We start from the raw sequence: 288,358 nt of genomic DNA on the forward strand, positions 1-288,358 counted from the left end.
CACAGATCTTGGACAGCTGACATGTAGTTATCTGATCGAACAATCCCACCATCAACTACTAAACCGTTCTATCAGTGAGCCTGCGCAAGTTAGCTGTTAAGATCAGCCACTTTTGGCTGATTATCAAACACAGATATTTTCGTCTGACGTCCAACCACCGACTACAAAAAAAACCCCTAACATAGACTATTGCATGTCTGTGGTATCTACAATTTCGTCAGCCATAAAGGCCGACTTTGATGAACGACCGGCCGTGTAATGGATGTGGCCATCTTAATTCTCAGACTTTCCTCGGGTTTTCTTATGTACTGATCATAAAAGTAGATTATGACTAATGTTTCTGGATTGTAACCTACGAAATGGTAGCGTACTACGTTTGCGGTAATACGTTGATTTATATATAATCATTAGTTGCTATGGGGACGGTGACCTTTTACCTCTGCAGTCATTTTTCTACTGTATCTGCTTGCATCCTATGTTTTATATATGTTCTAGGAAAATAAGAAAAATATATATACCAATGCATTAATTTATCTTGTACCCTCTTTAATATTCTGCGCTGACTGCCAGAAGTTTGCAGAGACAGTGTAATAAGCGGAATGATGTATAGATGTCCTACAGGGAGCGCTCATAGCATCGCTTGCCTGTACACTATTCATGGTCAGACCCAGAGAGCCGCACTCCGGAGTGATCTTGCCGGCCCAGGTTACTCACAGTGAAATGTTTCTATGGAGACCGGTTTCTTTGCGTTTCTGTTTTAAATTCCAGCACTAATGAATGTTGTTGTTTTTTTTTTCTTTTTCTTCTCTCCTTATTGCTCAGCCCTGGAATTCAAGTGCCTGAGTCCTGGGCATCAGTCTGAGGATTGGACACAGAAAGTTACCTGTAACCGGAGCGGGTGCAGCGGTAGAGAGTCAGGCTGCAGGTACGGACAGGTGAGCTGACTACGATATGTATTAATATACTTCGTCACTGGAAATCAAGTCATAGGTCTTGTTTACTTGGCACTTTATATTGAGAGGAGAGAAAAATAAGGTCCTGCATCTTTAAGACAAGTTCATTTATTATGGGAAGCTTTTTCTCCGTTGGATAGAATATTCATAGATCATGTTGCAGATGAAAAGTGGCCGCAAAACAGAAACAAGAAAAAAAAACCCTCATTGTAATGGATTGAGATGAAAAAAAAAAAAGTCAAAATAAAAATGGATAGGAATGGCACAGCGCTGGCGCTACATCACAGCGGCCGCCGCTGCAGGATGAATAGACTTTGATGTAGGTGTATGGCCTCTTTTGGTTTGTGCTTTTTGTTTCTCATTTTTTTGACACGTCTAATTTAATTCTCATTTCTTTCATAGCTCGATCATATCCCCTAGTGCTGTATACATATTGTAATCCCTCTCATTATGCTTGTCAACCATCACTATTCAATTCTCATTCTTTGCATTCATTGCCCCATTCGTGTTTGTTTTCGTGAATGTTCACAGTTTTAAACTACTTTCACATGTTTGTTTGTTTGTTTTTTGTGTATGCATAAAAAAATAATGCATGGCTCTTTTTTAAAAAAAAATGTTTTCACTATGAGCAAAAAAGTGAAAGTTTATTCCTCATAATGGGCCCCTGTGCTGTTTTCTGATGTGTTTTTTTTTTTTTTTTTTCTTTGTTTGTAAAGCACTTGGACAGAAACATTAAAAAAAATTGTCATCATCAATTTTTTTTCAGCATTTTTTGGGGCCAAAAGCAAGGGTGGCTTCACCAGAAATGGGAAATATATAGAAAACACTTATACTTCTTTCTGCTTAAAGGGATTCTACCATTAAAAATCTTTTTTCTGTGGCTAACAAGTCAGAATAGCCTTTAGAAAGGCTATTCGTCTCTTACCTTTAGATGGGATCTCCGCCGCGCCGTTCCTTAGTAATGCCGGTTTTTACCGGTATGTAAATTAGTTCTCTCGCAGCGATAGGGGCGGGCTCCAGCGCTGAGAATGCGATGAGGGTGTCCCCACCGCTGCCTGAGAACAGGATCCTGCGCCGCCTCTATCTTCTGCTGGATCCTCCTCTTCTTTTTTAGTCTTTCTTCTGACGCCTGCGCAGTTGGCTCTGCCACTGAGACACTAGTAGAGCCGACTGCGCATGTGCACAATTGTGGCCTTGGAACTATGGCCGCGCATGCGCAGTCGGCTCTACTAGTGTCCGAGCCGACAGAGGTGAAACCGCCGAAGAAAGATGAAGAAAGAAGGGGAGGATCCAGCAGAAGATAGAGGCGGCGCAGGATCCTGTTCTCAGGCAGCGGTGGGGACGCCCAGAGAACTAATTTAACTAATTTAAAACCGATATTACTAAGGAACGGCGCGGCGGAGATCCCATCTAAAGGTAAGAGATGAATAGCCTTTCTAAAGGCTATTCCGACGTGTTAGCCACAGAAAAATGATTTTTAATGGTAGAATCCCTTTAATTCAGTCCAGTTGGCTCAAAAATATTGCAGCAAAATCTGCAACAAAAAAAAAGCAGATTTTCGGCAACATTGGGCTGTAGCCTTACGGTGTCCATATAACCTGTGGTTTGGTATTTAAATGCTTCACAAAAAAAAAGCCATTTCATGGAATAAATATGAGTAAGGCTAAGGCCCCACGGGCCGTATCCGCAGCACTAAAGCGCTGCGGGAAGAACCGCTGCGCTTTTTCCCGCAGCGTTTCCACTGCGGGCAAATCGCGGTGTTTACATCCCGTGGGGCCCCCGGCCTAAAGCAGGTGTAGGGGTGTATTCAAAAGGTGTCTTTAGGCAACAGCCCCAGGCTGTGAAAATGTGGTGTTTTGGCCGAAGTGCAAACCTTTCTGCAAAAAAAAAAAAAAGTAGCGTTTTTGAGTACCTGCAAAGTGCACGGGATTCTGGCTAACACCATGTCAATTAGACTATTGGGATGTGTAAACCTTATAACCATTTTCCAAACTTCCGACACCTCCTAAAAATAAAAACACACAGGCCCTGGGTGTGGTTTAAGCTGGGATCGGCCACAGTGTATTTAATTATAATTTAACATTTTAATAACAACATTTACAAAACAAACCCCTTCATGCCCCTCCTTCTTCCTGTACGACTTCTCCAGAGGTTGCCCACTGGTGGACCGTGGACTTGTGGGCAAACTCCTTCCCACCGCGGGGCATGGCCTTCCGCCACGCTGTGACAACTGCAAGAAAAGAAACCGGAAACAGCAAAAAACAGAAAAACCAAAACATCAGAAACTAGCAAAAGCGCAAGGGTAGGGTGGGAGGGAGTTCCTCTCGCCTACACTGAGGCAGAAGGTGCTGGCTCCGCCCACGTACCTCAGATAAGTAAACTCAGCTCCCTCTCGGTACCGTCCCTGACTTTGCCTCCCCTCCCCCGCCCCTTAGCACTTCAAAGGCGCGAAAATGACGGGGGGGGGGGGGGGGGGAGGCAAACTGGGGAGGGCAAGGTGAGGTTAACACTTTCAAATCAAAACAACAAAGAGGTGTCTGTTTAATCAAGCCTTAAGGCAGCAGGGAACATAAAACCCCCATAGTCTCTGCCCTTTTCGTTATTCTCTTTAAGGGCTACCATACCTATGGAAATGCTGGTGTTTTCCATATAGGTATAATAGGGGCAGAAAGTCGAAGAGGAAAACTCTGTGGACTTTGTGGGAAAAACACAATGCATTTTTGCTGCGGTTTTTTCGATGGGTAGTGAAAGGTCCTCTTTAACAACTTCACCTCTTTGCACCATTCAGTAGGCGCCACTACATTTATTCCAGCACAGGTGGATTTTTCTTCGACGCTGCTTTTTCTGAGCAACTGGTACTGTGTTACTTTCAGCACCCAGTATGCGTATTACCCTCTCAAAGACTGTTGGGCAGTCCCTACCTAACCGCTGTTGCCCAGGACCACCTACTTGACAGTAGGGAGCCTACTAATCCTATTGGGTGTTGCAAATAACTGCATTGATTACCGAATGGGGGGGTTGGTGGCTGTAGTGTTGTAGTGAGGATACAGTGGCTAGAGAAAAAAACTTCAATTGTGTCAGAATCAGTAGAGCTCACCTATTGAAGGATGCAAAGAGTTCACCTCAAATTCCCCTTCCATTTTCCCTGTCTGAACTTACCCTAAATATACATGCTGTACATAACTGTATCTATACTTCATAGTTCTGTCTGTATACACGTGGTCTATTCAGTATAGATATTCAATAGATATGGTCATAATTAGAGATGAGCGAACAGTGTTCTATCGAACTCATGTTCGATCGGATATTAGGCTGTTCGGCATGTTCGAATCGAATCGAACACCGCGTGGTAAAGTGCGCCATTACTCGATTCCCCTCCCACCTTCCCTGGCGCCTTTTTTGCTCCAATAACAGCGCAGGGTAGGTGGGACAGGAACTACGACACCGGTGACGTTGAAAAAAGTAGGCAAAACCCATTGGCTGCCGAAAACATGTGACCTCTAATTTAAAAGAACAGCGCCGCCCAGGTTCGCGTCATTCTGAGCTTGCAATTCACCGAGGACGGAGGTTTCCGTCCAGCTAGCTAGGGCTTAGATTCTGGGTAGGCAGGGACAGGCTAGGATAGGAAGGAGAAGACAACCAACAGCTCTTGTAAGAGCTAAATTCCAGGGAGAAGCTTGTCAGTGTAACGTGGCACTGACGGGCTCAATCGCCGCAACCCAGCTTTCCCAGGATCCTGAATGGAATACACTGTCAGTGTATTCCCGTATACCCGATATATACCCCGATACCCGTTCCAACGGTGTGCCCCCCCACCTTCACCCCAGAAATACCCTGCAAGTCCCCTAGCAATAGAATTGGGGCTATATACACCCACAATTTTTACTACTGGTATACAGTGCCATTGTCTGACTGGGAATTCAAAGAATATATTGGGAATACAAATACCCTCATTTCTTGCTACTGCCATATAGTGCCAGTGTCTGACTGGGAATTCAAAGAATATATTGGGGTTACGTGCACCCACAATTTTTACTACTGGTATACAGTGCCATTGTCTGACTGGGAATTCAAAGAATATATTGGGAATACAAATACCCTCATTTCTTGCTACTGCCATATAGTGCCAGTGTCTGACTGGTAATTCAAAGAATATATTGGGGTTACGTGCACCCACAATTTTTACTACTGGTATACAGTGCCATTGTCTGACTGGGAATTCAAAGAATATATTGGGAATACAAATACCCTCATTTCTTGCTACTGCCATATAGTGCCAGTGTCTGACTGGGAATTCAAAGAATATATTGGGGTTACGTGCACCCACAATTTTTACTACTGGTATACAGTGCCATTGTCTGACTGGGAATTCAAAGAATATATTGGGGTTATAAATACCCTCATTTCTTGCTACTGCCATATAGTGCCAGTTTCTGACTGGTAATTCAAAGAATATATTGGGGTTACGTGCACCCACAATTTTTACTACTGGTATACAGTGCCATTGTCTGACTGGGAATTCAAAGAGTATATTGGGAATACAAATACCCTCATTTCTTGCTACTGCCATATAGTGCCAGTTTCTGACTGGTAATTCAAAGAATATATTGGGGTTACGTGCACCCACAATTTTTACTACTGGTATACAGTGCCATTGTCTGACTGGGAATTCAAAGAATATATTGGGGTTATAAATACCCTCATTTCTTGCTACTGCCATATAGTGCCAGTTTCTGACTGGTAATTCAAAGAATATATTGGGGTTACGTGCACCCACAATTTTTACTACTGGTATACAGTGCCATTGTTTGACTGGGAATTCAAAGAGTATATTGGGAATACAAATACCCTCATTTCTTGCTACTGCCATATAGTGCCAGTTTCTGACTGGGAATTCAAAGAATATATTGGGGTTACGTGCACCCACAATTTTTACTACTGGTATACAGTGCCATTGTCTGACTGGGAATTCAAAGAATATATTGGGGTTATAAATACCCTCATTTCTTGCTACTGCCATATAGTGCCAGTTTCTGACTGGTAATTCAAAGAATATATTGGGGTTACGTGCACCCACAATTTTTACTACTGGTATACAGTGCCATTGTCTGACTGGGAATTCAAAGAGTATATTGGGAATACAAATACCCTCATTTCTTGCTACTGCCATATAGTGCCAGTTTCTGACTGGTAATTCAAAGAATATATTGGGGTTACGTGCACCCACAATTTTTACTACTGGTATACAGTGCCATTGTCTGACTGGGAATTCAAAGAATATATTGGGGTTATAAATACCCTCATTTCTTGCTACTGCCATATAGTGCCAGTTTCTGACTGGTAATTCAAAGAATATATTGGGGTTACGTGCACCCACAATTTTTACTACTGGTATACAGTGCCATTGTCTGACTGGGAATTCAAAGAGTATATTGGGAATACAAATACCCTCATTTCTTGCTACTGCCATATAGTGCCAGTTTCTGACTGGTAATTCAAAGAATATATTGGGGTTACGTGCACCCACAATTTTTACTACTGGTATACAGTGCCATTGTCTGACTGGGAATTCAAAGAGTATATTGGGAATACAAATACCCTCATTTCTTGCTACTGCCATATAGTGCCAGTTTCTGACTGGTAATTCAAAGAATATATTGGGGTTACGTGCACCCACAATTTTTACTACTGGTATACAGTGCCATTGTCTGACTGGGAATTCAAAGAATATATTGGGGTTATAAATACCCTCATTTCTTGCTACTGCCATATAGTGCCAGTTTCTGACTGGTAATTCAAAGAATATATTGGGGTTACGTGCACCCACAATTTTTACTACTGGTATACAGTGCCATTGTCTGACTGGGAATTCAAAGAGTATATTGGGAATACAAATACCCTCATTTCTTGCTACTGCCATATAGTGCCAGTTTCTGACTGGGAATTCAAAGAATATATTGGGGTTACGTGCACCCACAATTTTTACTACTGGTATACAGTGCCATTGTCTGACTGGGAATTCAAAGAATATATTGGGGTTATAAATACCCTCATTTCTTGCTACTGCCATATAGTGCCAGTTTCTGACTGGTAATTCAAAGAATATATTGGGGTTACGTGCACCCACAATTTTTACTACTGGTATACAGTGCCATTGTCTGACTGGGAATTCAAAGAGTATATTGGGAATACAAATACCCTCATTTCTTGCTACTGCCATATAGTGCCAGTTTCTGACTGGGAATTCAAAGAATATATTGGGGTTACGTGCACCCACAATTTTTACTACTGGTATACAGTGCCATTGTCTGACTGGGAATTCAAAGAATATATTGGGGTTATAAATACCCTCATTTCTTGCTACTGCCATATAGTGCCAGTTTCTGACTGGTAATTCAAAGAATATATTGGGGTTACGTGCACCCACAATTTTTACTACTGGTATACAGTGCCATTGTCTGACTGGGAATTCAAAGAGTATATTGGGAATACAAATACCCTCATTTCTTGCTACTGCCATATAGTGCCAGTTTCTGACTGGTAATTCAAAGAATATATTGGGGTTACGTGCACCCACAATTTTTACTACTGGTATACAGTGCCATTGTCTGACTGGGAATTCAAAGAATATATTGGGGTTATAAATACCCTCATTTCTTGCTACTGCCATATAGTGCCAGTGTCTGACTGGGAATTCAAAGAATATATTGGGGTTACGTGCACCCACAATTTTTACTACTGGTATACAGTGCCAATTTCTAACTAGGAATTCAAAATGCGCAAGGCTCCCGGAAAGGGACGTGGACGAGGCCGTGGGCGAGGTCGGGGGAATGGTTCTGGGGAGCAAGGTAGCAGTGAAGCCACAGGGCGTCCCGTGCCTACTCCTGTGGGGCAGCAAGCATTGCGCCACTCCACAGTGCCAGGGTTGCTTGCCACATTAACTAAACTGCAGGGTACAAACCTTAGTAGGCCCGAGAACCAGGAACAGGTCTTGCAATGGCTGTCAGAGAACGCTTACAGCACATTGTCCAGCAGCCAGTCAGACTCTGCCTCCTCTCCTCCTATTACCCAACAGTCTTGTCTTCCTTCCTCCCAAAATTCCGAAGCTTTACAGAACAATAACCCAAACTGTCCCTGCTCCCCAGAGCTGTTCTCCGCTCCTTTCATTGTCCCTCAACCTGCCTCTCCACGTCACGATTCCACGAACCTAACAGAGGAGCATCTGTGTCCAGATGCTCAAACACTAGAGTCTCCTCCATCTCCGTTCGATTTGGTGGTGGATGACCAGCAACCCACCCTCATCGACGATGATGTGACGCAGTTGCCGTCAGGGCATCCAGTTGACCGGCGCATTGTGCGGGAGGAGGAGATGAGACAGGAGTTGGAAGAGGAAGTGGTGGATGATGAGGACACTGACCCGACCTGGACAGGGGGGATGTCAAGCGGGGAAAGTAGTGTGGATGTTGAGGCAGGTGCAGCACCAAAAAGGGTAGCTAGAGGCAGAGGCAGAGGTCAGCAGCTTAGGCGAAGCCAGGCCACACCCGGAATCTCCCAAGATGTTCCAGTTCGTACCCAGCCCCGAAAAACTCCCACCTCGAGGGCACGTTTCTCGAAGGTGTGGAGTTTTTTCAAGGAATGCGCCGAGGACAGATATAGTGTTGTCTGCACAATTTGCCTCTCGAAATTGATTAGGGGCTCTGAGAAGAGCAACCTGTCCACCACTTCAATGCGCCGTCATTTGGAATCCAAGCACTGGAATCAGTGGCAGGCAGCAACGGCAGGACAAAGGCCGCCTGCCGTTCACGCCACTGCCACTGCCTCTGCCACTGCCTCTGCCTCTGCCACTGCCACTGCTGACTGTGCTGGCGATGCACTCCAGAGGACGAGCCAGGACACCACTTCATCTGCCTCCGCCACTTTGTTGACTTCTACCTCATCCTCCCCTGGTCCTGTCTTATCTCCTTCTCCTGCACCATCAAAGGCACCATCAGGCGTTTCTTTACAACAACCCACCATCTCTCAGACATTGGAGCGGCGGCAGAAATACACTGCTAACCACCCACACGCGCAAGCCTTGAACGCCAACATCGCTAAACTGCTGGCCCAGGAGATGTTGGCGTTCCGGCTTGTTGAAACTCCCGCCTTCCTGGACCTGATGGCAACTGCGGCACCTCGCTATGCCGTCCCTAGCCGTCACTACTTCTCCCGGTGTGCCGTCCCCGCCTTGCACCAGCACGTGTCACTCAACATCAGGCGGGCCCTTAGTTCCGCGCTTTGCACAAAGGTCCACTTGACCACCGACGCGTGGACAAGTGCATGCGGACAGGGACGCTACATTTCACTGACGGCACACTGGGTGAATGTAGTTGAGGCTGGGACTGCTTCCCAAACTGGCCCGGTGTACCTCGTCTCCCCGCCTAACATTCCTGGCAGGGACACGAGAAGAACACCCCCCTCCTCCTCCTCCTCTACCGCCTCCTCCTCCGCCACCGCCTCCTCCTCCGCCACCGCCTCCTCCTCCGCTGTTAGATTGACCCCAGCTACGAGTTGGAAACGTTGCAGCACTGGCGTTGGTAGACGTCAGCAGGCTGTGCTGAAGCTGATCAGCTTGGGGGACAGACAGCACACTGCCTCCGAGGTGAGGGATGCCCTCCTCAATGAGACGGCAATATGGTTTGAGCCGCTGCACCTGGGCCCAGGCATGGTCGTTTGTGATAACGGCCGGAACCTGGTAGCAGCTCTGGAGCTTGCCGGACTCCAACATGTTCCATGCCTGGCCCACGTCTTCAACCTAGTGGTGCAACGTTTCCTAAAGAGCTACCCCAATGTTCCAGAGCTACTGGTGAAAGTGCGGCGCATGTGCGCCCACTTTCGCAAGTCGACAGTAGCCGCTGCTAGCTTAAAATCTCTCCAGCAACGCCTGCATGTGCCACAACACCGGCTTTTGTGCGACGTCCCCACACGCTGGAACTCAACGTTTCAGATGTTGAATAGAGTGGTTGAGCAGCAGAGACCTTTGATGGAATACCAGCTACAAAACCCTAGGGTGCCACAAAGTCAGCTGCCTCAGTTTCACATCCATGAGTGGCCATGGATGAGAGACCTTTGTGACATCCTACGGGTCTTTGAGGAGTCCACAAGGAGGGTGAGCTCTGAGGATGCGATGGTGAGCCTTACAATCCCGCTCTTGTGTGTTCTGAGAGAATCCCTGATTGACATCAGGGATAACTCAGATCACACAGAGGAGTTAGGGATAGCATCCGATCCGTCACAGCTGGAGAGTAGGTCCACACATCTGTCCGCTTCACTGCGTTTAATGGAGGAGGAGGAGGAGGAGGAGGAGGAAGAAGAGTTGTCCGATGATGTGATGGTGATACAGGAGGCTTCCGGGCAACTTCGAATCGTCCCATTGTTGCAGCGCGGATGGGTAGACATGGAGGATGAGGAGGAAATGGAGATTGAACTTTCCGGTGGGGCCAGAGGAGTCATGCCAACTAACACTGTGGCAGACATGGCTGAGTTCATGTTGGGGTGCTTTACAACCGACAAGCGTATTGTCAAAATCATGGAGGACAACCAGTACTGGATCTTTGCTATCCTTGACCCCCGGTATAAAAACAACATCTCGTCTTTTATTCCGGTAGAGGGGAGGGCCAATCGCATTAATGCTTGCCACAGGCAATTGGTGCAGAATATGATGGAGATGTTTCCAGCATGTGACGTTGGCGGCAGGGAGGGCAGTTCCTCCAGTAGGCAACCAAGTTCTCACCGGTCCACACAAACGAGGGGCACACTGTCTAAGGTCTGGGACACCTTGATGGCACCCCCTCGCCAAAGTGCCGCCACGGAGGGTCCTAGTGTCACCAGGCGTGAGAAGTATAGGCGCATGTTGCGGGAATACCTTTCCGACCACAGCCCTGTCCTCTCCGACCCCTCTGCGCCCTACACGTATTGGGTGTCGAAGTTGGACCTGTGGCTTGAACTTGCCCTATATGCCTTGGAGGTGCTGTCCTGTCCTGCCGCCAGCGTCCTATCTGAGAGGGTGTTCAGTGCAGCCGGTGGCATCATCACTGACAAGCGCACCCGTCTGTCAGCTGAGAGTGCCGACCGGCTCACTTTGATAAAAATGAACCACCACTGGATAGAGCCTTCATTTTTGTGCCCACCTGTGTAAAGCACCCCAACATGAAACTCCATGTCTGTACTCAACCTCTCCAATTCCTCCGCATCCTCATACTCATCCACCATAAGCGTTGCACAATTCTGCTAATACTAGGCTCCCTCCAACATGATTTCCCCCAACTCTGCTGGTTAGAGGCTCCCTCCACCCTGATTTCCACCAACTCTGCTGTTAGAGGCTCCCTCCACCCTGCTTTCCCACAACTCTGCTGGTTAGAGGCTCCTTCCACCATGAATTTGCCCAAACTGGGCTGTTTAGAGGCTCCCTCCACCATGAATTGGTCCAAACTGGGCTGGTTAGAGGCTCCCTCCACCATTAATTGGTCCAAACTGGGCTGGTTAGAGGCTCCCTCCACCATGAATTTGCCCAAACTGGGCTGTTTAGAGGCTCCCTCCACCATGAATTTGCCCAAACTGGGCTGTTTAGAGGCTCCCTCCACCATGAATTGGTCCAAACTGGGTTTTTTAGAGGCTCCCTCCACCATGAATTGGTCCAAACTGGGCTGGTTAGAGGCTCCCTCCACCATGAATTGGTCCAAACTGGGGTGGTTAGAGGCTCCCTCCACCATGAATTGGTCCAAACTGGGCTGGTTAGAGGCTCCCTCCACCATTAATTGGTCCAAACTGGGCTGGTTAGAGGCTCCCTCCACCATTAATTGGTCCAAACTGGGCTGGTTAGAGGCTCCCTCCACCATGAATTGGTCCAAACTGGGCTGGTTAGAGGCTCCCTCCACCATTAATTGGTCCAAACTGGGCTGGTTAGAGGCTCCCTCCACCATTAATTGGTCCAAACTGGGCTGGTTAGAGGCTCCCTCCACCATGAATTTGCCCAAACTGGGCTGTTTAGAGGCTCCCTCCACCATGAATTTGCCCAAACTGGGCTGGTTAGAGGCTCCCTCCACCATGAATTGGTCCAAACGGGTTTTTAGAGGCTCCCTCCACCATGAATTGGTCCAAACTTGGCTGTTTAGAGGCTCCCTCCACCATGAATTGGTCCAAACTGGGTTTTTTAGAGGCTCCCTCCACCATGAATTTGCCCAAACTGGGCTGTTTAGAGGCTCCCTCCACCATGAATTTGCCCAAACTGGGCTGGTTAGAGGCTCCCTCCACCATGAATTGGTCCAAACTGGGGTTTTTAGAGGCTCCCTCCACCATGAATTGGTCCAAACTTGGCTGTTTAGAGGCTCCCTCCACCATGAATTGGTCCAAACTGGGGTGGTTAGAGGCTCCCTCCACCATTAATTGGTCCAAACTGGGCTGGTTAGAGGCTCCCTCCACCATTAATTGGTCCAAACTGGGCTGGTTAGAGGCTCCCTCCACCATGAATTGGTCCAAACTGGGTTTTTTAGAGGCTCCCTCCACCATGAATTTGCCCAAACTGGGCTGTTTAGAGGCTCCCTCCACCATGAATTGGTCCAAACTGGGCTGGTTAGAGGCTCCCTCCACCATGAATTTCCCAAAACTTGGCTGTTTAGAGGCTCCCTCCACCATTAATTGGTCCAAACTGGGCTGGTTAGAGGCTCCCTCCACCATGAATTGGTCCAAACTGGGGTTTTTAGAGGCTCCCTCCACCATGAATTGGTCCAAACTTGGCTGTTTAGAGGCTCCCTCCACCATGAATTGGTCCAAACTGGGGTGGTTAGAGGCTCCCTCCACCATTAATTGGTCCAAACTGGGCTGGTTAGAGGCTCCCTCCACCATTAATTGGTCCAAACTGGGCTGGTTAGAGGCTCCCTCCACCATGAATTGGTCCAAACTGGGGTTTTTAGAGGCTCCCTCCACCATGAATTGGTCCAAACTTGGCTGTTTAGAGGCTCCCTCCACCATGAATTGGTCCAAACTGGGGTGGTTAGAGGCTCCCTCCACCATTAATTGGTCCAAACTGGGCTGGTTAGAGGCTCCCTCCACCATTAATTGGTCCAAACTGGGCTGGTTAGAGGCTCCCTCCACCATGAATTTGCCCAAACTGGGCTGTTTAGAGGCTCCCTCCACCATGAATTTGCCCAAACTGGGCTGGTTAGAGGCTCCCTCCACCATGAATTGGTCCAAACGGGTTTTTAGAGGCTCCCTTCACCATGAATTGGTCCAAACTTGGCTGTTTAGAGGCTCCCTCCACCATGAATTGGTCCAAACTGGGGTGGTTAGAGGCTCCCTCCACCATTAATTGGTCCAAACTGGGCTGGTTAGAGGCTCCCTCCACCATTAATTGGTCCAAACTGGGCTGGTTAGAGGCTCCCTCCACCATGAATTGGTCCAAACTGGGGTTTTTAGAGGCTCCCTCCACCATGAATTGGTCCAAACTTGGCTGTTTAGAGGCTCCCTCCACCATTAATTGGTCCAAACTGGGCTGGTTAGAGGCTCCCTCCACCATGAATTGGTCCAAACTGGGTTTTTTAGAGGCTCCCTCCACCATGAATTTGCCCAAACTGGGCTGTTTAGAGGCTCCCTCCACCATGAATTGGTCCAAACTGGGTTTTTTAGAGGCTCCCTCCACCATGAATTGGTCCAAACTGGGCTGGTTAGAGGCTCCCTCCACCATGAATTGGTCCAAACTGGGGTGGTTAGAGGCTCCCTCCACCATTAATTGGTCCAAACTGGGCTGGTTAGAGGCTCCCTCCACCATTAATTGGTCCAAACTGGGCTGGTTAGAGGCTCCCTCCACCATTAATTGGTCCAAACTGGGCTGGTTAGAGGCTCCCTCCACCATGAATTTGCCCAAACTGGGCTGTTTAGAGGCTCCCTCCACCATGAATTTGCCCAAACTGGGCTGGTTAGAGGCTCCCTCCACCATGAATTGGTCCAAACTGGGGTTTTTAGAGGCTCCCTCCACCATGAATTGGTCCAAACTTGGCTGTTTAGAGGCTCCCTCCACCATTAATTGGTCCAAACTGGGCTGGTTAGAGGCTCCCTCCACCATGAATTGGTCCAAACTGGGTTTTTTAGAGGCTCCCTCCACCATGAATTTGCCCAAACTGGGCTGTTTAGAGGCTCCCTCCACCATGAATTGGTCCAAACTGGGGTGGTTAGAGGCTCCCTCCACCATTAATTGGTCCAAACTGGGCTGGTTAGAGGCTCCCTCCACCATTAATTGGTCCAAACTGGGCTGGTTAGAGGCTCCCTCCACCATGAATTTGCCCAAACTGGGCTGGTTAGAGGCTCCCTCCACCATGAATTGGTCCAAACTGGGTTTTTTAGAGGCTCCCTCCACCATGAATTTGCCCAAACTGGGCTGGTTAGAGGCTCCCTCCACCATGAATTGGTCCAAACTGGGGTTTTTAGAGGCTCCCTCCACCATGAATTTGCCCAAACTCTGCTGGTTAGAGGCTCAATCCACCCTGATTTTCAAAACAAATGTTGGTGCCAACCTCAACTTACTACAAGGGCCAAATTCACTGCTGGTGACAAGCTCTCCTCACTGCAAGTGCCAAATACACATGTTTCAAGGTGTTTTCCTACTGTCAGAGAGGTGGTATTGAGTGTGTAAAGTGTGTAGTTGTTAGGCTGTGATGTTGGGGTAATAGAGGGTCTTTGGTGTGTTAGATGCCCCCAGACATGCTTCCCCTGCTGTCCCAGTGTCATTCCAGAGGTGTTGGCATCATTTCCTGGGGTGTCATAGTGGACTTGGTGACCCTCCAGACACGGATTTGGGTTTCCCCCTTAACGAGTATCTGTTCCCCATAGACTATAATGGGGTTCGAAACCCGTTCGAACACACGAACATTGAGCGGCTGTTCGAATCGAATTTCGAACCTCGAACATTTTAGTGTTCGCTCATCTCTAGTCATAATGCGGGGAAACTTTAGAGGACGGGTAACAACATTGATATTCCACAGTTTGGGGTATAATATATGAATATTATTGTGTATAGAAAGGTACATGGAGTGACAGCACTAGCCCTTGGGTGTGATGTCTACAACCCCTCACTAGGGGGCGTTAAAGTTACATTCTCCTGTAACACTGTATCAGATCCCCTATGAAGTGATGATATTTGACGCTGAGGTACGGCCACCAGTCAGGTACAGACTGGGAAGGACGATGCAGGATTTGTCTTTAATTCGCTTTTGTTTCCCTGCTTTCCTTGCCTCCTCTGGATTTGCTTAGTACTGTGAGTGTTGCTCTCTGCTGCTTGGTTATTGTCTGTTCCTCAGCGCTGCAGGACAATAGGCAGGTGTGTAAAGTTACTGCTTATCTAAGTTACATCTATTCTGTGCCGAGTTTGCCTGTCACAGTGTCTAGCTACAGATCAGCTTGGGTTACATTGGCAGCTGCTGCTTCTGCATTTGGTATCTTTTCCACAGACACAAACTACCCCCCTCACCTCATCTCTCCTCTCTGCCTCCAATTCTGCGCCTTTAATATCTGTATCTATTCTCCTTTCTTGTCACTTCCATTATGCGCATGGACTCAAATCTTTTTTTACCTCTTCTTTTGCCTGCAGGGTCTCCTGAGGGGTCGATTATAGCTGAGCTACATGAAAACACGCTTACAGCCGGTTCAGAGGAGAAGACTTGCGACCAGAGGAAGCTTGCAGCTGTGATAAGACGCTTCCTGTCACTCTTACAGTAGTGTTACCCGGAAACTTGTATGATTGGTTCTCCGGGGCTCGGTCTGCTTGGCTAGGAGCTCAACAATGCTGGCTGCTGAATTAAATGAGACCCTTCGGGTTCCAGAACTGCAGATCCCTCATCTAAACGACAGCACTTCTGCCACCGGTAACGGCAACACCCCCAGCCAACGCCGTAGGCGTTTCAGAATGAGACGTTCAAAGTCTGCAAGAAGCCGGGAGACTTCAGAGACTTTGGATTCTTCGGGAAATTTGGAGTACCTGCAACTCCCATCTATAGAGATCACTCCATCCAGTGATGAGGACAGTGCCCTGTCTAACACATCCACACCGAGCACCTCTCCAAGGCGACATGGCCTCAGACCAAAAAGTTGGGGGAGTTCAAAGGACAATGGTGAAATGGAAGTTGTAGGAAACAGTGGGAGCAGGTAAGTTCTGTAGAAGCTGCTTACGATGTTTTGAGTATTTATGATGGGTCCCTGATATGTGGCGGTTACGTTAGGATGGACACCTCTATATAGTTTACATAGGGGACGCCTGACACCTATTTATAGTCCTCTCTTGTGCCTTGTTATGTGTATGGTCCAGCTGTGCTGCCTTAGCCTTTCTGTGGCTTCCCTTGAGGAGATCATGGGGAAATAACTCTCCTACTGAGGATGCTAATTTAGGTATTTTGTTTCCATAGCAACAAGGCACCACTATTGCCAGTGTAATCCCATGGAAACACTGGGAAACTTTCTTGCACTGTGCCCTTTTCTTATTTGTGTGCGCGTTGCATTGCCTGGTGGTGTTTTCTGTGCGAGTAATTGGTAATATACAGTATCAGATAAGGAACGTCAGTATAAGCACTGTTATTACATGTCTGTGTACAATGCAATGCCAATTGTAATAACTTATTGCAGATCTTTATGGATACTCTTATTGCTAAGTATAATAAGATGCTAAAGCCGGGAGGTGGGTCAGTAGGGTCACATATTAATAAATGATCCAAACACTATCTACAGCACTGATCCTCAGGACTCTTATGAAACTGTCCACAAACAGTGAACTATAACCAGTGTATTCTTAGTGTTTACTGATATAGCGCTTTGTAGGATTTGTCTTCTGATGTGATTATAAAGTGAATGTCATCAGTGGCTATAAGTAGATGTGAAGTTAATAGACCTATTAGATGGCATAGTGTGAATGGCAGCCCAGTCACATCATGCTTCTGTAAGCTGATACATTGCAATCTGTGTTTACACACGCTCTGTGCCAGCTGCCAGTGATCTGCTTGTTGTACCCACTAGCCCTTATGAGAAATACACTTGTGACTTGTTTCATCCGGAGCCTTCCACTTCCTGCATTTGGTCATTTTCTAAATTAATTTTGATGCTTGGAAAACAAGTTGTTAGGGCGCTATTATACATGCTGCTTTTAATTGTATTCTCGCATGTGTTGTGTTTTTTTGTTTTTTTTCTGTACACCAATGGAAATGTCAAACTGATCAAAAATACAAAATGCACTTGAGGCTTCAAGAAACTGAGTGGAAGATTGAACATGGATGTACAGATCCACAACAAGGAAGTGACAGGGGGGGGTCCAAGAAGGGGCAGGTGAAAAGAGATTGCTTTCTTATCTATATTATTTCCAGAGATATCACTGGTTGAAAAAATAGTCAGGATTAGGATATTTATACGTAGCTGCATAACATATATGGTAGAAATATTCCAATCCTGACTGTATTTTCAACCAGTGATATCTCTGGATATAATGTAGATAGTACTGCAAGAGAATCTCCTGTTTAATATGACACCAAAAGCAAGTTTGTAAATTTTAGAATGCCCTACATCAGTAGTTGTTAACTGGGGTTTGATCGAACCCTAGGCCCTATGCACGATTCATTTTGTGTACCAGTAAAAAAACATATAACTATGTCTTGAATTTGGAAAAAAAAATCATATTTGATTTATCACTAAAGAAGGGTTTGGTGAATGTGCATATGAAACTGGTGGGTTCAGTACCTCAAACAAGGTTAAGAATCACTGCCCTAGATATAACTACTAGAGATGAGCGAGTAGTGTTCGATCGAGTAGGTGTTCGATCGAATACTACGGTATTCGAAATACTCATACTTGATCGAACACTACTAGTTGTTCGAAGTTTAAGGTTTGATGCAGAACCAGCGTTGATTGGCAGAATGCTATACATTCTGCCAATCAACACTGGTTCTTCTCTGACCTTTAGAAGTCTTCTCCGTGCAGCGTTCCCGCGGCGTCTTCCGGCTGGAATTCACTCTGCCTAGGCATCCGGCCTAAGCAGAACCGACTGCGCATGCCTAGGCAGAGTGAATTCCAGTCGGAAGACGCCGCGGGAACGCTGCACGGAGAAGACTTCAAGGAGAATCCAGCCCGACCGTCACTTGTGGACTTGGTAAGTATAATTTTATCGAATTTTGCGTACCCCTGAAACGAGCATTTCCCCCCATAGACTATAATGGGGTTTGAAATCCGTTCGAACAGTTGAACAGTGTGCGGCTGTTTGAATCGGATTTCGAACCTCGGACATTTTAGTGTTCACTCATCTCTAATAACTACCTTACTTTTTCTACACATCACACAGCCCCGTTCTCCAAGCCTGTACGCCATACACAGTAACATTCAGTGAGAGCCAGGGACAGCTCTCAATACAGAAGCATAAGGAGATGCAGGATTTCACAGAAAGGAGACAAAATGTATTAATAAAGTATATTACAAAAGTTATTAATACTGAAAGAAAATCAAAAGTTGTAAAAATTTAGTTCTGTTTTAAGAGCAAGACCATGGGATTGGTGTCTTTGCAGTTTTCTCTATCTATATGACCCTTTGTGATTTTTGCACAGATGGCTTTGATTCTTTTTTTTTGTATATTAATAACAATATTTACTGTATAAGATGAGCCTATTGTAGGATTACTTCCTCAGCCCCAAGAGAGAGGGATTTAATCCAAACAGCAAGTAAGTTCTCCTCTTCTTGCAGCTAACTGTACGCAGCCAAACCGGTTTAATGGCTTGTAAAGTGCCAGATATAAGAAATTAACTCACGTGTGTCTTTGGCTGGCCTTTGTTTTCATTTCTATGTGTAATCTCACCACTGAGACTAATAGGTATTTATTATTATCATAGGACCGACACTTTACACAATAACCTAATAAAAGCTTCTTCCTTCTCATCAGTCCTTATGCAACTTTACAATCTTATTGGTCTACCACAAGAACGTGCCCTAAGGCCAAGTAGGGAGAAAATAATTATATAGTATCAGACTATAGGGAAAAATATTGATGACCAATGTGTGACTATTCAACTTCCGCACAAACATTCTCCACTTATTTTTTTATATAACATTTCTACATATAAAATTTAACACGTTGAGTCAGTTTATAAATATATTACCTACTGATCCAGAGTTGCACTATGTATTGGACTCCAGAGCTCCATGTATTTTTCTGCTGGAGCAGTCTGTATTCTTTATGCAGCTCTTTCTAGTGGTGTGTAGTGTAAAGCATAGGTATGGTTAAATAGCGTTTCCCGTGCTTCAGTGAAATGTCAGCTTCCAATAAGCTAAAAGTTACACCAACATTTCAAAATGGGTGCACTGGGAGGCTCAAGCTTTCCCTTGGTGCACCATTTAGCTCATTTCAATAAACATTAAAAGCCTTTCTTCCTGCAAACTGCCGTGCACATCACCGCTAACAGCTGCATATCTGGTTGTAGACGCCATTTGAAGTGAACTTGTCAGATGATCTATGCTGCCCTTTCTGAGAACAGCATATGTTTCAAAGGCATAACATGATGTTCATGGGCCCCAATGCAAAATCTGTACAAGGCCCCACAACTATAATGTATTGTTTTTATTACTGTGTCCTCATATTGGAAAAAAAGTCACCTTATGGGAACCTCGGACCACACCCTCTGCACCCCCTCAATGTATGCCCCTGGTTGAGGGGTAGATGGTGAGCTCCATGAGATACAGGTTTATATGGTATGATTTGAAGCAGCATTCCTGAGTAAAAACAGATTAAATCCTTGTAACAGGATGCCACAGCAGCGTCTCTTGTCATGCCAGCTAACCCAATAAGCACTTAGGCACATGCAGGATTTGGGTTCACCGTGTTGCTTTTAATTGAGGTAATTGAAGATACAAATAGTTCACTGTGAAATTGCAATGGATGGCCCTCAAAATTGCAAAGCCCATGGAGATGTCAGCCATGTTCGTGTTTGCACATGGGGTTGCACTCCAAGCTCAAATGTGTCACACCACTACCTTTTGGGATTGGGTTCAGGACCTCTGAACTGACTCTGACTCCAGTTTCTATTAAAGGGGTTGTCCAGAATTAATCAATATTGTAATAACAAGTTCCCCAGGCCCCCCTCTCCAACTTCCTAATGTACATCTGTTTGCAATATTCCTTTGTTGTGCTGTAATATATGTAGTCATGTGACCTACATATATTACTTTTTTCTCCTTTCCGCTTAAGTAGTGAGTTCTCGGTCTAATCGATATCCTGAACTACTATGTCAGTGTAAAGGACCTGCCCCCAGTCCCATTGTACTCACCATTTCCTTTTGTGAGATCTGGACACGATACAGCATTTTCCTCTTCTTGGCCGGTCCCCCACGCTTGCGCAATAGTGTCGGCATGCATTGCAGTGGGAAGCCTGCACACACCCATCACTACTCACCATTTTTGCCTCTTGCTTCCAATCCAGAGTAGAGCCATGACATTGCTTCTGGCTATCGGAAACACCGCCTTCTTCAATGAGTGTGCCAGCATAGTGGAATGGCGGCATGCGAAAGTGATGGAGATGCCAGCATGCACAGTAGCTGGCACTCTGGCTCTATTGCACAGGTGTGGCCCAAAATAAGTGACACTCCATGCCCAGGTAAGTATGATAGAGTGGGGGTTAGTTAGTAAGGAAGGGCTAGTAGTGGGTAGGCTGTCTAGGGAAATGGGGAGGGGTGTAAGTGAGAAAGGGAGGGGTCAGAATGTGAGTCAGCTCTGAGTGGTCCAAGGCATCATAGTACTTGTAGGAAAACAGAACTGGAAGATGGTCATGTAAACAAATGCAGAAGATGGCAGGAGCTCACAGAGAAACCCATAAATCACTTGAAACATGGCTGAAGGTATTTGGGTTCAATTATTAACTTATTAATAGCAATAACAGACCTTTTTTGAAAAATATATTTTTTGACCAGAAAACCCCTTTTAAGGCTACGTTTACATCTGTGTTCAAGGTTCTGATTGGAGCCTTTAGTGAAGAGTCCATCTAAAATCACAGATGACAAAGTGCTACAAGCAATTTTGTCTGGTGAAATGGCACAAAACACATTGGATAACTGTCAGAGACTATTACAGTCAATGTGGTCCCTCAGGATCTGTTGTTGTATCCCATGTGACAGATCCATCTTAATGTTTAGTTTGTTCTTCTCGCTGCAACGGAAGAAAAACGGATTAAAACAATACACTCAAACAGTGCCGTGTATTTGCTACCTGTGTCTTTTAGAGTTGCACACAACATACACTGCTGTGAAAAAGTATTTGCCCCTTACAGATCATTGAAGAACTGCATTTTGTATTCAATCAGGTTAATTATGTCTGAGAAAATTGAAAAAATGTAAGTATTAGAGAAAAGCGAAAACAAAAGAACTTTGTAAGCGAGCAAATACTTTTCCACAATACTATATTTGTTGTGATATCAACAGGTACAGTGGGCTATTTTGAACTGGCACTCCCACAGTTTCTAATGACAAAAAGCAGTATTCTCCAGGGTTTTCCACAGTACAGTAACTCTCTAGTAAACAGTCTGGAAGTGCCACAGTAATCCAGAGACTCTTCCATTTCAAGGGGTATTCCCATCTTAAGGATCCTATCTATAAGGCTATGATGTAAATTCAAGACTTTCCTAAATACATTGCTTTAGCAATCCTGCTTCATTTGACTGCTATGTGAAATTATTATTCCCCTTGTTTAAACATCGTTGTCCAGGCTCCTGGCCTGTATCCGAGCTTAGGTCGGATGAAGTGATTCATTCACTGCTCCCTGGAGCTGTAATTTACTGCTCTTCCGTCCAGAAAATCACTTAAGCTAACTACAGTTTGCTGATCTAGGGATGTAAGATATTTTCCTCCCCAACCCTGTGTGATATACATTTACTGTGCATATTAGATCTGCGTTTATATTAGATTTCTAGTGGTGATAATAAATAATCTCTCATGGTAAAGAGATACTTCATAGTGTCCTATTTATCTAACAGTCTGACCACCAGTTTGCTGAAGAATACAGGAAGTGAGAAGAACAGGCAGCAGGCAAACTCCTGAAAGTGAGAGATGGGCAAAGCCCCTCTAAGCCTACGTCTCCACATAGCAATTCACAGCCAAAAAGCGCCATGGAAAAGACAGCAGCGTAAATGCTTCGCTTTTTTTTGCTGCTGCTGCAGCCAAAACCCTGCATAATTGCAATGTGGGGCCTTGACCTAATATGGTTAATTAGACTCTTCAATACAAGGAATGCTGTATCCTGGTGCACGTCAAGATAAAAGGTGACTGCTCTACAAGATCAACAGCTCTGTATTGTACACTGCCGAGATCAGCATTACAGCTTTAAATAAATGCGCAAATGCTTCATAAATGAAGTATAGCATAGAAAAAGACCTCAAAAAGGTGCAATATACCAAAAAAAGCGTAAATAGCCTAATAAATGTGTCCCATTGAGTCATCTGTAGTCTATCACAGATACACCTGGCACTTTCTGTATTTTCCACTGCTAAGTACATCATAATGCCTTTTGGATTGGGATAAGTGTCCTTAATGAGACAACCCCTTCACCAAACTTTTTTCTTCTTCAGTGGTATGAAAGTCACTTTCACATGGAGATGGAGCATTGCCAGTAAAACTGGCTATATACTTTAGATAATTGTTGGCTGAATCTGCTCATTTCAGCAGGACCGGTTGATCCTCTGATGTGTATGTGGTCATCTTGCCTGTCTCCATTCCTGTATCTTTTCTACTTTGGGAGTTAAGATTAGTGAGGATACATATTAGTACATGTAGAATGGGAGAGGGGAGGAAGCCATTGCCAAACATCTTTGACAGAAGCTTCCTTTCCACTCTAACTCAGCACACATGTGAAACCAATGTACTCATTGAAGCCAAGCATGTACCGTATGTGTGGAACTGCGTATCTTATGTGTATGACCAATATAATTCTTCAGACTGTCTGATCTCCTTTAGAAGAGTTGGCACCCTCTAAGCTCTTCAACGACTTCGAAATTCTGGGTTTTCTTAAAAACATAATTTTATATTGATGTTTTATTAATGGCCAGTTTTTCCTCTGGAGAGGCAGGATAGCAGTATTAAGGAATTTTACAGTGTGCTTAACCAAATCACATGGGGATTCTGTTCATCCTACATACAGTACACGCTGAGAATCTGATGAGTTTCTAGACGTCTAAATCTCACAAATTAATTTTTTTTTCATCACAAGGCTTTCCTTTAAAACAGGAGACAGCTGTTTGGACTTTAGAAAGGGACATATAAAAGTTGGCAGCTAAGCATCCATCCTAATAAAGGGAGTTTGTCAGCAGGTAAAATAGCTATCAGACTAGTGACTGTACCCTATGGAGCTGCTTTGTTACTTTTTCCAAAAATGCCTTTTTTCTTCTGCATTGCAGCTCCATATTCATGAAAGTCTGAATTTTCATCTTATTGCAATTTAGCTGAAAAGGGGTTTAAGGGCCTTTCTTCTTCTGTGAGATCTTTGCTTTAAAAAGGCTGTTCAGATGCTGCCTCCAGTTCTTCCAAAGAACCCCCTGTTTTTAGTAAAAATCGGTAAAAACAATGTGCTAATGAGGCTCACCGAGCACCCTGGGCATTCCCCAGGGCCAGCATGCTCCCCCCTACATCATACCTCAGTAATGCCCTTCCGTGGCTTGAGCTCCGTTATGCCCTCCTCCTCCACACTTGCTGTGCCACCTACATCCTCTGTTGTCTCGCTCCTGGCACTTCAAATCCCATACATGCACAGTAGTGCTCCATTCTGAACGCTACTATGCATGCCCAAGCGCCATTTTCTTGTAGCTACCTATAGAACTCAACATACTACTAAGTATGCTGTTCTATACTGAGCTACACCAAAATGGCGCTCAGACATGCAATACTTCTTCAGAGGTCCTCAGAAATCTCCTTTGTTTATACCATGAAACACTTCCACAAACATGTTGGGACAACAGCCTTTGATCGATCCCTGTTCTGTTGAGTATCCACTCACACCTCCTTGTCATCCCAGATTTCAGACTTCAGATATCTGTTAATCCTAAAGACAAGGCTACACTGTCTCTTTAGCTACAACTCCCATTGTACAATCAGAGATCGCTGGGTTACCTTGCAACTCTTTCACTTTTGTTAGTGAATGGAGTTGCTTGGTGCCCCTGAGGGAGCCGTGACCACTGCTTCTAGTAGCAAAAAGTCAAACATTGTTTTTTGTTTACGGTCACGGTTCCCTCTGCTTTGACTATATTGAATTGCAAAAGGTAGGTAGTAGTCCCATTACAGAGTTTCCTTTGGACCCAAGGAGCTTCAAGTTATGTTTCTGTATCCGCTATGTAACGTACAAAGCTGATGTTGGTGAGCAGTGAAGAAGTTGCATTTCTTGAAACAGCTGATCAATGGGGCACTGGGCACTGGATCCCCTTCAATCTAATAGAGATGAACTCCTCAAGGATAAGTCATCGATATCTTAGTCTCAGAATACCCTTTTGTTTCAGAAATGTAATCTTATGAAACAAAATTACCAGATTCCTTGCCTTCATAGTTCTAGCACTAAAATGGAATATCACACCAGTTACTCCTCACTCAGACACTCATCCCTTCATCAGAACTACAAGGCCAACATATGTCCTTGATGCAGACACCATTGATCTCTGATTCTTTCTTCTAGCATTAAAAATTAAACATGGTGGACTTGGCATTCCATTCCCCCTCACAACTCTAAGCCCTCATTATATTTACTAAATGCCACAGATCTCCAATTCCCAGCATGATCCTATGAAGACAAGTTTGTGCCTGCACCATGAACACTCTGTTTCTTCACCCCATTGAGCAGCATTCTAGCTTAGCGTGTTTGGATTTGTTTCTTATATCTTTAAGTATTATGGACAGTCCCGGCCCTCTGCAGCTCAGAGTAGTTCCCACTGGGAGGCTTACTACTGAAATTGGGTATGGTAGGCAAAGAAGAAAATTCTCCACCTTCAAAAATGCAAACCGTAAAATATCTTTCCATACAAGAAATGAGGTTTATGAGCCACTGTACTAATAGAAAATGATCTGTCCACTCTTATTGCATTCTAGTAAATGGAAACAAGAGCCTGGAAGCATCTGACTGCTGAGACCCACAGTAATCCCTAATTGAATGGAGAGAGAGTTTGCAGAATTGGCCATTGCTCTATTTACCTCTGTTGGATGCATGGTCCAAAATAGGTGTTAGGTAATAATAATATAATAATAATGATGGGTTTTTCAAAGTTAACCCATTTCTTGCATGGAGGCTGGGAAAGGTGAAAAAAATAATAAAAAAACCATACCCGCCTATTCCCAGCCTCTCCCATTGCAGTCAAGGATGCTGCTCCGAGGGCTTGTTTTGGCATAAGCTCTCACCGCACATGACCGCTGAGTCCATTTGGCGGCCTAAGTAAAGGAAACAGAATGTCACTGATATGTCACCTTTCATGTCACATGTCCCTTCTTTAAGCTACCGATTGGCCTCAACGGTCATGTGTGGTAGGGACTTCCACCAAAACAAGACCCTGGAGCAGCAGGTCCAGACCACGGTGGATGACACCGGTGACAGGTGAGTATGGTTTGTTGTTTTTTCTTCACCTTCCCTTGTCTCTGTACTAAAAAACTGGTTATCCTGGACACCCCCAAAGTCTCCATTCCAACGGAGTAATGTGCCGCTCATTTAGACATGTAAACACGTGTCAGTGAGGCGCTTCAAAACAGATCCCATTGACTTCAATGGGTGCCGGCTTACACGTGCTACACATTGAAATCAATGGGAGGCTTTATAACCCATTGATTTCAATGTGTAGCGCACGTAAGTCGGCACCCATTGAAGTCAATGGGATCGGTTTTGAAGGGCCTCGCTCTGACTCCGTGGGGATAGAATAAAAATTGTTTATTTTTTATAAGACAAAAAATGCCACTACTCTACCTACATCACACGTCCTAGCCCTGCTCTGGTGACAACTATGTGTCACCTAAATAGAAATTTCTGGAGAAGGAAAGGAATTAAAAACAAATTGGCAGCAATTTGTGATATTTTTTTTAAAAAAATTAACAATATGAAAAAAATGCAAAAATAAAGCCCTATGTATCATCGAAAAGGTGCAAAATTATTTGACTAACCCATATGAAAAAATTGTTATAGCCCTAAAAACGCATGTACCAAAACATCTGAAAATGTGGTCAACTATGAAATGTATAAGTGCTAAATAATCTGTTATTTTTCTTTATTTTATATTTGTTTATATTCATTAAAGGGTTTTTTTTGGGATAAACTACAACATTTTGCCCCGCCTTCTAATTTACTTGTATTAAAAAAAATGTAAAATTACCTATATGACCACCCCAGTGACACAGGGTAAGTGTTATCACATGACCACCCAAGGGACACTTTCTGATAATTTGGTGACGTTCTGTTTCACTGCTTCCAAAATGAAACGTCGCAAGTACTCCCCCCCCCCCCCCCCAATCCCATCAATACTTATGTGTTTTCCTGTGTCCAGGATGGCTCCTCCTCTCTTGAAGCGCCTGCGCAGTCTGGAGGTGACTGCAAGACATACGCAGTAGAGATGGCAATCCACCTCTACTGCACAGGCCTCACAAGTAATTCCAGTCTGTGTACGGGCTAGGAGAGAAAAAGAGAAGCATCTCCAGCCTGTGCACAGTGACGAGGAAGGGAGGATCCGTCTCACAGATCGGAAGCTAGATAAGTATGATGAGGTGGAGGGTGGGTTTAGTTACTTGAGGAGGGCTAGCAGTGGGCAGGATAGCTTAGCTAAGGAGACAGGGCGAGAGGGGGGCCTGTAGTGGGTGGGATATCTTAGTGTAGCTTAGCTAGGGAGACAGGGAGGGGGGTGTAACGCAGTGAGAGAGTATTAAAGCCAAAATATTGACTATATCATGGATCAATCAGTCAGTCCAAATTAATAAGCATGTTTAAACTACTAATAATAACACAGACACTGAGTTCCATATCACATCAGCCATGCTAGCCCCTTAGCCCAGCTCAGCACAACTGGCTCTTTATTGAAAGTACACACACTTTAGAGACAAAGAAAGGAGGGGTTAATGCATCCTTTGGAATTCCTGAGTTGTCCATCTCCCATTGGCTCCAAACTTCAATGTCCAGCCAGACACCTCCTTGCTGTAACCTGAAGACTTCACCACGAGGCAGGGTAAACAAGCTCCCTCTGGGCTTCAAGATCCTTTGTCTCAGATCCATGCAACCTCATTAAGGAAAAATTAGTATTTCCAAAACACCTCATACATATAAAGTATATGAAACTTGATTCATGTTCTCAGACTTGACAAGAGGAGGAGGCAAGCAGTGACAGCGTAGCGTGGAAGGTACACACGAAGTTTCATACTAGGAAGTTAACACCAAGTAAACAAATGCAGAAGATATCAGGAGTTCCCACAGACATCTAAAAGTCACTCAAAACACTGCTAAAAGTAAAAATATGTGGGTGCACTTTTAACCCAATAATGGCAATAACAGACCTTTAAGAAAATGATTTTTTTTTTGCCTTGAAAACCCCTTTAAGGCTAAATTCATGTCTGTGCTAGAGTCTCCATTTTAGACCCTGCTGCAGCGTTCATTTGAAAATTGGCAGAGGAAAAAGTTCTATAGACCCAGTGCTCCACATAGTGTATATGGGAAACGCAGCGGCAAAAACACGACATTTTACATTCACAGCAAAGTGGATGGAATTCTAGTGGACCCTGCAATTTCCTAAACCATTGTGATTTTGGAAATTGCAGCATGTCCATTATTCTTGGCCAATTTCCTATAGGTAGAATTGAAGCAGAAAATCCACAGAGGAAACCTCCTGCCGACTTTCTGTAAAAAGTTCTGCAGGAAAAACTACAATGCGTTTCCGCCCCAGTTTTTTCTGCAGCGCTTTTTTTTACTGTGGCCCGCAACGTGAGGACTTTTTGCTAAGTTGGTTTTAATGTTAAAACTATGGACACCTAACAGGACCCCATTATAGTCAATGGGGTCCATCACACTTTGTGTGTTTCTGCTTTTTAAGCGGCTCATCCTTCTGTCTTATTGGTCCTCTTACAGACCAGAACAATGGAAAGGCAACAGTAGTGTGAACATATATCTTTGTCTGTAATGCCCTAAGCCAGTAAATAGTATGTTATTTTAGCATATTGGTAGAGATGAGCGAACAGTGTTCTATCGAACTCATGTTCGATCGGATATTAGGCTGTTCGGCATGTTCGAATCGAATCGAACACCGCGTGGTAAAGTGCGCCATTACTCGATTCCCCTCCCACCTTCCCTGGCGCCTTTTTTGCTCCAATAACAGCGCTGGGTAGGTGGGACAGGAACTACGACACCGGTGACGTTGAAAAAAGTAGGCAAAACCCATTGGCTGCCGAAAACATGTGACCTCTAATTTAAAAGAACAGCGACGCCCAGCTTCGCGTCATTCTGAGCTTGCAATTCACCGAGGACGGAGGTTTCCGTCCAGCTAGCTAGGGCTTAGATTCTGGGTAGGCAGGGACAGGCTAGGATAGGAAGGAGAAGACAACCAACAGCTCTTGTAAGAGCTAAATTCCAGGGAGAAGCTTGTCAGTGTAACGTGGCACTGACGGGCTCAATCGCCGCAACCCAGCTTTCCCAGGATCCTGAATGGAATACACTGTCAGTGTATTCCCGTATACCCGATATATACCCCGATACCCGTTCCAACGGTGTGCCCCCCCACCTTCACCCCAGAAATACCCTGCAAGTCCCCTAGCAATAGAATTGGGGCTATATACACCCACAATTTTTACTACTGGTATACAGTGCCATTGTCTGACTGGGAATTCAAAGAATATATTGGGAATACAAATACCCTCATTTCTTGCTACTGCCATATAGTGCCAGTTTCTGACTGGTAATTCAAAGAATATATTGGGGTTACGTGCACCCACAATTTTTACTACTGGTATACAGTGCCATTGTCTGACTGGGAATTCAAAGAATATATTGGGAATACAAATACCCTCATTTCTTGCTACTGCCATATAGTGCCAGTGTCTGACTGGGAATTCAAAGAATATATTGGGGTTACGTGCACCCACAATTTTTACTACTGGTATACAGTGCCATTGTCTGACTGGGAATTCAAAGAGTATATTGGGAATACAAATACCCTCATTTCTTGCTACTGCCATATAGTGCCAGTTTCTGACTGGGAATTCAAAGAATATATTGGGGTTACGTGCACCCACAATTTTTACTACTGGTATACAGTGCCATTGTCTGACTGGGAATTCAAAGAATATATTGGGGTTATAAATACCCTCATTTCTTGCTACTGCCATATAGTGCCAGTTTCTGACTGGTAATTCAAAGAATATATTGGGGTTACGTGCACCCACAATTTTTACTACTGGTATACAGTGCCATTGTCTGACTGGGAATTCAAAGAGTATATTGGGAATACAAATACCCTCATTTCTTGCTACTGCCATATAGTGCCAGTGTCTGACTGGGAATTCAAAGAATATATTGGGGTTACGTGCACCCACAATTTTTACTACTGGTATACAGTGCCATTGTCTGACTGGGAATTCAAAGAGTATATTGGGAATACAAATACCCTCATTTCTTGCTACTGCCATATAGTGCCAGTTTCTGACTGGGAATTCAAAGAATATATTGGGGTTACGTGCACCCACAATTTTTACTACTGGTATACAGTGCCATTGTCTGACTGGGAATTCAAAGAGTATATTGGGAATACAAATACCCTCATTTCTTGCTACTGCCATATAGTGCCAGTTTCTGACTGGGAATTCAAAGAATATATTGGGGTTACGTGCACCCACAATTTTTACTACTGGTATACAGTGCCATTGTCTGACTGGGAATTCAAAGAATATATTGGGGTTATAAATACCCTCATTTCTTGCTACTGCCATATAGTGCCAGTTTCTGACTGGGAATTCAAAGAATATATTGGGGTTACGTGCACCCACAATTTTTACTACTGGTATACAGTGCCATTGTCTGACTGGGAATTCAAAGAATATATTGGGGTTATAAATACCCTCATTTCTTGCTACTGCCATATAGTGCCAGTTTCTGACTGGTAATTCAAAGAATATATTGGGGTTACGTGCACCCACAATTTTTACTACTGGTATACAGTGCCATTGTCTGACTGGGAATTCAAAGAATATATTGGGAATACAAATACCCTCATTTCTTGCTACTGCCATATAGTGCCAGTTTCTGACTGGTAATTCAAAGAATATATTGGGGTTACGTGCACCCACAATTTTTACTACTGGTATACAGTGCCATTGTCTGACTGGGAATTCAAAGAATATATTGGGAATACAAATACCCTCATTTCTTGCTACTGCCATATAGTGCCAGTGTCTGACTGGGAATTCAAAGAATATATTGGGGTTACGTGCACCCACAATTTTTACTACTGGTATACAGTGCCATTGTCTGACTGGGAATTCAAAGAGTATATTGGGAATACAAATACCCTCATTTCTTGCTACTGCCATATAGTGCCAGTTTCTGACTGGGAATTCAAAGAATATATTGGGGTTACGTGCACCCACAATTTTTACTACTGGTATACAGTGCCATTGTCTGACTGGGAATTCAAAGAATATATTGGAGTTATAAATACCCTCATTTCTTGCTACTGCCATATAGTGCCAGTTTCTGACTGGTAATTCAAAGAATATATTGGGGTTACGTGCACCCACAATTTTTACTACTGGTATACAGTGCCATTGTCTGACTGGGAATTCAAAGAGTATATTGGGAATACAAATACCCTCATTTCTTGCTACTGCCATATAGTGCCAGTGTCTGACTGGGAATTCAAAGAATATATTGGGGTTACGTGCACCCACAATTTTTACTACTGGTATACAGTGCCATTGTCTGACTGGGAATTCAAAGAGTATATTGGGAATACAAATACCCTCATTTCTTGCTACTGCCATATAGTGCCAGTTTCTGACTGGGAATTCAAAGAATATATTGGGGTTACGTGCACCCACAATTTTTACTACTGGTATACAGTGCCATTGTCTGACTGGGAATTCAAAGAGTATATTGGGAATACAAATACCCTCATTTCTTGCTACTGCCATATAGTGCCAGTTTCTGACTGGGAATTCAAAGAATATATTGGGGTTACGTGCACCCACAATTTTTACTACTGGTATACAGTGCCATTGTCTGACTGGGAATTCAAAGAATATATTGGGGTTATAAATACCCTCATTTCTTGCTACTGCCATATAGTGCCAGTTTCTGACTGGGAATTCAAAGAATATATTGGGGTTACGTGCACCCACAATTTTTACTACTGGTATACAGTGCCATTGTCTGACTGGGAATTCAAAGAATATATTGGGGTTATAAATACCCTCATTTCTTGCTACTGCCATATAGTGCCAGTTTCTGACTGGTAATTCAAAGAATATATTGGGGTTACGTGCACCCACAATTTTTACTACTGGTATACAGTGCCATTGTCTGACTGGGAATTCAAAGAATATATTGGGAATACAAATACCCTCATTTCTTGCTACTGCCATATAGTGCCAGTGTCTGACTGGGAATTCAAAGAATATATTGGGGTTACGTGCACCCACAATTTTTACTACTGGTATACAGTGCCATTGTCTGACTGGGAATTCAAAGAGTATATTGGGAATACAAATACCCTCATTTCTTGCTACTGCCATATAGTGCCAGTTTCTGACTGGGAATTCAAAGAATATATTGGGGTTACGTGCACCCACAATTTTTACTACTGGTATACAGTGCCATTGTCTGACTGGGAATTCAAAGAATATATTGGGGTTATAAATACCCTCATTTCTTGCTACTGCCATATAGTGCCAGTTTCTGACTGGTAATTCAAAGAATATATTGGGGTTACGTGCACCCACAATTTTTACTACTGGTATACAGTGCCATTGTCTGACTGGGAATTCAAAGAGTATATTGGGAATACAAATACCCTCATTTCTTGCTACTGCCATATAGTGCCAGTGTCTGACTGGGAATTCAAAGAATATATTGGGGTTACGTGCACCCACAATTTTTACTACTGGTATACAGTGCCATTGTCTGACTGGGAATTCAAAGAGTATATTGGGAATACAAATACCCTCATTTCTTGCTACTGCCATATAGTGCCAGTTTCTGACTGGGAATTCAAAGAATATATTGGGGTTACGTGCACCCACAATTTTTACTACTGGTATACAGTGCCATTGTCTGACTGGGAATTCAAAGAGTATATTGGGAATACAAATACCCTCATTTCTTGCTACTGCCATATAGTGCCAGTTTCTGACTGGGAATTCAAAGAATATATTGGGGTTACGTGCACCCACAATTTTTACTACTGGTATACAGTGCCATTGTCTGACTGGGAATTCAAAGAATATATTGGGGTTATAAATACCCTCATTTCTTGCTACTGCCATATAGTGCCAGTTTCTGACTGGGAATTCAAAGAATATATTGGGGTTACGTGCACCCACAATTTTTACTACTGGTATACAGTGCCATTGTCTGACTGGGAATTCAAAGAATATATTGGGGTTATAAATACCCTCATTTCTTGCTACTGCCATATAGTGCCAGTTTCTGACTGGTAATTCAAAGAATATATTGGGGTTACGTGCACCCACAATTTTTACTACTGGTATACAGTGCCATTGTCTGACTGGGAATTCAAAGAATATATTGGGAATACAAATACCCTCATTTCTTGCTACTGCCATATAGTGCCAGTGTCTGACTGGGAATTCAAAGAATATATTGGGGTTACGTGCACCCACAATTTTTACTACTGGTATACAGTGCCATTGTCTGACTGGGAATTCAAAGAATATATTGGGGTTATAAATACCCTCATTTCTTGCTACTGCCATATAGTGCCAGTTTCTGACTGGTAATTCAAAGAATATATTGGGGTTACGTGCACCCACAATTTTTACTACTGGTATACAGTGCCATTGTCTGACTGGGAATTCAAAGAGTATATTGGGAATACAAATACCCTCATTTCTTGCTACTGCCATATAGTGCCAGTGTCTGACTGGGAATTCAAAGAATATATTGGGGTTACGTGCACCCACAATTTTTACTACTGGTATACAGTGCCATTGTCTGACTGGGAATTCAAAGAGTATATTGGGAATACAAATACCCTCATTTCTTGCTACTGCCATATAGTGCCAGTTTCTGACTGGGAATTCAAAGAATATATTGGGGTTACGTGCACCCACAATTTTTACTACTGGTATACAGTGCCATTGTCTGACTGGGAATTCAAAGAGTATATTGGGAATACAAATACCCTCATTTCTTGCTACTGCCATATAGTGCCAGTTTCTGACTGGGAATTCAAAGAATATATTGGGGTTACGTGCACCCACAATTTTTACTACTGGTATACAGTGCCATTGTCTGACTGGGAATTCAAAGAATATATTGGGGTTATAAATACCCTCATTTCTTGCTACTGCCATATAGTGCCAGTTTCTGACTGGGAATTCAAAGAATATATTGGGGTTACGTGCACCCACAATTTTTACTACTGGTATACAGTGCCATTGTCTGACTGGGAATTCAAAGAATATATTGGGGTTATAAATACCCTCATTTCTTGCTACTGCCATATAGTGCCAGTTTCTGACTGGTAATTCAAAGAATATATTGGGGTTACGTGCACCCACAATTTTTACTACTGGTATACAGTGCCATTGTCTGACTGGGAATTCAAAGAATATATTGGGAATACAAATACCCTCATTTCTTGCTACTGCCATATAGTGCCAGTGTCTGACTGGGAATTCAAAGAATATATTGGGGTTACGTGCACCCACAATTTTTACTACTGGTATACAGTGCCATTGTCTGACTGGGAATTCAAAGAGTATATTGGGAATACAAATACCCTCATTTCTTGCTACTGCCATATAGTGCCAGTTTCTGACTGGGAATTCAAAGAATATATTGGGGTTACGTGCACCCACAATTTTTACTACTGGTATACAGTGCCATTGTCTGACTGGGAATTCAAAGAATATATTGGGGTTATAAATACCCTCATTTCTTGCTACTGCCATATAGTGCCAGTTTCTGACTGGTAATTCAAAGAATATATTGGGGTTACGTGCACCCACAATTTTTACTACTGGTATACAGTGCCATTGTCTGACTGGGAATTCAAAGAGTATATTGGGAATACAAATACCCTCATTTCTTGCTACTGCCATATAGTGCCAGTGTCTGACTGGGAATTCAAAGAATATATTGGGGTTACGTGCACCCACAATTTTTACTACTGGTATACAGTGCCATTGTCTGACTGGGAATTCAAAGAGTATATTGGGAATACAAATACCCTCATTTCTTGCTACTGCCATATAGTGCCAGTTTCTGACTGGGAATTCAAAGAATATATTGGGGTTACGTGCACCCACAATTTTTACTACTGGTATACAGTGCCATTGTCTGACTGGGAATTCAAAGAGTATATTGGGAATACAAATACCCTCATTTCTTGCTACTGCCATATAGTGCCAGTTTCTGACTGGGAATTCAAAGAATATATTGGGGTTACGTGCACCCACAATTTTTACTACTGGTATACAGTGCCATTGTCTGACTGGGAATTCAAAGAATATATTGGGGTTATAAATACCCTCATTTCTTGCTACTGCCATATAGTGCCAGTTTCTGACTGGGAATTCAAAGAATATATTGGGGTTACGTGCACCCACAATTTTTACTACTGGTATACAGTGCCATTGTCTGACTGGGAATTCAAAGAATATATTGGGGTTATAAATACCCTCATTTCTTGCTACTGCCATATAGTGCCAGTTTCTGACTGGTAATTCAAAGAATATATTGGGGTTACGTGCACCCACAATTTTTACTACTGGTATACAGTGCCATTGTCTGACTGGGAATTCAAAGAATATATTGGGAATACAAATACCCTCATTTCTTGCTACTGCCATATAGTGCCAGTGTCTGACTGGGAATTCAAAGAATATATTGGGGTTACGTGCACCCACAATTTTTACTACTGGTATACAGTGCCATTGTCTGACTGGGAATTCAAAGAGTATATTGGGAATACAAATACCCTCATTTCTTGCTACTGCCATATAGTGCCAGTTTCTGACTGGGAATTCAAAGAATATATTGGGGTTACGTGCACCCACAATTTTTACTACTGGTATACAGTGCCATTGTCTGACTGGGAATTCAAAGAATATATTGGGGTTATAAATACCCTCATTTCTTGCTACTGCCATATAGTGCCAGTTTCTGACTGGTAATTCAAAGAATATATTGGGGTTACGTGCACCCACAATTTTTACTACTGGTATACAGTGCCATTGTCTGACTGGGAATTCAAAGAGTATATTGGGAATACAAATACCCTCATTTCTTGCTACTGCCATATAGTGCCAGTTTCTGACTGGGAATTCAAAGAATATATTGGGGTTACGTGCACCCACAATTTTTACTACTGGTATACAGTGCCAATTTCTAACTAGGAATTCAAAATGCGCAAGGCTCCCGGAAAGGGACGTGGACGAGGCCGTGGGCGAGGTCGGGGGAATGGTTCTGGGGAGCAAGGTAGCAGTGAAGCCACAGGGCGTCCCGTGCCTACTCCTGTGGGGCAGCAAGCATTGCGCCACTCCACAGTGCCAGGGTTGCTTGCCACATTAACTAAACTGCAGGGTACAAACCTTAGTAGGCCCGAGAACCAGGAACAGGTCTTGCAATGGCTGTCAGAGAACGCTTACAGCACATTGTCCAGCAGCCAGTCAGACTCTGCCTCCTCTCCTCCTATTACCCAACAGTCTTGTCTTCCTTCCTCCCAAAATTCCGAAGCTTTACAGAACAATAACCCAAACTGTCCCTGCTCCCCAGAGCTGTTCTCCGCTCCTTTCATTGTCCCTCAACCTGCCTCTCCACGTCACGATTCCACGAACCTAACAGAGGAGCATCTGTATCCAGATGCTCAAACACTAGAGTCTCCTCCATCTCCGTTCGATTTGGTGGTGGATGACCAGCAACCCACCCTCATCGACGATGATGTGACGCAGTTGCCGTCAGGGCATCCAGTTGACCGGCGCATTGTGCGGGAGGAGGAGATGAGACAGGAGTTGGAAGAGGAAGTGGTGGATGATGAGGACACTGACCCGACCTGGACAGGGGGGATGTCAAGCGGGGAAAGTAGTGTGGATGTTGAGGCAGGTGCAGCACCAAAAAGGGTAGCTAGAGGCAGAGGCAGAGGTCAGCAGCTTAGGCGAAGCCAGGCCACACCCGGAATCTCCCAAGATGTTCCAGTTCGTACCCAGCCCCGAAAAACTCCCACCTCGAGGGCACGTTTCTCGAAGGTGTGGAGTTTTTTCAAGGAATGCGCCGAGGACAGATATAGTGTTGTCTGCACAATTTGCCTCTCGAAATTGATTAGGGGCTCTGAGAAGAGCAACCTGTCCACCACTTCAATGCGCCGTCATTTGGAATCCAAGCACTGGAATCAGTGGCAGGCAGCAACGGCAGGACAAAGGCCGACTGCCGTTCACGCCACTGCCACTGCCTCTGCCTCTGCCTCTGCCACTGCCACTGCTGACTGTGCTGGCGATGCACTCCAGAGGACGAGCCAGGACACCACTTCATCTGCCTCCGCCACTTTGTTGACTTCTACCTCATCCTCCCCTGGTCCTGTCTTATCTCCTTCTCCTGCACCATCAAAGGCACCATCAGGCGTTTCTTTACAACAACCCACCATCTCTCAGACATTGGAGCGGCGGCAGAAATACACTGCTAACCACCCACATGCGCAAGCCTTGAACGCCAACATCGCTAAACTGCTGGCCCAGGAGATGTTGGCGTTCCGGCTTGTTGAAACTCCCGCCTTCCTGGACCTGATGGCAACTGCGGCACCTCGCTATGCCGTCCCTAGCCGTCACTACTTCTCCCGGTGTGCCGTCCCCGCCTTGCACCAGCACGTGTCACTCAACATCAGGCGGGCCCTTAGTTCCGCGCTTTGCACAAAGGTCCACTTGACCACCGACGCGTGGACAAGTGCATGCGGACAGGGACGCTACATTTCACTGACGGCACACTGGGTGAATGTAGTTGAGGCTGGGACTGCTTCCCAAACTGGCCCGGTGTACCTCGTCTCCCCGCCTAACATTCCTGGCAGGGACACGAGAAGAACACCCCCCTCCTCCTCCTCTTCTACCGCCTCCTCCTCCGCCACCGCCTCCTCCTCCGCCACCGCCTCCTCCTCCGCTGTTAGATTGACCCCAGCTACGAGTTGGAAACGTTGCAGCACTGGCGTTGGTAGACGTCAGCAGGCTGTGCTGAAGCTGATCAGCTTGGGGGACAGACAGCACACTGCCTCCGAGGTGAGGGATGCCCTCCTCGATGAGACGGCAATATGGTTTGAGCCGCTGCACCTGGGCCCAGGCATGGTCGTTTGTGATAACGGCCGGAACCTGGTAGCAGCTCTGGAGCTTGCCGGACTCCAACATGTTCCATGCCTGGCCCACGTCTTCAACCTAGTGGTGCAACGTTTCCTAAAGAGCTACCCCAATGTTCCAGAGCTACTGGTGAAAGTGCGGCGCATGTGCGCCCACTTTCGCAAGTCGACAGTAGCCGCTGCTAGCTTAAAATCTCTCCAGCAACGCCTGCATGTGCCACAACACCGGCTTTTGTGCGACGTCCCCACACGCTGGAACTCAACGTTTCAGATGTTGAATAGAGTGGTTGAGCAGCAGAGACCTTTGATGGAATACCAGCTACAAAACCCTAGGGTGCCACAAAGTCAGCTGCCTCAGTTTCACATCCATGAGTGGCCATGGATGAGAGACCTTTGTGACATCCTACGGGTCTTTGAGGAGTCCACAAGGAGGGTGAGCTCTGAGGATGCGATGGTGAGCCTTACAATCCCGCTCTTGTGTGTTCTGAGAGAATCCCTGATTGACATCAGGGATAACTCAGATCACACAGAGGAGTTAGGGATAGCATCCGATCCGTCACAGCTGGAGAGTAGGTCCACACATCTGTCCGCTTCACTGCGTTTAATGGAGGAGGAGGAGGAGGAGGAGGAGGAAGAAGAGTTGTCCGATGATGTGATGGTGATACAGGAGGCTTCCGGGCAACTTCGAATCGTCCCATTGTTGCAGCGCGGATGGGTAGACATGGAGGATGAGGAGGAAATGGAGATTGAACTTTCCGGTGGGGCCAGAGGAGTCATGCCAACTAACACTGTGGCAGACATGGCTGAGTTCATGTTGGGGTGCTTTACAACCGACAAGCGTATTGTCAAAATCATGGAGGACAACCAGTACTGGATCTTTGCTATCCTTGACCCCCGGTATAAAAACAACATCTCGTCTTTTATTCCGGTAGAGGGGAGGGCCAATCGCATCAATGCTTGCCACAGGCAATTGGTGCAGAATATGATGGAGATGTTTCCAGCATGTGACGTTGGCGGCAGGGAGGGCAGTTCCTCCAGTAGGCAACCAAGTTCTCACCGGTCCACACAAACGAGGGGCACACTGTCTAAGGTCTGGGACACCTTGATGGCACCCCCTCGCCAAAGTGCCGCCACGGAGGGTCCTAGTGTCACCAGGCGTGAGAAGTATAGGCGCATGTTGCGGGAATACCTTTCCGACCACAGCCCTGTCCTCTCCGACCCCTCTGCGCCCTACACGTATTGGGTGTCGAAGTTGGACCTGTGGCTTGAACTTGCCCTATATGCCTTGGAGGTGCTGTCCTGTCCTGCCGCCAGCGTCCTATCTGAGAGGGTGTTCAGTGCAGCCGGTGGCATCATCACTGACAAGCGCACCCGTCTGTCAGCTGAGAGTGCCGACCGGCTCACTTTGATAAAAATGAACCACCACTGGGTAGAGCCGTCATTTTTGTGCCCACCTGTGTAAAGCACCCCAACATGAAACTCCATGTCTGTACTCAACCTCTCCAATTCCTCCGCATCCTCATACTCATCCACCATAAGCGTTGCACAATTCTGCTAATACTAGGCTCCCTCCACCCTGATTTCCCCCAACTCTGCTGGTTAGAGGCTCCCTCCACCATGAATTTGCCCAAACTGGGCTGTTTAGAGGCTCCCTCCACCATGAATTGGTCCAAACTGGGGTGGTTAGAGGCTCCCTCCACCATGAATTGGTCCAAACTGGGGTGGTTAGAGGCTCCCTCCACCATTAATTGGTCCAAACTGGGCTGGTTAGAGGCTCCCTCCACAATTAATTGGTCCAAACTGGGCTAATTAGAGGCTCCCTCCACCATGAATTGGTCCAAACTGGGTTTTTTAGAGGCTCCCTCCACCATTAATTGGTCCAAACTGGGCTGGTTAGAGGCTCCCTCCACAATTAATTGGTCCAAACTGGGCTAATTAGAGGCTCCCTCCACCATGAATTGGTCCAAACTGGGTTTTTTAGAGGCTCCCTCCACCATTAATTGGTCCAAACTGGGCTGGTTAGAGGCTCCCTCCACAATTAATTGGTCCAAACTGGGCTAATTAGAGGCTCCCTCCACCATGAATTGGTCCAAACTGGGTTTTTTAGAGGCTCCCTCCACCATGAATTTGCCCAAACTGGGCTGTTTAGAGGCTCCCTCCACCATGAATTGGTCCAAACTGGGCTGGTTAGAGGCTCCCTCCACCATGAATTTCCCAAAACTTGGCTGTTTAGAGGCTCCCTCCACCATGAATTTGCCCAAACTGGGCTGTTTAGAGGCTCCCTCCACCATTAATTGGTCCAAACTGGGCTGGTTAGAGGCTCCCTCCACCATGAATTTGCCCAAACTGGGGTGGTTAGAGGCTCCCTCCACCATTAATTGGTCCAAACTGGGCTGGTTAGAGGCTCCCTCCACCATGAATTTCCCAAAACTTGGCTGTTTAGAGGCTCCCTCCACCATTAATTGGTCCAAACTGGGCTGGTTAGAGGCTCCCTCCACCATGAATTTGCCCAAACTGGGCTGTTTAGAGGCTCCCTCCACCATTAATTGGTCCAAACTGGGCTGGTTAGAGGCTCCCTCCACCATGAATTTGCCCAAACTGGGCTGTTTAGAGGCTCCCTCCACCATGAATTGGTCCAAACTGGGGTGGTTAGAGGCTCCCTCCACCATGAATTGGTCCAAACTGGGGTGGTTAGAGGCTCCCTCCACCATTAATTGGTCCAAACTGGGCTGGTTAGAGGCTCCCTCCACAATTAATTGGTCCAAACTGGGCTAATTAGAGGCTCCCTCCACCATGAATTGGTCCAAACTGGGTTTTTTAGAGGCTCCCTCCACCATTAATTGGTCCAAACTGGGCTGGTTAGAGGCTCCCTCCACAATTAATTGGTCCAAACTGGGCTAATTAGAGGCTCCCTCCACCATGAATTGGTCCAAACTGGGTTTTTTAGAGGCTCCCTCCACCATGAATTTGCCCAAACTGGGCTGTTTAGAGGCTCCCTCCACCATGAATTGGTCCAAACTGGGCTGGTTAGAGGCTCCCTCCACCATGAATTTCCCAAAACTTGGCTGTTTAGAGGCTCCCTCCACCATTAATTGGTCCAAACTGGGCTGGTTAGAGGCTCCCTCCACCATTAATTGGTCCAAACTGGGCTGGTTAGAGGCTCCCTCCACCATTAATTGGTCCAAACTGGGCTGGTTAGAGGCTCCCTCCACCATGAATTTCCCAAAACTTGGCTGTTTAGAGGCTCCCTCCACCATTAATTGGTCCAAACTGGGCTGGTTAGAGGCTCCCTCCACCATGAATTTGCCCAAACTGGGCTGTTTAGAGGCTCCCTCCACCATGAATTTGCCCAAACTGGGCTGTTTAGAGGCTCCCTCCACCATGAATTGGTCCAAACTGGGCTGGTTAGAGGCTCCCTCCACCATGAATTTCCCAAAACTTGGCTGTTTAGAGGCTCCCTCCACCATTAATTGGTCCAAACTGGGCTGGTTAGAGGCTCCCTCCACCATGAATTTGCCCAAACTGGGGTGGTTAGAGGCTCCCTCCACCATTAATTGGTCCAAACTGGGCTGGTTAGAGGCTCCCTCCACAATTAATTGGTCCAAACTGGGCTAATTAGAGGCTCCCTCCACCATGAATTGGTCCAAACTGGGTTTTTTAGAGGCTCCCTCCACCATGAATTTCCCAAAACTTGGCTGTTTAGAGGCTCCCTCCACCATGAATTGGTCCAAACTGGGCTGGTTAGAGGCTCCCTCCACCATGAATTTCCCAAAACTTGGCTGTTTAGAGGCTCCCTCCACCATTAATTGGTCCAAACTGGGCTGGTTAGAGGCTCCCTCCACCATGAATTTGCCCAAACTGGGCTGTTTAGAGGCTCCCTCCACCATGAATTGGTCCAAACTGGGCTGGTTAGAGGCTCCCTCCACCATGAATTTCCCAAAACTTGGCTGTTTAGAGGCTCCCTCCACCATTAATTGGTCCAAACTGGGCTGGTTAGAGGCTCCCTCCACCATGAATTGGTCCAAACTGGGGTGGTTAGAGGCTCCCTCCACCATTAATTGGTCCAAACTGGGCTGGTTAGAGGCTCCCTCCACCATTAATTGGTCCAAACTGGGCTGGTTAGAGGCTCCCTCCACCATTAATTGGTCCAAACTGGGCTGGTTAGAGGCTCCCTCCACCATGAATTTCCCAAAACTTGGCTGTTTAGAGGCTCCCTCCACCATTAATTGGTCCAAACTGGGCTGGTTAGAGGCTCCCTCCACCATGAATTTGCCCAAACTGGGCTGTTTAGAGGCTCCCTCCACCATGAATTTGCCCAAACTGGGCTGTTTAGAGGCTCCCTCCACCATGAATTGGTCCAAACTGGGCTGGTTAGAGGCTCCCTCCACCATGAATTTCCCAAAACTTGGCTGTTTAGAGGCTCCCTCCACCATTAATTGGTCCAAACTGGGCTGGTTAGAGGCTCCCTCCACCATGAATTTGCCCAAACTGGGGTGGTTAGAGGCTCCCTCCACCATTAATTGGTCCAAACTGGGCTGGTTAGAGGCTCCCTCCACAATTAATTGGTCCAAACTGGGCTAATTAGAGGCTCCCTCCACCATGAATTGGTCCAAACTGGGTTTTTTAGAGGCTCCCTCCACCATGAATTTCCCAAAACTTGGCTGTTTAGAGGCTCCCTCCACCATGAATTGGTCCAAACTGGGCTGGTTAGAGGCTCCCTCCACCATGAATTTCCCAAAACTTGGCTGTTTAGAGGCTCCCTCCACCATTAATTGGTCCAAACTGGGCTGGTTAGAGGCTCCCTCCACCATGAATTTGCCCAAACTGGGCTGTTTAGAGGCTCCCTCCACCATGAATTGGTCCAAACTGGGCTGGTTAGAGGCTCCCTCCACCATGAATTTCCCAAAACTTGGCTGTTTAGAGGCTCCCTCCACCATGAATTGGTCCAAACTGGGCTGGTTAGAGGCTCCCTCCACCATGAATTGGTCCAAACTGGGGTGGTTAGAGGCTCCCTCCACCATTAATTGGTCCAAACTGGGCTGGTTAGAGGCTCCCTCCACCATTAATTGGTCCAAACTGGGCTGGTTAGAGGCTCCCTCCACCATGAATTTGCCCAAACTGGGGTGGTTAGAGGCTCCCTCCACCATTAATTGGTCCAAACTGGGCTGGTTAGAGGCTCCCTCCACAATTAATTGGTCCAAACTGGGCTAATTAGAGGCTCCCTCCACCATGAATTGGTCCAAACTGGGTTTTTTAGAGGCTCCCTCCACCATGAATTTGCCCAAACTGGGCTGTTTAGAGGCTCCCTCCACCATGAATTGGTCCAAACTGGGCTGGTTAGAGGCTCCCTCCACCATGAATTTCCCAAAACTTGGCTGTTTAGAGGCTCCCTCCACCATTAATTGGTCCAAACTGGGCTGGTTAGAGGCTCCCTCCACCATTAATTGGTCCAAACTGGGCTGGTTAGAGGCTCCCTCCACCATTAATTGGTCCAAACTGGGCTGGTTAGAGGCTCCCTCCACCATTAATTGGTCCAAACTGGGCTGTTTAGAGGCTCCCTCCACCATTAATTGGTCCAAACTGGGCTGGTTAGAGGCTCCCTCCACCATGAATTTGCCCAAACTGGGCTGTTTAGAGGCTCCCTCCACCATGAATTGGTCCAAACTGGGCTGGTTAGAGGCTCCCTCCACCATGAATTTCCCAAAACTTGGCTGTTTAGAGGCTCCCTCCACCATTAATTGGTCCAAACTGGGCTGGTTAGAGGCTCCCACCACCATGAATTGGTCCAAACTGGGGTTTTTAGAGGCTCCCTCCACCATGAATTGGTCCAAACTGGGGTTTTTAGAGTCTCCCTCCACCATGAATTGGTCCAAACTGGGGTTTTTAGAGTCTCCCTCCACCATGAATTGGTCCAAACTGGGGTTTTTAGAGGCTCCCTCCACCATGAATTTGCCCAAACTCTGCTGGTTAGAGGCTCAATCCACCCTGATTTTCAAAACAAATGTTGGTGCCAACCTCAACTTACTACAAGGGCCAAATTCACTGCTGGTGACAAGCTCTCCTCACTGCAAGTGCCAAATACACATGTTTCAAGGTGTTTTCCTACTGTCAGAGAGGTGGTATTGAGTGTGTAAAGTGTGTAGTTGTTAGGCTGTGATGTTGGGGTAATAGAGGGTCTTTGGTGTGTTAGATGCCCCCAGACATGCTTCCCCTGCTGTCCCAGTGTCATTCCAGAGGTGTTGGCATCATTTCCTGGGGTGTCATAGTGGACTTGGTGACCCTCCAGACACGGATTTGGGTTTCCCCCTTAACGAGTATCTGTTCCCCATAGACTATAATGGGGTTCGAAACCCGTTCGAACACACGAACATTGAGCGGCTGTTCGAATCGAATTTCGAACCTCGAACATTTTAGTGTTCGCTCATCTCTACATATTGGTGTTTAACTACCTAGTAAGTCTTCTAAGCAACAACCAAGGATCCACTGGAGTTTTTCATCAAGCTACACAATGAAGAAACAGTTTATTTTCGCTGTGCCTTCTGCAGCTTGTCGTCTTGGAGGATGGCCTTTATGAGGGGGTATTATGAGGTTACAAAATACTACACTATATACACACAAACCAACAAATAACATTGTAACAACAATATCTGTTAATAGTGAGACATTAGATAGTTGCTGGCCATGTGAATGCCTTCTTGCTTGACTCCCCCATAATTATGTCCACAAAGGCATCAGACTTGTTGTCATGTTGTGACCATAAGCTGTCCCCTTCTGACCTCTGTTTTATAATCTTACAAGAGAGATAAAATGTTCCTGGTCTTGCTAAGAACTGCAGCTATCGTCATCTGCCCAAGGCATAGCTGGCGTCTTCTTTGTTAGATTTTGTTCCTAACGGAAACTCTTTAAGGTAACTTATGAAATAATATCTGGAGACTGTGGCAAGTCAAGTTGACGCCATACAACTGTTTGTGTTTTCCTTGTGCCCTTCTACCTGTCAGAATCTGCTTTTCATGTGTCGAAGAACGTTGTGTTCAGAAACCTGCAGACAGCACACTAGGTCATCCTATAAAAAATGCATCATATTGTGTGAATGGGCAGACACTTAGCCTAGGTTCTCAGAACAGGAATTTTCTTTCTCCTCTTGTTTTATATTTCAGAAGATTTACCACTTTGAAAGTAGAATATTATACAGAACGAAACCTTATTTACATAAAATCAGAGAACTAGATTTAATAAAGAGCCAAAGATTCCTGTAAAAAACGGAAACCCTCCCCAAAAAAACAATCCCCATTTGTGGTTTTGTTTCATGCCAGTTCTCTCATCATTCCTGTGGCTGAGGCCCCATGTTGTGGAAACACAGCTCTTCTTGTTCAGATTTTAATCCGATTTTTTTTTAGCCAAAGCCAAAAGTGGATTGAGCAGAAAGTAGAGGTGAATTGTACTATATATTTCCTATTCTTCTTGTAGCCATTCTTGACTTTGGCTCATAAAAAACGCAAAAAAACTACAACAACAAAAAATAGATGCGTTTCTGCAATGTGGGGCCTTAGCGTTTTTCTTTGCGTTGTTGCTGCTTTTTATTCTGTGCCTTTTTTTTTTTTTTTGCTTATTAAATCTATAGGGAAAACACAAGCAGGTAAAATTGACTTGCTACCTTGTTCAAAAATGAAGCTATTCCTTAGGGTTTTCTTTTCCCACAAACCTACTGCACTCATTGTCCAGTAGGTTTCCTTGCAAAACTGGACAGGAGACGGAAACCCGGTGGTCAGTTTTCAAACCAGTGTGCACTTTCTGCATGGGAAACGGTTATTTTTAGCCAGACACAAAGTCGGACATGCAGGACTTTGTGCCTGGTTAAAAAAAACGCGGACAGGCAGAAAACGCACACAGACGGTCACCTTTGCAAACCCATTCAATTGAATGGGTTTGAAAACTGACTGCCGGGTTTCCATCTCCTGTTCAGTTTCGCAGGGCAGAAGACAGAAACCGGTTGGATTGCACAAACTGTTCAACGAGCACAAGTGTGAAAGCGCCCTTAGCCAGAATCTCATTCTCTTTGCTGGTACTTTCAAATGCAGCGTTTTTTGGGGAGTTTCTTTTCCTGCTGTGTTTCTGCAACAGAAATCGCGGCGTTGTACAGTACTTGGCCAGGCTAAAAAGGGGACAATATACTGTAAAAGGGACTTTAAAGGGAGCATTATACTGTGTGAGGGTCAATAAGGCTAAGGCCCCACGGGACGTCCAACAGCAATAAAGTGCTGCAGGAAGAACCACGGCAGCAGCGCATTGTGGTTCTTCCTGCAGTGCTTTAATTAGAAAGTTCGCAGAGTTATGGGGAAACCTATGGGGAAACTGCTGGCATTTCTGTAGATATAATTGACATTGGTGTTGGAAAACGAGACTTGTCCGCACGGCGGTTTTTACCGCAGTGTGGGAATGGGATTCACTAGAATCCCATCCACTTTGCCCGTACCGTAAAACGCCACGATTTTTCCCGCGGCATTTCCGTCCCGTGTGGCCCCGGAATTAATGTGCTTTTTAGTGCAGTTTTTTTAAAATTTTATAGGTGAAACTCATTTATGTAACGTTTCACCTGTTAAAAACTGCACCAGGAAACTCCAGCCTATTATGTGATATCAACCCTAGTTGTCACTGTTACGGTTGCGATTTATTTACTGTGCTGCACCTGGACCTGCACCCTGAAACTACAGCAAGTTAAAGTACAGCTGGCAAGTAAGGGAGCCTTCACATGGAGTAAACGCTCGCTCATTCAGACAAGTAAACACGTGTCAAAGTGCCTGCTGTAAAACACAATCCCATTGATTTCAATGTGTAGTGCACGTAAGAGCGGCACACATTGAAGTCTATGGGATTGTGTTTTACAGCGGTCACTTTAACACGTGTTTACGTGTCTGAATGAGCGGAGCGTAATCTCCGTGTGAAGGCTCCCTTATCATAAGCATGAACCATGGGTACTAACGCTTGTGCAATAACACCCTAAGAATAACTGTAATATTTTCATATTTATTACAAATTTTCTCCATTGGCTTTTCTAGTAACATAATGTAAAGTGACAGGTGTTCTGTATGAATGTGGCTATGACTTGTTTTCTTCACCTGGGTCTCTTCATTTTTTTTTTTGCTGGATAGAGAAATTCCAGCTTTGTGTTGTGAATATAGGTCAGTGCAATAATCATTCTGTAGACCTGTCTTCATAACAGATTATAATTCATTCCAGTTCACTCTATCAAGAGCATGTTACCCTTGGATCCCCAGCTGTTAACTTGCAGAACAGCTACAAGTTGTGCACCACTGAGGCAGCAACTGGCATATTCAGCTCCTCTAAAGCAACTGTTCATGTTGCCATGCTGTGTTCTGGAGCCCCATTTGCCAACCTGCAAAATAGGCACCATGTTCTCAGACTTGTATAGTGTGCTTAGATAGTATGAGACTCCTTAACCTTCCTGTTTCACAGTTGTTCTGCTACAAGTTGTCACAAGCAGTGAGTAATAAAACAGCAGTAATATAACAATATACTGGAGTATGGAAATATTGAAGTGTATTGCATGATGACACATATTGCATTCATCCCAAGGGTGTCAAAAATAAACGTGGGGAAAAAAAAGTATAAAATTGGTTAAAAAAAATCAAAAATTCAAATTCTCTCTCTCTCTCTCTCTCTCTCTCTCTCTATCTATCTATCTATATATATATATATATATATATATATATATATATATATATATATATCTCCTACAAATATTATAAATGTGAAAGTTTGTGTGTTTGGATGCTTGTGTGTGTTCCTCAATCACGCAAAAATGGCTGAATGGATATGGATGAAATTCAGCACACAGATAGTTTGTAACCTCGATTAAAACATAGGCTACTTTTTATCCCGGTAAATGACATGGCTTCACAACTGTTATAAATTTATGTTCATATACTATATTACACTGCTCTTGCGGCAGCTTATCTCAGGTTTTGATAAAGCCAGGTCTGTTATCTCTCTAGGTAAACACTCAGCTAACCCTCAGTCCATTCTGTACAGGCATTTGCATATTATCTGATCTACTCCAGGCAGTGCTGACACACTGGATGGGAAAATACTTTTAATCCAAATTGGCAGTTTGTTACTTTTAAATTTTCCGGGAAGGGGGAGGGGGGCTAGAAAATCTAATCTGTTGCAAAATTCTAAAACAATGACAGCTATGAAGATGGTCAAAAGTCACAGAGTTCTCCTCCAGCAGAGCTGAGGGGGATCATCGGCGCCAACAACATGCTCATTATATGGCATCCCAGCGAGCTTCTGAGATGCCAGAACAATCGTGGGCATAGCGCGCGGAATGAGTTCAACGGCAGGACAGCTTGAGAGCTGCCGAAACGCCAGAGCAGGAGGATCATTGACGCCAACAATGCACTCATTATATGGCGTCCGAGCAAGCTGCTGAGATGCTGGAACAATTATGGGCACAGTGTAAGGAATGAGTGTAGTGGCAGGCCAGCTTGACAGCTGCCGAAACGCTGGAGCAGACGGATTATCAGCACCAACAACACGCTCATTATATGGCTTCCCAATGAGCTGCTAAGATGACAGAACAATCATGGGCACAGCGCGAGGTATGAGTTTAGCTTGACAGCCTCTGAAACGATGGAACAGGTGGATCATCAACGGCATCAATTTTCTGAATATAGGCGGATCACCAACAACGGGCAGAGGCTAATATATATATATATATATATATATATATATATATATATATATCTTAGAATTTTTGTTTTTGGTCACCTCATCTCCCATAAAAACTGAATTAAAAGTAATAAAAAAAAAATTGTATGTACCTCAAAATGCTATAATTACGCCCAAAAATAAAAGGCTATAGCTCTCAGAATATGGCAAGACAAAGTAACTTTTTCGATGTTGGCACCGACCATTTGTACACACTATAGTGTCTGTAATCTACAATGCTGTCTCTTATTATATACAATGTTCTTCCAAATTATTACACATATTGCCCTCCTTTTCATTTTATACAGAGCCCTTCCTTATTATAGAGTGCACCCTTATTTATCAGTATGTACAGTGTCTACATTACCATCATATGCTGAGTACTGCAAGCCCAGATGCTTATGGTGCAATATTATACAATCCTGTAGGGAAGCACAGAGACTGCTTTAGTTTAAGGCCCTACATAGTGAATCACAGCACTATGTGGTGCTTGCGTTCTCCACTGCTTTATTGTTGTATTTATTTTTTATAGAATTAACATTCTACATTTTTCAAAGTGTTTTTTTCTGCAATGTGCGGATGAAATTTAGCAAAATCTATTATGTTTTGCTGCAACTGTAAAATGCAGCAGTTTTTCTACTGACCTTCTGCAACAAGTGGCCTATGAGATAACACAGTTCACTACACAAATTCATAAAGAGTCATAGGTCCAGATTTATTAATAGCTGAACAGAGTATTTTTAGAAGGGCAATCTGAAAATACATCAGATTTACTATAGTGGACAGTGTTAAAGGGGTTGTCCAGGATAAACTGAAAATTAACCCTTAAACAGAACTTCCTCCCCCCACCTAACTTCTAATTTACTTCAATTAAAAAAAAACCCAAAAAAACTATAATTATATCTATAAATTAAAATTAAATTAAATGAATCTATAAATTAAATCTATAAAAAAAATCTATAATTACCCATATCCCTGGAGTGGTCATGTGACCAGGGAAAGGCTCCTCTTCCTGTCTTCTAGCAATGGGTGGAATAGGCTAGCAAGGGAGACAGTAAGGAAGGGGGGGCTAGAAATGGGCGGGATCGCTAGTCTTAGTGACACAGGGAGAGTGGGAGGGACTAGGCTAATGAAACAGGCAGGTTGGGAGGGGCTAGGCTAGTGAGACAGGGAGGGTTTTGTAATGGAGTAAGAGAGGAGGGGGGGCTGAGTGAGAGGGAAATAGTGTAGAAGGTACACAGGAAGCTGCACAGCAGAAAGCTACACCATGTAAACAAAAGTAGAGTATGCAGCAGCTGCCAGAGACACCCAGAAATCACTCCAAACACTGACAAAGGTATACGGGTGTACTTATAAACCCATCACTAGCACAAACAGACCCTCCTTTTTTGAGTATCCACAGATTTGCCAGTGTCTAGTCATAACCATAAGAGTAAATCTGACCATTTGTATGTTCTTTAATTTTTATTTATTTATATATAATATATGAGTATTGGGTGACTGATGCCATTATGCGTCTTCTATGTTTAGTTAGGGGCAGAGACGTAGCTAGGGGTTCAGCATAGTGGGGCAAAGACTTACAAGTGGGCCTCCAACTCTGGTATACCAATATTATTACTATCTAGTGACTGTATAGTAGTAAGTACAGGCTCTGCACAGTGCTCTACAGGCAATTTAGCTGAATACAGCACGGAAAACATTTAGTGACTACAGGTGACATCTCTGACGGTAATATAGTCACATTTTCTGTCGCTATCTGAACTGGGCTGCCATGACCACTTCTTCTAGTTGTGACTTGTCTCTGTAAAGTTTGCAGCACAGACATCTTTGGCCCATTTTGCAATAGAAAAAAAACTGCTGACCAGCTGTTTGAAGGGGACCACAGAACTTGTGCACGCGCTGTGATGTCTTCTTGGTTTACATGGTATGGTTAGTTTCATAGTGGCCATGCAGTGTAACTACAGCCCCCCTCACAATTCTATAAGACCAGGCTATAATTACATCACATGGTCACTATAAAACACAGTGTGCAATATAAACAGTGAATGGTGCAGCATCCCGGAGTGAGCTGCTATGTTTTGTGTTTGTCACTTGTACCTCGAGGTTGTCTTGTCTTCTGTGTTTTATGTAAACTGCAAAGAATATGCCATTTTCTTGAATATATGGATTTATTGTTGTATATTTGCACTTCTTGCTGTTTGAATAATGCATACCACCTCATGGCCAATCACAGACCACTGGGCGGGGTTTGAAGAGAGGGTATATAGTCCCCTGTTGGGAGTCACAGATTAGTCCAGGCAAGTGCAAGTTCAGAGTAGCAGTTTCAGCCCATCTGTACATGTGCCCTGCAGTGTGGAGGCAGTGGGAAAACTCAGATAGGAATCCAGCAGATACCAGTCCAGCATCTAGAGGGAGTCTTCGTGCTCCAGGTTCGTTCCAGAGACAGTCCCTGAGATAGGGAGTTATTTGGTGCGTCTCTAAGTATCCCAGTTTATCCAGAGATAGCCCCTGAGATAGGGAGAAAGTCTGATTCATCTCCGAGAGGCATCTGCTTTTCCGTGCCAGTAGGAACAACAGAGGTGTCCGACAGAAGTATTTCAGTCGAGTCTAGTTTTCAGGTATTCAAGTCTCTGTCTGGACTTTTTGCCCCGTTTTTCCCCTGCCAGCTGAGGTAGGGAGTGGTACGAGTGGAGAAGTAGGTGAAGTGTATTTGCTGCAGAGTATGTGTCCATCCTAGTGAACACCTCCTAAGATCAAGGCTTTGGGAATTGCAAACTGTATCTGTACCCATCTGCAAGCTGCTGGTGAATCTGTTGCAGTTGTTCAATACACAAGTTATTTGGTTTACCCTGTAACACTGGACTCCTGAGTCTTTACCTGCACCAACACCAAGGGCCCTTCTAAACCCCACTTTAACGGCTCAGCTTGAAGAAGATGTCTCTCCCAACAAGAAGTGCCCTGGGGGAAACAAGACACTATCTACACCATCCGGTAGTGCTGCAGGACTCCCCCCCCCCCCTCCCCTGGCTGTGTGCAGCCCTGGAGAGGGTTTGGGGTGAGAGAAAAGTGCCTGCGGCCTAGCAGGTGGCACACCCAGTGCCATCCTCATCCTCACTTCCCGCTTTTCTCTTCGGGGTTGTACGCTGAAATGGGTCTCCATGCCTGCAGTTCACCAGGGCACCTTCAAACAGCTGATCACTGGGGGTCCCAAGTGTCATAACTTCATTGATCTCTTATTGATGACTAGCATGAGGACAGATCATCAATAGCTGGAAAGTCCGTTCGATAAACCCAAGTGCTCCTTAATTTAATACTGCCCATTTGGCCTCTTATATTATATTATTTATCCTTATATAATTGATCTGAGTTCTATTCATAAAGCCCTCTAATAATATATTCCTAATACCCCAATAACCCCTTATATAGATATTGCCCCTTATATTCTTTATGACTCCTTATATAAATGATTCCCCCCCCCCATAGTCATAATGCCTCTTAATGTGCCCTTTTATGCCACATATAGTAAGAACTGCCCTAAAAAGAAAAAAAAAAAAGTTATACTTTCCTGCCTGCGACCCTGTGCAGCATGGAGCCACCATGGACATCTACACTCACCGGCCACTTTATTAGGTACACCTGTTCAACTCCTCGTTAACACTTAATTTCTAATCAGCCAATCACATGGCGGCAACTCAGTGCATTTAGGCATGTAGACATGGTCAAGACAATCTCCTGCAGTTCAAACCGAGCATCAGTATGGGGAAGAAAGGTGACTTGAGTGCCTTTTGAACGTGGCATGGTTGTTGGTGCCAGAAGGGCTGGTCTGAGTATTTCAGAAACTGCTGATCTACTGGGATTTTCACGCACAACCATCTCTAGGGTTTACAGAGAATGGTCCGAAAAAGAATAAACATCCAGTGAGCGGCAGTTCTGTGGGCGGAAATGCGTTGTTGATGCCAGAGGTCAGAGGAGAATGGCCAGACTGGTTCGAGCTGATAGAAAGTTACAACCAAGGTAGCCAGAAGAGCATCTCTGAACGCACTGTACGTCGAACTTTGAGGCAGATGGGCTACAGCAGCAGAAGACCACACCGGGTGCCACTCCTTTCAGCTAAGAACAGGAGACTGAGGCTACAATGTGCACAAGCTCATGGAAATTGGACAATTGAAGATTGGAAAAACGTTGCCTGGTCTGATGAGTCTCGATTTCTGCTGCGACATTCGGATGGTAGGGTCAGAATTTGGCGTCAACAACATGAAAGCATGGATCCATCCTGCCTTGTATCAACGGTTCAGGCTGGTGGTGGTGGTGTCATGGTGTGGGGAATATTTTCTTGGCACTCTTTGGGCCCCTTGGTACCAATTGAGCATTGTTGCAACGCCAAAGCCTACCTGAGTATTGTTGCTGACCATGTCCATCCCTTTATGACCACAATGTACCCAACATCTGATGGCTACTTTCAGCAGGATAATGCGGCATGTCATAAAGCTGGAATCATCTCAGACTGGTTTCTTGAACATGACAATGAGTTCACTGTACTCCAATGGCCTCCACAGTCACCAGATCTCAATCCAATAGAGCATCTTTGGGATGTGGTGGAACGGGAGATTCGCACCATGGATGTGCAGCCGACAAATCTGCGGCAACTGTGTGATGCCATCATGTCAATATGGACCAAAATCTCTGAGGAATGCTTCCAGCACCTTGTTGAATCTATGCCACGAAGAATTGAGGCAGTTCTGAAGGCAAAAGGGGGTCCAACCCGTTACTAGCATGGTGTACCTAATAAAGTGGCTGGTGAGTGTATGTCTATTGGCCTGTCTACTTTTGGAAGCAGACATCTTATTTGCAGTCCTGGAGCCTTGTAGTCACCAGCCCTGAAGTGGCTTGCAGTTTACAGAGTGGCAGAGCAGGAAGGGTCTTTAATGTGATATATCTTAGTTATAGACGGTGCGGCATTATGTCATATCTACTATTTGAAATAAACATGTAGGTTAGTGCCATGTTATAAAGAGCATGGGTACGTTAGGAACAATTGACTAAGCACACTGCATATTCCAAACCACTTCAGTATCTCTTTGATGTACTCCCTTGCATAGATCAGATGCCACAGTATCTCGTACCCCCCAAGCTAAACTTGTAGTTGCACCCTTGTATTGCTGTAAGTGTCCAGCAATTCTAGAAGCTCTACAATGGATGTGCTATGGCTTATTAGATGATCTGCAGTCCCCCTGGAGTAGCTGCATTTCTATCTAACAAGGTGCAGAGGTTCTCAGTCATAGGTCCCAGTGTCTGTCCTGTCAATGTGATGAATTATTTCCTTGTGGGAGGCACTGCATATACAACATGTATGTTGCTATAATGGAAAATTAGGTTACCACATCTCTCTTTACAGCATGTGAGCCGTCAGGAGCATAATAATGATGTCCCATAAGAAAAAAATATATACATATAGTTTTAAGTTATGTATTGTAATTCTGTGACATACTAATTGTCATTGCAATCTACATAGCCCCTATTTCCTAATAGTCTGATACACTGCATGAAAGGTTCACCATAATTTATGAATATAATTGTTTCACTTAGCCTCATTTAATAGAGCATGTGTTTCTGAACAAAAATGTAATGAACTTTAACTAAAAATTTTGCTGCTTTCTGCCTGGAAAACCTCTCTAAAGTTCTTGCCAATAGGTGTCTTCCTTCTAGATAATTTGCAGTTACCTCCTTGTTGCTAAGGATGTCCCAACCTTAGATTCTTTCGATAAGTAAGACATCTTCAGAGTGAACAGAAGGAGGAGGGTCTAGTCTCTTCATACAGTGAATCCAGATGGGAAGGGTTGATTCTCCTTTCATTCTTCACACACATCTGTAAACTGCTAAAACTGAACATTCTGCAGCATCTCACATCTTACAATGTTAATAAAATCTACTTATTCCGGAATTCTCCTTCAGGCTGCTTATGTGGTTACAGATGGGATATTATTCACAGACAGCATCAGCTTTCCTGACTGTGCTCATAGATTGCTTGTTTATTTACTGCTTCAGGGCTCTTATAGGCTGCATCATACCTGCATGTATTTGCAGTCCAGTGTCCCTGAATCTCCTATATCATACTCACTTGGGTCTTTCTCAGCTATTTATTTGCTATTGTACGATTATTCCTGGCAGAATTATATGTAAAAAAAAACAGTAGTAGTAGTAATGGATAGGTGAGGGGAGCAGGCTGCTCCTTATTGTACACACCCACAGCCTCAGAGACAAATGCAAAATGTGCTGCAGCCATAATGTGATTATTGGATGCAGAAAAACTGATAGGACATCATGCATGAAGGCTTATACAGTCAAAGAACAGAGTACCCAGCAAAACCCTTCTGTATTTCTACATTTCATTAAAATCCAAGTACCCTTTAAGTAAAGTGTTTTCAATGTATAATGAAAAAATATACAAAAATACAAAAATTCTGTAAAGTTGCATAAAACATGAACATCCCTTTTACTGATTAAACTCATATCGTTTAATCAATGTTGGTTAAGTTTCATAATGATACAAAAAATTGCTTGTGAACCCAGTTTGGTGAAAAAATCAGATGGAACAGATGGTATTTTCAGTGTTAACGTTGAAGTGGTATTCGTACAGGATGTTTTTTTCTCATCTGACCATTCAGTCATGTAGTGCAAATGTATCAGTCGCCTACATTGTGAAAGGTTTTATTAGTAGCTGTCTAGGCCGGTGCCCACTGATACGGAAAAACTCTGGTTATTGCTATCATATTACAATTGGAAACTTTTTCATAAAGGTTGTTTTCTAACACCTTTTAAGGCTCGGGTTATACCATGTTTTGAGCTTTTGATCTGAGTTAAAGTGCCATGCAAAGGTTTTAGACCGATGTGGAAAAATGTTACAATGTATGATAGGTCATTTTTGATCTATTATACATACCTCCCAACTTTCAAAGAACAGAAAGAGGGACAAAATGTGCGGCGTGCTGTGCACACTGTGGAAAATTTTGCTTCATTTTTATGTTGACTCCTCCCATTCTCATTCATTTTTCATGTGCTCCTACACAGTATAATCCTCCTACAGTCACCCATATATTATATGTCCCATGTTATAATGTTCCCTTCCAACTGCCCCACATTATTAAGTTCCTCTCCTGGTGCCCCAGTTTAAACTGCGGGAAACTATAGGGGACGTGAAACTGGGGCAGCTGGAGGGGGACATTAGCAGTGGGGGTAGTTGGAGGGGGCAATAAATTAATGGCAGCTGGAGCAGCACATGAAACTGGGGGCAACTAGAGGGGGGGCAGTAAACTTGGGCAGCTAGTAGCAGACATTAAACTGTAGGGGTAGCTGGAAGGTGACATTAAACTGGGGGCAACTAGAGGCAGACAGGTCCCCCTTCAGCTACTCCCACGGTTTAATGCTCCCCTCCACTTGTCCCCAGTTTAATGCTCCCCCAATTTCATGTCCCCCCTCCATCTCTGCCCCCAGTTTCATGTCCTCCCCTCCATCTCTGCCTCCACGTTCATGGCCTCCCCTCCATCTCTGCCCCCAGTTTCATGTCCTCTCCTCCATCTCTGCCCCCAGTTTCATGTCCTCCCCTCTATCTCTGCCCCCAGTTTCATGTCCTCTCCTCCATCTCTGCCCCTAGTTTCATCTTCCCCCCTCCATCTCTCCCCCATTTTCATATCTCCCTCCATCTGTCATGCTCCCACTCATCTCTGCCCCCACTTTCATGTCCTCCCCTCCATCTCTCATCTCCCCCCTCCCATCTCAGTACCTTTTAGAGCACACATCTCTTGACTGCACGGGACACTGACACGCCCACCTAGTCTTGTGACTGTGTGATGTCACACAAGGTCCTTGTACAATAAGTAAAGCTTTCCTCCTGATAACCAAAGCTTTTTATCTGGGGTGATCGGGGGGAAAGATTGTTAAGTAAAACACATCAGGGACATAGCGGGACATGCAGGGAGCTGCACAGGACCGCAGGACTGGAGCTTAAAAGCGGGACTTTCCCACCAAATGCGGGACGGTTGGGAGCTATGCTATTATACATACCGGCATCCAGCCGCGCACTCTGCTCCGGATTAGGCCCAATGAATGGGCGTAGTCCAGAGGAGGGTGTGTCTTCAGGCCGAATTGCGAGGCGACTCAGCCTGAAGAATGAGCATCTCACTTCTTTTTTCCGGGACTGACTCCCGGAAAAAAGATCTGAGTGGCTCCCATTGATTTCAATGGCAGACGTCTCTTTGGCTAGGGTTTTGAGGCGGATATGGCCTCAAAACCCTGACCAAAAAACTCAGTGTGAACTTACCCTAATGCATACAACCATTTTGTTTATATTGAAAACTAACTAGAATGTCCCTATTTGAACATGACCTAAACTAGAGCAGAAGTTCCCACTAAACATTGTTCAGATCTGGTCCTGGATTTACACCTTTCCTTATTGTGACTGCACACCTACATAGTGTTCTGCTCTTCTTCCTCATAAGTTGTGGTTTTAATGATTACTCTGCAGACTTCAGCTTTGACAAGCGCTGGGAGATTGTATGCTTTGAAGTGTCGCTCCCTGATGACTGTTCCATTGAGTATTCCTGGCCCTCTGTGGAGATGTGTGGCCCAGTGATCTGCATCTAAACAGGTGTGTAAGGCAGAGATTCCAGACTCTGCAGCGGGGGCTCTAGAGGTCCAATTACCGGCATGTGCTACCTGAGCGCCATATTCAATATGTTTCTGTCCAATTAAGAATCTCTGAGGAACATTAATTTTCCTTTTCAGGAAGTTCTGTGAAATCACACTAAAGAGCAGCGAACACGCTACAGATCTTTCATCTAACAACATTAAATGTATTCATTAATATCATATTATCAGCCCAGAGAACGTCTGGTATCTGGCATCATCAGGATGTGTGGTGTCAAGGCCAAGCTCACGCTTGTAGTCTTTCCGTATAGTATTTTTCTCTTTGTCTTGGTCATATGCTACCACATTGTATGTGTATTCAAAAGGTGCAGTATTTGGAACTATTCTTAACCAAGATAAAACAGTGGAATGGCAGACCCTGTTATTGTCTAAAAGGCCCAGTTGCATGTTGGTGGTTTATGGGCCCAGACCTGATGATGGGTTTCCTTTAACTCTTAAAGGGGTATTCCCACGTCGCATATTCACCAGTCTTCACTGCTGTAAAATCTTCTTTCTTCCTGGTGTCTTGCATCATTTGGTGGGCGGGGTTTCACATGCAACCTGTCGTTTTAGCTCCACCCCCAAATTAGTGTGTAGCCCCGCCCACCCATATTGGACTATGAAGTACAGGCAGCAGCAACTCCATTCTGTGTTACATACAGAGACTGCCTGTCTCTGCCATAATGAACACAATTGAATTAGCTAGCCTGATAACTGGGAGAACAGAAGAAATGAAAGCAGCTCCTCTCCCCTATCTGAGAGCAGGAAGGTCACGTGGTGTAGACACAGGAATAGCTAGAAACACAGGCTTGCTCCCGTGCACTTAGCCCCTCCTCCCTCCCCCCTGAGAGCAGCAGATACATCACTTGACTTTTCAGCAGATAAGTCAAGGGCTGTGTCAACAATGAATTGAATAAAGTAAGATAGTGGACAAACAGCAGTTTTGCTGAAGCAGTGTATTTAGGAAAAGTCTTACATCCACATTAACAAGCAGTCTAGATAGGATCCTTGTGATGGGACAACCCCTTTAAGTACTATCATGGTGTCTATCATACACCACTATCATACACATATCATTATGACAAACACCATGATAGTACTTAAGGGTTAAATATGTCGACAGAAAAATGTGTTTCAATGTTTAAATTGTATTTTTGTGATTAAACTTTTCTGTAATTTTTTTCCTTTATGTTTCTGAAATCTTTCACTATTATGAGGCCACTGTGCCTCATAATAGCCTAGCATATCCTGTTCTGTAGAAATCACTTTTCAGTACTCAGTAGGATTACACTGCCAGGAATCACCTATACAAAGATAAATAGTATCAGACCTCTCAAAAACAGGTGATGGCCAAAGCTCACCTCCTCCTCCCTTCTACACAGGGCCATGCCCACAACCCTCTCCCATTTGAAATCATTGAACATCTCTAGTCTGTTTCTTTTTGCTCCATGTGGCTGCTGTAAAGGATATCTCCGAATAACAGCAGCTCAGGTAAGATAGCTTTCCTCAAAGTCATGTACAAAAATCTATAATCTACAAATAAAAACTATTAGCTAGCATGAATGTTAACAGTCTCTGATTTTTATTAGTAAAAATAATTGATACATTTAGCAGTTTCTTATTTTGAAGTCTCAAAGCAAAATGTTTAGGCCACATCCCCTATTTAATTGAATTACCCTGCATTTGCAGGTCAAAAAAATCTTCCTTTATTGACCCTCACACAATATAATGTTCCCTTTAAAGGCCCCCATACAGTATATTGCCCCCTTTTTGGCCTGGCCCCAACAAATAATATTGCCCCGCTTTTTTGGCCCCCACACAGTGGCACAGTAGGATGTACCTATTAGATAATTGCAACAGGTAGCAGCTGATATTTTATTTGCCCACCCTAGCTCCTGCCCAGGCCCTCCCCAGCTTGGACCTCCAGAGGACGCTACGTGGATGGGTGAGTAAAATATAGACCACTACCTGCTGGAATAATCCAATAGATAGCAAACAATTTATCTTATCTTATCTTATCTTATGGTAGAGTTGGAAGGGACCTCAAGGGCCATCGGGTCCAACCCCCTGCGAGTGCAGGTTTTCCTAAATCATCCCAGCTATATGTTTATCCAGATTCCGCTTGAAGATTTCCATTGATGGAGCGCCCACCACCTCCCGTGGCAGCCTATTCCACTCTCTCACTACCCTCACTGTCAGAAAGTTTTTTCTAATGTCTAATCTGTATCTCTTTCCCTTTAGTTTCATCCCATTGCTTCTTGTACTTCCTTGTGCTAATGAGAATAGGGGAGATCCCTCTGCACTGTGACTACCTTTCAGATATTTGTAGACTGCTATTAAATCTCCCCTCAGCCTTCTCTTCTGCAAACTAAACAATCCCAATTCTTTTAGCCGCTCCTGATAGGACATGGTTTGCAGACCTTCCACCATTTTGGTTGCTCTTCTCTGGACTTGCTCCAATATATCAATGTCTTTCTTGAATTGAGGCGCCCAGAACTGTACACAGTATTCCAGGTGTGGTCTGACCAGGGAAGAGTACAGCGGAATAATGACCTCTCTTGATCTAGATTCAATGCTTGTCTTAATACATCCCAGAATTTTATTAGCCTTTTTTTGCAGCAGCACCGCACTGTTGGCTCATGTTGAATTTGTGATCTACTATTATGCCCAAGTCCTTTTCCCCTATGCTATCACTTAGTTCTATTCCTCCCATACTATATATGTTTTTTACATTTCTGTTACCCAGATGTAGAACTTTGCATTTGCCCCTGTTAAATACCATTTTGTTCGCCTCAGCCCATTGTTCCAGTGTGTCTAAGTCCTTTTGAATACACTCTCTCTCCTCTCTAGTGTTGGCTATTCCTCCTATCTTCGTATCATCTGAAAATTTTATGAGTTCCCCAATAATTCCATCGTCCAGATCATTTATAAAGATATTAAAAAGTACTGGGCCCAGAACAGAGCCCTGCGGCACCCCGCTTTTGACTTTCTTCCAGTTCGATGTGTAGCCATTTAGTATTACTCGTTGTGCCCGATCATTAAGCCAGTTGTGAATCCACCTAACTGATTTTTTGTCAAAGCCATACTTAATCATTTTTTCAATAAGAAGGTTATGTGATACTTTATCAAATGCCTTACTGAAGTCAAGATATACTATGTCCACGGCATTCCCTTGGTCCAACCATTCAGTGATTTTGTTGTAGAAGGAAATCAGGTTAGTCTGACAAGATTTATTGGTCATAAAGCCGTGCTGGCTCTGGTTAATTAATGCCTTCCCATCCAGGTACCGAAGTAAATGTTCCTTGACAATTTGCTCAAAGATTTTTCCTGCTATCGAGGTCAGACTTACCGGCCTGTAATTTCCTGGATCGTCCCTTTTCCCCTTTTTGTAGATGGGGACAACATTTGCCCTTTTCCAATCTAAAGGGACCACTCCTGTTTCCCATGACTTACCGAAGATTATAGCAAGGGGTTCTGTTATTTCCTCTGCTATCTCTTTCAGGACTCTAGGGTGTAAATCATCTGGTTCTGGGGACTTGGTTTCCTGTAACTTGGCTAAGTGCTCTCTTACTAGACCTTCGCTTATAGTCAGCTTGGAGTCCTCCTTCCTCTCATCTCCATCACCATTAATGTCGATATTTCCATTAGTTTCTTGGGAGAAGACGGATACAAAATATGAATTTAGTAGCTCCACCTGCTGTTCCACCATGTTAACTGTTTCTCCTTTGTCATTCTTCAGGACTCCAATGGTCTCCTTCACTTTTCTTTTGCTTTTAACATATCCCCAAAATCCTTTTACCTTACTCTTTGCCTCTTTTGCAAGCTTCAATTCGTGTTCAGCCTTAGCTCCTTTGATGCTTGTCTTGCAGAGTCTGCAGACTGCTGTGTACTCTTCCTTAGGTATAGTTCCCATCTTCCACTTTTTGTATGTTTCCTTTTTCCTTTTTAGCAGGTTATGTAAGTTTTTGGTCATCCATCCTGATATTTTTAGGTGCTTCCCATTTTTCTTCCTTCTAGGTATTGTTAGTTCCTGTGCTTTAATGATTTCCCTACGGAAGATTTCCCACCCTTCATGTGCATTTTTGTGCTTAAGAATTTTGCACCATGGAATTCTGCTAACCCTTGCCTTCAGGCTCTTGAAGTCTGCCCTGCTAAAGTCGAGCATTGAAGTCTGTGTCTTCTCAGGTCTTCTTCTTCTTGCAACCCCAAACTCAAGTATGGCATGATCGCTGAATCCCAGTGTCCCTGCTACCTGTAGTCCCTCAACCATGTGCTCTTTGTTGGTTAGGCCTAGGTCCAAAATGGATGTTCCTCTCGTGTTTTCTTCTACTAGTTGGGCAATGAAGTTGTCTGCTAGAGAGGATAAAAATTTGATGGAGCCTTTACTCTTGGCTGTGTGGGTTTCCCAATGAATGTCAGGGTAAAAAATGGCAGTGCCCCCTGATCGACTGGGCGCATGCATTTACGTGGTTTGTGTCAAATCCGCCCCTGAATATATCACCTGTAAAGTTAAGATATCGCCCTTGTTCATTTACAGTCTGAAATAATTATCTGCATGTTGTATGAACACCACGCATATTACTAATGTCATTGTTCTGATATTACTGACGTAAGCACTTGTAGATTTCACTGAGGGGGTGTAATATATATAATGTAGAGAAACGTGAGCTGTCCTCAATGATCAGTTGGTAGCAGTGTAATGTTCTAATATTTCTGCCCATGCCATCTTTGCACAGTCATCTCCTGCCTACCTGTTTGCTGTGTTGTACTTCTAATAAACCCCCTCCTTTGTCCTGAGCCTCTGGGATATAATTTCATGTGACATCTCATTTCATGTTGCCCTCATTTCCAATAACATAACAATCTCTTTTACTAAGAATATTTTTGGATTTTTTCCACTCATTAATTAGGCAAGACAAGGCCGAATGAGGAAATCAATGTAAAATGTATGGGATAAAACTAAAACTGTTGAAATTGTAAAATAGTCTAGGAACTCGATCTAATTAAAAAAAAAAAGTTTATCCTGGACAACCCCTTTAATCTTTTTATTAGGCAGAAATGGTGAGGAAAAAAATATAAAAAAATAATTAAACATACTCTCCTATTGCTCCGGTGTTTTCTTCCAGCAGAAGTCCCCACCGCACGTGACCGCTAAGGGTGCATTCACACTGAGTAAACGCTAGCTTATTCTGAACGTAAAACACGTTCAGAATAAGCGGCGTCTAAAGCAGCTCCATTCATTTCTATGGGAGCGGGGATACGAGCGCTCCCCATAGAAATGAATGGGCTGCTTCTTTCACTCCGTGCAGTCCCATTGAAGTGAATGGGAAGTGCCGGCGTATACGGCAAGCTCTGCTCATGCCGAGCCGTACACGCCGGCACTCCCCATTCACTTCAATGGGACTGCACGGAGTGAAAGAAGCAGCCCATTCATTTCTATGGGGAGCGCTCGTATCCCCGCTCCCATAGAAATGAATGGAGCTGCTTTAGACGCCGCTTATTCTGAACGTGTTTTACGTTCAGAATAAGCTAGCGTTTACTCATTGTGAATGCACCCTAAGAGCAATCAGTGGCCTCCTCAAAGGAAACAGGACATCACTACCTGTGACATCCGTGTCCTTTCATTGTGACTTTCTGCGTCAATTATACCCATACAGAAAGCACGAACGCAAGGGTTTTTGAAATCGCAGCAAGTCCGCTACAGATAATTTTCTGCAATCTGTGGATTGGATTAGCCAGAATATCTTCTATTTTGCAGGTACTCTTTGTTATGGTACAAAATAGTGCGTCTGAGTTATGAAGAGGCCGGAACCTGTTCATAATTCAGCTGTGCCCTGCGCCTGTTGGGGTCTTACAAATGTGCCCCATTATGTGTGAACTTCTTTGAGCCCAGCTCACATCGGCACTTAAAGTACATTCTGGTATTTTTACAGTGTGCATATACATAGCTGTGCAATATGGGACAAGTCTTTCTCTCTTTTTTTTATCTTAAAGTCAAGGGTTTTCAATCACCTCTCGCAGGATTGTAGGAGAACAATAAGCATGTGGTGTTATGTAAGGACAAATACACAGAAGAAACTTTATAATTGAATCTTTTCTCTGAATAATGTTATTTTGTAGTGGAAAAGGAGCAGCTGAGGCTAAAGGGATAAGAACATCTCAAGGTGAGATGAGATTTACCTTTGGGCTAGGAAGCTGGGAACAGAACACACTATTAGCTGACATATCAGTGACTGGGACCTTGTCAGGCATATGCAAAGACTGGCACAAGAATCCATGCACATGATGAATAAGGATTACTCCATTGGCTTGATGGATGTGGTGCTGGTGTACATGGGGCCGAGGAGCCACCTAGGCCATCTGTTGTTGGTTTATATAAATATTACCCACAATTCCGGATTTTATTCACTTCACTCACCATGTTCCTTCCTTTTTTTTTTTTGTAGGAGAGAAAGGCGGTACAACAAACAATATGCTACTTCATAGCTGTATTGGCCCTCTCCAGTGTTTTTTTTATTTTTTTTAACCTCTTTGGCCCTTTGGTACAAGACATACTATAGTATACTGAAGGGTGAGAGTACTGGATGTCAGTGCAGTGCATACAGTGCACTGGCATCTAGTCACAGCATTCCGCTCTGGATTAGGCCCAAATGAATGGGCCTAGTCGGGGGGGAGTGTCGCGCCTTGGACGCCCATGGCTGATTCAACCGCAGAATCTGCCTCAGAAAAAGGCATGTCACTTTTTTCCATGAGCGGGAACAAACCGCTCGCGGAAAATGGAGCCCATTGAATTCAATGGAAGGCGTTTTTTTTTTAGCTTGACTTTGACACTGAATCCTAACCTAAAAACCCTGTGTGAACCCGGCTTTAGGCTGAGGCCCCACGTTGAGGAAATGCAGCTTTTTTTTGTTGCAGATTTTTTCTGCGTTTTTTTGAGCCAAAGTCAGGAGTGGTTTGAAAAGGAATTGAAAATTTAAAGAAAATTCTTTAAATTTCCCTTCTGTTAAATCCATTCCTGACTTTGGCTGAAAAAAAACACAACAAAATCTGCAACAGAAAACTCTGTGTTTCCTTAACCTCAAAGTGATCTGCTAAAGGTTTTGATCAACAGTTTTAAGAGCAAGTGCTAAAAATAGATGGAAACGGATGGAAAATGATCATCCGTATACATAGTCAGTGTTGAATAGAAATGGATCAGGATGTGACCTTTTAAATTTGGGTAGAGTAAAAAAGTGTGGTTTGACGTGAGTTTTTTTAGGACAGAAAAGTGTGTTTCTTTTTAACATTGACTCTATGTAAACCAATGGTCATACGTTTTCATTATATTTTAGCCTTAGTTTTTGTATCCTTAAAATTAATCAATTAACCTCTTGGTCGCAATGTGATGTGAACAGTCCCTTACTTGGTAAATCTGCGATTATAATTTCTTGATTGTACCACATTGGATTGTATACAGGCTGCGCTGTGACGTTTTTGCCCTCACCACTACCATAAGGGAGCAATGATGGTAACTGTCTTCTATGGAAGCTGCTCCTTTGAGATTACTTTCTGTAACTGCTGCAGATATACGTGTTGCATGCTACCTATACATTTCACCTTTGTACGGTCTTTGTGTTGCACATGGGACACACGTATACTGCTGCTTCTGCGCTGTGATTCCTCCTGTTCTTTTACAACATTTTGTCATCTGTAGTATGAGATTTATGTGTATCTGTTCTTTAATAGCAGCTTTGACGCTCCAGATCTCAATGTTTCTTGTGATTTCTTTGCGGTGTCTGGTGTGATCCATACAATTAACGATTACACCACCCACACTTCTCTGAACTACAGCGCTCTTCTGCTCTCCCCTCCCTTTCTGTTTTCTCTGAAGATATTATCACAATGATGTGAAGCCGCTGGATTATATTTCATAGTAGCTTTGGTGGGGATAAGACAACCAGTATATTAGTACCACCCATAAAACACCATATAATAGCTCCCCCTGCTGGTTACTTGTTAATATCTCACTGTATCTCCACAGGCTGTCCCTTGTTGTACCCAGTCACATCTACAGCCTGCAGGAGCTGCAGCTGGGAAATTAATTTTGGAATGATCTTACTTATTTAGCAGCAGCTTTTCTGTTACTTGAGGTGGGATTTTGTGGCTGGACTTATAAATAGCTTAACTCCCAGGTTCCATATGCAGCTTGACAGAGCTGAATGGGGTCAAACAATGCAGCTTCCATATGTGCAAAGCTGATAGTGACCTATCCACACTGCAATTGTTAGCTGCAGTACCTCTGCCAATATTGACTGCTAGGGGTTGAATAGTTATGTATTGAAGAAGGGTACTGAAATCCGCTTTTTGTATAGTGCTCAAAAAGGCCAAAGACAGCTGAATACTTCTTTGTAGACATTGGGGTTATCTATCAGCTACTTCTATTTGGTCAGATTTTTTGCAGATTTTTATTTATTTATCTTTTTTAAGACTAGTTTTACTGTGGTGCCTTTATGATGTTGGCACACCTTCTTATTAAATATTGTGCACATATGTTAGATAGGTTAGATGGACCTGTATAAGTTGCGTACACTTCACATGTTTTTTGTTTGCCCCTTTTTGATGTAGTCTGACCTGACTATTTTTTATACTACCATGTACTACAGTGCATTTGCACCTCTTTTTGGCCCCTTTTTAGCTTAATTTTTATCAAATACTTTATGAAGAAATCTACAAGTGTTTTTCCGTACTATGTTTTAGTCTGCCTTTCAGTGTGCACAAACTATACAAGCGATGCTAGGAACTATGGAAAGAATATTACAAATAAGATCCCCCTTGATGAAAGAAAAAGAAAAAACTCACTCTGGCACCACCTTTTGGAGGGTAGTTCCCAATAGATCAATGGCTGTTCAATAAACCTAGATGACCTGATCTGGGGTTAACGCCCTTTTGACCTATGTCTAAGGCGTCACTCCTAGCCATCAAGCACCCTGTCTTGCACTGATGAAGGGCAATAACCCTGAAACAACAGTGTTTGTGGATGGATCTCTATTGTGGTTTGGCTTTAATCAGAGGTGTAACTTGAGGATGTGCAGAGGGTGCAGTCGCCTCGGTGCCCAGGAGCCTTAGGGGGCCCATAAGCACTGGCATCAGTACTGAGATTGCAGCTTACATCTGGCCCATAAGCCAAGGAGACCCACAGATTACCCTAACCATACTAAGGCTGATTAAACTCCTTAGCACCTGTAACCAACACTATCAAGAATTCGCTGTAGGGGTAAGGAGGACGACAACGACAAAAGATTGCATCGGGGCAGGCCAAAAGACTTTAGTTACACCACTGGCTATAATCCCAAATCATGTTATCTAGGTTTTCTAAAAACTTGGCATTGGTCTATACGGATATATCTTACAAAAGGTGGCACTAGAGTGACTTTTTCTATTAACTTGTATTCCATTACCTTAATGTAATAGACTGTATTTTAGTGTAGTGCTTTCTGTAAACCTTCTCTGATATTTAGAAACACGGATATGGCTTATTTTCTTTCTATTTTTCCTATACCATATACAGTACACCATCCTATCCTCTTGCATATTCACATTTAGTACGAACAGCTTTTTTTTTTTTTTTTTTACAATATCATTCTCAAAATATCATATAATTAACTTATAAAAAAGGTTGACTAAAAAATAATAAGAGTAAGTTCACACAACGGAAACCTTTTCCGCCTTGTTACTTTTTGGCGTGGCTACCGGCGATGGGATGCTGATTCAGTGCATTGGCATCCCGCTCCTGATTAGGCCTGGATGAATGAGCCTAACCAGGAGGGTGTCTTAGCCGCGGGAAGATAGGGCATGCCGCTTTTTATCCCACTAACTGAAAAAATCGCTAGTGAGAAAAAAAAAACTAGCGACTCCTATTGAAATGAATGGGAGACGTTTTTGCATGCAGATTTTGAGGTGGATTCAGCGTCAAAATCCACCTGCAAAAAATTAAGTATGAACAGACCCTAAGGGTGCATGCACACTACGTAACGCCGGGCGTGTATGAGAGCCGTACACGCCGGCATTACGGCAGACTGCCGAACACTTCCCATTCACTTCAATGGGAGCGCTCGTAACAGCGGCGTTTACGAGCGCTCCCATTGAAGTGAATGGGAAGTGTTCGGCAGCCCTGCTGTAACGCCGGCGTGTACGGCTCTCATACACGCCCGGCGTTACTCAGTGTGCATGCACCCTAAGATGGTGGTCTGGAACTGAACAACTGCTTTTAAAATACAATACCGGAGCCTGCTGGGGATTGTAGTTTCCCAACAGTTGTTACTTTTCAAAAAGAATAATTTATCATTTTCAACTTCTACAACAACAAAGGCCCTCTTGGTGGCGCACTTGAGCAGCATGTAAGGCTTGGACCCTTGTATGACTGATGCATCTATAGCTGTAGCAGAAAAGCTGGGTCTCTCTGTCCTTTACAGTGGGTGTAAGTGCTGACGTGTCCAGTGAGTTGTCTTGTGATGTAACACATTAGTCTCATTGTCACTGCCATTGTAGTCGCTGACATTTTCAATACTGATCTTCTCACAGTTACATTTCCTTTACCACTGTGTACACTGTTTAAAGACAACAAGTGATGAAGATGATGTGTGACCTTAATGTCTCCGTATAAAGGAGAACACGATTCCTGTGGAGATCTGTGTCTATCTGATTTCTCTTCCATCATGTTACTGTGAAAGAAGAAAACTCAATTGTAGACCGTGGCATATCTAGGACTCATGTAATGGGCCACCAAAGACCCTTTGGCCACATAAATCAACAGTACTATAAATGGATCATAAAAATGCCCACACCCACCCCATCCTACAGGAACAATTAAATCCCAGGTACGTTCACCTGTAACACATCTAATGTAGTGTATTTAATAATATGCACCAAATGTTCCACTGAAAATCTGTATGTTGGAGAGACTGACCAGAAGCTCAGAATGAGAATGAACGCACATCGCCATACAATTAGAGAACAAAGAATGGACCTTCCTGTGTCAAAACATTTCTGCAACAAAGATCATAATAACACCAATGACATGAAAATTTTGATTTTAAGAGGGAATTTTAAATCCAAGAAGAACAGACGGATTTATGAGTACAAGTGCATGACCTTATTTAACACTCTGGAGAATGGAATGAACCTTTTACATGGGTTCATGGCATCCTACAGAACTCACTGACCTGAGACAGCCATAAAGACACTCTGAACTGATAAGAACCTGGGAACTAAGGATTTGTTTACTTGTATATACTGTAAGAAAGTGACAGGAAAAGTCCTGGAAGGACGCTATATCTCCCCCAGAGTCCTCTCATATGTGTGGTGAGTGAGGGTTTCCTATAGCTGTAGCAAGGCATCTGTCAGTTAACCTCTTCTCATCCTACTGCAGGAAGGAGCTTGTGTGCACAGGTGGGAACAGTTAGGCCTAATCACAGGCCTATAAAGCCTCTCAAGACTTCTGTCCTCGGCAGTTCCTGGGGGAGAGTGGTGGAGCCAGGTCCTGTCCTTCAAACCTGATATCTGGTGAGACCAGTGGGTGCTCCACAAACTTCTATTTTGTTGATTTTCTTTTGTCCGTGTGGTTGAAGCAAGCCACATGCATAGACAGAGTTCATTTGTGTAGTTAGTCGCCTAGCCGGGCAGGTATTTGTGTTTCTGTTTTTGCCTGAAGTAAAGGCCTGTTTTTGTTTGCCAACACCTTTTTGCAAAATAAACACACAGGCTAAAACCCTGTTTAAACTGATTTTGGTGTCTGTCTCTGACTGTCTGGGTCCGCTGCTGCTACCGCTGAGCCTACCTCCCCCACATTTGGTGCTTCGGAGCCCAGTTTAAAAAAGCTCTTAAAGAGACAGATACCTTTTTTTTTTTTTTTTTCGCTCTATCACCGGATGTCCTGGGTGAAGGCGGTGGTAGAACAAAAGACGAACGCTCCCGCAATGGAAGACCTGGTGAAGTTGCTTGGACAGGCCCAGGTGGATGCTGAGAGGCGGCAACAGCGTGCAATGGAGGCCTCTGAAAAATGGCAACAAGAAATGAATATGATGTTCATGAAGCAGTTGACGGTGTTAAGTGAGACCATGGCTGCTCAAAAGCCGGGGAGAGAGTCTTCTGCTGAGTCCCGGGAGGTGAGACCCAATGCTCGAGCTGCTGTACAGAGTTCGTTACAGAAGATGACATCCACAGACGACGTGGAAGCATATTTACATGTCTTTGAGCGGGTTGCCGAATGGGAAAAGCTGCCAAGAGAACAGTGGGCAGATGTCGTGGCGCCCTTTCTAACCGGGGAGCCACAGAAGGCATACTATGATCTGTGTGAGACAGAAACCAGGGACTATACCAAGCTGAGGGGAGAAATCCTAGCCCAACTTGGAGTAAACATGCATGGACGAGCCGGAAGGGTACATCAATGGACTTTTTCTGAAAGTCTCCCGCCCAGGTCTCAAATGCATGACTTGGTCTACCTGGTGAGGAAGTGGCTCCAGCCAGAAGAAGCCTCCCCTGCCAAGATGGTGGAACGGGTAGTGCTGGACATGTACACCTGCTCCCTTCCCCCTAAAATCCAACGCTGGGTTGGCCAAGCAGGGCCCACGACGGCAGAGGAGCTGGTTTGCCTAGTGGAGAGATATCGGGCCACTGAGGACCTCCTCCAGACACCCTCCAGACCGACCTCCCCGAAGTCTGGTAAGACAATACCCACCGGTAGGGGTGTGAGGAGGATTGGAGTGGAAGGGTGTATACCAAGGGAGCAGGCAGCCGGAGCCGTGTTGTCTAGATTCCACCCGCAAAATGGTGACCAATCATATTTACGGTGCTGGCGGTGCCATGAGATGGGACAAGTAGCTGCACGTTGCCCTCTGACCAGTGAGCTAATGGACTGTAGCCGTGCCCGGCAAGTCTCGCTGTTTGCTCAACCTGCCTGCTTAGCAGAACTGCCGACTGATGGTGATCCCCAAATGTGTGTGGTAACTGTGGGAGGACAGTCTGTGTCTGCTCTCCTGGACTCTGGTAGTGTGGTGACCCTGGTACGTGCAACTCTGGTGGACCCTGTCCAATACAATGGGCGTATGATGGGGGTCTTGTGCATCTATGGTGACATCAGAAAGTACCCAATCACCGAGGTCCCCATCGAGACTACCGGTGGTATAGTCTGTCACCAGGTCGGCGTAGTCCAGAGTCTGTGCCACAGTGTCATTCTTGGAAGAGACTTTCCTGGGTTCTGGAGCCTGTGGAAAAACAAGAAAGGTTCCATATAAAGAGTGGGATGATTGCGAAAGGTTGCCTCAAATTGACCCTGAACCTTTCGACCCGGACTGTGGTGTGCCAGCAATAGCTGCAGTCCCAGAAGGAACTAGCTCGCCCCTTACAGTGTTAGCTGGTGACACTGAAGGTCAGCGGGAGGTGTCTGACCTACAGGAACTTGAGGTGTCCCATGACAATTTTGGTACTGCCCAACTCAGGGACCCAAACTTGTCTCGGGCAAGAGAAAATGTAAAAGTGATAAATGGTAAGTCCCAATATCCGGGGGCTGACCGAGAATTTCCTTATTTTGCTGTGAACCAGGATTTACTGTATAGAGTAAGCAAAATAAGAAATGAAGTTATTGAGCAATTGGTGGTACCTCAACTCTTTCAAAAAGTGGTACTAGACTTAGCCCATAAGCATGCACTGGGAGGACATTTGGGGTATGAGAAAATTAAGGAACGTATATTACAACGTTTCTATTGGCCAGGGGTGGACAGACATGTACAGGACTACTGTAGCTCCTGCCCCGTGTGCCAATTGACTGCCCCCGTCTCTCACTTCAGGAGTCCATTAGTACCCCTCCCAATTATAGAGGTGCCCTTTGAGCGTATAGCTATGGATTTGGTGGGACCACTGGTGAAATCGGCTAGGGGACATCAGTACATCTTAGTCGTATTAGATTATGCTACCCGGTACCCTGAGGCAGTGCCCCTTAGACATACCTCGGCAAAACTAATCGCAAAGGAGTTGTTTTATATGTTTTCCCGAACCGGTATCCCTAAAGAGATCCTGATGGATCAAGGTACCCCCTTCATGTCCAAAGTTACAAAGGAAATGTGTAAGCTCCTGGGCATTAAGCACTTAAGAACCTCTGTCTACCACCCCCAGACCGATGGCCTAGTTGAGAGGTTTAATAAGACCCTTAAAGGAATGTTGAAAAGGGTGGTTAGCAAGGATGGTAAGGACTGGGATTGTTTGCTGCCATATTTAATGTTTGCCATCCGAGAGGTACCACAGTCCTCCACCGGATTTTCTCCCTTCGAACTAGTGTATGGTAGACATCCAAGGGGTCTGTTAGATATTGCTAGGGAAACTTGGGAACAGGAACAGACTCCCTACCGTAGTGTTATAGAACACATAACCCAAATGCAAGACCGAATTGCCACAGTAATGCCAATCGTAAAGGAGCACTTGGAGCATGCTCAGTTGGCACAAAGCCGCGTTTATAACAGAAAGGCTCAGCTCAGATCCTTTAACCCAGGTGACCGGGTGTTAGTGCTCGTACCCACCGTAGAAAGTAAATTTCTAGCCAAGTGGCAAGGTCCGTATGAGATAATTGAAAAAGTGGGGAATGTAAACTACAAAGTCTTCCAACCAGGCAGGAGGAAACCTGAACAGATCTACCATGTGAATCTGTTAAAACCCTGGAAAGAGAGGGAATCCTTGTCTGCCATAAGTGCCCCTAGAGAGATTGCCATTAAAGCAAGGGGTGCCATTGGTAATCATTGTCCTGATGTACAGATAGCGGTGACTCTGTCTAAGGTACAGGCACAAGAGACAAAAGAACTTGTCCAAAGAAACACTGATGTATTTTCAGAGACCCCTGGGCGTACTAATCTAATAGAGCATGATATTGTAACCGAGCCGCAGGTACGAATCAGTCTGAAGCCCTACCGTGTACCTGAAGCTCGTAGACAGGCCATAACCAAGGAGGTTAGCGATATGTTAGCCCTTAGGGTCATTGAAGAATCTAAAAGTGCATGGTCAAATCCTATTGTCCTGATTCCTAAACCCGATGGTACAATCAGATTTTGTAACGATTTCCGTAAATTAAATGAAAATTCAAAGTTTGATGCCTACCCAATGCCCAGAGTGGACGAGCTGATTGAGAGGTTAGGGACTTCCAGGTATTTCTCTACTCTCGATTTAACAAAAGGGTATTGGCAGGTGCCGCTTACGGAGAGTGCTAGAGAGAAAACTGCATTTGCTACCCCAGATGGGCTCTTCCAGTACGTAACTATGCCTTTCGGTTTACATGGTGCTCTCGCCACCTTTCAGCGTTTGATGGACAAAATCCTCAAGCCACATCGCAGGTATGCTTCAGCCTACCTTGATGATATTGTCATCTTCAGCCCTGATTGGGGGAGTCACTTGCCGAAGGTCCAAGCGGTACTAGATTCGCTTCGGGCAGCCGGATTAACTGCTAACCCCAAAAAGTGCGCTTTGGGCCTTGAGGAAGCCCGGTATTTAGGGTACACCATAGGAAGAGGAGTAATCAAACCCCAGGTGAATAAAGTAGAGGCTATCCAGAATTGGCCCCGTCCCATAAGTAAAAAGCAGGTGAGGGCTTTCCTGGGAATTGTGGGGTACTATAGGAGGTTCATACCCAATTTTGCCTCCATTGCAGCTCCCCTGACTGACCTGACCAAGGGAGGGAGAACTGGCCTCATCAAATGGACTGAAGGGGCTGAGGGGGCATTCCAAAAGTTGAAATCGGTCCTTTGTATACAACCGGTCTTGGTCACTCCAAATTATGCAAAAGAGTTTGTGGTGCAGACTGATGCCTCAGATGTAGGGTTAGGAGCCGTCCTTTCACAGGTAATCGAAGGTGAGGAACATCCAGTCACATACCTGAGTCGAAAGCTCACTCCTGCAGAGAAAAATTACAGTATTGTAGAACGGGAGTGTTTGGCCATCAAATGGGCTCTGGAGTCCCTACGATATTATTTGCTAGGCCGACAGTTTCGGTTGATTACTGACCACTCCCCTCTCACATGGATGTCTCAGGCTAAAGAAAGAAATGCCCGGGTTACGAGATGGTTCCTTACCTTACAAAATGTTAAATTTAAGGTCGAACACCGATCCGGTAAATTACAGGGGAATGCAGACGCTTTGTCCAGGACACATTGTATGGTGGCAAAAGGTGTTTGCCCCTATAGGTTCGAACAAAGGGGGAGGGTATGTAAGAAAGTGACAGGAAAAGTCCTGGAAGGACGCTATATCTCCCCCAGAGTCCTCTCATATGTGTGGTGAGTGAGGGCTTCAATAGCTGTAGAAGGCATCTGTCAGTTTAACCTCTTCTCATCCCACTGCAGGAAGGAGCTGTCGTGTACAGGTGCGAGCAGTTAGGCCTAATCACAGGCCTATAAAGCCTCTCAAGACTTCTGTCCTGGGCAGTTCCTGGGGGAGAGTGGTGGAGCCAGGTCCTGTCCTTCAAACCTGATATCTGGTGAGACCAGTGGGTGCTCCACAAACTTCTATTTTGTTGATTTTCTTTTGTCCGTGTGGTTGAAGCAAGCCACATGCATAGACAGAGTTCATTTGTGTAGTTAGTCGCCTAGCCGGGCAGGTATTTGTGTTTCTGTTTTTGCCTGAAGTAAAGGCCTGTTTTTGTTTGCCAACACCTTTTTGCAAAATAAACACACAGGCTAAAACCCTGTTTAACCCCTTAGCGACCCTTGACGTAACTGTACGTCATGGGTCGCATGGGGATGTATAGAGCGAGCTCACACGCTGAGCTCGCTCCATACACGGCAGATGCCGGCTGTATCATACAGCCAGGACCTGCCAATAACAGCAGCGGTCGGTGCCCGAGCCGATCGCTGCTGTTAACCCTTTACACACTGCGGTCAAACGCGACCGCAGCGTGTAAACAGCGCAGGCGGCATGGGCGCCGCCATGTTTCCCCGATCGCCGCCCTCCTGAACGTCACATGAGGGCGGTGATCGGTTGCTATGACAGCCGGAAGCCTATTGAAGGCTTCCAGGCTTGTCTCTGCACAAGATCTATTAGACGATGCCAGAGGCATCGTCTAATAGAAGTGCTGCGATTTTGCTATTCACTGCAATACTGTAGTATTGCAGTGAATAGTATGGGCGATCAGACCCCCTAGGTTTCAAGGTACCTAAGGGGTCTGATCATAAATGTAACAGAAGAAAAAAAAAGTTTTTAAAAGTATTAAAAAAATAAAAAAAATATAAAAGTTCAAATCACCCCCCTTTCCCTAGATTAGCTATAAAAGTAATTAAAGAACATTAAACATACATATTAGGTATCCCCACGCTCCAAAATGCCTGAACTATTAGAATATTAAAACATTTATCCCGTACTGCGAACAACGTAGCGGCAAAAAAATAAAAACAGCCAAAAAGCGTTTTTTTCAACACTTTGCCTCTTATAAAAAATTGAATAAAAAGTGATCAAACCATTAGATCTTTCCCCAAATGGTATCAATAGAAACGTCATCTTGTCCCGCATAAAAAGACACCACAACCAGCTCCATACATGGAAATATGAAAAAGTTACAGGTGTTAGAACATGATGACACAAATTTTTTTTTCTATTTTGCAAAGTTTATCATTTTTTTTAAAAGTATCAAAACATTTCAAATACTATATAAATTTGGTATCACCGCGTTCATACTGACACGTAGAACACAGGTAACATGTCATTTGTACCAAACAGTGAACGCTGTAAAAATTAAACCCATAAGAAAATGGCGCAAATGCATTTTTTCTCCAATTGCACCTCATTCTGAATTTTTTTCCAGCTTCCCAGTACATTGCACAGCATATTGAATGGTGCCATTACAAAGTACAATTTGTCCCGCAAACAATAAGCCATCATGTGACTCTGTGAACTGAAAAATGAAAAAGTTATGGCTCTTGAAATGTGAGGAGGGAAAAACGAAAATGCGAAACCAAAAAATGGCCTGGTCCTTAAGGAGTTAAACTGATTTTGGTGTCTGTCTCTGACTGTCTGGGTCCGCTGCTGCTACCGCTGAGCCTACCTCCCCCACAATACCAATAAGCTTCTTTCCCCCTCCCCCCCCCCCTCCTATAATTCTATCCCTATGTGTCCTGTTGTACATAAATATGCAACTTTCAGAAATTGTTTTTAGTTATATCTGAAGAAGAAGCCGAGAGCTTCGAAACCTTATAATCTGTCATCATTATGAGTTAGCCTTTAAAAAAGGTATCATCTACTGAAGACGTTTAAGTTTTTTTTTTTTTTTTTTTTTTTTTTTTTTTTTTAATATTTCCTACCCACTGGCTAAAACGGTACAAAAACAACATTTTCCTTATACTTGTATTTGAGTCTCTGTATGAGACTTCATCCCACATTCCACTTAAAATCTAAAGATCCATCTAAAGGAAATCAGTTTAAAACCTCAGACCCCATAGACTAATATCTGCGTGTAACAGCTTTTTAAGCGGATGAGTTTCCATCTTTCAGGTCCCCAAGGGGACCCAAAGAACAGACGCCTAAACACTAGTGTGAACCTAGCAGGAATATTTGGAAACTGTAGAATCACCTTTACAAGATATTGCTGTTAGATTTATAACACATTTACTGACAGACTCTCTGTATTGCAGCTCTCCATGTATGGGGGGGGATCACGTCTGTGTTATAGTGCCTGTTTATAACAAAACCCACAACACAGTGCCAGTTTAGCCATATACCAGATATGATCAGTGCCAGTTAGACCCTATTTACATGTGACAGCTCGCCATAGACATTATTTTGCTGTATCCCCTAGTGTTCATTAGGAATCTCATTTCTATATAGCTGCCTAGCCACCCCCAATAATCTGAGTTAAAGAGCTTCCCAGCACTAGAGATGGGATATAATGTAGTGTTAGTAAAGGCGGGGATCTTTTTTTCACTTCTCTTAATTGCTATGGTGTTGAATGCAAACTGGGATAAAAAAATAAAGGCCAGATCATTGGCCAACTTATAGGGGTCAACTCTCATCTTCTTAATGGAAAAGAGCCTGGTGCTATGTGATTTTTGTACATGCCGAAGGACCCCTTTCAAAAGTAACCTTCCCAGGGGAGGTGATTAAAAACTTATACTCACCTTTCCTGGGCTTCTGATGGTCCCCAGCATCTCTTCGGGGCTCTTCTTGTCTGTGACTGAGGTCACACTTCCCGGGAATCACTGCTGGAGCCTGGGATCGGGCCTCAATGGTCTTGTGGGGCAAGCTGGCATAATGATGTCATCGTGTCCCATGTGACTACTGAGGACCAATCACAGGCCCCAGCGGGGATCTCTGTGGTACGTAACCTCCGTCACATGCAGAAGAGGACCAAAGAGGATGCTGGAGAGAGCCAGACAGAGTGAGTATGCCCAGGTGAGATAAGGTGAGTATAAAGTGTTTTGTTATTTTAATCTCCTCTCTGGGCCTCCACCTATTATACTGTGTGGTCTCAGGAGACCCCAGAACATAATAATAGCACCGAAATTAACCAGGGGGCCGATCCTCACAATTATTTGTTGAATTTTGTTGGGTTCGCCTGTAGTGGCTCAAGGGGTTCACTTTATACTGTGTGGGGGCTACTGTGGAGCATATTATACTGTGTGAGGGCCACTATAGGGCATCACAGGGGGATACCACTGCAGCACCTATAACAACTACTAACAAGAATATGCTGTAGAGAAGAGGGTAGGGGGCCCGGGTCAAAGTTTGCATCGGGGACCACAAGACTTTATTTACAAGCTACTGTGTTGTAGAATAAATCTGGCAACCAGGGAGACCAAGGAAGTGTTGCAATGCTTGTTCTGTGTGGGCGAGCATTATCTTGCTGTAAAATGCCAGTTGTTAGCCCTGCCTTGAGGCAATACATGTAGCCACAGGATCCCTCGTATCACTACTATGGGTAACTGACTGTCATATTTGATGGCTCCCCAGATTGGAAGTCTGTCAACAGGGTAAAATGTGACTTTAGCAAAGGTGGGAAGGGGAAAAGGAATATCACAGCCCATACAGAAACTAATCTTGATAGTAGATAGATGTCAACAATACAAACAGCTGACAAGATATATTTGTGGAAACTCAGATGATTTGGTGCTTCAAATACATAAACACGATCCCTTTCGGTGTAATAGCATATCATAGTATCGTTTGCACAAACAAATACATCCTTGTAATGAGACCACACTCACGGTTACCGGAGGAATAATCGGGTGCCTGGATGAAAGAAATCCCCGTCGACTCGGAGTGTGTCGTAATGAAGAATTGAAGAATCCGGCATCCACATGCATAAAATCCAAATGCTTTATTAGGAAACGTAAAAAATTTTGTCCATACAATCAGTGAACATCACTCCCTACCCCCAAACACACCACGGAGAAGTGACGTTGGCTGACGCGGTGTGTTCGGGGGTAGGGAGTGATGTTCACTGATTGTATGGACAACATTTTTTACGTTTCCTAATAAAGCATTTGGATTTTATGCATGTGGATGCCGGATTCTTCAATTCTTCACAACAGGGTAAAATGTCTTTGAATTCACTGTAGAGGCATGTTGAGCCATCAGTGATCTCTCAATAAGAGGTAAACTACCCAAACGTAGCCTCTGAGAACCTTTTTATAGGTCAGCAAGTGATGCACTGTTATACACTCTTGTAGCAAGACCCACTTGCAATAATTTACATATCTACCTGAAATATTACTGCATGCCAATTTTTGCAGAATTTCTAGCTGGATACATCATTATTATTATTATTATTTTTGTCACAGAGTATACGGGTATATAGAGCAGCTGGATACATCCAGTTGAAACATCCAATGGGTCAAATCATTGTTTTACTTATTATTATGATTTATTCCTCTTGCTTGTATGTATGCAACATATTCTGCATTTTATGCACTCTTATCACTCACTCACTGTCTCCAGTGTTGGTTAGGGCTTTTTTATTAAAAATGTGTAGCTGAAGTTTTTCTGGGGCATCGTTTGGCTCATTAGAAATGTGACAAAATGAGTATACGTTTGCTTTAGATGGATCTATGACACCGTGTCTTCACTGTTCACACCATCCCTTCTGTGCATTACGCAGAAGTGACAGCTCTCACTCACACAGAACCCAAATAGCTGCTGAGTAGGAGTGTGATCCATCACTAGATGATTGTTACATGCCCACAAGTGTCCGGGAAGTGTGACACAAGGAGGCTTCTTAATGTCCCTCCAATGTTTATATTGCAATGAGTCAACTCCGTTACACTGCACTGTATATTGTAGTAAACTTGTTTCTTTCTGCTTAAAAGGCTTTTATGAAAAAATAATGTAATCCTTGGATGATGAAAAACTCTTCGATTTTGTACTAACCTTAGTGTCTCAGCCTGTTTTCATGATTTCTGCATGATTTAAGAAGACCTGCATAGACGTCTTACTGCAGATGGGTTGTTATAATTGTATTCAGTCCTGACAATAGGACTGTAAACCAGACTTGATACATTATAACAAACTATCAGGATAGAAGCAAGCTGCACATTGATAAAGAGGGCTGTTCATGTCCTCGGAGATGGGCGGTATTATATACTGCTAGAAAGCTGGTCAGCTTTGCCGGCATGCACCTGGGAACCGGAGATATCGGTGCTGTTTGTTTCAGATATCTTTCCACTGTCAGAAGGGCGAGCCTTACATCCTAGCGTCATCGCTGGGCTGTGAGGAATACCCCCCTGACAGTATAAGGCTACGGAAGAGTACTGTCAGAGGGGCGTTCCTCACAGCCCTAAGTTGTAAGGGCCCACCTTACTGACAGTGGAGGGATATCTGTGCAGAAACGGTACTAAAATCTACGGTAAAGCTGACTGTGTGCTGATTTCATTGCACTGTCAGGTTTCTAGCAATATGTACTACAGTCTGGCCCATCTCCGAGGACATGAAAGGTCCTCTATAATTAGCAAGGCAGGGTGGGTCGAGGACGACCTACATCGATGCAGTTTATAGGTGCCATCTTATGCACCTATAAAAAAAAAATTACTGAACTAAACACAACACTGTTTGAAGACATCCCTGAGGAATATATATATATATATATATTTATTCTTTTCGATGGGGTAGTGAACTTTCTGGTTCATAACCGCGCGTTGTCCTCTGCCCCTCTCCTCCCCATCTATGAGACCACTTGTCTTATTTACAACTAACAGACCCTATTGTATTGGGGACACATTACTCATCTCATGCTGGACCCTCAGGGAGCCCTCTGACTAATGAAAGACTGAAAAAAGAGGAAGTTTCCCTCCAGTCTTACTCTTTTCTCAGTGATGGCGGGTGATTCTCTGCACAATACATCCCACAATGAGCCCAGTGATTCTGCCATTGCTGTTTTCTTTGCGATTTCTCTTTTGTCCTTATTTAAGGATGATTTCTAAGCACTGCTGTGAGTCAGAGGTGACATTTAAGGAGAATAGATAATATTAACCACAATGCTTTTCTGTGTGCAGAGTATACTTATTAGCAGGAATCATTTCCTCCTCAGCTGCTTTTTTTAAGCCTTTATACTTAGGAAATATCTTTGTTCTACCATTCCAGGCAACATGGCAGCTAGTCTGTGAAATCCACCGCCATCCACTGTGTCACTAGGCTTAATACCTGCAGAAGGATGGCTGCAATCTACAGTAGACCTGCGCTGCATGTGACTCAGTAGAGATCTAAGGTGATATGTACAGGACTGTGTACAATCCTGGAAACTCCATCCATGTTGGGCAATTTAAAAAAATGCATGCTGATAGTATTTTAAAAATGCACCATGTGAACTAAGTCTGAAGATGGTGAGGAATTACTTCCATGTTGCAATACTCGAACTAGAGAACCTCTTTAAAAGCAGTGTCTTACTGGATTGTACCTATTTAGAATGTAGGTTAAAGAATTATAATGCCAAGAAAAAGCCCAGGATACCCACTTCTCTAATAAAATAGAGCAGGATCAAGCCAAATGTAGCCAACATTCTGTATAGTGACACAAATTAATAAACATTTCAGGTTTTGTACCTCTTCTTCAGATAGTATAGACCTGTATTCCTCCTACTTCCTGGCGCCCTTAGTGGCTGCCTCGATACAGGGCTCCAAGCTGGGAGCAATCTCTATCTTTCCTTTCTCACTCTTTTTCTCTGTATCTTCAAGAATCGTGTAACTAAGCAATCTAGCACTATGAATTAGCAACTATAAATCGAATGGAAGACCCTGTGGAGTATTTTGTTTCTATTGTAAAGCATGAACAATGACAAGACCTGGTTCAGCTGGTTTCCACATGTGCCTGTTACCATCCCCCCAGCTAGGACAGCATGGCTCACCATGCGGCAAGGAGGAGAAACCTACATGGAAATGCGGACTTCTTCCTTCAAGGAGATGTTTTTTGGAGTCTATTGCTGGTGTGTGAAGATGCTACAGCTGACTGGTATTTCTTTCTATTACTGTGAACACGTGGGACTCTGTTACAGCCTGGGAATCATCACCCACCTACCCCCAGGAGTTATGGAAGCTTGGCAAGAGAGCAGCACCATGTATACCTGGATGGCTTCAGACTTCTTTGGGGAAGTAGAACACAGTGGTAAGGAGGAAGAGGAGGGCTTGTGATGAAGGACATTTGGGGCATTTTTTGTGGTTAATGGACAATAGTGCTGATACAAGATACCAAACTATCAGCTGTGAGCAGGAGATCTCACCACCTACCAAAGGAACTGCCACATGTTATTATGATAGCTGCATATGTCCCCCACCTCTGCAAAAATGTTTTCTGCTTGTTATATCCACATGCTGTGACCCCTCCTCATGTCCTCCAACCACGGTCGAGCTGTATTATTATTATTAACAACACTCCACACAAATAACTAAATGATCCTGCAGTGTGTCTGTGTTTCTTTCCTTTTTAGTTTCTCTGATTCCTAGGATTTCTCTATCTGCCATGAGCTTGTATGTGTTTCTCTCTTGTTATATACTACTGTACCATCTATGAAACTGTATCACTGAAATTTCCCCATTGTGGGACTATTAAAGGATTATCTTATCTTATCTTATAAAGCAAAGCCAACAGCTTAAAGGGGTGTCCCATCTCAAGGATCCTATCTATACTAGTAACTTATGTAAATTGAAGCATTTTTCTAAATATATTGCTTTAGAAATTCTGCTTTGTTTGCCTGCTCTGTGAATTTATTCCTCCCATTGTTTACACAGCATTGTTATAACCATGGACCTGGGAGATAGGACAAGTGATGTCACTTACTCAGTGGCGGCAGGACAATTTGTTCAGATAATTGCACTTTGCTGATAAAGCCTGGTCTGTTAACTCTCTAAGTAAGCACACAGATAATACTGAGCCCGTTCTGTACAAGAATCTGCAATTATCTGATTTGCAGAAGTGTTGTTTGTCCTGTTTAGCAGTGGGGAGGGAGGAGAAATACAGGAAGTGAGAAGCAGACACTGCATGCAGCCTGGCTGAAAGAATAAGATGGGAGAACCCCTTTAAGTATAAATACCAGTCCCAATGTAATGGGAGGAGTTAGATGATTATATGTCTAATGCAAAATGAGATGTATTACTTAGCTGGAAATTAAAGAATAACAAACCCACAATATAATAGAAAATTGCAAATGAAACCAGATTGTAAAGACAATATACATAAAGAAATAAATAACAAATGGGGTAGATTGCCAAGTAGATGGGTATCCATAAAGTGATGTACAGCTGGGAAATGATGGGGACAGCTAGACCATAAAAAGTATCATGAGAAGCTTCCTTACACTAGGTTCACACTAGCGTTCAAGTTTCCGTTCTTCAGGTCTGCTTCAGGTCCACTAACCTCGCTTGCAGGACTTTTCTCTCTGCATATTTTAAGCAAAATGGGGGATGGAGTCGCCAAATGGTCACCGAATGCTAGTGTGACTGTAGCCTTAGCTGAATAATAGCCCTGTAAACTTTAATAGTCAGTAACTTTTCAGACAATTTAGTCTCATTTCATAAAGTATGTGATTCTGGATCAAAATGTAATGCTTTCTGCCTGAAAACCCACTCCAAAGTTCCTGCCATTAGGTTTCTGCCATCTAGCTAATTTGCTGTTTTGTTACTAAGTAAGTCTGTCCCTAGATTCATTCAGTCTTGCTTATCTCAGTGAGTTTAAGGGCTAGTTCACACGTGAACAAAGGGGCGGATTTTGACAGCGGATTTCGTTTCAAAATCCGCCCCTTTACAATGGTGGTCTATGTAGACCACCGGGCTTTTAGCAGCCCGCCGCTAGCGGAGAAAAGAAAGGACATGTCCTTTCTTCAGGCGGAAGCCGTGCGGGCTCAACCGCGCGGCTTCCGCCCCCAGCAGATCACTCCTATGTCGGCTCATTCATTTGAGCCGACAGCAGAGGGTTAAGCCGCGACAGCGATGGTCGCAGCAGGTGGGTTTTGACAAGAGAGAGACGCGGCTCACCACGTCTCTCTCCGTGTCAAAACCCGCGCGGGCAGTTCACGTGTGAACTGACCCTTAGGGACCACCCTTTTCTCTCTTCACACAGTGAATAGAAGGAGGAGGGGCTGATCCTGTTCACAACTGACACAGACATGTCTGCAAACTGTGTGCAAAAGACTGAGGATCCTGCAAATCTCACAACTTACACTAGGTCACTCTAATGCCAGACTAAACCAGAGGTTGCACGTGGATGTCGGGGGACCCCAGTGACTATAATTGGTTCTGCTGTTTTCATACTGAAAGCAGCGGAGAGAAAAGTACTCCATGCACGTGATTTCTGGTGGTTTCTGTGGCAGTCTCAACTGAATTTTTAACTCAGTCTTACAATGTAAGAAAAGTCTTCTAAGTACTTGAATCTGCTTCTGGCTGCTTGTGTGGTTACAGATGAGATATTATTCACAGTCAGCAGTAGCTTCACTCATTTCTTATATTTTTTCTTGAATTTTATTGGTTTTGTTGCATATTGCTCTGTATTTCAATACAGTGTTTTCTGGATCTCCTATAGGATGGTCACTTGGGTATTTGTTTGCAATTGTATACTTATTTCTGGAAGAACATTATCAGTAATGGATGGGGAGGGGGCAGATGTAGCTGGCCCTCCTCTTCATTTCCTGAGTATACTCACTGAAAAGAGTTGTCCAGAATATTTAGAATTGCAGAGGGAGACTGGGGAAGGTGCTCTGGTGTCTCATGCTGATGTCCGCTCCATGCAGCACCCCAGGGCTTTTCTAGTGGAATTTCCCATTACCCTTGACCGCTGAAGCCAATCAGCGGCTTAAGGAAAGGACATGGGACATTACAAGGGACATCCTGATTCCTTTCCATAGACCACTGGGGTGAAGACTGTACACTAGCCTGTAACAGGTGAGTGGGTTTTTTTTATATTTTTATTTTTACCTTCTTCCTGCCACAGTTCTAAAATATAGTGCACAACCCTTTACAGTGAGTATAACCAGCGAATGAAGGGGAAGCAGAGGTGACCAGGAATGGGGAATAGTAAAGAAATAGTGGCTGTTACCTGCTGGTGTAATCCTACAGGTAATGGCCTATTAAAAAAAATAAGCAGCATGAGGCCCAATCACTACGGCTGCTATAGTGGTAGTTCTGTCACTGTCTTTATAATATGATGAAGGGGTACAAAGCCTGAAATGTGTTATCTTTTTGCTACATTGGACTTGGTGTGCTTTATTTTCTTCCCATTACTTTTCAATGAGCTTTTTGCCTTGGCTCAAAAAAAATGCAGCAACTCCTACAACAAAAAAAAAACAGCTTTTTCCCAAAATGTGGCCTCTGATGCGACATTATTCACAAATTTGCAATTTATGAATGCATGCTGTAAGTAGCTTAAAGGGATTCTATCATTAAAATTGTATTTTATTTCCGCCTACCACGTAGGAATAGCCTTAAGAAAGGCTATTCTTCTCCTACCTTTACATGTCTTTTCTGGGCCACCGTTCGGTAGAAATCTCGGTTTATGTCAGTATGCAAATGAGTTATCTCACAGCACTGGGGGCGGGCCCCAGCACTCAAACAGCACTGGGGGCGTCCCCAATGCTGCAAGAGAAATTTCCAGTGCCGCCTTCATCTTCGTCTGGAGCTGCGTTCAAACTTCTATACCTTGGGCAAAGCCACACAGTAAGTGTAAGCGGACATCTTCTTGTGGCCGGCGGGCATGCGCAGTTTGAACCCAGCGCCAGAAAAAGACGCAAAGAGGGCATTCCAGACGAAGATGGAGGCGGTACTGGAAATTTCTCTCGCAGCATTGGGGACGTCCCCAGTGCTGTTTGAGTGCTGGGGCCTGCCCCCAGTGCTGTGAGATAACTCATTTGCATACTGACGAAAAGCGGGATTTCTACCGAACGGCGGCCCGGTGAAGACATGTAAAGGTAGGAGAAGAATATCATTTTTTAAAGCTATTCCTATGTGGTAGGCAGAAAAAAAATACAATTTTAATGATAGAGTCTCTTTAATAAATGTGCAGAATAATTGTACAATTAAAAAAGAAAAAGAACCCTTTTCCCCAAAGTAGTAATTTTCTAAATATGTTTTGTTTGTTTTTTTTCACTATAACTACACGTGTACTTATCGAACTCTGTAGAAGAAAAAAACAAAAAGCTAGAGATGTGGCAGGTATAAAGTCACTGCAGATGAAGAAGGTCATGTGAATATAAGAGCTGAGCCTCTGTTATATTAATCTCCCTTGATGAAGTGACGATGATGTCCCCCACTTCCTGTCTGAAATATGACACAGTCCTGGCAGGGATGAGATGTAATGAGGTATATCAAAGTGGATGTTTCAGTGGGTTGCTGGAACATAAAAGCGAGTGACATCTCTTTGGTATTACCGGCCTGCTCTTTATTTATATGGTATCCAGGATCAAGCTTTATAGGGAATAATTGTTACATGGTGTACTTATAAGCATTAGGGAGCCTTCACACGGAGTAAACGCGCGTGTATTTTTGCAAAATACACGTGTAAAAATAAGACTCCCATTGACTTCAATGATATTTTTTACATGTGTAAAAATACGCCTGTAAAAATATGCCTGTAAAATGTCATTGAAGTCAATGGGAGTCTTATTTTTACACGTGTATTTTGCAAAAATACACGCGCGTTTACTTTGTGTGAAGGCTCCCTTAAAATGCATTTTGTGGACCAATGTTACTTCATATATTACACTCACTTTATTGTTCATTGAGTCTATATAAATGTTGTTGCTGCAACTTTAGTAGTAGATTTATAGATCACACATATACCTATGCAGTGGCGTAACTACCGCCATAGCAGCAGAGGCAGCTGCCACAGGGCCCGGGACATTAGGGACCCAGTGACAACCGCTACCGCTGCTATCATTATATTCGGGGGTCTTTTTGGACCTCAGAGTATAATGATCGGCGGCCCGAGAGAGGTAAGAAACATAAAAAACACTGTTACTTACCTCTCCATGATCCGGGCAGGCTTCGGCCTAGTCGTCTGACGTCTCACGACCCCGGCCTGCGTCCTGGTCATGTGACGTCTGACGTAATTGAAGATGGACTACTTCAGAGGCCGACTACTTCAGAGGACTACTTCTCCCCCTGGGTCTCCGATTATTATACTCTGGGGTCTTAAAACCCCCCAGAGTATAATAATTGTTTATGGGTGTCCACAGTGGGACATAATACTGTGTGCAGGGGCCACTATGGGGTACAATACTGTGTGCAGGGGACACTATGGGGCATAATAGTGTGTGCAGGGGCCACTATGGGGCATAATACTGTGTGCAGGGGCCACTATGGGGGATAATACTGTGTGCAGGGGCCACTATGGGGCATAATACTGTGAGCAGGGGCCGCTATGGGGCATAATATTGTGTGCAGGGGCCGCTATGGGGCATAATATTGTGTGCAGGGGCCACTATGGGGGATAATACTGTGTGCAGGGGCCACTATGGGGCATAATACTGCGTGCAGGGGCCGCTATGGGGCATAATATTGTGTGCAGGGGCCGCTATGGGGCATAATATTGTGTGCAGGGGCCACTATGGGGGATAATACTGTGTGCAGGGGCCACTATGGGGGATAATACTGTGTGGAGGGACCACTATGGGGGATAATAGTGCGTGAGGGGGCCACTATGGGGCATAATAGTGTGTGCAAAGGCCACTATGGGGGATAATACTGTGTGGAGGGGCCACTATGGGGGATAATAGTGTGTGCAGTGGCCACTATGGGGCATAATACTGTGTGCAGGGGCCACTATGGGGGATAATACTGTGTGGAGGGGCCACTATGGGGGATAATACTGTGTGGAGGGGCCACTATGGGGCATAATACTGTGTGCAGGGGCCACTATGGGGGATAATACTGTGTGGATGGGCCACTATGGGGGATAATACTGTGTGCAGGGGCCACTATGGGGTATAATACTGTGTGCAGGGGCCACTATGGGGTATAATACTGTGTGCAGGGGCCACTATGGGGGATAATACTGTGTGGAGGGGCCACTATGGGAGATAATACTGTGTGGAGGGGCCACTGAGTGACATAATAGTGTGTTCAGGGGCCACTAAGGGACATAATACTGTGTGCAGGGGCCACTATGGGGTATAATGTGTGCAGGGACCGCTATGGGGCATAATAGAGCGCGCAGGAATGTGTAGGAGGGGTTCGGTCGAGGTCTTCGGCGTCGGTCGGGGGGGGGGGGGGTCGGTCCCCAAGTCAAAAGTTCGCCACGGGGCCCCACCATTCCTAGTTACGCCACTGTACCTATGTTTATCTGCTGGAATGTCATATTTATATCATACTAGCCTGTGACTCTGCGTGTTGTTGGAGTAGATGATCTGCCTATATTCAGCAAATTGCTGCTGTTGATGGTTTGCCTGCTCCAGCGTTTCACCATCTCTAAATCTGTCCAGCTGCTGAACTTGTTCCTCATACCGTGCCTGTGATTGTTCTGGCATCTCAGCAGCTCGCTGGGACACCATATAATGAGCATGTTGTTGGCGTTGATGATCCGCCTGCTCCGGCGTTTCGGAAGTTGTCAAGCTGGCCTGCCGCTGAACTCATTTCTTGCGCTGTGCCCGTGATTTTTCCAGCATCTCAGCAGCTCACTGGAAAGCCATATAATGAGCGTGTTGTTAGTTTCGATGATCCGCATGCTCTGGTGTTTTGGCAGCTCTCATACTGGCCTGCCGCTGAACTTGTTCCTTGCACTGTGCCTGTGATTGTTCTGGCAACTCAGCAGCTCGCTGGGACTCCATATAATGAGTGTGTTGTTGGCATCGATGATCCCACTCAGCTCTGCTTGAGGAGAACTCTGTTGACTTCTGGCTACCTTCATAGCTCTTGTTGTTTTAGAATTTTGCGACCAATTAGATTTTCTTTTTTTTAAAAAAAAAGTAGCAAACTGCCAATTTGGATCAAAGGTGTTTTCCCATACAGTGTGTCAGCACTCTGCCTGGAGCAGGTCAGATAATATGCAAATGCATGTACAGAATGGACTGAGGTTTAGCTGAGTGTTTACATAGAGAGATGACAGACCTGGCTTTATCAGAACCTGAGATAAGCTGCTGCCAAGACCAGTGTAATATAGTATGTGAACATAAATTCATAAGTCGTGAAGCCATGTTATTTACCGGGATAAAAAGCAGCCTATGTGTTAATCGAGGTTACAAACTATCTATGGGCCAAATTTCATCCAAATCCGTTCAGCCGTTTTTGTGTGATTTCACATTTATATTAGTAGTAGTATAGGATTTATTTTTACTAGAGATATTAAGTATGTATTTCACACTAGGAATGCAGGGTGAGAGGGATGAGTCTGGGAAAGTTGGGTGTTTTATGTGGAGCTGCACACAAATAAGGTTATTAGCAGGCAGGTGAAAGGGCTTCATAAGTCATGTGTTAACCCTTCCCATAATACTCCGTTTTGGGGGAAGTAACTGGTTGTGTTAGGGCCTGTGGGAGCCAGAGCCACATGAGCTGGTATAAACCGTTTCATGGTGAGGGACGCTGGATCAAGGATGGATTATAAAATGTGTGGTTGCTGGGGACCAGCGGCAAGTAACTGCACATTTGCTCTATTATAATCTTACCTTATAATCAACTATGAGACATTATACTGTGTGGAGGGACCACTATGACACATTATTCTGTCACAGGGATCTTTGGCATGGGGGGGACGGGGGGACAAGCTTTGTGAACAGCCCGGGGCACATGGTACCCTTAATCCACTCCTGCATATCCTATCCTATCCTACTAATCTATTTGGATGTTTGTTCCTCAATCACGCAAAAACGGTTGAACGGATTTGCATGAAATTTGCCACATACATTCATAGGAACCCTGATTCAAACATAGGCTACTTTTTATCCCGGTAAATGACGTCACTACACGACCGCAGTGAAGGAATTTAGGTTCACACAACACTAAAGAACCTATGATAACATCATCACAGGTCCTTATGTCATCACAGGTCCTTATGTCATCACAGGTCCTTGAGCCATTCTAGGATAGGATCATACTAGGCAGTGGGCGGAGCTACACACTATTTTGTGGGCGGAGCTATATAGGATGAAGCTGGACAGTGTCAAAGCTGAAGAAAATGGAGTCTTATGGAAGATCAGAAGACTACAGAACATGCAGGCTGTGTGTGGGCAACAGGAGTATATCTGGTGTAGAGTTTCAGTGAGTACGACAGAGAATGTGCTGTTCTGCCTCTGATGGGGGTGGGGGGAGAACTTTGGCACATTTCAGCAACATCAGTTGTAACACAGAAGCTGCTCAGACAGTCACATAACAAAACCCCTGTAATCACAATTGCCCGATGTAGCAGGGCTTATACAGCGCTGTAGCGCAGCTCAGTAGGCTCTTCATATGCAAACATGTACATACAGCTGGGTATCCTAAGCATATGCAGCGATGTAGCAGAGCCGAGTGCGAGAGCAGGCTGATCGAACTCTGACACATTTCAGCAACATCTTTCAGCCCTTTGTAACACAGAAGCTGCTCAGACAGTCACATAACCAAACCCCTGTAATCACAATTGCCCGATGTAGCAGAGTTTAGGCAGCGCTGAGAATGCTCTCCATATGCAGAGATGTACATACAACTGAGTATGTGGCCATGTAGCAGAGCCGAGACGCGGGAGCAGGCGGATCATTCACAACAGCAATTGGCTAAATATAAGCGGCTCAGCGCCAACACCAACCAGCAGACGAAGTCGCGGGCAGATGCTAGTGTCACTATAAATACAATATAAATATATATACACGCACATATAGGGCCCTGTAACTATGCATTCTATAGAACCTTGTGCATTGTGAACCTTGTGAGCAATTTTTCTCCCCATTGCTACTACAGTGCCTCATCTGATAAATTATGTAGCAGTTCTATTCACAGTAGCTATAAGGTGATGCCATTCTGTAATGACTATGTTTTTGTCTTTGATCATCACAACTTCCTGGATAACCGGTTTCCGGACAGTTGATCCCTTTTCGAGGCTTAGCTTGTATCCAGCAGTATTTCAGAGGCATTATTGCTATGGGCACAGCGCATCCTGCTATCTTTCCGGTCTATGAACTGAATGTTAGTAGCATATGGTGACACCTTTTATGAAATAAAACCACCTGAACTAAGAAGGAAAAAAAATGAAAAAGCGTACCTTTTTTTTCTAATCTAATATCTTATAAAAAGAAATACCTTGCCCTGTCTAGAATGCTGATCTGTGACTGAAAAACATGGAAACATGGCGAAAATACTCTTTTTTTGTTTGTTTGCTTTTTTTTAATGTACCCTACATGGACAAAAGTATTGGGGCCAGGGCCATTTTAACACATGTAACATAAGTGCCATATATACCGCTATGGGCATCACCATGTTGCGGCTGCCCTCTGACCCAGCACCGCCATGTTGCAGCTGCCCTCAGGACCCAGATCAGCTATATAGTAACCTGCAGGCGGCTGTATTACTCCTGCAACTGGGGCTAAATATTACCAGAGAAAATCATCCTTCCCCCAAAAAAAAAGAAACAGTGATGAGATTTCCCCAAAGGTTTATTATGACCTATGGGGACACAATGTAAGAAAAAAAATGAATAGAAAAGTTCAAAAAAATTTTTTTTATTAAATAATAAAAAAAATAAAATAAATTATTATAGGTTCTAGCCCCACCCCCAACGACACCAAACAAAATAAAATGTAAGAGTAAAAACTACTTTAGAAATTTTTTTTTTAGTAGCACTTTGTGCTATAAAAAAAAAATTAGACACGTCTTCCCTCCTCTTTTGTTTATATTTTCCCAGATATAATTTAAAAAAAAAAAAGATCCAAAAATAAAAACAACATAAAAATAAAGCCCTATATGTCATGGGAAAAAAAAATAGTTGAGTAACCCAAATAATAAAAATGTCATAGAACTCAAAACAGCACATAAAAAATACCCAAAAATGTGTCCGTCATGGTCCACAAATAGGCCCGGTACTGAAGTAGTTAAAAAAAAAAGTGAGGCCGGACTAGAAGGCAAAGCCTTAGGCGCCATTCACATGGAGCAAAATGGTGCGGATACTGCGCGTATTATGGCGCTTTCCCGTGCAGGATCGGCGCCAGAGTCTGCACGGTAAAAAAGCTTCCCCATACGCGTGGTATCCAATCCATTTTGCTCCATGTGAATGGCCCCTTAGGGAAAGCCATCATGACAAGGTTTGGATAGTAAGGACACCAGGAGTTGGTGGGTTAATTGCCCGTTACCTGAGAGGCAGGGGAGGTGTGGGATGTTAGCTACAGCCAGGAGAAGCACCCACACGTTTGTTTGGAGTTGTGTTTGGTGGGGCACAGACAGGTAAGTGGGGAGAACTTTGTGTTAGTGATTTTGTCAGAGTAGCTATGGTAGTGGGGGTCCTTGAAGCTGGTGGTGTTTGGAAATGGTTTTGGTGGGGAAGACCCCAAGGCAGGGGTATTTGGTATTGTTTATAAGGAACTAGTTATGGTGGAGCACCAAGGAGCTATAGTTAGTCGGTGCTGCTAAGGGCTCGTTCACATCTGCGTTGTAGGGTCCTTATTGCAGGTTTCCGTTTCCTGCATAAAACAGATGCAGGAGACGGAAGCCTGCAGGAGACTTTCTCACCCATTCATTTGAATGGGTGAGAAAGCTGTCCGGCCGTGCGCGGCAGTGAGCGTTTTGCGCTCTCCGCCGCGAAACCGGGTTTTATAATCCGGACACAGTCGGACATGCAGTACTCTGTGTCCGGATAATAAAATCCGGTTTCGCGGCGGAGAGCCTAAAACGCTCACCGCCGCGCACGGCCAGACCCGGTCTATGGTTTCCGTCTTCTGCCATGCAGAAGACGGAAACCATAGTACGGAGACCCTGAACGCAGGTGTGAACCCAGCGTAAACTGGTATTTAAGAGCAGGGGTTAAAACTAGCTGGTTACTGGAGCCAAATATTGTTTAGGAGGGTTTTGGAATGCTAGGAACTACCCCATCAGGTCATAGTGGAATTATTGCAGTTTATATTGTTTACAAGTGGGGTGGTAGACACTACCAGTGTCTATGGGTTTTGGTGGCTGTATTTCTTGTGGTCTGCTTTGGTGCTTGAGTCTTTATGTAAGGTTATATACTGTAAGACGATGGTGAGGAGTGAATTGACAATATCCTTGTCATGGCTCGTTCTGCAGAGCTTCTGAAATTTGCACCAGGTATTGTAATAGGATATCACTGTTGTAACTGTTCTAAGTCAGTTTCTGAAACCTATTCCCCCCCCCCCCTAAAAATTTCCCAATCAACTGTAAGTGATATTATAGAAAAGGGGAGGCAGTCAGAAACCACAGCAACTCTGCTACAAAGCGTCAGACCACATAAAGTTATAGTGTGGGGTTGGCAATCCTCTGCTGAGTCAGTGAGGCAACCAATCAGAGATCAACTTTGATTGGTTACTATGGCCAATTAAAACAGATTTAATTTTAGGCTAGATTAATATCTCCAGACTTCCAAATCTCCACGTGCATTAACATCAGCAGAAAAATGGAAGCTTCCTGGCATGGGTTTCCATGGGTATGCAGCTGCAGTGCTGTTAAAGGGGCCAAAAACACAAAACACGTGGGAAAAATTTATTAACTGCTGTAGATTTTAGTTTCAGTGATATGACAAGGCCTATGTTAGATTAATGCATGTCAAGGTATGGTGAGGTGGGAGCAGGGTCAAGATGGCAACAGTGACCACTATCTGTTTACTGTGGTGACTATCCTTTCCTGCCAAATCTGCCACAGGTCTAGCAGAGCACTACAATGACGGGAGGAATGAATGGTGGTGAATGCTCCCTCAGGTACACCCAGCTCTAATAATGGTGAATTTTGGGCCCTTTATGTTATCAATAAAGAAGCAGGACATCCTTTGCAGCATACAGATGTGGATTTTGTAATTTTTTTTTTTATTTCAGAATCCTTAATAGTTAGTCAAAATGGATGCTCAGAGTCTTTGGTTACAGGGTCCACTTGTGTGACGTTTGTACAGGAGTGGCATTTATGCTTCACTCTCCCTAGTCTTTTCTGATGTGCCCCATACTACAACTAAGTCCTGGGAATCTTTTTTTTTTAACCTATTCAAGTTCCTTCCTGGGCAGCTCTCATGGCTTATGTACTTCAGCCTTCCTTATGGGTGTTCAGGGCACCTTTGTGGTCTTCTGTGTAGCAGTAGAGGTCTTCTAAGAAAATTATATTTTCTGCAAGCTTGTAAAAGCCTGTTGATATGGAGCAGCCTGTCTTAGGTGGTTTGGAAAAACTGCACTGCCATAGCTAACTGGTGGCAATATGTGCATACAGCACCAACTAATGAACAAATCTTAAAGGGGTCATCCAGGAATTGGAGCAACCAGTCAGGGGAAAAAGGGAGGTATCATATTAAAAAATACAGAATACTCTCCTGTCTCTGGTGCTCTGGTGTCCTTTTGGTCTCATGCCTATGCTTGGATACCAAAAGTTCTCAGCCTCATATGACCAGTGAGAACAATCCACGGCCACAGTAGTCACTGGAGAGGGACTGGTTACATTACTCTCATACATCATCGCATCCATGCACCAGCGGTATATTTTATTTTTCTTATTTTACACCTCCCCTTGCCTTGATGGGTTGATCCAATTCCTGGACAACCTCTTTTAACCACTCTGGCTGAGGGTTTGGCTATTTAATACTTTAACTCCTCCCACTCTCTAAAAACTCCTGTTTACACACATTAAACCATTCTGAATGGCATATTCTGCACTTAATGATACAGTGCACTTTGCTATAAATACACATACTGATGAACTATGTAAAACATACCCTTCTATTAAAGAGGATCTTTCATGTCTTCCAGCACATGCGGTTTTATATACCGCTAAAAAGTCGCGCACTGTTGGCTTTCCCGTTCTGTTACCCGGGACTGGAGATATCTGTGCCATTAATTTTGGTACCGATCTTTGCCCACTGTCAGAAGGGCATTCCTGACAGTCTAGCTGGGCTGTGAGGAACACCCCTCCAGAGAGTACTCGTCCATAGCCCTGTATGTACAAGTCTATAGACGAGTACTGTCAGGGGGGGCGTTCCTTACAGCCCAGCTAAACTATCAGGAACACCCCTCTGATGATGGGCAAAGATCGGTATCGAAACTAACGGTACCGATATCTCCAGCCCCAACGCATAGGATTTGAAAGCGGACAGTGTGTTGAATTCTAGTGATATATAAAACTGCATGTGTAGGAGGACATGAAAGGTCCTCTTCAAATACACTCCTGACTGGCTCAAAAAACTGCAGCAAAAAAAAATGCTGCATTTTACACAATGTGTGGCCTTAGACTTAGACAGCTTTCTACACTGCTATGTTAAAAATTTACAGATGTCACAATATGGTTTTGCAAATGTATTAAATCTTGAAAATATATTTGGTATCCCTGTAACCCTACCGGCCCGCAGAATAAAATAAAAGCTGAAACAATAAAACCTGAAAGAAATTGGCATGATTGTGTTGTTGTTGTTTTTTTGTTTTTTTCCCAATTCCACCCCATTTAGATTTTTTTTCCAGCTTCCTAGTAGATTGCACAGAATATTTAATGACACCATTATGAAGTACAATCTGTCCTGCAAAAAATAATCCTCATACGACACTCTGAATGGGAACAACAACAAAAAATGATGTCTTTTGGAAGGTGGGGAGTAAAAAAACGAAAATGTAAAAGTTGAAAATGTGTTGTGTCCTGAAGGGGTTAATAATCTCACCCACTGTGTATGTTTTACGAACTTTGCAGCCGCAGGTAGTAATGAGTAGTATTTTACCTACTTACATCTGCATTTTCACTTATGCCAACATTTCCATTTTTTCAAACCACACAGGTGTTTTATATGTTTTTTTAATGTATTTTAGCCATCTTTATTGATGTAGAAAGAAACAATACATGCCTTAATGCATGTAAAAACCGCACGTGTATTATCACCCTTGGGCATCAGTTCTTGCCCTATTTGCTGCCATGTGACTATCCCTATGCTTATCTTTGCGGTCCTCTGTTCTCATTAAGGGGAATCATCGGAAGTGTCATGGGCTTTTTTAGGTGAATCATGCTGATAGAACAGGGGGTGGCTTCCTCCATCAATACCATATGTACATAAAGAGAGCCATCTATCAATTTCCATGCAATAAGCTTCATTTATGTGCAATGAAAGGTGAATGATGACAGGAGACGCAGTGATGATAAACGTTCAATCCGCCTCTTCCTGGAGCAGCAGATGTTCAGTGCGTTTGCACCATTGTCAGTCTTGTATCCAGCTGCTAACCGGTAGAAAAGCGACCCATCCTGTTACTGCTGTGTAAAGTTACCGCAGCCTAGAGGTCCCATTATTCCATAATGTCTGTTAGGACATAGTGTTGTCAGCTGCATTGCTGTTATCTGCAGACTGTGGAGATCACTAGCTGTTCTGGAACACCCCAACTGCTGAACATGCAGTACTGAAAGCCCAGGATCCAGGCATGCACTCGTGTGCAGATGACAGTCCGCCTCTGAAGCATCTTTATTCTAGGTACCAAACACCCATCATCATCCGGTTGTAGGTCGTCTCTTGGCATCTATTGATTTCAGTGTAACTAGGCCAAAGGCAGATCTGCATTCCCAGTGCTGGGGACATTGAGTATACAATGATGAATGTGGCTGGATGAAGTCACTGAGATCATCCAATAGCCGTGCAGCTTTCAGCGAGGTTGAGCAGCTTCTGCAGATGAACTGAGCATCACACACTGTCAGAATGGGAACAAATCCCTGACAGGCTCTAGTAATAAGTTCCTATGTTTCGGAGTGAGGCTTAAGGTGAGTGTGCTGGATGGGATTTGCATTTTTTCAGACTCAGCTTTCTGCTTGTGAATGCATCACCCCCTCCTCTCCTCTTCTCCCCGCGCTGTCCTGTCCCACACAGTAATCTCATTGCTGTGACCTCTGCTCTTTTCATAGCTCTGCACCAAAATACCCTGACCAACACCCAGCATTACTGTGCTATACTTTTGCACAGTACCACCTCCTATTACACCCAGATTCAGCCTCACACCCCTCCCACCATCCAACCATTAATATCCAAAACCATCACTAAGAGGCTGCAATTGTCAAGTGTGTCCAACTCCAGTCTCGTATATCCCAGACTGACTTCTTTACACATGGCACACGTTTGGCCATACTAGCACTCTATGCTGTATCACTACTACCTTTTCTATCACCTGACCGACCATGAATTTTGTCGATATTAACCATTATTGCAGTGGGTCAGATCCATTTCCTGTGACAAGGATGTAACCAGTAATACAATGTGACTAGTTACATCCTACCATATACAATAGTAGCAGGTAGATAATGTAATCCAGTGGGGCATAAATTTGAGATTGTGGATTACTTCATTAATTTATCTTGATAGTGGTTAAAGCTGTGATATTCTGATCGGAAGTTACTACATAGATCTATAAATCACAATGGTGGGAATTTATAAAGACTGCCATTTTGTACGCCAGTCTTAATACATTCCATAGCTTGTGTGAGATTCACCTGAATCATTAAGAGGTTCTGGTCTCTTGATAAATCATATGTACTCCCATGTGCCAGAAGTCTTCCCCAGTCAGCTACTAGTGTACATTTTCAGTTATAGCTCGTATCTGTAATTTTGTCTGGCTGAAGCGTCCCTGGACTTCTCTGCTGTGCCCACCTTCATAAAAAGTGGTGAGCAGGGCATAGAAAAATCAGTGTGTCTCATCTTTGGCTAAAAAAAGGACCCATTGCCAATGATGTGCCACAGTTACTCCCATCTCGCCTAGTATTCTTGCGTAGAGGGAATAGTAAATTCCCACCAGTGTTCTGGATTCTTAGTACCACTGATAGGATATTCTGAATATAGCACCATATGCAGTAAATTACTAAGGGCTCGTTCACATCTGCGTCGTCGGTCCTTATTGCAGGTTTCCGTTTCCTGCATAAAACAGATGCAGGAGACGGAAACCTGCAGGAGTCTTTCTCACCCATTCATTTGAATGGGTGAGAAAGCTGTCCGGCCGTGCGCGGCAGTGAGCGTTTTGCGCTCTCCGCCGCGAAATCGGGTTTTATAATCCGGACACAGAGTCGGACATGCAGTACTCTGTGTCCGGATAAAAAAATCCGGTTTCGCGGCGGAGAGCGCAAAACGCTCACCGCCGCGCACGGCCGGACCCGGTCTGTGGTTTCCGTCTTCTGGCATGCAGAAGACGGAAACCACAGAACGGAGACCCCAGACGCAGGTGTGAACCCAGCGTAAGCTCCCTAAGTTGGCGACTGCAGTTAGTTAGAATTTTTTTTTTTATGTGTATGCAGGGACTTTGGAGAATTTTGGACACTGAAAAAAATTTGGTTCAGGAATTGGTAATTTTTCTCTGGTGCACTGTTTTGGAGATGAGCCTAGAAAATTTGCTTAAGAAAACAGCTAGCGGTTTTTTATGCATTTTTTTTTTTTTTTTTTTTTGCAAAAAAAAAAAATCTAAAAGCTGCATCGCTTTTTTCCGCCCCCATTCATTTCTATGGGTTTTCCAAAGAAGAATCTGTCTGACCCTTCGTTCACATCTGCGTTCAGTATTCCATTCAGGGAGTCTGCATGGGGTAACAGACCCCATAGGCTATAATGGGGTTTGTGTGCTGGCCATGCACTGCTCGCACAAATCATGCGGGCAGGAAAGTAGATTGTGAACTACTTTCCTGTCCGCATGATCCCTGCAGAGATCTGGCGGCAAGGACACAGACCCCATTACAGTCTATGGGGTCCGTGTGCTTTCACTGGCACACCGCTTGCAGTTGCGTTTGGTATCCCATTCAGAGGGGGGGGTCCTCATGCGGATTGCGTTTGCAGAACGAGGCCTTAGGCTAAGGTCATAGCGGGCCTGCAGGAATGTAGCGCTGCAGGGAAAAACACTGCGGCAACAGAGCATGGTTTTTCCACAGTGCTTTTCAGGTTACTTCTGTGGACTTTCTGCTTCCATTATACTTAAAAGCAAGACCGCCAGCATTTCCATAGGTATAATTGACATGCTGTGATTTCCAAAACCACAATGGTTTTTGTAAATTACAGCATTTCCGTTGCAATGTGTGAATGGAATTTGCTAGTCCATTTTGCAGGTACTGTGAAACGTAGCGGTTTGTGCCAGTGTTTCCACCATGGCTAAACTGCCCTGTCTACTCCATGTGGGGCCCCTGGCCTGAAGATAGGTGATGGTGCTACTTTTTTTCCAGTAGATGAAAAACCACTACAGGAAAAACAAAAATCTGCTACTGACTCCCATTGAAATGATTTGAAGATGACATATTTTGAGTGGATTCTGCCTCAAAATCTGCCTACCATAAAACAGTGGGAACTTTCCCTTAGTGGGCATTCACACGGAGTAAAGTGGCGCTGATTCTGACAAGATAACTCGCGGCAGAATCAGCTCTGATAAAAATACTCCCATTGAGTTCAATGGGTTCCGTCTTCCGCGCGGAACACATTGTAATCAATAGGTTAAAAAGCCTCCCATTGATTTCAATGTTTTCCGCGTGGAAAACGGAACCCATTGAATTCAGTGGGAGTTTTTTTTTTTATTAGCACTGATTCTGCCGCAAGTTATCGTGCCAGAATCAGCGCCACTTTACTACCTGTGAATGCCCCCTTGAAGTGGATTTGCCAGTTTAATGCCAGTTTAGTTTAGGGTACTAGCAAGGCTAGGTTCACATCTGCGCCCGTTCTCCGCCTGGGGATTCCATTTCCCATTCCGCTTTAAAAATATGGAGAGAAAAGTTTTGCAAGCAGCACTTTTCTCTCCACATTTTTTGCCTATCTTAGGCGGAAACCCAGCAGACCCCATTATAGTCTATGGGATCCACGGGTAACCTGTTTTGTAAGCAAATTAGGTTTCCGTTTGGGGGTTGGGGGATCCACTTGGGGAAGTGCAGGTGTGAACCTAGCATTACCAAAATGGCACAAAAAGTGTTGTGCAATTTTGCTACTAATCAGAAGCGTAACATGAAGTTCCTGGGCTCCAAAGCAAAATCTGCACCAGCTATGGTCTCTTCATATTGGGAAGAAACACCTTATGGAACTCCTAAATCTACCCCAGAACAACGCACCCCTTCAAGTTAAGATGCTGCTACAAAAAAACTACATACATGCTTAAACAGAAGATGCGAGGACTATTTTCAGCACTAAACCACACACAATTTAGGGGTTAGGGCTGCGATAAAGCAAGCAACAACAAAAAAAAAACTATATGCTTACTGTACGCCCCGTGTCTGCAAGGCTCTTCTCTAGAGATGAGCGAACACTGTTCGGATCAGCCGATCCGAACAGCACGCACCCAAAGAAATGAATGGAAGCACCTGTGATGCTGACTTTGCCGGCGGCCGGCGTCACAGGTGTTTCCATTCATTTCTATGGGTGCGTGCTGTTCAGATCGGCTGATCCGAACAGTGTTCGCTCATCTCTACTCTTCCCTAAAGGGTAGGTAGGCAGGGTAGTACAACTCCGTATCAATTTGCATGCGCTGGAGCTTGGGTGCATGTGCTGGGAAGCAAAGGTGTAATTCCCCAGTTTCAGTGAAGAATTGTGCAGGTACTGAGAGCACGAGAGATGGGTCTGATGATATTCACTGTAAGTATGAATACTGGCTGACAAACTATGAGACCAGTGTATTCTTTCAGCCCTGGTGGTAGCAAAATCAGATGTAGCACAAAAGGGACTACCTTCTAATAAAACATAACTTTTAATTAATCAAATTTAAAATGTCATGTCATTGATATTAAAAAGGGCACAACGCGCAATATAAACATCATAGAGGACGCAAAAATCTATAACAACCTACCAACATGTAAAGAAAGGTTAGGCCTCTTGGAATGGCATTTTTTTTTCCTCTTTGTGCTGCTTAAGCTACTAGTCATATGGACCTGCCACTATAATATGCTTTCCATATATAAGACAGCATATGAAAAGTTTATCAATGCATTCCCCATGTATACAGTATGTATTTGTATATTTATATCTCTACACCCGATTGCCTTCATTTTTACTTTCCATAATGTAGCGAGGTGCTGGAAGTCTCTGTGTTCAGCCTCTTTTGCTAGCGTTACATCAAAGGCTTTGCTTTACTTCTGCTGATTGTACATGGAGTAGAGCAGAATGGAGCATCAGCAGATGAGGCAAAGGAACAAGAGTTTGGGCACCCTGCTGAGTTCTGCAATGGGGTGATGGGGACCTGTATATGCATGCTAGTAACTAAGCTTATCTATCACCCCCCCCATGACTGCTTTAAGATGACAGATCTGCTTTCAGATATGAAAAAGTTTTTCTCATCACAGCACTTTATTCCCTATTCACCAGCAGGGCTGGTTTTAGACAAACTGTGGCCCTGGGCAAATTTTAAAGTGGGGCCCCAAATACTGATATTCTAACAGCTCCTTAATATTTCCAGTGGCAGCTGCTTTAATAATGCCCCCTTTCTGTCCCCAAAACAGTAATAGGCAACCCCTTTAAGCCCACACACAATTCAAATAACCACCTTTGTACCACCTAATAGATTTTTGTACCCCTTCATTAATTATAGTGCCACCTTTATAAATAATAGTCCCTGCATATAAACAGTGCCCCATATAAGTAATAGTTTCCCCTCATCAGTAATTGCCCCCCCTCATAAATAATAGTACTCCAATATAAATAACCCCCCTTAATAATAGCCCTCCCATAAATAAATGTTCACCTTATAAACAATAGCCCACATTATTAGTGTTAGCCCTCTTATAAATAATAGTCCCATATAAATAATAGCCCCTTTAACAATACCTTCCTTATAAAGTTTCCCTTTTATAAATAAAATGACCATATTATAATAGATTCCTATATATATATATATATATATATATATATATATATATATATATAATGCCCCCTTTAGACCTGTTATAAATAGTTCTTCCCTTATAAATAGCCCACCTGATCTTTCACCCTATAATAGCCCCCTTATATAATTTCCTCTTATAATAACCCTCTTATATTTAATAGCTTCCTCCCTTATAAATAATAGCCCCCTTATAAATAGTTCCTACCTTATACATATAGAATAGTCTCCCCCTTATAAATAGCAGTTCTCGTGATATATATATATATATATATATATACTGTGTATGTGTGTGTATATATATATATATATATATATATATATATATAAATTATATTCCCCCTTATATATGTCCCCCTCATATAGAACTGTCCCCCCTTATAGTAGCCCATTTATATTTAACAGCCCCCTTATACATAAGTCTCCCCCTTCTAATAGTCACCCTTATATGTAATAGTTCCTCTCTTATAATAGTGCCCCTTATGTGTAATAGTTCCTCCATTATAAATACTATATAAATACCCCTTATATCTAATAGTTCTCCCACTATATAAATTAGCCCCCCCTATAAATCATAGTTTGTCCCCTAAGCAGATGATCCCTTAGCAAAAAAGTAGCCTTACTGAGCACCCGGATGAGCAGAGAACCTGGAGATTCTCCCTGTAGTAGTGGCATTGGTGGCGCAATGCAATGACATCCTCATGCTACCTGTGCCATGACGTCCCATGCGTTACCGGAGATCTTCTATGGCAGAACAGAGACTTTACAACTCCCTACTCTGTCATAGGATTTAGCAGTGTTAGCATGCACAGCACGGTGATACATCTGTGGCTAAAAGCCTGATGCTTCGAATCCCTGGGGCCCCCTTGGGATGGGGCAAACTGGGCAATTGCCCAGGGCCGCCCTTAACGCAGGTCCTATTCACAGGATAGAATATAAGTTGCAGATCAGTGGGGGTCCAACTACTGTCCCCAGCCCCAATGGAGTGTTGGTTGAAAATGTGTGCCTCTGCGCCATTAATTTTAGTGGAGATAACAGAAGATGGTTCTGTTTATCCGCTGTAGATCGCTTTAATCTATACTGGTCCCAACAAAATAAATGGGTCTGGGTGACGATCCAAAACACTACCATTCATAATTAGGACTTGACCCAGCAGTTGGACTTCCGCTGGTCTGCAATGTATCTATTATTCACATCATATAGGATAACTTGCCTGTGGTGGGCAAATGCCTTTAGGCTAAGACCCTACATTGCAGAAATGATAATATAATAATACATTTTATTTACATAGTGTCAAACATATTATAACAAAAAAAGCTGCATTTCTGCAACATGGAGCCTCAGCCTAAGGCTGGGTTCAGACGGAATTATTTAGACCGGATTTTTAGGCGGAGGCTGCCTCAGAATCCAGTCCAAAAAATGGCTAGCCACGACTGGATACCAGTGCAGTACAACGGCATCCAGTCACAGCATTCCACTCTGGATTAGGCCCAAATGAATGACCCTAGTCCAGAAGGAGTGTCGTGAGGCGGATGTCCGCAGCTGAATGAGCCACGGAATCCACCTCAAGAAAGGGCATGTTGCTTCTTTTATTTGCAACATGTCGAAAAAGGAACCCATTGATTTCAATGGGAGGTGGTTTTTTGAGCCAGATTTTGACATGGATTCCGCATCAAAATCCAGACCAAAAAACCCTGTGTGAACTTACCCTTTGCGGCCGCAAAATCACGGCTGCAAAATAACGCAGCGTATATGAGACTAACTCCCATTGAAATCAGTGGGAGCGTATACGGCGCTCAAAATCTCACATGGTGTATATGTGCCAGGCCACGCGGCACGTTACTCAGTGTGAATGCACCCTGAATCTTTCTGCTAGTTATTAGAGCAATATAGGTTAATGTGAAGATATGACAGAATAGGTTTATTTTTCAGCAATTCTCTAATAAATAGTTGTATATTCACCAACTGTTTTGCTATATTTAGGCTAATTTCACACTGACTTTTGTTCCTGTTAATTTTTTCAGCAGTTTTTTTTTTTTTTTTTTTTTAAATCATTGAAGTCAATTATGACTGTTGTCTTCTGTTTGTCATAAGGGGAACCTGTTTTTCTGATCCTCTGACAGATCAGAACAATGGAATGAACAATGACAGTATGAACATAACCTTACAATTTCAATCTTAGTTGGTTCTGCTCATTTTACAGACTGTGAAATGTGTAGCAGACATCCTCAAACCTGCCGGCTCAGCTGCCTGCTCACCTCCACATCTGTGTTCTCTGCTAGCAAAATGCCCTCTAGTGGCAAAATATAATGGAGCTGGCCACATAATCTAATCCTGTGCTTATTTACGTATCTGCTACGTAAGTAAAGAGGCCAAATCTGTGGAGGAATGGTTTGTGGTGAATATTCAGATCATTACTGTATTGCAATGGATAGATTGCAAAAATCATACAGTATCAAAAATAAATAGTATCAAAAAATGGATCTCATTACGCTTTTGACGCTGAGTTTACTGACTGCTTCCATGTAGTATGGCTATATATAGTCGATGCCTTTAGAAAACCCACAAGCTCATACCCTTTCATTGTGCCCATCTATCCCTCACGTCTACAAACTACCTACGTACTGCTACACAGATGGCTGCCCCTACACATGGTCTCTCTCAGGTTCAGGTCATGACTTGCTCACCTGATACACCTCTCTTTCAAATGGTTGTTTACTGATAGGCCAAGTACACGGCATGGAACCGGCTGATGTGGTTACAGCAAAGGTAGGATGGAAATGCTGCTCAGCTCCCTGTGCGTAAGTGACTTCTTCCTCCAGAATGAATCCATGCTTCTGAATGCAAGGCAGGGGAGCTGAGGGCTGTAGCCCATCACATGTGCCTGCCCGCACCCCTTTAAAGTAGCACGTCCCCTTTTTCTCTTACCCCTATATGCCTGTGCGCTTGTAAAGCAACACTGCATGAACTAAAAATGTCATATTTCTATGGGTCAGCCACAGATGTTATGTCATACAGTAGGTAATGGTGCAACCATCTGCAGTTCAACAATATTCTGTACCCAGGACCTAAGATGGCCATAGATGTAAAGATTTCCCTCATTGGGAGTTTTGGGATGTGCGTACAGAAATGTCTCCCTCATTGTAGCGGATCATGTATTGTTTTTCCAATGCTGGTGGAACTGATGTGGCTATATTAATCTTCAATGACTGTAAATCTGCTCATATTGTAAAAGATAATCTGTATGTCTATGGCTGTCTTTATACTTTGTGTGGCCAGAGATCAGCTGTCTCCTATTAATGTAATTTTGGTAGACTCCAAAATGGTTGACATTTCTGTTCAGAATATCCAACATGTCGTGTTAATAAAATTGAAATTTTAACTCTAAGGCTCCGTTCCCACGGAGTAACGCGCCACGCATTCAGACACGTATACACGTGTCAGAGTGTGAGCGCTCAAAACAGATCCCATTCACTTCAATGTGTGCCGGCTCACTCGAGCTACACATTGAAATCAATGGGTTAAAAAGCCTCCCATTGATTTCAATATGTAGCGCCCGTAAGCTGGCACACATTGAAGTGAATGGGATCTGTTTTGAGCGATCACACTCTGACACGTATTTACGTGTCTGAATGCGTGGCGTGTTACTCCACGGGGAACGGAGACAAAAACTGCAAAACCTTATCCATCTGCCAGAACCACTGGGATCTGTGACTGGAGCATCAAGCTTACTATATCAGAAATGCAGCATAACCTATCAGATGGAGACTGGAGCTGATAATGGGACAGACATTGCTGGTGCTGTCTATAATCTGTCAAAAAGATCTAAAGATATTTGTATGAAAGTAAGAATGTTTTCAAAAATACAAGTGTTAATAGTTAATTTAGAAAAATAAACACAAAGTGAATGAGCAAAAGGAGAAAAATCTAATTCAAAACAATATTAGGTGTGCCCTCCCTATGCCTTCAAAACAGCATCAGTTCTTCTAGGTACACTTGGCGCACACAGTTTTATCGAGGTTGTCCAAGATAAACCGTTTTGGCAAGGAAGCCTCGGAGGGTGAAGAAAAAAAAAAGAAAAACCATACTCTTCTGGTGGAATCCTGCCACACGTGGAATAAGGAAAGGAACCGAGATGTCATGTACAATCGTCTCCTGGGAAGTCCCATCTCCTTTTCTTCAGTCGCTGATTGGCCACCGTGGTCTCGTGTGGTGGGGACTTCTGCCGGAAGAAGCACTGGGAGCAACAGCACTGGATCGTGGTGGCTGTGTTTTTTTTTGTTTGCCACCCCCCCCTTCCTTTGTTTGTCCTTCTGCAGAATAATTTGGAGCCACTTGGATACCTTCTTGGTATTACATGATGGATAAGAATCTGCTTGTATTTCTAAGGGGGCGTTCACACTACCGTCGGTGTCCGACATGTAGTGTCCGCTCCTAGTGTCCGCTCAAAATCTGTCACGGACACTAGGAGCGGACACTAGATGTGTCCGTGACACCTGTCATTCACTTGAATGGGCATCGGGTGCGTTCTTTTGCACTCCATGCCCGTCCTTCCCTGTCCGCAAGAGAAGATGTCCGACTTCTCAAGCGGACAGAAAAACCCTGCATGCAGGGTTCCTCTGTCCGCTTGAGAAGTCGGACATCTTCTCTTGCGAACAGGGAAGGACGGGCACGGAGTGCAAAAGAACGCACCCGATGCCCATCCAAGTGAATGACAGGTGTCACGGACACATCTAGTGTTCGCTCCTAGTGTCCGTGACAGATTTTGAGCGGACACTACATGTCGAACACCGACGGTAGTGTGAACGCTCCCTAAGCATTGAGGATATCCATTAAAGTTTTTTTCCTGATACTTTCTTAAACTTTCCTTAACATAGATCATGAGTTGAATATGTGTGGGAATCTGATACTCAGGAAAACCCCATCATTTATTAGCTGTTTGAAGCTGCAGGGGCGTTCCTCACATATCAGCTGTTTGAAGCTCCCTGAGCGCCACTTTCCACTTCACAGTCCACGCAGTGCCATATTCATCGGTCTCATGGCCTGATTGCTACTCGGTCACATTCAAGTGAATGGACTGAGCTGCAATGCCAAGTGTACTGCATACACAAATGTACAGTGCAGTGGTTTGTAAGTACTGAAGATACTGCAGCCACTTCAAATAGCTGATCAGCTGGGGGGCCCTGGTGTTAAATCCCACCTTCTGACCTATCCTTACAAACAGCCAATTTCATTACAAAAACAATCTTCAGCATAAAGAAGAATAAGGAGTCCTGGAAGTGGCAAAACTGCTCCCACAGAGCCAGACACCTGATCTCAACATCATCAAGTCTATCTGGGATTACTTGAAAAGACAAAAGGATATGAGCAAGCCTACATCCACAGAAGATCTGTGATTAGTTCTCCAAGATGTTTGAAACAACCTTCCTGCCGATCTCCTTCAAAAACTCTGAGCAAGTGTACCTAGAAGAATTAATGCTGTTTTTTGAAGGCAATGTGTGATTACACCAAATAATGTTTTTATTTTACATTTCTCTTTTATTTAATCCCATTACATTTTGTTAATTTACAAATATAAACTATTAGCACTTCTACTCTGCACAGTTCTGTTTAATGGGATAGTGCTGAAATACCAATAATACAAAACGTACAGCATTCTGAGTAGTGCATCTAATGTAAATTGTGTACGAGCATCATACCTCCTCATTGGTGGTGGCGAAAGTCAGACCCTCACCAGTCTAAAATTGGTGGCTGTCTAGTTTTATTTATTTTTTTATTTTCTTGAGTGAAAGTTTTTATACAGATGTATGTATGTATGTGTATATATATATATATATATATATATATATATATATATATAATATTTTTTTTTTAAAGAAACACTTCATTACCAAAAATGTTTTGCATCCTCTGAAAATGAGTCTGTGTGGAGTGTAAAGTTGGTGAATATATTACTTGCTGCTTTATTGTGAAGTTACATACTTCATTCTGGAGCCCTTTCTCAGCTCCATTGACGCACATAGTTTGACCTCCTTTCTCTACACAAGTTACTATCAATGCAAGTCTATTAGAGCATCTGTTTTACTCCCACAGACCTGCACTGATGGTTTAACCTTCTCTGCATACAGGAAAGACTGTGTGCATCAGAGAAGCAGAGAGTTCAGTGCTTCAGTGGGGAGCATATAAGTTCACAATGTGGATGTTAGAAACATATTCAGTAATAATACTCTACACACAGTCTCATTTTTAAATGAGGGGGAAAAATAACATTGCAGGAGTGAAAGATACCTGAAGACAATTCAAGAATCACGCGTGAAAGGCTGTGTTAACATGATTCTGTTTTGATCAGTATTCTACATCAATATTCGTAGGAAAAAGGCAGTAGAGGAGGCTACAATGCAAATAGAGAATACAATGGAAAGATTTTATTTTATTTGTTCCCCTCTTGATTTTGGCTACTCATATTGATGAACTTGTTCCCACCATATATTAGAATTGGGATGTTGATGTCCTAAAAAAGCGCTATTGACCTCCATTATCACCAAATATGACTACTGTTATTGCTTGATATGGACAGATGCGGACCAGATATGTAATCTTAAAATGTTCCTCTAACAGCTGCCCCTCTCACCCCAGGTGTTTCTAGAGAAAGTCATGTGCTTGGTGAAGCAGACCTTCATGCAATGTTTTACTAATTACTTAGAGACGCTCTGCTGGGTTTGTCTGGCTTTAATAATATGCACTTGCTCCATTTTGATCTGCATGTTAGTAATTGAATAATCCAGTGTTTCCCTGCATGTCAGAAACACATTAAAGGGGTATTCCCATTGCCTAAAGTGATTGAATATTGCTAGGATATATTATGATCACTGGGGCTTTCACATCTTGGACCTCTACTGATCCTAAGTATGATGGGACTTTAGTGCCAATTGAGTTTGGCAGCCCCTATTTTTCCTGCCATTGGTGCTCCAGACACCTGGCTGTGCAGGGAACTGAAGTTGGCTGCATTTACTAATAGTGAAAACAGTGAAGGGGTCACAGCAATGGATAAGTGCCGCAACCCCTTTATTTATTGTTGAGGGTCCCAGAAGTCAGACCCCACCAATCATATCCTAGTGATATCGGTTACATTATAAGGTGGTAATACCCCATCAACCCTTATGGTTTGCATCATAGGATTTCTCATTCTAGCATGAATCACTGTCTGATCAGAACTGAACTTGTCAAGAACCAGAACTGTTGTGTTTATACATGGTTCTAGTCTGCGACCAGTTTGTAGATGGGTAATGGAAGTTGATACTGTATCTTCAGTTCTGTTATTTTATGTGAAATCCTTGGTATGGATTAGACCAGGGATAGGCGATGACTTTGTTACACTCGTACCTCCTAAACTTTGGAAATACATAAAGCTTACCATAGATTAGTGACTTTAGACAGCCAAGTGTAAAAAAAAAAAAAAAAGTCATTTAACGTTGGTCTGAAAAGGTTGGTGTATTGAATGTCCTCTCTAAACTATAATATAATATAGGTTCTATACTTGTATAAAGATTGCAACAATGAACAGATTAATCTTGATGATTCTATTAAACTGACTGTCCAGTAACCTGACTGGCCAGTCATTATCGGGCCACCTTGGAGTGGTGGGTCAAATGATGAAGATTAGTACTTGCCTCTATTCACCTGGACCATTCTGGACATACGATCTTAGATGACTGCCTCTCACCTGTTTTGCAGTTTTGAGGTAGGCGATAGTCTGAAAGGTTCTCACAAGACGAGGATGCGAGGGCCAAGTGTCCCATAGTATATCAGCCCTGACAACATATCTAAAGTGTTTCACACTAGACTTACTTTTTGCCTGTACAACTTCTATACTGTTGTTTAGATGTAATCCCAAAGGTCTACCCTTGGGGGTTGATGCTGAGCAGCATTTATATACTCCTGTAGCTGAGTGTCAGTGTCCTGTGATAGTTGTACATGTCATCTCTTGACATATTAAGAGTGTGAACTGTTTATCCTGCTTTGTGACCGGCAGTGGTACATATGGATTGTGTATCTTATACCTAATTGTCATGGGAGCGGTTGAGTACCTGACGCTCTATACTTATCAATAGCAGACAGGAAGCCTTGCAGCTTGGGGATTCAGTGTGCCGTTGGTGGGATTATTTTGCCGAGTCCAGCCCTTATTAATGCTCTGCTGATTGCCACAAAAACAAGACTTGTTTTGCTAACGCAGAGTAATGTGACTCTTCTCAATCTGCTAATGTCATCATCACAGCTCTCCTCCCATTTACATGTAGCGGATGGACAGAGATCATCCCCACATTCCCCCTAAGGGTGCTATGACTATGAATATGCACTATTCAGATTCCTTGTTTTACAATATCCACATGTAACATAATGTACTGATTGTTAGCACCCGGAAAACTATTGTTGCACGTGTGTTGTGCTCCACTACCCACTCTCAAAAATGAAAATATACTTGTTTTTGTTTTCTTACTTTTCAATATTAATGATCTTTTATGTATGTACATTACCATATTATAGTTCTATGCTGTCTGATCTGTAATATGGTATCCAGGCAAGTCTATTGGCCAATTCTAGTAATAGATGAAGTTGAATGAAGACACAGGTCCATCAAATCCATCCTATATCCATCGCTACAGTGTTGATACAGAGGAAGACAAAAAGTCCTTCCCAACTCCAAATTTGGCAATTGGCATAAAACCCAGGATCAACTTGTCCTCACCAAAAACCTAGAACTCCTAATATTTTCCTGTTCATGAATGGCATCCAGGCCCTTTTTAAACTTGCACAATGAATCCACCATCACCACATTGTGTGACAGAGACCTCCATAGTCTCACTGCTCTTACAGTAGAGAATCCCTGTCTATGCTGCTAGTGAAATGTTCTCTCCTCCAGACGTAGAGGATGTCCCCTTGTCATTGTCACCAGCCTAGGAGCAAAAAGATCTTTAGAAAGTTCTTTGTGCTTTCCCTTCATGTATTTGTACATTGTTATTAGGTCTCCCCATAGCCGTCATTTTTCTAAATTGAATAAATCCAAGTTTATCATTGCAGTCCAATCCACCCATTCCCCTTTATGATATTGGTCGCCCTTCTCTGCACTGTCTGTAGTTCTACAATGTCCTTCTTGTACACTGGGGCCAAAGTTGTATGCAATAGTATATAAGTGGCCACAGTAGTTATTTCTATGGAGGTGTAACTTTATTCCTGTCATGAGTATATATACCTCTTTTAAGGCATCTCATAATGACAACCAAACTGCGTCAGAATCTGTTGACTTAGATTTTTTTGTCTGGTTCCTATAGCCCTATGGTAGTAAAAGCATTTGTGGATTTTTTTATTTTTTTATTTTTTTTTTATAGAATGAAGTGCATACCCTGGCATGGCAGCTCTTGAACCTAGTATTGCAATTTTTTTTACACACAAACACCCAAGTTTTAGCAACGGCATTGATAAACATGGATGTTACACATTGGGACTCTGAAAGGTGCAGAGTCCACCACATGGAAAGAGAGGAACTGCAGTACCAGCAACTTGGAAAGGAGCACATTTAGACTTCTGCACCATTGGATGAGTGCACACATACTGTTGTCTCTTCGAAATTGCTTTGGTGATCAATTGCTGATACAATGACTGACTAGGAGGTGGAAGAAGAGCAGGAGCTCCAGGACTGGCAGATGATGGGAAGGACATACAGCTTCCTTCGGCTGAGGTGGTAGAGCGTTGACTGCCTGAAATGGGGTGCGTGCCACTGTGTAATGCTGTGGCAGGCAGGACCACCACATTGGAGCCACAGTTCTCCTAAGCCACTCTATGGTGACGCTGCATGTTGATGCAGGGCTGTGGTGCCAACATTGGCAACCTGGCCACACTTCACCTTCTAACCACAGATTCGAAATATGGCAGTGGTGGCTTAACAATAAACTGCCACACCGCCAAGTAGGTAATTTTACACCCAACACTCCGCACTGACTGACTGCTACCGCCACTGCCTCCGTGAACCCCTGCACCACTGATTTCCCAGCAAGTAGGCTCCTGAGAAGTGGGCGATCTACCCGGTCACGTTTGACTCTCGACAACCCACTGATGCCACCCTATTCTCCCTATAATGATGAAGCCCCTTCATCACCGGACTCCCAATTACATCATCATTGAGTACCGTCTGCACGTCACTGATATCCTCCTCAACAGTCTCTGAGCCAGGAGCCTGAACGCTTGCAACACAGCTCCCATGCCACTCTCCTCATGGCTATTTGCTCGCCTACCGGAGGAAGCGGCGAATGTCTCCTCCAGATCTTGGCTGGGCAGTAGCTGCTGACTGTTCTCTAGTAGCTCGTCCTCACTGTATAGTGAATTTGAGCCCACAGCATAGAGTTCTTTTCTGGCTGAGAGAACAGAAAAGGACAAAGGCAGATTGAGGACAGGTAAGGGCACAGGGCCTGCTCCCAGGCCATGCCAACTAAAGGTTGTGTCTGACGAACCCACCAACTCTTGGATGGGGAGTGTTTGATGTGATTTGGAATGAAGTGGATGACTGAATCAACCATTCTAGAATTGCTGGGTTGCTAGTCAAGACACAACTGCTAGCTGACACTGGTACCTCAGGCCTCTGTAAGTGACCCCTGCTGCCACGTCCCTTACTCTGCTGCGACCTGTGTCTGTGCCAGAAAAATTTAGGCCTGTGCCCTTCTTGTGCAGTACCTGTCGTTTCCCTGTTTGATTGACATAGTTAGATCAAATAAGTAAATGAAAAGGAAATTAATGCAGGACAAAAAGACCTGAAATTTTTCTCCCTTCAACACAGAATGGCTAATAAGCCACTTATTTTTCCCCACTAATAAACGTCAAGAAAAGGCTTTACAACATATAACTGCACCACACAAGGACTAATAAGACCCCAATAATTTGAATTACACAGGACAGGTATGAGCTATTGTGAACCTGCAATGAGCAGCAGTATAATGGCAGTCAGTGCAGCAAGGTACAGGGGGATTGTTCCTATTACCCAGGCTGCAAACACCCCAAATGAACCCTGTTCTGTTTCAATACTCTGTATAAATTCCTCCCTATCCTTTCCCTAAACTTCTAATGCTCTTTCCCTGAACTTCGATTGAGCAAACTATCAGTTTTCAAGTATTGTCTACCACTTTCTCTAGCGCCTGCTGACATTTCTCCCTGCACTAAGTACACTGGAAAATGCCTGAATCAAAGGCGTAGGGCAGGAGTCCTCAAACTGCGGCCCAAGGGCCACATGCGGCCCGCCAAGCAATTCTGTCTGGCCCCGCCGACAACGCTGGCAGGCGTGCATTTATAATGAAGCTCCTGGGGAGCTTGGGCCAGGCCATGGAGCCAGGGGCGGATCCAGGGCCGGGTGAGCGCGGGCCCCGCGCTTAGCGGGGCCCCGCGGCCCGGCCCTAACAAAATGGTCCCGGTCAGCTCGGCATAGTCGGGCAAGTGCCGGGGCCCACAGAGCCTCTGGGGGCCCCCCGGCACTTGCCTGTCACGATTTCAGCTCATCGGCGTCCGTCCGCCGATGAGCTGAATACATACGCGATTAAAGCAGGAGCTGTGAGATCAGCTCTTGCTTTAAAGCTCCGGCCCGGCTTGCGTGTGTAGGCGCAATGACGTCATCACATCGCGCCTACACACGCAAGCCGGGCCGGAGCTAAGCAGGAGCTGAGGTCATAGCTCCTGCTTTAATCGCGTATGTGACTGGAGAGAGGAGCGTCGGGGGAACGATGGAAGGTGAGTGATAGAAGGTGAGTGTAAGTGTTTGTTTTGTATTAATTATTAAGGTGGACCATAATAAAGGGGAGGGGGGAACGGCATGACACTGGGGAAGATGAAGGGGGTGGGGAGAGAACAGCATGAAACTGGGGACAGAGATGGAGGGGGCCCAATGAAACTGGGGGCAAATGAAGGGGAGGGGGGAACAGCATGACACTGGGGAAGATGAAGGGGGTGGGGAGAGAACGGCATGAAACTGGGGACAGAGATGGAGGGGGCCCAATGAAACTGGGGGCAAATGAAGGGGAGGGGGGAACGGCATGACACTGGGGCAGAGACGGGGGACATTAAACTGTGGGCAGATGAAGGGGGAGAACGTGATGAAACTGGGGACAGAGATGGAGGGGGGGACATGAAACTGGGGGCAGAGGAAGGGTGTATATGAAACTGGGGGAGAGATGGAGGGGGGGCATATAATTTATGGGTGACTGTAGGAGGATTATACTGTGTGGGAGCACATGATAAATGAATGAGAATGGGTGGAATCAACATAAAAGTGGGTGGAGCCAAATTTGCTGTGGCACGCAGAGCGCGCCGCACATTTTACCCCTCTTTCTACTCTTTAAAAATTGGGAGGTATGGTGTTGGTGACGCCACACTCCTGCATGACGTCACTCGCTTCATCTGCGACGCACAGTGTCTTGACTCCCCCGCCTCCTTTACAAGGGGGCCCACTGAGGCTCTGTCGCCCAAGGGCCCATAAAAACCTGGAGCCGGCCCTGGGTCAGCATGTCCCGATTTCAACTCATCGGCGTCCTACAGACGCCGATGAGCTGAATACATAGGCGTTTAAAGCAGGAGCTGTCACAGCTCAGCTCCTGTTTTAACGCTGAGCTCCGGCATTTGTAGTCGCGATGTGATGACGTCACATCGCGCCTACAATATGTGTATGAGGGAGAGAGCCGCGGGGGAACGAGGAAAGGTGAGCGCGCGCGCACGCGCGCGCGCGTGTGTGTGTGTGTGTGTGTGAGAACAGCATGACACTGGGGCAGATGGAGGGGGAGAGAACAGCATGACACTGGGGCAGATGAAGGGGGGAGAATGGCATGACACTGGGGGAGAAAACAGCATGACACTGGGGCAAATGAAGGGGGGGGGGGAGAACGGCATGACCCTGGGGCAGATGAAGGGGGAGAAAACAGCATGACACTGGGGCAAATGAAGGGGGGGGGGAGAACGGCATGAACCTGGGGCAGATGAAGGGGGGAGAACGGCATGACACTGGGGCAAATGAAGGGGAAGAGAACAGCATGACACTGGGGCAGATGAAGCGGGGAGAACGGCATGACACTGGGGCAGATGGAGGGGGAGAACAGCATGACACTGGGGTGGATGGAGGGGGGAGAACAGCATGACACTGGGGCAGATGAAGGGGCGAGAACAGCATGACACTGGGGCAAATGAAGGGGGGAGAATGGCATGACATTGGGGCAGATAAAGGGGGGGAGAATGGCATGACATTGGGGCAGATGAAGGGGAGGAGAATGGCATGACATTGGGACAGATGAAGGGGGGAGAACGGCATGACACTGGGGCAGAGACGGGGGGGACATGAAACTGTGGGCAGATAAAGGGGTAGAATGGCATTAAACTGGGGACATAGATAGAGGGGGGGGCATGAAACTAGGGTTAGATGAAGGGTGTATATGAAAATGGGGGAGAGATGGAGGGGGGACATATAATTTACGGGTGACTGTAGGAGGATTATACTGTGTAGAATCACATGAAAAATGAATGAGAATGGGCGGAGTCAACATAAAAGTGGGCTGGGCCTAATTTTCTGCGGCGTGCTGCGCGTAGGGCCCCGTCAAAGTCAATTGCCCAGGGCCCCGCAAACCCTGGATCCGCCACTGCATGGAGCGCACTTCACTTTACCTATTGGAGGGCACCGCTCCCGATGTCTGTGTGACCTGCTCTGCCTCCGGCCCACTGTTTAAAAAGTTTGAGGACCCCTGGCATAGGGTATTTATAGGGCTGTGATGTCACAGGGCTGGCTGGCTGCTGATTGGCTGCACGCAAGGCATTGTGGGGGAGTACCTTGCCCCATGTCCCAACATGTGCAATAGCAATTTTAGGTAAAAATGTGATTCGTTACCATGAAGCATAAGGAAATAAGGATTCGATTTGAATATTTCCTGAAATTCGGATCAAATTCCCCACCATACCTTCAATTAGCTCATCTCTAGTGATCATATAAGAAGGTTGGATCCATCTACACTGAATCCTAAAATCTCCCCAGCATGGACTCCCCCCTACAGTAATGTGGTAATCCTTCCATACGGAACATACCTGGTCTAATCCTCTCCTGAGCATGGGCATCATGGTCTATCACCATCCTCTGAGCAGATCCTGAAGCGTCAGGTCTACTTATGCGCTTGCTACCGTTGTGATGTAACTGTGTTCAGGTGATGTCATAATCTCCTCAGAATTCCAGTGCAAAAGATCAATCTTATTTGCATATCCAGTAAAGGTCAACTTCATTTGCATATAATACTGAGAATATTATGTGTTTTAAATCCTGGAAACCCCTTTAATAATACTTAGTCCTGGCCTAGAATATCTTTATCGTATCACATTCTCTTTCATAGCCCTGATTTTGAAAATGTAGAACAAGTCTGATATATATAGAACTTTCTGTAAGATAGAACATGAGACGTCAGTGCAGAGCCCTGTGATTGGATAAAAGCAGAACGGCCTTTGATGACTTTTATACAGGTTAAAGGGCTGCAAGGTAACATATATGAACTGTAATAATATCTGTAGAGAAATTGATGGAACCATACCCGATAATGGCATTGAAATCAATCTGACTATACTGTGTACCATATTCATATCCAAAGCAGAGACTCTGACAAATAGAAGATTGACCCCATCTGTAGACAACTGTTTGGGGTTTCTCCTTCCTCTAGAGATGATGTCTGCTTCATCAATCACGTAGTGTAATGACGTATAATGTCATAATGTCATATATACTGTATAATGTAACATATAACATAATGTCATATATATATATATATATATATATATATATATATATATCCCACAGCGGCCCCTGCAGCCTACATTATGCCCCACAGTGGCACAATAGACTGTGGGGCATAAGAGAGGTTGCAGGGGCAACAGTGGACCCTTAAAGCTCTATTATTATACTCAGGGGTCTTTTCAGACCCCCAAGTATAATAATCGGAGCCCCAGGGGAGATGAGAGAACATAATAAAAAATGTTACTCACCTTTTCGGGATCCGATTTAGCAGAGCCGAGTATGCACACTCGGCACACGGTGTAGTTGAGCAGAACTGGCTCAGCACTGCTAAGTCTCTGCATTCGCATAGGAATGCATTGGCCAGCCTTCGGCCAATCAGCGCTGGCTCTGCCGGAGGAGGCGGAGTCTAAGGTCGGACCTGAATGGAGACTGGTGTGGAGCGATCTTAGACTCCGCCTCCTCCAGCAGAGCCAGCGCTGATTGGTCGAGTTCCGTACTCTGGCCAATCAGCGCTGTCCAATGCATTCCTATTGGAAAAAGTTTCTGTCACAAAAATCACAATTACACACCCGATAGAGCCCCAAAAAGTTATTTTTAATAACATTCCTACCTAAATAAAGGTTATCCTTAGCTATCCCTGCCTGTACAGCTATCCCTGTCTCATAGTCACAAAGTTCACATTCTCATATGACCCGGATTTGAAATCCACTATTCGTCTAAAATGGAGGTCACCTGATTTCGGCAGCCAATGACTTTTTCCGATTTTTTTCGATGCCTCCGGTGTCGTAGTTCCTGTCCCACCTCCCCTGCGCTGTTATTGGTGCAAAAAAAGCGCCAGGGAAGGTGGGAGGGGAATCAAATTTTTTTGGAGTTTGCCACGTGATGTTCGATTCGAATCGAACACATCGAACAGCCTGATATCCGATCGAACATGTGTTCTATAGAACACTGTTCGCTCATCTCTATCTTCTACCATAGTGTTATGTGAAAAAAGAGAATCAGCTGTTTTATATGACATCAGAAACCAATTTCTACATTTCACAATGTCTGATATGACTGAAGTGATGTTCCACAAACCACATTTTATTTTCACTGTTCACAGTGAGAAGCCGAATTTCACAGAAAAGAGCCTAAAATTAGTTACAAATGTATATTACAAAATGCATTAATGACACAAATACTGCAAGAAAATCAAAGGGTATGTTCACACAGAGTTTTTTGTAGGTGGATTTTTGCCGCAAAATCCGCCTGCAAAAAAGGCTCCCATTCATTTGAATAGGAGCCTTTTGCTTTTTTTCTCACTAGTTGCATTTTTTTTTTCTGCTAGTGGGAAAAAGATGCAAGATGCCCCCTTTTTTCCACGGCTGAGACAGCCACAGTGTCCGCGGCGTGAGACTTCCTCCAGATTAGGCCTGAATGAATGGGACTGAATGCCGGTGCACTGCATCGGCAGCCCGTCGCACCTAGCCACACGGAGAGTTCACACAGTGGAATTTGGTTTTCGCCATTTAATACCTTTCTTTAATACCTGGATTGGTGTGGGGCTTATCCATCTGACTTCCACTGAACATAAAGTGATCAAAGTAACCCCAGAAATATTTCATAAATAATAGTTACAGAAATAATACTTTAATCCAGTTTAGTATGAAGTCCATTCATTTCCTTTTTAGGTAGTTAATGGATGATCCACACACTTCTCGTGAAGATCACAGTTCAAAAGTCCAAGTACATCACCCAAACACTTGAGTAGGGTAGAATATTAAGAGGGATTGTGAGCACGAAATGTTATGAGGATTCCAAATAGATAATGTATTAACGGCCTACAGACTGGCATCCAGTGGATATATTATTATTTGGGTGGTTTCTGTACTTTGACTATGTGTGGATCTCTAATTCTGGCCATAAACAGATAAATGTTTTATTTTTTCCTTAAAGAGGACCTTTCATCAGATTGGGCACAGGCAGTTCTATATACTGCTGGAAAGCTGACAGTGCGCTGAATTCAGCGCACTGTCGGCTTTCCCGATCTGTGCCCGGGGTAAAGCGCTATCGGTCCCGGTACCGTAGCGTTTTAGTGTCAGAAGGGCGTTTCTGACAGTTAGCCAGGGACGCCCTTCTGCCCAGCAGCGCCTATCGCGCTTCACAGTGTGAGCGGGGAGGAACGCCCCCTCCCTCTGCTCACACAGCTCGTCCATAGACGAGTGTTATCAGGGGAGGGAGGGGGCGTTCCTCCCCGCTCCACAGTACAGCGCGATAGGCGCTGCTGGGCAGAAGGGCGTCCCTGGCTAAGTGTCAGAAACGCCCTTCTGACTGTAAAGTGCTACGGTACCGGGACCGATAGCGCTTTACCCCGGGCACAGATCGGGAAAGCCGACAGTGCGCTGAATTCAGCGCACTGTCAGCTTTCCAGCAGTATATAGAACTGCCTGTGCCCAATCTGATGAAAGGTCCTCTGTAAAGGTGTTCTTGCCCCGAAATTGAGTTGTCATACTAATGCACTATGCACAGGATAGATTATAAGTGTGTGTTCTGACACCTGAACCTCACACAGATCATTTGCTCTAGCAGCTTCTGGGAGCAGTGCTAATAGGAGTGGTGCTGCAGTTCATCAGAATCTTCTTACTTGAATAAGATTGGCGAAGCATGTGTTACCCATTCACTAGCATCCTTTGGCATCTAGAACACTTGATGTTTGCAGAGTCTGGGTTTTGGATTCTGGATTAAGACTACAGTATACCGGGCTTATCCAGGCAATGCATACCTCCCTACCATCCCGGATTCAGCAGGGAAGTCTTGGATTTTGCGTGTTAGGCAGTGGGAGGCATGTCTCTCCTGCCAGCAGCTTGATAGTTTGTACATTGAACCTGCTGCCAGCCGCAGAAGCCGGGATGGACTATGTGGGAAGGGGGCAAGGTGCGTAAACTTTTTTTTTTTTGTTTCTTTTGTACATTTAACAGTGGGGGCTACATTGAGAGGGTATTATTGAGTGTAGGAGCCACAATGAGGGAGTATTATACTTTGTGGAGGCCACAATAAGAGGAAATATAGTGTGGGGGCTACAATGAGTGAACATTATAATATTTGGGGTCACAGATCACATGAGCACCAACAGACAATACCATCTATACCTGCAGAGAGGGTTGTGTAAATGTCCTTCTCTGTATTCTCCTAGATATGCTAGTAGACAATATGTACACAGTCAGGGAGACATTAACTGTCATCATCTTCAATATCACTTATATATGAGCAATAACTTGTATAGAACAGTCCATGTAGTTTCATGGACTAAGAACCATTATATAGAGGGTGGTAGATTAAGGTTTCTCCTGGCTACTGTCATAATGAAAGCGCTAGGAGGAAGGGTTCAGGACAGCAGGCGGCCACCTTGGTCCGCAAGTTGTGTATCTGTGGCTTAAAGTATGCCAGAAATCAAGTTTTCATAAATGAATAGTACAAAAAAGAAACACACTTTGCGATAAATGTTATTTAAGAAAAATGCTTCTTTTCCATGTATGTCTTTTTATAGAATCTGTATCCAGAGCGTAGATAGACTGTCAGCCTCACACACTATTGTTTATTCATCAATCACTAGTAGAAGCGGATATGAGAAACTTTGTAATACATCTTGTTAGAAAAAAAATGCTTCTTTCTCCACTACTAAATTTTCTTTCCTCTTCCACCTTCCCACCTAAACTACTCAGTTCATTGCTAATAATCATAAAAGCTTATAGAGGCAGTAAAACCAAATCAGAGAAAGATCCTTATAGATTAAATAAGGGAATTAAAAACTTATAGAAAAACACAGCAAAAATGCTGTGGAAAAAAATTGCAGATTTTTCAACAGCTTTCTTAGCTGTATACTGCAACATGGGGCTCTAGCCTAAGTGCTTCAACCTAAGGCTAAGGCCACACATTGCGGAAGCGCAGCTTTTTTTTTTTTTTTTTAACCAAAGTCAGTATTTTCTATTCCTTTGGGACCCTTGCAGATCAGTGGTTTAAACCAGGAGTAGTGCTCCCTGAGCACTACTTCCACTTCACAAGACGTGAAGTCACATTCATCAGTCACGTAGCCTGTCACCACCCGCCATATGTTGCCTATCACAACTGGTGGAGGAGAAGGCTAGCAGGCAGCGTCAGCACAGGGCTTATCAGATCCAGAAACTAGTATGCAAGGGAGACCATTGCGGAACTTCCAGGAAGGGTTTTGGCAGGTTACTGTATAGAGCCCTGTAAGAGCGGGAGGATTGCAATAGGAGTTCTTGGCTATAAAGACTGCAGATTCTTCTGCATTGTTGTTTTTTTTTTTTTTTTTTTTTTTTTTTTGTTAATCTCGGACAGTTTCTTTATTTCCTGTATCTTAGTTTTATTTACAATAAAATAAGCCATTAAGTATAACTGCTAGTCCTCATCTGTGTCCATCAGTTCCTGCACATTACATGGCCTCATCACAGAAAACCAAGAACAGCATTGTACATTCCTATAGTAGCTATGCTTGGTATCATAGCTCAGCCCATTCATATAAATGGGACCAAGCATAGGTGCTATAAGAATGTACAACTGACTCCTCAAGAGGCTGATTGGTGGTGGTCTGGGGTGTTGACCTCTGCTGATCTTTAATTGATAATCAGTAATTGATGGGTCATCAGTTGGTCAGACTGGAAATTATATATGTTCTAGCCTCTGCTTGCGACTTTGTCTGCGTGTTGTTGGCATCGATGATCCGCCTATATTCAGCAAATTTCTGCCGTTGATGGTTCACCTGCTCCGGCATTTTGGCAGCTCTCAAGCTGTCCTGCTGCTAAACTTGTTCCTTGCGCTGTGCTTGTGATCCGGCATCTCAGCAGCTTGCTGGGACGCCATATAATGAGTGTGTTGTTGAGTGTGTTGTTGGCATCGTCGATCCACCAGCTCCAGCATTTCGGCAGCTCTCAAGATGTCCTGCTGCTGAACTTGTTCCTTGTACCTTGCCCGTGATTGTTTTGGCATTTGAGAAGCTTGCTGGGACGCCATATAATGAGCGTGTTGTTAGCGTCAATAATCCGCCTACTCCGGCATTTTGGCTACTCTAAGAGCCACTTGATGCCTAGCTTGCTCAATCTTCCTCAGCTCCGCTTGAGGAGAACTGTGACTTCTGGCTACCTTCATAGCTTGCGTTTTTTGAGAATCTTACAACAAATTACATTTTATTTTTCCTGACATGTTTAAAATTGGGAAACTGCCAATTTGGATTAAAGGGGTTTTCTCATCTCAGTGTGTCAGCACGCTGCCTGGACTAGATCAGATAATATGCAAATGCTTGTACACAATGGACTGCATGTTATTTGTGTGTTTACATAGAGAGATAACAGACCTGGCTTTATCATCAAATTCCAATTAGCTAAGAGTGTCCTGCTGGCAAGGGCAGTTTAATATAGTATATTAACATAAATTTATAACAGTCGTGAAGCCATGTCATTTACCAGGATAAAAAGTAGCCTATGTGTTAATTGAGGTTACAAACTATCTATGTGCCAAATTTCATCCAAATCCGTTCAGCCGTTTTTGCGTGATCGAGTAACAAACATACAAATTTTCACATTTATAATATTAGTATAGTAGGACAGTGGGGAAAAAAACAGTATTTTGTCAGCCACCAATTGTGCAAGTTCTCCCACTTAAAAAGATGAGAGGCCTGTAATTTTCATCATAGGTAGACCTCAACTATGAGAGACAAATTGAGAAAACAAATCCAGAAAATCACATTGTCTGATTTGGAAAGAATTTATTTGCAAATTATGGTGGAAAATAAATATTTGGTCACCTACAAACAAGCAAGATTTCTGGCTCTCACAGACCTGTAACTTCTTTAAGAGGCTCCTTTGTCCTCCACTCATTACCTGTAGTAATGGTACCCGGGACCACGGAAGTACAGGTAGTCCTCGACTTACGACGTTGATCCGTTCTTGCGCGGCGTCGTAAACCGAATTTCGATGTAAGTCGGAAACCTACCATACCGACGCCGCGTAGGAACGGATCAACGTGATTTAGTGTGCAGCGGCTCGGAACTACCCCCCCCCCCCTTAAAATAAAACCCTGAAACAGAATGTGAAACTTACCGTACGGTGCAGGGTGGGAGGGCGGGCATTCAGGCCTCCTCTTCCTCCGATGTTCCGTCCTCCTCCTCCGGTGCTCGCAAACTGATAATGGCCTGGGCGCATGCGCAGTAGCCGTAATAGAAGCATTATGATACTGCGCATGCGCCCAGGCCATTATCAGTTCGCGAGCGCCGGAGGAAGTGGTCAGGACATCGGAGGAAGAGGAGGCCTGAATGCCCGCCCGCCCACCCTGCACCGTTCGGTAAGTTTCACATTCTGTTTCAGGGTTTTATTTTACAAGCTCACTTGTATCAGCAAGCTGCCAGCTCTCTTCCGATGAGCAAGGACGAGCCTGCTGCAGAACCAGCATTGATTTTCCGCAGGCTAGTCCTTACTAGCTGGGAGTGCTGGCAGTTTTCTGTTACAAGGGAGCTGTCGTAACCACGAAACGTCGTAACCCGACACCGTCGGAACCCGAGGACTACCTGTATTGGAATTTATCACCTCAATTCCAAAAAAGTTGTGACAAGAATGTGTAATTTGGAAATCTGATTTATTCATAATAGAACACAGAACTTGTATCAGAAGTTGGCCTTTTTTCCATTTCATTTGAAAAAATTAACTCAATTAAGATAAGATATTCCTTTAATTCCTTTAATAGTCCCACAATGGGGAAATTTCAGTGATACAGTTTCATAGATGGTACAGTAGTATATAACAAGAGAGAAACACATAGAAGCTCATGGCAGATAGAGAAATCCTAGGAATCATAGCAACTAAAAAAGAAAGAAACACAGACATACTGCAGGATCATTTAGTTCTCTGTGCAGATTGATGTTAATAATAATAATAATAATTATAATAATAATAATAATACAGCCGACTTGGTTGTAGGACACGAGGAGGGGGGTCACAGCATGTGGATATAACAAGCAGAAATTTTGCAGAGGTGGGGGACATAAGCAGCTATCATGATAACATGTGGCAGTTCCTTTGGTAGGTGGTGAGATCTCCTGCTCACAGCTGATAGTTCGGTATCTTGCATCAGCACTATTGTCCTTTTAACCACAAAAAATGCCCCAAATGTCCTTCATCACAAGCCCTCCTCCTCCTCCTTACCACAGTGTTCTACTGCCCCAAGGAAGTCAGAGACCATCCAGGTATACATGGTGCTGCTCTCTTGCCAAGCTTCCATAACTCCTGGGGTAGGTGGGTGATGGTAGGTTCCCAGGTTGTAACAGTGTCCCACGTGTCCACAGTAATAGAAAGAAATACCAGTCAGCTGTAGCATCTTCACACATCAGCAATTGACGCCAGAAATCATCTCCTTGAACGAAGAAGTCCGCATTTCCATGTAGGTTTCTCTTCCATGCCGCATGTTGAGCCATGCTGTCCTAGCTGGGGGGATGGTAACAGGCACATGTGGAAACCAGCTGAATCAGGTCTTGAGTCCATGCTTTACAATGGAAACAAAAGGAACAAAAAACTCCACAGGGTCTTCCATTCGATTTATAGTTGCTAAATTCATAGTGCTAGATTGCTTGGTTACCGGATTCTTGAAGATATAGAGAAAAAGAGTGAAAAACGAAAGAAAAAGTTTGCTCCCAGCTTGGAGCACTGCATCAAAGGCAGCCAGCCTCTCAGGGGGCGGCGCCAAAAAAAAAAAAAAAAACATTACAAAGTGAAGGCAGCAACACATCTAAAAAAAAAAAAAAAAAAAAAGTTGGGACGGCCATTTCTACCATTGTTTGGCATACCCTCTTCCTTTTACAACAGTCTGTAAACATGTTATCCCATTCTTATCCGATTCTAGCTACTCAACAGTCCTGGCTTTTTTGTTTCATAATGTATCAAATGTTTTCTATTGGTGAAAGATCTGGACTACTGGCCCTGGACATTTCTTCAGCAAAGCCATGCTGTTGTGATGGATGGAGTATGTAGATTAGCATTGTCTTACTGAAATATGCAAGAGCCCTTAGATGGCAGCATATGTTGTTCTAAAACCTTTATATACTGCTCAGAATTTATAGTGCCTTTCAAGATGTGTAAGCTGCTCCTGCCCTAGGCACTAATGCATCCCTATACTGTCAGAGGTGCAGGTTTTTGTATTTTTCACTGATGCTAACAAGCTGGATGGTTCCTCTCTTCTTGAATCTTCAGGACACAGCGCTCGTGTTTTTCATAAAGACTTTCAAATTTTGATTCATCTGAACAAAGAACAGTTTTCCATTTTGCCTCAGTCCATTTTAAATAAGGTTTGGCCCAGAAAAGGTGACGTCTCTGGACTATGTTGACATAGCTGCTTCTTTGCATGATTCAGCTTTAACTTGTAGTTGTAGACTATACAGTGAACTGTGTTCATAGACAAATGATTCAAATGATTTCTGGAAGTATTCTTCAGCCCATGCAGAGATCTGCATTACTAATTTATGCTTGTTTTTAATGCAGTGCTGTAGGGCCTGTAGATCATTAGCATCCCATATTGATCGTCAGCTTTGTCCATTGGACACAAGGATTTCTCCAGATTTTCTGAATCTTTATAAAGGGGTATTCCCACGTCGCATACTCACCAGTCTTCACTGCTGTAAAATCTTCTTTCTTCCTGGTTTCATGCGTCATTTGGTGGGCGGGGTTTCACATGCAACCTGCCATTTAGCTCCACCCCCAAATTAGCATGTAGCTCCATCCAACGCATAGCGTGATCCTATGGGGCGGCTGAAGGGTCTGTGATGTCATCAAAGGTCCTCAAAAACACTATATGCACAATATTGGACTATGAAGTACAGGCAGGAGCAACTCCATTCTGTGTTACATACAGAGACTGCCTGTCTCTGCCATAATGAACACAATTGAATTAGCTAGCCTGTTAACTGGGAGAACAGAAGACGAGTTCAGAAATGAAAGCAGCTCCTCTCCCCTATCTGAGTGCAGGAAGCTAGTTCACGTGATGTAGACACAGGAATAGCTAGAAACACAGGCTTGCTCCCGTGCACTTAGCCCCTCCTCCCTCCCCCCTGAGAGCAGGCAGATACATCACTTGACTTTTGAGCAGATAAGTCAAGGGCTGTGTCAACAATGAATTGAATAAAGTAAGATAATGGACAAACAAAGCAGTTTTGCTGAAGCAGTGTATTTAGGAAAAGTCTTAAATTCACATTAACAAGCAGTATAGATAGGATCCTTGTGATGGGACAACCCCTTTAAAGTGGTTGTCCAAGATAGAGTAAGAATTAACCCCTAAACTAGACCCCTCCCCACCTAAGTTCTAATTTACTTCAATTTAAAAAAATCCCCATCAATACTTACCAGCTTTCCTATGTCCAGAAACAGCTCCTCCCCTCTTCCTCTCTGCTAGCAGAGGATGAAATAGCTTAGCTAGCGGGACGGGGGAGGAGCTAGTAGTGGGTGGGATATCTAGCTGGAGAGATTGGGAGGAGGTTGGGAGGAGCTAGTAATGGGCGGGATAGGTTAGCTAGCGATATGGGGAGGGGTTAGTGGGTGGGATAGCTTAGCTAGGGAGACAGGGGGGTGGAATGGAGTGAGAGAAGAGGGGGGGCTGAGTGAGATGGAACTAGTGCAGAAGTTGAAGAGGAAGCTGCACATCTGGAAGTTACACCTGTAAACAAATGCAGAGGATGCAGCAGCAACCAGATACACCGAGAAATCACTGCTAAAGGTATATGGGTATATTTATTAATCCATCACTAGCACTAACAGACCTTTCTTAAAAATAATAATAATAATAATAATAATTCTGCCTGGAAAACCCCTTTAAGTACTTTTTTTTTATGAAGAAAATTTTTGTTCCACAATTTTAACATGTTGGGGAAAAAAAAGCATCCTGCTTGATCTTGCCACTGATTGCATGTCCAATTCAGTCACAGGCATGATGGAGTCTACGGGACGTGAGAGAGCATTACTTGGGCTCATTTATCTGGACCAAATCTGCAAGAGACAACCGCAGCTCTGCTTCAGCTTTCCGCTGTGGGAAGCCGGAGGGCCAGAAAATGAAGAGGAGTCCGATGTGGTTAGAGAGCAGTTATTCTCATCTAGGGAGCGATTTGCTGAGATGGGAATAACCCTTTAACTATCACATGACTGTGTTCACCTGAGTTCTACAGTTCTTAAAATACAGATGACACATCTGGTGTGGGAAAACTCTGTCATAGAGATTAAAGTCGTCGCCTGATACTATATGGAAAAGTAGCTGCAGACTTTCCATCTGGATTTGTGGGCAGAAAACTCACAGTGGAATACAGTTGCAGCAAAGTGGATAAAATTTTAACAAATCTCATCTACAGGATGCAGAAAACTTCCCTGCTTAAGATTTATTTATATCCGGTTTACGCAGTGCCGCAGAATATTTTGTTGCTATATATAACTGAAAAATTAAGAGAAAATTGTTGATGACTTTTGTTTACAGCAAAGGAGATTTTAGCTAGTGGTCATTTCATGATGGATAGTTATTGTCACAGAGCAGTGAGACACTTCATGCCTCATACCTCTGTGACATCACAGTTCAGGCAATGAATATGCTGGCTGTTCAGCACACCGCTTATTTTCAGCCACTGTGTGATGTGTCTCCTGCCTCTATACACTATATTTACTGGTGCCACAGTGTCTGTGGACCCTTCTGCCCTACAACCTGGCATTTATGTCTGACCACACACTGAGGTACAACTTCCACAAATCTTCTCCCTGCATTAAGAAAGCGATTCTAATGAAGATGCATAGAAGGCGTCATCTTCCTGGCACCTGCTCTGCCCTAATTATCTGCACTTCCCTGGTGCTTGAAATGAGTCAGCTTTGCCCGAGGCGCCGCACTGTAAACCCAGTTGCTGAGTCTGTGAATAGATGTGGTGACACGTTGCTTCTGTGTCTCAACCTAGTGTCACCTTTTTAGATGCTGACACAGAATGGTCGGAGCTGCTTGTTCCATATTTCCAATAGAAATGTAGACGTAGCCTGGCACAGTGCCAAGGTGACCTGGTCACTTAACTGTGTGACCACATCATTGTCCATGGCACTGCGATAGCAGAGCAGAAGACGCAGAGAATGTGATGCTTACTAGGAGTGACAGCTCAGCAGTGTCACCTGACAGAGATTGCACAGACTTGATTGGCTGTGATCAGTCATCTGACACAGGGAACAGATGGTCAGATGCCCTACGTTCACAACTCCTGTGTCCTATATTTATCTTCTTTTCTTACACATATTACAGGTCAGATAGTCTCACAGTCAGACTTACACTCACCAGCTTCTTAAGATATTGCACAGAGGTGTTCTGCATGTCCATCGTAGTTTCATACCAGAGCTGAGGTTGTCATCTTATAGACATCAATGTAACTCATAACTCCTAAGTCTTTTTCTGTTGAAGACATAGTGTCATATTTTGAGCCGAATCCTTCTCTCGGTCTGCCTGCTTGTGAAATGTTCTGCAGTAAGTCTTTAATAGATATATACAGTCCTATGAAAAAGTTTGGGCACCCCTATTAATCTTAATCATTTTTAGTTCTAAATATTTTGGTATTTGCAACAGCCATTTCAGTTTGATATATCTAATAACTGATGGACACAGTAATATTTCAGGATTGAAATTAGGTTTATTGTACTAACAGAAAATGCGCAATATGCATTAAACCAAAATTTAACCGGTGCAAAAGTATGGGCACCCTTATCACTTTATTGATTTGAATACTCCTAACTACTTTTTACTGACTTACTGAAGCACAAAATTGGTTTTGTAACCTCAGTGAGCTTTGAACTTCATAGCCAGGTGTATCCAATCATGAGAAAAGGAGAGTTGGCAGGTATGATATGCCTGTAATTTCATATTCAACTGGATTGTGTTGGTAATTTGTTTATAGTTTTTTACTTTAATGTATAACTGGCTACACAAAGAGAAGTTTGTTTTTCGTTTTTTTTACACAATGGACCTTAAGGTCAAGAACACGGGGACATGGACGCTGATTTTGACAGCGGATTTCACGGCCAAATCAGCGTCCATACAATGTATCCCTATGTGAACTACTCACTTTTTTTTTTCTACTAGCTCGCTAGCAGAAAAAGAAGCGACATGACCTATCTTTCGGGCGGAAGCCGATGAGCCGCGGCTTCCGCCCAGCCGCAGCGCCCTCCATGTCGGCTCATTCATTTGAGCTGACAGCGGAGGTGAAAGCCGCGACCGCGATGGTCGCAGCGGGAGCAGTTCACAAAGTGTGGACATTGTATGGACGCTGATTTGGCCGCAAAATCTGCTGTCAAAATCAGCGTCCATGTCCCCGTGTGAACTAGCCCTTAGGTTTTTTGTTGTAGTTTTTCAAAGCCAAATCCAGATATGGATCACAAAACCTTCATCACACATGCAAAGTTCATGATTGCATCACACAACTGTTTTGCCTTTCAGAAGACACAAGAGACTCCTTATAAGACAAACCTTATAATAATAATAAGAAATTTTATTTATATAGCGCCAGCATATTCCGCAGCGCTGTACAAACCATATTCATAACATATTCAGTAGGGTCCATAGCTCTGTACTGTCAGAGGGGATGTTGTTTAGAGCCCAGTGATGACTCCCCCAGTGCCTCCTGACAGTACTCGTCCATATACTAGTACTGAAGGGGGTGTTCCATACCGCTAAGCGTTATTGCTTGGTGGTAAGGAACATCCCCTTTGACAGTACAGAGCTATGGACTCTACTGTCAGGAGGGGCTTCCCTCACAGACTGTCAGAAATGCCCTTCTGACACTGAAGAGCTACGGTAACGGCACCGATGGCTATTTACCAGCAGCACATAATGGGAAAGCCGAACTCAGCGCACTGTCGGCTTTCTAGCGGTATACATGAGTCCCCCTGCGAACATCCGGTTGACGCATGCGCAAGAAAACTTCTGGTTCCTTAATGAATTAACCAGGGCTGGGTATGTACTTCAGGTATGGTCCTCGGGTTACGACGAGCCTGCTGCAGAACCTAATTTGCTGAATGCTATACAGTGTATAGCATTTGGCAAATAAAGGCTGATTGTGTAGGAGGCTCGTCCTTGCTACGAGCAGGTAAGTATGCTGTTACCAGTTGACTTTTTCTCATTGAAATGAATAGACCAGCGTTGATTGGCCAGTGATTTGGCCAATCAACGCTGGTTCTGCCAGAGGCTCGTCTGAGGAGGCGGAGTCTAACATCGGACTATTCATTCCAATGAGAAAAACTCTTGCCTGCCCGTAGCAAGGACGTGCCTGCTGCAGAATCAGTGTTCATTTGCCGAATGCTATACATATATATAGCATTCGGCAAATGAATATATATATACTGTATAGCATTCAGCAAATGAGGTTCTGCAGCAGGCTCGTCGTAACCACGAAACAGTATGCCTATACCACTGCTAGACATGGCAAACTCTCAAAACCGGAAAGAGATCTTCGACCGGAAATAGGAAGGGCGGGACATAATCCTTTGTTATTGTTGTCAAAGGGGGACTCATGTATATAAAACTGCAGGTGCCCGAGAACATAAAAGGTCCTCTTTAAGGGGTCATTCAAATGGAAGAAAACGGTGAGGAATTTGGTGTGGAATTTCAGCGCTGCAAGAAAAGGAACATACTGATATTCCACACAAAATTCCTCACCACTTTCCTCCGTGTGAAACCGCGCGGTTTTTGCCTCCCATTCACTTCTATTGCTTTCTTCAGGCGGAAAATGCCTGAAGAAAGGTCATGTCGCTTCTTTTTCTCTGCTAGCAGAAAAAAAAAAAAAAAGAAGCTAGCAGTCTACATAGACTAACATTGTATGGAGGAGGATTATACCGTGGATTCCACTGTCAAAATCCTCATCGTGTCCCCGTGTGAACTAGCCCTAATGATTATTTATTTTCTTTATTATAGCGCCATTAACTCCATGGTGCTGTACATTTGTGAGGGGGTTTACGTGAAAACAGATAATTAACTAGATAACTAACCTGATAAAAGTTGAAAAGAGAACTCTGCCTGCAAAGTTTTTTTTACACTGCCTAAATCCTGTAGTTTGACTTCCTAGTCTGTTTGCACTGTTTTAGGGGATTTTTACATCACATTTTTGATCATCAGTTTAATTGATCAGTTTTACATACACAAAAACACAGTGCGATAAACAAATTAAAATGGGTGGAAACAGTTGACCATCTGTATACATACGGTAATTGTCATGCGCACAACTAAGTACTCAGGCCTAGGCTCTCCGATACTCCATTTCATTGATCATAGAACAGTCTTATCCTGCTCCGTGACATCAGAACGGAACTTCAAAGGGGAATGGAAGGCTCACAGATGTCATCACCTACATTTTTGTATTATAGAAATTGATCAGTTTTTATTTGACATTGGCTCAGTTTAAGCAGATTGTCATCAGATTCCATCCGTTTTTAGCACCAGGTTTTTTGGGTATTTTTTAATCTGTAAAACAGATCAGTTTGTGATGCGAACTGCCACTGACACACAATATTAGTGAATCTACTCTATAGCGTTTTTGTGCTGTTTTTGCTCACTTTTTGTGCATTTTTTTAGTTCATAGTTTGTATCAATTGGAGCATGCCCTAGGTATGTTTTTCTTTAATGAAGGCTGAATAATATTATTTTCCCAAAAATACCACCACAAAAAATGCTAAATTTTTTATTTTTTTATTTTTTTTTTTTAAGTGTTTCATGGCATCTTGTACTAGCACTAAAAAAATCCAAACTTTATGTCTGTAACGAAACATATGGTTAATATAACTCCGTTAGGCTGTATTGAGATCCCATTTTTTATATCCGTCTAGAAAATCTTTTTAGAGGGGGTTGTCCGAGATAAATTAAAAATTTACCATTAATCTAAAGCCCTGTATATAGTTCCTGTGCTACCTCCCCTGCACAGTTATTGGTGCAAAAGCGCCAGGGATGGTGGGAGGGGATACAAATTTTTAGTGCGTTTGCCTCATTGTATTCGATTGTAATCGAATACCTCGAACGGCCTGATATTCGATCGAATATCAATTCGATCGAATGCCTTTTGCTCATCTCTAAACACTAACAGACCTTTTTTTAAAAAATATTTTTGCCTGGAAAACCCCTTTAAGGCCGGTTGAAGACAACCATGGGTCGTGTTCAGTGTGCTATTTGTGTATTCCATGGATAGCACACCGACCCATTCATTTCAATGGGCCCGTACACACGACTGTGAACTTCATGGCCCCGTGTGTGGACCGACAGTCCAGGCTGTAAAATAAGAACGGGTCCTATTTTTTGGACCGTGCTTCTGTGGCTCCTATTCATTTAATGAGAGAAGCTGCGGAAACATAGCTGGGGTCCCCCTTGCATGGTCGTCTGTAACCGGCCTTACCCTAAGGTCCCATATAGCAAGACTCAGCAAAAAATCGCTGCGGAAATGCTTCACAGTTTTTTCACAGAAACTCAGCAGAGTTTCCCTCTTTCTGTCTCTATTATACCTGTATGGAAAATGGCAGCGTTCCGTATGTATAACTGACATACTGAGATTGTCAAAAACGCAGCTTTTCCGCTGTGGATTTTTTCTGCAATGTGTGGATGGGATTTCCCAGTACCCCATCCACTTTGCAGGTAACATAAACCTCAGCAGTCAAAATACTGTATTTATGACTTTATACGTCCGGGAAGTGGTTGCCTTGTTCTGACAGGACGTACTGATACATCCAGTCAGAACACAGCAGCTGCACGGAGATCGTGCAGTTACTGAAGCTGGGAGCTGTAACTTCAGCCGGAGCTCCCACAGAGATGGCAGGGAAGGTTTATTCCCTTCCCTGCCATCTCGATCGCTGTGAATACAGCGCTCAATGAGAGCTGTATACACGGCTATGGGCACCACCATGATGCGGCCGCCCTCTGACCCAGCGGCCATGTGATCTGCCGGGAGCAGCGTCTTGCAAGAGCTGCTGGGTCCTACAGGACCCAGATCAGCTCTGTATACTGTGTATACAGCATGCAGGAGGCTGTATTCCTCCTGCAACTGAGGCTAAATGTACCAGCCTCAGTTGCAGGGGAAATCAGCCTCTGTAACAAAAAAAAAAGTGATCAGATGTCCCCAAAGGTCTCTTATCACCTTATGGGGACACAATCTGGAAAAAAAAAAAAAAAGTTTTTAAAAATTTTAAATAAAATAATAAAAAAATAATACGCTAATAAAACGCCGTTATTAAAGGTTATAGCCCCACCCCCGACGACACCATACAAAATAAAAATTACCGTAACGGAGAGGAAAAACTATTTTATAAAGTTTTTCAGTGACACTTTGTGTTATTAAATAAAAAAAAAATAAATTGAAAACCAGACACAATTTCCCTCCTATTATGTTTATATTTTCCTAGATATAATTTTTTAAAAAAAACATATGAAAATAAAAACAACATAAAAATAAAGCCCTATGTGTCCCTGAAAAAAAGATGCAAAAATTAGTTGACTGAGACATACGAGAAAAATGTTACAGCCCTCAAAACCGCACATACAAAATAAACCTAAAATGTGTCTGGTCCTGGACCACAAATTGGCCCGGTACTGAAGTGGTTAAGGATGCAAATGTATAGATTTAAATGTTAAGAAGAAAAAAAAAATTTTTTGGACAAAAAATAGCCAAAATCGTAGTAGACCATACTTTTTGTGTCTGTCTAAAACAAAATCAAACGGATCTATTTTTTATAGCGTAAACTGATAACTTTTAGTTTAGTTTTCATCTGATGAGAACAATGGCCGACGTGTCACCAGATGAGACCTAGCATGAGAACACTGGTAGCGGTGCGATGTCATTAGTCACAACATGAGCACCCTGACTGAGCTGTGATGTCATGACACTTAGTATTATTACATTGGCAACACATGAAGCATTAGCTGAGGTGTGACATCATGAGAACATAACAGGAGTATGTTAGTGGAAGTGTGACGTCATGAGCTACAGCAGGAGAACACAGCTGTGACATCATGACACTGAATGTAAAATATCTCTCTGACTGAGATTTCTTGACGGTTTCCATGTGTGGCAGTAAATCAAAGTCTTTTTTTTTTTTAGCGGCCGATGTAAAAGATCCTGCACAACAGGAAAGACGAAAAAAGTCGCTTGTGCTGCGGTGTGTGCGGTACCGCTAAGTATAGGGAGCAGACGGTATTTTCAGGCTGACTGACTGGACGTGTCCCGGTAATTAGTGCGCGCCATAGGGAGGGCACAGCCCCTGCACTCCACACCGGGGACCCGGGAAACTTCTTGCCCCTACTCTGAGGACCCCCCTCTGCTCCCCCCACTCAGAATCCGTGTCTGGCAGGAATGCCAATTGTGCCTGTGTTTCCCACATCTCTCTCCATTCTGCACATGCTCAGGCGAGACTGTCAGCAGTAGCAGCAGCAGCAGCAGAGCCGTGTTCTCCAGCACTGGTGGCAGAGAGAGGACAAGAGGGGACATATACATTACCAAGCAGGCCTGTCAGTCGCCTCGTCCAATATGTCCTGGACTACAGACAGCACTGAGGGGGCAGGCTGCAATGTGCCCAGGGATTTAGCCATCCTGCACTAATGAAAGGGTTCAGGCTTGTCTGGTAAGCAGAGTCTCTGCTCCTTCCCCACACCTTGCACCTTTAGCACCTTGCCCCCTCCCCCTCCATAGTATGCCCCCTCTCATGGTTTGGCTATGGGCTGAGGGAAGTTGGCTTGTGATTCCTCGTTCTCTGCAGCACTTCCTGCCAGACTGCAGCTGTCAGGAGCATCTCCATGGACTGAAGAGCCGCACTGTGCCCAGCTCCTGGGAGGACGCACCATGGCTTGCAGGTTTTTCATGCTCCGTGCCCTCCAAGTAATGTGTTAGATTAGTCCTAGTTCAGACAGCTTCAGGAGCCGCACCGCTACCTAGTAGTTTACCATAGTTTGTTGAAGTCTCAGGGGCAGCCTCCTGGATTGTGCCCACTCCTGTGTAGCCCTCTGCATGTGCCCTCTATGTGATGCAGTACATTGCTGAACTCCATGTGCCAGCGCTGAACATTCAGGCCAGGTTCACACAGGGCAGGTTTTGCACTTTTAAAACATAACAATTTGCACAAGTTTAATTGTCCTCATTGTATGTCTCCACTAAATAATATTCAGGCTAAACTGCAGCAAGGCTGCCCTGTGTGAACACGGCCTGCCCCTGCATGTGCCCTTGTATGACACATCAGGTGCCACCACAAAACCTCCACCCCATCCTCTTCCCTTTTGTTGAAAGTTCTTATTTCTCTGACATGAAAGAGAAAAGTTAACTTTTGCTTTCCATTATGACCCATCTCCCCTTTTGTAAGTCTTCCTTCCCGTTCCTGCAAATTTAATGATGATTTAACCCCATGTGTGCCCCCCTCCCCCATCCAAGGGGTTAAGTCCATCCACTTTTTGTTATGGGCCATATCTCCCCCTGTCTGCAGTTTTCCCATGTCTGCCTTGTCGCTTACAATGTCTGTTATCACTGCCTAATAAAACAGCGTTCCATTAATACAGCACACAATAAAGGGACATGGGGCCATAAGGCGGACGTGTTCGCAGCTACATATTTCATTCCAGATAGCCAATAGCCCCTGTCATTATGTACTTTGACCTTGAGGTAAGTGGGAAGCTTTCTAGTTTCTGGACTCATGTGAGTATACTCTGACCTTTCCCCTTTTATCACACCATTTCGATAACTTTGGAAGTTTATAGGTTGTAGACCTCCTATGGAGTCTGGGACGGCTATGCCATGTAAAATGTATGGTGAGAAGTGAGAGAGCAGGGAGACTGTCGGATGCCATCTGTAGACGGAGCCTATAATCCTCTTAACATTTATCCTGCTTCCTTTCCACCCCTCCCTCAGACCTCCAGGATTAATATCTTCTCTCAGCCCCCCTATTTTCCTGGCTTTTACGTGTTAACTCTGCCTTGCCATTGCTACAGAAGACCGGCCATACCCCATATCACGCGATTTTATTATTTTCCTCCACCATCAAGATTGTCAACACAAATTAATAATTCTGCAATAACAATGCAACTTGTAACCAGCAGACGGGACTTTGTAAATGTTACCCCTTCTAGTGATGCTTTATCTTCCTTCAAGAAATTAGTTGAGGGATTATAAGGCATTAGTTTGTGTTTGAGATTATGCCCATTGTACCCCCCTCCAGGACAATTAACAAGCCGGTATTTAACAGTAACCACATTGGCCCTCATTACATCATGCTGGACTGGCTAAAAGGTCCTGCCCCATCGGGCTATCCTCTCCGAGCACTATCTGATCCTGCAGACTGCCCATCACATTGTGCAGATACATTGCAGCAAAGTCACATAGGTACCTGCATATAAAGGTGTGGACCTGTCCTCTGCACAGCTTTGTGTGCTAGAACTACATTTCTGCTTTAAGTATGTTGTACAGATTAAGATAATGCAGAAGATTATCCTGCAGTCCTATGTAAAAGCACATAATGCTGTCACCATGAACAACTCTGCCCCGCTTTATTGGAATTATGTTCTGTAGTTTGCTTACCTTGTAATATTTCTCTTTCCAGTGCTGCTATATATGACCCTTCTATAATACTGGCGTTTTATTCTTGAATTACTGCTTAGTTTGTACTGAGATTATACTGCGCAGTGTCCATAGATTGTGGTTTTTCTGTGGCGAAACTATAATTGTCGAGTATTTATATGATTCATCTCCCTGTGGTCAGAATGCATAGTGTGTTATATATACTGTGTGCCGTCACATCCCATCCTGCTAAAACGTCCGCCCCCCCCCCATTCATTGTATACGTCTGCTGAGTGCTCCTGTGGTTATAAGATTCACTTTATTGGTCTGTTTTGTTTTATTTATTCTTAATCTCAAATTTTGCATTGCTGTAGATACATAGGTGTGTGTATGTATGTATATATATATATATATATATATATATATATATATATATATGTGATAGGTTAACTGTCTTGTCTCTGAGTCTGTAGAGCCTGATACAGACCTGACACTACGAATGGCTCCATTTTCTGTATTGAATAGTAGTACCCATACATATGGTTGTATTGATGTGGACTGTAGGTCGTCTGCCGCCTTTGCCTTGTTGTATGTGTAGTAGTTAAACATTGCTGTCTGTATCATTATACTCAGTGTAACGTAACATTTGGTTGCAGTGTAATCTTCCTATAGGTGTTTTGGTTTCTAAATGTGGCAAAAAGTCTTTTATTTTATATAGCAGAGCCCGTCATCAAAGCAGCTTTAATCCATTAAATAGATCGAAACACACATTATATGTATAGTGACAAAAACAAAACAATTGCCTAGAATGATATTCCCACGCTTGTATCCTGAGGTTAATGCATTGACCATGCGCAGGCCTTCCCTTCAGGCTTTTCTGTCTTTGCCCTATCATTAGGTTCTGTTCACATCTAGTTTTTGACTACATCAGGGCTATATATTGATGGTACTCCTCAGTGTATACCTTGATGTGTCATCCATTCACCCGTCTATTGTCAAGAACAGAGGTTGCGGTAAAATCTGTGCAGGCAGTTTTATATTTTGGGAAAAGGTTTCATTCGTATTAATATGTATGAGACTTTTCCCCGCACCTAAAGCAGTTTTCTGGTCCCAAATGATATTCTGTAGGATTCCTAAACCCGGACACCACTTAGATCAGCTGTTTCTGCAGCCTCCAGGCCTTGACAGCTGGCACAATGTATGGGGATCGTATGCAGGCATCTTCTATACAAGTAGTAAGAGCAGAACCTCATTTCCCTGTAACCTCCACTATACAGTGAATAGGACTGCAGTGCTGCATCTACGAGAGTCAATTCTGGGTTTTTGTTGTAGAGAATCAGTCTGGACATAATTATAAGTCTAGGGGATCCCTCATTGTATTAAAAGAAGTCTATTACCTCCCCCAAACATATTCATTTATCATTAGGTTACAGTGAGAAACAGCATACCTTTGTAATATTTTGTCAAGTTTGTAGAATTGGAAAAAAATGTCTTTGAAGTGTTATGGAAGTAAGGTAGTTGGAGCACTACTTAGGGGAGGATCGTCACTTCCCTGGAGCACTGCTCTTGCCACTCGGACCCCTACCATCATCTGTCTGCTCTCTCCTGTGCAGTGGGAGTTGATCTTCCCAATGTTATGACTTCACCCATCCTGCTTTAGCAGCAAGAACAAAGACCCCAGGGCTGAAGGTCCGCCCTCAGTGCACCAACTGCCTAATTTGCATAAGACTTTAAAGATGCTCCAAATTCACAAACGTGACATATGTAACAATGGTATGATGTTTATCACTATAATATGCTCTGTAACCTGATGATGACAGAGGGGAGAGGTAATAGACTAACTATAAATTATCAAGGCGACATAAATGTAAAAAAGCACTACTCTAAGGCTGAGTTCACACAGAGTTTTTTGGTCAGGATTTTGAGGCCGAATACACGTCAAAATCCTGACCAAAAAGATGGCTCCCATTGAAATCAATGGGAGCCGGACAGGTCTTTTTGCCGGAAGCCTTTTGTTCCGGCTCCCAGGAAAAAGAACGGACATGCTCTTTCTTCAGGCGGCTTCACCTCATGAATCGGCCTGAAAACACTCCCTCCTCCCGACTAGGCCCATTCATTGGGCCTAATCCGAAGCGGAATGCTACCCGTTTTTTGGTCCGGAAACTGAGGCGGCCTCCGCGTCAGTTTCTGGACCAAAAAACCCTGTGTGCACTCAGCCTAAAGGATCTAATGTCACATATGGAATGAAGTTCTTTTCATTATTTGCACACCCAACACTAGTGTGCCGTTAAACTGTGAAGACCTGTTTATTTTACTAAAGCTCAATTTGCAAAATGAAAAGCTTTCTGATAATACCCCATTATAGTCTATAGGGACCATGGGTCATCATTTGTGTACATTATGTGCTACATCTGGCACTTCCATGAGTTTCCCTGTGCTGCTCTGGTTGCAGATGTGAACCCAGCCTTAGGCCAGTTGCTGATCACCATGCTGCAACCGGCCTGCCTTGATTTAAAAGCATGGGCTGCAAACAGGGGAAATGGTGATGTCTGTGTGTGCCACTTGTGCATGGGCTGCGCTTCCTTGGCTCCTATTCACTAAATGAATAGGAGCCACGGAAGCGCAGGCTGCAATATAGGATAGGAATAGGATCTGTCCTATCTAATGCGGCCCGGACTGTTGGCCCACACACGGGACCGTGAAAATCACCGTCATGTGTATGGGCCCTTAGAAAAGAATGGGTTAGTGTGCTATCCTTGAAACACACGGATAGCACACTGACGCACACTACGGTTGTTTGTAAGGGACCTAAGGTCCAATTCAAGTGGCCATAATGCGTGACCCCACGTAGCGAAAGTGCATCACTTTTTTTTTCTGCAGTGTTTTCATTGAGTTTTTGCTGCTTTTATCTCTGCTTTTTTTCTTCTCCTATGAAATCTCCACGGAAAAAGCTTGCGATTCTGCAGCAAAATTTACATGCTGCGTTTTAAAAAAAATGCACACTTTTATAAAAAGAAGCTTTCCCGTAGTTCTCTTTTTTTCCCCACAATATGTGGATAAGATTAACCAAAATCTCATTCACCTTGCTGGTACTGCAAAATGCAGAGAGTTTTATTTACTGCAAATTACAAACTTCTCTTTGGCTTAAAAAAAATTCTCAAAAATGTTAAGAGGAATGTTTTTTACTGTTCAAGAAAAAAAATGAGTGTGACCTCTGTTCTGATAAGTGTCTGTATATTGTACCTTTCTTCACTGTAAAGAAGAAGGGTTTACAATGGTTTCCAGTGACAGAGTATAATATTGTGCAGTATATGTTGTGTCTTATGTATGTCACTGTATGGCTATACAGTAGTAGCTGTAGATAGTATATGGCGGGGGAAACCTCCAACCTAAATGAGCTTTGAACAGAGCTTTAGTTTTCAGCCATTTAAATGTTAAGGCCCAGACCATTGGTTATATTACACACTCAATCTGGACAAATTTTTAGTGACAAAGAAAATGAGGACAAATGAGACATCATTTATACGTGCAATCTCCTGTGACCTCTCCAAGTAATACCCAGTTGTTGTACTGCACAGGTGCTGCCATATAAAGGTATCTCCAGCTCTGAGTCTCCCAGCATCTTCTGGCAGGAGACAGCTACTCTTGAAGTTTTGGGGGAAACTGCATCAATGTAGCCCTGCAAACACAGTTTGCACATGGATTCTTACTGCGGGTGCCTCCTGTAATTTAACCGCTAAGGGATTGGGCCTCATACAGAACATGTTGTTCAGTCTGCAGGCAGCAAATTATAGAGCAGGAGAAGCTGAGTAGATTCATGTAGAAAAATATTCAATATAAGCTGTCATGTAATGTTTTAACTCTGATGATTCTTGGGTTTGTAATCCAGCAGGTGGCCTCACCCCCCGTTCACATCTGCGTTGGTATTCCGTGCGGGGGAGTCCGCATTGGGACACCCTGAATGGAATACCAAATGCAAATGCAAGCGCTGTGCAATAAAAGCACACGGACCCTATAGAATATAATGGGGTTCGTGTGCTTGGCGCGCACTGCCCGCACGAATCATGCGGACAGGAAAGTAGAATGTGAACTACTTTCGTGTCCGGATAATCCCTGCGGCAAGCATACGGACCCCATTATAGTCTATGGGGATCCTTGTGCTTTTACTGCACAGCGCTTGCAATTGCGTTTGGTATTCCGTTCGGGGAGTCCCTATGCGGATTCCCGCGCACGGAATACCAACGCAGATGTGAACGAAGGGTCAGTGATTGACAGTCCTCCATGTATGCCTATGCACACAGAGATGGCTGTCAGTCACCACTCAACAACTAAGCCCAGAATGAGCTGAGATATTAATGAATAAATGACATCTTATACTGAATCTATTTCCACAAAACTATTGATCAATCTGCTCAGCTATTCCTGCTCTATAGCATGTTGCCTGCAGATTATACTGTATTTGTGTATTCTCGGTTTGTCCCTTGAGATTTGCCGCATGTCCTGAAGAATTGCATTCAATGGTCCATTGCAGTAAATTACTGTAGCAGCCGAACAGCAAATAAAATGGCGCTTCAGAAGTACTACAGTGTACAGCTGACTTACCCCACTACTACCACAGTACCTAACCTCCGTGAAAAACATCTGCCTTGGTCTGTTCAAGTCCTCATAATAATCATGTCAATAAGTATTCACATGATAAATCACACAACTATTATGAAATCCATGTATGTCTATGCGTCTGTTTATATGGCTCTATCTATGTCCATTTTGACAGACAAAGATAGAGCATGTCAGTTACTGTTGGCGGTTACTGGTCGCCCTTCCTGGCACCAGACACCTACATCTAACTCTTTTATGCCTGATGAAGGGCAGCCATACCAGAAACATTGCCATACCAGAAAAGCCTTTGTATCCAAGAATTTTTTTTTTTACTTCTCAGGCTAGGTTCACATCTGCGTTGGAGTCTCCGTAGTTTCCATCTAAAATCAGCGGAGAGGTAAGTCCTGCACTGAGGACCTTTCTCTCAGCTGGTTTAAGTATTAAATTAGGGAAGCCTGGCAGACCCCATTATAGTTTATGGAGTCCGCAGGTAACCACTTTTTTAGCAGCCGGGCTCTCCTTCTTGCAGGTTCCCATGCAGACCCGAACGTCAGAGAGGTGAGCACTAGTGTGAACCTGGCATAAAAGTGGCTGTATTGAAATTCCTGCACTTGATATAATAAAAAGCAAGCACTTTATAAATCACTCGGAGTGCTGTCCGACCTTTATTTTACACAGTTTATATTGTTGGCTGTGAAAAATAGTCTGTCAAAAATCTGACGTGTGAATAGAGCCTTTCACTGACATTGTTGAAAAACATTACAAAACGACATATTGTCATATGACTGTTTTCACGGTCATGTGTATACAGCCTAAGTCTATGTTCACAACTGCATTATTTCCATTCTGCTGCCTTATAGGATCAAAACAATGAAAATAATTGAAGTACTGTATCCTTTGCAGTATGGACACGGATCGTGTTTCCATTATGGGACAAAATAGTGCTGTATGCAGGCCTCTAGTCCTTTATGTTCAGTGAAATCTGCAACAGAAGGTCCTTACAAATGTGAACATAGGCTAAAACTGCCCCATCACAATTCATGGTGGAAGACACAGACAGCGAGACAACGGAGGGCCCCTGTTCAAGGACAGTATTCAGGCCCCTCGCTTACCTTTTTATGTTACTCCACCAGTAAGTGTGAGCCATGGAATTGAAGTCTCTTGCATCTGTCTAATAGACATTACTAGTTGCTTGGCAGTGTGCTCCCTTACCTTAGAGTATAGCTGCATAAATGGTCTGTCCATCCATTTGGAGAAGGCTGAAAACACAGCATGCTCTAGTAACAGTGTTTCTTGGCCATTCACATTTGCGAAGTTGACTCCATTGCAGTGTCAACATGAAATCAGTTTTTTATTATCGGCAAGGGCTTTCAATACAGTAAGACAGTAGGTGAGAGTAGAAACTGTTAGGGCTCGTTCACACGGGCAAAGAGGGGGCAGATTTTGGCGCTGAATCCATGTCCGAATCCGCCTCCTCACAATAGAGGTCTTTGCAGACCGCTAGCTTCCTTTTTTCCGTGAGGGGTATGTTCCCGCTCACAGAAAAAAGAAGCGAGCTGCCCTTTCTTCAGGCGGATTCCGCCTTGTCGTAGCACCCTCCGGACTAGGCCCATTCATTTGAGCCTACTCCGGAGCGGGAGGCCGCGACTGTCGGATGTGCGGCAGGTGCAATTTGGTCCTATTCTGAAGCGGCTTCCTGCGTCAAAATCATGACCAAAATACACCATCCTGTCTCCTGTGTGAACTAGCCCTTAAGATGGGTGGCATGATGGCAGTAGTACTATTGAAGTTTATAAGCCTGCCTGAAGAGTCTTCAAGGTCTTCTTGAAACTTGTGATTATGTGGTCTTATGTGTCTTGCTAGTGAGTTCCGTATGGGGGATGCTCAAAAGAAGTCTTGTGTGAAGAGCAAAAAGGTGTTGGAGGTCTTGAGAGGATCAGAGGTTATGTGTGGGTAGGTGGTAGAGGATTACATCAAAAATTTATGGAAGGGGAGAGATTGAGGATGGTCATGTTTGTCAGTTGTAATATTTTGAACTCTATTTGCTTGGCGATGGATAGCCAGTAATGGGGTTTGCAGAGAGGAGAGGCTGATGAAAAATGGAGGAAGAGATCGATTAAGCAAGAGTCAAAGTTTAAGGTGGACAGGAGAGAGGGTTAGAGCATTTGCTGGGAGGTCCATGGAGAAGGGGGTTACAGTAGTCTAAGTGGGAGATTGTGAGGACATGGACTAGCATTTTTGTAGTTTCAGAGGTGAAAAAGGAGCCGATAGGAGATCCTGAAAGCTTGGATGTGAGGCTTGAAGTATAGGATAGAATTGAAGGTTACCCCAAGGCTATCGACTTCTGGGACTGGGGTAAGGGTGGCACTATTAATTTTGATAGGTGAGTGGGGAGAACATGATGAACCCCATTGTTCCATGTTGAGTGTGAAAAAGTGAGAGGAGAGGACGGAGGCTTCAGCTGCCAGACATTGTGGAACTCCGGAAACAGAGTGGTCTTGTCTGGGCCAGTAACAGTACTCCAACAAAAGATGTATCTCTCTGGCGCAAACGTTACCACTACATTTACAGTATTGAAAACCATGGGACTCTTTAGAGTTTTCCAAGGCAGAGGGTGTAGATGGAGGACAGTAGTGGTCCCAGGACAGAACCTTGTGGGTTAACCTATAGAAAAGCACGGTGAGGAGGTGATGTGTGAGTGGGAGATTCTGAATGTGCAGAGGGTGAGGTGAACAAGCAGCTTCATAAGGGATCATTCATATTTACTAAACAAATATACTGTACATGATCCCTAAGGATACAAACACAAAACACTAACAACTAAGTACATAGTGCAAGTAAATATAGAAATTCATATATGAATGAACTCTAGAGGCACAAATGGTCTGCACAAATGTATACATTTGAAGCAGTTTGTGGAGGGTTAAATATTGATGACCTGGCCTTAGGATAGGCTATCAGTATCTGATTGGTGGCGATCTGACATCTGGGAACCCTATAACTGATTGAAGACTGTTGACTGTAGCTTTGGTGGGATGAGCACTGCATCCGTGCCGAACATGGCAAAGAGACTGCTCTTTGTTTTGCAGATAATCCCTATTCACATGAATGTACTGAGCTGCAGATAGGTCATGTGACTAATAAATATGACTTCACTGGAAGCAGCTGATCAGTGGGGGTCCCTGGTGTCAAAACCCTCACCAATCAGATATCTTAAGGGTGCATTTACACGGAGGAAAATGGTGAGGAATTTAGTGTGGAATTTCATCGCTGAAATTCCACACTAAATTCCTCACCATTTTCCTCTGTGTGAATGGATCCTAAGGGATAGGTCATTGATATGGAAGTTCTGGGGAAAAAACAAAACACTTTAATCAGTAAATGTATATAAGAATAGTGAAATTGACCCCAAGTTGGCTAGTCAGAGCTGACAAACTATACTACTAGTATTATGGAAAACTCCTTGAATAAAGTGCAATGTGTGCAAAGATCTCTAGTTCATTATCAACTGTTACATGCCAAACGAAGCCTAAGAATCTGAGTTATATAGAGATTTACTATGGTACTCGTATTATACCTACTTGTGCCTCCAATTTCAAAGTGGAAGCATAAAAAGTTTTTTTTTTCTCAGACGTCATGGCATAATGTACCCAATGGTGTATTACAAAGGTATTTTCTCCTAGAAGATTAGGCTAAGGCCCCACATTACTGGATCAGAGCATTTTTAGCTGCAGTGGGAAAAAAACGCTGCATTTTACAGTACCAACAAAGTGAATGAGATTTTATTATTCTCCTCCATAAAGTTATTGACTGGAGCTTCAAAATGAGAGAATTATTTATAGAATTATTAATATTATATAATGAATTAGATGTATAGTATGTTATATATTTACTGTCCTAGGAATTCAATCATTCTCTTGAATTCTAGGATCTTTACTGCTTCTGAGTGCTTGTCAGCCATTTATGAAGGAGTCAGAGTTGGTGAATTGGCCTGCCGACTCCAAAACCCAGGAAATATTTCTACTTGTTTTTTGACTGACTTTTCAATGGAGACTCCTGATGGAGCCTTTGATGCAGATGTGAGCATTAACCTATGGTAGTACACAGAATACATAAAGCACTATCGTAGGAACCCGCAGGGAGTACCCTTGCCACTATACAGGCCTTAGCTGTACGCTCGCTTCACACCTGCTCTGCTGTAGCCACTCTTTTGGTCTGTCATTGAGTTTCTGCCACACAGAGCGCCAGAGACTCTGATACAGATGTGAATTTAGCTTAAATAAAATTATTAATTATTATTATATTAATTTTTATTTATGTAGTGCCCACATATTCTGCAGCACTGCGGTTCTTGTACAAGCAAAATCAGACATTGTAGAATAACAAATGAATTGTCATATTAAAGGGAGTCAGCAGGAATATTGGTAACAGACAAATGACAGCACCTTGTAGAACTGCTTTCCAAAGATGCCTTTCTCATTCTGCATTGCAGATCCGTTTTCATTCACATTGGTGTTTAATTCTTATGCAAACTAGCTGAGGGCTTTAGCAGTGTTTCTGCTGCTGCTGTGACTTTACTTTCCAATTTAGATCTGTGGACAAAATGGGAGATGTCACTAAAGTAATGGGTGGTGGAGCTGGGCAGGAGCTGGGGCGATTGTCTAGAGCAGAGAATGAAGCCCCAGCAGCAGCAGAAACATCCTTAAAGACCTTCTCAGTTAATTTACACAAGAATAAAATTCCAATTTTCATGTCGCCGAGCGGGATGGGATTAAAGACATTTTGACCAATTGACAAGGCTCAAGAAGGGACACATCTTTAGCAAGAATTTCCAGACTCATCTGTGCTGCCGTATACCATATAGAACCTATAACATATAACCGTATCACATCTTGTATCCAGGATAGACATCTTTGTCTACCCTACATGGTACTGTCATTATTTTGATCTTGATTTCCTTGCTGACAGACTCCCTTTTCACAGTAGTAGTGAGGACCCTGCTCACAAGAGCTTATGCTTGTGAGCAAATAAGTGAAAGTGCTCGCTTGGTACAATGGGTCAGCCATGGCATTACATAAATAAAGCAGAGAAGGCAAGTAGTGGCATAAATAAAGATCCAGAAGGTACAGCATGGTTTGGGTGGGTCTTATTACACAGTATAATCTGGTTTCCCATGTTTCATTGCCCCAGGTGATTTATTTAGCAGTTTATTTATTGAAAGGTAGCATTTGTGGTAAGAAGTCTGAAGGCCATGTGTGGGCCAGCTGTGGCGCTGGTAATGCTGGAATGCAGATTCAGGGTGGAAAGCTGCCATCAAGAGATGCTTTGTAAGCGTCTGGAGTAACATAGGGTAGACTTTGTAAGGGACAGATGGTCAGTGTTTCACATTATACTGTGAGCCTGCTGAAGCCTTAGATAAAAGCTCCATAAGTGTAGTGATCACATTCATCTATGGCTTCTCTTGTCACTTCTCTTTGTGACACTTACTGCCATGGGTCTGCTGGAGTGGCACAAATGGCATTGTGTTTATATAATATTGCACCTCAAGATTTTGCTTTACTACAAAAGTCAAGGAGAAGGGATTTCTTTGTACATTTTATTTTTGTAAGTGACACCCCAAGTCACATTGTCCTTTCACCTCATATGTCAGTGTCTCATTTTCCTGTCCCTCTGTGTCTTTGTCCTGTCCCCCCAATTGTCATTTGGACATATGCTAAAGGTAAAACATTGCACTGGACTCTGTATGACTAACCTGAGACATGAGGAGTCAATGAATGTAACTGCATCCACAGCAAACTCTTGTTGTTATACCGGGGAAGCAGATGCATATTTTATTCTTGATATTTTCTGCAGTAGTTATTTTGGAACTTAATTGGTATCTTGCAATCTTGAGTTTTCTGACATTTTGGTGACCCGTGTGTGCGGCTCATCCAGAGGATTAGATGGTGGTAAATACTGCATTGACAGTCACTCCTACTCAGGCCAGGCATTATATTGCTGCATTTAGATGCACAGGTGTGAGGTCATGTGACAAGCTGGCATCAGCGAGGGTGGCAGCAGGATGGTGGCACTGCATCCAAGGAGCCGTAACTGAACTAGATCGGCCTGATGAAGAACAAAAATAGGGAATCTAGAAGGGAAGAGTGTAAATGACAGGCAAGAAGGCAGCACAGGAGCAGCTGTGAGTCAGGGAGGAGGGGTGGTCCATGAATGACTGTTCCCTCCCATCGTACAGACTCAGCTTCAGGAGGGTGACAGAGAAACAGCTGAAATAAAAGGCTTCCCTTCTTTTATCAGAGCAGCCTGATAAGACCCCCTTGTATAGGTGGAGGGGGCACTGAGATGGATTTGGAGGTGAGTAGCCCTCCTGCCCGCTCGCTGTCTTCCCTGCCCCCTGCTGTTTTTTCTGCATGAATGAATGGATCAAGCAATGATGCTGGCTCATCCTCTCATGGCTGCCAGGTTAGTGCTGCTGAGGCTTCTGTGTGTTTTATGTGGCTCTCAGTTTGTTTGTGTCTGTGACCTTGCAGTGATGTGTATGCACAGTACAGATCTGTCTCTTCCACCTCCCCACATTATGGAGGGGGGGGGGGGTATATTGAGCAATGCTCGGTGCATGCTATGGGACCATCTCTGCATTGTGACACATTTTGCTGCGGACTTATTGCTGTCCCCTCTTCATGCTGTGCTAGGAATGGTGCTCAGACAAAAGGCTGCGGCTGCTCCCACCCTGAGAGATGCTTAAATTACCAATGCGTCATCCTGGGTATCTCTGCAGTATGTGGAAGTCTACAAGGTGCCTGTGTCCAGCACATGTGCTGTGTACTGCAGGTGTGCAAATATGTTCTGTCATCAGCTGGGACTTGTGCGGCTTGGCTGTGTATGCCTCTCGCTGTACATCAGGCCGCGCACACTTGAAGGGTGTTGTCTGTTCTTTTTGTGTCTAGTTTGGCTGTGTGATTGTGAAGTTGTGTTGGCCAGTGTTTGTATGCTCGGTAAGTTTCACACTCCCTAAGGAACAAGCAGGTGGATGGAACAGCCGGGGCCTTATGTCCTTCCCTGTTATTAAAATATCTCCTGAGCATTGGGCTTGAACTCACCCCAGAAGGTAGGTTATCACAGGACGAGACACCATAATAGTATGGGCCGCAGCAAAGCAGCAGCAGATTTCTAGAAAGTGTGCCTGTTTCTAATAAGCCAAGGAGATCATTGCTGCCCTTATGTACTTATTGATATGGATACAATGGGAAATCGAATCCATTCTGATGCATGGAGACGGTGCACCTTTTGTGTCGCGCAACTCGGGACCGAAAATATTCATCATTCAATGTCTGAACCGTAAGATACAGCAAGTATTTTTCGGAATGAATATCCAGCAAATCTAGTGGGGTACTAGAGAGTGAGGAAACATGGGGTACAGGCTTCAGAGAAACGGACTAGTCCAGGCCTACCAGCAGGATGCATGGGAGCATAGTGTGATCTGGAAGTTTATAGCATGGGAAGTGGGATGGATTTGCCATTGCCAAAAATAGCTAGTAAAAACCGTTATCTGTTGTCGCCCATCGCAGCACTTCTCTGGTTAAAGCTGATCATTCTGTACCAGACCAGTAGAAGTTTCCATGTCTTCATGATTTTTTTTTTCCATCGCTCTGAAGTTTAGGCCAGTTGTTACAGAACAGCAGATCTCATGGATGTTAAAAGCCGCTCTGCTAAGGATGTGGTTGCTGCTGTATGGACCAAGTGTAATGGTGACAAATGCTGGTGAGAAAACACAGGTTTCACAATGACTCTGATCTCACAAATGTACAAGGGCTGAGGGTCATTTATGTATATAAGGACACTTCTAAAGAAGACTGAATGCTTAGTTATTTTTTGAATTCTTGTACTGTATATCAGTGTACGTCAGGACATGCTGAGAGTTGTAGTTTCACCAGAGCTGGAGAATCACCTGTTGTAGACCACGCTTCATACTTATGTGGTGGGACTGTTAAAGGATTATCTTATTTACCTTGATCTGTCTCATTTTCTCTTCCCCTCAGCCCACAATCCTGTCTCCGTCTTGGCACCCACTCCCCATGAGCTGTCCCTCCTTTTATACTGCATGTTATTTCTAGGCCTCCTCCTAAAAGCGTGGCCGGGTGACTTGCAGGGTGCTGTGTACGCCTGCCTTGCTTATGGCTCTTTCTGTTTGTTGCTGAGTGGCTTTCGCTGTGTTCATGATGCTTGTCTGTACAATTCCCCTGCTGCTAGCTCGCCTTTAGATCCTGCCTCATCGCAACAACTCTGTCCCTGCACCATTGATAAAGTCATTTGTCTGACCCTGTGATCTGCCAAGGACTTGGGATTCAGTCACTGCTGTGATTCAGTGGATCTGCTTCTGCTTTCCACCCTCTTGTTACTTTAATTTCAGCGATTAGATCTATTTTCCTATTGCTTTTATTTGTGCTTTTATAGCATTGTGTATCTGGTAGTAGTTTCTGTATCCCGAATTGGAGATTTCCAGTTTTATGTAAATAAAGCCTATAAAGTGGACCTGTCATCGCTTCTAACACGCTGGATCAACTGGAGCAATCCTAGAGCAACTTTTTTTTTTCTCTTAGAACTCTTATTGTGCTATTCCTCCGTTATTCCTCCTGGAAATGTAGGTATTCATCAATATGTACATTATGAGTTAGATATTTTGTCTCAACTCATTGATTCTGTCAGTATCTGGCTCTGTAGGGGTATGTCGTTTGGACGAGGGATATGGTTACACCCAGTTGTCAGTTTATTCATACATTTCTAGGACGGATAAGAGAAGAATGACACAAAGCACAGTTCCAAGAAAAACAACTCTGGGATTGCTGCTTTATGGGAAATGTGACTTCTTGCTGGATTATATATGGCAGGAGCGGTGACAGGTTTCATTGTTTAACCCTTTAATTGTATAAGGATAAGCTACAAGTTCTGCACGGTGGCTCAGTGGTTACTACTGTTGCCTTGCAGCTGGAGTCGTAGGTTCAAATCCGACCAAGGACAACATCTGCAAGGAGTTTATATGTTCTCCCCTCGTTTATAGGAATTTAGATTGTGAGCCCTATATGGGACAGTGACTGAGTGCTTGTAAAGCGCTGCAGAACATGTTGGTGCTATACAAGTATAGAAAAAAATAATAAAATAAACTTTGTGTTTCTTCACCATTTTCTAGAGCTTTCTGACAGTAAATGAGAATGATCTTGTTACAACCAAAAGCTACAAATCTGGTTTCAGCTGGTCATTCTGAGAGCTGAGGTTTTGTTACAATTGTGTCCGGTTTAGGCAAACTTTCGTGAGCTAAGGCTATTTTCACTTCTCTTTTGAGTCTCTATTCAGAGACTTTGCCACAGTATCTGCCTAAAGTTGCCAGACGATAAAGTCCTGTATGCACAACTTCTTCATCCAGCCCTGTCAGTCAAAAACAATGGAAAGTGGATGGACCCCATTAATGGACAGACTCAATGGAGTGCAATGGGCTCAGTATGTGACCATTTTAGCGTTCTGTTTGTCCCTTGTTTTGGTCCTTTTGACCAGAACAACGGACAGCCCGATGTAGGTGTGCACCTAGTATAACTTGGCCTGTATCCTCTGATACATTGTAACAAACCTTCAAAATGAAATGTGTGCTACTATTGTGTGTGACCAGAGGATTATCTAGATTGGTGAGAACTATAGCATACTCTTCTCTAGCTGGAAATGGAATAGAAACATAAAGTGTATTAGAAAGTTGCAGAACTTTTCATTATACAATTGTAAGGCTGCATTTACATAAAGGTGGATTTCTACCAACAAGTCAACTATTGTAACGTTTAACCCTTTTGTCTTCTTTACTTTAGCACGGCAAGTAACTCGAACCGAAGCTCGCCTGCCTGCTCTCCTATTCTGCGCAAGCGCTCCCGCTCTCCAACACCACAACAGAGTGAAGGAGAAGTCATGGTGGAGAAAAGCTCGGACCATTCATCAGACAAATCTCCACCAACTCCAGAACCAGGCGTGCAGCGAAGCGGATCTTCTCAATCAGGTCGCAGTGGAAGTAAGAACTCCAAGGTGTGTAATGCCTCTATTAGCTTATGTGATAGGACATTGATGATGGTAGAGCGGTGCTTTACATGGACTGAAAGTTTTCTGGATCTAAGAATGTGCTATTTTTTTGTATGAGAAGATAATCCATTGGGAGAGAGTCTACAGGAGTGGGGTAGCCGTGAACGCTGGCCACAAATCTTTGCACAGGTCCTATTCTCATTTGATTGGGCTCATTCAGTCAAGTGTATAGGTCTGGGGAAAACACAGATGGCCCATGGATGCCATTAATTGACTATCTGTCCCATTTCTCACAGACTTCTATGCACGATAGTGGTTGTGTGACTATAGCCTCACTACTAACATAGACCGGACAGGTTTAAAATGTGTAACATTTATCACAGTGGCTGATTGTGTAAAAAAAGATAAATCAATCTGTATATTATGTAGTCTACATCAAATATTTGTTAGATCAGTCTGTGCCAAAAATGCAACACACGTTGTGCTGCAGAGTGTTGCATTTTTAGCCGTGCCCATTTTCCTGTGCGTTATGTCCACTTTATGCTAAGCCATACTCCTGTGTCCGACTAAGTGGTGAAAAGGTGTATAAAACTTTTAATAAATGTGGCCTGAGCCATGCACATCAATGTTTGTTTTTGTTTTTTTTACTTTTCTTTACATAGTTGCAGAGGTAAATCTATTGTAATATCTGAAAGGTGTTGGCCAAGTGTAAAAATGATCCTTTATAAACAGGGACCCTGACCATTCGGGAGAATGGGTGTCCTGTTCAACTGTCCGAATGTAGCAATAGGATGCCTAGGTTAGATTCTGCTCCAGTCACTGTGTATGGGACCGCCAGAGATAGCCAAAGGCATTACTAGGGAGCTGAGTTATGTCTGGCAGTCCCATAGACTGTGAATGAAGCTGTAAGACACCTGCATGCCTTGATGCTCCATTCAGACAAGGGATTAGGAACCTCATTCTCATGACCCGAGGGGCTAACTTTTAAACTTGAGCCAATTCATTTAAGTCCAGCTTATTTGCCTTTTGAGTTGCATGTTTTCTACAATGTATGCTACTTTGCCGTGTTGGTTCATTTGGCCTGTTTGTTCTCTTGGTACCTTTTGTGAGTCTTCGTCCTGTTGCCATATATACTTTTTGGGACAGCCTTGATGCTTGCTGTAAGATATAGAAAGTTTCATAGTGGAACACCCTATTATTTATTGGGAACTCTGCTTTGTGCAAACTAAATAATATGAATGCTGTCTATTTCAATGGCAATCTGTAGAAGATGGAAATCGCCTTTGTAAATGAATATAGGAGGGAAAGAGGTTTCCTAGGATCGTCATATTTATAGGCTATACTTGGGAGAGGTCATTCATGTCAGATCGGTGGTGGCCCAACTTCCGAACCCAGTCAAGCACTGCAGCCTCTTCATTGTCTTTTTTTCCCATCTGCCTGCTTATTGTACATAAAGTAGTGACAATCCAGGATATTTTTGCGTTGTCCTATTTCAGTATATGGGACGAAGCTGCAGAACTCTGCACTGTTGCTACTAAGTAGATGGTATGTATGCAGATGGAGAGATGTAGACTTATGTGTTATTTGTGGAAAAGAAGTCAGCTTCTTCATTCACTCCTATGGGACTCGATTTGAAGCTCTCATAGGAATCAATAGAGAAAGTGACTTTCTGTCCAAATCTAAGAGGCTGTGTCAGTTGGAGGGTCTTATTGGTGGTCATGTGATGCAGCTGAGGCCCAGGAGCAAGTGGATGACTCACAATACAGCCACCAGTAAGAAGACTACCTTCACTACAGTTTATATGATCTACTTTTCTAACTGGCCAGAGATTAATAAAATGCTACTTCAAGTGCAAAAAAGACATTCACCACATTGGAGTTTGTCTTTTTATTTGTCTATTTAAGTAACTTTCATTTGTCACTATTCTCTTAGTGTAAATAGTTGCACAAATCATAGGTGAGTTTAGGGGTCGATGGAGAATGGACTAACCCAGTAGGAGTGGACTGAGAATGGTTAGACCTTGTAGGAGAGGACTGGGAATGGTCTGACCATGTAGGAGTTTGACTGGGCATGGTCACACCATGTAGGAGAGGACTGGGCATGGTCAGACCCTGTAGGAGTGGACTGTAAATGGTCAGACCCTGTAGGAGTTTGACTGGGAATGGTCAGACCCTGTAGGAGAGGACTGGGAATGGTCAGACCCTGTAGGAGAGGACTGGGAATGGTCAGACCCTGTAGGAGTGGACTGGGAATGGTTAGACCCTGTAGGAATGGACTGGGAATGGTCAGACCCTGTAGGAGTGGACTGGGAATGGTTAGACCCTGTAGGAATGGACTGGGAATGGTTAGACCCTGTAGGAGAGGACTGGGAATGGTCAGACCCTGTAGGAGAGGACTGGGAATGGTCAGACCCTGTAGGAGTGGACTGGGAATGGTTAGACCCTGTAGGAATGGACTGGGAATGGTTAGAACCTGTAGGAGTGGACTGGGAATGGTCAGACCCTGTAGGAGAGGACTGGGAATGGTCACACCATGTAGGAGAGGACTGGGAATGGTCAGACCCTGTAGGAGTGGACTGGGAATGGTCAGACCCTGTAGGAGAGGACTGGGAATGGTCAGACCATATAGGAGAGGACTGGGAATGAAAAATATAAAAAGACTGGCGCCCGTGGGTATAAAATAATAAGTTGTCAGTTGCAGCTTTTCCCATACACCATCCAATAGGGGGTGAGCAAAACAGATAGGAGAAAGGGAATGAAAACCAGGACCTGGTAAGCGCTACTGAAGGAAGAGTGAGACCAAGGGTTAATTGATATTCTCACTTTAATGGTTCCAAAAGACAGAAGATAAAATTATATGGCTACGCGTTTCGACGCTGGTCTAGCGTCTTCTTCAGGCCAATATATATTCTACTGTCAGAGCGTGGGAACCCATACCAATTAACCCTTGGACTTACTCTTCCTTCAGTAGCGCTTACCAGGTCCCGGTTTTTATACCCTTTCTCATATCTGGACTGGAAATGGTCAGACCCTGTAGGAGAGGACTGATAACGCTCTGACCCTTTGTTCCTTTGCGCTGACTATTCCATCCTGTGTCGAGCAGCAGGTCGATCTTCTGGAAATCTCTAGAGGGGACCATAAACTTGTGATTTGCAAATCATTACTTGCTGGAAATAGGACAGTCTCCAAAAATAAGGGCGATTAAGCAAAAGTTACCTTACAGCTGAAGTCTTAGCCTTCGCGGATAGATGTTGTGGTTTTTGTTGCGATACTGGGTATGTGAGAAAAAGACAGCCTGGCTTAAAATAGATGTGATTTCTCTATCTCCTAGCACACTGGTAGAGAATGTGCCATATTATCTTCTTGTCTTCACACACCACATTATCTACCACTTCCCCCTTACTGGTTCCCCCTTTTGTCATAGCTATACAGTTAACCGTTGACTGATATTTTTGGGGACCCAGTGTTGTATTCACATATAATGATATGGTACCTTTCTGTTACTATGACTTTGGTTGTGAAAAGTCTCTGTAGCCAGAACCTAAGGGTAGCTCCTCATCTAGATCATTGTGATCTGATACGGATTAAAAATGTTTGTTTTTAAACAACTGAATTTTTATTGTTTATTGGCCCATCTGAAGATTCTGTATTCTTATACCTCCCACTTCCGGTGCTCTCCATGGTACTAGTGCTTAGGATCCTTTATTTACATGGAAATAGTAGATAGAATAGTATGTAATCCAGCTAAAGTTACCAGTGACCTAGAGCTTTGTCCCCTCCTCTGCGGTTCCTTATCCTAATACTTAGCTGCCCAAGATTCTAATTCTATCAATGTACTGACTGCTAAGAAATTTATAGAACATAAAACAGATTCTATGTTGATAATGAAAGGAATATCCTTTATCATATAGCTGGTATGGAAATGGTCAGATTGTACCAGACATTTGGAAGACCGTGTGTTGGCGAGTGCTCAGACCACTGCTACCCTCATTGGTGAAGCGCAGGTGACCCTTAAAACTAAACTTTTAGGTCGGGTGAGAATGGAATTGGGACACACTAGAGGCAATGAAATAATTTGTACAGAAGTCATCAAAAGCAGATGAAACCACCATATGTCCACTGTTGTCCATTTGGAGCAGAGTACATTCTAAAGTGCAGGATTCTTCATCTGATGAAGTCAGGGAGCAGAAAACAGATACCGAGAAGACCCTATTATAGTCAACGGGGTTCCTCCGGATCCATTGTTGTCCTTCTTTAGACTGACTGACTTTACTGAGAATGGATCAAAGGATGAAAATGTAAATGCACTCTGATGGTCAGTCCTCTGCCTTCATATTCCCTTATAATCCCAAGGATATTTGCTCAACCTACCCACTAGGGTTGGGGTGATTTTTCCCAAAAAATTACATCACAACTTTCTATTGACTGATTTATTTATTTTTCTTATTTATTAAAGGGGCCCTATCAACCAAATTATGCCCTATGAGCCACACATATGCCTGAATAGCCTTTAAAAAGGCTATTCAGGCACCGCTAATCATATTTTAAAAGCCCCCCCCCCCCCGTTTTAAACTAATACCCTAAAAACCAATATGCAAATCATACTTACCATGCACTGGTGGGCGTCACCTTTTGGTCATGCCTTCCTCTGGTGTCTTCTTCCAGCGACGTCCTCCTGGGCTCTTTCTTCCACGCCTTCATCTTCTTTTCTTCTGGCGGGTTGTTGTTTAATCCCGCTCATGCGCAGTATCGCTCCCTCCAGAGCCATTTTTGTCAATGGAAGTTAACGACCGTACTGCGCATGTGTAGTACGCCCGCATAGTTCTAAGGGGAACTGAGTATGCTCAGTTCCCCTTAGAACTACGCGAGCATACTGCGCAGTATGGTTGCGAACTTCCCTTGACAAAAATGGTGCCGGAATGTGCGCAATAGAGCTCCGGAGGGAGCGATACTGCGCACGCGTGGGATTTAAACTTCAACTCGCCGGAAGAAAAGATGAAGGCATGGAAGAAAGAGCCCAGGAGGACGTCGCTGGAAGAAGACACCAGAGGAAGGCGTGACCGAAAGATGACGTCCACCAGTGCACGACCGCCCATATGATTTGCATATTGGTTTTTAGGGTATTAGTTTAAAACGGGGGCTTTTAAAATATGATTAGTGGTGCCTGAATAGCCTTTTTAAAGGTTATTCAGGCATATGTGGGGCTCATAGGGCAAAATTTTGATGATAGAGCCCCTTTAAAAAATGCAAAAAAAAAAAAACTATTTTAGTCACCAAATTCCAGCACTCGTAACTTTTATTTGACTGTGTACAGAGCTGTGTAAGGTGTCCTTTTTTTGTGGCAAAAGATGTATTTTTAATATTTTGAGGGATGTCTCTTGTTTTGGTCACGGTTTTATTTGATTTTTGTGCGACGGTAGGCAAATCGGTGAAGGATTCGATGATTTGGTTATTTTGCTATGGCGTTCATCGTATGGGATAAAGATTTTTTTGTAGTTTGGGCATTTTTATATATGGGATTCCTAATGTATTTATTTTATATCTATTTTATGGAAAGGAACAATTTGACATTTTAGATTTTTTTTTTTTTTTTTTTTTTTTATGGGGATTATAGTCAGGTCATGAAAAATAGGCACTTGTCTTCTTCCAAGCTGCCAGGAGCAGAGATAGGGGCTGCTTCCTGCTTCACCATTGTAGTCAACTCCATCTGCATCCTGCAGATAGGGGGGAAAACTGGGACATACCTCCCATTGTCCGGGACAGCAACTTAAATCCAGGACTGTTTTGCTGAACCCAAATGGTTGGAAAGTATAAATTTTTCATGGGAAATTGTCATCTTGGAGCACCCGATTTCATGGATCTTTCATCAACTTCATTCTGTGAAGGATCTATGAAAAGTGGCCAGAAATGGGGCATGTCCTATATTTTGGATGAACCATTTGCAAAATTTTTCAAAAAACAGACATGTGAATGCCCCGATTAGACTTTCATTGTCGTGAAAACCGCCACGTGAAGGTTGTTCAGAGAGCGGCCATCACATGCCTGTTTTTCACTGTCGTGTGATTTTATTGTTTTGCAGTTGTTCTTCTACTACACACCAAGTTATGTGTAACCTGCTCTCCAGGCCTGGTCCTAGCTTTCTCAATTTTCTAGGGTCAAAACACTATTAGATTTCCTTTAAGTGGTATTCTTCTGATGTACCGATCTATATGTTATTACTTGTTATTGGACTCATATGATAGTGATAACGGTACTGTCTCATCTGACTGGTGAAGGGTCCCGGATTTGTTAATTTGCAAGTCCCTCGTCGAAGGATCCGCATCCTGTTAGTCTGAATATTCATTGAGGAATACTGTAAAGCTACCCAAATAAATGCATTTGTTAATGTTCTATTAGAACTTGCATTTTGTGTTTTTGAGAGAAGAGAGGGGGGATCTCTGGGGCCCTGATATTTGTGGACACACCTGGCAGAGAATTCAGAGCTTCTATTTTTGATCACTAGTTCTTTATGATGTAGCTCACAAGTTCTTAACCACATACAACCTGTACTCAATATGATTATATAGTATCTGGGACAAGCCCCAAGTGGCTGGTCTATTGAGAATATAACAAAATAATAATACCCTGCATTAGATGGCGGAATATACTAAGTTATATAAAAAGCAATCCTAATCTCATACGTGGGATATTTGCTGGCACGTTTCAGCAGCATTGCAGGAAGCCTTTCTTCATCACACAACTACAAGTCAGTGAGCCGCAGTCAATAGGTTGTCATCACTGTTTGCCTCCGAATTACAGCCAATAAACCCGTAACAGTCCTCGTGTCTTGTGTGTGTGTGAGCAGAAGCCAGAGACTGGTGCCAAGACTTGACATCCTATCCTGGAACCAAACACTTGTGACATTGTGTCACCTCACAAGTGGCAGAACCATGCAACACGCTCCAAGGTCACAGCCATTGTCATGCGAAATAATCCCACACCTCATATACTGGATTCATTTGGGATCTGAATGGATGAAGCCGAAGTGCTGGAAGTTGTCTTTGATCTGACTTCCTTAAATTACAGTTTTGCTTGCCATGTCTCTATTGAAGCTTGTATATTTCCGAGCAGAGTAGATGAAGTAGCAGAGTTCGGTGTGCGGCTGCCTCGGACCATGACATTAAAGGTCTTCCTCTTTAACATCCCTAGTACCTCAGTACGCCAATTATATAAAGGTCACCTGTACAGCTCATACAAGGGTTATTACCCAGCTTTCCTAAATTCCTGAATGGGAAAAGATTATGGAACCAGTGAAGAACCAAGTAGATTTGCTTTTCCTTGGAAAGCCAAGTGACAATCTCTATAGGGGCAGCAATGATGGACACTCTCATTATATATTGACATGTATCTCCCTGTGTGTATATTCATGAGAATTTATATATTTTCAGCTCTTGGATATATATATATATATATATATATATATATATATATATATATATATATTTATTTATTTATTTTAAGGAAAAATCTTATATGGCTTTCTGTTGTTATACCCCCAACAGTGGTTGTCATTCAGCTTTTCCTGACACCTGATTCCTGTCAGATCATTCCGGAATGATGACCCAATTTTTTATTCTTATAATAGCTGTATCCAACAAAAAACAACATGAGCAGTATTGCATATATCAATCTAAGCAGAGGAAAATGCAAAACACTTTTCAATTTTTAATGAACGACGATTAAAATTTGAAAAAAAACCAACCCTCAAAGATGTACACCAATAATTCCACTAACATAGAAGAGTCCTATAAGCAATGTATAGAGAAAAGGGTGGATATTACCTAATTCAGTCAACCAGAGTCCGAGCGTAGCAGAAACAATCCAGAGAGAGGCAACAGTCCCTATACTTCCCTGCTAAAATCTATCCCTGTTCCCTATGCAATTGACTCTCGCCCTGACAAGGGCAGGACTAAACTGTACCTGATAAACGGTCCCTACGCATTTTTCAAATTGTATCCATCATTTTTATTGAAAGCGAAGTAGTATTCTATGTATGGGTGCTGACTCAGCAGAATACCTGTGTGTAACGGTGGTGCCCACTAGAGGGTGCAGTTCTGGGTCAGTGATTTTCTCGGTGCTCCGCTCTTCTTACTCAGACCCTGTATTTGCCTATGTATACATATAGACTGAATGTGCTTTCCAAAAAGTTCCTCACTAGTCAACTCTTGGTTACTAAGCCCGGCATAGAAAGGTAATTTGTAAATGTGTCACATTTAGGGTATGTTCACACAGAGCAGATTTTGTAATTTCATTCATCTTAATGTCATTTGCAGAAATTCATATGCTGGCCTCCAAAGTGACCATATACAGATTAATGGAACTGTGTTGGTTTTTTTTGTTTGTTTTTTGTTTATCGCATGAAATTTATGTGAACAAACCCTTAGTGTTTAATGTTCCTATCTATGTAGTAGACTGTTCATTGTATACTCCCGAGTGTCTCTCTTTTGGAGGAACAATCCCTACTTTATTCCCACTGTCTCTGTCTGGTCCATACTCTCTTCATACCTTTGTTTCTTTATATGGAAAAATGGGAACAGATTTGAGAGGTGGGAGTGGAAATATTTCTCTATCTTCTCTCTTCTGAATCCCCTCCCATATTATAAACTTGCTATAGCGAGCGCAGTCCAGGTAGCCATCTTTGACCACGTGAAGTGTTTGCAGGCTTGTGTGAATAAATGTCTGTAACCACAAGTACCTGTGAGGTGTTCAGGGATGTAGGCCTTCTCCCCAGCCGTCCTGTTCCCTGGCGTCGTGCTCTTAATGTGTCTTATTTCTGTGTTCTGTAAAGTGTTAGCTCTAATTTTCTCTGTGTTTTTGTTTCAGTATGACAGACTTAACCTCATCAAAGTAAGATGTTCTCTTTATCTTGTCACCCGGTCTTCTCCTTCTCCCCTGCTCCTTGCTAGCTAGAGGTGACTAGGCTGGCCCCTGGCAATGCCTTGCAGTGTGTGTGTCTAGCTAGTCGGCTTCCCCTTCCTTTATGTGTCTGCCCCATGTACAATGTCTGGTTGTAACAGAGGCCCGGGCTGCTGAGAAATGCACTGCTGGTTATCTGTCGCCATAACCCCAAGAGTAATCTACAAAGTCAAAGACCTTCCCTGCTCATATAGGCCCCTAACCCATTCTATAAGGGAAACTTTCCAAACTATTGGAAACTTTCCAATTTATTCATCGAGGAGTCAATAGAGAGAGTCTGTCAGTTGAATTTGGGATATTAAACCACCAACATGTCATTATAGTGTCTCGAACAAGCCTATACTGTGTCTGTCTATCATACGGTTGTTTAACACGACACTCCACTTACTGGTGTCTTTGTGGTACATTCACATTTCTTCAATGACACAAAAGTGGTACAGCTTGGCTTCACTGCGCATGCGCTTTGTGTGTGTCTTCTGCCTTGGCCTCACTGAAGAAATACTCACTCATTCACCTCCAAAAGATGAGTCCAATGTATTAGTGAAAATGCTGGTGGTTTAAAGGGGTCGTCTGGTTCACAGAATTGATTCTCTAGTGTTGTATGACCTAGACAAGGAAGAGGCCATATGGCCTACAACATGTGTATGGTTAGGGCCTGGCCTTCTACCTGGTGTAGCGTTTTCTAACCAATGTTTCACTACTGTTACCCCATCATCATTGTTACTAGCCACCTACCTGGTGTGACATGTCTAACCAATGGTTTTTATTTTTTCTTTTAATCTGCCTTCCATTCTTTTCAGTGGGAGGCAGTGACGAATGTCTGATTTTTCAGTGTGCAGAGAGCTGTGCCTCGCTTAAGAGGTTTTTAAGGCAGAGGATCACCTCAAATTCCTCTCCAAATTCAGTCACAAATATCAGAATACTCAGTTAGTAGATGGTGGTCGGGTTACCTGTTCAGTACCCTCACCTACTAGTCAGAACAGAGAGCAGCACAAAGAGTATATGTCACTCATGAGAGCCCACCATATCACACATTGCTTTCAGTAGGTACAGTATAAGGTTATTCCTTCTGTGTGGTGACATGGCAGAGAATTTAGAAATTCTGTTTTGTTTGCCTGGTATGTGAATTTATTCCTTCCATTGTTTACACTGTGTTGCTATAACCACAGACCTGGGAGATAGGACAAGTGACATCACTTAGTGTCTGCAGGACAATCCGTTCAGATAATTGCACTTTGCTGATAAAGCCAAGTCTGTTATCTCTCTAAGTAAACACACTGATAACCCAGAGTCCGTTCTGCACAAGCATCTGCAGATTATCTGACCTGCAGAAGTGTTGTTTGTCCCATTCAGCAGGAGGTAGGGGGAGGGAGTTAAATACAGGAAGTGAGAAGCAGACACTGCAGACAGCCTGGCTGATACACTGACGTGGGAGAACCCCTTTAAGCACCTGTTTCTGGTATCATGCATTTAAGAAGATTGGGAAAGAAGGGGGTTGGTCTATGTACCCCCTTATTCTAGTGATCATAGGAAATCCCAGTGATCAGACATTTGTTACTTGTCCTTCTTGACAATATCTGTAAAGCGATGCGGAATATGATGGCGCTATATAAGTAAGCGAAATAAATAAATAGATGAAGGTGTCCCTTTTTATAAGACTAATAACTAGTAAATGTATATTTTTATATTGGTTACTTGTGAATAGTCATCAGGTTGTTGAGCTCACTGCCCTAGCTCCTGTGCTCAGTATATCCCTGGACCCTTCTCCACTTATTTCGATGAGAATGGCGGGATCCGTGTAGAGCTGTGCGTATCCAACCTCGATTAATCATTCACCATGCCATTTCCTAGGTACATATAATGAGATGGTTAAAGTGTAGCCACCGCACCGTGACATGGCGTTTATACTTTGTCCTTCATTACTAGTAATTGCAGAGGAAAGCCTGGGCATAATGGCATTTCTTGTACATTTTTGAGCTGATGCCACCCTGTATCCTTGCCCTTCTACCTCTGCTGCTGGATAAAAGGATTTCGTAGGATGAGACAAACATGTCCACTTTTTTCAATAGCAGTGCCAAACTTGTTCACGGGTAAGGTCTGTTTTTGCAGATTGAGATGATGTGAATATGGTTGAGCTGCAGTACCGCACACAACTTGTGGACTTGTGTGGTTCTGTTTTTGGGAGAAAGCAGATATGTTTACCAAACCGTGGACAATCCCTTTATAGTATAAATTGGATAAAGCTAGTGGATAAAGTCTAGTTTGCTCATGCATGAGAAGTTTCAATTATTTATGGGTCACCTCTTGAACATTATGGTGACACTTGGACTTCATCGTATCCAAGTCTTTAGAAAAAGCTGTAATTCAGTTATCCAGTAAAGACGACTGGAGCCCAACTAACATGCTCAACCATCACGCCATTCAGTAAGAGAGACTCCGTATCCCTTTCTTGAGTGGATGTCCCATTGATCAGACCCTAAAGGATCAGACACTTATCCCCTATACTGTGGATAGTGGATAAGTGTCTATATTCGGAAAAACTATAGGGTAATTGAATTTGTTTTCCACCTAAAAATCCTGTCCAAAAGCCATCTAGACTCTGCCTTCCATTTGTTCCGTGGGCGGCAGTGATGGATGTCTGATTTTCAGTGTGCAGAGAGCGTCTCACTCGAGGATTTTGAGGTAGAAAACCACCTCAAATTCCTATCCAAATTCCGCAGTGTAAATATACCCTTTAACTACTCATAGGATAAAATTTAGCTGAAATGTTGTATTTTTGGCAATTTTTTGTATCACAAAAACTTTCCGTATGTTTGACATGACTGAATGCGACCAATGGTTCGCCCCTTTCCATAAACCTTCTGTTTTCTTTGTTTCTCTTAATAAACTGGTTGGTCAGTTTGGTCTCTCTTTTAGCTGGCAGGCTCGCTCATGTGGACAATCCCACGGACTTGACAGCCATTACTCTTGTGTGTATGTCCGTCTTTATTCTAGTAGCATCTGCCATTCACCTTGTGTATGACCACCACATGTGACTCGATCTGTCGATGGTCTGCAGATAAGTATCTCCTGTCTGTGGCTAGATTTACTGCCTAAAGCACATGCACATTACTGTAACTTTATTCATTGGGCCATGAATAGTTTTGCAGTTTTGTCATCTCCTTTAAGGTTTAGTTTCAAACCAGTCTGTGCTTGCTGTCATTGAATAGAAGCATGTATGTTTACATTCATAGATCTAGTCCTGATCTAGTTCTAGTACACCAAATTTATGACGAAACGCAGACCTCGTCCTAAATTAGGCACATTCTTCTGCCATCTATGCATCTATACTCATCTCTAGGTTAACTCTCAGCTGGCATAAATTCAGTAATTGTTTACGCCAGAAATGCTCCGATCCCCATGATACCCTCCTTCCTTCCCATTTACAGAAGATGGTCATGGCAGCGTAAAAATGGCACCTATTCAAGTAGTGTCATAGGGGCTTGATAAATCTGCCCCAATGTATTATCCTTGTGCCCCCAGCAATGCACAGCAGGGTAGTCTGTCTAGAGTAATGTTTCATACAATACATTAACACAGAAACATTGAAATTGCAACACCAAGAAGTATAAGATATGAGGTTATGCACATTGAGGTGTTACTGAGATCTGCAAATGATCACATTTTCAACCCGCTAGCTCCAATCTCTACACGATGTTCAACGTTGTCTGTCCTGATGATTGGGAGAAGAACGGCAAACTGGAATAACAATAAGGTGCGGAGGCGAACTGTCTGATTGGAATAATGAGGCATAGTGATCCATTCTGTACTTCAAGTGAAGTTGGATGTTATATCCCAAGCCACTGACCTCAGGCCTCCATTCTCAAGGCCTATAATAGTGTGCAGAAGATGGCAATGGAGACTGGAATGGATGCCCTGCTTTTGTCTTGGATACAATGATGGCCAGAGATTGCTCTGGATACCACATGGGTACTGCCATGGAGAAGCCTTCATAAGGGATCATCACATTAGTCCTGCTCCTGGAAATTTGGTGTGGGATGGCATAAGGTATGGTAGTCTTCATTCCAGGTATGCTAACAGATTGGTGTTACATTTATTTGTGGAGCCAGTAGTAAGACTATTTCTCCCAAATTGTCCCAGAAGCCGATTACCAACTGGAAAACACCAGGCCGCATATTGCTCATGGTACTGTAAACAACCTACATGGTGTAAACATGCCGCCATGGTCTGCAGTATTTTAGGACTTGTCTCTCATCAAGCATGTCTGGGACATCATTGGTTGTCAATTACTGAGGGACTGCAGCCAATCTTGATTATCTGTGTGCCCAAGTACACGTTCCTCAGACAACTGTTGCAATTTCAATGTTGAAGAGAGAGAGTGTGTGTGTGTGTATGTATGTGTATATATATACACACGTAGTAGAGTTTACCCAAACAATTGGTTAAATTGCTGCTAATTGATAACATCACAGAAGACCACAAAAAACAATGAACAGATACAGAAAAATGTTATTCAAATTATTTTTTTTACTGGTTTGTGTTGTCTGCAGCAATTTAACCCATATATATATATATATATATATATATATATATATATATATATATATATATATGTTTGCAAAAGTGACGATATATATATATGTCATTTTTGCAAAACTTATTCTGATTGCTAGACACAAGTTCTTTCACAGATTCATGTATTGGAAATTGAATTTCCCTTTGAGATTAGCGCCCCCTAGTGCTTCTCCTTTGCACGTCTGCAGGGCCCTTCTAATTGTATCTTGTGCATGACTTCCATGTAACTTGTGGCTGCTGATAGTAATTGCTATGCTGTGGAGTCTATGAGGGTGCGATGGATCTACTGAACCACAGATTCTATTATTTATAGTACCCGAAAGCAGAAATCATAGCAACTCATCATTAGCCTATTTCTGATATCAAAGCCATGTCAGGAGAGGATCTAATACGCCCCAGAGAGTTCCAGCTGCTGAGCCCATAGCTCATACAGCACGTCTCTGGGAAGCTTAATGTAATATATAGTATTTTACATTGAAGCACCTTCCTTTGGATGAACAGTTGGGTAGCAAAGATTGACACCCCCAAGCATTAGGAACCTGGCTCTTCGACAGGCGCTGCAGCGCTAGGGTTGGTAAAGATGAGGTTTTGGCCCCTTAATACAACCCTTCTGGCACCTAATGAAAAGTTTGCTAACTTTTAATCCTGGACTTTCACCTCCTACTGAGCCCTAAAATATACCTGCTTAACCTTACCAGCTTTAAAGATGGCGAAGAGCTTATTAGAGGTTATCCTCCTCCTAATATTGTTTGTCTTTCTTTAGGTGTCAGAACCTTGCAGATCAGCTGCTCCCGGACATGTTGGCTGCTACACACTCACTATACGATTTGTAGGTCCAGCTTTAAGTACTGCAGCCCTCTGCTATTGCAGTCTGTTCCCGATGCATATGAAGCTTATTGGCATACCTAAAACGCAGCATGAATTGTGAGCATTTGTCCTATAGGTTTAATAGGGGACGGAAAAACGTAGCAAAAGCTCTATGAAAAACCTAAAATAGCACTATCAACATAAGGAGTAAACTACAACAGCAATAAAAAAAAAAATGGAGCAGTTCCTAGGTAAGAAGTGTGACCCTTTTATTGTCCCCTGGTTAAGATGTGGTTGAGGTCTAAGGACATATTCCTTAAAAATCAGTACTGTCAGAGGGGTTGGCCCTACGGCTCAGTATCATCACTGGGTGGTGGTGAATGCCCCCTTGTCAGCGCACTTCTGTAGCCTTGTACTGTGAAGGGGAGCGATTCCCATAGCATAGAAAAATTCACTTAAATCCACATTGAATGGAAGATAAGTGCTGTATTATCAGAAGGCCATAGAAATGTGTATAAGAAGGACATACCAAAATAATCCTATTTTGTGAAAGGTAACCAGTGCGAGGTGGAGGTATGGGATGCTTTGTGTCCACCAGGGGGAGCTGTTATACTGCACAGTAATGTATCAGTGAAGAGTTGGGGCCTCAGCAGAGGTATTGGAGGAGCTTCACTTGTCTCCTCTGACGCTGACCATTACATCCCAGTTTCCCTATTACGAGATGACATGCTATAGTTGCAATATCCTTTATCTTCTTTTTCCTGGTTTACAATAACATCCCTTTATATATTTTGCAGCGTTTTCTTGCTATCTTCTTGGACGCAGCCTTTCTTTAGCTTTCTATGATTGTTTATAGCTTCTCCTTTATTGATGTATAAATGTTGTTCTGACAAGTAAATGATATGTAAGAGGATGATAATCCACTGCCTATACGTCTATTTTTTTTCACATCCTTGAACTTTCAGTACTTGGTTGCGATGAGCGCCATGATAATTACAGCCTCAGGAACAAGAACCCCACGGTGCGGTGCATAGCGTCAGGAAATAGCTGTGCTCAGCCATTTTGGATCAGATTGTCAACATTAAGCAAATGGTTTTCTATTTCAGGATATATATATAGCCTCACCCCAACAGATATTAACCCTGGTGTGATCATTGGTTGCCCAGTGGTTCTCCAGGAGGAAGGATATAAATAATCATACAGTTGAGCTGAGGTTGTCATTCGACTTATGGTGATTCTACATTGGGGTTTTACATACATTACTGCAGGCAACCCTTCTGTATAGTGTTAGAGCTAATTTAGTGTACCCCTACTGAGGAGGATGACAGATGCAGGCTTGCCCTGGGCACTGTGCAGACTCCTAGCTTACCTGGCCTCTGCTGATCAGCCTTTGCTCATGCCCCTTGCTTTGTTGTCCCTCTTTATAGAAAATCTAACCTGTCTCCTAACCCTTTTTTGTGCTCAGTCATAAATGTTATTTGTACAATTATTAGAATTGTGTTTTTATGGTACTTCCATACAGTCTGTAATATTATATAGCTGCTTATGCAGGGTGAAATATGAATATCTGCTGAAGCAGGTTATATAAGGATCGGTCTGTAAACATCTTATGACGGCAGTTGTTTGTGCATTCTGGGCGTAGTAGTTGTAGAAGAGCTGTAGTGTTAAAGGGGCCATTACGCCTTTGTGGTCCTTGTTGCTTTCCTGGTTGCAGCAGTGATGTGCCCATGTACACATCTGACCACTGCAGCCAGTTCAGTGATGTATGACAGGAGAGCCCTGTGGCCATTGGTTTGCTGTAGTGGTCACTGTATGTATAGATGAGTATCACTGCAGAACACTACACAAAGACTAGCACTGGAAGGATGGAGGATTTTTCACGTGAGTAATGGTTTGCTCTTTATTTTCTGATATTTCCATCCCCTCGGGCCTTTTTTTGCTGATCTCAGAAAGCCCCTTTAAATGTTACGCTTATTAATAAATTTGTCAGCCATTGTGCATATGTAGCAGAGGTGAGATTATCATTCAGTACACTTATCTGCATTCCTATGTAAAACCACAGCCAAAAGATTACAGGTAAACCAGTTTGGTGAGTTATTGCAAATGTTACAGCTCAGTAGTCTTTGATTGGTGGTCTGCCATCAGTCACCTTGAGAATGACAAGGGTCCGCTCCCTGTTCCTCTTATCCGTAGAATCTGAATGTTTTCAGAAGCTTAGTATCATCTGTTTTCTGTAAACTGACTCCTATCATTGTACAAACTAGTGGGGCTACCATGTCCAAAACCACCAACTATTTCACTTGCTATAAATACATACTATTGTATGTGAGAGTAGCCAAGGGCACATGGAGTAGATGACACTTGCTACTCCTGACCCACAGCGCCATTTACTGGTGACACCTGTAATTACACTCTAGATTCTGTGCAAAGTGGTGCTCTTAATAAGTTACCTATTGCTGATAAGTTCCTGATATTTCTTTCGCCCACACATAGAAACAAATACCGTAATCTCAACGAAAGAAACAAGGCAATAAATAAACCAAATCTTTATCCTCTGTGATGGATATATGTGTTTTGATTTCCACATGTTGCTTGCAATGACTGCTTATTATTGATGAACATATGTTTACAGTACTACTTTATATATCGTATATTGTTTGGACGACATTGGGTCCTTAGGCTGGAGGAAGATTGCGGGTGCAGTAGATTTTCACTTGGGAACATTTGCTCTTCCAGTGATAATATATCATGTGATCTCTTTCTATGTGACCTAGTTTTCTTTAATCCTCATTTAACCCCTTTTTTTTACACTATGCCTTACAAGCTGTAAAGGATCATATAGAAGTAACCTCTTTTCTTTCTCCTTACAGAAGAGCCAGAGCTGGTACAATGTAAGTACATCTCGATTTCCATGTCTGGTTATATGCATGTTAATGTTAAATGTCTCTGACTTTCCTGGCTTGCTGCATGAAATTTAGTGAGTTGCATGTGCAATACAGGTAAGTGCTGCCCTCTGTAGGTCTTATTGCAGTATTGCTCCTCTTAGCTTATCGAAAAACAGTTTGGTAATATTTATAGCACTATCTGTATAGTAGAAGAAACAAGTAAGGTCGCTGAATATAATAGAAGCATGTTGCCAAAGTTTGTTCCCCAACTCCAAAAAACCCCATGAAATATGAAGAAATATGCTACACACATACAACCATGTGTGGTCAGAAGCCTCATAGGATATGTAAAAGCTTTATAGGCACTATATGCCAGGATTGTGCAAACTCAGAGATGTGGGGAGTGAGGTGACAGTGCTGAGTGTCGCAAACCTTAATAATACAAGCCTGATGACAAACGTGGGCAACATTTATGTTGTTGTTACAGCATAATAGATACTAAGTCTACACAAGTTTCTATTATTATACTTTTTATCACAGAGCAGTATAGATAAGGGTTTATAGTGGTATGATGACATGTCGGGACTATCCCTGGATGGAAACAGACACCACCATTTTACGTAGTCAGCATTGTGTTTTGTTATGTGTTATGTTTTCTTCATATAATCCTGGAAACTAGCCTGATATCCCAAAATGTACCTATAGTGTCCCCATACAGTTTGGGGAATTAGCCTGATATCACACAATGTGACTACAAAGTTATCATACAAAATGTGGAGTTAGCCTGATATCACACAGTAATATACAGTGTGGAAGAATCTCCTATATCATGCAGTATACCCATAAAGCTGCTTTACAGCTAGCCAGATATCACATAGTGTAATCATTGTTACTATACAGTATGGACAACTAGATTTCACTATGGAGACTATGATAAGATAAAATGGTCCCACCATGGGGATATTCAGTGTGTTACAGCATCATCATAGTACTGTAGTATATAGCAAGAAAGAACACATTCAAGCTCATAGCAGATAGAAAAGAAACTAGGAGTCATAGCAACTAAAAAGAAAAGGAAAAAAAAAACTTCAGGATCATTTTAGTTCTCTGTGCAAAGTGATATTGGTAATACAGCCCGACTGTGGTTGGAGGACACGAGGAGGGGGGGCACAGTAAATACACAGTGTAGCCATAAAGCCACTGTACAACTAACCCTATATCACACAATTTAGCCTGATGTTACACAATAAGACTATAAAGTTATCTTACAATATGTTGAGTTAGCCTGATATCACACTGTGATATACAATAAGGGGAACTAGCTTGATATCACGTAGTGTAACCATAAAGCCACTTTCTAGCTAGCAAGATATCACACAGTATAACCGTAAATTCACTGTTCAATATGGAGAGTGGCTTTAGGTTATTCATAGTTTTAGTAGGAAACCCCTTTAATCAATAAGTTACCCTCAGTATAGAGCCATTGCAAAGTACAACCCATTCCACCAAAAACATGGCAGCTGTAACGTGAACAAATTCTTGTGACCCCCTAATGGCAAAATTAACATGGTTGTAAAGACGGGTATTCCACTCTTAAGTCCTGCCAGCTACGTAATGTACACATATATCACTTTATGGGTAGTATCTCTGAAAGCACTGATATACCAGAATGAGTAGTTATAATTGGGTTTATACAAATGACCAGATATTTCCAATTAGTTAAGGACAAAGAAGTAAAACCTAAAAACAGAAATCTCAAATCAAAAAAGCTTTATTGGCACGTCCGAATAGGTATTTGGCATTGCCAAAGCTAGTAAAGTGGGCGGTGGGGGGGTAGGGAGTTGGATTCGGGTGGGTGAGTGGTGGGTATGGGGGGGTGGGGGGTAGTTTGGGTTATAACAGTCCATGGAGTCTCATCTTCCTCTTAGTTGGTGACTGCTATATGGGAGGGTGGGGTGGGGCGGGTGTATTGGGATAAATATAACAGTCCGTGGAGTCTCATCTTCCTCTTGTTTGGTGACAGCTGGACACGTATTGGGCAGCGATCTCCACAGTGGCCTCTTCTTCTCCCAGTAGGATGTAGAGTTTCCTCTTCTCGTCTGCAGATATGAAGTCTGGGATGTGGGCAGAGAGTCTTTGGTAGTAGACGGCCCTCACAGCTGAGTATTTGGTGCAGTGTAGCAGGAAGTGGGTCTCGTCTTCTAGGGCCCCCTGGTCACAGTGCTGGCACAGTCTGTTCTCCCGTGGCTTGTACGTCTGCCTGTATCGCCCCATCTCTATCTCTAGGTTGTGGGCGCTCAGTCTGTACTGGCTCAGGGTCTGTCTGTGTTTGGGGTGGCGTATTCTCTCCAGGTAGGTGGCCATGGTGTAGTCCCTTTGTAGGGATTGGTACACGGTGAGTTTCTTGGAGTTATTTATCTCGTTTCTCCATTCTTCAATGTACTGCTCTCTGTTTGCCTCTGTGGTCGCCTTTATTTCGGCCTTGGTTATCATCTGTTGGTGTTTTTGGTTTGGTGGTTGGCTGTTGTTTGGTTGGTGGGTGTCTGGTTTGCTCAGGTGGCTTAGCCAGGCTTGGTGGTGGTAGGAGTCAGGCTTGCTCCCCTGGATGTGTGCCTGGAAAGCTAGCGCCCTCTTCTGTATGGTGAGCCATAGGGGGAGTCTGCCTAGCTCTGCCCTGCAGGCCATGTTGGAGGTGTTGCGATGGACATGGAGCAGGTATTTGCAGAACTCCAGGTGGAAGTTCTCTGTTGGGCTGGAATCCCACTTTGACTGGTCTGGGTAGGTGGCTGGGCCCCAAACCTCACTGCCATAGAGAAGGATCGGGGAGATGACTGCGCCAAATATCTTCAGCCAGACCCTCACCGGTGGTTTGAGGTGGTACAGTTGTCTTCTGATGGCGTAGAAGGTTCTGCAGGCTTTTGCTTTCAGGGTTTCTATTGCTGCTTTGAAGCTTCCTGATTGGCTGAGCTCCAGCCCCAGGTAGGTGTAGCTGTTGGTTTTCTCCAGTGTGGAGCCGTTCAGTGTGAATTGTGGGGTGGGGGCTTTATTGTGGCCCTTCTTCTGAAATACCATGACTTTGGTCTTCTTCTGGTTGATGGGTAGGGCCCATGTGGTGCTGAATTTTTCCAGCACTGACAGGCTTTCTTGGAGGTCTTTCTCAGTGGGGGCCAGGAGTAGGAGGTCGTCGGCGTATAGCAGGAACTTCACCTCCCGGTCGTTCAGGGTGAGGCCTGGGGTTGGTGAGGCCTCCAGGGCTGTAGCCAGTTCATTGATATAGATGTTGAAGAGCGTTGGGCTCAGGCTACAGCCTTGTCTGACCCCTCGGGCCTGTTGGAAGTATGCTGTCCTTCTCCCATTCACCTTCACACTGCACTGGTTTCCGGTGTAGGAGCTCTTGATGACGTCGTACGTTCTTCCTCCTATTCCACTCTCTAGGAGTTTTAGGAGTAGACCTGGGTGCCATACTGAGTCGAACACCTTCTTAAAGTCTACAAAGCAGGCGAATATCTTGCCTCTTCTGGTGTTGTGGACATGCGTCTTGATGAGGCTGTGCAGGGTGTAGATATGGTCTGTGGTGCGGTGGTTTGGCATGAACCCTGCTTGGCTCTTGCTGAGGACCCCGTGTTGTGTGAGGAAGGTGAGGATTCTGTTATTGATGATGCTGTTGAACATTTTCCCCAGCGTGCTGCTGACGCAGATACCTCTGTAGTTGTTGGGGTCCTATTGGTCCCCATTCTTGTAGATGGGGGTTATGAGCCCTTTGTTCCAGTCTTCGGGGAAGTGTCCAGCATTGAGCACGAGGGTGAATAGCTTTGCCAGTGCCGCGTGTATTGCTGGAGGGGTGTATTTGATCATCTCTGGTAGGATGCCGTCAGGGCCACTGGCCTTTTTGCCTTTCAGCAGGACAATTCTTTCCTAATAAGTCAGTAATGATACAAGCCTGATGACAAAGGTGGCCGACATTTATGTTGTTACAATGTAGCTATAAAGTCATCATACAATATGGAGAACTAGCCTTGATCCTATAAAACCCCCATGCATTTATAAAGATAAGGACTAGCCTAATATTACACAATATACTATGTAATATCTCTCATATCTCTCTGTGTACACATGAAGTCAGTAAACTGATACTCCATGTTAGTAAAGAATTCTGGCATGAAACTATTTAGAGGGAAGAGGAGTCCTAATAAATGATGTTAGTACAGAACGGTTATTACAATATTCTGATACATAATGTTAGCAAAATGTCAGTCTGTTCTCGAGTTATAAGTTGAACGGTAAGATAGATGACAGTATTGCAATATATATGTGTGACCTAGAAAAGCTCTGTATCCCTAGCTGTCATAGCGGCAGGAAGTCAGTATATTGTATAATTTCTATAACAAACACTTCCCTAGTGGTGTCAAGTGGTGTGTATTACATCCAGGATTCCTTCTTTCATAGACTTCCTATATATAAACAGTTCAGGGATAGGCCAGCTCCTCCCCGGAGTCCACAGAGTAAATTCATCCATGTCTTCTTGGTTCCATTCCAGGGGTGCAGTCACCACCCCACCCCACCCCGCTCTGCCGTTCTACAAATAAACAGCACGAGAGATTAGGTCAGGCTGTACTATTTTCAGAGGAGGAGCACATTCTTTAACATCGGTGACAAGCAAGACCCAGATCTATTAGAATGATCACTGGCCTGTCCAATACTGTATAATGTTCTTGGCTGCATCTATTAGTAGCCGTTATTTCAATGGAAGAACCAAAATAGCCCATGTGAAGCTGCTTGATCATACCTCATAGAGACAAAGAGAAAAAGAAGACACTCTTTACATTTTATGTTCAGATCTTGTACTAAGATTTAAAAGAATTAAGTAACCCACTTATGTGGATTAACTATATGCAAGGAAAAGGGCATAGCTAGCAATGCCGGGATATCAGCTAATGATGAAACATAAAATGGTGCTGGCCACTGAAACCTGTGAGAAAGTGGAGCAACCAAATTATTGATCTAGTCCTATGCTATTCCTATGAATATGAATGAAGCACCTCGAATAACGCAAGTTCCTTCACACCTCATAAATGGCACTGGACTATTAGCAGCATTACTCATGGAAAATGTAAGGCTCCTAACAAGAAGTCCTACATGGAGGATACAACTGCTGTAATCTTTGTGCTTCATATTGCATCACAAGAAGACCAAGCATGGGGTCTGCAAAACCAGAAAACCTTCTGGGAGCTATTGGTTGTAGTTCCTGGCAAAATGGTGCCTGCGATTGAAAGGAATATCCCACAGGCAGTGATTTTTTTTCACTGGCACAACACTTGAAGGGAAGACTTCATATTTCACCTAGGTATATCAATTGTATTTTAGATCATACTTTTCCTACCCAGGGGTTACACCACGCAGTGTCAGGGGATATGTGCCATGGCATGGAACCATGGCTCTCGAGGTAGCAGATATGGGGCCAGTGCCACCCAGACAGACCATGGTCTTTAAATAATGAGGCACGATGGCCAAGCAGAGGCAGATATCAGAGCACATTAAGTCAGGGTTAACCGGATGAGTCCCCTTAACAGCAGCGGGGGATCTGCTGAATAAACAAATAGCTCCCACTCTATGAGAAGTCTAAGTCAAATTGGAAGCCATAAGACCCTCACAACTTTTAACATGTCTCCCCCATAGGTTCCCGCAGAGGATTTGCTTGGCACACCTTTATTGTTTCTCAGGAGCGGGATCTGTCACATGTCAACCAGCACAGTTGGGAGGGGGGGGGGGTACTCTGTTGGAGTAAGGGAGTTTTTGGCTTGAAAATGTTGAGAAACACTGTCCTAAATTATTTAGTGCCATATTCTCATTGTAAACAATACCCTACTAACTTTTCTAATATACTTTGTGTTTCCATTGCTCAGTAATGCTGCTGGAAACTTCCTTTTAAACATCCAAGGGCTGGGCCATGCCCATCTGCCATAGCTGCAGGGCGGATGCTCGGGACGGTTAAACAGTGATGTTTCCATTCTGTGACCGTCTGTGATAGTCTGCTGCAAATTCATGACTAGTAGTGCAGCTTGGAAGAAAGCACAACTGTATTTTATACTGTCGATACCTATTTTATGGAGCTACAACAATAGCAAGTATAATAATAGAGAAGAAGACTCTTAAGTCATATACAGGTCAGATCTTGCTACCTCTTCCCTTGGGCAGAAACAGTCAGTTTCTCATGAAAGAAGACCATCATTGATCATATGGATCTTCCAGCCAGTTCACTGAAGTTTCCAGTTTGACATGTCCTGACCCTCTGCTGTAACCGTCCACTGATAAAGACCGCCCTGTGCCAGAAGACGTATCACATCCATAGTCACTTCAGAGAATCGATTTAGCTCTTGTCACGTGTCAGAAAATAAACCCCATTGTATGTCAGACCTTCACGCCAGTGACCAGTTCATTTCTAAGCTCCAGCATGAATAAATGGCTTATCCTGTTTTCTGAGCCCCTCAACTAAATATGGACGTTGTCCCATGACCTGAGGGGCAAACTTCCCTCCCCCACCTTCTTATCTCACTGCCTTAGCTTCTGGTTTTCTCTTAATTCTTTGCATTCTCTAGTTTTCAGTGTATTCTCTATTTTCACAGAATAGTGCATCCTCTTGCACCGTGGCTGTGTACACTATAATAGTACCAGGTGTACCAAGTTAATCTTAGCAAGTCTTTCAGCCCTAAAAGTCTTCTATTTAGAGGTCCTTTAGACAGTTCTGTTCGTATAACATTTGCTATTAGTTGTATACGCTGCTGCTGATGGTTTATGAGTTATGGGAAGTAAAACCTCTGCCTGCTGTTTGCAGTGTCCGACTCTGGTACCTTGAGGGCCAGTATTGTTATAATAGGGGACCACGGTTACTTTTGTAATCTGGCCATAATACCTTATCCCCTGTACTAAACCATAGTACTATGGTTGGAGCCCAGAAGCATACTATGAGGGCACCGCTGAGGGCTTTCCAGATTGCATGGTGGCGTACTCTGGTGGTTTTGCAAACTCAGGTCATGTCACTGAGAAATACAGTATTAAGTTATTTGTGAACTAATAATACTGATGATGGTGTGCCAGAACCATTTATTTAGTGTAGACTAACACTTTGCTGTAGCTTGACATCTCAGGGGCCATGTTGTATCCCGTCATCATATTAGAATATTACCCCACAAAGGCATCCTCTGGTGGGGCCAATACTGTATGTCTCTGGTTATCATCCTATGTTACATGCAATGGTGGTTTTCTTTCCAGAAGTGATGATGTGTTTCATTGTATGGGACCACCGTAACCAGTCACTGGCCGTAACTGTAATGGGGTTAGGTACTGCTGAGGCCAGCGATGGCTGTAGTGGTCACTTGATAGTCATCACTTTGGGAAGTACACAGCATGGACCATCTCACAGACACACTGGGGAGGGAAGGGGTTTATACTGGGGAGTTCTATGGTGTGTTTAAAATAACTTAAAAAAATATTAATCATAATAATGCAGGAAATATTATACAGTTAGACAACCTCTTCAAATAAGACTGTGCAAAGTCAGAAACACTGATATGTCCGTGTCAGGTTTACTGTGGGCATTGCTGTTAACGTACTCTCATCTACTGCAGATCTGCTAGCCTCCGAACCTGCATTGTCCCCATCCCCCCATTGCCCAACCAACTGACCAATATTGTATGGATATGGGTCTTTGGCATAGATTCAGCTTCTTAGACTGTTGGACAGGCATTACTATGCGTGTATATACACAGTGCAAAATCCCTCATTAGTTATAACTAATAAGAGGCCTCTTTTTACAATGAAAGAGGCCATTGTGTGCAGTGCCATGTAATCTGCTAAAGAGGAGCAATACTGGTAGTCAGTACAATGTAATGGAAAGTTTAGGATGTGTGCACTCCCCTATGAATGTCTCTGTTGTCAGGTTTTCTCTGTTACTGCATGTTGTCATGTCTCCTGTTTTCTTTTCCTCAGCATGAACGGCAGCACATACGCAGAGTAAGATTCCCCCTAGTACTCTTCCCGATCGTCTTCCTTCTCCATTGGAGCAGTGCTATTAGTAGGAGATGCGGACAGTTGTCCTACATTGATGATATACCCCGCTTCCTCCAGCTTCCCCATCTTATGTTTAGTATACTACACTTACTAAATATTATATTAATTTCACCCCTCCCAGCACTGAACCCCTCCAGCTTTTCCCCTTCCTCTTACCTATACTGTAATACATATTTCCTTATTATGTTGCAAATGCATTTATGACTCTGCAATCGTCAACTCCTCTAATTGGGGCACAGCCTAACCCCATCTGTCATTTAGGAGGATTCCCCCACCCCCGTCCATTCCCTGCCAGGAGGTACCAGCCTGTCCCAGCTCTGTGTGTTTACCATACAGTTAATGTTCTATCTCTTTCAGGTCCTTATCTCTCATAAACATTGAGTGTGAGCCAGCAATAACCTGCACTACTGTAGTGAGTGCACCTCTGCTAGGGGCACATGTGCAAAGTCAACTTCCACATACTGCCCTCATTTCCATTGTAAGCAACTTTATCTCGATCATCAATTGGCGGGTCAGTTTAATAGTGACTTAGCTGAGATGTCGAGATAAGGTACAATGAGAGGCTTTATCGCTTTATTATAAACACCTGGTGCGGTTCACCTCCATCAATAACATATATGTACCTGCTTGTGGATAGTGAATGGAAACCCAACCTGTTTACAGGTCAGGACTCATTAAAAAGGGAGATTTTATTTGATAACTGAGTACAGAAAAAAAAAAATTGAAAAAAATGAAACATTACGTGTATGATTTCCTTACATGTATATATAAAACCGTAATTCATAGTAATATATGAATTAGCATTAGGATATGTTGATTCAGGCTTCATTTTTTTCCAGACGTTCTCTAGATTTTTTTTGTAGTGTGTTGTGGGAAAGGTAGTTCTGTAGCAGCGATGGTGCGGACCCAACCAGTCAGAGACAGGGACACGATGTCTGGTGCAAACAGGTTTATTTAGAAAAACAGCAAAATATATAAACGTTCAATTCAGGTACAAAATAAAATACAGCCTTAACTGCAAACAAAACCCTGCTCATCCGAGCTCTAACTAAACCGTGAAAACGAACTATACATGGGGCTTACTCCCAAGCACTCAAACAAAACAAAGTAACACAGTACAGTCTCACCAGACTCTGTTTCAGGACAGACCCAGGCGACTCCTCTCACTCCCAGGATCTCCCTGAAGTGCAGGCTCTGCAACCTTTTATGGCCCAGTAATGAGCCCAGGACACAAACCTGGGGCTGAGGGCTATTCAAGACCCGCACTGGACTACACATACAGTATGTCAGAAGCCTGGGGGAGATATACCGTGATTCCATCACTCTGCCTGTCACCTTCTCACAGGGCCTATAAACTGCTGTGTGGATTCTTCCTCGAACGCAGGGACATCCATGAAATTTTTAAACTCTTAATATAATATTGTAACCTTAAAAACCACAATGTGCAAGGGTACTATCTATTACATTCTGTAATGTTGTATTATATATATACAACAATATATATATATATACACTCACCGGCCACTTTATTAGGTACACCATGCTAGTAACGGGTTGGACCCCCTTTTGCCTTGAGAACTGCCTCAATTCTTCGTGGCATAGATTCAACAAGGTGCTGGAAGCATTCCTCAGAGATTTTGGTCCATATTGACATGATGGCATCACACAGTTGCCGCAGATTTGTCGGCTGCACATCCATGATGCGAATCTCCCGTTCCACCACATCCCAAAGATGCTCTATTGGATTGAGATCTGGTGACTGTGGAGGCCATTGGAGTACAGTGAACTCATTGTCATGTTCAAGAAACCAGTCTGAGATGATTCCAGCTTTATGACATGGCGCATTATCCTGCTGAAAGTAGCCATCAGATGTTGGGTACATTGTGGTCATAAAGGGATGGACATGGTCAGCAACAATACTCAGGTAGGCTTTGGCTTTGCAACGATGCTCAATTGGTACCAAGGGGCCCAAAGAGTGCCAAGAAAATATTCCCCACACCATGACACCACCACCACCAGCCTGAACCGTTGATACAAGGCAGGATGGATCCATGCTTTCATGTTGTTGACGCCAAATTCTGACCCTACCATCCGAATGTCGCAGCAGAAATCGAGACTCATCAGACCAGGCAATGTTTTTCCAATCTTCAATTGTCCAATTTCGATGAGCTTGTGCAAATTGTAGCCTCAGTTTCCTGTTCTTAGCTGAAAGGAGTGGCACCCGGTGTGGTCTTCTGCTGCTGTAGCCCATCTGCCTCAAAGTTCGACGTACTGTGCGTTCAGAGATGCTCTTCTGGCTACCTTGGTTGTAACGGGTGGCTATTTGAGTCACTGTTGCCTTTCTATCAGCTCGAACCAGTCTGGCCATTCTCCTCTGACCTCTGGCATCAACAACGCATTTCCGCCCACAGAACTGCCGCTCACTGGATGTTTTTTCTTTTTCGGACCATTCTCTGTAAACCCTAGAGATGGTTGTGTGTGAAAATCCCAGTAGATCAGCAGTTTCTGAAATACTCAGACCAGCCCTTCTGGCACCAACAACCATGCCACGTTCAAAGGCACTCAAATCACCTTTCTTCCCCATACTGATGCTCGGTTTGAACTGCAGGAGATTGTCTTGACCATGTCTACATGCCTAAATGCACTGAGTTGCCGCCATGTGATTGGCTGATTAGAAATTAAGTGTTAACGAGCAGTTGGACAGGTGTACCTAATAAAGTGGCCGGTGAGTGTATATACACAATATATATCTACGTTTGTACATATTAGAGCATTCAGATGCAGGACATGTCCACTATGCCAGGAGATGGCTTCTCTTGAATGGAGCTGAGCTGCAGTTCTCCTGCTGTGTAAGGAAACGCTGTGTCTGCCTCCCCATTGGAATTTGAGAGGCTTAACTTGGCCCCTCTTCTAGCTAAGTTTCGTACAGAATTTAAAGCATTGTCCTAATTTTCTTTTTGTGATGGGTGCTTTGAAGGGCAAATCTAATCAAAATGATTTAGATGCCTTTATTCTTGTACCTGCTGCATAATACCGCTGTGTGGATCCCACTCCAGTTCTTTTACAGAATTAATGGCCTATATAGAATTGATTTGGTGGGGTCACTTGGCATGTATCAAGCTGGAGACACTTCAGAGGGCAAAGGAGGGGGGGTTGTCTGTACCCAACCCATGGGTATATTATTTAGCAGCAAATCTACAACACACTTGACGTTGGGATGGAGAGGGTGCTGACCTGCAAATAAACTATTGCAACATCATCTAGATACCTCCAGGCTGTAGGAGAATCTAGAGACAAAGAGATTTAGGACCACATGTGGTGGAAGGTTCAGGAGTTGCAGGGAATCAAAGGTGTCATCCATACACTTCTCTGTAGAATACTCCTAGGCTACAGCACTTTGAAAGGTGGAAACTTAGGAGTATAAGAAGGATATCTCTGGCTGCATGGGTAGGCAGCTTGCAAGAGTTGTTCTCCACCGCCGGTTTCCATATGTATTTACAGATCTGCCATGACTTTCATGGGCAGTTTGCATACTACTGTATTCTTAAACAAAGCAGCCATCAGATGACTCGACCGGGATTATATCCCAATTCAGATCCTGCTCTGACTAAACATCCAGTGCATAGAAAAGTCCAGTTGGAGGGAGATATTGACCCTATAGAAGACGGTCATTGGCAAGACATTTTGAGGCTCATAGATTGTTTTCTATATATCTCCTTGGCTGAAGTACTAAAGTACCCAAATGTCTTTTTGATATTGGTGTTCTCTATAATGCTTATGGTGTCAGTCCCAGTAAATAGGTATATGACACATGGATGTGGTTATGTCCAGAGTTGGAAATACACTGGAGGTACGTCGTGGCCAGTATTAACAGTTAACATTGGTTTGTTGTTTTTTTCCCCGTTTGTGTGTTTTTTGGAGTGTGTGTAAAGATCTGCTGATAAATGAACCTGGATAAGCTGGTGGTCACCAGAATGCTTTATATGGCTCTACATGACTGGGTGACAAGGGTCTCTTCACTAGAGTATATGGACAAAAGTAATTGGTTATTACATATGAAGAAGGGGCAACTTAAGTATGGGTGTCATAGATAGATACATCAGAACTGGCGCCTAGAGAGGTGTAGGTTGGGGTTGATTTAACTTTGCTGGAACAGCACAGTTTGGGAAAGGCAGAATTCCTTGCTTGGGTTGTATGTTCCATGTATACCTGACATTCTCATTGTGTGTCTATTGTATGACTAATTGCTTAACAGGCTGTTTGTACCCTTGATGGCATAAGAAATGGACACATTGTGGGTGGGGGTTTTGTGTGGTGGTTTATGTCTGTATTAGGGGGAGTTCACACGGAGTAACGTGCCGCGTGATGTGGCACGTATACGCCGTGTGAGATTTTGAGCGCCGTATACGCTCCCATTGATTTCAATGGGAGCCGGGATCGTATACGTGGCGCTATTTTGCGGCCGTGATTTTGCGGCTGCAAAATTATGCCGCGTATACGATCCCGAGGAGGAGATCCGAGCTGAATAGTAGATGAACATGTCCATTATTTTCTGGATGATAAGACGTGCACCAGGTTTAAACAAGAAATATTAAGAAAATCTGTTTCATATTAACTTAATCTTCCCTTTTGGTCAATTGCAATAGAGGGGTCTGTGTCACTAGCTAGTGAGGGGGCACTAAGCAGCTTTATACTGTGTGGGGGCATTAAGGAGCATTATGTATTAGTTTAGCTTACCTATAGGGCTCACAATCTATATTTCCTATCAGTATGTCTTTGGACTGTGGGAGGAAACCCACGCAAGCATGAGGAGAATGTACAAGATATTGTCCTTGGTCAGAGTGCTAACCAGTGAGCCACGTGTCCCACAAATATTATGATGCCCTATTAGTGGCCTCCACATGTTATATAGAATTATAATGAACTATTGCTCCTTAGTACCCCGCATAGTGTAATTGCCCATTAGTGCCCCCCCACCCCACAGTATAATGCTTCTGAGTGTCCCACTAACCAATGTAATTCCCCTTGGTGTCAATTCTTGATAATCAATACGTTTATGGAACTAAGCTATCTATGGACATAGTATATTTGTCTTTAGGTCCCATTATAGTTAACTGGATGTCATTTCTTTCCGATCAGTTCACCCCTGCTCCCCATATCTTACTGAAAATGGCGATCAGACAGGATTTCCACTCTTCAATTGATTTTCCTAAGATTGTTGCCAGTTGAGTCTGGCAGCCACTTGTCTCCTCCAATGGAAAAGAACTGGCAAGTCTATGCACTTTAGTAATCCAAGTGATAAGTTCTACCTAACATAAATGTGACCAGCGCCCAAGCATGAGATATAGAATAGAAATATAGGTAAGAATCTGTCCAGGCATGCTGGGACTTCTAGTTTCCCGGCAGCTGGGAAGCCACTAGTCTGTCATCTATCTGTAAGTTTGGAGCCTGGTACGTCCAGGAGGTTAATATTTACATTGCGGAGTGCTATGAGCTATAGGTCAGGTTTCAGTTTTTATAGGACATTGTTGCCAGTTATTGATCGAGACTGAAACCTGCGAGTGACTAATGATCGGGTGAGTTTGCTTAAGGTTTCGATCACTGGGTAAGGTAGAGCCGTGCGGTCAGTAACCCTTCCAGCAGTTTCTCCATGCTGGGGAGCCTGGCCGTATAGCTGCAGTGGGCAGAGTGAGGTTCAGTGCACTGTAGTGACTCCTTGCTGGGTGATTCTTCTGCTGCTGGGGTTGCCTGTGTTTATCTCACATGCTTCCTTCTTCTTCCTGCTGTGTTCTTCTGTGGGATAACATCTGCTAGGGGCTGTACTGACACAGCCAGGGTTACTGTAGGGCACAGACCCACGTGGTGTTCCTGGAGGAGGGAGTGACTAGTAGTTGTATGAGCGGGTGTAAAGGAGAGCTATAGTGTGAGTGGGACACTGTGCAGAGCACCCACAACTTCTTCTTCTCCTCTACTTAATGGATAGTCCTATGGTTTTTTGGAGGACCAACAAGTAAAGTTTTTAGAACGTTTGTTAAGAAAGAAAATCCCCTGAGACGGGGCGCTCAGTCTGAAGATGAAGGAAGAGGCAGGAATTGAAACATTTGACATGATGTATGATGAAGACTATATGGAGCAGCAGATGACGGATACAGATGACTGCCTGGCAGAGTGGCAGTCGGACTCTCTACAGGAAGACGCCTTGCTGTGGTATATGGACCAATTCCAGTATACTGTCCAGGAGTATGATGTCCAGAGCAGCTCAGAACATGAAGATGTGCCAGCTGTGAGTGCCAGTTTCATACTTCCAGAACTTTGCATGTTTACATCCTACGCATAGTTATATACACATAAATAGACACGGCTACAACATATTTCTATGTACAAACAATGAAAATACACTTGTAGCATCTGCACCTCACTACACACAGATCATATAACCATACATATGCTGTAAGGTGTCACCTTATGTCTAGTAGAATTACTACACGTGTGTATACATGATGTGAGTACATGGCCTGTGTCATAGGAGTGTTCACATGTTGTTTTCCTATGTTTTGGTGATTGTGCCTCCTCCTATAAAAGGGGCAGCCTCTTGTCCTCGCCCTTGCTCTTTCTGGCTGAAAATGGGGTCCGCCCCATGGCTTAAATTCCTGTGTTAGGGGTGAGTGTATCTTGCTTTCCAGGAAAGATTGTACTAACACATGGTCAATGTTCTAATATGAATAGTGAGGAGCTGCTGTTCAGATGTGCACTATAATAACCTTACATGGCTCCGCACATTCTTGTAACAGTGATCTATTGATGCCAAGTCAAAGCATGGAAATTAGCATAAGGGTTCGCTAGGCATGCAAAAGTAAGAGCAGGGTGGCACAGCGACTAGAGCTAGACCCTAGTAATCTCCAATGATATAGTACTGCAGCAACAAAAGAAGAAATCAGAAACCAAACATTGAAACTCTCTAATCTGTTTACATGGTGCAGGGCAGGAGTTTTGGTTATGCATCTGCAGAGGGTGTGGCCCCACGCTACTGGTGCCTTGTCTGGTATCATGGTTGCAAATCTACTTCACCCCTGTGGGTGCTTTTTGTCGCTTCAGCTTTGGTCGCCCTCAGTGCAGTTGGTCCATATGCTCTGCAAATTAAATATATATTGTCCCCCAGAACCAATGATATTTTATCCGAGCTGGTCACTGTTTTTTGTGTATTCAATTGAGGGCATATAGAGGCATAGTAGTGCACCATAGACTTCTAGGGATGTTGTAGTCTCCATTTGTATAACCATGATTGTATAAAGACATATAGTAACATAGTGTCCTTAAGATGCTAACTAGTATAAGTTTGCTGTGATATATGGTTACTAAGGGTTTACACTACCGTTGGATGTCTATTCTGGAAAAAAAAAAAGGACATAGACACGAATGTATCAGTAAAAAAAAAACTGGACATATTAACATACGGTATTTTTATACAGTTGTTTTTTTTGTTTTTGTTCTGCTTTCTGGAGGACAGTAATAACAGACAGTATAACATTCAACCAACTTTTACCGTAGAGCTGTAGACATTAATGTTAAGAAAAAAATAACGGAAGCTCAACATCCGTCATCAGTCCATTATTTTGAATGGACACAAATGCTGCACCCCACATTATGTCTATAAAATATCGGACACAAATGCTTCACTTCATGTTACGTCTGCAAAAATATCGGACACAAATGCTTCACCCCATGTTATGTCTACTCAAATATTGGACACAAATGCTGCGCCCCATGTTATGTCTGCTAAAATAACGGAAACAAATGCTGCGCCCTGTGTTGTTATGTCAATTAAAATGTGACTGATTCGGTGAAAACAGACACTAATAGACAATAGATTAAATCCCATTGAAATCAATGGGATTTTTTAACTGATTTATGACGGATCTGTTAACATTTTGTAATGGATGCTAGCAATAGACACTACTAATAGTAGTTAGAGATGAGCGAACACTAAAATGTTCGAGGTTCGAAATTCGATTCGAACAGCCGCTCACTGTTCGAGTGTTCGAATGGGTTTCGAACCCCATTATAGTCTATGGGGAACATAAACTCGTTAAGGGGGAAACCCAAATTCGTGTCTGGAGGGTCACCAAGTCCACTATGACACCCCAGGAAATGATACCAACACCCTGGAATGACACTGGGACAGCAGGGGAAGCATGTCTGGGGGCATAAAAGTCACTTTATTTAATGGAAATCCCTGTCAGTTTGCGATTTTCGCAAGCTAACTTTTCCCCATAGAAATGCATTGGCCAGTGCTGATTGGCCAGAGTACGGAACTCGACCAATCAGCGCTGGCTCTGCTGGAGGAGGCGGAGTCTAAGATCGCTCCACACCAGTCTCCATTCAGGTCCGACCTTAGACTCCGCCTCCTCCGGCAGAGCCAGCGATGATTGGCCGAAGGCTGGCCAATGCATTCCTATGCGAATGCAGACTTAGCAGTGCTGAGTCAGTTTTGCTCAACTACACATCTGATGCACACTCGGCACTGCTACATCAGATGTAGCAATCTGATGTAGCAGAGCCGAGGGTGCACTAGAACCCCTGTGCAAACTCAGTTCACGCTAATAGAATGCATTGGCCAGCGCTGATTGGCCAATGCATTCTATTAGCCCGATGAAGTAGAGCTGAATGTGTGTGCTAAGCACACACATTCAGCACTGCTTCATCAAGCCAATACAATGCATTAGCCAGTGCTGATTGGCCAGAGTACGGAATTCGGCCAATCAGCGCTGGCTCTGCTGGAGGAGGCGGAGTCTAAGGTCGGACCTGAATGGAGACTGGTGTGGAGCGATCTTAGACTCCGCCTCCTCCAGCAGAGCCAGCGCTGATTGGCCGAATTCCGTACTCTGGCCAATCAGCACTGGCTAATGCATTGTATTGGCGTGATGAAGCAGTGCTGAATGTGTGTGCTTAGCACACACATTCAGCTCTACTTCATCGGGATAATAGAATGCATTGGCCAGCGCTGATTGGCCGAATTCCGTACTCTGGCCAATCAGTGCTGGCCAATGCATTCTATTAGCTTGATGAAGCAGAGTGTGCACAAGGGTTCAAGCGCACCCTCGGCTCTGATGTAGCAGAGCCGAGGCTGCACAAGGGTTCAAGCGCACCCTCGGCTCTGATGTAGGAGAGCCGAGGGTGCACTTGAACCCTTGTGCACCCTCAGCTCTGCTACATCAGAGCCGAGGGTGCGCTTGAACCCTTGTGCACACTCTGCTTCATCAAGCTAATAGAATGCATTGGCCAGCGCTGATTGGCCAATGTATTCTATTAGCCTGATGAAGTAGAGCTGAATGTGTGTGCTAAGCACACACATTCAGCTCTACTTCATCGGGCTAATAGAATGCATTGGCCAGCGCTGATTGGCCAGAGTACGGAACTCGACCAATCAGCGCTGGCTCTGCTGGAGGAGGCGGAGTCTAAGATCGCTCCACACCAGTCTCCATTCAGGTCCGACCTTAGACTCCGCCTCCTCCAGCAGAGCCAGCGCTGATTGGCCGAATTCCGTACTCTGGCCAATCAGCACTGGCTAATGCATTGTATTGGCGTGATGAAGCAGTGCTGAATGTGTGTGCTTAGCACACACATTCAGCTCTACTTCATCGGGCTAATAGAATGCATTGGCCAATCAGCGCTGGCCAATGCATTCTATTAGCGTGAACTGAGTTTGCACAGGGGTTCTAGTGCACCCTCGGCTCTGCTACATCAGATTGCTACATCTGATGTAGCAGTGCCGAGTGTGCATCAGATGTGTAGTTGAGCAAAACTGACTCAGCACTGCTAAGTCTCTGCATTCGCATAGGAATGCATTGGCCAGCCTTCGGCCAATCAGCGCTGGCTCTGCCGGAGGAGGCGGAGTCTAAGGTCGGACCTGAATGGAGACTGGTGTGGAGCGATCTTAGACTCCGCCTCCTCCAGCAGAGCCAGCGCTGATTGGTCGAGTTCCGTACTCTGGCCAATCAGCGCTGGCCAATGCATTCTATTAGCCCGATGAAGTAGAGCTGAATGTGTGTGCTTAGCACACACATTCAGCTCTACTTCATCAGGCTAATAGAATACATTGGCCAATCAGCGCTGGCCAATGCATTCTATTAGCTTGATGAAGCAGAGTGTGCACAAGGGTTCAAGCGCACCCTCGGCTCTGATGTAGCAGAGCTGAGGGTGCACAAGGGTTCAAGTGCACCCTCGGCTCTCCTACATCAGAGCCGAGGGTGCGCTTGAACCCTTGTGCAGCCTCGGCTCTGCTACATCAGAGCCGAGGGTGCGCTTGAACCCTTGTGCACACTCTGCTTCATCAAGCTAATAGAATGCATTGGCCAGCACTGATTGGCCAGAGTACGGAATTCGGCCAATCAGCGCTGGCCAATGCATCCCTATGGGAAAAAGTTTATCTCACAAAAATCACAATTACACACCCGATAGAGCCCCAAAAAGTTATTTTTAATAACATTCCCCCCTAAATAAAGGTTATCCCTAGCTATCCCTGCCTGTACAGCTATCCCTGTCTCATAGTCACAAAGTTCACATTCTCATATGACCCGGATTTGAAATCCACTATTCGTCTAAAATGGAGGTCACCTGATTTCGGCAGCCAATGACTTTTTCCAATTTTTTTCAATGCCCCCAGTGTCGTAGTTCCTGTCCCACCTCCCCTGCGCTGTTATTGGTGCAAAAAAGGCGCCAGGGAAGGTGGGAGGGGAATCGAATTTTGGCGCACTTTACCACGTGGTGTTCGATTCGATTCGAACATGGCGAACACCCTGATATCCGATCGAACATGTGTTCGATAGAACACTGTTCGCTCATCTCTAATAGTAGTGTGAGCGCCCCCTAAGTGTCTTGTGTAGGTTTATGTGCTTATATTCAGTGCCCTATGATTTTACTGACACAATGTCGTATATCGAAGTATATTCACTTGAAATACCTCTGTCCCAAAGACACTATGTACAGTTTCTCACAACACTGTATAGCAGCTGAAATACAAATTACATTCAACACAAAAGTCTCACGTATTCTCAGAATTACAGCAAAAACAAGATACACAGTTACATTTTATATCCCATACCTTATACACAGTACGAAAACCTTACCCACGCCTGTATATACCCACTTCTACAATCACCGCAGACGAAGTCGCGGGTACCAGCTAGTATAGTATAAATGTCTCCTGTGTGCAGACCGCTGCCTCTGTTCTTTGACCTTTATCACCTATCAGCATGGAACAATATCAGCAATGTAGAAAACTTTAGGGGATTTCTGCATATAGTCCTGAATAATTTTGCTCCTAGAATCTGTGCGTATGTGGCATCATGGCATCATGCAATTACATAGCTCCTGCAAAAATAGTGTCTAATAGGTAAGATGACACTACATCTAAAAGCCAGACCAGCAAGGGGGCCTGAAGTTTACATTAACCTCTAAGACTCCCTGACCCTGTCCATCCATCTGAGATGTGGAAGTGATTCCCTTCTAGGGGTTGACTATACATAAGAGACTATGTGAAGAATGCAGAGAATCCCCTTCTGTTCTATATAGTCTATGTATAGGTGGCAGTGTTCATGTTGGTGGCACACTGTGACTCATATGAATGTGGTGCAGCGTTTGCTGTGAGTGGGATGGGTGTACAGAACATCGGATGGATTTCTATATATCGTGTGCTCAGCATACTTGGTCTGGCAGACGGTCTGTCACAGCCGCATGCATCATAACATGTCTTGGAAAGGTTGCAGATGATGAGACGGACAGGTGGTTTTTGCTCTCCTTCTTTTTCCAATATTAAAAACTAGCACAGAAGTCAGTCAGAAGAGGTTTCTTATTTCCTGCATTGTACATACCATTTCTTTTTTTATTAGTCTGTTTATTCCAGTTTTTAAAACAACATTAGTATTACAGACATTGCAACGGCATTACATTACTCTATAAAGTTAGACAGGAGATACATCGAGACCTAGATATAAAGGAAAGTGAATTGCTGAGGAACAACGTAAGCCCCCTTCCATGTCACTACCTGCAGGCAGAAGATAAACCAATTTCACCAATGGAAGAGTTGTCCATCCATACAGTAGTTGCAGGGATTACCATGCGGTGTATCTAAAGCAGTACTATAATAATTTGCCGATAGTCAGAGGTTTTGTACAAATAAATGCACCCTGAGACTGGAAGAATCGTTTTGTTAACGTGTCTTTATATAGGGTTGTATTTAGCCAGTCCTTTTTCTTGATGTCCAGCAGACTGGGACTGAGACTAGGACTTGGTTTGTCCAGTGATGGAGAATCCTTTTCCTAGGTGGACTGCCTCGTATAACATTTCTTGAAGATTCTGTTTGTTTTTTTGCTTTTTTTTTTTTAACCAAGCCCTTCAAAGTGGTTTCTTAAGAGTAAAGCATTAATTTTAAGACTTTCTTGTTCCTACATCACTCCAGTGTAGTCCAGAACCTCTGTGTGTTGTCATGTCATGAGACTGTAGCTTCTAATAACCTGTCAGTCACCGTCACCCACAGTCATTGAGATGTCTTACCCTGTTCACGTATATAAATCTCAAAGTAAAGCTGATGGGATATGGTGGAGAGATTTTTGCACTTGTTGGAGATTTTGCTGACTCCACTAAAGGTCCCCACTAGGTCAGGTTATGTATAGTGTTGTGTATGTTCTTTCACTACTATCCATTATCCAGATGGTTTTTGCCTTTAATAAGTTGTTGGATACAGCTGCAAATCTCAAGCTTCCTGTTGCCTTTAAGAAGATACTGGGATAAATGTATTTGGGGTTCATGTAGATTTCCTGCATCGGCCCTAAAGTGACAGGTAACTAAAGGTCTATAATAAAAGCTGTGATACTCAGTCAAGGTATTGCAGGCCAGACATCAATGACATCCAGCAGACTTCCATTGACTTACAGTGGTGTTTGTAGGGTTCCATTGTGTTTTGATGGGAAAATGACCATGCATACAGTTATCAGATCTGATGCAAAGATCATACAGAGCCTTTCACAGTCTGCAGGTGTGCAAGTGGACCAAGCATGCTATTATGTGCTCTTTGGGGAGGCTGCAAGCTCGGCAAGTGTATTTCAACACACACCAGACAATATGACTAACACCATTTTTGTTCTTTGGACTTTGATTGTTTTCAAGTCTATTTCCTGTGTGTGGTGATCCAGGCGATAGGTTCAGTGGACATTAATCATAACTCATGTCAGTGTATGTGTACATTAACGGGTATGTATAGTATAGTAAAGGGTATCTATAGTAATTATTGACTGCTGTATGAAGGGTTTGTGATGCCTGACCATGATAGGGCCAATGGTTTGGTTGGTGTCCATGTCATAGAATAATGTAAGGTATATATACCATTTCTGTCTGCGCTTTCTACTATGTTATATGAATTATCTACCACTATTATATCATTTTCTACTATGTCATATAATAAGTCATAGATATTAATCACACAGACAGAAGTCAGCAATGCACAACTGACTACTACCCACAATGGAGAATGAATGGGGCATTCAGCCCCAGGATCAGTCATTTTGTGTATTCTCTGTGGTTGTTATAATCTGTAATGTTACCATCACAAACCATATGTATTGCAGTGGTATCCAATATCTGGTGCATTGTGTCTCCTCACTATGTAATATGTGACGTTTACGCTGAAAAACTTTGCCAGTTTGATATTATTGCCTGAAATTAGGACATCAAGCAGAGACTTTTCACATATATCAGCTTTCCTGTGGTTCCCGAGGGCTGCATTGCCTCATGTTCTACAGCAGCCCATGGCCAAATACATCACAGATTGTTTACAGCCATAAACGCAAACAAAACTGCAGTCATTGCACAATTGTTGGGTTAATTCCCATATGACACCTCTGGTATAATGTGGAAGTAGCCTGAAAATGTCTCTCTGTAGATGTCTTGTGATGAAGCCATTGCTGAGTACAATAACCACACAGTAAAGCATTGTGTGCAGCCTCGCCATCTGCTTCCATCCCGTCTGCGGCTAGTATCTGTACTGTACATCTTACACAGTTACCTAGAGATGATCCCACTGCCTTAACTAATGGGCATGTGCCTTTGGTAACAGCCAGAATGGAGGTATCCTTTAACCCTTCATATACAGTTGCTTGCATTGTAACTTTAATGTGAAGATGACTTGGCATGGCTCTTGGTTTCAGTAGACTGGCTCCCACTCAATGTCCTGTCTGTCAATATGCTATTTCTTGTGTTCCCCTCATGTAGAGCCTGTGGTTTTGCTGGTCTCTTTTGAGTATGCGGCTTTGTAGACTTTGTATCTAAATATTAAAGGTTTGTCTTTCCAGGTATTGAGTCCAACATATAAACAGAGAAATGAGGATTTTCGGAAACTCTTTAAACAGCTGCCAGACTCTGAGCGTCTCATTGTAGGTAAGAGAACTCCCATCGTGCACAAACAGGAACCTCACTGCCAAATTCCACAAGATATCAACCTCACCCTGGACCACTTGTGTGTTTCCATATGGGTTAAAAATAATGCCAAATTATGAAAGGGTGGATTGCTGCAGTAATCCAACATGGCTGGTTCTTTTACTCTGACACTGGACATACACTAGACTTTATTGGTGTCCATACACAGCTATTATACAGACCTCCAAGTGTTCACCTTTGACCATATTATAGTTAACATATAGATATAAGGTATATAAAATCCAATTCACAGTGTACAAACGTTAAAATACATTACTGAATATTATTTTATCCCCAATTCTATTAGCTTTTGAACTGAAATCTCTGATGTTCTGTATATACACACCTTGCCTTTTTAAGAAGTGCCATCTTTACAACAGGTTCTGTGCAGCCGTCTAATATATTGAGCTATATATATTGATGTATATTGCGCTAACTAGGAGCTGAGCTGATGTACAATACAAGCCATAACACAGGATCAGTGCCACAGTCGTGCAATGTATTTTCCATGTTGCATTAAAGTGTTTATTATAAGAACACAGTATTGGTATGAGTAATTCCCCTGTGTGCTTGCATGCTCACTTTGCCATCTTTGCACTTTCAGATTACTCCTGTGCACTACAGAGGGATATCTTACTTCAGGGACGTCTCTACCTGTCTGAGAACTGGATTTGCTTCTACAGTAACATCTTCCGCTGGGAGACTCTGGTTAGTGCATCTTGTCTCTCAAACATCTAGGTTTACATAGATTGAATACCAGTTACAGAAATCTTTATTTGGCAACCTCTAGATTAAAGTAGGTTGCACATTACATTGCGACAGACCATTTACTATGCACTGCTCTACATCTGGGTTCATTTTACATACCCTTTTACCTTTTCCGTCTATAAGTCAACAGTGCCTATTGCAGCATACTCCTGTATTCATACTGTATACAGGTCATCTGATAATCCTAGAAGTTCTGGGAAGGGTTCAGCCTTGGCTAACAGAATAAAAAAGGAAGGTTTGAACTGCAGTTTTTCCAGTTTATAATACAGAACAAAAGTCTAAAAGAAAACTCAATATGAGATTTTTAACTGGCAACACCCAGCCACCTATCCTGTCATCTTAACAAAGGTGGGCAGTCATCAGAGGAAAGGGTACCTGCAAATGCCATCAACTTTCCCATGTGAATGTGGCAGTGGTTCCCATGTGGCCACCATTTCATTGGTTTCTATGGTACTGCTGGAGATTGCTGTTTTGGAAGTCCCATAGTAGTGAATAGCATAAGAGGCATACATGCTTACCATCACAACCTTGACAATGGGGTACCTGGGTACCCTTGAAGAATCTTGGTCTTGTGAATGCTGGGGGGTCCCAGAGCCAAGACACTTATACTCTCTTTAAGTAGGGGGTTAGAATTAAGATGGAGTAACACCTTTAAAAGATAATTTTACAGAAAACAACAATAAATATCATATAGTTTTAAGCTATAGGACTGCAAATTCAATTCCCCATACTTTTGCAGATATTGGTTGCAGTTCTGATGACATTATATCGGATATCTACTATTTCTGGAACTCCTAAGTATATTCTGTGACATGATGAGTTTATTTCCAAAGGCTATAGGGCTAATATATACTTAGCATTTCTCACTCCTATAGGGCTAATATATACTTAGCATTTCTCACTCCTATAGGGCTAATATATACTTAGCATTTCTCACTCACATTTTTCTTTAGATGATGTTTGTTGTTGTTAATTTCCATATAGAATTGTTAATATTTTTGGAGGATAATTTAGAGCTTGACCAGTTTAACCAGTAGAATAGTTTTAGTTATGAGGTATGAGAATTGCCATGAACATCACAGGTATAATAAAGTATCTTGCAAGTAATGATGTCATTACACTAATTAGCAGTCTGTTCTGTGACTGTATAAGCCTTCATACATGATATCATATCAGTTTTCCTGCTGCTAATAATCAAATGATGGCTAAAACACAGTTAATATATCTTTCTGTGGTTTTGGGCATGTACAATCAGGATACAGGATACAGTGGGCATGTACAATAAGGATACGGGGGACAATATATTGATTCTGAACAGAGAGGACTACGTCAACATATGCATGGACAGTCTAGCTACAGGATAACTATGAAATCTTGACAAATGATCCCACTTCTGATTTTTTTGAATGAATTGCGCAGCATTCTAGATGTAGGGGGACAAACTGGCCTCGTTAACAGGAGGGAGTTAGATTTTATGTGCCCTAAATTTAAACAGATGGCTGCATTTTACTGTCTCCCCAAGGTGAATAAGGAGTATCCTCTGCCTGAATAAAGTAAATGGAGCAGATCTGCTCTGAGGTGCAGTCCAAAAAAACGGATACATGGTTACAAATGACTGCTACACTTATTGGTCTGGGGTCTGACTACCACTATCACACACTGAATATACCAGTATTGTTAAATCCTGGATGAACCCTTTAATATCATGGACGTGAAATGCGTTAGCTTTTTAACATGTATTTAAGAACTAATACAGATACAGATTTTACACATTCGAGTGCAGATCTTTATTACCTAAGACCCACTTTCATGGACCCAAGAGCTTCAGGCTATGACTGTAGAATATTGATTATTAACGTTAGGTGTCATTGGTTTTGGGGCACTCGCTCTCTATTGTATTACATTACCTCTGCATAAAACAACACTTTTCCTTCTTGTAGCTGACGGTACGCTTAAAAGACATCTGCTCGATGACTAAAGAAAAGACAGCAAGACTCATTCCCAATGCAATCCAACTTTGCACCGACACTGAAAAGGTGAGATGACCTATTGTCTCTTATTATTAGAATTCTTCCAGGGTTGTAAATATATCAGATGTTCTAATAATATGATACTTTTCCAGCACTTTTTCACATCATTTGGGGCTCGAGATCGAACCTACATGATGATGTTCCGACTCTGGCAGAATGCTTTACTTGACAAGGTAACCATGTCCACGATTAGCTTGTCGCTAGATCTTTCTACTCCACCGTCCTGACTTGCATGTTCTGCTCCTTGCAGCCGTTATGTCCGAAAGAACTGTGGCATTTTGTCCACCAATGTTATGGCAATGAGCTGGGCCTCACAAGTGATGATGAAGACTATGTTCCACCAGATGACGACTTTAACACGATGGGGTGAGTGTGCAGAGTCTTCTGAATGGCTCCTGTGTGTGTTTAGATTCCAAGTTCCATATATAATACATATACCATATATAATCGAGTATTTTTTTTTAATTTTGTTTTAGGAGGGGGGGGGGGTCTATGACGAGCCGCAATATCAATGTATAGAATCTCTCATAAAATAGTGGGGGAAAAAAAGAAGCTTTAAAAAAAGTTCTAAATCCCTCCTTTCCCTAGAATACATATAAAAGTAGAAAATGACTGTGAAACACATACACATTAGGTATCCCTGTGTCTGACAGTGCCCGGTCTACTGAATATAGGGTATCTGCAGTGCTCCTGTTCTGTCGGAAAGGGGTTAATAGGAGCACTGCAGATACCCTATATTCAGCCAGGCTAAATTACAAGTGGGGGGAAAAAAAACAGTCGTCAAGCTCAGGGAAGGGGCAGACAGACAACCAAAACACCCCCTCCTCTTTCCCAGCAACCAGCATCTACTGCACCCAAAAACTCCGACCATTTTAATTTTTGAAATTTTCCAGTAGCTGCTGCATTCCCCCCGTAGGCTTATACTTGAGTCAATAAGTTTTCCCAGTTTTTTGTGGTAAAATTAGGGGCCTCGGCTTATATTCGGGTCGGCTTATACTCGAGTATTTACAGTATATGAATTGTTCTCTTTAAAGTTTATAGGAAGTACAAGAGTGTATCTCCTATAAGCTTTTAAGAGGGCAATTTCAATAAATTATTAGGGAATTATTTGCGAGGTGGCTTATTTTAGTTCATACTAAAATATCAATAGATTTATATCTTCAGAAGTGGTTGGCTTTACTTGTTATGTTTTTTTAAACTGTGAATTGCTTTTTGTACTCAGCTATTGTGAAGAAATCCCAGTGGAGGATGTAGAAGTAAACGACAATTCTTCTAAAAGCAGTGGAGATATTAAGCCAGAAACAAATTGCAACCTACAGGAACCTTCTCTTACAAGCAGTAATGTGCCATCCACCACTAGTAGTGACCCTCCCACGGTAAGTGCCACGTCTACCTGTATACTAACAGAGATATCACGTCTGTCTGTACAAAGTAGAGGCTACACATCAGGATGCCTTTTAGGAGTCAGCACATTGAATCGCCATTAGGTGCCTCCATTGGAAGTACTATAGGCGTTATACTGTACCTTGCATATGTTAGTCTTGTTACAAACCATGTACAGCTGCTCCTATTCTCCATTTTGCTTGTTGAGTGTTTCTGATAACAACCAGTCAAATTTCTTTCTAGGCATATGATATATCTCTTTTTAATTCACGTTACAGCCAATGGATCTTGAGTTGCAATTGTCTAAACCTCTCTTTCAATAGTTTGATGGGGGCCTCCTGGATGACATGGACAGCTCCTTAGAGAGGGAGATGCTTATTGCAAACCTGGAGGAGCAGAAGGTGGAACTTCTCCCGCCTGTCACCTCTCCATCCTTGGACTTCAATGATAATGAAGACTTGCCCACTGAGCTCAGCGACTCCTCTGAAACACATGATGAAGGTGAATTTGCAGCCAAGGGGATACAGTACATATGGGGAATTTGAGTTATATTGTGTGCGGGATAGCCAAAACATGACCAAAAACCTGCTTTAAATGTTTACAGAGTTGAAACTGTGTAATTGCAAAACCAGCTGTTTTGCTTGTAGAACTACACAACCATTAACATTAGACTGGAAACTGTAACAAACAACTCATTGTCATTGTTTTGGCCATCTCTTGGCATATGCCACGCTTGGGTCTGTACCCTTGTGGTTAGACTTGTCTGGTGTTTGCAGGCATTAAGAGAGCATTTATTGTGCAGGTGAAGTGCAAGCGTTTTATGAGGACCTAAATGGCCGTCAGTATATCAATGAGGTCTTCAACTTCAGTGTGGACAAGTTATTCAGTCTTCTGTTCACTGAATCTCAGTTCCAGAGGGATTTCATGGAGCAGAGAAGGTTTACAGGTGAGAAAGACATGTTAGACTGTTTTGACTGCATGCGTTTATATATAATATTATATATAGTTGTAGTTACTTTCTGTACATTCCAACTCTACCACAAGGTCATGTTTTCAGGATTTCCTTAGTATTGCACAGGCCAAGGTTGTCATTCTTTGGGATGTCCTGAAAACATCACCTGTTGGGGTGTGGGTGTCTTCATTCTTGAAGTGACCTTGAACTACAGAAGTTTAGAATAAAAAGGGAATCTAATATTTTTATTATTCTTTATAAACAGAAGTAATATTTCATCCGTGGAAGAAGGAAGAAAATGGAAATCAGACGCGGGTTATCTTATACACCATTGCCCTGACAAATCCTCTGGCACCAAAATCGGCAACCGTAACAGAAACGCAGGTGAGTGATTGCTTAGAACATCTTGCATGGGACTGGATGCCCCAATGTTTCGCTAGGATTCTTGATTCTGAACTTTATTTCAGACACTGTACAAAGCCAGTCAAGAAAGCGAATGTTACGTGATTGACGCAGAAGTATTGACGCACGATATTCCTTATCACGATTACTTCTATACCATCAACCGATACACACTGACCCGGGTAGCGCGGAACAAGAGTCGATTAAGGTATAGCTGAATTGGCGTTCGGTGCAGTTTTCAGTAAACCATATTTGTCTTAAGGTCATACCATCGAGCACCGCTTTATGTTTTGATCCTTAGGATTTCAACAGAGCTCCGTTACCGAAAACAACCATGGGGGCTTGTCAAGACATTCATTGAGAAAAACTTCTGGAGTGGTCTTGATGAATATTTTCACCATTTAGGTTAGTGAGATTTTCTGTTTATTGTCTGTATTAGAGATCTGTATCTGTGGTGTGTTCAATGAAAGTGACCTTTGGCCAATAATTCACCTATCTCTGCAGAGTAGTTTCCTTTTTACAGTTTATATTGCATTTACTTTACAATACAATAGGTGAATTAAACGTAGGAAATGCCAGACACGATTTCCTTTGCACCGGGGTGAGATCTGTCTAGCTTCTTAAGAGTCACATGTTCACATAGGTTTGAGCTGTCACTTAACCCAGTGTCTGGCATACGTTATACTAATTTTGACAGGACACAGACGTCCTATGGAGCCCTGCCCACTTTTCCTAAAAATTGCGAGGATGGTGAAAATCAATTTAATGGCTGAAAACTGGCATAAATGATTTTAAAAAAATCCCCCTTTATATTTCATTACCCCACAGTTTACAATATCTCAGCTTGCTTTCAGTGAATGAACACGTTCACGATTTTGTTACATTTAAAGGATGAAATCATTCTGTGATCCTGGCCAGTTGTTGCTACTGGTGCACAGCTTGTTACACTGTATCAACACTCTCTGTTGAGATGGGGCTGTCAGATCTGTCTCACATCTGACTACGTTTCCATCTGTGTCGGAGTCTCCGTTGCAGATACCATTGAAAATCGACTGAGACAGTCCTGCAAGGACGACTTTTCTCTCCGTGGGTTTCAGTATAAAAACGACGGCCACCTGGTGGATCACATTCTAGTCTATGGGGTCTGTGTTTTAGCAGACCGGCTCTCCATCGTTTGGGTCCCATGGTAGACTTGAATGACCCAGAGTGCTCAGCCCAAGTGTGAACATAGCCTCTGCTAGCTGAACATGAGTAGGAAAGGTTGTCAGCCACGCTTCTTTCTTCCGCTTTGAAGTTTCTCAGTTATTTTTGCTATTTACTATGTATTTATGTATTTTTTAATATATTCGTTACTATAGTATTCACACAAAGTGCACCATGGAGATGATAGTGGTTCTCTATGCAGTCCTGTAGTAATAACATTCAGCCTCTATGTGGCCTCTAATGAGATGGGGCTGTCAGCTTGTGACATTAAACAGCAAATGAAGCATTCACGCCAATGCAAGTCCAGATACATCTCTTGCCAGATTGTAGTTGCTGTTGAGCATTAACCTTTTCTACTAATGATGTCCTTTTAATTAACTGAAGCACATGATTTGCATTTGCTTCATAATAATTCACCCAGAACGGCATTACAGCAGCATGTAATGTGGGGTCAGGACACTGAAGAATTAGGACACTGAAATACTACAATACAGTTATGTAGCCTGCAGTGATAAAGTTGTATTTACATGTATACTACTTTTTAGATTTTGTGATTGGGTGTAGTGCTATACAGTTGGCATAACACTATTGCATTGTTATTTTCAGAAAATGAACTGACCAAAGCAGAGACTGCTTATCTGTCTGATCTACATCGACAGTCCCCCAAAGAAAAGAGCACCAAGATCTCCACCTCTACACGCCGCAGGAAGCGTCCTCATACTCACTTGAGAATCCCTCATTTGCAGGAAGTTCTCAGCCCGGTTACTACTCCCACAGATGAAGAGAGGCAACATCGGGTCCGACATGTAGCAGGTCAGGGGACATTAAATTCGCTCTACTCTTTGCTGTTTGTCTTTATGGTTATCTCATTAGCTTATCTGCAAAGTAAATGCATATGTAAAATGTACTTAGTTAAATTTGTTTAATTTGTATTTGAGTTGTCCCAGATAATGAAATTACCTAATAAACCAGGAGTATGAGGTCAGGGCATCAGTGCTCAGATCACACAGGTAAAATATATTCAATACTCCGACAACTGAAGGGCTGTTTACTTCACATTTTTATCATCCATGTAGTGGATCCATGTGAAGAATGCAAACATATGACCATCCATCTACAAATCGACTATTTTAAAATATAAAAGGGGTCAGATTCTGATAGAATGGATCCTTTTGCCATCTGTTGTATCCATTTTTAGCAACCGTTGTTGCATCTGTTAGTTAGTTCTCATGACAGTGACCTCTGTTTATGAATTGCCATCACATGACTGTTTTAAAACCCATGAAAGTATATGAGTATATTCACATGAATCCAATGACAATTTGTCTGTTTTGACATTTTATAAACAGACGTCTGAATACACCCATAGACTTTCATGGGTTTTATAATGGCTGTGTGATGACATTCAGACAATAGATGTCACATGCCCGTTTCTCCCTGAATAGTAATGTCCATTTTTCACGTATCAAACATCCGTGAAAAACCGACACATTGGTCAGTTTTTGGCCTTATTCACGTGAATGTGAAAAACTGCAAGGTCCTACATGGATTCCCTAACAGATGTTAAAAACATGATATGACATAATATAGCCCCGTCATGTTATATGATCTGACTTTTTTTTTTTTTATGTAGATTGTGAGCCCCACATAGAGCTCACAATGTACATTTTTCCCTATCAGTATGTCTTTTGGAATATGGGATGGAAACCCATGCAAAACACGGGGAGAACATACAAACTCCTTGCAGATGGTTTTATGCCCTTGGCGGGATTTGAACACCAGGGCTAACCACTGAGCCACCGTGTGGCCCCCCTATATAATCTGACTTTATTAGTAGCCAGCATGTGTTTAGTCATATCAGATTTTTTACATATACTGTATATACTGCTTGGTCTGAGAACATGGGAATTTGTAAGAGATGTGATAAGTGGCAAACTTCTTAAAGACAGGAAGCGTTCACTTCTGTTGAAGCCATTACATCTTATTTATAATGTGACCTGCGTCACGCTGGAAACCATTGTTTGTAAGACTACATCGTGACTCGGTGATAGGTGCAGCCATAATTGACCACATTGTTTTCTCTGCGTGCCAAATGATACTTGAATCAATCTGCTTTATCATCTGCTGAATAACAACTTGAATAAGTCAAGGAATCATTGGAAATACACAGCTGCCGACCACAATGTATTCTGGAACTGACTCTGCTATTGATGGATATTTATTGCTGCATACAATTTAGCAGATTTTATTTTTATTGTTTCAATATACCTGAATTAAAAAGGAAGTCGTTTTAAAAACAGTCTTCATGAAAAATATACTATTTGGTGTTGTGTGCTCCAGGGTGATGCATCTGCTACTCCGTTGTAACAGACTGCAACAAAACTCCCCTCCTTCGGAGCACTGTGTAGGCTTCTGTGGTCAGTACACATCAGGCTTTGGCTTGGGCAACAGTGACATAACTTGAAGTTCCTGGATCCCTGCACAGAGTTGGGCCCTTATTTACCCTATTCTATTTAAAATAATGGTATATTTTATATGGCATGGGGACCTTTGGAAATCTCTCAGGGTTCAGGGCTGGTAGTGACTTCCACCTCTGCAACCCCTATAGCTACACTCCTGCTTGGGCTACATGCCAACTTTTGGTCAAAATTCACACTTAAAATCATAACTAGTAATAGTGAATCTAGTTCTGAAGAAATCCAGCAGAGTTGTACTTCTGCCGGCTATTGGGTTGTAGCATCTTAAGTGTTGGTATACAACGCCACTCTTCACTAGTTATTCATCAGATGTGGTGTTGCAGTCTTATGTTGCACATGTATGTAACTGCTAAGCTTGCTTAGCTATCTGCATGTGAGAGGGGGAGATAAGTCACAGATGGGGTGGAGCGATCGGGATCGGATTCCGATCGGTGATCGAGTAAATTTCATGATCGCGATCGGAATTCCGATCCCGATCTTTTCCAGTGTGATCGAGGTCTAAGTTATCTCAAGATTGGCTCAACCCTAAAAGTGACTTTTCCCATAGAGAAGCATTGAATAGGGTTAAGGATCGGGATCGGAAAAGATCTTGCAAATTTCACGGCCGCGATCGAGATCGGCTGGAAATTGATCAGAAATCGGATTTTAAAATCGATCTTTAAATCTCAAGATCGGCTCAACCCTAGTCAGAGACTAAAGTGCACTAGCGTAAACAAGAGAGCAAGCAACATGATGGCAAAAAATAAACAGATAGCAGTGTTTGCACAGTAAATAAGATCTAGTTTTTGTGGGGAAGGGAGGCAAAAGTGTAGTTACAAATCATCTAAATAGAATAGCAAACTGTAGTCACATTTTGAGTGAATTCCAGCCTTGTAACATTTGGCTCTATTTCTTCTAGGCTCCACTCAGACACGACATATTCCTGAGGAAAAACATAGTCAACTTCAGAGCATCTCCAAACTCCTGCTGGTGATCAGCTGCGTGTACGTAACTTTCTGAATAAAAGTGTGTGTGTGTATAAGTGTGTGTGTGTGTATGTATGTATATATATATATATATATATATATATATATATATATATATATATATATATATATTTACAGTGCAAACGTTTTAGGTAGGTGTGGAAAACTGGTTTTTCACTTCACTGTAAAAACAAAAGGTCCAATATCAAATGTCTGCACAGTTTTGTCGGCATACATATATAGTGTGTGTATATTATATGCCATATATACAGTAACATGCGACACTTCTGTTTTTTGAAGCATCCGATTCCTTACTTTGCAGCATTTTCCCCAAACCTGCCTAAAACTTTTGCATGTTCCTGTATATATGGCATATGACCTACACACACTATATATGTATGCCTACAAAGCTGTGCAGAAGTTTGATATTGGGCCTCCAGTGTATATCTGTGCTCTGCCATCTTCACATTGAGGCTCTGGGATTTAACACTGTGCAGAGATTGCCCATTGCCTGTTAATATGACCTAACTTCTATTTCAGAACATTTCTATATCTTAAGTATAACTTATCTTTGATGAATCTTCAAGTTATTTTGATAAGGAGATACACGGCTGCCAAATACCCTCGGCGCCACCTCTCCCCTGCAGGTTTAACTTGAAAATCCAAAAAGGATTGCACCAAAATTGTTCATAACATTTTCTTCTGTTTGGTAGCCCCAATGTTACTAAGCATATCTCTCAGTTGCCCTCACAACAATGCGTGCCCCTCCTGAATATTAGTGTGAGATTGATAAACTGTCTTCTTCTGCGGTCCTACAGTCTGGTGCTGTTGGTCATGCTGAACGTGATGCTGTTTTACAAGCTGTGGATGTTGGAATACAGCACGCAAGCACTTACCACATGGCAGGGCCTCCGAATACAGGAAAGGTACATATATTATGGGAAAGTTCTGATAATTGGAGAATCCCACTGAGTTCTTTATTTAATCCTGATGTTTTTATATCCAGCCCAGTCCCTCAGTCACAAGCCGAATGGACCCAACTATTAGAGACACAGCAGAAACATCATGACTCTGAGCTGCAGAAGTGGAGGCAAATCATCAAGTCATCAGTAATGCTGCTGGACCAGGTATGATAGCCTCCACAATCCATGCCTATATATATATATATATATATATATATATATATATATATATATATATATATATATATATATATATATATACATTTACAGTATAGTCTGTGTTTTCTGTTATCAGCCATTTCTAGCTTGGGACAATCTGAGAATATGAGTCCTCTATAGGGCAACTCATATAATGCTGCTGACACTTAATAAAGGGGGTTGTCCAGCCCAGAATAATCGATAACAGAACATATCCACCTTCCCTATCCCCACCACTCTTGTTTTGCCACTTCCTGGTGAATGACCAGTCTTGGTACTTCCTGGTCCAGTGATAACGTCCCAACCCGATCTATGACAATCAGTGATCGCCTACTGTGGCCACATGTCTGTGTTGAGATATCACTATTGGGGCAGGGAAGTCGCTAATCATGAGCCATTGGGTATCGAAAAGGTAACACTAGGTTCACACTAGCGTTCGAGTCTGTCTGTCCCAGATCCAGCTTAAAATCAGTGGAGAGAAAAGTCCTGCAAGATTTCAGTATAAAAGTGGTGAAAACTGGGTGGAAACCTAGCAGCCCTCATTATAGACTATGGCGTCCACGGTTTTTCGCATGTAACAGGGTTTACATCTTTCAGGTCAGACCCGAAGGATAGAAAACTGAACGCTAGTATAAGCATGTCTTTTTTTGTTTACATATTTCATAACATGACAGACTGTTCTGCAATACATTTTTCTGGGCTTGACACCCCCTTCAAAACGGAAAATCAATGAGTTCAGGCAGAGATTCTGTCACCACTGGTCATCTTATCTCTGACAAAAGTAATGTCAGGTCGCAGTGACATTTTCTCAAACACTCCACTTTATCAGTGCTATGGAGGTGCCCATGTGTCATGACCTTTATGATATGAGATGGCACCATACTGCCCCCTAATGGTAGTATGGATAAACTGATGAAACTGAAATAATTTCACTTAGGAGGCGTTCACCCTAGCGTCAGTGTCCGACAGCTAGTATCTGATGCTAATGTCCGTTCAAAATCTTGCGCGGACATTAGCAGCGGACACTAGTTGTGTCTGTGACATTTTGCATTTATTGAAATGGACATTGGGTGCGTTCTTTTTGCCTGTCCTTAACTGTCCATTCCCAAAGATGTCCGACTTTTCAAGCAGACAGAAAAAACCTACATATCGGGTTTTGCTGTCCGCTTGAAAAGTTGGACATCTTTGAGAACGGACAGTTAAGGACAGGCGCGGAGTGTAAAAGAACGCACCCGATCTCCATTTAAATCAATGCAAAATGTCACGGACACAGCTAGTGTCCGCTGCTAATGTCCGCGCAAGATTTTGAACGGACATTAGCAGCGGACACTAGCTGTTGGACACTGACGGTGGTGTGAACGCTCCCTAAGAGCAACTTTGTAGTCTAAGTAACTATACAAGGATATGTGAAGTTGTAGATAGTTTTAGGGAAATTTATCATGTTCAGTATATTAACTCCTTAACAATCAGACTATTTTAGGTGTTTCCAAGCAGTTTTTTAATTGTTGCTTCCCAAGAGCCATGACTTTTTTATTTTTCCATCAACATGGCCATATGAATGTTTGTTTTTGCCGGTTGAATTGTACTTTTCAATGGTCTCCTATTGGAGTACATAAATCTTATTCATCAAATTTTATTATCTCTTTTTTTATGGTGCGAACATACCAGTTATGTTTACTTTTTTCTTTTATTGAACAATGAAACAGTTTTAATGGAGACATTATGATTTTAATTTTTATTTTAGTCCCTCCAGGACCATTATTAAGCCCCCTGGTGCCATTAGAACCCATTGCTACCTCTTAATTGCATTGAGGGGGATAGGCAGGTGGCAGTACTTGTAGTGAGTGGTGGGAGAGAAGGGGCGCCCAGACTTGTGCCATAATGATTCAGTAAAATGATTCCACCATTTTTGGTCATACCATGTACTTTGTGCCACTTTATGTTCTCAGTCTCTGATATGTAACTGTGTTTCTATTGTAGATGAAGGATTCCTTGATAAACCTTCAAAATGGAATTGTTTCTCGAGACATTGCCTCGGAGTCAGAGGATAAACCATACCAGTGATGGTCCGGAAAATGTACAGAAGGAAATAGTGTGCAATATGTGTATAGAGAAGATTTATATGTAGATACACATATATATATATATATATATATATATATATATATATATATATATATATATATATGTATACTATGAATACAAATTTATATTCTAGAATGAATTTTAAAAGCGAGCAGCTGCACAGAGGCGTTGTCTTCTCCAGCTGCAGTAGACTATTGGTTCGGAGATACTGGGAATGGTGTTTCTGACTTTATTTTCTCAGCGTTACTGTTTTGAAGAAAGATTAGCGCAGTACTTCCTCAATTCGAGGACCTTTCTCAACCCAGTGTACAATTCTGCGCCATTGCTCTACCTCCGACACCTGCAAACCTTGCTGATGTCAGCCTGACGCTGCCCGGCACTACAGAGGTCTGTGCTGGTGCCCAAGTGGAAAGGTGCTGAGGAGACAGACAGAGGCACCACCAGATCTAGAAGAGGAGTAAGGAGCAAACGGCACAATCGCTCCAAACGGATGTCTTGTTTCATCACAAACTCTAGGACAAATCCGTGAAGACTCCACTGCCACCGAGCACTTGTCCAACCAACCTCGACAGTGCAGAATCTGAGAAGTGTCCTGTCTCCTATATGGAGCAATACACGGGAGAAGCGAGTTTTTATAATACTTTTGTTTTTTTTTCAGTAATTTAAAGCTTGAATATTAGGGATTTATTTGTCTTACTTTTCAAATGTATGTTAATTCCTCCTTTGGAATAAGCTGGGGTGCCTACAGCTCTTCTTCAAGTAGCAGCTGCAGGGTTATAAATCGGCTCCAAGGAACCTTGTCACACCAATGTTTGGTGGTTACAATTAGTAACTTATTTATTAATTTAATTTTTTTTTTCCTGGACTCCAGTGAGTTTCATCAGTGGCTTTTCTTCCTAAATACAATGAGGGAATATATTCTGAACCATATAGGGTCCTTGTGCAGGAGACCACAAGCTTGAGCATCTAGTGAACTACAATTTCTAGCTTGATCTGATGGCCAGTAGCCAGGTGACCATGCTGGGACTTATACTTTATAGCTGCCAAGCTACAAGATGGTATCCTATAGGATATAATCATTTCACTGCAAAAAGTATTTGGTCAATTTCCACCAATTAGTAAAAATTACTCATCAGAGTACAATAATTGTACATTTGTGATTGCCAATAAACAAGAGGACGTATCTCAGAGGAGTCTACTGAGTGTCATCCGCACATCCCACATTGTATTTAGTGTTCACTGGTGATGCTTAAAATCGCTGCCCCGCTCCAAGCTACTATGAATGACTGACTGTTCATCCAAATACGAATGTGTCTGGTTAGACAAAAAAAAAATCAAAAAAAAATCTGAGTATATAAGGGAATGCTGCTAGAACTATGGGAAATCTTTAGACGTTGATGTAGATCAGCCGGCTGTGCAGGAAGGATCTCGCTTTGTCTCTAACTCCTGCACCTTTAGAAAGGGCTTACTGTTGACCAGCAGGCTTTGGTTGACACTGCCATATATCTGCTTAGTGAAGCTGAAGATACTCTGCCTGGTAGCTGGCTGCCTGTGTTGTGTGATGAAGGCAGAGTATATCAGGATCAGGGGTATATGGCATTCTGACAACAGAGTAACTCTGCATTCTGTTACCTATGACCCGGGCAGAATTCTAGGTTACATTTATTTACTCCATTACTAGAAACCCATTCCATGGCTCTAAGAGGCTGGTTCAGATATTGCATAATTGTTTTTCGCATGCTCTCCTCTTGAAGGATGTGTCGACTTTTGCAACCCCTTTTTATATTCCAGTGTGAAATAAAAATATAATGAACTTATAAGCAGTTTTGGTTAACAGAATAGTCTTTCTTCTCCTATTAGAGTATATAGCTCCTATGCAGACCTATTGTATGTTTGTTCAGGGTTACAGCCCACTTACAATTCATGTGTATATAGTATCTGTTGTCCTGTCTCCACTTTTCTTATTAAGAAGAAAATGTAGAAGTCAGACTACACAGGCGTTGCTTGTAGACTGTCACCATGGACACACATAGGGCAGCACTGGAGCTTTGTACAGTAGGAGATTTTTAACTAAGACTGGAAAGGTTCTTCATTGTTGTTGTATTTGCACACTAGGAAATTGGTTGAACAAGTAGACATATGCTTTAAGTAGGACCAGATAGAGATGCTGACACGAGAACTGCCACTGAAACAGGACATCTCACCCTAAATGGCACCGTGTGTCACAAAATCATGCTTGTTCTTCCGAGTCTATTAAGTGGTTCTGTGATTCCAAAGATTGCTTAAAGGTACAGTCATTCTGCTGCTCACTTCCCCTGCCTGGCTGGCCCTTACATTGAAAGGTTAGAGCAGACTGAAAGATTGCGACTTGCGTATATAGGGTTCATGGCCAAATCTACTACTGCAGATATACTGGACTACTGTATTTATTGTTATTTATTATGATGATGGTTCTGTAATTGATCACGACTTACCCCTTTTCAGCCAGTCCTCATCCATGCCCTTCCCTTGCTTAAATCTTGTACTTTGCATTGGATCTCTTGGTTTTTCTTGCTTTTCCTATTATATAGGCTTTCCAGACCTAACCTGTTTGGATCCCATAGGAGATTCCTTAGCTAACTTTATGATGGCTGTGCACATACCTAAAATATCTATTTCTGTTGCTCTGATTATTTAGACTATGTGGATAAGAACAGTATGAAGTAAAAATATCTTATTTTGTATACAAAATATATTCACTTTTTGATGTGTTCTTTTCCCTTTGCATGGGCATTGATCAAATACAAGGATTCCCTTCTAGCATTGTCAGCTTAGGTTTGCTGGTAACTGTATAAAGGTTCACCTTTTTTCATAAGCATTTAACTCATTGAATTATGGCCTGCACTTTTATCTGGGACACGGCATGTTATATTGGGACACAGCGACCTGATAAGCGAGTAACTGCATTCTCTTCCATGTCCCTGTTAATATTTCCCTTCGGCTTGCCTCCCATGCTGGGATATTGTCCAGCCCCGTAGCTGTGCTAATAGTAATAATGATGGTGATGATAATGGGGAGTATGAATGTAACCCTATGTTAGACTTGCTTTTGATAATCATGCTGCTATTTTCGGTTTGCCTTTGTGGTAATGCAATCTAAAGGCGTCCTGTCCTTGGCTGAATCCCCAGATTTTTGTTCCACATGTTTAGTGTATTTGGGGGAAAGGGCATGGTGCTGACATGTCCGAGCGATAGAATATATTTTGCACAATAGGATGCTGCATGCCAACACGTAGCAGTTGCAGTGTCAACAAGATAGGATTGTGTTTCTGGATGGACCCAGAGTCTGTTTAGGAGCCATTTCTGAAATTCTTCTATTCAGTGCAGAATGACTAATGCCAGTTATCCTATCAGTATGTTTCTGCAACCCCAGAAGAATGTCCAAACTCCACATATACGTTAGACTATCAGTTTCAGAACACAAGGGTATGATGGGGGTTAGTACACCCCCCCCCCCCTCCCTTCCCCCGGAGAGCCACAGTGCGGAGAACACTGATGTCAGTGTTAGTCTTATCCATATCCAAAGTCCCATTAGCAAGAAACACCACAGAGTCCTGTTATCCCGTAACCAATATTTCCATTGAGAACATTTCATTCACAAGTTTTAACATTTCTTCCTGAATGTGGGATACTAAAGGTCCCCGTAACTCAGTGGTCTCCAATCTGTCGCTCTCTACCGTCTCCAATGCAGGGGGGCTGTGCTTTAACCCTTCCTGTACAGTTCCCAGAGTAATGACAGACACATCTTACTAATCTAATTTAAAGGAAAATATAAAAAACTTGGCACTTTGTATCGCTGCATGGTTATACTACTTTACAGAGTAATGTGATATTTTTAGGTTCTGTATTGGAATGAGTCTGTCATATTGGTTGTATTCTTCTATCCCACTCCATAGGTTTGCTATGAATGGTCTTTTTGGATGTTGGACAGAAGGTTTCCAGTGCGGCTCTGGAATAAAGTTAATGGGGATATCACGTTGCATGCTGCTTGGAACATCTACTGTTTCCTCTTTCCCAAAAGCATCACGAGGAAATCTGATTCTGGTTTGTTGTATATACAGATGAGATATCCATGGGCTTCCAACCCAGCATAGTGGCATGTAGCTCTATTTTATCCTTGTTTTCCACTCTTGTGCCTCACCTGCCCTGTCTGTGTGGATTCATAAGCAGAACATTTGTCCTGCATATCTCTAACCTTCTAAAGGGTCTTCAGTATTATGTCCATTGTACAATGCTAAGTTCTGCAACTTTCTTATAGACTGTTTTCAGTTCCTCCCTTTCTGCTTGCTGTCAGTGAAGGTTTTCACTGGCTGAAAACCTTTCCTGATAATGTCTAGCGCATGGTCCATATATATCACACTATAGTGTGACACTGTATCATGAACAGGACTTGTCACTGAGACTGATGACGGTGAGAAACTGAAACACAAAAGCACAAAAGTTACATAACTTCATTATACAATGACGACTCCCTATTCTAAAATCAGATTCAGCTTGATACAAGAAGAAAGTGACAAGGCAACCAAATGTATCCCCGCCATCTTGTCCCTGGCTGACGGGATCAGAAGTGTTGATCGTGTATATGATCGATCATTACCAACACTTCATCTCGATGTGGAGGCATTTTTTTTTACCGTGTCCATCTGTAGATGCAGCAGAAATGAATTTGTCATGTATTTTCTCTGTTTATTGTGTTCGCTCATTATTTTAATCTGTAGTCCTATGTAAAACCACAGGTAACCCATAGCGAAACTACAATGAGTTGTGCCAAATGACAAACTCAGGTCTGCTCCATCTGACAAATTCAGTCCTGCTACATCCTGCACTTTTCATTTCCATGGAAACAAACCCATTTGAGAGCATTCTGCGCACGGGTTCTAGAACATATTATTGGCGAATGACATTGCAGGTATTGACGCCACGCCTCAGCCTCTAACCCATGAGATTATATCAGAGGAATGGAATAGGAAAGATAATATGCATTTTCCCATAATCCTGTTTGCCACATCATGTGTAGTCTGGGGTTCTGAGCCGTCTCCTCATTACAGTTGTCTGGTGCTAATATAATGAAGCTGAGCTAACACTGAGCAGTATGGATGGAGCTTCTATGGGAATATTCAGACTCTTCTTAAAGGGACCGGTTGTCTGGGTATTTAAAATTTTTGTTAAAAAAATAAAATAAAATACATTGTTAATCAAAAATGTGCTTGCTGCAGAGATGATGCTATATTTTTGTGAACCTTAAAGGGACCTTGGCAATGTATAGTGTACAAAGATGACATTATGGATACTGTATGTTATGTCTCTTAATCCTGTTTATGCAGAGCATGAAGGGTGCCTATGACTGGCAATGCGGCTTTTCTATTGTGGAATTGTTCCAGGGTTGTTATCTGCTCTCTGTGGGTCACAATGGGGAATGACGTGATGATTCATTAGATGTGCATGCGGGGGAGGGGGGAGGGCTACAGTATAACCAAGGTCATGGGCTCTACTGTGTCCACTAGCATAGAGAAAATGCTAACCGAGCATTGAGCACCCTTCCATAATGTAGCCCATCACTTCTGTACAAAGTTTAATGGAAATGGAAACTTTTTTTTTTCCTTTTTTTTGTATGCAAGAGAAGAATGTAGAAGCTTTTACCCATTCACCACAACAGAGAAGTCCATTCCAGCAGATATATTGCACTTGTGCCGCCTGTCAGTCAAGAGATTTCTACAATCATGTATAGGGATAATGGTTGTTCTATGGTGTTATTGAGTTACTGGCTTCTGAAAGTTAGGAACTTGAACTGTAAAATAATACTTAAGAAAAAAAAAACTAAAAAAAAAACAAAAAACCTTTGCGCTGTGCGCAGGGGCATTGTGTCCAGGGGGCCTGGTAGCATAGGTATATCAATGGCTTTTCAGCCAAAACTCAATGTGAAATAGCTAGGACAACTCAACTATGAATACAAATAAATATTCCAATGAGGATTCCAATGTGCGTCTCCGAGTCATTATTTGTACCCCCCTCCCCCCAAATACAAACACATCTTTCATTGCCTTCATATGAAAAAAAAACATTGAAACCACAATTTTATTTCTCTTAAAAAGTGTTTGGCAGGTAACAGCTAAGTAAAGTATCAGGAAGACATTGCCCCCGTCATGAAGAGACAATAGTAGCATCCTCTCCTTTGTAGGTAACAGTCGTGTTAGTACTCTGTGCAATACGTGAGAGATTGTGACTATGAACATCTAGTGCAGTACAGAGATCAATAAGATGAGGAGATGGTAAATATAGTGCTCGCCCTGTCATACAAGGTGCCAGAAATCATACAAATATTACAAGATGGTCGCAATATCTGCCGCAGTGGTCACAAAATAACAAAACACGTCACCAAAGAGAGGATGAGATGAAATCATTGCTTTATACTGCCAGATACTGAATGAGCTACGTCATTGAAAGTGTAAGCAGATACTTGTCAGATACAAGACAATATCACTATACCAGACTTCTTGTAACTCCACCGCTCTGTTCAGTGGTGTGGTTATAGGAGAGTCGGGGTTTGCAGTTGTTCCCAGGTCCTGGTGCCTATGGAGGCCCCAAAGGTCCCTCTGCCACAGTGAAGTATGGCAGTGTTATAACTGGCAGATGGTTGGAGATCCTGATACAGCTTTTATACTGGAGCCAGTCTATGTCCATTACACAAAGCTTCAGCTATTTCTTTAAATACACATATAACACAGTGCAGCAAAGAACTGTGATGGTGTCAATAGCAACCTGATTCCAATTTTCCATTGAAGTGAAGGCTCCAGCCTCCTTGGTATAGTGCGCGTTCCTTGCCTGTATATCTAGAGCCTTCGATTTCCCTCTAGCTATTGTTACAGTAAAGTTTCCACAATGTAACAGCTATGCAGATATGATTTCTATGACATACATTTTCTCACCTCAACAGACCATTCAGCCTTCCTTTCCTTAGGCGTCAGCTACATGCAAGCATGGATCTGCTAAGTACCACCCAAGAAGGGAAACGTCTATAAAATCTGGAGAGCAGTAATGCATCATGGGATATAGCTATCGCTAATAAATAATGAGGATTGGAATTTTCCAGGGAAATGAATGTAACATTGTAATGAAGCCCTGGATTGGTTGCTATGGACAATATCACTGTTCCTCTTACACTCCTTTTCTTTACACATGATGAAATATGAGTTTTTTTAAGATTTTTTTTTTTGCTATCGATCCGAAACAACCCAATAATTATGACCCCGTGCCTTAAAGTCCTGGATCTTATTAGTGTTTCTCCATCTCTGGTGCATTCTTCAGGTTTCCATATAGCACATTACATACATGTAAGAGCCGTTCTGGATGGTTACAGAGCAGGTAAGGCATTATAGAGGGCAAGTTATCTGTAAAAGTCAGAATAAGATATGTTGGAGAAGGGTCTGTATGGCTAACTTCTGAACATTTTGATAGAAGTCTCATCTGTATCCTCCTAGGCCACCTAGAAAACAGAACAAGACCGGGATCACATATGTATGTATACACACGCATATATACCAAAGTGGATCCAGTAGCAAGGAGAAGCCTTTCCAATATTTTTTTCTCATTCCATTTGAACCCATTTCTGGCAGTGGCTCCAAAAAAAAATTAAAAAATAAAATGCATCAAAAACTGCACATGTGACTTGCACCTAGCGAGTCTTAATCCCAGCGCCCTTGCATGTTGTATACAGTGATCAGAATGGTAAAGTTACATGAAAGGTTACAATCTCACTAACATGTTTTTCCCTTTGTTATTGTATAAAGTATGTTCCACAGAAGTTGTGCTACTTTGTCACTAGAGCTGCAGTCACTCTATTGGTGGATTTGTTGTGTAAATACATCACATTACCTACCTTGTATTTATTCTGATTGACATCCTGTATTATATTGTACTTCAGAGCTGCACTCACCACTGCTGTTCTGGAAGGTGCAATTTTGAAAATGGGGTGATTTATAGGGATTTCTAATATACAGGTCTTTAAAAGCCCCGTCAGAGCTGCGTTGTGTCCTAAGAAGAATGATCCCTGGTCACCACAATTTAATTGATCTAGCAAGGCAGAGGTGGGACAAGGTGTTTGCTAGAAAGTTGCACCATTGTGGCTTAAGAGACTCATTTCTATAAACGTGTGCAGCTGACCGTGTGCTGCCAGCCGGCCGTGAATTAAAGGCACAAGCAGCGCACAGGGAACATGCGGATGTCACCTGTGTGCCGCCCGTGAATTGGCCATGCTTCGGTGGCCCCTTTCATTAAATGAATAGGAGCCACGGGAGCACGGCCGGAAAATCAGACAGGAATAGGGCCTGTTCTATATTTTTCATCCCAGACTGCCTGCCTGCACATGTGACTGTGAAATTCACGGTCATGTGTAGGGACCCATAGAAATGAATGGTTCAGTGTGCAATCCGTGAAATACATGGATAGCTCACTGATCACAACCACGGTCGTCTGCAACCGGCCTAATATGAACTCTCTTTTCAGTATGAAATAGAGGACTCCGCTTTCAGTATTCCACACAAAGGTAGGAATCCCCGTGTCACTTCCAAAGATGACAGAGCACAAACCAGGTAACAGCAGATTCCAGATACACACAGGTAAGGCAGGATTAGCATTCACAAGAGGCTATGTTTTACAGGCAACTGTCTTAAATTGCAGTCTAGTACAATTATTTTAGGTTTCCTTTCATACAGTATAGTTTTTTGAGTTGTTTTGGATCTTTAAAAACTAAATACATTCAGGCTAAGGCCCCATGTAGCGTTCTGCAGCAAAAAAGCTCTGTGGGGAAAACTGTTGCAACGCATTGCAACGCAAAAAAAGCTGAAAAGTATCAGCAAAGATATCACAAATAACATCGTTTGAAACCAATGTTAGGCTCCATGCCTATGTGCTTAGTGTAGCTATGTTTTTTGCAGCTAGCACGCTGATCCGTAACTTACTATAGCCCTGTACACACACCCATGTATTGTCACGGGTCCATGTATGGGGCAGGCAAGATACATTGCCTGCTCTCATAGGAATCAGATTATTATTGTTAATAAAAGTCTATGGAGATGAAGGGGGAAGATAAGCTAATTGAGAACAAAAAAGGGACACTGGCAAAAAGAAGCTTTTCCAATAAAAATAAGTTCTGTATTTTACCGTATGCACTTTATCCACAGATGTATTGCTGTACAGTGTCATGATCCTGTTACTTGTGAGGGTGAGCTACAGATACAGAAGACGAGATTTTGCCCCCATATGTGTGTAGTCTATAAGAGACCTCATAGGTTAGTTACCACCTAATAGCCTAAAGGAAACTGACATCTGCATAGAGTACCTGCGGAGGGGGACATGCAGATACAAGTGGTATAATGGCCAGAACTTGTGTTCCACCAATGGACATGCACAACAGCTTATTCTGCAAAGCCTTCCAAATGGATAGGTACAACTTAAGAAATGCTCACTATATGTAAGAACTAGGTTATTGCTACATGTTTGGATACCTACCTCTGTGTATTGAAATCTTCTACTTCATTGCTCCTCCACTGGGACAGGACAGTTTTCCTTGTTTTCGGAAGGTATTGCTAGATAATCAGTGCTGTGAAACAAAGGATGAATATATATATCACTAAGGCGCTATTCACATCACGTTTTAAGCTTCTGTTTAACAGATGTCAAAAAATACATGCAACATGATAACATACTTGTACCATTTATTTCCATCAATCTTTTTTTTGCATCCATTATAAAGGACCTATCACTACCTCCACAAAATCCTGATTTTTCCATGAATTAATAACTGCTGCTCTACTGATTCAGTTGGATTTTTTTCTCTAGTCCAGAGCAATCAATACAGTTAGTTTTGGTACCTGATATGCTAGATAGGCTCTGTACTGTCAGGAGGACGGTGTCAGGCAGGAGCAGACAAGGGGTGTGACTGAGATCTGACGATGGCTGCCTCTGATTGAATCTCTGAACCACACCCCCTGCCTGACCCTGCCCTTCTGACATTACAGGGCTTAAATAGCACAACAAGCACCAAAACTACCTGCACTTGTTACTGGGGAATGGTGGGGGTAAAGAAAGAAAATTCCAACTGTGATGTGAATGGCGACTACATTATATTTCTTTTTTCACATAATAACTCCGATATGTTATAGTGATTACAAAAGTATTATAATATTGATGTGAACTGGACCTTAGTCTTATTTTTCAGTATGGAGCGGAGCACATACTTACACGCTCTCTTGGGTCACTTCTTCAGCCTTAGAGATCTTTCTGTAGCAATAAACAACCTCAATCAAGAGCCACAAGGTGAGGAAAGCCAGAAGGATGTACATCATGATCTCAGAGAGGACAGAAGTAAAATCTTCTCTCTCTGTTGAAACAGAGCCAGACATCATAAAGACTTAAGTCATTCGTTTCCTACCATCACATAAACACGCGCATCCTCTCTGTAAATGGCTCCCCACAGCGGATATTCGGACATTCACACCATAAAATATAAAACCTGTCATCACATATTTCTGATTTCCTCAATCGTCTAGAAGACTACATGGTTAATATTTTTTATAAATACATCAATATTTCAACCTTATAAAATGGAAACTTTGGCTGCTTTCTAACATACATTGTGTCTCAAGACCTCCCCATCTTCCAGGGCTTTGCTTGCTGTGTGTAAGGCTGCATGCACACTACTCTGTCAGGGTACTAGCCGTGCCTTTCATGGCTAGCATAATGATCCATACATGCTGTATCTATGGTTGAATACATAAGCCCATGTATTATCAGGGGCCTGCGTATGGGGCAGTGAGTTCGTTTTGCGGCCCGTACAGGGTCCATGGAAGCATGGGTGACACCTAAATGTCTTCCATGTGCCGTCCTTGCTGTTCAAACATGGCCCATCTACATGCACACGGTCGTATACATATAAGCATTCATGTTCACAGCCAAAAAACGAAAAAAGCAGAAATGACCAGATTCCATTTGGATCAAGCAAGTCCAAAAATGTGTAAGACTGTTCATATTTGCTTTATCCTTCCTATGGGACTTATAGCCCTTTAGTCCCATGTCAGATGGGAGTATCCCTTTAAGTGTTGCCCATTGCCTTAGATTTCTTACATACAGGTACTGAAATCCATGCACACAATGCTTCTCACGGCTGTTGGTTTGTTACAGTTGTATCTAGTCTATGTAATGCTTAGTGACCTAAATAGCCTGGACTCTAGACTGACACATTTGGGCTCTGTGCAGACATTGTCAGAGCTCTACATTTTGCATATATTCTGGGAAAAGCTACCAGACGGATAAGTCAAACACATCCACAGGTATCTATTCATGTGATGTGTATGTGAAAGTGACCAAACTGATTTTCCCTTCTTTGACAGCAAAGATATTGGGGGAGATTTATGAAGATTGGTATTTTTCAAGCTCACAGATTTCAGGAATCATTTATGCCTGTTCCCTATAATAAATGTGGCAGGGTCAGCGGAGTACAAGCCATGATAAATCTGACCCAGTGTGGGTTTATAAACACCCGGTCACTTGCATTGGACAGTATATAGGTGCATATATTGTGCAGTCTAGATTAATGAGAGTCTCAATCTGGAGGACTTACCTTACTATAATGTACCCTATTAGAGGGTGTCTATTGTACAGATTCCTTATACAGATACTTATAGTGTACAGTATGTAGTATCATTTAATAAAGCGGTCTGCCTTTTACTTACGTATTTCAGAAACAATTAGATCAATTTCCACGTTGCTTGTGGTTGAGTGTTGGTGTGCCTCGAAATGGAGTGTGCGGTTGACATTACAAATAAACCTCCCCGAATCTGTGATTGTTACATTATGTAATATAAGCGAGACGTCCTGCAGATCCTTGCTTCCAATCCACTGCAGACGGCCTTTAAATGGGCTTGTATGTTCCCGCGGTTTTCCTTCATTGAATTCAAATATCTACATAAGGATAATATATAGCATGAGAATTGTATACGCCTTGGTTAAACAATGCTATGGCAATAGGACGTATAATGTGTACATTTAATATATTTTACTAAAACCTTAAAGATATATTACTAGATTTCTATCTAATATTAATAGTACTACTAACTATAATCACATTTCCAGTATATTTATCAGAACTATACATATTGGATATATTAGGGGGGCAATGTGATGGGATACAATACGGTTGAATCCTCAACCTAATTCTTGAATATGCAGATCACCTACTTAAATGAAAGCACACGGTCCCCATAGACTATAATGGGGTCCGTGTGTTTTCTGCGCAGTGTCCGCATGGAACATGCAGAGAGAAAAGTACTTCATGAACTACTTTCCTCTCCACATGACTTGTGCAGACACTGCATGTTAAACACACGGACCCCATTATAGTCTATGGGGTCCGTGTGCTTGCAATGCTCACCGCTTGTCAATGCGTTCGGTATTCCATTCGGAGGGTCCTGAAGCGGACTCCCCAAACGGAATACTGAACGCAGATGTAAACCAAGCCTTACTTGTCATCTTTTCTTTTGTTTCTGTTCTGTTTGACACAATGGGGATTACAGTGATAGGTATGGGTCTTAGGCTGGTCTTACATGACCGTATTGAACGTCGTAGATTGTAAGCCCTGGCGGGCAGGGCCCTCTACCCCACCGTGCCAGTCGGTCACTGTTAGTATTATATCTACCTGTATATTCTGTGTACTGTATGTAACCCCCAAATGGTGCTATATAAACAATAATAATAATGTACAGTCTGCAAGTTGCTGATCAGCAACACTAGTTGCTGATCGGCAACATAGACTCCGCAGATGTCCGTGTGATGCCGTACTCGCCCATAGAGTTCTATGGGCGAGTCCGTGCAGTGCCGCAATTCACGGCCATAACGGACATGTCCTATAAATTGTGAACCATTGTTGCGGCCCCGCCACACCACGGATAAAATATCCAGTGGTGTAAGAGGCCACATTGAATATAATGTGTCTGCAATTGAAAACCCTCAATTGCGGACCATTTGCGGACTTGCATTACGACCATGTAAGACCAGCCTTAGAGGTGAGACCGCCATATCCACTAATGCTATATCCTACAGGTACAGTATCAATGTCAATTGTAAGTCCAGTATTAATGGCTGAAATAATGATTTCATAGGTCCTTAGTTTCATAACAATGTAGGATTGATGTATACATACAAGCGATCGGTTTCCATTGCGAGGTTGATAGTACCACTCCACATTGGTAACGGCAAATACTTCCTCTCTTTGCATGCAGGAGATGCACAGTAATGTCATATTGTGTCCTTGGACGGCCTCTGTCCCAGAAGGAACCTCAACACACACAGGTGAGCACACCCCCACTGCAGAGGGTCCCCGACACATGGAGAAATAGGGGGTTTACATAAACCAAACAGGAGGGTAGAAGAAGGGACAAAAAGGGTCCACAGAAGGATAGTCCAGTAGGAACAGACACAAGGCACATCAAATATTAAAAAATAAAACACAGGATAAAATCATCAGCCACAATAAGTGTAGTTACAACAGCAAGGGAAAAAACAACAAGACGGAGAAGTATAGGAACAGTAATGGGGTAGACAGTGACACCATGAGATGGACAAATACACCAAAGGGGAGACAGAAAAGAAGATAAACTTATTAGTACTTATATTGCATCAGATATGGGTCAATAGCAGTTACTGTGTGTTTTCCAGCTGTATTTCCCAATCATCAGGCTGTGCTATGATTTCCCTCCCTTCCCCTTACATAGGCCCCCAAGCAGCTGCAAACCCTGCAGCAATGGCCAGGCCAAACTGGCTGCTTCTAGCACATTCATCGTCTCTAAAATGTACACAACATCTTTTATTAGAAGCTATCGTATTACCAGCAAATAATAGAAGAACCTCGTGCTTTACACAGGTGAGTCGAGAAGAGGGTCAGCTGTGCAACATTTGCACCAGTACGGCTTTACTGGAGGTTATAAATACAACAGAAATCATACAAAAGCAAAGAATACAAATCTGATATGTGAAAGGATTAAGTAAAAACTCCATAAAATCTCTCATGAAATTGGGAATAACCTGCAGTGCTATGAGTGGAAATGACCTGCATATAGAACATATCAGCCTAGAGAACCGCTCACCCCGAGTGACAGCCTGCAACAATGACTAACGTTATACCAGTCTCAGTTTCGAGGCGCTGTAGCATCATCCCTCAAGATCCCTCATCTAATGTTGACATGTATACAAAGTTTTGTGGTATTTTCCTGCATAGTCATTCTTTATAGTCTGTGCGAGATATGGAAACAGTCATGTAGGTTTACTGCACACATGTCCCATTCTATGTTCACTGGTCAGTAGAAGACCAAGTAATATGCCCACCCATCACACTGAATAAAGCCGCAATACCATGCACTGCTACTCTGTAGTAAGAATCAATGTCCAAACCAAAGCAAACCAGTAAGAGGATGAAGAAGTTGACTATGAGTTCCAGCTCCTCCAAACAGCTGCAAGGGGATCGGACTTAGATCCCCGCCAATCTACTATTGATGGCTTACACTAAGGACAGGTTACCAACTTTACAAGCCTGGATAAACCATTATAAAACGTGGGCTGACCAAGCAGCACAGTAGTCCACAAACTACCATAGTGCTTTATATACAGGTGTATATATATATATATATATATATATATATATATATATATATATATATAAAGATATTGCTGACTTATTGTTAGGATTGGTCATCAATATCAGATCAATGGGATCCAGAACCCCTACGATCAGCTGTGCATAGCAGGCACTGAAACTGACATAGAGAAGAGAGTCCCTGCAGCTCAACTGTCATTCAGGTGAATGGGCTCTAAGCTGCAGTAACCCAGCACAGTACACTACACAAGGAATGGAGCGGTGCATCCAACTCTGTTCTCTATATTAGTTCTGACAAGGGCAGCTGCTATGAACAGCAGATCAGTGGGATTATTAGATGTTGGACTCCTACCAATCTGATATTGATGACCTACCATAAGGATAGGTTATCAATATCTTTAGTTGAGAAAACCCCTTTAAGATAGTTGAAATAGTGGACAGGGCTTGTGCAGCTATTTTAACTCCTTGGGATTTGACACATGTTTGTGTCAGAAGTGCCACTGTCATTATTATTTTGGAATTAATGACATTTCCCCAAGAGGTGTACACAGCAATGTCAATTGGCCAAGATGTGATGAGAGACATGACTATACCATCATGGCACTGCTCTGGCTGAAAATTCATCTAGACACTACTGACTGTGGTGTAGCGGCTGCATATACTAGTTCAGCATTTATAGAACAGTATACTCTCATATTGGGTTCCCATTAATGTGACCCCCAAATCATATGTTTCTTCTAGATTGGTAGTAGTTCCAATTTGTTAGTAATGACATCAAATGTCTTTGCATTTGCACAGCATTAGTGGTTGGCACTATATGTCAGTAAGTGTGCCACACGGGCAGCTGACAGCACCAGAGTAATGTCTATACTGTACATTAGCAATGCATTATCTTAGGATAGGATTTCAGCTGTTGGCACACTCTGTATCTGATGTCATTACAAAGTATATTTACTGACTGACTGATACCGGTGCTGTTATTTCCAAAACTGATACAGTGATACATCTCCTTTGTGATCAGTAATACTCAAGTAAACCTAATATCATTGTCTTGGGTGCTTATTCATTTAGGATGGCTATGGACATGATAAGCAGATGAATATTCCAATGGTGGAACATTTTCGGTCCCATCTATAGTCCCATTTACAGTCCCATCTATAGTCACATTTCAGTTCGATCTATAGTCACATTTACAGTCCCATCTATAGTCACATTTCAGTTCGATCTATAGTCACATTTACAGTCCCATCTATAGTCACATTTAAAGTCTCATCTATAGTCACATTTACAGTCCCATCTATTGTCACATTTACAGTCCCAGCTATAGTCACATTTACAGTCCCATGTATAGTCACATTCAGGGGCGGATCCAGGGCCGGGCGAGCGGGGCCCCGCGGCGCTGCCGGGACCTAACAAAATGGTCCCGGTCGGCATGTCCCGATTCCAACTGAGCTCAGCGTTAAAGCAGGAGCTCGCGCCGTACGTTTTATTCCCTCTATCTGGTCTTCAACAGTTGGGAAGTACAGGTTAGAAGTGCGAGACCCCCCCAGTAAGTAGGGCCCCGCCAAAGTCAATTGCCCAGGGCCCCGCAAACCCTGGATCCGCCACTGGTCACATTTACAGTCCCATCTATAGTCACATTTATAGTCCCATCTATAGTCACATTTATAGTCCCATCTATAGTCACATTTGCGGTTCCATCTATAGTCACATTTGTAGTATCTTTTCAATGTTTCAATGCATTTATAATAAAAAAAGTAAGCAAGTTTGCAAATATTTCTGATTAAAGATCCTCCTCCAGTTTTGTGTTTGCAGCTAGAGCAGACTTTGGTGTCTCCATGATTGAAGACTACACGCCGCCCCTGTTCTATTGGATATCTGTCGCTTTGGCTGAAATATCTACTTTAATCTTGGCACTGCTGTTTAAGATGCAAGTGTCGTAAGTTTATACAAGATGTCGCCTTTCACAGAACAATTAGGAAACTAGAGCAAATCCTTATTAAATATTTATATGTGAGAATGTGCCGTATCTCAGTGCTCTACATCAGGCTGGCACACATAATGGCATAGACGGAGGCCATGCCATCCATAGGGAATAATGGTCATATGATTGTTAGTGTCGATCTATATATCTCTAGTCTATGGATGATGTAAGTAATACTATAGAATAAGATGAAAAGTCTTATTATATAGTATTTAAATAATCCATAAGCATATACAGGTCATTTTTATGACAGCTATGGGGGGGAGGGGCAGAGCTTTGCACATAGCAAGTCACACATAAATTCTGGCCATTTGCTATATCCCATGAATAGATAAAGAGGTAAGAAAAAAAAAAGGAAAGGATGTGGATTTGGATTTTTTTTGCCCCTCCCCCCCAGTAAAGTTATGTTTAGGATCCCCTTAAAACTGTTCTTTATTGCCCCACAGATAGTAAACTGCTTCCTTATTGTCACTACACATTATACTACCCTCTTAATGCGACTGATGATAGGTCTGATGATAGCTATATGGTCAGTGTGGGGTCTCTATAATCTATGGGTCCCTATGCAATTGCTTGGGTTGCCCAGTGGGTAATGCCACCCCTGCCCAGGAACCAACCTGCAAAACATTTAGACAGGGATGAGATGCTGCCAGTTTTCCCCAGTTCTGCCAATCCAATTGTTAAAAACAGAGCTGAATTGCAGAAATGTGTAGAAATAGAGCCCTGACCCTGAGTGGGAAGCCATACTCCACTTCACAAGGTGCATAGCACAAGAGATAAGTGTCAGTGCGCACCTATCTGCTTCTAGCCCCGCCCACTCATTCCTGCTCTGGGCACGCACAAAAAGAGCGCGGCCAGAAATCATACAGGTAAATACTAAGTGTGCGGGGACACTGTATGGGAACAGTGATAGGGTCATTGTGTAGGAGCCATTATATTGTGTGGGGGACACTGAGGGAGCCAATATATGGGGCTATTATATTGTGTAGGGGACACTGTAAGGGGTTCATTATATTGTATGGGAACAATGATGGGGGCCATTATACTCTATGGGGGCATTAATGGAGGTCATTATATTGTATGGTGGTTATTGAACTCTATGTAGGCAGTGATGGGGACCATTATCCTATGTGGGAACACTGATGGGCGCATTAGACTGTGTGGAATATTAGGAGGCCTATATCAATATTACATCTGTAGTGGTCTGGTAGCCAGGACTCCTGTGGATCAGCTGTTCCAGGACAGTGTGGCGACAAGTAATGTTACCATGCTGACCCCGAACAGTGTATAGTGCTGGGTTTAGGTACAGTGGCAGTAGACATTATATCATATCTATTAGATAGATTGATAACACACTTTATATACTAGACCACAATGTATATTAGGGGACAGAGGTCATTCCGGGTGACAGTAACATTTGAATCCCACCCTGAATTATAGATCATCTTGACTGTCAAGATCTTGTATCCAAAGCCATGACATTAAAAAAATGATGTATAATATGTAAGTAACTTAAAGACCACCCTGGGAAATCTACTATGATGGTTATTTTGAGCACTAGTAATTGATATATTTGGTTGAGCTTACAAATGGGCTGTAGTAAAAGATATTTGGTTCCTTATTTCACATATTGCTGCAGCTGATCTATGGGATCCCTCTTAGTTACTTATTTCCCTATTTCTCTCTATATATAACAGTCATCCTTTTCTCTCAATTGTGAATCACTTTTTTTGTAATTTTTTACTCATTTTGTCCTTACTGTTAATAGAAATCCGCTCTTCTATTAGATTATACGTGTACATAGCAGCCAAATTACACAGACAGAGCTGTAGCGTAAAGCATGGTGGATGGACAGCATAAGTAGATACTATTATAATTATATGATATACGATTGGCGGATGACTTGTCTACTGTCTAGTGTGTGGTTACCTAGCATCTCTCCTCCAGTCCAGTATTATAAGGATATTTGTCTGATCTCTGCCAATCCTGGCCACAACTCTTAATGGAAAACCGATAAATCTAGTGGAAAGCATTTAGATAGATGGTTATTGGTGTGGTTTTTGATACAGACCCAGAATAATACATGGAGCAATGTACTTTAGAAGTGTCTATGGATGAGGTCACTCCTTGCACTTGCATATTACACACTACCCAGCAGCCCTCCTGGTTGAAATTATTATAATGACAGCAAAGACAGGGAGACATCTACAATCTGTTTGTAATCGTCTGTTGTGACCAGTAGTCTCCAGACCTTTGAGCTGCACCCATCATCTTATCTGGTGAAGTCCTATCCGCTCTCCATTGTGTGTGTTCTCTGATCTGGAGGTTTGTTCCCACACAGTGTCCATAAATAGCAGGGAGTTACAGAAAACCTGTGTCCTCCCCATGGAGCTTCTGTCTGAGATGTGAGCACATAGGTGCTGTTCATGTGTCCGCTCCATACACAAGGATTACCGGGTCAGTGTCTATTCTGGGAATATAAGTGAAGGAATGACGACCAACAGCAGAGGTTCAGAATGCATATATATATATATATATATATATATATATATATATATATATATATATATATATAGTATTTGCCTATCGTAACCCATTATTGGACATTTGTTTTCAATATCAAATCTGGGAATATATATATTGTGGAACACTACAACACTGTATAGAGGGAGGCTGAGCTGATACAATGTATACAGTAGTTATTTAGTGTAACTCATAGGTTCCAGTAAAGCTGTAACATCCCCTCCTATACTATATGTGGAGCCTCCTGTCTGTATATTGATCCTGTGATGACAGTTATACAGCCTATATTGATACATGCTTGTACCAGTCTGATAACCCATTACATATGATTGTATATACAGTAGACAGAATTTCTGATGTCTCTGACTGATTTCCATTGTACAGCTGGGATGCCATTGCACATCAGACACAGACAAGTTGAGGGGTGCATGGCCCCCTTCTCTTAGCTCTGCTCCCCCCCCCCCCACCTGCTACTGCCTTCTCCATTGTTCTACAACTAGCCATATGAAGATAAGCACTGACTTAGAAATGATGACATACCCAACATCAGCAGCAGCAGCAGCAGGGGCAGACCCCAGAACACTCTGCTTCTCCAGGTAGCCATGATGGTGCTGATTCCTAGCAGGGGTGGTCCAGGGCTTGTGTTAGGATACGGGGATAGAAGAAAAGGATGAGAATGGCTGGACCCCCTCCTCCTACATCTTCACAGCTGCCATGTCTTCGGGGTGGGGACCCTGTAGGAGGTCATGGATGTCTTTCAGCACCTTGGAGAGGGCAGCCAGTGACAGCTCCAGATGACTGTAGTCCTGAGCAGCCTGTATATACAGCAGCAGCAGCCGGTCAGTATACAGGGGCTGGAGCTGGTGCCTGCAGGTGGGCGGCTCAGGGGCTCATTCTCGTCCTCTCCACAAACACTGGGCGCCCGGAGGGAATAATCCTGTCTCTGTAATGTAGATCAGCGCCTTCCCCGCGCAAATCTAATAGTCCTGCAAGGTGTTCACGGAGCACAATGGTTATAGGAGAAGAAGCACAGCCACTAGGAGGAGAATGAGCCCTGTCACCACGAGGTGGCAATAGAGAGCAACGTCTGCCTGGGTGAGTCATTCACAAGGCAGCCCGGCAGAGGAGCAAGGAGATCCCAGGTCACATATACTGGGAATAAAGAGATCAGGAGATCCCAGGTCACATATACTGGGAATAAAGAGATCAGGAGATCCCAGGTCACATATACGGGGAATAAAGAGATCAGGAGATCCCAGGTCACATATACTGGGAATAAAGAGATCAGGAGATCCCAGGTCACATATACGGGGAATAAAGAGATCAGGAGATCCCAGGTCACATATACAGGGAATAAAGATCAGGAGATCCCAGGTCACATATACAGGAAATAAAGAGATCAGGAGATCCCAGGTCACATATACGGGGAATAAAGAGATCAGGAGATCCCAGGTCACATGTAATAGGAGCAAAGAGATCAGGAGATCCCAGGTCACATGTAATAGGAGCAAAGAGATCAGGAGATCCCTGGTCACATATACGGGGAATAAAGAGATCAGGAGATCCCAGGTCACATATACAGGGAATAAAGAGATCAGGAGATCCCAGGTCACGTGTAATAGGAACAAAGATCAGGAGATCCCAGGTCACATGTAATAGGAACAAAGAGATCAGGAGACCCCAGGTCACATATACAGGGAATAAAGAGATCAGGAGATCCCAGGTCACATATACAGGGAGCAAAGAGATCAAGAGATTCCAGGTCACATATACGAGGAATAAAGAGATCAGGAGAGGCCAGGTCACATGTAATAGGAGCAAAGAGATCAGGAGATCCCAGGTCACATGTAATAGGAGCAAAGAGATCAGGAGATCCCAGGTCACATGTAATAGGAACAAAGAGATCAGGAGATCCTAGGTCACATATACAGGGAATAAAGAGATCAGGAGATCCCAGGACACATGTAATAGGAGCAAAGAGATCAGGAGATTCCAGGTCACATGTAATAGGATCAGATCAGGAGATCTCAGGTCACATCTAATAGGAGAAAAGAGATCAGGAGACCCCCGGGTCATGTGTAATAGCAGCAAAGAGATCAGGAGATCCCAGGTCACATATACAGGGAGCAAAGAGATCAAGAGATCCCATGTCACATGTAATAGGATCAGAAGATCAGGAGATCTCAGGTCACATCTAATAGGAGCAAAGAGATCAGGAGATCCCAGGTCACATGTAATAGGAGTAAAGTCATCAAGAGATCCCAGGTCACATATAATAGGAGCAAAGAGATCAGGAGATCCCAGGTCACATATACAGGGAATAAAGAGATCAGGAGATCCCAGGTCACCTGTAACAGGAGCAAAGAGATCAGGAGATCCCAGGTCATATGAAATCGGAGTAAAGTGATCAGGAGATCTCAGGTCACATGTAATAGGAGAAAAGAGATCAGGAGATCCCAGGTCACATGTAATGGGAGTAAAGAGATGATGAGATCCCAGGTCCCATATGTAAAGTAGAGGCATTACAAGTGACATAATAACATAGTAGTATAGGGACCTCTGATCTGATAGTGGATAGGACCTATACCTAGCATTGCTCACAGACACAGCTGCTGGATAAGAGCCAATGAACTAACATAATGTTGCAGAGACTTAATTATTAAACAGTGATGTAGCAGAACTGAGTATGCTGCAGCACAGCTGGTCATGATATCATAATGAATCAGGTTTAAATCCAGTATGCACCACTAGGCTCATGACTTTCACACCACCATGTTTTGTTGCAATGTATCAGTGTAAGAGCAATCTGAATAAAATGGAGGGTGTCATCATTCACCATCAGCCAGCAGGGACCCTATAAACATGAGAAAGCAAAGCAAAATTATATCAGAAAGTTTGATTGTTTTTCATTATTCTTTATTAACCTCATAAATACAATATAGTGGGAAGATTTAATGTTGGGTTAAATAAAGAGAGTCTAAACCTGGAGAAGTTAGGCTGTAGATGTGCCACCGTTATCACAGGGGCATATGTTAGACGCCTTCTACTTCAGTATGCTGCTATTTGGGAGCTCTATATAAGACCTGCATTTGGACCAGATTGTCACCTTAATAAATCTGCTTCAGTGCAATTTTGTGCACAGCAGCAAATCAAGAATAACTTTACAAGGGATTTCCACTAAGAATAACTTACCGGACACTTCTTTTCTTAGCAGACTTGGCATTTGAGTAGAATGTACATTAAGAATTGAAAATTGATTTGACTTTTTTCTGATCTTTGCAATTTTGATGAGTGAAAATTGCCCTACATGGTTGCTGACTGCTAAATTATGCACAGTGACAGCTCAGTGGCCTTGAGACAGTAAAATCTGCTTAGAGGAAGCATGCAGATGGAGAACTTCATCTTCCCAGCTACAAGATAAATGAGCAGATGGAACAGAAGGAACAGATAAATATTATATATAGGTCTATTAGTTGATCAATGGATGGATACAGATATCATAATGCCCATTGGTGCAGAACATAGAATAGGCCCTACAGGTAAGTGAGACCTCCTCCGAATGAACTGCACCTTTTGTAAAAGTTGTCCAGCACTCTTTACTCCTTTTATGGGTAAGAGTCTGTTTACACGTTCAGGATTTTCATGTAAAAATCTGCAAACAATCTACATTACTGATTAATTTTATATTATGTCTGCAGTTACATTTATGGATTTACACTGGTATTGAGGATATTAGGGACTGTGTATACCTGTGGACTTGTTATAGAACCCTCAGAGAGTGGGGATCCCCATTCTGGAGGTAGATGTAGATATCACACGTGAGGTCACATCCATAAGAGATTTATGGCAAAACTAGTGGATACGACAGACATGGGTGAGACCACCCCTTTACAGCTACCGTATGTATTGTCACCTGGCTTTCCCAAATTCCTGAATGGAAATTCCCTAGAAAAACTAGTTATATGTGACATTCAGTAGTCTGGTTAAATCACTATTTACAGCCATGGTGTATTTACACAGCTATAATGTACATACGGTTGTAAAAAAAAAAACAATAAAATGTACGTGATCCCTGTTGGAAATAGCGTGCCTGGATTTCTACACTGGTTACTAATAAAATTTGGTCTGATTATATCATTATCTAATGGAGATAAGCGAGTACTGTTCGAAACGGCCATATCGAATAGCACACACCCATAGAAATGAATGGAAGCGGCCGGCCGTCTGCATCCATTCATTCCTATGGGTGCGTGCTATTCGAAATGGGAGTTTCAAATAGTACTTGCTCATCTCTATTATCTAACTATTTTAGATTTCTATTCGTTTAGATAGTCTTTGTCATTGAGGATGTGTTTACACGGTCAGGTTTTTGCATGTAATTTTTTATGCCAAAAACACAATTGGACTGAAAAAGAAGCAGCAGCGCCAGTCCTTTATACCTTCTATCCCACTGGGATCCATAACTGATTTTTTACATTAAAAACTGCTTACAAATCCTGAACATAAATATGCACCCTGACAGATAACATTAGTAAATTGGTTAACATGCAAACAGTTGCACTTATCAGGTCTTTTATTGAGCACATTGAGATAAAATCCACAGCGCAAGGAGAAAAGGGAAACAGAAACCTGTGTAAATGACTTGGCAACCATTGCCAACAGGTATTATGTTAAGGACATTCAAAGTCTGGGTTTCATAGCTAATTTGCACTAAATAAAGGCACACAACATCTGGTTACTGGCAAGTTTGATCATATCAAGAAAGACACATTGTCTACAATGTAATGGTCTGTTTTCAGACCACTTGGATGTTACACTTCTGGGGAAAAGTATGGAAGACAACAGAATACAGTATACAAATACCAAAACCGCATCCCAACAGTGAAGCATGGTAGAAGACAAATCATGGTTTGGGGGCTGCTTTGCTGCCTCTAAGCCCAAATGCCTGGCAACCATTGAGGGAAAAATGAATCCTAAGACATATCATATCATTTCACAAGTAAATATATGGGCAACAGTCCATGATCTCAAAGTAAAGAGACTTTGGGTAAATCATTGAGACCAACACTGGATGTTCATGGATAGCACACTGACACATTCTTTTCTATGTGCCCGTACACACGACTGTGAATTTCATGGTCTCATGTACAGGCCTACAATCCAGTGCAAAGAACAGGTCCTATTCCTGTCCTATTTTGTGGCCCATGCTTCCGCAGGTAATATTCATTTAATGAAAGGAGCCGCAAAAGTATGGCCCATGCACAGGCGGCACATCGGGACATCCCCGTGTATAGCCTGTGCTTTTAATTCACGACAGGCCAGTTGCAGCACGGTCATCTGCAACCGACCTTAAATGACTAAAGAATGGTTGGAATATAAATGGATTTGTGTTTTTGAATGATCAAGTTAAAGTCCTAACCATAACCCTATCAATATGTTGTGGCTCGGGTGCGTGCTAGGCATCCCAGAAATACTACATTCCTCCTACGCCCAAACAGCAGCACAAGATGGGGTATTCCTGCCCCTGTGTACTGTTAGGACAGGTGGAACTTTTAATAAACTAACAAGTTGCCCTCCCATAAAAGGCGCAGGAGACCTCCCCCTCCCTGTGTTTTTTTCTGTCCTGTTACCAGGACAGGTGGAGGGAGAGGTCTCCTCTCCCATCTGAATTAGCTTGGCCTCCGCTCCCCTTTTGGACTTACCTGGGGTAGTGGAGGTCGCCTTCTGGGGGAGTGCAGGGTCGGTCCCGCGCTGTCGGCTCCATCCTGTGCTCTCCGGCACCGCTCCCAGCCGCTTAGGAACATATCTTCCTTCTGGCGGAGTGGGGAACCTTGCGCCTCTGTCTTGCCGGGCGCGGACACTGTGTGTGCGACGCGGCCTTCCGGCACCTACCGCGCATGCGCGGGGGCCCGAATCGCGCATGCGCGGCTTTCCGTCCGGCGCATGCATACCAGAGTTTCAGCGCGCCGGACGGGGATTTTAAAAGCCCACGGAGATGGGCTCGTTAGGGGGATGTTTTCCCCAGCTAAAGAGGCCAGGAAGGCTCTCTTTATTAGGTAGGGGAGCCCAGAGTGCCCCCTTTTTTTGTATGGCTTAGGCGGAAGTGGCAGGGGGCGTGGTTAAGACTAGCCCCCCCCCCCCCTCCGCCCTATTTAGAGCTGGCTTGCCCATTGTAGTTTGCCTGTCAGCTCGTGCTTACAGGTTGCTACTGCTCTTGGGCAACCAGAAAAGCAGTTAGTCAGAACCCTTGTCAAGAGATTCCTGAAGGAATAAGGTGATGTATTCCCCCTAGTGGGGCCTCAGGGTAAAGCAGAAGGTAAGAGATTAATTGATGGTATATCTCTCCTTAGATGTCGTCTTCCTCCTCTGTACCAGAAAATCCTAGGAGGAAAGCTCCCGCCAAACGCCACCACCTAGCCTGCATCAAGTGCGAGGTGCCTCTTCCGGACGGCTATGCATATCAGTGCTGCCGTGGGTGCCGTGGCCCCCCCGTCAGAGGACACGTCCGTCCGAGATGTAGTTGGCTGGGTGAGAGAGTTTGTGGAGGAGTCAATGAGGGAGATGAAAGTTTCAATCTCCCAACTATCTAAAAAGCCTCGCTTGGAGTCATCCCCTCCTTCTCTCCCCCCTATGGAGGCTCTACAGATCCTAGATGAGGTTTCCTCTGAAGAGGACATCTTGGAACCCGTTAAACCTGTCTTTTCAGTAGACAGAATGCCCAAACTACTAAAAGTTGTACGGGCCAAAGAAGTGGGAGAAGCTACTGAGGAGGCTCCATCTACCTCCCTTAAGTCTTTTAAGGCCAATGCTGAAATGGTTAAGAGGATGGAAGCTGAATGGAGGTTTCCGGAACGTCCATTCAACGCTTCCAGGCGTTTCAGGGCGCTGTTTCCCTTAGCTGAAGCCCAGTCCAGCTCATGGGGCCCTCCGCCTAAAGTTGATATAGCGGTCTCTAAGCTATCTAAGCGCACCGTGGTACCAGCGGAGGATGGTTCGAACCTCCAGGATGTGATGGACCGCAGGGCGGAGGGGTCCCTTAGGCGCATCTATGCCTCCTCTGCAGCGCAGGCCTCGGTGGGCATTGCGGCTAGTGAGGTAGTCACCAGGCTGCAGGTGGAGGTCTCGAATCTTGAAAGAGACATCGACTCAGGTGTCCACAGAGACGATCTGCTGACAGCCATGACGAGCATCAGTCTAATGTCCGGCTACCTCTCTGAGGCGGCTTTCTACCAGGTCAAGCTGGCAGCAAGGGCTATGGCTTTGTCTACTGCCGCGAGGCGTCCCCTCTGGCTCAAGCCCTGGAGGGCAAACAATGCCTCAAAGTTTAATTTGTGCGCCTTACCATTTGAGCCGGGCAGATTATTCGGAAGTGAACTCGACTGCATAATGGAGGGGCTGGCCGACTCGAAGGGCAAGAGCCTCCCCCAGTCTGCAGGGTCCAGGCAACGGTCCTTTCGGGGCTATGCGGCCTCCAGAGGCATTTCAAGAGGTCAATTTCGGAGGCGCCCTGGTGGCCAACCAAGAGGCGGTCGAGGTTCCTCCCGTGGAGGTGAAAAAAGATCCACCTTCTGACTATTACGATCCCCTCGCCTGCAGGGCCGCGGTGGGGGGTCGCCTTTCTTTACATCTAGCCGCTTGGCATCAATATATCCAAGATCCATGGGTTCTCCAACTTATACAGGATGGCTACAAAATAAGCTTTCTTTCCCCCCCTCCAGACAGATACAGGAGGACCCGCCCTCTTCAGGGCACCAAGCAGCTTCATCTTCAAAGATCCGTGCAGGAGTATGTGGACAAGGCTGCACTGGAACCAGTCCCTCTAGACGAGCAGTGTCAAGGCGTCTATTTGCCTGTATTTCTGGTGCCAAAGTCGACCGGAGGGTGGCGCATGATTATCGACCTAAGGTATGTAAATCAATTCATCTGCAAGGTCCGGTTCCGGATGGAGACCATAAGGTCGGTTCTCCCTTTTTTGCAGCCAGGAGATCTATTCGTCACCTTGGATCTGAGGGACGCATACCTCCACATTCCCATTTATGCTCCGCACAGGAAGTATCTAAGAATTGCCATACATCTAAACGGAAGATTACATCACTTCCAGTTTACGGCTCTCCCGTTCGGTATATCTTCGGCCCCCCACACCTTTACAAATGTAGTGGCTCCGGTCGTAGCCGCCCTGCGCCTCCAGGGGATATTTATTGTCCCGTATCTAGACGACTGGCTATTAAAGGCCCAGTCAAGGGAGGCTCTTGCCACACAGTTGGGTACCACAGTGGCATTCATAAGCGAGCTGGGCTGGCTGGTAAACTGGCAGAAGTCAGTAGTGGTTCCATCAACCCGGATTCAGTTCCTGGGCTTCAATTTGGATTCTCTCAGTATGATGATCTCCCTGCCCTCTCCTCGAAAGGAGAAGATTGGTCGAGCGGTCCACCACCTATCCCGAACCAGGAAGGTTACAATCAGGACAGCTATGAAGGTCCTAGGACTTATGTCCGCGGCCATCGAGGCAGTTCCCTGGGCACTATGGCATATGCGCCCTTTACAGCTCGAGATCCTGAGAGAATGGAACCACAGTCCTTCTGGACTTCAGAAGCCTATCCAGTTATCCATCAGTACCCGTCGATCACTGGAATGGTGGTCCCAACTCAAGGACGGGAGGTCCACGGTCCAGACTTCCTGGACCCTGTTGACCACAGATGCCTCCCTCACAGGTTGGGGAGCACATCTGGGGGAGACCCTGATACGAGGAACCTGGAGCCAAGAGGAGAGAACTCGCTCCTCCAACTGGCGAGAGCTTACCGCAATATATCTGGCACTTCGGAATCTGACTCCCCATGTGCAGGGGAAGGCGGTCAGAGTGAGAACAGACAACATAACGGCCGTGCAGTATGTCAACAAACAGGGAGGCACCAGGTCTCCCTCCCTGATGCGGGTGACCAACCAAATTTTTTCCTGAGCAGAAAGGAACTTATCCCGGTTGTCAGCGGTGCATATCAAGGGCCACCTCAATGTCCTGGCGGATCAGCTAAGCAGGGGCCTAGTGACAACAGCCGAGTGGTCTCTGAGCCAGAAGATCTTCCAACAACTCACCAAGATGTGGGGTCTCCCCGAGGTGGATCTGATGGCCACCCAACACAACGCCAAGGTGGGAGTCTTTTGCTCCCTATATCGGGACGGCAATCCCTTGGCGATCGATGCCCTGTCAATACCCTGGAGCCTCAAACTAGCATACGTTTTCCCTCCGATTCCGATGATTCCCAGGGTATTGGCAAAACTCAGGCAGGACCAGACGTCGGCCATTGTCATCATGCCGTTCTGGCCAAAAAGGGCATGGTTTACAAACCTCATGTTAATGAGTCGAGGGACCTACTGGAGGCTTCCGCGTGTCCAAAACCTGGTAACTCTAAACAGTCAGCTCTGCCAGGATCTGGACAGGTTCAACCTCACTGCCTGGAGGTTGACCGCACCGTACGTGGAGACAGAGGATTGTCCCAGGCCGTCTTAAGGACGTTGGCCCACTCTAGAGCGGATTCAACCAATCGCAGTTACCAGAGGATTGCTCAGGTATTTAAGGACTGGGGGGCCAGGAGACAGTGTGACACATCATCCATTGAGGCAGTCCTGGAGTTCTTACAGGAAGGATTGGACAAGGGATTGTCCCCAGCCACCTTAAGGGTGCATGTCTCGGCACTATCCGCTCTATTAGGGACCAGATTATCTCAGAATCCTCTCATAAGGCAATTCCAGAAAGGGGCCTCTAGGCTCCGACCCCCGGTACGGCCCCCGGCTCCCCAATGGGACCTAGCTGCGGTCCTACAAGGGCTATGTGCCCCGCCATTTGAGCCCTTGACAGAAGTAGATTTCAAATACCTCTCGTGGAAGGTAACCTTTTTGCTGGCAATCACATCGGCCAAGCGAGTAGGGGAGCTTCAGGCCCTGGCGGCCTCGGAACCATATAAAACCTTTTTCCCGGACAGAGTCCAGCTTAGATTTATCCAAGGATTTCTGCCGAAGGTTCCCACGATGGAAAATATTAACCAAACAATAACCTTACCAGCGTTCTTCCCCTCTCCCTCCTCCGAGTGGGAGGAGAGAATGCACAGCCTGGATCTTGTGCGAACACTGCGGATATACTTAGATCGGACAAGCCCATTCCGCAGAGCAGATAATTTGCTCATTAATTTCTTTGGTCACAACAGGGGAAGGAAAGCATCTAAAACACACTATCGAGGTGGATTAAAGAAGCCCAGGGTCTGCCGGTCCCGGAGTTTTTGCGTGCCCATGCTACTAGGGCAGTAGCCGCGTCTTGGGCAGAGAGACAATCCCTCTCGGTGGACCAAATCTGTGCGGCTGCATCTTGGTCTTCACACTTAACTTTTGCAAGGCACTACAGACTGGACTTGCACACCACTAAAGCAAAATCCTTTGGTTACTCGATCCTGTCCTCTGCTTGCCAGGATCGCCCTCCCTAGAAGGGGTATTACTCGTTAAATCCCCATCTTGTGCTGCTGTTTGGGCGTAGGAGGAATGGAAGATTATGTAGATAATCTGTTTTCCCTTAGCCCAAACAGCAGCACAAAGCTCCCTCCCTTCTGACTTATGTTGATTATACACGGTTATATTCTGTATGATGCTTGGAGACTAACACAGGGAGGGGGAGGTCTCCTGGGCCTTTTATGGGAGGGCAACTTGTTAGTTTATTAAAAGTTCCACCTGTCCTAACAGTACACAGGGGCAGGAATACCCCATCTTGTGTTGCTGTTTGGGCTAAGGGAAAACAGATTATCTACATAATCTTCCATAGTTGATAACATTAGGTAAAGAAAGAAGACCATCAGGTCCAACCTATAATATTGATGAAATGAAACACATTTGCAGTAAGGAATGGTCCAAAATGCCTCCTCAACGTTCTGCAGATGTTATTTGTAGCTACAGGAAACATTTGAGGATTGTTGCTAAAGGGAGATCTACAAGGTGTTAAATTCAAAGGTTCACTTATTTTTTCTCATTGCACCATGTGCATGTGTGTGCTGTTTAGTTACATTGTGTTGCCTGTAATTGTGTCTTAGGTTCAGTTCACATCTGCACTTGCCACTCCGTACGGGTATTCCGCTCCCCTCTCCGCATTAAAAATGTGGAGAGAACAAATGGTTCATCTGGTCTTGTTGTTATACCCCTAATGCTTCCACAACACTTAGTGATCTCACCAGGGGCACCATTTATGTGGGGCATGCCTTTTCTACTACACTATCTCCAGGCACTTCCCCTTCCCCGAAAATGCCTTTGGGCCTCCTTCCTAGTTGGGGTTCCTCTTCTCTTCCAGACCTCTATTTTCCTTGGGCTCACTTCCTCCACATCCCTATCTATTCCTCACTGACTGACAAGGATCCTCCTCCCCTGACGTCTCCCTTGTCCGAGGGGGATCGCCATAGAGAGACCTTCCTCCACTCCCTGTACTTCTGACTCTCCTATTAGTGCCTTCTCCCACTGTCTCTTCCGCGTTGGGATCTCAACTGGCTTGAGAAAATCCCTGACTCTAACAATCCCCAAAATAAACTATTTCCTATATATATCTGTTTACTCTCATCCTCCTTCCCCCCAGTGAGTGGGAAATGGAGTTGGGACTGGTATTCTCACCCTCCCATGTCAAGCATATCCTGTTGTGTTCCCATGGTTTCTCTAGGTGTGTTAGGATTCAGGATAAATCGTTTAAATTGCTCACCAGGTGGCATAGAACCCCACTGTTCCTCCATAGAATTAACCCCTCTATTTCTGATCAATGTTGATGCTGCAGTCTGTCTGATGGATCTCTCTCCCATATACAGGGGTCAAGTGCGGGGTCAAGATTAGACCCTTTTGGGAGGCGATGAAGGGGGAGATTAAGTCCATTTGCCATGTTCAATTGAAGCTACGACCCAAAACCATTCTCCTTTGGATACCTTCTCTTGATTTTTCTCCCAGACAGTCATGTCTTATCACCATGCTAATCCAAGCAGCCAAGCTGCTGATTCGCCTACGATGGCATGAGACTGACCCCACTTCCATCTCCCAGTGGAGGGAAAAGGTTAATCAACTTTATATGTTTGAGGAGCTTTGCAGCTGGAGACTCCCGGTTTGTTACAGTTTTCTGTCCACCTGGGGACCTTGGTACCAATTTACTCATAGAGATACCTAGCCCCCTCCCGTCTCCACCTTCATCCCCCTCCAGCTAATATTTGCCTTCCATGGGCCTATCGTCCCCACCCTTTCCTCCCCTCTGGTACCCCACCTACATTTGCTAGCTCCTAGTCCTTATGGATTTACCTGGGTTTGCTCAAGCCTACCAAGCGGATCCCCGAACGGAAACCCATGTGCAGAGGTGAACCAAGCTGTAGATAACAATAAGACAATTTATCAATTCAGATAATTTAAAGGAGTTCATTTACTTTTCCTTTTAACTTTTGTGTAGCATGGCCCTTGGCAACATTGTAACTATTATGATTAGAGATGAGCGAACACTAAAATGTTCGAGGTTCGAAATTCGATTCGAACAGCCGCTCACTGTTCGAGTGTTCGAATGGGTTTCGAACCCCATTATAGTCTATGGGGAACATAAACTCGTTAAGGGGGAAACCCAAATTCGTGTCTGGAGGGTCACCAAGTCCACTATGACACCCCAGGAAATGATACCAACACCCTGGAATGACACTGGGACAGCAGGGGAAGCATGTCTGGGGGCATAAAAGTCACTTTATTTCATGGAAATCCCTGTCAGTTTGCGATTTTCGCAAGCTAACTTTTCCCCATAGAAATGCATTGGCCAGTGCTGATTGGCCAGAGTACGGAACTCGACCAATCAGCGCTGGCTCTGCTGGAGGAGGCGGAGTCTAAGATAGCTCCACACCAGTCTCCATTCAGGTCCGACCTTAGACTCCGCCTCCTCCGGCAGAGCCAGCGCTGATTGGCCGAAGGCTGGCCAATGCATTCCTATGCGAATGCAGACTTAGCAGTGCTGAGTCAGTTTTGCTCAACTACACATCTGATGCACACTCGGCACTGCTACATCAGATGTAGCAATCTGATGTAGCAGAGCCGAGGGTGCACTAGAACCCCTGTGCAAACTCAGTTCACGCTAATAGAATGCATTGGCCAGCGCTGATTGGCCAATGCATTCTATTAGCCCGATGAAGTAGAGCTGAATGTGTGTGCTAAGCACACACATTCAGCACTGCTTCATCAAGCCAATACAATGCATTAGCCAGTGCTGATTGGCCAGAGTACGGAATTCGGCCAATCAGCGCTGGCTCTGCTGGAGGAGGCGGAGTCTAAGGTCGGACCTGAATGGAGACTGGTGTGGAGCGATCTTAGACTCCGCCTCCTCCAGCAGAGCCAGCGCTGATTGGCCGAATTCCGTACTCTGGCCAATCAGCACTGGCTAATGCATTGTATTGGCTTGATGAAGCAGTGCTGAATGTGTGTGCTTAGCACACACATTCAGCTCTACTTCATCGGGCTAATAGAATGCATTGGCCAATCAGCGCTGGCCAATGCATTCTATTAGCGTGAACTGAGTTTGCACAGGGGTTCTAGTGCACCCTCGGCTCTGCTACATCAGATTGCTACATCTGATGTAGCAGTGCCGAGTGTGCATCAGATGTGTAGTTGAGCAAAACTGACTCAGCACTGCTAAGTCTCTGCATTCGCATAGGAATGCATTGGCCAGCCTTCGGCCAATCAGCGCTGGCTCTGCCGGAGGAGGCGGAGTCTAAGGTCGGACCTGAATGGAGACTGGTGTGGAGCGATCTTAGACTCCGCCTCCTCCAGCAGAGCCAGCGCTGATTGGTCGAGTTCCGTACTCTGGCCAATCAGCGCTGGCCAATGCATTCTATTAGCTTGATGAAGCAGAGTGTGCACAAGGGTTCAAGCGCACCCTCGGCTCTGATGTAGCAGAGCTGAGGGTGCACAAGGGTTCAAGTGCACCCTCGGCTCTCCTACATCAGAGCCGAGGGTGCGCTTGAACCCTTGTGCAGCCTCGGCTCTGCTACATCAGAGCCGAGGGTGCGCTTGAACCCTTGTGCACACTCTGCTTCATCAAGCTAATAGAATGCATTGGCCAGCACTGATTGGCCAGAGTACGGAATTCGGCCAATCAGCGCTGGCCAATGCATCCCTATGGGAAAAAGTTTATCTCACAAAAATCACAATTACACACCCGATAGAGCCCCAAAAAGTTATTTTTAATAACATTCCCCCCTAAATAAAGGTTATCCCTAGCTATCCCTGCCTGTACAGCTATCCCTGTCTCATAGTCACAAAGTTCACATTCTCATATGACCCGGATTTGAAATCCACTATTCGTCTAAAATGGAGGTCACCTGATTTCGGCAGCCAATGACTTTTTCCAATTTTTTTCAATGCCCCCAGTGTCGTAGTTCCTGTCCCACCTCCCCTGCGCTGTTATTGGTGCAAAAAAGGCGCCAGGGAAGGTGGGAGGGGAATCGAATTTTGGCGCACTTTACCACGTGGTGTTCGATTCGATTCGAACATGGCGAACACCCTGATATCCGATCGAACATGTGTTCGATAGAACACTGTTCGCTCATCTCTAATTATGATCCTTAGATACAGACCCCTTGTATCGCATTACTGTTACTGGTGAGTATATGTAAACAAGCTGGATGTTAGCGTCTCTGAATCTATAGGTTCTGTGCTCTCAGGAATGCCCTGGCTGGCTATATATACATCTCATTTAGTTAATTTCCTACAGAGGCCTTGACTGTAAGATGAGATGTAACTCATGCTACAACCTAACTAGATGGAAAGGAACAAGTGTGAGGAGAAGCTGCTGTGGATGAGAAACGTGTTTGTCATTGTATAGAGTGCCGACCAATCCTATAGTCTTGGCAGTCCCGCAAGCTGATTATTTTGTAAGAGGGGCAATTCTGATATTAAGAGGAATTGTTACTGGAGTGCACACAGTGAAAATGTTTCCTACTGTTTATTTCCTTCAGTGCTGACTACTTGTTAGCTTTGCTTCATTAGTAAGTCAGAAATTCACCTTTTGTCTTTTGCTACTGCTGTCTCTCCCCCACATTTTACCATTCCCTAGATTGGCTCCTATATATAAGCACACGTTCAACATGAAGCCAGAGCATAGCGTTATGATTAGAGATGAGCGAACACTATTTGAAACGGCCGTTTCGAATAGCACGCACTCATAGGAATGAATGGAAGCGGCCGGCACGCCGACTTTGCCGGCGGCCGGCCGCTTAACCCCCTGCGTGCCGGCTGCGTCCAGTCATTCCTTTGGGTGTGTGCTATTTGAAACGGGAGTTTCGAATAGTGTTCGCACATCTCTAGTTATGATAAAGCTAATAAACTTTAGCAACTAAATTTTTAAAGTGAAAAAAAATTGTTACCCTCCAACCTATTGTACATTGAAGGAAGGCTCAATAAGCAATGGGATAGGATCAGTTTTATTGTTAGATGTAAAATTCTTTATCTTATCCAGCTTTGGGTTATTTTGAAAAAAAAAAAGTTGACTATTTTTACCCCATACCACCAGAGCTAGCTTTGGCCTTCATTGTTAGTATTTTCATCACCACATTTTAGGATCCATATCTTATATTTTACCTTTATCATAGCTGTAGGAGGGCAATATTTTGTGGGATGTGTTGTATTTTTCAATGGTACAATTGCTGGGTATACAAATCTGTCCATTGTACAGTACATTTCTGTTTATGCTGCACTCTGGCTTTCACTTACAAATACTGATGCAAAATACTGATCAAAATACTGCCATGTGAATATGACCATCTGATTTGTTTTTATCTCTATTCTTTATTTACTTACTTATTTTTATTTAAAAAACAGGCCCAGATACTATGAGGAATTCAGAATGTAATTCACAGTGCTGTACGACTTTATTCACACGTCAGTGTTTTGCGTTAGTGTTTATAAATCAAAATCAGTAGTGGAGACTAAGGGAGCCTGCACACGGAGTTACGTTCCGCTCATTCTGAACGTAAAACTCATTCAGAATGAGCACGTAAAAACCAGATCCCATTGACTTGAATGGACGCCGGCATATGTGCGCTACCCATTGAAATCAATGGGAGGCTTTTCTCCCTATTGCATTCAATGTGATACACGCGTATGCCAGTACCCATTCAAGTTAATGGGATCTGGTTTTTACGCGCGCATTCTGAACGAGTTTTACGTTCAGAATGAGCGGAGCGTAACTCCATGTGCAGGCTCCCTTATGGTATGTTCACAGAGCGGAAAATGAAGAGAAATTCCTCTTCATTTTCTGCTGTTGGCATTTTTGCCACGATCTAGCTACAATAGGAAGGTGATGCAGTTCCGCTGCTGATTAGGCCCGGTTGAATTGGCCTAATCAGAAGGGAGTCTTGAGCTATGGATTCTGAGGCTGAATCAGCCATGGTGTCCGCAGCAAGATCGAGCAGTATGCTTCTTTTTTTGCACAATCCAAGAGGAATCTGCCCCGGATTTTGGAGCAAAATCCGACCCCAAAAACGCAGCAAATTCTTCTCTGAACACAGCCTTAGAGATAAGCTATAATGGATAGACTTGTACCTGTTCTGTGTTCCTAACCACCTCCTGGTTTTGGCTTAGAAACACTGATGAAAAACACTGACATGTGAATAAGACCTTACAAAAGGCTTCACTCTCTTTTACAATGAACATTAGTTCCTTTATCCACATGTGATTCTCTGTAACATGGAGGAATAATAAAATGGATGAAATCATTGTTCTAGGTAGCAATGCGCCAATCATTTCCTGGCATCACCGTGGCTGTGATTTTCCTGGCAGCCCTGCGGTACAATTGTAACTGATATTTAGCACTGATTCATACAGTACATTACTATAGACTTTTATTTTTCACTGGCTCCACAATAATTATATTTCACTGGGAGGTCAATGCTGTTTATCAGATGCCGTGTACATCATATATTATTACTGCCTGACATCTGCTACAGAAAGAAAAAAGCTCAGTGTCCACCTGCTGTACTCACAGCCCACCATATACTGTCAATTATGTGCTTTCACCCAATAGCCCACACAGCTCTTATACTGCACAAGCTGCCAGTCATGGAGGAATGTCAGAACAGCTCCGGAATATGCTGTATACCTGGGCTGTACAAAGAATACATTCATATAAAAACAGATCATATTATTGCTATGCATTAAAAGCTATCCCCAGGTATAACCTACAAGACCACACTGATGCCTCTGATAGCAGATCATACATAAAGAGAGTACAATATGGGGAAATCTAGTGAAGAGATAAATCTAAAAAAGTAATCTGACGCTGTCCAAAATGAATTAAAGACCCAACTCAGACCAATCCCTAGTGAAGTCACTGTTTACATCAGCATGTATCGACTAGCCGACAGACACACGCTCACACATATATATATATATATATATATATATATATATGCTATTAAGTCTGAATAAGGTAGAGATTCATGAGGTGTTATAGTGTATATGTTACTATACATTCCTCAGAGTAATCTCTAATCAGCATATATCACTATCTCTCCATCTCAACGCGTTTCCCCCTCCATCAAATATGTGGATTCATCAGGAGATATAACATACAGCCCTACAGAGGTATGCAGTTAATACTGCAATTCTCTATGCCTCTATGCTCTGTTGGTAGACATACAGTCCTATGAAAAAGTTTGGGCACCCCTATTAATCTTAATCATTTTTAGTTCTAAATATTTTGGTATTTGCAACAGCCATTTCAGTTTGATATATCTAATAACTGATGGACACAGTAATATTTCAGGATTGAAATGAGGTTTATTGTACTAACAGAAAATGTGCAATATGCATTAAACCAAAATTGGACCGGTGCAAAAGTATGGGCACCTCAACAGAAAAGTGACATTAATATTTAGTAGATCCTCCTTTTGCAAAGATAACAGCCTCTAGTCGCTTCCTGTAGCTTTTAATCAGTTCCTGGATCCTGGATAAAGGTATTTTGGACAAACAATTCAAGTTCAGTTAAGTTAGATGGTCGCCGAGCATGGACAGCCCGCTTCAAATCATCCCACAGATGTTCAATGATATTCAGGTCTGGGGACTGGGATGGCCATTCCAGAACATTGTAATTGTTCCTCTGCATGAATGCCTGAGGATTTGGAGCGGTGTTTTGGATCATTGTCTTGCTGAAATATCCATCCCCGGCGTAACTTCAACTTCGTCACTGATTCTTGAACATTATTCTCAAGAATCTGCTGATACTGAGTGGAATCCATGCGACTCTCAACTTTAACAAGATTCTCGATGCCGGCATTGGCCACACAGCCCCAAAGCATGATGGAACCTCCACCAAATTTTACAGTGGGTAGCATGTGTTTTTCTTGGAATGCTGTTTCTTTTTGGACGCCATGCATAACGCCTTTTTTTATAACCAAACAACTCAATTTTTGTTTCCAAAATGAAGCTGCCTTGTCCAAATGTGCTTTTGCATACCTCAGGCGACTCTGTTTGTGGCGTACGTGCAGAAACGGCTTCTTTCTCATCACTCTCCCATACAGCTTCTATTTGTGCAAAGTGCGCTGTATAGTTGACCGATGCACAGTGACACCATCTGCAGCAAGATGATGCTGCAGCTCTTTGGAGGTGGTCTGTGGATTGTCCTTGACTGTTCTCACCATTCTTCTTCTCTGCCTTTCTGATATTTTTCTTGGCCTGCCACTTCTGGGCTTAACAAGAACTGTCCCTGTGGTCTTCCATTTCCTTACTATGTTCCTCACAGTGGAAACTGACAGGTTAAATCTCTGAGACAACGTTTTGTATCCTTCCCCTGAACAACTATGTTGAACAATCTTTGTTTTCAGATCATTTGAGAGCGGGCTGTCCATGTTCGGCGACCATCAAACTTAACTGAACTTGAATTGTTTTGTAGAAAGAAATGGTCCAAAATACCTTCATCCAGGATCCAGGAACTGATTAAAAGCTACAGGAAGCGACTAGAGGCTGTTATATTTGCAAAAGGAGGATGTACTAAATATTAATGTCACTTTTCTGTTGAGGTGCCCATATTTTTGCACCGGTCAAATTTTGGTTTAATGCATATTGCGCATTTTCTTTTAGTACAATAAACCTCATTTCAATCCTGAAATATTACTGTGTCCATCAGTTATTAGATATATCAAACTGAAATGGCTGTTGCAAACACCAAAATATTTAGAACTAAAAATGATTAAGATTAATAGGGGTGCCCAAACTTTTTCATAGGACTGTATGTGCTGAATGGTGAGGGATTCAGTATAATTTTTTTGTTGTTGTTTTATAATGGCAATTATTGATATATGACATATTATAGGGCACACTAGGGGGCATTATGACTATAGGAGGGGATCATTCATTTAAGGGGCATAGAGAATATAAGGGGTCATTGGGGCATTATGCATATGGGGTAGATAATTTCTGTAAATAATATAAAAGAGTTTTCCAGTTATTAGTCCTCAGGATACAGCATCAATAAGAGAGCAGCTGTCAGGATTCTCAGGCCGCTTTACCTTTAAGGTTACCATGTCACAGGGGTCAGTATTGAGTCCTCTCTTGTTTAATATCTTTACTAATGACCTGGTAGAGGGTTTACTAAGCAGGTGTCCATATTTGCAGATGATACTAAACTTTGTAAGGTAATCAAAAATGAGGAGGATAGTAGAATATTACAGGGGGATCTAAGGAAGCTGGAAGCATGGGCGGAGACTTGGCAAATGAAGTTTAATGTTAAGAAATGTAAGGTAATGCACTTTGGTCGACGTAATAAAATGTATGACTATGTACTTAATAGTAAATTACTGGATAAGACTGTCAATGAAAAAGACTTGGGGATTTTGGTGGACAGCAAGCTTACCTTTAGTGACCAGTGTCGGGCAGCGGCTGCCAAGGCAAATAAAATTATGGGATGCGTCAAAAGAGGTCTAGATTCTCATGACAAGGACATAGTTATGCCTATATACAAATCACTGGTACGGCCACATTTAGAATATTGTGCACAATTTTGGGCCCCGATATACAAGAAAGATATAAGTGAACTTGAAAGAGTGCAAAGATAGGCAACCAAAATTATTAGGGGAATGGCTGGGGTTATTCAGTTTAGAGAAAAGACGTCTATGACGTCTACAATACAAAGAACCTTCTAATGATTGTTTTACTCCTAGGCCAGTGACAGTGACAAGAGGACATCCACTATGTCTGGAGGAGAGAAAGTTTCACCAGAAACATAGAAGGGGATTCTTCACAGTAAGAACAGCGAGGCTCTGGAACTCTCTGCCCCAGGAAGTGGTGATGGTGGATTCATTAAACAAGTTCAAAGAGGGCCTGGATGCCTTTCTTGAAGAGAACAATATTACGGTTTACCGATTCTAGATTATAAGGACACGTTAATCCGAGATTTTTATACTGACTGCCAGATTGGAGTCGGGAAGGAATTTTTCCCCCTGAAATGGAGCAATTGGCATGAGCCTCATGGGTTTTTTTTGCCTTTCCCTGGATCAACACTATAGGTGATTGTAGGGTTACAGGTTGGACTTGATGGACTCATGTCTTCATCCAACCTCATTTACTATGTAACTATGTGTCAACCTGGGAAGCTTCTGCAGTTTCAGAGGTTTCCTGGGTTAGTCAAATTAGCAGCTGAGGAGTCCTATATATGACCCCTCCCTCCTGACACAGGTGTCCGACTAATTTAGTGTCTCTAGTTTGGCTATCTGATTGTGTGTGTATTGGATTGCTGTACTGATCCCTGGCTTGTTCATTGGATATATCGCTTTTGCTTCCTGATTCTGCCTTTGACATACCTGTATGGATTTGACCCTAGGCTTTCTAATGGATATCACTTTTGTCTTCTGATTCTGTCTCTGATATCTTCTCCTGGTTTTGACCCTTGTCTATACTATTAATCTCCTTTTCCTGCCTATAAAATGACGCCACTTTTAACTTTTTTTCCCGGGCCACTCTCAGGAGCCAATCTGCCCCTGCCCAGGACCCCTCTCCCCCTACAGCTGCCATACAAATAAAAGAGTTTAAAGTAGATCGCATTGTTTTCTGTTTAGTGACTGTGATGAGAGCTCAGCTCATGTTGACTTGTATAGGAGCTGAACTGCAGTAACTCAGCACAGCCAATACATAGAAAACAGAGCTTATTTGTTCTCTGTATAGTGGCTGCTGACTAGTGAGGATCCCAAGTCTCAGACCCCTGCTAACATGATACTGATGACCTATCTTACAGATAGAACATCAATATAGCTTGATTGGAAAACCCCTTTAAGCTTTGGGCATGCTGGAACTTGTGGTAATACTGGGGGAGAGTATGTATATGATGTTCTAATACATTTTAAGTAGAAATTGAAACGATGCAGTGTACAATCCCAGGGAACTTTAAATGGAATATTCCACCTATAGATTTTATTGGTTTGTTCACCACTGGGATACCTTTAATACAGGGATTATGGGTGGCTATATATTGTGGGGATGATTATATGAACATGGGTTGTCTCCTTTGTTGTGAATGGGAATGTGGTCTCTTTGGTTAACATTTACCTCTCATTCAGCTCTTTAGGGACTGAATATGAATGCTTGACTGAGAATGGGGACTAGGGTACCAGATTTCATCTAATCTATGCTAGTTTTAGACTAGTGTTCACCTGTATTGGGATCCGAAAGAAGGAGAGCCTGTGTGGGATGTTTCTCTTTGATGCTTTTAGACAGGGGTGGGCAATTAATTTTCCCATGGGGCCACATGAGAAATTGTAACGGTTCTAGAGGGCCATGCGCACAGCAGCAAATTTAGCTCCACCCACTTCTCCGCTGACTCCGCCCATTCTCATTTTTCCATGTGCCCCACAAAGTAAAATCCTCCTACGGTCACCCGAACATTATACACCCCACATTATAACGTTTCCCTCCAAATGTCCCACAGTATTAAATCCCTCTCCTGGTGCCCCAGTATAAACTAGCAGAAACTAGAGGGGGCATTAACCTGGGGCAGCTGGAGGGGGACATTAAACAGTGGGAATAGTTGCAGGGGGACATTAAACTGGGGGCATCTAGAGGCAGACATGTCCCCCTCCAGCTACCCCCCCATGGTTTAATATCCTCCTTCAGCTGCCCCAGTTTAATGTCACCCTCCATCTGCCCCCTAGTTTAATGTCCCCTCTCCATGTGCATTCAGTTTAACTGCCCCCCTACATCTTCCCCTAGTTCCTCCCTCTTGCTCACACATGCTGTCTCTTCTGTCTTTATCATCCAGCAGCCCCCATTGCCGGCAGCTTGCATCAAGCACACAGTCCCGTGTGGCTCCGACCACTAACGTGTCATAGGCTATCCTGGTGATAGGCTGTGATGACATCAACACAGGTCCTTGAAAAAACTTCAACTAGCTATGCAGGCCGGATTGAAGCAGTCAGAGGTCCAGATGTGGCCTGCGGGCCATACATTACCCAGGTCTGCTTTTACATGTAATCTGCGGTGGAGTCTACCATACAGACTCCAACACAGGTTTGAACCGAGCCTTAATTCCTCTGAAATGCAACTTGACTCCATAGACAGACCATTCAATCAGAATCAGATGCATTTTCCATCATACACAACATAATATGCTGAATGATCTACACTAGATAGTATGAGGTGCCTGCAGTTCATCTTTATACATAAATGGAAACTTTGGATTTTCCTAGTGCAGCTGCGAGATTTATGGAAGGGGCTTTATATAAGTTCCATTTTCTACTGTAATATAATCAATTTTTGCACCAGGACCTGTGAGGTTGGAACACAGTTTGCTGCATGCAGGGATAGCAGATTGGCCAAGCGTTCCCATTCACATCCCTCGACATGATTCATATTTTTAGTAGCAGTACTTACAATAGAAGCTGTTGGGGAATGATTGAGGAGTGGGAGGAAAGGAACATGAGGCTAAATCTCCAATTAATTACACCCAGTAATACAATGACAGTTACCAAAAAATCAGAACATTGGCAGAAATGTACGTGTCTAGGGATGGAACGTCAAGTGATCTGCACCTGCTCCTGTGTAGGCACAAAGCACAGAAGTCTCTCCAGATTGCAGGGCACCAAAGATATGATTTTGTTTTGTGGGTCATTTTATCCTCTATAGGTTACTACAACATACCGCCATACAGCATATGTGGAGGCGTCGTGACCTCGTCCTGTTCACGCAGTTGACAGCATCTCCACAATGAGCTGTTCAGTCATTTTCGTAACATAAAATCTGTCTCCTGTGTAGTTGTGACTCACTGCACTGATCGGGGCTGATGGCTCCTATATAACCAGACTAAGCTGCCATATGCTCACCCTGTATATGGAACAGAACATAACATAGTACATCAGTATCCCAATAATAAGAAGAATTTTGAGCCAAGCAATCTCATAACCTAGAAAACTCTGTTTGCGTGCCTTGCAAAAGTATTCATACTCCTTGAACTTTTTCACATTTTGTCACCTTACAACCACAAACTTAAATGTATTTTATCGAGATTTTAAGTGATAGACCAACACAAAGTAGTAGATAATTGTGAATTTGAAGGAACATGATACAGGTTTTTCTAAATTTTAATCAAATAAAAATCTGAAAAGTGTAACGGGCAAAAGTATTCGGCCCCCTGTATTGATACCCCTAAAAATCCAGGGCACACAATTGCCTTCAGAAGTCACTTAATTAGTTAATACAGTCCAGCTGTGTATAATTCAGCCTCAGTGGTTTGTTAGAGAACACTAGTGAACAAACATCATCATGAAGACCAAGGAACTCACCAGACGGGCCAGAGATAAAGTTATGGAGAAGTTTAAAGCAGGTTTAGGTTGTAAAAACATATCTCAAGCTTTAAACATCCCAAGGAGCACTGTTCAATCCATCATCTGAAAATGGAAAAAGTATTCTACAACTTCAAACCTACTAAAACACCTACAACACCAGAACTGTGGATGAGAACACAATGGACAGATTACCAAAAGGAATCAGGGTGGCACAGAATATAACAGCTCCAAGAGCAAGCATAATCCAGAGAACTCTGCTCCCCTCTCCTCCAGAGAGTTGTAAGTCACGTCATCCAAACTATAATGCTAGTTAAGGAGAAATACAGGCCAGGTTCCTTGACAACAATGATTAAACAATGGGAGAAATACTTTCATATAGCAGGTAAACAAGGCAATGTATTTAGGAAAATTATTGACTTTACATAACATAGCAGTATAGATAGGATCCTGGAGATGGGAATATCCCTTTAATCCCTAGACATTGCTAATATGGCTATTTACGGTGATATTTCGTGCTGCATTCACATTAAAGTCAAACAGATGTGATAAGAGTTGCTTCTCCATGCAAGGCTTAATTTTCTGGTCCAATCACATGTAAAAAGATTAGGTCCGCACTCCTGTATTCCTTAAAATTTTATCTTTATTCCATTCTTTTAAAAGTTCATCTTCTTACAAATATAAAGTGTGCAAAAACTCCCCAAAGTGACTTAAAAAATCATCACTAGCTCTAAGTCACTTTGGGGATTTTTTGCTCACTTTATATTTGTAAGAAGATGAACTTTTAAAAGAATGGAATAAAGATGAAATTTTAAGGAATACAGGAGTGCGGACCTAATCTTTTTACATGTGATTGGACTTACTGTGCTCCAGGAGTCCGGAGCCATTTGGCCGTGCACCCAGTGGATTATACTTACAAACCAACAGAAGCGGTGAGCTACAATCTTTCCTAATATTCTTTGAAATTTTAATTTTCTGATGTTGCTATTTGATAAAGACAGCTTTTTGGTCCTTTATCATTACCTTGATCACCAAAGTTTTTTAAAACGTTGCTCCCCCTGTGAGCTCCTCCCTTCACCTTCTTCCAAGAGGTCTCGTCTCAGCAGGGAGCCTAGCTAGTCACAAAAAGGCAGTTTACAGCTCTCTATTCTTCTAAACTATTGGCTAATTTACACATGGACTAGGTCAGTGTCATAACTACCAAGGTAGCAGCTGCCACAGGGCCCGACACCTTAGGGGGCCCGGTCCTCCTCACTAGTTAATATGCCAAAAAAAGAAATAAACAATAAATTTTACTTTTTGAACTTTTTGAGGCCTGAGGCCACTTAAGGTGTCGGGTCCAAGGTGGTGAAGAGTCTCGGCTTGCGTCCTGACATTGGGGGAGGTGCAGAGACATCACGCAGGAAGAAGATGCCGAGGGATGGAGTGAGTTTAACCTATGTGTGCAGGGCAGGCTGTCAGCACACAGCATTGTAACCCCTTCTTTCCAGTGAACTTATTACAGTATTATGTTTTACAGTACATAATACTGTGCTACTGGGGCCACTATAAAGCATAATACTGTGTGCAGGGGACACTATAGGGTATAATACTGTGTACAGGGGTCACTATGGGTCATAATAGTGCCTGCAGGAATGCGTTGGAAAATGGGCGGGTGGTCGGGGTCTTTGGAGGGGGGGGGGCCATGTCAAAGGTTCGCCACGGGGCCCCGCTATTCCTAGTTACGACACTGGACTAGGTGTCTATAAAATAAGCCATGCTGAATATAAATCATATGATATTTAATTGTTTATTAAAAACTATATACATGTGTAGCCTCAAGCAGAAGAAATAGAAAATTATATTTTAATGGTTATTTGCAATAGAATACATAAAAAAATTGTTTCAAGTCTTATGTATCCTGAAATAAATAGGGTAAATATAGTACAGATATGCAAAGCCATATAAAAGATACTGGTGTGTAAAGCAATGCATACCAAAAGTGTTAAATTTGGCCTTAACATTAGGGCATCAGTGACCCTTGGTCCTGAAAGGGTTATGGCAATGGCAAAAATGTTGTTGTTTTTTTTCAGTTCCTTCCAAGAAAGAGTTATGGTATCTACTGAAAAATTGTACCATTAACGACTACCACTTGTCCTGCACAAAAACATTCTCTTACAAAGTTACCTTGGTGGAAAAATTAATTATGCATTGTATCCAAACAATTGATAGGTAGCGCGCTCACTCAGGAGAAATTTAGTAGAATGAGTATGTTGAAAATAAACACTTTATTCGGAATGTGATAACGCATTTCGGGGTATTGAAGTCATACAATTGGCTTCACCCCTTTATCAGCTCTCTTTCCAGCGAGCTGAATAGCATGCTATTCATAATCCATAATTCAGTCTAATCGACCTTGAGTCGCAAATTTTGGGTACGCTGCCACCTACTACTCGGTTAGTCCTTAGCACAATTGTGCTTACGTATTGTGAACCTGTTGATTACCCACATCTATACTTATATCCTGGAGAAGCGCGGTTACCCTTGAAGAATTATATCCATTCTCTAGTTGGTGGGAAAATTAAATAGTTAAAAAATGGTCATTAAGGCCTTAAATGGTCATCAAAGGGTTAATGGATTGAGTATTTTGTATTAATATTAATAGCGTCTTTTAGGTAAAATGCATCTTTAAGGCTAATTCACACAGTTCTATTTTCACCCTGTATATTTCCTTCTTATCAGACCCCATCATGAGAAAGTAACAGTATGAATACAGCGCAAAGCTCAGATATCCCATAGTGGCCCCTCCACACAGTATAATGTCCCATAGTGGCCCCTCCACACAGTATAATGTCCCATAGTGGCCCCTCCACACAGTGTAATGTCCCATAGTGGCCCCTCCACACAGTATAATGTCCCATAGTGAGCCCCTCCACACAGTATAATGTCCCATAGTGGCCCCTCCACACAGTGTAATGTCCCATAGTGGCCCCTCCACACAGTATAATGTCCCATAGTGGCCCCTTCACACAGGCCAATCAGCGCTGGCTCTGCCAGAGGAGGCGGAGTCTAAGGTCGGACCTGAATGGAGACTGTTGTGGAGCGATCTTAGACTCCGCCTCCTCCAGCAGAGCCAGCGCTGATTGGTCGAATTCCGTACTCTGGCCAATCAGCGCTGGCCAATGCAATGACAGGGATGACAGGGATTTCCATGCAATCAGCCCATCTGATATAGCAGGGCCGAGTGTGTGATGTAGCAGAGCCGAGTGTGCACACTCGGCTCTGCTACATCTGATGTGCCGGTCAGCCCATCTGATATAGCAGAGCCGAGTGTGTGATGTAGCAGAGCCGAGTGTGAATATAGGAATCCATAGGAATGCATTGGCCAGCGCTGATTGGCCAGAGTACGGAATTCGACCAATCAGCGCTGGCTCTGCCGGAGGAGGCAGAGTCTAAGGTTGGACCTGAATGGAGACTGGTGTGGAGCGATCTTAGACTCCGCCTCCTCCAGCAAAGCCAGCGCTGATTGGTCGAATTCCGTACTCTGGCCAATCAGCGCTGGCCAATGCAATGACAGGGATGACAGGGATTTCCATGCAATCAGCCCATCTGATATAGCAGAGCCGAGTGTGTGATGTAGCAGAGCCGAGTTTTTTTTTGGAGTTTGCCACGTGATGTTCGATTCGAATCGAACACATCGAACAGCCTGATATCCGATCGAACATGTGTTCGATAGAACACTGTTCGCTCATCTCTACTAATAAAGACTTGGACATAGTGTTTATTTATCTCTTTATGTAAACACAAAGATAACATTTACAGTCCCCGGAGCATGTATATGTTTTTTTTTCTCTCCAATCCTGTGTAATGTAATATACATTTACTGTACATATTATTTGATCTGTATTATTATCGATTTCTAGTAATGATAATAATTTCCCATGGTAAAGGCAATGTCTTTATCTACTGAGGTAATTCATAATGTCCTGTCCATCAAGATCACCACAGAAAACGCATTATGTGAATAAAGCTTAAACCTGCAGAATATATGTACAGGCTAAAACAGACTGGAATAGACCAGAGCATGCATCCATTTTAGGCAATAGGAGACCCTGTACTATATCAATGCAATTGATGCATAAAGTCTATTGCATTGGAATATGGCCCATTAGTGACTGATGTAGAAAGTCTATACCTTGGTCACTAGCTGGTTAACTTGGTATAAGGGCTCTGCTTGTCTATATACATAATTATTGCTATTATTTCATTTAATGGCAGATTATATTATGGATGGCTATATCCAAGGCTACTTAAGAAAGGGGGCCAATGGCCGCCCAAACTGCGCTGATCTGTCAGCCCTGTATCAAGCATCCAATGTCCTGTAGATGCAGTTACACTGGAGAGTCAAATAATACAACATATCCAATAGTATCAGTAAAGTAAAAAGTTCACTGAGGTCCCTTCTACATTATCGTTGGCTGAGTTTCTCCGCTGCTTGAGTTTCATACCCACTGCCAAGGAATGAAGAGTTGCTCATGGCCTCGGGGCATGACTTAGCCAGTAGTTACTGGCAGGTGCCTGTTACTGAACAGGACAGTGCAAAGATTGCCTTAATCAAACCAATGGGGCTGTATGAGTTCCTACAGGTTGTGGTGAGAAACCTGCTGGCCATTTTCCAGAGGTTGATAAAGCTGAGCCTGAGAAAACTGAGCCAAGAATACTTGTTCATTCACCTGGATGACATCATCATCTTCTCTGTCACATTGCCATATTTAAGAGGAATAAGGAAAGGCTGGTGGGGTACTGGTGGTGTCCAAGGAAAGCATGTGGCCTGTAGATACAAAGTTTTAGGCAGTGCAACAGTGGCCCATGCCATGCTCTGATGGGATTGGTGAACTACTACAAGCTCTCTACTAAGGACTGCCATAATAGTAGCTATGCTGTATGTTGTGCTGGCAAGAGCAACCCCTAGAGAAACTAAAGAGGCCTTTGGACTAAATGGAGGTGGCAGACCACACTTTACGGTTGATAAAAGAACTAGTCATCAGCGTGCCAATACATGAACATTGTGAAGCTGTTCATGTTGCACATGGATCAGAACCTAAATGAACTAAATGTAAAGATAAGGCACAGAAGCAACTAGTTTTCCTAGGCAAAAAAACCTTACAAATTTACAAACAACCACTTAAAAGACATTAAGAACACCCCTGTAAGTACCAGTGAGAGGCACTGCGGCACATCGAATTAACAGAATGTGACTATGTGGTATGTACAAATGGGCCCCACTTTTAATTTTGCCAAGGGCCCCATTTTGTCTAAAACTACACAGGAATGTTGTCATCAGTGTTTACTAGGATAGCTATTTGGCATTACAGGGTTAACAACTTACCCAGCAGTAGAAAACATCTAGGATCAACTTCAGCAGAACATCTAACAGGAACAGAAGACTGATCTGCAAAGTATACGTATATGGGTGCCGCCATATCATTCGCTACTGGGCTGTAGACCATGAGGGGACCCTACATAGAGATATCACATAAAATATACCATTATTTTAAATGGTACAAGGTAGGTAGGGGGACCCACTACAAATTGTGTTCTTAGCTCAAAACGACCCTTATCCAAGGGCTTAATGCTATGTTCACATGAATATTGCCATACAGTGTCTGAATTACTAGTGTCATACAGTTCATATATCAATAAAACTATACAGAGCCTTTACGGGGGATTCAGAAGCTCTGGTTTTTTTCCCAACAGCAGTCTTTATTGCAGCAGACAAGCTTAAAAGGTAGTGCTGCTCAGCATGTCAAAACAAACAAATGAAAATAAAGACCTACGCCTCTCCGGCGGCTTACTAAACAAGTTATTCCCTCACTAACCAGGGGTTCAGCCTACTGCTGACCTCCTAACAGGGTTCACCAGTAAACAAGGGGTACACATACCCGGCCCTTTAACAGCGTCCTTTTTGGCAGAGCTTTCCCAGACTGGTTAAGTGTGTGTTTCAGTCTCTCTTCTCTCTCTTTCTCTAACCAGCACACCTGTGCTACTTACAAAGCCCTGCTGGTCGGTTCCCAAGACTGGAATGGATTGCCCAGCAGGACTGACCCGAACTTTACTCCAGTCCGGAACCTACAAGCTAAACGCCTGTGCATCCACCAGTGTAGAAACTTTCTAAAGTCAGAAAATCAGCCATGATTTCTTTATTAAGTGAAACCACTGTTCAGTTCATCTGCTGTGCTTATCTCGGTTACTATGCCATTTTTCAGTGGGGCCCAAGATATACTATCTTTAGATCCAAAGATCCTTGTAAGGACTAATCTCCTTCCAAGTAGAATTTACAATCCACCCAGTTACAGTATAGAAAGGGACTGAAACATTCTACTAAAGATAAAACCAGTCCTAACATTTTTATACAATAAACCATCAATGTGGATGAATCTCACTATAATCTCTATAAAAGCCTTTATCAACCATTGTATCTTCTACAAAAGGCCTCTCCTTCCCTGTATGATCACAATGGCCCCTCACAAGGCTTTATTCCTCCTGTCACTAGCAGCAGGTAGAGTTTATGGTTTATTTCTTGACCCGGATCATTGAATGTCTACACAACTGCACTTATTCTACAATACTGGTCTCTGCTAGTGAACTATGGCCACCACTGCCAACCCAGAGATAGAGTCACATCTCCTGCCCCATCTACTGATAATACAGCACTAGAAGAAGCAGCCATGAAGTCCTCCATTCCTCTGGACACTATACTATCAGTCATGATGCCCACATCACATATGGCAGAGCTGGTACATGTAGTACTGGCGGGCAGGTGACACCTGAGGATTCTGTGACCTCTGCCATCATGTGACCTGCACACGACCAACTGTTATTTAGTCTCAACTGTCGACGGCAGCGACTAGACTGGACTTCAGGATTACTGAAGAACTTCACAGAATGGCGAACACTGGACTTAGAGGAGAAGGAGATAGGAAGAGAGAAGAGGAGGAGAGAGAAGAGAAGAAGAGAGAAGATGGAAAGAGGAAGAGAAAAGAAGGCAGCAAGATTGGATCTAGAGAGATAAAGAAGAAGAGAGGAGGAGAAGCCAGAATATTGGAGGATGATGGGCCAAGACCAGGCAGTAGACAGGACTCCGGAACATCCAGCCCCTACCCTGACTTTTACATCAGTCGTCTCACCACCCATCAGGTGTTGGGTAGGGGCAGCTTTGGCAAAGTAAGCTTTATGACTTCTTATTTTTTAATAAAGGGAAAGTTAAAGTGGTTGACCCATTATGGATGCTCATTCCCTATCCACGGGACAGGGGATACGTGACCAATTGATGGGGGCCCGATTTACACGTCGCCCAGTGATCAGGAGGACGGGGAACCAACAGACCCCTATGATCTCATTGTGAATGGAGTGCAAGTGCAATTGCATGAATGGCGCTCTATTCCCTTCTATGGGGCTGTGGGCGCTTTACAGATAGGGAATAAGTGTCCATAATGAAACAAACTTTTCAGTAATTTAGTTTTTCATTTCCTGTTCAACTAAATGCAAGTTATTGTTTCCTGTTATCAGCCAAGTAATGCATATCAGAGACTAACAGCCAGGGGTGAACCTGCCCCTTTCGCCGCCCGAGCCGAACGACAGAAAGCTGCCGGGGCTAAGTGAAGGGGCGGGGCTTATCAGCATGAGCAGGCACGGAGAGGACCTGCTCTCTGCCTGAGTGTGAGGGGAGGCTGCTGGAGCAGCGCTGCTCCAGTGGCCTCCCCAATCCACCACTCGGTGCTAAGCCAGTCCAGGACAGCTTGAATTGGACTGGCTTAGGTAAGCAAAAATGCCGCCCTCCCTGGGGCCCTGGCATAGCGCTGCCTGAAGCGGTCGCTTCAGGTCGCCTCATGGGAGGTGCGGCGCTGCTAACAGCAGATTCTTCCAATTGTGTGAATGTTAGGATGTACAGAAATGTCATGGCCGCCTGTTCACTCCTTTATATATCATATCTCTAGTGCTGAGAACCTCCAATAACTATCTATATATGTGACTGGTATCAGCAGCCCTTTCTATAGGTGTGTAGCTATAGGGGGCGCTGCAGTAGCTACTGGTCCTGGACCCTGAGGGGACCCAGATATTACACTGGAGTGTCAAGTTCTGCCTCAGCTGCAGTGTAATAAGCTCCCCCATTAGGTCTAGTCTGATAGAAAGTGGTATCCACTGTAATGGCATGCTGGTCTCAGGGACTGAAGAGTCTGGTATGTGTTTCCAAATATTCTGTATAGTCATCCCCATAAGGTTCAAAAGCACAGACACCACATTATATTTGCCCACTTCTGCTGTAGGGTCTGGACCCAGCTGACTGACCGACCACTCAATCCTCCCCTCTGTTATAGGGAGCAGAATCGCTGGAAACCCCTGCACTATAAATCCCCATGTAATACCTGTATAAGAACTTCCCATGTGACCACTTCTAATGACTTTTCCATCTTTTTCTTCAGGTGGTCCTGGCATCATTACCTTGGAGAAATACCTTTGTGGCCATCAAGGTTGTCGACAAGACAGGACAATGCAGCAGTTTTACGAGAGCGACAGATACTCCTGAAGACCCAAGAGTGTCCATTTATCTCACATCTATATGCCGCACACCAGTCCCAGGATAGATGTTATTTCATCATGGAGTATTTGTCCGGCGGCAGCCTGGAGGATTTAATCAGAATGTGCGGCAGTCTGAACACCAACAATGTGAGGTTAGTAAATAACAAATCAGGAGATGGGAAAATGACTGATCATGTACTGACGGGTGGAAAGTATAGGCCAGGGTGACATGAGAGCTCAGGTATAGAAGACTGCAGAGACTGGAGGGGATACAGGCAGCCATACACAGTGCCATGTCCTGTCATTGATACTACACTCTGTCTTTCAGATTCTACACAGCACAGATGGTATGCGGCCTCCAGTTCCTCCATGGCCACAACATCGTCCACAGGTAAGTAGAAATGTAATTTCCATTGTAATGGTGGATACAATATACCCATCTTTCCTAGAGTCCTGAAAGATACCTGGTTTTGCTGTAGTACATACCAGGTCTCCTCTGGCTTTGCCTTCCTGGATAGATTAGCCATTCTCTCTTTATTTATGTGTCATCTGTTTTCTTTCATTGCAGAGATATAAAGCCAGGAAACATCATGCTGGACGGGAATGGTCACAGTTCTGCATGTGTATAGATATTACCGCCTTTCTGTGTTCTCATTCTACCGACATGTAGGTTTTCTGTCCGCTTGAAAAGTCGGACATGTTTGGGAACAGACACTTAAGGACACCCACGGACAGTAAAAGAACGCACCCGATGTCCATTTAAATCAATGTAAAATGTCACAGACACAACTAGTGTCCGAAGCTAATGTCCGCACAAGATTTTGAATGGACATTGGCAGCGGACACTAACTGTCGGACACCGACGGTAGTGTGAACACTCCCTTATTTTCAGCTCAAGGACCCCTCAGTACCTGTCAGGCTGTTCCACAAGTCACTTAATGTTCACCTGCCTCAGCCTCAGTTACTGTGTCTCTCTCACTGGTCTCTGCTTTCACTCTGGACCATTGCTACTGGACTCAATACACAGCATCCCAGAGTGCTCCTGCTTTTATGGTTTGTTTTTTGTACCATTGGGTTGTGTTTTTATGTCCTGTGTTCCATGTTCCATGTACATTTATTTTGTTTTGTATCTTTCCCCATGTTGCCCCCCCCTCCCCACCTTATGTTTCAGACCTCTTCCCTTGGTACAGCTCTGGCCTATCACAACCCACTGGACAGAATTTGGGAGACCAGGGTCTCCTGAGGAGCCGTTATTGCCTCAAAGTAGTTGAGGGCAGTCTGGAGTACAGTGCTGGAGAGTAGAACGCTAGTTGGTGGTGTGACAGGGTACACTGCTCTGCACACTGAGGCCTAATGGTTTCCTACACAGCCCCTGAGGAGGAAGAGTACAGCCCAAGTCTCTACTAAAGACAACACTGAGACAGGGAAGACCGGCTGTCATCATTTTGGACTTTGTGCCAGATGGAGTATTGGAGTCCATTACCTTTTACAAGATAATCAGACCCCTGACAGGACTACCCTGGAGTACATCCCCCAGTATCTGCTACTGGAGGAGACTGAGGAAAGGAGTTAGAGTAGGAGTGGAATATAGCACAGGAGCCTTAATGGGGGCAACATGGTGGCTCATTAGTTAGCATTGCAGCACTGGAGTCCTAGGTTCAAATCCTGCCAAGGACAGCATCTGCAAGGAGTTTGTATGTCCTCCTTGTGTTTGTGTGGATTTCCTCCCTATATTGGGCTCACAATCTACAACAACAAAAAAAGAGCCTTAATATCCCAGGGCATCCTCCCAAGACCAAGGCTGGAGAGTTGGACACCGGAGAACTACAACCCCCATTTGGAAGATGCTTGTTGTATTGCCCTTCAGTTGCTGAGTAAAGCGTTACCCTGTTTCAACTGCACATCTTCCTAAATCATTCCTGCCTTACCATCAGAGCTCTTCCGAACATCATCACTCCAGCTCAGAGTAGAGAGGTCCTCTCTCCAACTGGAAACTACTACCACCTCCATCTGGTAGTGCTTGCATGACCCCCCTCATCTGTGTCTGGCCTAGGAGCATTGCTGGGGAGAGTGGTTGAGTGTGCTCGGACTAGTTGGTGGCACATCATCCACCACTGCTACTCCCATCCTCTGATTCCCTCCATCTGGGTTGTGGCAAATAGACCTTGTATGTCACACCTCAGATCATACTGTACCATGCTGCACTCCAAGATTGAGGCCTGGTGAGTTGCACTTGCCCTAGCACAAGAGTGTCTTTCACTCGCATAGGTGTGTCAAAACCAGACTGACTCTAAGGGTGCATTCACACTTCGGATACACTGACTGATTCTGAACGTTAAAACACCTATAAAGCAGATCCCATTCGTTTCAATGGGAGCCGGCATATGAGCGCTCCCCATTGAAATGAATGGGCTGCTTTTTTTCTCTATGGGCCCCTTCACACGGTGTAAGCGCTCGGCTCATTCCGAGCCGTACACGCGAGCGCTTCTAGTACACGCAAGCGTTTCTAAACACTTCCAATTCACTTCAATGGGAGCGCTCGTAGAGAAAAAAGCAGTCCATTCATTTCTATGGGGAGCGCTCGCATGCCGGCTCCCATAGAAATGAATGGGAAGTGTCCGGCAGCCCTGCTGTAACGCCGGCGTGTACGGCTCTGATACACGCCGGCGTTCCGTAGTATGAATGCACCCTAAAAACGTATTTGTAAAGCTATTTTTTTCAAAAAATCCCGGGGGGGGGGGGGGGGGGGCACACCAGACCCCAGACCCCCAGTAAATAGGGCCCCGCCAAAGTCAATTGCCCAGGGCCGCGCAAAGCCTGGATCCGCCACTGCTAGTCGCCCTCTGCAAATGTGCCTCCGGGGGGATGGAGGTGTAGATTAATAATAAAGTTTAACCAGTACAGGAAATGTGCTGGGAAACTTTATCCCTTTTAATACTGCCCCAATGCCTCCTTATATTATCATTCCTTATATTATTAATGCTCCCAACTCCCAATTGACCTATATTGACCCGAGGAGCAGCTTCTTTCTTTATTTTAGACTGCACGTCGTGTCTGTGACCTACAACATACTAGGATTACAAAGATATATATATAAGATATATATATATATATCTATATCTATATCTATATATATATATATATATATATATATATATATATATATATATGTTACATCTGGGAACTAACATTGGTTCTGGTACTGTATCAAGAATATGGTAATGGTTACGCCATACTCTAGAACTGACTGTCTGATACGTTGACTAATATTGTCCACCAGATGGCAGTATGTTCATAGCACTTACTCTACTAGCATCAATAATGTTCCTGAATATGAATTCAATATTTCTATAACAAAATATTAACCCTCAGGAATTACGTTTCAAATATTATATAATCACTGAGCATTAACTGGTTAACTGTCCTCACTAGTGATCTTATTCTTTATTTCTATGTCAATTCATTGGAAATAAAACTACATTTATATAATATATATATATATATATATATATATATATATATATATATATATATATTTTATTATTTTTTTTTAACTGAACCATGCTTTGTATGATGTGACAGATTTTCAAATATACAGTATGTGACAGATATGAATAAAAATGGAAATACAATAGTTAACATATAAAGTGCCTGCTTTGACTCCCATGGTCACTAGGGGTCACTGTGCACAAGATTTCTATCTTTATAGCTATTGATAATACATCATCAGCCACATACTAGATCGGGAACTTGATGTTTGTTTGACTTTCCTTTATTGGTCATACTTGTTCTACTGTTATTGGCTAAGTGGCTTATCAGTTTACCTGCAGAAGTACATAACCAATAGCAAGTTATCAAACTATTGTAAATAAATGGAAGTGCAAATACCCAAGGCCTGGCCTATTGTGCCGGCTGGTGCTATATCATGTGTCTGCATCCTAATTGTTTGTGGCCAGTGATAAAACATGTCATTCCAGGGTTTTGGAACTCACAAAGTTTCCTAAAAGGCATTTTACCATCAATTTAAATGACATGGTTTGTTTAATACAATGACAGGATACAGTGGCGTTACTAAAGTCTGGGCCCTAGTGCAAATTTTGACCGGGACCTCCATCACACAGTGTATTTCATAGCAGTGGTTATCTCAGATACTTGAAAGGGATACAACAATAGTACCTATAACTGTAGTTATCAAGCATACAGTGAGTGAAAACAATGTTAGAAGTTGTGTTCTGGGAAACAGCTGATCTGCAGGGTCCTAACACCCTAAAAGATCTAACACCCAAATCCTGGGACCCCTGGGCTATTTACATCACACAGTATCTATTTTATAGCGACTGTAATAGCCTGTTATAACATTGCACTCCTACACACAGTATAATGCTCCCCAATGGCCTCACACAGTATGTTGCTCAACAGTGGCCCCACACAATATAATGCTTTACAATGGGCCCCACACAGTAATAATGCTCCACAGTGGCTCCACATGGTATAATATGCTCCCCAGAGCCCCCCACAATATAATATTCTCCCCACTGTGGCCCCACAAAGTATAATGCTCCACAGTGACCCCACACAGTATATTTCTCCATAATGGCTCCACAAAGTATAATATCCTCCCCACAATATTCATGAGGTTCGGCCCTCCGATTCACTTTGGCGCTAAGTTTACAAACTTTAAAAAGACGCTCTATGCATCCTCATACATGGAACTATAAAAAGTTACAGGTGTTTTAGATTTTTGTTAAGGAAGTAAAATGTAAATAAAACTATATAAATTTGGTATCCACAGAATCTTACCAAAACATAGAATACAGGTGACATGTCATTATGGCTGCACAGTGAATGCCGTAGAAACGAAGCCTGTAAGAAAGACACACAAATGCACTTTTTCTACAATTCCACTCATAGTACTTGCAATGGCAAATTTTAGTTCATGTGTTTCATGCTTAACTTCAAAAAAATAGGAAATTTGTCAAAAATTTTGAGAATTTTTTAAAACTTTGAAATGATCTGCTCTTCAGACCACCCAAATCGGTAAAGCATTATTTACTATATCTCTGCTTCATTTTGGCATAATTTTTTAAAAATGTCCTTTCATTTTTTAGGCCCTAGAAGGCTTACAAGTCTAGCAATTTTTTAGAGATGAGCGAGTACTAATCGAAACGGCCGTTTCGAATAGCACGCACCCATAGGAATGAATGGAAGCAGCCGACACGCAGACTTTGCCAGCGGCCGGCCGCTTAACCCCCTGCATGCCGTCTATGTCCATTCATTCCTATGGGTGCGTGCTATTCGAAACTGGAGTTTCGAATAGTACTCACTCATCTCTAGCAATTTTCCACATTTTCAAAAATATTTCAAAAAAAGTTATTTTAGGGACTAATTCAGTTCTTAAGACCTATAGATTAGAAATCACTGCTGTTAAAAAAAACACCAATTAGCATTCAGTTGGAATTTTTTCTGTAGCCCCCACCATTCCCAAGAAACAAGTGCAGTTAGTTTTGATGCCTGATGTGCTATTTAAGCTCTGTAATGTCAGAAGGGCAGTGTCAGGCAGGGCGTGTGATTCACAGTTCCAATCAGAGGCAGCCAGTGTCAGAGCTCAGAATCACACCCCTTGTCTGCTGCTGCCTGACATTGCCCTCCTGACAGTAGCTAAATAACATATCAGGCACCAAAACTAACTGCATTGGTTACTCAGGAACGGTGGGGGCTAAACAAAACAAAAAAAAAAATCTGTTTTCAGTGTTCATGATGTATTTAGTGATCATTTTGACCCTAGAGATGCTGTCCAAAAAATTATTTGTAACAGATCTTTGCCTGGAAATATGACAGGGCTCATACTGTAAGTGAAAAACATAAGAGGCCTAGTCTGGTCATTTACCCTGCATTGGCCGGCAATAACATAGACTCTGACATGCCATAAAATTAACCCCAAAGGTATATTTTGATCCTAGGGAGCTTCCCAAAACTTAATGCGCAACAGGTTTTTGTGAAGGAAAAAGTCAATTTTATAAATTATTTATTTGAATACATTTCTATAAATACACAATTTCAGTGCCCAATATGTTGTGCCCAATTTATGCCAACAATTGGACACACTCCTAAAACCTCTTATGAGGGTTGTGCTGGGTACAGCAATGTCATACGTGTCTGCATAAGCTTCTCAGACAAGAAGAGTGCTGTGCTTTTTGGCTTTAGCAGCATAGATTTACAGGGACTACTTTTTGGATTCCATGTTTCTTTTGCGGAGCACCTGCAGTGCTAGAATTGTGACATTTCCCATGAAGTGACCCCATTTTAGGAACTATATCCTTGAAGGTATTTACCAAGGGTATAGCGAGCATTTTTACCCCTCAAGTGTTGCAGTAATTTATATTCCAGTAATGAGTGAGAGATCAGCCTATAGTTAAAAGTGAAAATTGCAGTTTTTCCAGAAATACCTCATTTTTTGGCCAATAAGTGGTGCTCAGTTGTATCAGCAGAGACATCATTCCAAAACCTATTCACAGGGTTATCCCAGGTACAACAGCTTCTGGAATCAATCTGGCCACAACACTGAAATAGCGTATTTCTGGGAAAACAGCAATTTTCACTTTTCACTGTCAAGTACACATTCATTTCTCTTCATTAGTCCTATCTCATGTAAACCTGGTGTATTCCCTGATATACATTTGCACAGTTTATATCTCCTTCCTGTCGGAGCCAGTTTTCCCTAAAACATGTGAAATGGTTTTTTTTTTTTTTAGTTTTTTTGTACATGCATTGTACAGGCTATAGCATTTTTTTGTATCAAAGTAGCCATTTAATGGCTTGCTTTTGTAGGATGAGATGCATTTTTTAATGACACCATTTTGATGTCACTATAACTTATTGACTGAATTGTATTAACTCTTTCTGGAGTGATTTAAATCACTTGATTAAAAAAAAGAAAAAAAAAACAAAACAAAAACAAGCCTGGCATTTCTTTTTAAGGCTGAAGCCCAACGTTGCTTTTTGTGTTGCAGATTTTGCTGCGTTTTTTGAGCCAAAATCAGGAATGGATTGAGAAGAACATAAAGTATAAGAGCTGTCTATATATTTCTCATTCCTTTTATAGCCACTCTTGGCTTTGGCTCAAAAAAAGTAGCAAAATCTGCAACCAAAAATGCTGCGTTTACGCAAAGTGAAGACTCAGTGAAGACTCAGCCTTAGGCCGGGGCCCCATGGGACGTAAACGCTTCGAATTGCGGCGTTGTACAGTGCAGGCAAAGTGGGAATCCCATCCCCACTTTGTGGAGAAGAAAAGAAAAGCCCGGACACACTGCGATTATTCTATGGATTGGTGATACCTAATTTATTTAATTTTTTTATTCTGTACTATTTTTTCAGACTAAAAAACAATTATGGAAAAAAAAAATAACCATTTTTTTTCTGTTGATGGGGCTGGTTGTGGTATTTTATGTTTTTGTGGGACAGGCTGTAGTTTCTATTGGTACCATCTATCTATCTATCTATCTATCTATCTATCTATCTATCTATCTATCATCCATCCATCCATCCATCCATCCATCCATCTATCTATCTATCTATCTATCTATCTATCTATCTATCATCTATCTATTTATCTATCCGTGTGTTTGGATGTTTGTGTGTTTGGATGTTTGTTCCTCAATCACGCAAAAACCGCTCAACCGATTTGGCTCAAATTTTCAACAAACATAGTTCCTAGGCACGATTGAACGATAGGCTACTTTTCGTCACAATTGCAGACATACGTTTTTGCCAGGACCCCCACAAACCCACAACTCATACCACCAACTCTGCAATCTCACACACTTTTTTAGCATAGCAAGCCACAAACTCCCTATTGCCCACTCGGGCCTAGCTCCTATCCCCAGGCAGGGGAGGAGGCTGAGGCCGGGGTTGCGGGGGTGGGTGCAAAGGGCTCAGGTAGGGGGAAGGGGGGTTGGAAAGGGTACGCAATGACACCTAGACGGGCGAACGGATTTGGCTGAAATTGCGCACATACATTGAACAATAGGCTACATGGAATTTCCATACACCACCGCAATTCTCTCCCATGACCGGTGCTTTTCACTTTTGAATTCGCTGCAGTTATCTGGGACGCTGTAGGACCTGGGATGACGTCATCCCAGCCCCATCAGCAACTCACCTGGATGGGTGCCGCCTATCTATGTGGGCGGAGCTATCGGTCAGCCGGCGTCCACAAGAACATGGCGGCCCTCAGAGGTCCAGAGCGTCCTGAACCAGCGCCCGTACTCTGGGGCAGCGAGAAGTGCATACGCTGCCCCACCTGTGTGGGCTTACCACAGGACCGCAGTGCTCTGCCGCGGCCGGACAGGGGGTCGCCTGCGCCATGGTCTGGAACGCCGGTTTGGCCTGCTGTCCTGTGGCGGCTGCGGCCTCTGGACTCTGCATGTCCGTCAGGGATGTTGCCGATATCTGCTCAGGGCTATCTATAGTGTCATTCGACTGCGGGAGAAGGGTTGTGGCGACAGGTGAGTTAGGGGAGAAAGGAGAGGGGTGGGGTGTTGGGAGTGAGGAGGTTGCCGGTCCAGTGGGGGACACGGGAATGGGGGGCCTGGGCAGGGTCCTGGAAGGGGGACGGGGACAGGGACACCACAGTGCTCACAAATGTAATGGGGGTACATGGCTTGCCACGGGAGGGGGGCCCTCATAGGCACCCCTGTAACATTGGTGCACGGGGAGCCTGGGGTTTGGTGAGGCCGTGGGCACAGGTTGGTGGGAGGAAAGGTGACACAGGGTCTGGGGGGGGGGAAGGGGTCACTGGGTAGGTAAGACAGGGAAGAGGGCATAGGGTGGTGGGAAAAAGGGGGCACGGGGTAGGTAACACAGGGGAAGGGGGTATGGGGTTGGGGGGAAGGGGACACGGGGCTAGGGGGGAAAAGGGGCACGGGGTAGGAGAAAGAAGTGAGCACATGAGGTAGTGGGTAGGAAAAAAGGGGGTTGGCAGGCGCCAGGGGGGAGATGAGGAAAAGGGAACCGCTGTGGACACAAGGTAAAGGAAGAAGCCTGCGCGGCGCTACAGGTGGGTCACGCAGGGGGTCAGGGTTCCGCAGACGAAGTCACGGGTACTGCTAGTCTATCTATATACCGTATTTGTGGAGCAAGATGTCGAAAAATCATTACTTCTGGCAGGTAATAGAGGAAAGTGCCTGTTGCTTCTTACAGCCGACAACCACTGTCCATGGTGTCTGCTCATCTCGTACGTAGATTGGGTAATTGTAAATCATGTTGCGGGAAGATCTTCCTGAATTTGACATATTATTACATCATGTGTTAGGAAGGGGTTAAATATCAGTTTTTATCAAAGTAAATAATATGGTAATATTGCTGCTGCTATTCAGGCTAACTAGTATATGTACATTCATGTGAATGTTTGCAACTTTACAATTGGAACTGTATATCTGCAATAGGGGCTGAGGGTTATGGGAATTCACAGATGCACAATGAATAGCCCATGCTCAGTAATGTATAAAGCACCCATCATTTACATGAGACTGACATGATACCTTTCTGAGCTATTAGCCTAAATCTCTTTATAAGAGATATCCTGTATACATACAGTTCATATATACACCTAAGGAGGAGTCACACTGCTGTTAATTCGGTTGCTCTTATCATGACAGGATCAGAGCAACGGAGAATAAAAAAAGATGCAGATGGAGTCCTCTCCATTAGGTGTCCATCTACATTCACCCCTATGTTTTTACTTTTCTAAGAGCAGACAGTTCTGCAACCTTTACTGAGCAAATACAGTTCAAAAGATTAACATTGAACTGGCCACCACATCCTACTATGTCATACATCTCTGAACTAACCTCCCGATATGTCCCCACTTGTTATTTCCAGTCCTCACAACACCTTCTCTTTTGCTTTCTCTGTATCTACTGTTCATTTCCAAAGCTCATATGTATTCCCCACACTCCATACATACCCCCATACATGTATTCCCAGGGCCCTACCAAACTCCTATGGGTATCTAGCTTTCCATTTGCATGGTGCATGTCTTTGCTGTCCGGGCATTTTACCTACCAGGGGCACAGCTAAACTATACCAGGTGAATATTCACCTGTTCATAACCTCGGGGCTTATTAACCCCTTCCCGCCGATGGCATTTTTTGATTTTCGTTTTTCGTTTTTGACTCCCCTCCTTCTAAACCCCATAACTTTTTTATTTCTCCGCTCCCAGAGTCATATGAGGTCTTAATTTTTGCGGGACAATTTTTTCTTCATGATGCCACCATTAATTATTCTATATAATGTACTGGGAAGCAGGAAAAAAAATCAGAATGGGGTGGATTTGAAGAAAAAATGCATTTCTGCGACTTTCTTACGGGCTTTGGTTTTACGGCGTTCACTGTGCAGCCAAAATGACATGTCCCCTGTATTCTGTGTTTCGGTACGGTTCCAGGGATACCAAATTTATATGGTTTTATTTACATTTTGACCCCTAAAAAAAATTCCAAAACGGTGTTAAAATTTTTTTTTTCTAAAAGTCGCCATATTCCGACGGCCGTAACTTTTTTATACATAGGTGTACGGGGATGCATAGGGCGTCTTTTTTTGCGGGGCCGGGTGTACTTTTTAGTTCTACCATTTTCGGGAAATGTTATTGCTTTGATCACTTTTTATTCAAATTTTTATCAGAATTAAAACAGTGAAAAAACGGCGGTTTGGCACTTTTGACTATTTTTCCTGCTACGGCGTTTACCGAACAGGAAAAATATTTTTATAGATTTGTAGAGCGGGCGATTTTGGACGCGGGGATACCTAACATGTATATGTTTCACAGTTTTTAACTACTTTTATATTTGTTCTAGGGAAAGGGGGGTGATTTGAACTTTTAATACTTTTTATATTTTTTTATATTTTTTTTTTACTTTTTTTTTTATTTTTTTTTTTTGCATTTATTAGACCCCCTAGGGGTGTTGAACCCCAGGGGGTCTGATCACTAATGCAATGCATTACAATGCTAATGCATTGCAATGCATTGCAAAAAAGCATCATCTCTTTTGCAGGCTGTATACACCAGCCTGCAAAAGAGAGAATTTGCAGACTGGCTGGGAGCCCTTAACAAGGCTTCCGGCTGTCATGGCAACGGGGGGTCGGCCCTGGAGCATGCTCCAGGAGCCGGCGATCCCTGCCAAAATGGCGGCGCCCATGCACCGCCGGGGACCGATCGGAGGCATTAGAGCCGGTTGTCTACTGCTTAAAGCAGTAGACACCCGGCGGCTATGACGGCCGCCCGGCACCCGGGCGGTCGCCATAGTTACAGACCCGACACGCGCCGTACTATTACAGCGCATGTCGGGAAGGGGTTAAAGATGTGAGAATTCCGTAATATTCTCTGTATCCTGCAATCTTTGCCGACAGTGCCAGATCCAAACATCTGAACCACATTAACATTATACATTTTTTATATGGGGGGAAGGTGGGTGCCTAAGTTGAACAGTAGGATAAATTTCCCTTCTATCTTAAAATATAATCTAGCAGCGCTCTTATGGGTAGTAAGGGACTGGTTACATGGCACCTACGTTCACACCGACATAACTCTGGAATAACTTTTATTCTTTGCTGGATACCTCCCTAATTTATTACATCAGTGGTATGAAAACCCTCCCCCCTTCCCCAGTTTAAAACCAATGATTTACAGCCAACCACCTAGAAAGTCTCTAACACAATGCAATGTAGCTTTGGATTGCACACCTCCAACCCTCCATTTTTAACCTTCATTAAGAACCCCAATTTCAGTATTGTTGGACTCGAGCCCATCAGGTTTTTGAGGAATGGACAGACAATTCCTGAATTATAAGACAAATTCCTATAACTATAACTGTATTGTTTTTCTTCTATGTGCAAGTTGAACACTACTTTTGCTGCATACCTCATAACTCAACGAAACTGACCAGAACCCAAACTCCGGAGGTGGCTCGAGAGTCCAAACCTAGCGAAAAGATGATATCATTGACTATTCTTCCTTTGTATGCAACATCACTGAATGACACGACCACCCTGCACAAGGCTTCTATGAGACCCCACATTGAGGACATAGGATGGGGGTATATGACACATCTCACTGTTAGAGATGACAAGCCCTGGACATTGGACTTTCCCACTGCTTGTGGTACTGCCCCATGGTATTACAATTCTTGCACAGGGTGGGGTCCTTTTCATCCACCCCCTTGATAATGTTCCAATGAATCCATTGTGGGCAATATTTGGCAATGTTGAATCAGAAAGGCATGCCCTGGAAGGATAGGAAGCTCCTAACAGTCCCAGAGCATTAATGAATCTGTCTTTCAAATGTGAGAAAGTTTCATCGATCTATTGCCAGTATATATTCACCATTAGAGATGAGCGAGTAGTATTCGATCGAATACAACGGTATTCGAAATAGTCGTACTCGATCGAGTACCACTCGCTATTTGAATGGAAAAGTTTGATGCAGAACCAGCATTGATTGGCCGAATGCTATACAGTCGGCCAATCAATGTTGGTTCTTCTCCTACCTTTAGAAGTCTTCTCCGTGCAGCTTCCCCGCGGTGTCTTCCGGCTCTGAATTCACTCTGCCAGACATTGGGCCTGGGCAGAGCCGACTGCGCATGTCCGCTTGTAGTGCGGGCATGCGCAGTCGGCTCTGCCCAGGCCCGATGCCTGGCAGAGTGAATTCAGAGCCAGAAGATGCCGCGGGGACGCTGCACGGAGAAGACTTCTTGGAGGATCCAGCCCGACCCTCACTCGTGGACTTGGTAAGTGTCACGGGATGGTTAGAGTCCGGCAATAGGCAATGTGTAATATATATTTCATGTGGAATGTATTCTCTAACCTGTTGTAAACATCAGTGTGTAGTTGGCTGATTCGGGTCTAGTGTGTTAGCACATTGTATGCAAATACCTCTAACTAGTGAGGACCAGTGAGGACAATGGGTGGAGATAATCTGATCAGTGTCTCCAAGAAAATGTTGGATGGTGCATTGTCCATAGTAGACAGGGAGTCTGCTCTCCTTGGTATAGGTGAGGGGGGAAGGATCTGTGACTCAGCCCTTCCCACCCACAGATATAGGTGTAACAGTTTTAGTATATAGTTGTAGCTGCAGTTAGTATGTGTTAGCCGGCCTGTGCACAGCTCTGCAGAGAGCCAGAATTTAGTTACAGGACCAAGGAACCAAAGCTATCATTGGATTGTGACTTCTGTGGACTTATTGTTATTACGGTTGATGTGACCGCCGCCGGCTACTAACTTTGTGGATTACAATAAATTGCTGTTGTCTCCCGACCCCTTGCGTCCCTGTTGATTCAAAAGACCATCCGGAGGAAGACGTATACCTTTGCTCCGTGACAACTGGTTGGCAGCGGTGGGATCAACAGCGGACAGCGAGATGGACTACAGCAGCCCAGCGATTAATGGAGCCACAACCTCAGAATACAGGAACTGGACTATGGCAAGTCTACAAGTAAGGGCCCGGGAACTAAACCTGAGTTACCAGGGAAGAACGAAAGAGCAACTGATCGAGGCACTGGAGGAGATGACCCTGCAAAGCGACCATGAGGAGGGCTGCCCCCAGGAGACAGTAGAGATACAGGAGTGGCAGGTACAGACCCAAAAGAGCAGATGGGTTGTTTTGTATGAGGAGGAATTGGCAGTGCTGGGGCTAGGAGCAACTGCAGAGCAAAGGAGTAGAGCATTACAGAGGGCTCAGGAAACGGAGAAGGAGGAACAGAGAATGGCGCATGAAAAGGAAAGAATGGCGCATGAAATGCGAATGGCTGAGATAACTATGAGGAATTATAATCAAACGTCGACCCCCAGCCCAACAGTGAGAGAACCACCATATGTCTCCCATAAACACTTCAAGACCTTTGAGGAAGCGGCTGGGGATGTTGATGGATATTTTCAGGACTTCGAACACCAGTGCCACCTGATGGAAGTCCCAGAGAAGGATTGGGTCCGGTATCTGGTGGGGCACCTACGAGATGGGGCTGCGGAAGCTCTCAGAGCCATGGACCCTAGTGATCAGCGGGACTATGAGGCCATTAAAAGAGCGGTGCAGAAGTATTATGCAGTCACTCCAGAGACCTACCGAGTTCAGTTCCGCTCTTTGTCTTACAATGGGGGAAGCTCCTTCCACATGTTCGCCCACAAGTTGAAGCAAGCATGCAAGCGCTGGCTAGAAGGAGAGGAGGCTGTCACAGTCGATAAGATCCTCCAAGTCATACTTAAGGAACAGTTCTTTTCCCAGTGCCCCGCTGAGATCCGTGAGTGGGTGCTGGAACGGAACCCAGCCACAGTTGAGCAAGCTGCTTCTCTTGCAGATGAGGGCCTGACCATCAAGCCGCAGTGGAAGAGGTTGTTTGCAGAGGAGCGGAAAACTACCACAGTCCGCCAGACACCCTTCAGCCAGCCAACCACCTTTCGTGCCCGGCCTCAGGATTACAATTCCCCCTCTACCCCTGCCCCAGCCCATCGGCCTCCAGCTATGAACAACCCTGTCCCTAGACAACGACCTACTGGAAGAATGCTAGAGCGCAGATGTTTTGGGTGCGGGCGGCCTGGACATTTGCAAGCTAGTTGCCCTGTTAACATGGGGGCACGGGCCACCGTGGCATCCCGGCCTATTCACTACCTGGGAACCACTCCTAGGACAGAAAGTTTGGCCCCATTTCCAGATGACTCCATGAATGACACATCTGTTCCACCTCCAGGGGTCTATGGGATTCAGCCTTCCGCCACACATCCCGCAAACCTTCAGAGGAAGCACTTGCAGGAGGTCCTACTGGATGGCCGAACAGTTGTTGGATTCCGGGACTCGGGAGCTTTCCTAACGGTAGCGGACCCCCGAGTTGTGCGACCCGAGGCCCTAGAGGAGGGCCCTGGCCTTTCTATCGAGTTGGCAGGAGGTACTCGGAAACGTATTCCTAAAGCTACCGTGGAACTCGACTATGGTTATGGACCAAAACGATGCACAATTGGTGTGATGAGCGGGCTGCCGGCCGATGTTCTGTTAGGCAACGATGTTGGAAATCTACAGTGCCACTTTGTGGGAGCAGTGACCCGAAGCCAAGCTCAGAGAGACGCCAACATGGATCGACCGGATTTTTTGCCAGATGCCAGCCCTTCAACTCTACAACTTTACCATTCAGTACCGCCGAGGGAGCCAACACCAGAACGCGGATGGGTTATCCCGGCAGGAGGACATATGAGCTATAGAGACTGTTGTGCATTCCCCAATTTACCTGTGTAGGCCAATTGTGTCATGCACATGTTTTGAGAGGGGGAGGGGTTGTCACGGGATGGTTAGAGTCCGGCAATAGGCAATGTGTAATATATATTTCATGTGGAATGTATTCTCTAACCTGTTGTAAACATCAGTGTGTAGTTGGCTGATTCGGGTCTAGTGTGTTAGCACATTGTATGCAAATACCTCTAACTAGTGAGGACCAGTGAGGACAATGGGTGGAGATAATCTGATCAGTGTCTCCAAGAAAATGTTGGATGGTGCATTGTCCATAGTAGACAGGGAGTCTGCTCTCCTTGGTATAGGTGAGGGGGGAAGGATCTGTGACTCAGCCCTTCCCACCCACAGATATAGGTGTAACAGTTTTAGTATATAGTTGTAGCTGCAGTTAGTATGTGTTAGCCGGCCTGTGCACAGCTCTGCAGAGAGCCAGAATTTAGTTACAGGACCAAGGAACCAAAGCTATCATTGGATTGTGACTTCTGTGGACTTATTGTTATTACGGTTGATGTGACCGCCGCCGGCTACTAACTTTGTGGATTACAATAAATTGCTGTTGTCTCCCGACCCCTTGCGTCCCTGTTGATTCAAAAGACCATCCGGAGGAAGACGTATACCTTTGCTCCGTGACAGTAAGTATAATTTGATCGACTGTTGCCTACTAGAGATGAGCGAACAGTGTTCTATCGAACTCATGTTCGATCGGATATTAGGCTGTTCGGCATGTTCGAATCGAATCGAACACCGCGTGGTAAAGTGCGCCATTACTCGATTCCCCTCCCACCTTCCCTGGCGCCTTTTTTGCTCCAATAACAGCGCAGGGTAGGTGGGACAGGAACTACGACACCGGTGACGTTGAAAAAAGTAGGCAAAACCCATTGGCTGCCGAAAACATGTGACCTCTAATTTAAAAGAACAGCGCCGCCCAGGTTCGCGTCATTCTGAGCTTGCAATTCACCGAGGACGGAGGTTTCCGTCCAGCTAGCTAGGGCTTAGATTCTGGGTAGGCAGGGACAGGCTAGGATAGGAAGGAGAAGACAACCAACAGCTCTTGTAAGAGCTAAATTCCAGGGAGAAGCTTGTCAGTGTAACGTGGCACTGACGGACTCAATCGCCGCAACCCAGCTTTCCCAGGATCCTGAATGGAATACACTGTCAGTGTATTCCCGTATACCCGATATATACCCCGATACCCGTTCCAACGGTGTGCCCCCCCACCTTCACCCCAGAAATACCCTGCAAGTCCCCTAGCAATAGAATTGGGGCTATATACACCCACAATTTTTACTACTGGTATACAGTGCCATTGTCTGACTGGGAATTCAAAGAATATATTGGGAATACAAATACCCTCATTTCTTGCTACTGCCATATAGTGCCAGTTTCTGACTGGTAATTCAAAGAATATATTGGGGTTACGTGCACCCACAATTTTTACTACTGGTATACAGTGCCATTGTCTGACTGGGAATTCAAAGAATATATTGGGAATACAAATACCCTCATTTCTTGCTACTGCCATATAGTGCCAGTGTCTGACTGGGAATTCAAAGAATATATTGGGGTTACGTGCACCCACAATTTTTACTACTGGTATACAGTGCCATTGTCTGACTGGGAATTCAAAGAATATATTGGGAATACAAATACCCTCATTTCTTGCTACTGCCATATAGTGCCAGTGTCTGACTGGGAATTCAAAGAATATATTGGGGTTACGTGCACCCACAATTTTTACTACTGGTATACAGTGCCATTGTCTGACTGGGAATTCAAAGAATATATTGGGAATACAAATACCCTCATTTCTTGCTACTGCCATATAGTGCCAGTGTCTGACTGGTAATTCAAAGAATATATTGGGGTTACGTGCACCCACAATTTTTACTACTGGTATACAGTGCCATTGTCTGACTGGGAATTCAAAGAATATATTGGGAATACAAATACCCTCATTTCTTGCTACTGCCATATAGTGCCAGTGTCTGACTGGGAATTCAAAGAATATATTGGGGTTACGTGCACCCACAATTTTTACTACTGGTATACAGTGCCATTGTCTGACTGGGAATTCAAAGAATATATTGGGGTTATAAATACCCTCATTTCTTGCTACTGCCATATAGTGCCAGTTTCTGACTGGTAATTCAAAGAATATATTGGGGTTACGTGCACCCACAATTTTTACTACTGGTATACAGTGCCATTGTCTGACTGGGAATTCAAAGAATATATTGGGGTTATAAATACCCTCATTTCTTGCTACTGCCATATAGTGCCAGTTTCTGACTGGTAATTCAAAGAATATATTGGGGTTACGTGCACCCACAATTTTTACTACTGGTATACAGTGCCATTGTTTGACTGGGAATTCAAAGAGTATATTGGGAATACAAATACCCTCATTTCTTGCTACTGCCATATAGTGCCAGTTTCTGACTGGGAATTCAAAGAATATATTGGGGTTACGTGCACCCACAATTTTTACTACTGGTATACAGTGCCATTGTCTGACTGGGAATTCAAAGAATATATTGGGGTTATACATACCCTCATTTCTTGCTACTGCCATATAGTGCCAGTTTCTGACTGGTAATTCAAAGAATATATTGGGGTTACGTGCACCCACAATTTTTACTTCTGGTATACAGTGCCATTGTCTGACTGGGAATTCAAAGAATATATTGGGGTTATAAATACCCTCATTTCTTGCTACTGCCATATAGTGCCAGTTTCTGACTGATAATTCAAAGAATATATTGGGGTTACGTGCACCCACAATTTTTACTACTGGTATACAGTGCCATTGTCTGACTGGGAATTCAAAGAGTATATTGGGAATACAAATACCCTCATTTCTTGCTACTGCCATATAGTGCCAGTTTCTGACTGGTAATTCAAAGAATATATTGGGGTTACGTGCACCCACAATTTTTACTACTGGTATACAGTGCCATTGTCTGACTGGGAATTCAAAGAATATATTGGGGTTATAAATACCCTCATTTCTTGCTACTGCCATATAGTGCCAGTTTCTGACTGGTAATTCAAAGAATATATTGGGGTTACGTGCACCCACAATTTTTACTACTGGTATACAGTGCCATTGTTTGACTGGGAATTCAAAGAGTATATTGGGAATACAAATACCCTCATTTCTTGCTACTGCCATATAGTGCCAGTTTCTGACTGGGAATTCAAAGAATATATTGGGGTTACGTGCACCCACAATTTTTACTACTGGTATACAGTGCCATTGTCTGACTGGGAATTCAAAGAATATATTGGGGTTACGTGCACCCACAATTTTTACTACTGGTATACAGTGCCATTGTCTGACTGGGAATTCAAAGAATATATTGGGAATACAAATACCCTCATTTCTTGCTACTGCCATATAGTGCCAGTGTCTGACTGGGAATTCAAAGAATATATTGGGGTTACGTGCACCCACAATTTTTACTACTGGTATACAGTGCCATTGTCTGACTGGGAATTCAAAGAATATATTGGGAATACAAATACCCTCATTTCTTGCTACTGCCATATAGTGCCAGTTTCTGACTGGTAATTCAAAGAATATGTTGGGGTTACGTGCACCCACAATTTTTACTACTGGTATACAGTGCCATTGTCTGACTGGGAATTCAAAGAATATATTGGGAATACAAATACCCTCATTTCTTGCTACTGCCATATAGTGCCAGTTTCTGACTGGTAATTCAAAGAATATATTGGGGTTACGTGCACCCACAATTTTTACTACTGGTATACAGTGCCAATTTCTAACTAGGAATTCAAAATGCGCAAGGCTCCCGGAAAGGGACGTGGACGAGGCCGTGGGCGAGGTCGGGGGAATGGTTCTGGGGAGCAAGGTAGCAGTGAAGCCACAGGGCGTCCCGTGCCTACTCCTGTGGGGCAGCAAGCATTGCGCCACTCCACAGTGCCAGGGTTGCTTGCCACATTAACTAAACTGCAGGGTACAAACCTTAGTAGGCCCGAGAACCAGGAACAGGTCTTGCAATGGCTGTCAGAGAACGCTTACAGCACATTGTCCAGCAGCCAGTCAGACTCTGCCTCCTCTCCTCCTATTACCCAACAGTCTTGTCTTCCTTCCTCCCAAAATTCCGAAGCTTTACAGAACAATAACCCAAACTGTCCCTGCTCCCCAGAGCTGTTCTCCGCTCCTTTCATTGTCCCTCAACCTGCCTCTCCACGTCACGATTCCACGAACCTAACAGAGGAGCATCTGTGTCCAGATGCTCAAACACTAGAGTCTCCTCCATCTCCGTTCGATTTGGTGGTGGATGACCAGCAACCCACCCTCATCGACGATGATGTGACGCAGTTGCCGTCAGGGCATCCAGTTGACCGGCGCATTGTGCGGGAGGAGGAGATGAGACAGGAGTTGGAAGAGGAAGTGGTGGATGATGAGGACACTGACCCGACCTGGACAGGGGGGATGTCAAGCGGGGAAAGTAGTGTGGATGTTGAGGCAGGTGCAGCACCAAAAAGGGTAGCTAGAGGCAGAGGCAGAGGTCAGCAGCTTAGGCGAAGCCAGGCCACACCCGGAATCTCCCAAGATGTTCCAGTTCGTACCCAGCCCCGAAAAACTCCCACCTCGAGGGCACGTTTCTCGAAGGTGTGGAGTTTTTTCAAGGAATGCGCCGAGGACAGATATAGTGTTGTCTGCACAATTTGCCTCTCGAAATTGATTAGGGGCTCTGAGAAGAGCAACCTGTCCACCACTTCAATGCGCCGTCATTTGGAATCCAAGCACTGGAATCAGTGGCAGGCAGCAACGGCAGGACAAAGGCCGCCTGCCGTTCACGCCACTGCCACTGCCTCTGCCACTGCCTCTGCCTCTGCCACTGCCACTGCTGACTGTGCTGGCGATGCACTCCAGAGGACGAGCCAGGACACCACTTCATCTGCCTCCGCCACTTTGTTGACTTCTACCTCATCCTCCCCTGGTCCTGTCTTATCTCCTTCTCCTGCACCATCAAAGGCACCATCAGGCGTTTCTTTACAACAACCCACCATCTCTCAGACATTGGAGCGGCGGCAGAAATACACTGCTAACCACCCACACGCGCAAGCCTTGAACGCCAACATCGCTAAACTGCTGGCCCAGGAGATGTTGGCGTTCCGGCTTGTTGAAACTCCCGCCTTCCTGGACCTGATGGCAACTGCGGCACCTCGCTATGCCGTCCCTAGCCGTCACTACTTCTCCCGGTGTGCCGTCCCCGCCTTGCACCAGCACGTGTCACTCAACATCAGGCGGGCCCTTAGTTCCGCGCTTTGCACAAAGGTCCACTTGACCACCGACGCGTGGACAAGTGCATGCGGACAGGGACGCTACATTTCACTGACGGCACACTGGGTGAATGTAGTTGAGGCTGGGACTGCTTCCCAAACTGGCCCGGTGTACCTCGTCTCCCCGCCTAACATTCCTGGCAGGGACACGAGAAGAACACCCCCCTCCTCCTCCTCCTCTACCGCCTCCTCCTCCGCCACCGCCTCCTCCTCCGCCACCGCCTCCTCCTCCGCTGTTAGATTGACCCCAGCTACGAGTTGGAAACGTTGCAGCACTGGCGTTGGTAGACGTCAGCAGGCTGTGCTGAAGCTGATCAGCTTGGGGGACAGACAGCACACTGCCTCCGAGGTGAGGGATGCCCTCCTCGATGAGACGGCAATATGGTTTGAGCCGCTGCACCTGGGCCCAGGCATGGTCGTTTGTGATAACGGCCGGAACCTGGTAGCAGCTCTGGAGCTTGCCGGACTCCAACATGTTCCATGCCTGGCCCACGTCTTCAACCTAGTGGTGCAACGTTTCCTAAAGAGCTACCCCAATGTTCCAGAGCTACTGGTGAAAGTGCGGCGCATGTGCGCCCACTTTCGCAAGTCGACAGTAGCCGCTGCTAGCTTAAAATCTCTCCAGCAACGCCTGCATGTGCCACAACACCGGCTTTTGTGCGACGTCCCCACACGCTGGAACTCAACGTTTCAGATGTTGAATAGAGTGGTTGAGCAGCAGAGACCTTTGATGGAATACCAGCTACAAAACCCTAGGGTGCCACAAAGTCAGCTGCCTCAGTTTCACATCCATGAGTGGCCATGGATGAGAGACCTTTGTGACATCCTACGGGTCTTTGAGGAGTCCACAAGGAGGGTGAGCTCTGAGGATGCGATGGTGAGCCTTACAATCCCGCTCTTGTGTGTTCTGAGAGAATCCCTGATTGACATCAGGGATAACTCAGATCACACAGAGGAGTTAGGGATAGCATCCGATCCGTCACAGCTGGAGAGTAGGTCCACACATCTGTCCGCTTCACTGCGTTTAATGGAGGAGGAGGAGGAGGAGGAGGAGGAAGAAGAGTTGTCCGATGATGTGATGGTGATACAGGAGGCTTCCGGGCAACTTCGAATCGTCCCATTGTTGCAGCGCGGATGGGTAGACATGGAGGATGAGGAGGAAATGGAGATTGAACTTTCCGGTGGGGCCAGAGGAGTCATGCCAACTAACACTGTGGCAGACATGGCTGAGTTCATGTTGGGGTGCTTTACAACCGACAAGCGTATTGTCAAAATCATGGAGGACAACCAGTACTGGATCTTTGCTATCCTTGACCCCCGGTATAAAAACAACATCTCGTCTTTTATTCCGGTAGAGGGGAGGGCCAATCGCATCAATGCTTGCCACAGGCAATTGGTGCAGAATATGATGGAGATGTTTCCAGCATGTGACGTTGGCGGCAGGGAGGGCAGTTCCTCCAGTAGGCAACCAAGTTCTCACCGGTCCACACAAACGAGGGGCACACTGTCTAAGGTCTGGGACACCTTGATGGCACCCCCTCGCCAAAGTGCCGCCACGGAGGGTCCTAGTGTCACCAGGCGTGAGAAGTATAGGCGCATGTTGCGGGAATACCTTTCTGACCACAGCCCTGTCCTCTCCGACCCCTCTGCGCCCTACACGTATTGGGTGTCGAAGTTGGACCTGTGGCTTGAACTTGCCCTATATGCCTTGGAGGTGCTGTCCTGTCCTGCCGCCAGCGTCCTATCTGAGAGGGTGTTCAGTGCAGCCGGTGGCATCATCACTGACAAGCGCACCCGTCTGTCAGCTGAGAGTGCCGACCGGCTCACTTTGATAAAAATGAACCACCACTGGATAGAGCCTTCATTTTTGTGCCCACCTGTGTAAAGCACCCCAACATGAAACTCCATGTCTGTACTCAACCTCTCCAATTCCTCCGCATCCTCATACTCATCCACCATAAGCGTTGCACAATTCTGCTAATACTAGGCTCCCTCCAACATGATTTCCCCCAACTCTGCTGGTTAGAGGCTCCCTCCACCCTGATTTCCACCAACTCTGCTGGTTAGAGGCTCCCTCCACCCTGCTTTCCCACAACTCTGCTGGTTAGAGGCTCCTTCCACCATGAATTTGCCCAAACTGGGCTGTTTAGAGGCTCCCTCCACCATGAATTGGTCCAAACTGGGCTGGTTAGAGGCTCCCTCCACCATTAATTGGTCCAAACTGGGCTGGTTAGAGGCTCCCTCCACCATGAATTTGCCCAAACTGGGCTGTTTAGAGGCTCCCTCCACCATGAATTTGCCCAAACTGGGCTGTTTAGAGGCTCCCTCCACCATGAATTGGTCCAAACTGGGTTTTTTAGAGGCTCCCTCCACCATGAATTGGTCCAAACTGGGCTGGTTAGAGGCTCCCTCCACCATGAATTGGTCCAAACTGGGGTGGTTAGAGGCTCCCTCCACCATTAATTGGTCCAAACTGGGCTGGTTAGAGGCTCCCTCCACCATTAATTGGTCCAAACTGGGCTGGTTAGAGGCTCCCTCCACCATGAATTTGCCCAAACTGGGCTGTTTAGAGGCTCCCTCCACCATGAATTGGTCCAAACTGGGTTTTTTAGAGGCTCCCTCCACCATGAATTGGTCCAAACTGGGCTGGTTAGAGGCTCCCTCCACCATGAATTGGTCCAAACTGGGCTGGTTAGAGGCTCCCTCCACCATGAATTGGTCCAAACTGGGTTTTTTAGAGGCTCCCTCCACCATGAATTTGCCCAAACTGGGCTGTTTAGAGGCTCCCTCCACCATGAATTGGTCCAAACTGGGCTGGTTAGAGGCTCCCTCCACCATGAATTTCCCAAAACTTGGCTGTTTAGAGGCTCCCTCCACCATTAATTGGTCCAAACTGGGCTGGTTAGAGGCTCCCTCCACCATGAATTGGTCCAAACTGGGGTTTTTAGAGGCTCCCTCCACCATGAATTGGTCCAAACTTGGCTGTTTAGAGGCTCCCTCCACCATGAATTGGTCCAAACTGGGGTGGTTAGAGGCTCCCTCCACCATTAATTGGTCCAAACTGGGCTGGTTAGAGGCTCCCTCCACCATTAATTGGTCCAAACTGGGCTGGTTAGAGGCTCCCTCCACCATGAATTTGCCCAAACTGGGCTGTTTAGAGGCTCCCTCCACCATGAATTTGCCCAAACTGGGCTGGTTAGAGGCTCCCTCCACCATGAATTGGTCCAAACGGGTTTTTAGAGGCTCCCTTCACCATGAATTGGTCCAAACTTGGCTGTTTAGAGGCTCCCTCCACCATGAATTGGTCCAAACTGGGTTTTTTAGAGGCTCCCTCCACCATGAATTTGCCCAAACTGGGCTGTTTAGAGGCTCCCTCCACCATGAATTTGCCCAAACTGGGCTGGTTAGAGGCTCCCTCCACCATGAATTGGTCCAAACTGGGGTTTTTAGAGGCTCCCTCCACCATGAATTGGTCCAAACTTGGCTGTTTAGAGGCTCCCTCCACCATGAATTGGTCCAAACTGGGGTGGTTAGAGGCTCCCTCCACCATTAATTGGTCCAAACTGGGCTGGTTAGAGGCTCCCTCCACCATTAATTGGTCCAAACTGGGCTGGTTAGAGGCTCCCTCCACCATGAATTGGTCCAAACTGGGTTTTTTAGAGGCTCCCTCCACCATGAATTTGCCCAAACTGGGCTGTTTAGAGGCTCCCTCCACCATGAATTGGTCCAAACTGGGCTGGTTAGAGGCTCCCTCCAGCATGAATTTCCCAAAACTTGGCTGTTTAGAGGCTCCCTCCACCATTAATTGGTCCAAACTGGGCTGGTTAGAGGCTCCCTCCACCATGAATTGGTCCAAACTGGGGTTTTTAGAGGCTCCCTCCACCATGAATTGGTCCAAACTTGGCTGTTTAGAGGCTCCCTCCACCATGAATTGGTCCAAACTGGGGTGGTTAGAGGCTCCCTCCACCATTAATTGGTCCAAACTGGGCTGGTTAGAGGCTCCCTCCACCATTAATTGGTCCAAACTGGGCTGGTTAGAGGCTCCCTCCACCATGAATTTGCCCAAACTGGGCTGTTTAGAGGCTCCCTCCACCATGAATTTGCCCAAACTGGGCTGGTTAGAGGCTCCCTCCACCATGAATTGGTCCAAACGGGTTTTTAGAGGCTCCCTTCACCATGAATTGGTCCAAACTTGGCTGTTTAGAGGCTCCCTCCACCATGAATTGGTCCAAACTGGGGTGGTTAGAGGCTCCCTCCACCATTAATTGGTCCAAACTGGGCTGGTTAGAGGCTCCCTCCACCATTAATTGGTCCAAACTGGGCTGGTTAGAGGCTCCCTCCACCATGAATTGGTCCAAACTGGGGTTTTTAGAGGCTCCCTCCACCATGAATTGGTCCAAACTTGGCTGTTTAGAGGCTCCCTCCACCATTAATTGGTCCAAACTGGGCTGGTTAGAGGCTCCCTCCACCATGAATTGGTCCAAACTGGGTTTTTTAGAGGCTCCCTCCACCATGAATTTGCCCAAACTGGGCTGTTTAGAGGCTCCCTCCACCATGAATTGGTCCAAACTGGGTTTTTTAGAGGCTCCCTCCACCATGAATTGGTCCAAACTGGGCTGGTTAGAGGCTCCCTCCACCATGAATTGGTCCAAACTGGGGTGGTTAGAGGCTCCCTCCACCATTAATTGGTCCAAACTGGGCTGGTTAGAGGCTCCCTCCACCATTAATTGGTCCAAACTGGGCTGGTTAGAGGCTCCCTCCACCATTAATTGGTCCAAACTGGGCTGGTTAGAGGCTCCCTCCACCATGAATTTGCCCAAACTGGGCTGTTTAGAGGCTCCCTCCACCATGAATTTGCCCAAACTGGGCTGGTTAGAGGCTCCCTCCACCATGAATTGGTCCAAACTGGGGTTTTTAGAGGCTCCCTCCACCATGAATTGGTCCAAACTTGGCTGTTTAGAGGCTCCCTCCACCATTAATTGGTCCAAACTGGGCTGGTTAGAGGCTCCCTCCACCATGAATTGGTCCAAACTGGGTTTTTTAGAGGCTCCCTCCACCATGAATTTGCCCAAACTGGGCTGTTTAGAGGCTCCCTCCACCATGAATTGGTCCAAACTGGGGTGGTTAGAGGCTCCCTCCACCATTAATTGGTCCAAACTGGGCTGGTTAGAGGCTCCCTCCACCATTAATTGGTCCAAACTGGGCTGGTTAGAGGCTCCCTCCACCATGAATTTGCCCAAACTGGGCTGGTTAGAGGCTCCCTCCACCATGAATTTGCCCAAACTGGGCTGGTTAGAGGCTCCCTCCACCATGAATTGGTCCAAACTGGGTTTTTTAGAGGCTCCCTCCACCATGAATTTGCCCAAACTGGGCTGGTTAGAGGCTCCCTCCACCATGAATTGGTCCAAACTGGGGTTTTTAGAGGCTCCCTCCACCATGAATTTGCCCAAACTCTGCTGGTTAGAGGCTCAATCCACCCTGATTTTCAAAACAAATGTTGGTGCCAACCTCAACTTACTACAAGGGCCAAATTCACTGCTGGTGACAAGCTCTCCTCACTGCAAGTGCCAAATACACATGTTTCAAGGTGTTTTCCTACTGTCAGAGAGGTGGTATTGAGTGTGTAAAGTGTGTAGTTGTTAGGCTGTGATGTTGGGGTAATAGAGGGTCTTTGGTGTGTTAGATGCCCCCAGACATGCTTCCCCTGCTGTCCCAGTGTCATTCCAGAGGTGTTGGCATCATTTCCTGGGGTGTCATAGTGGACTTGGTGACCCTCCAGACACGGATTTGGGTTTCCCCCTTAACGAGTATCTGTTCCCCATAGACTATAATGGGGTTCGAAACCCGTTCGAACACACGAACATTGAGCGGCTGTTCGAATCGAATTTCGAACCTCGAACATTTTAGTGTTCGCTCATCTCTATTGCCTACCCCTGAAACGAGCATTTTCCCCCCATAGAGTATAATAGGGTTCGATATTCGATTTGAGTAGTCGAATATTGAGGGGCTACTCGAAACGAATATCGAATCTCGAACATTTTACTGTTCGCTCATCTCTATTCCCCATATTCACCAGGATATCGGATGATGTTTTCTTTTCATAACCTGGTATGAGGAACGACTGTAGACTGGGGACATTTCAGTATTGTGGGTCAGCACCGCTATTATGCTTATAGAAAATTCTAATAAAACCCCCTAATATTCTTATTTATATTATTATTAACAATAATAACTATAATAATGTCTGTCCTATATGAAGGATAGGTCAAATGCCAGGAGCCAAATTGCTGTGTATGAATCATATTCCCTTCCCGTCTTCTGTAGCAGCTTCTATAATGTTAGCAATGAGAGAAGTTATTATTTTCTTCTAGTCTTTCCTGGGAGACAAGGATAGAGCACGTGCTACATCTGACAGCTCCTCAGTTATTTCGTTTCCATTGTCAGGACCAAGTTACTTAGTAAATAAGGTCTACAAAGAGGAAACCTTATTTCTATCCAGGTTTCTCAATTGCTTCCTATAACTCTATGAATATGTGGATCAGGACACATATCTGCATAAGTAGCTTCCTCTTCACATAACCTAAGAGTTTAGAATTAGAGATGAGCGAACACTAAAATGTTCGAGGTTCGAAATTCGATTCGAACAGCCGCTCAATGTTCGTGTGTTCGAACGGGTTTCGAACCCCATTATAGTCTATGGGGAACAGATACTCGTTAAGGGGGAAACCCAAATCCGTGTCTGGAGGGTCACCAAGTCCACTAAGACAACCCAGGAAATGATGCCAACACCTCTGGAATGACACTGGGACAGCAGGGGAAGCATGTCTGGGGGCATCTAACACACCAAAGACCCTCTATTACCCCAACATCACAGCCTAACAACTACACACTTTACACACTCAATACCACCTCTCTGACAGTAGGAAAACACCTTGAAACATGTGTATTTGGCACTTGCAGTGAGGAGAGCTTGTCACCAGCAGTGAATTTGGCCCTTGTAGTAAGTTGAGGTTGGCACCAACATTTGTTTTGAAAATCAGGGTGGATTGAGCCTCTAACCAGCAGAGTTTGGGCAAATTCATGGTGGAGGGAGCCTCTAAAAACCCCAGTTTGGACCAATTCATGGTGGAGGGAGCCTCTAAAAAACCCAGTTTGGACCAATTCATGGTGGAGGGAGCCTCTAAACAGCCCAGTTTGGACCAATTCATGGTGGAGGGAGCCTCTAAACAGCCCAGTTTGGGCAAATTCATGGTGGAGGGAGCCTCTAACCAGCCCAGTTTGGGCAAATTCATGGTGGAGGGAGCCTCTAAAAACCCCCGTTTGGACCAATTCATGGTGGAGGGAGTCTCTAAACAGCCCAGTTTGGGCAAATTCATGGTGAAGGGAGCCTCTAACCAGCCCAGTTTGGACCAATTCATGGTGGGGGGAGCCTCTAAAAACCCCAGTTTGGACCAATTCATGGTGGAGGGAGCCTCTAAACAGCCCAGTTTGGGCAAATTCATGGTGGAGGGAGCCTCTAAAAACCCCCAGTTTGGACCAATTCATGGTGGAGGGAGCCTCTAAAAACCCCAGTTTGGACCAATTCATGGTGGAGGGAGCCTCTAAACAGCTCAGTTTGGGCAAATACATGGTGGAGGGAGCCTCTAAAAACCCCAGTTTGGACCAATTCATGGTGGAGGGAGCCTCTAAAAACCCCAGTTTGGACCAATTCATGGTGGAGGGAGCCTCTAAAAACCCCAGTTTGGACCAATTCATGGTGGAGGGAGCCTCTAAACAGCCCAGTTTGGACCAATTCATGGTGGAGGGAGCCTCTAAAAACCCCAGTTTGGACCAATTCATGGTGGAGGGAGCCTCTAAACAGCCCAGTTTGGACCAATTCATGGTGGAGGGAGCCTCTAAAAACCCCAGTTTGGACCAATTCATGGTGGAGGGAGCCTCTAAACAGCCCAGTTTGGGCAAATTCATGGTGGAGGGAGCCTCTAAAAACCCCCAGTTTGGACCAATTCATGGTGGAGGGAGCCTCTAAAAACCCCAGTTTGGACCAATTCATGGTGGAGGGAGCCTCTAAACAGCTCAGTTTGGGCAAATACATGGTGGAGGGAGCCTCTAAAAACCCCAGTTTGGACCAATTCATGGTGGAGGGAGCCTCTAAAAACCCCAGTTTGGACCAATTCATGGTGGAGGGAGCCTCTAAAAACCCCAGTTTGGACCAATTCATGGTGGAGGGAGCCTCTAAACAGCCCAGTTTGGACCAATTCATGGTGGAGGGAGCCTCTAAAAACCCCAGTTTGGACCAATTCATGGTGGAGGGAGCCTCTAAACAGCCCAGTTTGGACCAATTCATGGTGGAGGGAGCCTCTAAAAACCCCAGTTTGGACCAATTCATGGTGGAGGGAGCCTCTAAACAGTCCAGTTTGGACCAATTCATGGTGGAGGGAGCCTCTAAAAACCCCAGTTTGGACCAATTCATGATGGAGGGAGCCTCTAAACAGCCCAGTTTGGACCAATTCATGGTGGAGAGAGCCTCTAAAAACCCCAGTTTGGACCAATTCATGGTGGAGGGAGCCTCTAAACAGGCCAGTTTGGGCAAATTCATGGTGGAGGGAGCCTCTAAAAACCCCAGTTTGGACCAATTCATGGTGGAGGGAGCCTCTAAACAGCCCAGTTTGGACCAATTCATGGTGGAGGGAGCCTCTAAAAACCCCAGTTTGGACCAATTCATGGTGGACGGAGCCTCTAAAAACCCCAGTTTGGACCAATTCATGATGGAGGGAGCCTCTAAACAGCCCAGTTTGGACCAATTCATGGTGGAGAGAGCCTCTAAAAACCCCAGTTTGGACCAATTCATGGTGGAGGGAGCCTCTAAACAGCCCAGTTTGGACCAATTCATGGTGGAGGGAGCCTCTAAAAACCCCAGTTTGGACCAATTCATGGTGGAGGGAGCCGCTAAACAGCCCAGTTTGGACCAATTCATGGTGGAGGGAGCCTCTAACCAGCAGAGTTGGTGGAAATCAGGGTGGAGGGAGCCTCTAACCAGCAGAGTTGTGGGAAAGCAGGGTGGAGGGAGCCTCTAACCAGCAGAGTTGGGGGAAATCAGGGTGGAGGGAGCCTAGTATTAGCAGAATTGTGCAACGCTTATGGTGGATGAGTATGAGGATGCGAAGGAATTGGAGAGGTTGAGTACAGACATGGAGTTTCATGTTGGGGTGCTTTACACAGGTGGGCCCAAAAATGAAGGCTCTATCCAGTGGTGGTTCATTTTTATCAAAGTGAGCCGGTCGGCACTCTCAGCTGACAGACGGGTGCGCTTGTCAGTGATGATGCCACCGGCTGCACTGAACACCCTCTCAGATAGGACGCTGGCGGCAGGACAGGACAGCACCTCCAAGTCATATAGGGCAAGTTCAAGCCACAGGTCCAACTTCGACACCCAATACGTGTAGGGCGCAGAGGGGTCGGAGAGGACAGGGCTGTGGTCGGAAAGGTATTCCCGCAACATGCGCCTATACTTCTCACGCCTGGTGACACTAGGACCCTCCGTGGCGGCACTTTGGCGAGGGGGTGCCATCAAGGTGTCCCAGACCTTAGACAGTGTGCCCCTCGTTTGTGTGGACCGGTGAGAACTTGGTTGCCTACTGGAGGAACTGCCCTCCCTGCCGCCAACGTCACATGCTGGAAACATCTCCATCATATTCTGCACCAATTGCCTGTGGCAAGCATTGATGCGATTGGCCCTCCCCTCTACCGGAATAAAAGACGAGATGTTGTTTTTATACCGGGGGTCAAGGATAGCAAAGATCCAGTACTGGTTGTCCTCCATGATTTTGACAATACGCTTGTCGGTTGTAAAGCACCCCAACATGAACTCAGCCATGTCTGCCACAGTGTTAGTTGGCATGACTCCTCTGGCCCCACCGGAAAGTTCAATCTCCATTTCCTCCTCATCCTCCATGTCTACCCATCCGCGCTGCAACAATGGGACGATTCGAAGTTGCCCGGAAGCCTCCTGTATCACCATCACATCATCGGACAACTCTTCTTCCTCCTCCTCCTCCTCCTTCTCCATTAAACGCAGTGAATCGGACAGATGTGTGGACCTACTCTCCAGCTGTGACGGATCGGATGCTATCCCTAACTCCTCTGTGTGATCTGAGTTATCCCTGATGTCAATCAGGGATTCTCTCAGAACACACAAGAGCGGGATTGTAAGGCTCACCATCGCATCCTCAGAGCTCACCCTCCTTGTGGACTCCTCAAAGACCCGTAGGATGTCACAAAGGTCTCTCATCCATGGCCACTCATGGATGTGAAACTGAGGCAGCTGACTTAGTGGCACCCTAGGGTTTTGTAGCTGGTATTCCATCAAAGGTCTCTGCTGCTCAACCACTCTATTCAACATCTGAAACGTTGAGTTCCAGCGTGTGGGGACGTCGCACAAAAGCCGGTGTTGTGGCACATGCAGGCGTTGCTGGAGAGATTTTAAGCTAGCAGCGGCTACTGTCGACTTGCGAAAGTGGGCGCACATGCGCCGCACTTTCACCAGTAGCTCTGGAACATTGGGGTAGCTCTTTAGGAAACGTTGCACCACTAGGTTGAAGACGTGGGCCAGGCATGGAACATGTTGGAGTCCGGCAAGCTCCAGAGCTGCTACCAGGTTCCGGCCGTTATCACAAACGACCATGCCTGGGCCCAGGTGCAGCGGCTCAAACCATATTGCCGTCTCATCGAGGAGGGCATCCCTCACCTCGGAGGCAGTGTGCTGTCTGTCCCCCAAGCTGATCAGCTTCAGCACAGCCTGCTGACGTCTACCAACGCCAGTGCTGCAACGTTTCCAACTCGTAGCTGGGGTCAATCTAACAGCGGAGGAGGAGGCGGTGGCGGAGGAGGAGGCGGTGGCGGAGGAGGAGGCGGTAGAGGAGGAGGAGGATGGGGGTGTTCTTCTCGTGTCCCTGCCAGGAATGTTAGGCGGGGAGACGAGGTACACCGGGCCAGTTTGGGAAGCAGTCCCAGCCTCAACTACATTCACCCAGTGTGCCGTCAGTGAAATGTAGCGTCCCTGTCCGCATGCACTTGTCCACGCGTCGGTGGTCAAGTGGACCTTTGTGCAAAGTGCGGAACTAAGGGCCCGCCTGATGTTGAGTGACACGTGCTGGTGCAAGGCGGGGACGGCACACCGGGAGAAGTAGTGACGGCTAGGGACGGCATAGCGAGGTGCCGCAGTTGCCATCAGGTCCAGGAAGGCGGGAGTTTCAACAAGCCGGAACGCCAACATCTCCTGGGCCAGCAGTTTAGCGATGTTGGCGTTCAAGGCTTGCGCGTGTGGGTGGTTAGCAGTGTATTTCTGCCGCCGCTCCAATGTCTGAGAGATGGTGGGTTGTTGTAAAGAAGCGCCTGATGGTGCCTTTGATGGTGCAGGAGAAGGAGATAAGACAGGAACAGGGGAGGATGAGGGAGAAGTCAACAAAGTGGCGGAGGCAGATGAAGTGGTGTCCTGGCTCGTCCTCTGGAGTGCATAGCCAGCACAGTCAGCAGTGGCAGAGGCAGAGGCAGTGGCAGAGGCAGTGGCAGTGGCGTGAACGGCAGGCGGCCTTTGTCCTGCCGTTGCTGCCTGCCACTGATTCCAGTGCTTGGATTCCAAATGACGGCGCATTGAAGTGGTGGACAGGTTGCTCTTCTCAGAGCCCCTAATCAATTTCGAGAGGCAAATTGTGCAGACAACACTATATCTGTCCTCGGCGCATTCCTTGAAAAAACTCCACACCTTCGAGAAACGTGCCCTCGAGGTGGGAGTTTTTCGGGGCTGGGTACGAACTGGAACATCTTGGGAGATTCCGGGTGTGGCCTGGCTTCGCCTAAGCTGCTGACCTCTGCCTCTGCCTCTAGCTACCCTTTTTGGTGCTGCACTTGCCTCAACATCCACACTACTTTCCCCGCTTGACATCCCCCCTGTCCAGGTCGGGTCAGTGTCCTCATCATCCACCACTTCCTCTTCCAACTCCTGTCTCATCTCCTCCTCCCGCACAATGCGCCGGTCAACTGGATGCCCTGACGGCAACTGCGTCACATCATCGTCGATGAGGGTGGGTTGCTGGTCATCCACCACCAAATCGAACGGAGATGGAGGAGACTCTAGTGTTTGAGCATCTGGACACAGATGCTCCTCTGTTAGGTTCGTGGAATCGTGACGTGGAGAGGCAGGTTGAGGGACAATGAAAGGAGCGGAGAACAGCTCTGGGGAGCAGGGACAGTTGGGGTTATTGTTCTGTGAAGCTTGGGAATTTTGGGAGGAAGGAGGACAAGACTGTTGGGTAATAGGAGGAGAGGAGGCAGAGTCTGACTGGCTGCTGGACAATGTGCTGTAAGCGTTCTCTGACAGCCATTGCAAGACCTGTTCCTGGTTCTCGGGCCTACTAAGGTTTGTACCCTGCAGTTTAGTTAATGTGGCAAGCAACCCTGGCACTGTGGAGTGGCGCAATGCTTGCTGCCCCACAGGAGTAGGCACGGGACGCCCTGTGGCTTCACTGCTACCTTGCTCCCCAGAACCATTCCCCCGACCTCGCCCACGGCCTCGTCCACGTCCCTTTCCGGGAGCCTTGCGCATTTTGAATTCCCAGTTAGAAATTGGCACTATATACCAGTAGCAAAAATTGTGGGTGCACATAACCCCAATATATTCTTTGAATTCCCAGTCAGACAATGGCACTATATACCAGTAGTGAAAATTGTGGGTGCACGTAACCCCAATATATTCTTTGAATTACCAGTCAGAAACTGGCACTATATGGCAGTAGCAAGAAATAAGGGTATTTGTAACCCCAATATATTCTTTGAATTCCCAGTCAGAAACTGGCACTGTATACCAGTAGTAAAAATTGTGGGTGCACGTAACCCCAATATATTCTTTGAATTCCCAGTCAGACAATGGCACTATATACCAGTAGTAAAAATTGTGGGTGCACGTAACCCCAATATATTCTTTGAATTCCCAGTCAAAAACTGGCACTGTATACCAGTAGTAAAAATTGTGGGTGCACGTAACCCCAATATATTCTTTGAATTCCCAGTCAGACAATGGCACTATATACCAGTAGCAAGAAATGAGGGTATTTATAACCCCAATATATTCTTTGAATTCCCAGTCAGACAATGGCACTGTATACCAGTAGTAAAAATTGTGGGTGCACGTAACCCCAATATATTCTTTGAATTACCAGTCAGACAATGGCACTGTATACCAGTAGTAAAAATTGTGGGTGCACGTAACCCCAATATATTCTTTGAATTCCCAGTCAGAAACTGGCACTATATGGCAGTAGCAAGAAATGAGGGTATTTATAACCCCAATATATTCTTTGAATTCCCAGTCAGACAATGGCACTGTATACCAGTAGTAAAAATTGTGGGTGCACGTAACCCCAATATATTCTTTGAATTACCAGTCAGAAACTGGCACTATATGGCAGTAGCAAGAAATGAGGGTATTTGTAACCCCAATATATTCTTTGAATTCCCAGTCAGAAACTGGCACTGTATACCAGTAGTAAAAATTGTGGGTGCACGTAACCCCAATATATTCTTTGAATTCCCAGTCAGAAACTGGCACTATATGGCAGTAGCAAGAAATGAGGGTATTTATAACCCCAATATATTCTTTGAATTCCCAGTCAGACAATGGCACTGTATACCAGTAGTAAAAATTGTGGGTGCACGTAACCCCAATATATTCTTTGAATTCCCAGTCAGACAATGGCACTATATACCAGTAGCAAGAAATG

General features: G+C 44.0%; 2 protein-coding genes across 14 annotated transcripts; one reads left to right on the forward strand and one right to left on the reverse strand.

The window, feature by feature from the left end:
* The first annotated feature begins 15,176 nt into the window (after positions 1 to 15,176).
* GRAMD1B (GRAM domain containing 1B) lies at positions 15,177 to 208,472 on the forward strand. 13 transcript variants are annotated; one of them, XM_075280025.1, is made up of 22 exons: positions 15,177 to 15,300; positions 15,571 to 16,124; positions 149,070 to 149,280; positions 158,136 to 158,159; positions 166,481 to 166,501; positions 174,482 to 174,505; positions 188,908 to 188,992; positions 189,636 to 189,739; positions 191,740 to 191,835; positions 191,922 to 192,002; positions 192,080 to 192,195; positions 193,052 to 193,205; positions 193,536 to 193,713; positions 194,015 to 194,158; positions 194,430 to 194,548; positions 194,632 to 194,774; positions 194,868 to 194,971; positions 196,376 to 196,582; positions 199,145 to 199,229; positions 200,030 to 200,137; positions 200,218 to 200,338; positions 202,352 to 208,472. In XM_075280025.1, exons 2-22 carry the CDS (start codon positions 15,763 to 15,765, stop codon positions 202,433 to 202,435), a joined length of 2,571 nt encoding a protein of 856 aa, XP_075136126.1. In that variant the 5' UTR covers positions 15,177 to 15,300; positions 15,571 to 15,762; the 3' UTR covers positions 202,436 to 208,472. The 13 variants fall into 13 exon arrangements, with proteins under 13 accessions (XP_075136126.1, XP_075136129.1, XP_075136130.1 ...); XM_075280033.1 differs by lacking the exons at positions 15,177 to 15,300; positions 15,571 to 16,124 and adding exons at positions 95,192 to 95,213; positions 102,996 to 103,039; XM_075280034.1 differs by lacking the exons at positions 15,177 to 15,300; positions 15,571 to 16,124 and adding exons at positions 132,417 to 132,700; positions 132,836 to 132,929.
* Positions 208,473 to 209,696: 1,224 nt separating this feature from the next.
* On the reverse strand, positions 209,697 to 222,696 carry SCN3B (sodium voltage-gated channel beta subunit 3). Its single transcript, XM_075280006.1, has 6 exons — positions 222,186 to 222,696; positions 215,690 to 215,853; positions 214,224 to 214,452; positions 212,734 to 212,872; positions 212,002 to 212,092; positions 209,697 to 209,977 (listed from the first exon to the last, which is right to left on the reverse strand). Exons 1-5 carry the CDS (start codon positions 222,247 to 222,249, stop codon positions 212,026 to 212,028), a joined length of 663 nt encoding a protein of 220 aa, XP_075136107.1. The 5' UTR covers positions 222,250 to 222,696; the 3' UTR covers positions 209,697 to 209,977; positions 212,002 to 212,025.
* Positions 222,697 to 288,358: the final 65,662 nt, after the last annotated feature.

This window comes from Leptodactylus fuscus, chromosome 6 (genome assembly GCF_031893055.1).
Source record: "Leptodactylus fuscus isolate aLepFus1 chromosome 6, aLepFus1.hap2, whole genome shotgun sequence".
Lineage (NCBI taxonomy): Eukaryota > Metazoa > Chordata > Amphibia > Anura > Leptodactylidae > Leptodactylus > Leptodactylus fuscus.

Coding starts and splice junctions, on each gene's coding strand:
- GRAMD1B (XM_075280025.1), top strand. CDS start 15,763: ATGCTGGCTGCTGAATTAAATGAGACCCTTCGGGTTCCAGAACTGCAG. Junction 16,125..149,069: donor GTAGGAAACAGTGGGAGCAG/GTAAGTTCTGTA, acceptor TCTTTACTTTAG/CACGGCAAGTAACTCGAACC. Junction 174,506..188,907: donor AACGGCAGCACATACGCAGA/GTAAGATTCCCC, acceptor TTGTCTTTCCAG/GTATTGAGTCCAACATATAA.
- SCN3B (XM_075280006.1), bottom strand. CDS start 222,249: ATGGCTACCTGGAGAAGCAGAGTGTTCTGGGGTCTGCCCCTGCTGCTG. Junction 212,873..214,223: donor TCTAATTGTTTCTGAAATAC/GTAAGTAAAAGG, acceptor CTGTTTCAACAG/AGAGAGAAGATTTTACTTCT. Junction 212,093..212,733: donor GAAGTGACCCAAGAGAGCGT/GTAAGTATGTGC, acceptor TTTGTTTCACAG/CACTGATTATCTAGCAATAC.